General features: G+C 40.4%; 3 protein-coding genes across 4 annotated transcripts; 1 reads left to right on the forward strand and 2 right to left on the reverse strand.

Annotated features, from left to right (window-relative positions):
* Positions 1 to 19,803: 19,803 nt before the first annotated feature.
* Positions 19,804 to 176,027, reverse strand: STK32B (serine/threonine kinase 32B). 2 transcript variants are annotated; one of them, XM_063157626.1, is made up of 12 exons: positions 175,929 to 176,027; positions 147,254 to 147,309; positions 139,308 to 139,459; positions 91,974 to 92,147; positions 69,797 to 69,834; positions 62,548 to 62,637; positions 51,039 to 51,142; positions 46,444 to 46,560; positions 45,195 to 45,320; positions 40,533 to 40,664; positions 39,702 to 39,766; positions 19,804 to 21,234 (listed from the first exon to the last, which is right to left on the reverse strand). In XM_063157626.1, exons 1-12 carry the CDS (start codon positions 176,002 to 176,004, stop codon positions 21,096 to 21,098), a joined length of 1,269 nt encoding a protein of 422 aa, XP_063013696.1. In that variant the 5' UTR covers positions 176,005 to 176,027; the 3' UTR covers positions 19,804 to 21,095. The 2 variants fall into 2 exon arrangements, with proteins under 2 accessions (XP_063013696.1, XP_063013697.1); XM_063157627.1 differs by lacking the exon at positions 39,702 to 39,766.
* A 27,065-nt stretch (positions 176,028 to 203,092) lies between these two features.
* Positions 203,093 to 205,846, forward strand: CYTL1 (cytokine like 1). The gene is made up of 4 exons (XM_063158052.1): positions 203,093 to 203,359; positions 203,466 to 203,510; positions 204,862 to 204,990; positions 205,183 to 205,846. The coding sequence occupies exons 1-4, from the start codon at positions 203,225 to 203,227 to the stop codon at positions 205,264 to 205,266; spliced, it is 393 nt and encodes a 130-aa protein (XP_063014122.1). The 5' UTR covers positions 203,093 to 203,224; the 3' UTR covers positions 205,267 to 205,846.
* A 75,633-nt stretch (positions 205,847 to 281,479) lies between these two features.
* Positions 281,480 to 283,938, reverse strand: MSX1 (msh homeobox 1). Its single transcript, XM_063158053.1, has 2 exons — positions 283,503 to 283,938; positions 281,480 to 282,050 (listed from the first exon to the last, which is right to left on the reverse strand). Exons 1-2 carry the CDS (start codon positions 283,936 to 283,938, stop codon positions 281,620 to 281,622), a joined length of 867 nt encoding a protein of 288 aa, XP_063014123.1. The 3' UTR covers positions 281,480 to 281,619.
* Between the last annotated feature and the right edge of the window lie 4,420 nt (positions 283,939 to 288,358).

Below are 288,358 nucleotides of genomic sequence, written 5' to 3' on the forward strand. Positions count from 1 at the left end.
CCACTGTGAAACATCTCCACACCATCGTTTTGCTCCTCAGCAGTGACTGAAACAGGCAGGGGTGTGTTTGAGGCTGTGTGTGCCATCACCTGCGCCCTGGCCCCAGCCCTGGAACTCTGCTTACCTGGATCATCCCTCTTTCATATCCTGTCCCTTCCCTACACCGTTCCCTGCTTGCAGCATCCACCTCTCTTTGGTTTCTTGAAGGAAGGAAGGAAGGAAGGAAGGAAGGAAGGAAGGAAGGAAGGAAGGAAGGAAGGAAGGAAGGAAGGAAGGAAGGAAGGAAGGAAGGAAGGAAGGAAGGAAGGAAGGAAGGAAGGAAGGAAGGAAGGAAGGAAGGAAGGAAGGAAGGAAGGAAGGAAGGAAGGAAGGAAGGAAGGAAGGAAGGAAGGAAGGAAGGAAAAAGGTGTACACCAGAGAGGCAGCAAAACCAGGTCTCCCTGCAGTGCTCCCCTAGTCTGAGATTTATCAGGTCTGGACAAGCACTGAGCATCTCTGTTAGTCTTTTGTCTGCTCCCATTTTGTCCTTTAGGAAACAAAAGCAGCCTCAAAGAGCAGTGACAATTCTAATTCCTCTCTTTTTGCAGAAGAGACAGCTAAATGCTTTAACGCCCTTGAAAAGAGTGGCAAATAAATGTATTTTTCATTCAATAGGATTCTTTGTACAGGTAAAAGGAAAGTGGTAAGTGGCATTGTAAAATTTAATTTCACTTTGGCTTTTACCTTTCAAATGCTTTAAGAGTTTTCTTCTTCTCCTTTATATCTTTAAGAGAGTGTTAAAAAGATTTCCTGAAGGCTGTTGCTATGGTGCTCATATCAAGGTATCTGCATTCATTCCTCTGAACCTTGGTTAGTTCTTGTACATGTTTACATCTTTGTCTGTCTGGATCTATTTGCTCTATCAAAATTAACACAGTGCGCCCCAGCTGGTAAAGAATGTGTGCTTGGTTTTGCCTTGAGAAGATGCAGAATAAATGCAAAGTGAAAGGTCTGCAGGCCTTTTTATAACACTTCTCAAGTGTTTTGTAAACTCAAAATATGCATGTGCAGAGCGACATGAAAGATGCTTTACTTGGCAATGTTTGCAAATCGGGACAAATTAGGTTATTTTAATAATTAATTAATTTTAATAGCATTTTGAAACTTTCAACTGAAGTCACAGCATAAGATGGATATGTTTCCAAACACACCATCAGGCCAGGGCTCAAATTAGCATTAATGAACTGCAGAGGAATTAAAAGGTGCTGCTGTATTCTACAGGATGTGTTGAGCTACACCAATATATGAGTGAATGCCACAAACTGCAAGAACTTGTGTTTTTGACAGCTGTACCTCTATATATTTTACATAGTTCTCTACTCTTCCTCCATTTGTGAGCTGATGGCAGTGTGGTTTGATTAGTTGGTACCAGTGGATTTATCTTGTATATTTGTTGTCCTCTCTCCTGAGGTAAATCTGGAGAAATACAACTCAAGAGGGGTTCTGTGATATGTGCATTTGTTCTGATGTGATCTGGCAGCATTTTTGTCTGTGACATGGATATTTTCACTGGCTAATCATACCTGTTCTAAAATACAGGCTGTTTCCTATTGATTGCTTTAAAAAATGTGTCCCCATTTCAAAGAAGAGGGTGGCATCATAAATGGGGGCTTCTGTATTAGAGGAGAAAGAGCAGAACATCATCAGTGGGGATGGAGGTCTCTTGGCCTGGGTGGTGCAGCCTAAGCTCATCACCACTAATGTTCTCCTTGGGGGGTTTGGGTCTTGGCATCAAGAAAGTGTGCGTGTGTGTCCTTGGAAGTTTATTCTGAAATGCCTCAAGAAAGGCTTTAAGTGGTCCAGTTGAAAGTCTTTTGAAGTCAGTGTTGTGTCCCCAGCTTTGGTGCTAAGTGAAAACCAAGAACAGGGTCAGCAGGTCTCACCCTTTCCCACTTTGCAGCTAGTTTAAGTATCTGACAGTGTGATGTGTTTTCCGTGTTTTCAGTGAGTTTCTCTTTCATCTGTTTCTCCACCCTTGTACCCATGTAATGTTGAGACTTATAGCACCCTTTGGCAATGAGATCCGCAGGTGTACTTCCTAAGTACAGGAAAATTTGTCTGTTTTTATAAACAGTGGTTTACCTAGGATATAAATAAGCGTGCCAAGTTGCTTCAAAATTAGTTTTTTCTGTAGTCTGTCCACCTTTGTCTCCTACTCTGGCCAGTGTAGAGGGGGTAGAACATAAGTAAATAAAGGTAGAATAGAAAATAATCTCAAGCCCTAAAGAGTTGCAGCTGGGTTAATTATTAAAGATTAGGAGCAGGCCTGATGTTAACAGGCCACAGCTGTAGCCAATCATAAGAGTGTTATAAAAGAGTGGGTTGGTTGACTAAGGGGAACTGGAGTCAGTTGGGTGCTGTGAGGACAAGGAAGAGTCAGTGCTTAGAGGAGCTTACTATGAGAAACATCAAGGAGGTACAAATCTCTAGCAATATGAAACCTTTGCGATGTAATGGCAATAGAACTCTTCCAATGCAGTGACAACAGGCCAGAGCTGTTCTCTTGGAGTCATGTTCCTCCTCAGCACACGTGTGCCAAAGGAAAGGTCTGAATGGGAGCACCATGTGACATCACTCAGGGTTTACACATTGACTTGTACCTGTCTGCTTTCTAAGCTGGCTGTGTTTACTGTGCTTACTGTGCAACTGTTGTATGGTTGAAGAGAAAAGTAAAAATTTCCTATTTTTAGAGAAAATAATATGAAAATGTCTCTTTCAAAAACACCTCCTCACAGTTTGGTGACGGACAGTACAAGTTTTATCTCGCTACAGTTTGGTTTTGTACAGTGCTTATCACCACGGCGTCTAAACCTTTCACAATGCATCCTCACAACCACTTTCTAGAGAAGGATCATTCTCCTGCTTTGGAGGGAGAGCTGAGACATTTGAGGTCTGGTTTAGCACCTGAGAAAGCTGGTGGCAAACCTGTTTGCTAAAGGTCAGAGCAGGAGTCCGGTAGAGCTGAGAACAGAATAACAGCTCAGTACTTTCACCTCTGGACCATTTCTCTCCCTCTTTTTCAATATCTCTGCAGTTTTTTGGAGTGTTCTCACTTGTCAGAATTCACTCATACACCTACATCTCTAAGATGATGTATTATTGAAATATTTTGGCACTTGGTATGTATGTTCTGCTTAATATTTGCAATCAGATAGAAAGTGCAGTTTCCAAAAGGAGAGATCAGTGGGTGAAGAAGCAGTGATTCATTTTCTGTGGGAATATAAAGTATTGTATATCAATATAAAGAATATAATATCAGACTGTTACTTTCTTTTCTTGAAGTAGATCAGGTAGGGTAGGCTGCTGTATTTGGCTCTGCTCATATATCCTAAGTTTGTTACAAGTTTTCTCCATTGATAAATAATCCTCAAACCGTTTGCTTTGTGTGACAACAAGCCCTGTAAAATTGAGACTTATATGTGATCAAGAAATGTCTTAGAATAGTTGTCCTCTTGTTCTTATTCTAACTCTTATTTTGGATGGAGCTTTTAGCATCTTGATCAAGCTAAAGATGATCTTGCTCGTTGCAGGGGTCTTGGGCAGATGAACTTAAAAGGCCCCTTCCAGCCTGAACTATTCCATTATTCTATGATTTTGGTTTTTCAAACAGAGAAAGTCATATTTCCAAAGCTCTTATTGTGGCTTATTTTCTTTGCAGGGTAATCAATTTATTTTTTCTGGGATACTGCATGAGATGTCACTTTTAAAATTTCATTAACTTCCCCCAAAATATTCCACAAGGTTACTGTGAATTTACTTATTTTATCCTTTTTTCTTCCTGATTCAATTGAATAATCCATTACTACATTTATATTCAGTGAAAAAAAAATTTAGTAGCATAGATATATTCCTGAATTCCTTTTAAAAACTGGATGCAGTTTCAGAGAAGCAGAAACAATGAGGAATATGAGCAAGAGTGATGGATTCCTGGGTGAATTTTGCTGAAGCAGTCATAGGAAACACTCAGAACTTGCTAGGGATAATAGCAATCATGGACAGAGGGATCACGACTCTCAGCAGAGCAGCTATTGCTGTTAAATGGCACTGTGGGTTTAGATGACACAGCCCATGTATTTTCAAATGACTGTGAGAGTAGGACAGAGCTAATTTAACCCAAACTACATTTATGCCACTTAGCTGTGCTAAAATCTAGGCAGAGTGAATCCTGAACAAAAATAGTCCTAATGAAACAAAATCAGTGTTTACCAAGAATTACTGTCTTCTGAAATGTGATGGGCAACAGACATTGCCTGAAATGTAATAGTGAAACAAAGACCCTGATTCAAAATTTCCTAATGGCATTGGGAGGTTCTCCATGCAGTTCAGAGAATTTGGGTTCTGGTCTTTTGGAGGCTCAGTTTGTCAGCCAGTCTGAAGGGCCTGGCACGGAGGAGTGTTCTGACTGCTGCCACTGCTCCTGGAGAGATGCTGGCCCCTGTGTTTATGTAACTCAGCCACTGCCAACAACTGAAACACAATGTTTTTCTGTCCTTCTTGGTCTCATAGTAAATTAGCACTGAATTCTTTGGCTATTAAATCATGCAAACCACTACAGATATTTAGTGTTAAACTGAAAAATTATTCACTAATCAATCAATTGCATAAAAACCTCAAACAGAGCAAATAAATTGCTCAGCTGAAGCTATTATAAAATCTAGTACAGCAGGAAATTAATTTCAGTTCTTCAATTAATTTAGTTAAGTGACCTAATTCAATTAGTTTAGGCTTATTTTAAAACCCTGATCTGAGGACTGAATCTCCAGGTCCATATATTTTATTTCTGTCATTCTCTATTTCTTCCAGGTCCCAAATTCCAAAGTTGTGTAAGTAGTAATTTCATTTAACTTTGACACAGGCTACTCAGTGTAAGTCTTGCATCTCTCATTTTTCTATTTATCCCATATAGACTTATGTTCCTGGGCTGAGCAATCAAGATTTTTTTCTGATTTTCTCAGTAACTAAAAGTTAATTTTTTTGTTTCTTTTTTTCCCAAGGTCCCCATAAAATACGGGGAAATGGCTGAAACCAAGTGTCACTTAACAGCAATTGGAGGATCAAAAAGGAACACTGACAAACTTCCAGATTAATATGTCCCTAAAGAAAAATGTTGACATCCTGAATTTTTCCCCGTTAGCACTAAATATGTTGATAATAAGAACTGTGTTCTCTGTCAGGCCAGCTAGGCCTGAGGCTGCATTCACCTAAGCAAGGTCAGCAGTGCAGCAGATTTGGGTGGCATCTCTGGTGGAGACTACATGATACAGAACAGAATACAAAACCAAGTTTTGGAGATATTTCTGACCTTCCTTTCATTACTTTCTAATGGGAGAGGTATTTTGCAGTTGAAAAAAAAAGAATGTGTGTCTTAAATACCCAAGAGACTGTTCAGCTGCTGTCCTGCACACTCTGTAAATTGTTCAGCTGATGACTCAGTCTGATACCAGACCTTTTCCCCGTGTTTGCTGTAGGGTTTGTGTAACACAGCCCTTGAAATTGTACCACAATATTGGCTATTATTGTCATCAGCTGGCTGAGACAGAGCCATTTGAAGGAGTGAAATACAGAAAATGAACCTCTTTTTTCAGAAGTATAGGTGTGTGATGGTGTTCACAGGGGTCTGAGGATGAGGGAAGAGACGAGGATCTGACTCCATGTTTCAGAAGGCTTCATTTATTATTTTATTATATATATTATATTAAAGCTATACTAAAAGAATAGAAGAAAGGATTTCATCAGAAGGCTAGCTAAGGATAGAATAGGAAAGAATGATAACAAAATCTTCTGTCTTGGACTCTTTGTCCTAGCCAGCTGACTGTGATTGGCCATTAATTAGAAACAACCACATGAGACCAGTCACAGATGCACCTGTTGCATTCCACAGCAGCAGATAACCATTGTTCACATTTTGTTCCTGAGGCCTCTCAGATTCTCAGGAGAAAAAATCCTAAGGAAAGGATTTTTCATAAAATGTGTCTGTGACATAGGTGCTTATGGAACCTGTGGACCATTGTTAGGCAACAGTTAAATCTCAGCATGCTAAATGTGTAAAATGATTTTAAAAGAGTTGGAGTTTTGTAACTATTGAGATTATACAGTGAAATTAGGTAGAAAAATTTCTAACCGTAGTTTACATCTTATGGGAGATTCTTCTACTTCAACAACTTTTTGGTTTTAATTTCGAAAAACGCTGCAAAAAACCCAGTTAAAATTGCCTAGGTTTGATTTTCCTTATTCCCAAAAGACAGAAGCTAGTTTTTTTTTCTTTACTAAACGGAATAAGGAATCATGAAAATTAAGTAGAAATGAACTTTTTTCTGAGAAATTTTGATTTCTGAATCTGCCAGTATTCTTCTATGAATTTTCTGAGCCATAATGTACTTGGAATTTTCACTGAAATGCAGAGATTTAGTTCAGAATCATTATATTTGCCATAGGCTGCCACACATTCTGTAACTGGTTTTCACCCCCACCTTTTCATCTCCATTTATAGTGGAAAAATTGTGAATTTTATTACTAGGAAATAAAATATTAATGCAGAATTGATTCCAATGAAGCCTAAGGATGAATATTATTAGAATATGGCACATTTATTTAAATTTCAAGAACAATTTTGATAACTAGACATCTATTCCAAGAATTCTTTAGAGAAGATGCAATAAAAAATATTATGATATTGTCTCATAGAATCCACTCCCAGAACAAACTAGCCCAGTGATGACTCTTGGTTCTGCATGGGTTTCATGCTCAATATAACCTGACTCATCTGAATTTTTGCCATCTACCACATAACTCTTATGGAGCGTAAACTAAATGTCTAGATAAGATTATCTAGATAAGATTCCTATAGGAGACACATTATAGTTGATAAAATTAAAAATCTCTATCTCTCTATCCCATAGGAAATGGGCAATTTCAAATTACATGCAATTGGATTTCACAAGTGGTGTTTGAACTGGATTTTCACAGAGTGAAATGGAGATGCTGCTGTAATCTCTCTGTGTAGGTGACCTGTTTCTCTTTGACCACAGTGCCTGGACCTGAAGCAACAAAGGGCTTTCTGTTCCTAATACTGAGCTCTAAAAAGGCTCTGGCTCCTTATGTGTCTGATCTCCCGGTGACCCTTCTGTCCTTAGCTGCTCCCAGTCTCTAGCAGTGCTGCAGTTCACTCTCTCCCAGGGAATGCTGGAGCATCTCAGGGCTCTCAGACTTCAGGGAGGAGGTTACTAGAACACAGTTTCTAGGGAGAGTGAAATCCTGGTTCCATGGGAATCAGTGGTAAAACTTTAATGGATTTCAAAACTATTACAACTTTCTCTACAGCTTTATGTTGACTTCTTTTGATGAAAATACCAAAAGATCTTCAATGACAGCTGAATTTTAATTCCATTTAAAGAGAGCAGTTCCAGTAGGATGTATTAGGCTCCTGTGACCCTAACAAGCTAGGAGGAAAAGTCAACAGCAACATAGCTGTATTGTTTGGAAGGAAGACACATAACAAAAATGGTAACATGAAAAGGATAGGATTTTAAAAGGAAGAATCAAAAATAGTAAAGACAATGTCTTGACATTAACAGTACAGGGGAATAAAATAGTCATTGCTTTAATCTTCCATTTATGCACTTTACAAGAAAGCCAAAGACTAGAAATACTATTTGATCTAGGCAAGTATGAAAGTCTTTCGAATACGTGGAAGGACTTGAGAGTAGTGTCCTAGAAACCTACACATCTGAGAGTTCAATACTCCATCTGTTCCCTTTGCTGACATTAGCAGGCACGTGTGACTCTGACAAAACATCCTATGCTATCCTAAATTATGACCCCAGGAAAATATTAAAAATAGAAAACTACTTCTCAGTCATTAACCTTTTCCTAGGAGCTTAAAGATTCCTTTGTAGCTGAATTTCCAAGTGTAACTGAACACAGGACAAGAATGAATTCTTGCAAACTCAGGAAATCAGAGCAATTAATTATCGGGCACACAGGTAAGAAAGTATTAATAATATTGGCTTAAAGTGTAATGTCAGAATAAATAATATAATATATAGTGACAGAATAAAACATTAGTGATTAGCTGTTCCTTATTTTTTGCACCTCTAAATGTTTATGAGCAGGATCTGCTGCACAGCACTGCACATGTATTTGTGTGTTTGCTGGGGGGCTCCTGTTACAAGTGACCAATTGTGTTCACAAACAAGGACCTCCCATGCTTGCTCCTGAATCCCAGCTGAGACATTAAAATTATCTGGTCATGCAATTGTCCACTTCAGCTTCCACTGGGACACTGGCAGTGCCCAGGAGTGTTTCTTCCTTGTGGGCTACTTTCCATGTGAACATCTTGCCTTTGATAAAACTGTGTAATAAAGCAGGATTAAAAGGTGGGATATCTTTTCAGAAATTGAATCAAAATTAGAGGAAGACAAGTGCTGAATACTTGTATAAAATATAGGACTGTAAGCAGTTAATCTTAGCATGGATACACTTAAAAGACTATCAAAACTTACACATTAAACCTTATGAAATCACCTTGAAGGAAGATTAGGAAATTGGGATTTCTTTCACTTCCCATCCTGCTGAATCCAGACATTGATTAGAACAGTATGAGAATGAAAAATCCTGTACTCCTGCTTTTCTTGGGGTCTGATGGCATCAGCCAGGACAGTGCTCATTTCCTGGTGCACCAGAGCTGGGTGCTGATCCCTTCTGGAGCCACTTCTCCCTGAGCAGAGGCACAGCAGCAGCCTCTCCCTATGCTGAAGTGATTGGTGATTACTCAGGAGAAAATTGCTCCAAATCACTGTCCATCAACTGCTTGTTTTCACAAGACACAGGGCCCTCACACCTCATTGTGCACTAGGTCTGTGGGATTCTGCAAGTGTAGTTTTCTTGTCCCATCTGCTGCCTTGGGAGGGATGCAGGGCTCTGCTGTTGCTTGCAGTTTCTCTTTCCCATCAGTATACATTAATGAAGTGGAATGTTGTTCTATTGCAGAGTCCCAAGTCCCATGGCACTTACAGTCTGGGAATTGTTGGTTTTTACAAATGGTTTCTGTTGGGTTTTTTGAGACCGGGTGTCTCTTCCTGGCCAAACTCTGCCAGCAGTTCCAGGCTCCACATCTCTTGGAGTGTGTCAGCCTTAACCTCCAGCCCAATCTCCTTGTGTAATCCCAGACTTTTGCCTCATTCCTTGCTTTTCTCTTCCTCTTTTCAGCTTTTCAGCCCAGGTATTTTCTGTTCTGCTTCACCACCACCACCTTTGCTACTTCTCCAGGTACTGCTCCAGCTCTTTCAGTTCACAAACACACCACAGCAGCATTCAGTGAACCACAAACCAAAGAATGTTTGGATAGACTTTTGGGTTTACGTTTCCTATGGTTTTACTGAATTTGATGCTAAATGCCAGTGGGAGAGGATCAGGCAGGATCTGTGACCTGTGTGCTTCTGCCCAGGTAGCTTGTGGCAGCTTGTTTGCAATTGGGTGCAGAAATGTCACAGAAATTGGATAAACTGGGATTCTGAGAGCTGCTTGTGGATGAGGCTGTGGAGCATTTGGCCTGGATTTTACACAAATCTTTAGACTGTAAACTTGGGGTTGTGCTCATGCGCCATGTGTGTTGGACTGGGCCTTTGCAAAAAAGCCCAAACTGGGCTGTTATGATTCCTTTACGTCAATTTGCAGTGTTGGGGAGAGCAGGTGAGAAAGTTGTTAGAGCGAAGCCACATTCCTTAAAGAGAAGTATAGCAAACTGCAGTTCTGTATCTTCCTTCTCAGTAAGGGGAGAATGGAGAAAGGTGTATCTCAAAAACAAGTCAACTGCAGTCATATACCAGACTTGGACAGAACATCAATCACTGAGTGGTTAAAATATGAAGTAGTAGGCAAGAGACCAAAACTATTTCCAATATAAGTGATGTTTTTCTACGCATTTGTTCATGTCCAATTTGTCTATACATCTGTTCATGCTTAGCAGAAAGTAAAAGACTTGAATTTTTCATTACTGGCCGTCTTTCTTCAGAGGGACTGTGGGAAGGGACTCTTCACTTTTGTAGCAGACACTGATGGCTATTTAATGAGGTTAATATCAGTCAGGAAAATTGCCATCAACGTGTCAGGAAAAAAGATTTTGATAGATTTCCATTCAGCAGCTTTTACCATTTACCTTGAAAGTAGAAGAAAATGCTTCAGCTGACACTTGTTTTTATGTTGCTGCTTTGATCTTCCAATGGAAATGGATGTATAATGGCACCAGTGACTTCCCTTGTGTCCTTTACAGTGGAGAGACCTTTTAAGTAACATGATTTCTTGATAAAAGGAAAAGCACATAGTGCTCCTTATTTTGGGTCACTGCACATTCCTCTCCTTCCTCTAAATTTTGTGGATGGACTACTTCACAGCCTGGCTGAATCGTGTTTACTTGCCAATTTGTTTTTGCAGCAAATGAAATGAATATTCTTGGCCTTATGCACCCCATCTTAGCTCTGATACACACTTCTGTTCTTTTTGCAAAACAAAATTCTGCATGAGTGTTAATGAAGGATCTTGCCAGTTGCATTTTTTGTTAAAAAACCCTATTTTCAAACTTACTCCATTCACTATGCCATATTCTTCAGCCAAGAAAAGGGGTCATTCAATGTGGTTGTGTTTTGAATAATATAAATTCAAAACCAAGCCTCCTTTCAGGATATGTTTTAAATGTGCTTTCATAAAATGGTTTAAAAAAAAATTTTGCCATCTAAGAAAATGTTTGTCATCTAATGAAAGACAAAATCAAGAACATACAGACATTAAGATTTGTTGAAGCAAATAATTTTCTCCTAACTGATGTGGAAAAAAAGCTTGAAATACATCAAAGCTACCACTGAAATGGAATTCATTCTCATTTTAAAAAGATGGAACTAAGAAGTGTTCCAGTCTCTCAGGATTCTGAGTTACAGTTTGAACACTTTCATATGAATACTGATTAGAGAGCAGCAACTTTTTGTCCTGTAGTTGATCTTGAGAGCAAGTAATATAGATGTGATACTTGAACAGAATGATTGAAGAGAGATTTTTCCTTAATTTTATGTTGTGTACAGCACTCGTTGTGCTCTTCTTTACAGTTCTCTATATAAGGACATTGTGTTTTCTTTCATAGCATTTCCCCCCTGAATTGAAGATTTGTGAAATAATCTGGGATTCCTCAGAGACTTGGAAAAAAACAACAACAAAAAAAGATATTTATTTCTACTTTGTGGCCCCCTGTCCTGAAAGGACATATTTTAAATTCCCTGAGCTTTGGAAAGTTTCAAACTGGAGGTTTTGAATTTTCTGGATTAATTTTCTCGGTGCGCAGCTGTCATGGTAGTTGCTGGTGCGGGAGTGCATTACCCAGGACAGCTGCAGGGCTGAGCTGGATGGAGACCTCATTCCCCAGGAAAGGCAGGAATTCCAGACTTGTCCCAGAGCCCTGGACATGGTGCTGGTGAGCTCTGCATGCCTGACAGCTGCAGGGCTGTGAGGACTCCATCTGAACTAAAAGAAAAGGGCAGGCTCTAAGCTCATGGTCCTGGATTTCCCTGTGTTCTGAGCCTCAGGCGTCTACATTTATGGCACTTGAATATTTCAGCCACTCAAATCCCTCATTAGAGAAGGAGCCAGCAAAGCCTGTTTCTAGGAGGGGCTGCCAAAGATGATCTCACATCCCCACAGCAGAAATGGCATCCAGCATGGTTAATGAAGACCTTTCTTTGAAGTACAAAATATTACTGTCATTAAATATAATTTAAAATTATTTTACTTGAAGATAAGACATGGTCAGAAGCAGAGATGTGCAGATCAGAGTGGAAATTCTTGAGAGGAAGAGGGTCTTTAGCACTTGGGCATTGAAAGTGGGCAGAAATGGAGAGGTGCAGAAGGGAAGTTTAAAAAAACTTTGTTAAATTCTGACATAAACAGAAATTTATCTGATAGCATGAGAGAAAGCTCATCATGTGCAAGCTTTTTGCAAAAAACCTTTTGCTATTAATACAGTATCTCTAGGTAACAATAAGCTATGGCTGGAGCAACACAAATGTGTTTAAATTATTTTTCTATGTCTAGTCTTGCTGGTTTATGTTAAGCAAAACACCCTTATTTGGGAAGACATGATTTAACAAGAAAACATTGTCAGCTTCCAAATATTGGGCCAGTGCATTTTTTCTGTCTCCTAGAAGCACTGCCTTCTCTCCAGCCCACTCTAAATAAATTTCTAACTTTTCTGGCAGGAAATCTGCAGCTCTCAAATCCCTGGAGAGAAAGCAAGATTTTATTTTTTAACACACTTGTAGATGTGTCTGCATTATGTCTCATTATACTTCAGCACATTATTTAGCTTGGAAGATTGAGGCTTCTGCCATCCACGGACAGGAAAAATCTGTTATCTATGTTATAATTGTTATCATGTGTATGTTTTCATGTAGGTGTGGCTTAAGACTTGTAAAGGGTTATGTATTCCAAATCTGTTGATGAACATGGGGAAAATGAACTACAGCCACCCCTTTTAATTATAGATTAATATGTATATGCTACATAATGAGCATATCATAGATAAAGATCAGAAGGATGGCTGCTTTATTTAAATGGACAGGGTTTTGGAATAAATGTCTTCAAGAAAAACACAAGCATATTTTCAGCACCTTTTAAATCTCATAGCATTCATTTAGGAAGAGATTTAAACAGTTGATAGGAAGTGAGAAAATTATTTTTGAAGTGTACTAAATGGAAAAGATTTAATTTGGTCTTCTCAGCTAGTAAAATAAATATTCCTTCCTCAAAGAGAAAAATAGAGTCAAATAATTGGTTCATACATATGTATGCTCTTCAAAAACAGCAGGGCTGTGTTCCTGCTATAGATACTGACTCAGTAAACCAATAATCTTGGTCCTACCAAGAAGAGTGGCAGCACTACGGAGTGGAAGGTGAAAATCAGTATTGACACACTCAAGGTGGGAAGGAGCAGGCTCAGGGAGTTAAACACATTGCTGTAGTACAAACATGCTGAAGCTATGCAATAAAATGCCCAGAGCTTTGCTGTGCATTCAGCTGCCGTGCATACCCACACTTAAAAACAAAACAAAACAAAAAGCTTTAAATCCCTTTTCTCCAAGACCCTACAGTATTATGGAACATGATAGTGTGAAGTATTAGCAACTTCATGCATCTTAAATATGATAATGCAGCCTCATATCAATAACTTCCAGTTTACAGGGCAATTGCAAACTGTCAGCATAATTCACACAGAAGATTTTCCCAGAAAGGGACAGCACAATGTCTGAGAGACGCAGAAATCTTCATTTGTGTGGGAAAACTGAAAATACTGTGAGGGGAAAACAGAGAAATATGTTTGTGGTGTGTGTTGCCAGGGGAATATTTGTTTTTATAGAGGGGACAAATTACAGTGAGGGTAATATGAAGCAATGAAGGATCCAGAAAAGGCTTATTGTCTGCACCTATTAGTCTTCCAAATATAAACAAAAAGTGGAATAAAAGACTGTTAATATGATATGGTATTATTTTTAAAATACAGTTCCCACAATTTGACCTGTAGGGTTCAATATTGCTGCTACAAGCTTTAGCAGATACTTTATCTTGAAGAAAATAATGAGAAGAAAGTAATGAAAGTTACTGCTATGGTCTGACAGTACACTGTCAGTCACATACATTTTCTCTGATTTCTCTGCCCACACTGTGCGCTTATGTCTCCCATTTGCAAAAAAGAAAGAAGCTATGACACTTACTTAAATAGCTGTGCCTATAATATGGGGAAAACATTTCAGAAATCTCTTTAAAATATATGTTGAAACACAAGACAAGCAGCCTTACCTTATTTTTATTTTACTGGCTGTTCAGTATTAATGTGTACCTCTGAAAAATGTAACATTAAGCTCAACACTGAAGAAAGAGGAGTTGAAGAAAGAGGAGTTCTGGCCACAGGAAACACTTTGAAACACTCTGGTGGACTTGATGGGGCATCAGAAGACTCTAAGCATTTCCAAGACCTTTAATTCCTGGAGTTTGTGACTCAGCAGTAGCAGAGTAGGTGGGAGCCCAGGTGTTTTGGATGACAGGCATGGCTGAGGTGGGGATGTGTCTGGGGGTGTAGTTTGGCTGGGCTTTGGAAGGGCAGGAATTGTGTGTGTCAGTCAGAATGCTGTTGAGCAGGGATGGATTTCTGTGCTGCAGTGCTCACATGCAGGGGTTTGTTTGTCTGCACAAACATGCAGAGGTTTGTGTGCACAAACATGCAGCGGTTTGTTTGTCTGCACAAACATGCAGAGGTTTGTTTCTGTGCACAAACGTGCAGGGGGTTGTTTCTCTCACAAACATGCAGAGGTTTGTGTGCACAAACATGCAGAGGTTTGTGTGCACAAACATGCAGAGATTTGTTTCTGTACACTAACATGCAGGGGGGTGTTTCTGTGCAAAAACATGCAGAGGTTTGTTTCTCTGCACGAACATGCAGAGGTTTGTTTCTGTGCACAAACATGCAGAGGTTTTCACCCCACACCTGGAGCAGTGACAGACCCTGGGGATGACAGGATTTAGGGGGTCTTTTAGATTTGGAACCACACGAGGTCTTGACGAGGGGGTGCAGAAGCAGCAAGCCAGCTCTGTTGCAGCTCTCATCATGTTTACATACTTCAATTCAGCTCTCCACATCTGCCTTCAGCTGGATTCTGCAGATGCAGTGATCCTCTGCTCAGCAGAAGGAGCCTGGTGTGCTCCTGCTGCCCTGAGGATGAGGCACAGGTTACAGCTGCTGGTGTCACTGCAGCAGGCTCTGCGAGCCCTTGTACTCTCCAAGATTATAATGCCTGAGGATTTGGATATAAATGGGAAATTTATGGCACTAAAGGAGATATTGAACGCAACTAAATGTAGAAACTAATCCATAAATCTGCATTATATGAATGCCTGTTACATTTGTTAAGCTATTTCACTGTTGCCTGCTGCCCTGAACACTTTTTCTAGTTTATCTCTGGTTTCAAGGTGTATCTCACAAAGCTGGTTCCAATTGTAAATTCATTGCAGTAGTGTCTTGTGATGATGTTTGCAGGGGTCTTAGTATGAGGGAAGAGACGAGGATCTGACTCCATGTTTCAGAAGGCTTGATTTATTATTTTATGATATTTATATATTATATTAAAACTATATATTATATTAAAACTATACTAAAAGAATAGAAGAAAGGAGTTCCTCAGAAGGCTAGCTAAGAATAGCAAAAAAAGAATGATAACAATGGCTCTGTCTCAGACAGAGAGTCTGAGCCAGCTCACTGTGATTGGCCATTAATTACAAACATCCAACATGGGCCAACCACAGATGCATCTGTTGCATTCCACAGCAGCAGATAATCATTGTTTACATTTTGCTCCTGAGGCCTCTTAGCTTCTCAGGAGGAAAAATTCTAACGGAAGGATTTTTCATAAAAGATGGCTGTGACAGTGTCTGACTTACCTTAATGTGTGGATAAACTATTTATTATTATAGGACTCAGGACTTGGAGCAGACTTAGAGCATTCTCTCATTACTAATTAACACAACAAAATTGCCTCAATACCTTTGCACAGAGGCTGGAGAATATTATAGTCACGACAAAACACGACTTTTCTGTGTAGAAAAGTCATAATTAAATTGTATAGTACTCTTCCAAGAGGGATTTTTCAAGTACAAAATTATCACTGTGAGAAAATTCCAGGGCTGTATTATAGCACACATCAAAACAATGGATAGTAAGAAACAAAAAATTCTCAAGAGCACTAGTTCCAACATAGTTTTGCCCATGAAAGTGTCTGTGGCTAAATCTAATTCCATTTAAAGGACACTGGTTTTACATAACTGTGTGTTCTTGGCATACATTTTAGAAGGACTTGCATTTTATGATTGTTCTCAGTTGTGTTTCCTTTAATGGATATAGAAAGTTACAGTAGTTTTTTTATGCCTGCTTTGTTGTTTTTAATAGACTTAAAGAAACCCACAAACATGGAACAGCAAAGCTCTCTGCCCTATATTACAATTTTGATTCTTTGGAATGACTCACAAGGACAGTTGGGCAATATTGTAAAAAAAATTTGTTTAATTGATTAGATACATTGCTCCTTTCCAATTAAAAAGGACAAAAAAGGGAGGTTGTGACTCTGATCCAATTTCATTGATGTATGGAGCATAGCTAATATCTGTCATTATTGAGGTCCTGATTGTAGCATGTGTTTTCTCACAAACAAGATTATAGGAAGCTCATTTGCATCACTAAATGAAGGCTAAAAATACCAAAAAATTTTTCCCTGCTGGCCAGAGCATAGCTGATTCAATCACTAAAATACAGATAAACAAAAGTAACTACTCTGATGAAGGCTGAGATGATGAAGCACAGTGTGCATGAGAAATCAGTCATTGAGCTGGTAGCATGCTCTCCAGGAGAAGAACCACAAAGCTCCTCTTTAAAAATCACATCAGTCTATCATGGAAGTTCTTGTGTGGCAGCAGAAGGATCTCTAAAAGCTTTACATTATCCCTCATTCAAAATTCATCACTGATATGTTGGTAGCATGTGCTAAGGGACTGAACTGCAAGGGATGTGTAAGAGAAAGCAATTCCTGCTGTCCCCAGCAGGACTGATAGCAGCTGCAGCAAGTGGTATAAGTTGTTGTTTGTCCCTTTTGCTGCACTGGAAGGGAGAATCTGAGCAGCCCAACATTGCTGACAGGGGAGTTTTTCCTTCCTTTGCTTCTTATTTAGTGTCTGCATAGATGGACTCACTTCTTCATGGATGAAATCTGGGTCAAATAAGGAAATAATGGAGATCACTTACAGGGCAGTGGTTTGTTCCAGGTCTCCTCTTGGGGCCAGTGCCAGAGCAGTGAAGCTACCAGAGACAGCCTATTAAATCTGTAGCTTTTTTTATTAATGCACTTTCAGTATATCCTTGCTTCCCAGCTCCCACCAAAACTGTAAATGTTCCTGTCCAAAACCTCTAAGCTTCTCCTGTGCTGGCATCCACGTTTTTAGTAGCAGAAGTATTGGCACACCTATCCATGTGGAAAACAGAAGAATGCTTTGGGTCTAATTCAGCCTCGTTCAGCTTCCCAGTACACCCCATTACAGCATTATTTAGCTTTAGTTTGAACAGTCAGAAATAAGTTTGAAATTGTGATCACATGTTCCTACAAGCAGAAAACATCTCAATGACTGGAATGGATGGATCAGTGCCTATTATTTCCTCTGTAATGTACTTAGCTGTCACTTTAATATTGTGCCAAGACCTACAACTAACCCTCCTATTTCCCCAGATTTACAGGAAAATCTTCTGGAAATATTACAGTAATCATTTTTGTCAAGACTACAGATGAAAGGAGCCATTTGTACTTTATGACAGTTGGTAATTAAGCATTTACAGTACTGTGCCAATATTTAATATGCAAGATAGAAGGAGCAAATGGAACAGAAGGTAAATCTGGCAGAGTTTAAACGTGGAGTGATGCTGTGGGAATGTGCATGTGGGATCAGAACTGCAACACCACAGAGCAAGAGGCACTGCAATAAACTGTGGCAGCAGCAAACTGCTTTTCCAGCTATGTTAGACTTCTTTATCTCTTCCCTCGAGCAGAAAGGAGAAAAATATTTTTATCTTTTAAATGACTTAGAGAAGCCAGGTGAGATTTTGGGAGTCAAGATCACTGTCCACTTTTGCAAGGCAAGAAAGCTGTATAGAATAAATGAGTCCCAAAGAGTTTCTTCTGGATTTATGCCCGCCCTGCTTTCCTTTTGTCCTCCATCTTGCTGAGTTTATTGTAAAAACCTTCTATGTCTTATTTAGGACTTCCCTGTTTTCATTTCTGGTGGAACACGAGATGAAAGTATGTTTGTGTATATTCTAGTCACTCTAATACCACTTCAGCACTTAAAGATGAAAACTGTTTAATGTCTCTTACTCCCATTGAATAGATCAGAAATTATCCCATTTTTTTCGTAAGGATTAGACTGCAGCTTGACAAATTGCCTGTATCATCACAAACCAGATTCATCTGACTAAATGTCAGTGCACAATGTGCATGTCCACATCTGAGCTGTGTGCACTCATGTTTACTCCATGGAGGCAGAGCTACAGGGAGAACCATCTGCTAAAACAGACAATCAAGACAGGGAAAGTGCATCACATCCTAAAAGCTTTTTTTTCCCTTTTTCATCTCTACTTTTGCGCCTGGATCTGGATAATTCATTTTTCTTTTGTCTAAAGTAGGAGAAACAAGTCTAAACCAAGCATTTCTCTCCGGCATGTTCCCGGGCTTTGTGACTTTCCTTGTTGCATGTGTTCTGTCCCCACAAATCATATTCTATTAAAAATAACCTCTCAGTTATCTTCTACACCATTATCAGAGCTTCCCATGTCGAGACAGATCCTTATAGCTAGGCTGGTTGAAAGGAAAGATGAAATAAGAGTGTGGGTGTTCCAGAGAAATGGGGGTCCATCCCTAGAAGCATCAGGGCCATATTGGATGGGGCTCTGAGCACCTGATCTAGGTGAAGGTGTCCCTGCTCATGGCAGGGGAGTTGGACCGGGTGACCTTTAAAAGTCTCTTCCAACCCCAACCATTCCCCGATTCTTTGATTCAATATTGGGTCTCCATGGTATAACTGAGGGCATTCACTGATCTGTGTAATAAGTTGACACAGATAATTATATGCAGCATAAGGTAGAGCTTCAGTCAGTGGAAGTGCCATGGACTATGGATAAAGCTGATTGGTGCCATGATTTCATTTTTTTGCAAGCAGTACAGTTTGGGAAATGATTGTGTGGCAACAAGCGTGAAATTAAAGTGTCTGAGTGAGCTTGCATTCATGCACAATGCTCTGTGCAAATATATTTAAGTAGATGCAATCTATTGAATAGCCAATCTCCTCTCAAAACCAGCTCAGTAAAGCACTGGCAAATACACCCAACAAGAGACAGATCAGGCTGCAAATATTTGGTAGAATCATGCTGCTAATTAAATTCTATCTGCAATAAACTCCTCCGATTTTTAATGCAGTCACTGATGATCTTGCACTATGTAGCTCTTTCATTTCACCACTTCCATCCTATAAATCCAGGCTTCCTGGGGGCTATGTGTGCATTGGCTGACAGTGCAGCTGGACAGGAGAGGCTCTGCTGACCTGACATCCACATGAGAAACATCTGGGGAAGTTCCATCTCAGATTTTCCCTCACCCGTTCCAGTTGTCTACAGGCTCAACACTGGAAAGATGGCAATAAGTGCTCTCATGGAACACATCTTCTGGTGTTGCATCATCCAAAAAGCATCTGATTTGGGTGCTAAAATGTGTACCAAAATGCAGTAAGGCTGTAAGGTTAGGGCATTTACTTCAAAAATGCCTTCCCAGCCTCAGTTAAGGTGCTAGCACTGTGGCATCATATGTGGTTGATGTATAAAATCACCCAGAGCAGCTCTTCTTGCTCAAAATAAAGATTTTCTTTCAGATCTAGATCAAGGTCCAAGATCACCATGCATTTTGATTGGAACAAAACAATAGGTGTTTCCAGAAATAATCTGAAATCTTATCTAGTTTGGTCCTTCCCAAGGGAAACGAATATCAAGTAAAAAAAAAAAAATTAAAGAAAGGATGGATGGGAAATAGTTTATTCTGGGTGATGAAATTTATCCTCTTATGACCAGAAAAAATTTGCTCCTTTGTTTGATTGTATGATTATTTCAGTCTGTGACCAAATTAAGAAAGAAGACCAACACCATACTTGTGACAGACATAAAATCTTTACCTTTGTACATTTGTAAACTGTTTGCTGTTGATGATATGGAACACTGTATCATTTCATGGAGTGATAAAAATCTGTATTTGTGGAAAAGTTGTGACCAAAATTACATATAACATAAACCAAAATTTACAATAGATTCAATTACAAAGAACTTTTTTTTTTTTTAAGGATGAAAATGATGCTGTAAAAATAGATTATTTCAAATAAAATATTTCTCACTTCCAAAAACCTAACCTAATTGTTTTAAAAAGTTGAAATGAAACTTGCTTACAGGTGGTAACCTTTCAAAACAAAAGCACAATGGGACAGAATAAACATGCATTTATTATCAAAATGTGGATGTACAAGTTGTAAAATATCATAAATGTTTGGAATTTTGGGTGCTGTTTAAAATAAAAGGATTTCATGTCAGCAATATTTTGACTAAAGTAGCTTTCTTTCTATTCAAGACAGTTTCATCCAGAATAGATCAATGAAAACAGAGACACATGTAACTTTTTAACATTTTATAACACCTAGCTATGGATCTGAGCAAATTCTTAATGTTTTTAGCTCTCCTTACTAAGCTGCCTTTCAGGTCTGGCTCAGTCAGCCTATTGTTACAAATAAAAAGGTGTTTCTGGCCCTGCAACCAGTAAAGTCACTAGCAAAACTTTGACTTGGCCAGGGTCACACCTGTTATTACAAAGCAGAACACAGGATGTTAAAGAACAATGTGAATACACTTACACTGCAACTTTCTCAATGAGTTTCAGGTATTTCAATGAAATTATTCAGTGTTTGGCCTATTTGACACTACATTAATGTATTTACATCATGTACATCTGTTATAAACTCAACAGCAGATGCTTAGAGACAGCTGTGTCCAGCAGTTTCACAAAATTTCAAACTGGACCATTTTAATTAACAGAGAGATTGGGGTAATATTAAAGCCTTCAAGATAAAGCTGGCTGCAGTTGTCTCTTGCAAATATCCAGGAATGTGGCAATCTTTGAGAGGCTGCCTAATGAATTGCTTCAAGTTTTCTTCCAGGATTTTGAAAACAAAAGTCACACTTACTTAAAAAACTGTATTTTGCTGCTGATGGTCATTTTTCCAGTGGCAGAGTCAAGAGCAGAGTTGTAGGTGGAGAACCTCAGCCTGTGTGCTGTGTGGGTTTGTCCTTGGCCAGGGCTGCTGTTTTGGGTGGGCCAGGATGGATGCAGGGATGCAGAGGAAGGGGTGCAGGGAGGATCCCCCCTCCCTGCCTGTGTGGGAGCAGGCTGGGCTCACTAGCTGCTGCAGCCCCTGGTGCAGCCCTGTCCCAGCAAATTGTTGTTCCTCCCGTCTTGGAGCTTCTCGTGGCTCTGGAGAGATGCTCTGCTGTCAATGCTGGAAGTCTGCCCACTTTGATCCTGCTGTCTTCTTAACCTGCCAGAGGTTAAAAACACAGACAGAGCTGTCATGTGCAGGTAGCTGTACTGCAGGGACAGCTGCTGCCTGCCCTGTGGACAGCCACATCCTCCTGGTACTAAACATTCCTGCATCATTTCACCCGTATTCAATGCTTGAGCTTTACAGCTGCCATTTCCTCTAAACACTGATGATTGCTTCCCCCTAAATACGTGCAATTAGGTCTTGGACAAATCCTGCTGCCCTTAATGCCTGCCATAAAGAGCCAGCAGAGAACTGTGCTGGCTTTAGCACCTCTGCTCAGGCTGCAGCTTGGTAAAATCTCCAGCTAGCTGGAGGCCGATGGAAGCTGCTGACTGGGCACACAACAGCTGCTCCCCTCTGTTGTCCTACAAAATTATCAGTAACCTTCATCAGTAAAGGAGAAAAAAAGCATGAGATGAAAGTATTTTCAGTATTCCTCTTTTTATTACTTCATGTTATCCAAACCTCATGACTGGTGTCGAGGAACATCAGCAACAAAATCCTATGCTCCAAGACTGCAAAGTTCTCCTCTTTTTACTTAATTTTCTGGAGAACAGCAACAGTCCTAGAATCACCTGCGGTCCCCACCAACTGTGTTATCAAAGAGCTTCTCAGCATTTCTGCTCAACAGCAATCTCTGTGATTTTCCTATGATTCATGTCATATTCAGTATTTTCTTCCAAACACTGTGTAAAGATGTAACTTTCAGAAAAGATGTAAAGATTCATGGGAAAGCTATGCTATGCGGTGGAAAACTTTTTTTTTTTGGAAACAGGAACAGCTACTTTTTAAAGGATTTTTTTCTCTGGTTTTTTTTGGGGGGGGTTTTTTTTGTTTTTTTTTTTTTTTTTTTTGGCTTTTTTTTTTTTCCCCTCAAACTGGGAAATAGTATTCTTCAAAAAGGCACCAAGACTTGGCACCAGAGACATTATGGAAGAGCTCTTTGCTACAGCAATTATAAAAGGTATATATGCTATACCCCCAAAAAATCCCAACTTTGCAAATAATATAGAATACCTAGGAAATAGTCATTAGTGGAAAAGCATGCAAAAATCAAATTTAAAGGGTCAATTTCAAAGCCTTAAATACTTCCAGGTGGCATAAACAATATGGAGACACCATACTGAACACTCAGAAGAGAATGTGATGGGACATGAAAATACTGTAATTAAACAGATGAATAGGGGAGGCTATTAAAGCAAAAAAGGAACACTGTGTAAAAGGGCAGACACATTAAATGAAAAGATTCAAGGCAGACTGAAAACAACAAATTAGACGAACAAATTGCCAAAAGAATTTTTGGTGCAGTTTTCTAAGTGCAGCAGAAATTCAATGGATACCATTGAATCTGTAGGTCAGTGTATGAGTGAATTATTAGAGAACAGCACAGAAAATATGAGTCCCCAGCTGAAAAGCCAATTAATTATCTTCACCAATGTTCATGACAAACGAGCTGAGGGAGATTCCTTTCCTTAAGAGAAATTTGTCCATTGTCTCCAGTTAAAATTTCAGTGAAACAGCTTTAAAACCAGTTGCTGAAATTAATGTTGACAAAGCATCAAGACAATGGATTTTCACCCTAAGCACTTTAAGAAAATTGCAATTTTTGCACAGCTGAATGGAGAGTGTAGCTCTTCAAAGTGTCTTAGCATCCATGGAAGACAGCATATGTGATGATGTTGGTCGTTAGCTGGTTTGGGGTATTTTTTGTTTGCTTGTTGGTTTGGGGTTTTTTTAACAAGATCTTCAAAAAAGATCCAAGAGACTACCAGGAGAGCAATAGACTTCAACTTGAGACTTGAAACATCTCAGGATCTGAGCTACTGGTACAAGAATAATGGCTTGTAGGCATCAAGAGAAAAGACTGCAGTGCTTGGAAACTCATGTTGCAAAGTGTGGGTGGCAAACCTTGCAAACTGCTGAACAGTGCAGTGAGAAAAACTTTGGGTCCATAGAGATCTGAGGAATCATTGCATTGGGCTAAGACGTATAAGTGCTTTCTTCCTGGAATTGTCTATTTCCTTTGTTTGTAAAATGCTGAAAAAGAAGGCATTTACTGCACTGCTCAATTTAAAAGGAAAATAAGAATTCTCTGAACATGAAGCAAGAAAACACCAATTTAATTTTTTTTTTGAGAACCACTTGAACTGGCACAAAGGCAGGATGCATGTAAGGAGGACAGTGGAAAAAGGAGAGAAATAAAGCCCATGCTGAGTTCAAAGGATACCTCTGGCCAGCTTCAATTTTTTCACTCTCTACAGAGGTGGTTAACAATGCTGATTCATTTCCATTATTTTCTTTTATCCTGGTCCTACTCCCAGGTCTACTATTGAAACAGAATATGAGGATTTGTAAGTCTTAAAGAAATATATTGTTTTAGCAATGCTTCACTATATTCGCTTTTCAGACACTTTTTCTGTATCTAGATTCACTATGCATATTTCAAACTATCAAAGTAAGCAATGGGTTATTAACCTGATGATGAGGTAAAAAATAACTGCTATTTAACTCTTTGATAATTTATTAATGACTGTATATAGTTATTAAAATTACATTAAGGATTTCACTCTAGGGGTTTATTTATTGCAGGCATACCAGAACCTGCTCACCAGTGTACCCCTGGGGCTGGGAAACTGGACTAAGAACCAGGAGATGCTGATTCTGTTTCCACGTCTGTCACCCTTTGGACAAATTGCAGCACATTTCTGTGTCTCAGCTTCTCTCATCAGAGGCCAAGCAGCTGCTGTCAAAAATGATGGAAGCTGAGAACTTTGTGTCTCTAAGTGCTGCTCTGTGTCTCACAGGCCTGAGTGAAACAAGGAATTACAGTCTGGTGTCTGTGATAATTAGAAAAGAAGGTGGCATGTATAAGCAACCAAAATGTAATTATGCGGCATGTATAATTATGCCTGTATGCATTATTGAATATGCAAAAAATACAAAAGTAAAGAGAACAGACTGGCTAAAAGCTAGCATGGAAAATAAAATATTGAACAGAAAAAGACTGCAACAACTATGGCAGGATAGAAAGAAAATCACAAACATTTAATGAAAGACAGTAGAAAACTTGGGACCAGCAGGGAATTGCTTGCAGCTCAGCTTTGTTCTCTAGATGAAGAAGAATTTTGAAGTTTGTCTTTAGGCTGCGTAGTAGGATAAGTTCAATGACAAAGAATGAAAAGTTGCAGATTCAACATAACTGTCAAAATTTCAGATTTGCTAAGAATAAGCCCTCCTCCCAACAGCACTGCAGTTTCAGAAAAAATAAAATAAAGCAATTGGTTTGTATTTCTCTTTACCTCAAAACTGCAGACTCAGGTCAAGACACAAAGAAATATGTGTGCACAGTCTCTTCAGTCAAAATATTGGACTGTTACAGAAGAGAAATTTCTCTCTTTTTGGTGCATTCTTGGTTCCTCGATGTCAAACCCAGAGCACTTTTCTGTCAGATGTTCTAAGCTCTTAAAAAATGTGAGTACCTTGACATGTTTCCTGTAATCATGGCAAAATAAATGCAGTCTGGGCCATTCTGTTCAAAAATGACACTAGTGCAATAAATCATTTGTAGGAAGCTGCTCTCCAGTGAATGACTTATCTTGCCTTTAAGCTGGTGCAGCTACAGCCTGTGGTAACTTTATAAGGGCCCAGGGAGAATGGATGGATTGATGTGGTGGATCTGAAGCAGGTACCTGTTCCTGTGCTGAATACTGTTGGCTAAGAATAAATAATAAAATGGCCAGCTATGGATGAAAAAGTGAACAAGTGGTTCTAGTGGATAAAGTCATATGGAATAAAAAAAAAAATCCTGCAGGGAAAAGAGGATGAAAATGAATTTGAATAGTGTCTGTTGCATTTATTCCATGACAGTTCTGTACAAATACATAAGGAGTCTCAGAGGCAATTATGCTGGGAACTAAGAGTGGTTCTGCTGAACCAACAAAGAGTTTTCCTTCTCTTCGCCATTGATCCATGCAGTATTGACAGTGTGTGACACTGAGCATTGCAGACTCCTCTCCAGCAGCGAGGAGCAAAGAGGCTGTTCCAGCCACTACAGGAATGCATCAACAACAGTAACTGAACCTCCAGTCAAATCTTGGTTTTGTCAGTATTTCTGACAGAGAGAAAGAGCTGTGTGAGCCATAACTTGGTTTTCAAGGTTCTTATTTTCTCAATACTCTGATACTATAATAGCATTCCTGCAGCATTGATTTCTGATACTGGATCTTGAATCTGATATCAGTCAGTGGAAGGGAATTCAGTGGAGAGGGGGAAATACTGGGTCCAAACCCACTACAGCAGTAGAGAGCATTGGCATCAGGCTTTGCAAAACGTACTTGCTGTGTTTGAGAGCCATGTGGAGAATGTTCCACTGCCTGGAGTGTGGTACCACCTTTGGGCAGCTGATGCATTCCTCAGGGGGTCCTGCCAGGCTGCACCTTTCCGGGTGAAACTGAAGCCTCAGAAATGCCAGGAGTTGTTCCAAACTGTGGGCCTGCTCTCTGCAGCCATGAGAGGACAAAAGAAACTTTCTACTGACAAAAGAGAACTCAAGCCAGCAGAGCTGCCCCTCCCCTGAGACTCCCACACTCATCACCTCCTAAAGGAAACTCTTTTTATTATGAAAAATCTGCAAGTGAGTTTGCCAAAGTTGCAAATCAAGTGTCCTGAGTGTGGAGGAAACCGAACAGTCTGAGTGGGCAGTGGATTTGCTTTGCTATTTCTAGATTTAGCATTTTACCTTGGCTTCTTGATATTTCACTTTGCTGGAGAAAACAGATGCTTTTGCTTTTGGTCTGGGGAAAAGAAGAGCTTAGTAAAATGAATTATAGAAACTAGTTTTATTGTAGGAAACAAAAGCCTATTAATGAAAACTTTTACATCCCTTGGGATAAGTCCCAAGAAATAAATAAATCTGTGGAATATTTATCCCAGTTATTTTTCTCAAGGGATGGGGACTGAGATTTGAATAGATGAGGCATGTCTATGTTGGCTTTTTGAAATTCATGAGTCCTGGATGACAGTTTGCTAAATAATCAGAAACCCATTTCAGCTGTATGATTTAGCAGCTACACAGAAGTAATGCTGGTGGCTTGTGCAGATGGCCTTGCTGTAAAGCTAATATTGAACATGTCAGAATCAGAGGAAAAAAAATGACTGATCTGGCATGGGGTTGACTGTTCTCAGGAAAGAACTACATGTCTCTGACCATGTCATGTGTTTTGGCTACTGGACCAGAGATGCAAAGTCACAAGGGGATTTTTAAAAAGGAGTAAATTTCCTAATGGCCATTTTGGGATTAGCTGGCAACTAACATAGCACTAGAAACTTTTCATTCTCAATATAAAAATCTAGCAATGACATTTTGTGAAGGACTTAAAAGAAGCTGGAAAGGGACAGAGATAGGCACTATTTTTTATATCCCAGCCATAAAAAATAGAAACCTTGAAGTTATGCCATATAGCTAAAATTGCTGGATAGTGTCATGCTGAAAAACTTGCATACAAATAGTTTTCACAGAGTGGTGTAATTCTGTAGAGGGACTCCACAAAGTAAGAAGATCCCCACAGTAGCAATGTCTCACAGGGATCCTGCCAGAGCTGGGACACCCAGCATGTCCAGCCAAGATGGGAGCAAGTTGCTAAGATAGCCAAGGATGGAGTGAGAGATTTCTTGGCACTGAGGGCAGGTGAGGTGTCAGTTTGGTAACCACTGCCCTTTCCCACTGTTTGTTTCTAATTTTAATTTTTATTCCGTGTGGTATTGATTCATCCAAATTTGTGTACAAACAGAACCAAGAAAATGCCTGGATGAATAAATCACAACTGGTCAACACAATTTCTTCATCAAGCTGGTGACTCTTTAACTATTCCCACACCACCACTGCCTGTCCCTGAACACAACTAATTTGTTTGACTGATAACTAAGCACTTTTACCAAATGGTCCAGAAATTGCTTCCTAAGGAAATAAAAGTTGTTAGCAGCTGGTTATTGAAACTGGCTTCAAGGCTTAGTTCCACACAAAAGAAAGATGAAATGCTTAGCCCAAGTAGTTTGTAACATTTGTGGCAGTCTGGAGCTCCACAGACTATATCCCCATCCATCTCCATTATTTCCAGTCAAAAGGTATAAAAAGGAAAACTTAATGGGACTTTGGAGTCTAACTGTGGCAATAAGATTTCCTTATTGTGGAACAAGTTCAGACTATATCTCTGTGTTAGTCACATTTTTAAGTGGCTTTATGCAGAGAAACATGTTCTAGAAAGAACAGAAATATTTGGACTGTAAGGATTCAAAAGGACTCACATCGAGTGTGATAAAAATTATAACAAAGCTGCTGGGTGGTTTGAACTGTACATGTTGGTATATCTCTCAGGGGATAAGTTTTGGTTTACATCTCAGTCCTAAATAATAAGTATTCAGAGGTAAGTGGGTGGTTGACAGGTGGAAATTAATGATTTTGGTCATACCGGCTCATTTTCTGCATCAGCTCACCCAGCAGCCCCAAAAGACTCTTCCCTTGGCTTGGCACCGAGGATAAATGTCCACAGCACCCATGATCTCTCATGTTTTAGCCAGAAGAGTCACTTCCCCAAAATCATACAAAACTTGATCATTTATAAAACCCCTGTCTAAACTTTATAGCAGCTCATGCACTTCCGTAAAGCAGACACTGCAAAAACAGGGCAAATAAAATGTAGGCCCTGCAGTGCACAAATGTCTTTTCATAAATAATGGGCTGTGTGCACATGCATCTCACACTCCACTTTGAAAACTTCACCCATTATTTCTCTGCCATCATTTTAATATCGACTGCAGGCAATGATTGTGGAAATACTGATAAGGGAGCATGGCTTCTGGGACAATGAGCAGCTTGGCTTGTCATCTGCTTTCCTCTGTCAAGAATAAGAATGGACTTTGATACACAGTCACTTCATAATTTTCTGCCTGCATGTTTTAAGGTTTCCCTTAAAAATTGGTCCTCGCTGTGTTCTATTTTTGGGAAAATGGAAGAAGCTGACAGTATTTTACAATTGTAAATGAGTGCCACTCTTTCTCTTATATCTCCTTTATTCTGCTCACTAGTTCTCTTGTGCCAGGTTTTCATTCAGCTATAGCTTTCAGTGAAAAGGTGAAATAAAGAAGGAAGAAGTGAGCAAGGAGTTCCAATCAAGTTATTTTTTAAATGAATAAGTATCTTGGAAAGAGTATTTTTACTTTTCGAAACAAAATAGCCATAAAATTTGTCATAAAGCACTGAAAATTCCTAGATTAAAAAAAAAAAAAAAGTTAGCAAAAATGAGCCTATGAGTTGATCAGAAATTCAGACAAGTTGCTTAATTTACACTTTCATTCATAAAGAAGAAAATAGTTACTTTGCTCAGTGTGAATCTTAAGGAACAGAGACAAGTTTGTCCAAATACAATGAAATCCTCCAGTTTAAAAAGATGTGCTTTAATTTCATATAGCAGAAATAATTGTTAATCCTGAACATCTGACAAATTATTCATGCATTTCCTATTGCCCAGTGGGATCTGGGAGGGCTCTCATGACAGGCAGCAAACAGAGCACTGCATGGAAATGCAATTCCTGCATTTAGCTAGGGATCAATGCCTGGGAGCTGAGTGAGTGGCACAGACTGCCTCCCATCCTTCTGGCTGATCTCTAATCTGCAAACCAGAGCTGCTGTATTCCAGCTGCTTGTTGGGCAGCCTTTGGTCTATGATAACCCTGAAACATGAAGGGATTTGCTTCAGAGAGTCATTTTGGCCTGGGAAAAATTTATGCCAGGGACCATATTAACAATGAAGCAGTGTGGAAGACTGCCTCTGAAAAATAGGTAGAAAACAGCAGTGAAGGTGGAAAATGCAGGGGAAGAAAAAGGAGTAGAAATGAAGGAAGGAGAGTCAAACACTTTTTAAATAATGAAGGATTCAAAAGAATCCCAACCATGTAGATCTAATTAATTAAACTAAATAATTATATAGCTAATTAAAACTATCTCAAAAGACAGCTGTATATAGATAATTTCTTTTTTGGTTTGTTTATTAAAAATCCCACTTTACACCGAGGAACAGAAAGCAGAGGAACAGAAAGCATGGGAGAGTTAATAGTGGGCTTTTCTTTTCTTCCGTCTCTGCACAGAGTGATCTCAGAAGTCTTTTCAGGAAAACAGAAATCACTAAAAGTGTATGAATTTTCTAAGCATTTCTGCATAAACAAGGAAGGCACAATCCTCCTCTGTGCCAGAGGAAGCCTGAGGCAGACCAGGGCAGAATCAAGGAGCTGCTGGAGCAGAGACAGCGCTCATCAGTCAGCAGCATCAGAGCTGAGTCACACAGTGAAAATCAGTCAAAGTGAAAATCAGTCTGTAAATGTAGATAATTTCCCCTTGATCTGGAGTTGGTGTAGAGTACCAATGTGTGCAGAGCAGCTTTAAATGGACACAATCCTCCATCCTCCCCACCGCCTGTGTTATAGAAGGTGAGTGTTGGGAAACCTGGGTCCAAGCAGTAACTCCATCTCACCAGTAGCCAAGAGTGGATGTCATGAATCTTTGGCACTTCCTTGAAAATGTTTCCACCCATGGCTTGCTTGTTCTTGGTCTCCTGCCCCCATGGCTGTGGGCATACAATCCCAATATACAGCCAAATACAGCTGCCTCCCAAGTGATGCTTTGTGCTGCATGAGATGCCCCTGACTACCTGACACAGAGAGGGGGTCAGACCACAGAGCACCTGTGCCTGCAGAACCGACACTTAGAAATTATCTGAGTGCACAAATATGGGATGAATTTTATGCCAGCTAACTGCAGACAACTGAAAGATTAGTTCAGGCTCTCTCTACAGGGTAAATAGAGTCACCAACCTAGATTAATTTCTTCAGGTCTAATCTACCCAATATATGTGTCACAGATCGGTCTTGAGAGAATCAAGTCTCTCCTCACTGAGTACTAAAGGAGCTTAAACTAAAGAAATTATTTTTAGATATATTAATTTAAAGGGATGCAGTCTTGTTGCATCTCTAGGAAAACTTATATGCCTTCCCTCTTTGAGAAACAGATTCAAGGCCCTTCCTGTTTAGTGGCCCTCCAAGCTCTGCACAGACTGAACTGCTTAGCAGAGCCAATTTACTGCTGTATTAAAGCTCATTTGTGCCCACACAGTTCAGGTGAGCAGGAATGGAATGGTCCCATCAGTCTGTAACCCAGCACAAGGTGATGAGCTCTGCCAAGAGCTGGACAATGAAATCACCAACAAGAACAGGGCTGCCATTGCCTGTTCATCCATGCAGATGTGCCTGTAGCATATTCAGGCTCTGGCTCTGCCAGGAGTGGCTCTTCTGCAGGACTTGGTCTATATCTTGAAAAATACTTGGTCATCTACTTCCCATTTAATTCAGATATCTCTGTAAAACCTTGTGTATAGGAGTTGTTCTCTGTCCAACCACTATTTTGCTCAGTCTGTCTTTGGCCCCAGACATGCTCTCCTGGTACTGAGTGATTTGATAGAAACAGCCAAAATCTCAGGTCTGTTTTCCTCACACACTGTGATGTATGTGTTTGGATAGCTCAGTAGACTACCAACTAATTATTCAAATAATTATATTTTAACTCCATTTAAGTTTAAATTAATGATTTTCAGATGAAAATTTATGCTTCATTACAGCTTGATGTGAAAAGTAAAATTTTGGGGGCAGTATTTGCATGTAACACATATGTCTTCTTTTACCACTGACATTCATGGCATTTACTCCCACTCTTTCCAAAAATCCTTGGGGAAACATTCTTAGAGTTTGGATAATTGATTCAGGTTGATGGTTCCTGCTGAGTAATTACACTCAGTAAATGGCTGTGAATATAATTTTCTATCAGCCAGCAATTTATAATCAAACCTAGCAGGCTCAGGTGCACACAGTGTGAGTGACATGTGAAATACTGTCACTATGCAGAAGGCAAGTGAAAAACTGTGCTGGGTCCTATGGTATACTGACCTGTACTGTATGGAGATCTGAGGTTTATCCTGGGATTTGATAAAGCAAAATAAGTAGACATGAAATAAATAAATGAAGCCTTCAAATTATGTGCAGTCATTTAAGAAATCGTGACTAAACCAAGTGATTAAATCTAACATTAAAGCCAAGTTCAGATTGGTAAAATAGGTGTTTCTTAGAAATGGGCTATTGTCTCTTCAAGACCAGGTGCATCCTAACCAATGCTTGTCTTGTTCAGGCACATTTTAAAATGTGCACAAAATTTCTAGTTTAAAGTGTTTGCAGATCCACGTCTACAAGGAACAGGAGAGTAGCTATGAAATTTCCCGATAACTTACTGTGTTTCAGACCTTTTGGGATGACAGGGAAAAAATTTTCTCTCTAGTTAGCCAAAACCCAGTTTTAAGACTATAGTCACCTCTCCATAAATGAGGATATTTCTCAGCAGTGTGGGCCAACCATCATTTTTAAAAATACATTAATTTCCTAGCCTGTCTTTGGTGTGTATCCTGCAGGGTGTAGGCTCACCCTTTTGTTCAGGTACCTGCAGATGGATAGATCACAGGAAGGTCAAGGGACCCACTCTGTAGCAGTTCATGAAGAAATGCAGTCTGTATGAGGAAACCCATATCTGAGCAGGGGAAGAGTGTGAGGAGGAAGCAGCAGCAGAGACAACATGCAGTGAACTGGCTGCATTCCCCATCCCAGGTGCCCCTGGCATGGAGGAGGCAGAGTTTTTGGGACCAGGAGAAGGGAGGGGTAGAGGAATGGTGGGTTTAAGATTTGGAGTTTACTTATTACTATCCTGGTCTTTTAGTTATTGGCAATAAATTAAATTAACCTTCCCCAAGCTGAGCCTGTTTTACCCATGACAGTAACTGGTGAGTGATATAACGTAACATATAACATAACATAACATAACATAACATAACATAACATAACATAACATAACATAACATAACATAACATAACAGGTGAGTGATCTCTCCCTCCCTGTCCTTTCCTCACCCCATGACCCTTTTGTGGTATTTTCTTTCCCCTGCCCAGATGAGGAGGGCCATGATTGAGTGACTTTGGTGGGCACCTGGCACTCAGACAGAGCCAACACACCTCTAAAGTCAGTCTGGCTCTGCCTAATTATTTGACAATATTTCACTCCACTGAACACCACATCCCCCAGGTCAGTCAGTGAGGTGCACCCACAACAGGAGCATGGACTGAGCCCCAGGAGGGACACAGGAAAATTACCTGCATATGTGAGGTCATCCCAAAGGATGGGGGATGTGTCCTGGAACACAGCAATGGACAGTTTGAATCTTACCTAAATCTCTTACTGACCTAAGTCTGCATTTATTTTCCTATTTCCAAAAGGTTAGATATATGTATAACACACACACACACACACACACACACACACACACACACGTGTATATATATATATACACACACACACACACATATATATATATATACATGCATACTTGCATATATACAATATATCCATACTTGTATGCATAAATATGTATATTTTATTGTTCAACATTTGTGCTGTTGTGAAGACTATATGAAAATGGAAATCTTGGAAGCTGTGAGAAGCCATAAATGCACGTGTCCAGCAATTCCAGCTAACAAAGATTCCCCTTTCTCATAGTGGCCCATTTCAGACACCAGGGCATGCTGTTGACAAATAAGCTGAGTGGAGATAAATGTCTGCTGTGGTTTATTCCCCTCACTTTTGACATTTCCAGATTTCCTGAACCAATGACTGCATCAGAAGCCTCACATCTCAAAGATCTTGATGGATTTTTTCTCATGAATTTCTCTAATTCTCTTCTGAATCTTTTTCTATGTTTAACATCCAAATCACCACTGAGCAACATGCTGCATTTCACAAAAAAGCATGGTTGATTTTCTTATTACCCTGCTGCCTGATAACTTTGTGACCTTGGGTAACTACAAAGAGTGAATAATCATTGCTTAGTCATCTTCTCAATAAGTTTCAGACCATGTTATTATTTATCCTGTTTCTGTCTTTTCAGTTGCCTCTTCTCTGAGTTTAAATAAGTTCAAGTTTATTAAACCCTTCAACATGACCCATGTCACCCCCCTGGCCAATTCAGTTTTTCTTAAAAACTTTCTAAGTCCTTTTTAATCTTTTTGAGATGAGGAAGCAGAGCAGTACACAGAATGGAACATGCAGGTGTATGTATTGAACATAATTTATCTGTGGCTGGTTTTTGCAGGAACATTTCAATATCTTTCAGTCTTACACTAAGCATTGTGCTATCCACAGTATTTTCAAACTCTCCCTCCTTCATAACTGAAGCTAATTTTGAGTTTATTATCCTAAATATAAAATTTAGATTTTCTTCTTCTGACTGTATTTGCATTTATCAGCACTGAATTTGAGCTGCCATTTTCTCATCCATTTGAGCTGCCATTTTCTCACCCATTTGAGCTGCCATTTTCTGTAACTCAGAACCATGGCTATCATTATCTACTGCAGTTCTTTTCACTCAGATTTAGCTGTGACTTGTCTGGTATCATAAGTGAACTTTGTGACCTCAGCATTCACCTTCCTTTCCAACTCATCTATGAATGTGTTCCACAGACACATGGACATCAGAGTGACTGGCAGTAATAATGTTATCTCATTACTGGCTTGTTTCTGCATTGCTTCAGCAATTGGACACAAATTTCTGCCTTAAAACAGGACAAGGAGTTCAGTCTTCATGACTCAGTTTATGGAGACTCATAATAAGGGAAAATTTATGTTAGAGTGTGACATAAAGAGAGGTGAAGGTAATTACCTCATGGAGGTAATTCCCTATGGCAATGGAACAGCCATGCCCTGTTATGCAGCCTTTATTTATCACAGCTATGATTTGTCCCATGTAACCTGATTTTAAAAAAATGGTACTCAGAATTATACAATTGTGCTTCCCCTCCAAAGTCTGAAATGTACAAATTTAGACTCCTCTTTCCTCTGCCTGTGAATTGACTTCCAATTCATTTTTATGAGTTGCATTTGTGTTTAGTTTTCTGTGAATAGAAACCAGTTTCTGGCCTCCAGTGCTGAGGATCTCCATCTGTTATCCTGATTCTTCCAGGACCACATTTCAAGGTGGAGAATGTGCTGACAGGTGCACCCCCATGCAACTTTCATTCCTAAAGTTGGATGGTGGAGTGCAGCCATTATAAGGACATCAGTACTTGTTTGGAAAACTTTGACCATTTTTCCTGGAAGACTTTTAAAATGAGGTTCCAGATAGTGACTATCATTTGTAGTTTTTTTTTTTCCCTCCATGAAACTGTGAAGGGAACACATTATTGAAACTGGCATTTTTATGACCACTCCTTTCTCCAAAAAAAGTGAATTTGAAGGTATGCCTATAGAAAAATTACCAGTTTGGGATTGCTATGTTCAAACTTTTAGGTAGCTTGGCTCACTAAGAAGAGAGTGACATTTGGATTGGTAATTCTAAACCAGTAATAACAGGCAGGAATCAGAGGCAGAAGTGAAAGGGGTCCTGCGGGCAAGCAACAGTTATTACTGCCCAAACACAAACCAGGTTCAATCATCACATTCAGAAAAGCATCTTTCCAATTGCAAGAGCAATCTCCAAAAGCAGACAGATCCATTACAAAAGGGAGAAGAAAGGTTCAGTGAAGAGCAGTGTAACCACTAGAAACACTCAGAAAGAAATGGATTTGAACTGAATTAAGGTCAGCAGAAGGGGCAAGAAAAGGACTGCAGCCTCATCCAAAAAGCATTCAGATATTTGAAGGATTATTATAAATATCTCCAGAGACACTAAGAGACATAAAATACATATTAAGAAAAATACATTCAATGAGTTACACTGCAAATCATTATGAATATTCAATTTCAATCAAATTGAAATGAGAGTACTCAGAGACTCTGAATTTGAATCTTAAAAGACAATTAAAAGGAAAGAAAAAGAACTAAAATGAGAGAGATAATAAATTTGATCTTATAAAAAAATGCAGAGAATATTAAGTAAGCTTTTAATCCATGATATGGAAAAAATCAGACAAGAGGATTTTATACATCTTAATATGCTTTAAAGATGCTCTCTCAAGTTTTGGTGTTTATTCTGGGAACAAAGAGCTCTCTGTTCACCTCGAGCTGTTCAGGATCATTTATAAGAGAACGAGATATGCTCAAATGGAAAGAATGATAGCGGGAAAAGACAGAATAATGTGCTTCAATTTATGGCACATTTTTTAGTGTGCTAGCATTGAACAAATACTGAGCAGAGGAATAAGGTGTATCAGTACTTAGGGCAGAGACAAATCTGTTCAGATCAGTGGGGACAAGACAGGTGAATACCATAACAATGCTATTGCAGCATATTAGTATTAAGTTAAAAACCTCCAAATTCAAAATCACTAGCAATGTTTTGAAAGTTCTTGCTGGAATTATTAAAAACATGGATATTTTTCTAATCTGTTCATTGCATTTGTTAAAATAGTTTTGCAGAATTCTAACCCATTTTCTTGTACATTGGATATATGAAATATATATTCTACTCAGTAAAATGTGGATGTTTGATTTTTCTTTCTTTAGCAGGCTGATTATTTTGATTAAGTTTGTGAAGCATCTAACTGAAGGATTATTCTGCCTGATAAGTAAATATTTCTTGTGTTTTCTTCTCTCTTCTTTGAATTCTCACATCTTCAATCTAAAAGGCATCTTTCAGGGAGAAGAAGAGATTCAGGACCTTAAAGGGTAAGAAATATGATTTCATCACATGCAAATATTGGGTCTTTTTCTTAATTTCTGGTCATTCCATATTTTAGATATTCATGAAGAGATGTACTTGTATGTGAAGATCTGTTTAGTGATAACAGTACAAAAATAGCAAAAGAATCTCTGCTCAGCTTTTTAATAAAACTACAAGCAAACAGTGTGGCTTTATCTGTACAATCTCCCCTACCACAGACACACACACAAAATTCAAAAAAGAAAACTTGAAAATGTAGCCTACAGCTTCTAAATTATATCAAATTCTGGAAAAATTGCTGGCAATTCTATGGGAATACACATTAAGATGCTGCAAAATGTTTGGTGCTGCGTTTCTGGATATAAAAAAAATAAAAAATACAGAAATTAAATTTAAAAACTAATTATTTTGCCACAAAAAGGAGACAAACAGATCCTTGAAAACTACTTTAGATACTATTTTCAAGCTAATCAGTATGTAGATCATTTGTATATCAGAGTTTATTTAGTTTATGTGTTCAAAACTAAGAGGCTACACTGACACTTTTAACAATAGAAAACAAATCCTGCAAAAGGATTTTCCTATGTTATTTTACTTTGGATCAGGGCAGCGTGTGCCCCTCTCTTGTAGATACTGGAAGATAATGTCACTGTGGACAGATGCCATACCCCCATGTCACATCAAAACACACACACTGTGTGTGTTTTACAAATAACTGTGTATGTTAAAATAACACACACAGTTATTTTAATTTGTAGCTCACATCCACTGAAATATTCAACAGAAGATGCCCTCTAATCAGGATTATGTAAGGGATACAAATCTAACTTTTTACCCACTGCTGACAATCACTAACTTCATGTCTTTGTCCATGAAACCCTTGCTTAAAACATCCCTACAAATACCAGTTTTCCATTACTTAAATACAGAAAGCAACAGAATAAATGTGCACATTCTGTCTTTGTCTTCATTAACCAAAACTTTCAACATACTCCAGTCTCTTTCACTGTGTTTAAATTCTTTTTAGCATAGTGGGCCTTTTCTCTACCTCCCCTGCTCCTCTTGCCTACAATCTAAGGGTTTCTGATGATCTCCTGAGCTCCTTGAGAAGAAAGCCAGTATGACACATTGCAAGATTTGCAGTGTCTGTTGAAGCACGAAAGACACACAGTGGAACAGTAGCACAGTGTAGAACTACCAGCAAGGCATTCAAAAATACCCGATTTTGCTTTTCATAGCAGACATTTTACAAGTATTGGATTGCAGGATGTTGTGTAACTGTGATGGCTAACACCACAAAATTAACTATGTATTAACAACTGACTTTATGTTGCTCTGTTAGAAGTATCTGAATTTTTCCTTGCATCCTTGTAGTTTGGGGAGTCTCTTTTCTTCCCTTGAAAGACATGCTATTTTTTTTCCCATCCTTTATTAGTATTTATGTAGTGTTCTGTGACACTGAAGTAAACTGAGCAGAAGGCTTAAGTGACAATAAAATGTAGATTTTTTGCTGCTGAATTTAATGAAGATCTAAGGAAATAAGCAGATACTTTCAACAGTTTCTATGTAGAGGAACATGGAAGAATATCAGAATGTCTGGCTGCATTAATCTGAGAGTGATTTAAAGGCCTGTTTGGGATTGACACCTCACCTAATAATACAATCACATTTTAATATGTATTATATTTGTAGAAAGAAATAGTTCACATCTTTCAGCATTTTCAGTTGTTCCTAGAAACTTGTTGGCCATGTGGCTTTGGAAACACATGTAAGCACAGCCTCAGCTTGTTCATCCAGTCCTGAGGGCACAGAAGGTCTGAGGAAACCCACCCTGAGTTCCTCTGGTGTATGCTGTGTAGCTTCTGGTATGATGGCAGCTGTGCCTGCCACTGCTCCTGTTTTGTTCTCATTAACTTGAATTCACTTTGCACTTCAAACATTCGACTCTTGCTTCCCCCGTCTTAACATTTTTTTCCTTGAAAAATATTACAGGAATCTCTCCATGTCTTTCTTAAGCTATGATGCAATTGAAAAGAGAAATGGTTGTGATCTGGTGCAGAATCTGTTACAGGTCAAAACTAAATATTCTTCCTTTACCTTGTCAAAGCCAATCAAGCAATGACCAAAACACATGCTTTTCTGGTTGAAGTGCATGTGGTTTATCTTTTGCTTCCATTTTACTTGTACTCCATTTCTCTTGATTTCACAGTTCTTTATAGATTGTGTTGTTACTGTAATTGTGCAATATGAAACAAATGAAAAAAATTTCTATGCATAAAAAGATTTAAGAATAACGCAGTAAAATCATGACAAGAAACATTGTTCAAGGTAGTGAACGCACCAATGAGATTTTGAGTGTCTTACAAAATCTGGTGTTCTGACTTCCAAAAATTGCTGCATATTGGATATGCCTCATATATGACTCTAGGGTAGGTGGGAGACTCACACCTGGAAATGAATTACTTGTATGAACAGCTTCTAGGAAACTCATTAAATTGATTAACAAATGTCATATTTTTCTAATCTTGTTACTATGATCTTAATAATTTTTAATTTTGTGGGTTAAACTACAAAGTTCAAACATTCACTAGTTCAACTGATTCAAGGAACCCACCAAGATGCTTCTTGAAACTTTCTATGGGCTGACTTGGTCTGGGTTCTCTTCTTTATGGCTTTTACAGAAACCAGTGGCTTCCTTGTACTAGAGATCATGCAAAATAATGTGAAGAATCTGCTGGACCTTCCTTTTCTTTCTAAGACCTTGTATTTTCTGTGAGCAGTCTGTATCAGTCAGAAATGTGCCATGGATTGTAACAGGAAGAAAGGTAGATTGTGGCATAATTTCCTGTGTGCTATTGTGTGAACTGTGCAAAGCTGACAGTTCCTTTTCAGTTTTAATTACAGAGACAGTAATTACCTGCACTGTATGCATTAAATAAAATAGTCACAACTTTTAAATTAATTTTTAACATCTCACAACTCTATTAGAAAGGCTTGCATGTTTAATTAGATCAAATAAAAACATGGAATTCACTTGAATGAAATGCAATAATTTGACCAAAGACACAAACAAATCCATTGTTATGACTTGCATCTGCTAATACAAATAGGTCCACAATGACTCAGGGGCAGTAATTACAAGAAAGGTAGTGCATTAATTGAAGCAGGAAGTTTATTGATATCCTTGGGGATCAGTCTTGTGCTTCTGGCAACCCTGGCTGACCCTTAGATTAGAAGTTCTTGCTTCATGTTTGGTAGAGGTGTAATACTTAGTTTTGTTGAAATAGTTAATGTTGGAATACACTTTTTTTTTTAATAGTAGGTAAGTATGAACAGCTTTTCCAAGTCAGAACAGTGCTGTCCATAGCATTAAAATTTCATGAGTTATGACTTCCCTTGGTTTTGTTTGAGTTGTGAAAAAGCAGTGCCTTTTATTGCATTCCTCTGCTTAATTACTGACAGTTTCTCTGGGGAGTTCCAGTAACATTTACCTCACATTTCTAACATACTTTCATCACAAGGTCTTCTGCTTGCTTTCAGAGATGCAAGAACTACAAAACCATCACACCAGAGACTATAAGAGGAAGAAATCAATGGAAATCCAGTCTTTTAGGCTCTGCTGCTGTGATCATTAATCACCTTCCCTTACACTGTGAGAAAAAAAATAGTTCTCAATTTAATTTTAGTACTGAATGCTAAAGAGGCATTAAGAAATGCACTTACTTCTCTCTGTTGAATATGATGAATTCTTTCCTAACGGTTTCCAAGCACTGCTGCAGGTGTACGTTCTTTAAAAAACAGCATGAATAGGTTGATTAAAAAAGATGAGGAATCATAGACAAAAATCACAACAACACAAACAACACTGAACAAAATGCTTATGAATGAATGCTATCAAGAGGCATTTCGAAGACTCATTAAATTGGGCTGTGATAGCACAATCAATCTCATTCTTTTGGAAGAAGTTCCTCACAAAGAATTCCTGAGGATTTTTACATCTGATAGCTCTAGGAAGAACAGCTTTTATGAACATTCAAAATCATTAGGAGTAGCAGCATAATTTATAAAACCTCACTGAGATGATAATTCAAGTCTGGAAATTATTATTAATCTTCTTGGTACTCTTGACTGTTCATATAATGCATCTTTCTACGTGGAACACATTAGTCAAGAGTGGAAGAGACAGCTTTAACATATTTATAAATAACAAGCCTTTTCAGTTTTGGGTAGTAGTAGCAAATAAATACTCTTTGTAACTATCTGTGCATGTGTGGGAAGTGTTTTTCGCAACTGGCACAGTTTTTCATACTTTAAATGAGCATCTGTGATAATCTTAAAAATTATTCTAGCTTAAAGATATGTTACTATTTGACTGAAATAAATGGTTGCTTTTCATCTTGCTTTGGAGGTGATTTATGCAATGTATAAAATGACAGAGGGGTTGAGTATATTTTCAGAGGTGATAAAGCTGAACATAACTGAGTTTACTATTATTATTACACTATTAGAGTGTAAGCAAAATGCCACTGACTGCAGTCACAGTCCCCATCTTACCAGTGGGCAGGTTTCCTTAGCTCCATCTTTCGATTTGTTTTTGGCAAGTCGCTTTTTCTTTTTATGGAGAGGCTTGGACTCTAAAATCATTTCTTCAAGTTCAAATGTGGGATCACAGTTCAGTCTTCCTTTCTGGTACAAAAGGATTCAAAGTTAATCTTTGAAGCATCGTTGTGTTTTTTTAATTTGCTTGGCAAGTGATAACAGCAGTAATAATGAACCAGCTCCTAAATCACATCTGTAAAATGAAAACTGTCTTTTTAGGTCTGAAGTGATGCTCAAAGTTTAAATAAGGGAGAGAAGATAAAAATCGTATTATAAAGCAATTATAAGGAGTTAGATTCTCTTCCTGGTTATAAACAGATATATTCCTACAGTGACAAAAGTTACGTTACCCAGGGAGAGATTAATCTGGCCCAGGGTCTTCATCAGAATATCAGTTAGTGCTGAAGAGTAATAGTGACACCAGCAATAGTGCAGAAGAGCTGGGGAGTACCTCTAAGACCTTGCTGAAATCTGATTTGCTGAAGTGTTGCAGTGGATTCATTTACTTAGATGCTGTCCGTGAGAACAAAGGAAGGAGCAGGCCTGTTTAGGTTAGCAGCATTCATATAAAAAAGAGTTCAGAGCCTTATAGAATCCCAGGTTGGAAAGGGTGTCAAGGATCATCTGGTCCAACTTTTCTGGGCAAAACCACAGTCCCCAGTCTGGACAAGATAGCCCAGCAACCTGTCCAGCTGAATCTTCAGAGTCCAGTTTTAGAGACTCCACTGTTTTTGTGGACAGATTCTTGAAATGGCTGATTGTTGTTATGAAAAATTTTGCTCTTGTGTCCAACTGGAATCTTCCCAGAAGTTACTTGTACCCCTTGTCTTTTCCATGTGACCCCCTGTAAAAGGGAGCCTCCATCTTGGTAGCTAACCTTTAGATAGTGGGGCATGGTGATAAGATCTCCCTTAATCCTTCTTTTCTCAAGGCTCTACAAGCCCTGTTCTCTCAGCCTTTCCTCTTATGGACTATTTCTCACTCCTCTGATCATCTCTGTGGCCCTTCTCTGGACCCTCTCCAGCCTGTCCACATCTTCTTTGTGTAGTGGGGACCAGAACTGAACACAGTATTTCAGGTGTGGCCTGGCAAGTGCTGAGTAGATTGGGGCAATGGCTTCTTTGTCTCTGTTGGTGATGCACTTGTAGATGCAAATCAACATCCCCTTGGCTTTCTTTGCCATGGCAGCACCCTGGTCCCCCACACTGAGCTTGCTGTTCACCTAGACCTCCAGAGCTGCTGGAGCTGTTCCTCAGCTGGACAGATCCCACCCTGGAATATATTTTCCCAGGTTTAAGACCTTACACTTGCTGAAGTTCATAAGGTTCTTGTTAGCCCACTCCTAAAGGGTCTTCCTGCAGGGTAGTTCTCCCAAGGTGTCCACTTTCTCACTCAGTTTGGTGTCATCAGTGTCTTCCTCAGGGTACACTTGATCCCTTGATCCACATCATTTGTTAGGGTTTTAAGCAGTGTTGGACCCAATATTGATCCCTGGGACCCCACTTGTGACAGGTTCCCAGTTTGAGGAGCAGCTTTTTCCAACTCCCCCAGGTGCAGCCCCTCACCAGTTCCCCACCCATTAAATGGATCACTTTTCTATACCATAACACATAAATATCTCACAAAGGAGACAGTGGGAAACTGTTTCAAAAGCCTTAGAGAAATCCAGGTAAACAATGAGAACCACTTGCCCCATATCAGCTGAGCAGGTTACCTTGTCATGATAAAGTTTGGAAAATCCCATTTATCCTTGGTGAATCATTGCTGGCTTTTCCCAATCAGGTGCTTCATTCTAATCTATTATTCTTTTTCTATTCTATCCACTTTATTGAGGTTTTCATTATCCATTACACATATTACTTAAATATTTTGGATTCTTTATTTAAAAAATGCCATGCTAATTTCTGATGCTTGACTCGAATTTTAAGATTCTTTGTTATACCAGAAAGTCCTTCACAAAAAATTTGCAGACAATTTGAATTGTGTAGTGGAAGATGTTAACCTATTTTCCTCTGGGACTTCTGAGATTTCAATCACATCATTGTCACTGTCAAGGTGGAAGTACTAAAATAAGTCATACATAAATGACAGATATTTATAGTAAGCAAAGACACTAAGCAGCAAAATCACATCAGAAACCACTTGTATAATTTGTGGTGTCCTACAATGAAACATTTGGTTTACAGATCACTCCATCATTTTTGTTCCTAGCAAACTCTCTATAGTCAGAGCATGATATTTAGATATCTGATGCCTTTTCCTGCATATTATCCAGTCAGCTTTAGTAGAACATAGATTTTAGATTTGATTCAGTACTTAAAAATTACATCACTTTAATTCCAAAGCTTTAAAAATAAAAGCAAATTGTATTTTAAGAAACCCTACAACAATTTATGACTCTAAGCTGAAAATGAAGAAACTAACTAAGCCATAAAGAAACACATGTGGTAGTTAAGTAAGAGCTATGTTTATGGAATCAAATTAAGCTGTTAGAAATTAAGCTATGGGCCTCCTGTGTGCCCTCCTAGCTGTAAAGGGCAGACAAGCTCCTGACAGTCCAGATAAGCTGTCAAAATTTATAAAACCCTCTGGTTTCAAAACACATGTCACAGAGGCCTCAGTTCACCTTCTCATCAAAGGCTGAAAAACAAGAAATATTCTGTTGTGTGGCCTCAGTTAATCAGTGAAAGTTTTGCAGGTGCTACAAATTAAGTTCCTGGAAAATGTGTGACCAAGCTTGGTGTCATGAAACAGCAAAGTTTCTATGAAAAGAAATGTTGGGCTGGAAAAGACACTTTGGTTCTCAGCTCACTGCTCTTCCTGACACACTTGATCGACCAGGTGGAACAAGCCCTGCAGTATCAGACTCTCCATGGAAGAGTCTGGCTGAGCTTGTAATGGGACTTTCAGATAATTCTGGATAGATAAATGAAACACTTTATTTCCTTTTAAGTGTAGAATATTATTTTGCTTCACATATTATGGATTTCTCCTTCAGTTTTATAGATGCTGCCAAAACACAAATAAAGTGAATCCAAATGTGAAAAGAAAAGCTGTCTTTGCAGAGTCTGAGACTCCTGGAACCCCACCTACGTTGCATCTCTGGGTATTGGGAACTGGATCTCCCTTATGAAATACTATGTTGTGAAGTTTTCCGTATGCTGACACTTCTGGATTAAGCCTTTAGCTGGGAGTAGGAAGTAAATAATTGGTTGAGTTTTGCCTGAGGAGCAAGTCCACACCTCTGATGTCTCTAAAAGCAGCTCTAACTTGAAAAAAGGAAGAAAGTCAGTCTCCACTTATCTTGTAGATCCACACACCAGGAGAATGGAGGATAAGAAGGGGATTTGTTCTGCATTGCTTTGATTAGGACAGTGACCTGAGAGGGTGTAGAGGAGGATCCTGGCCTGGCACAGCAATTATTCCAGGTGCATGGGCATCAAGTAAGAGTGAAAGAGTCATGGCCTGGTAGATATGACATTCACCTCTCCAGCTTCTCTCTTGCACTAGGATTGAGCAAGTGAAAGGAAGGAATTTCCCCACAAATGAACATCGCTCTGGAGTGCCTGTAAGAGGGGCCTGCCTTTCCTTTCTCCTGTGTGCTTGTTACCTGCTGTGTTCCTGGTCTTTCTCCCAGTTCCCTGAAGGACACCCTGCCTGCCCACCCACAGCTCTCTTCTCCTGCAGGATGTTGTTTCCAGAGAGGCTCTGGTCAGGTGCCAAGGAGCCCAGCAATCACAGAGAACAGTGTCTTGGCAACACACCTGGCTGCCTTTGCTCCATTAGGCAATGCTCTCTCACCTTCAGCTTCTGAAGGGCTGGATCCTGTCCTCATCACGTTTGTCATGAACTCTGATGCACACCTGGATAAGACAGGGTCCACCTATTCCACTTTCCTCATCTTTACTTACATGATATAAAAATATATGCATAATATAAAAACCCAGAAACAAACCTTGGTATGCTACAAATATGTTGTTTGGACAACAATTATAGTGCAACATGGCTGAAAAAAGTGAAGCAGCATATTAACACTGCAGTCATTGCTTTTTATTCATGGCCTTCAAATACATTTAACTTGAAAATGAGCAAAAAGGAAATATCCAGAAAATACCTACAAAATGGGACCACAGTAAAAAAGAAACCACCAGATTCCCTCACAGAATCTGAATGTTTTATTTGTAAGAAATTGTCACAAAGAAAAGAGGTCAGCCTTTTGGAATACTATTTTTTAAGTGAAAAAGTAACAGCATACTGGGATGTTAAAAAGTTCTCCAAATGTTATTCAAATGTCTAACTTTCACAGCCACAAAGTCTTCTTGGTATTCTTTGTCTCAGAGTTAACTCTGACAATCATTTACTATAACAGCTGAAATGCAAAGTCTGGAAAAGGTTTTCTTTTATTTGAAAAGGAACGAAAAGTGAACCAAGGTTAATTAGTTTTTGTTGTGATCTATTGGAATGGGACAAATTTTCCCTTAGCTGTGACTGAGTAAATGAAAGCAGAAACCAAAGTAAATCACTGAAGAGCAATAAATACAAGCATAAACAAGTAAAACATCAGTGATAATTGAAGTCAGAATTTACAAACACTGTTCACCTGGAATATTGACTTACGTTAGGAATGAAGCCTGGGGTAACAGCTTTCTCTAGAACAGCATCCCAGTTGACATCAGCCAGGTATGGAGAGTTCTGGATGTCTGCAAGGCTTGAAAGGCGACACTCTGGGTCCTTAATGAGAAGCTGTGATCAAGCACAAGGCATTTTCTAAGGAACTGCATGTCATATAGAACAGCAAATGTATCACACACATGAATTTTATGATACATATTTTTAAGTAAGAAAATGGCTAGGGAATCTTCTAACAGATGCTAGAAATCCCAGTTTTGAAAAAAATTAAAAGTAATAAGTCACAGGATATGAATACAGTTTAATTGCCACCAGATGGCTGTTGCAGGCATGAAGTGTATAAATGTATTAGCAACAAAAGTCTGCTTACAAATACACAAGAGTCCTCATGAAATGAAACATCACAGATCAATGCCACCCAACAATTTGTATTCTCTCTTTAATTTTTTGGAAAATACAGTTACACTGAGAATCCTGACAGCAATTAAAATTATCCACCTCAGTGCTCTATCTATTCAAGACTACATTGCTAATTGGTGCTAAAGACATATTTTTTATTACTCCATTCAGACATTCACAAATATTTCCTGTTCAATAATCAGTATTGATGATTTGAAATACCTAAAAGAGAGAGATTATCTTTGTGGTGTAGTCAGGCAATTAAAGCAAATAAAAAACTTGGATTTTAGGAAGAAAACAATTTTTAGGTTCGGATGCATTCAGAAAGAGCCCTGCCTTGTGGTTTAGTGATGTTTACAGCAAAGTGGCTCGGCTTTTGTTATTGCAACCAGAGCAACATGGGACAGTAAGAGATACAGCCATTCTAATTTCTAATCTCCCTGTCTGGAAACTGCAGCAGAAATTCAGAGGGCAGAGTGGTCCTTCCTTCCCTGTCCCAGTTGTATATTCATAGCTGGGGGCGGTAATGAGGCCAGGGCACAAAGAGGAATTATTGATCCCCAAACTTTTACTATCTCTAGTGAATCAGCTTTAAAATAAAAGAAATTTTAAATTTTTACTTTGAAGCCATGAAAAGCCTGAGTCTAAGCCTAAGAACACTGCACCTTCTGAAAATACCACACCGCTCACATTCAGAGCAGCTAGAAATAAGCTCTGCTCTCTTATCTTTGAGATGTTGGCTTCCTAATGTGTGTGCTTGTCTGATGCCTTTTCCAGAGCTGGAGAGGCTTCAGGAAGAGGAGAGAACAGAGGACAGAAGGTATTTGTGCTTTCTTACCCTTTTCAGTAGTGCTATCATGCCCTTGCACCATGCGGATGAGTAGTGAACTCTTTCAATCTTGAACATGTTGAGTATCTCATCGATGGGGGTGGCTGAATGGATTTCATAGGGCCTCTGGGATAAAATAAAATCAACATCAAGTCAAAAAGAATGGATAAAAGAGTGCAGACTAGTCACATTTTCCTGAGCTCAGTATTGTGTGTCTTGAAAATATCAAAACCACGAAAATATTGTATAACAATTTTAAGTCTAATCCTTTGTGTGTGTGCTCTTCTTTGGTTGCAATGAATATAATTACTCATAGATGCATTTCCTCTGCAAATTTTTCTCTCATGAAAGGAAGTATCAGTTCAAATGAGATGAATAAATAATTTTGTTCCTTGGGCGTTCCAAGTGAAATGTGGATTGTTTACTACTTTTTGCTTGTAATCCTAGTGATCAGTTCTTGCAACCTAAACCAACAAAGCTGATGACAAAAGGAGCTTTGTCATCCTTATTTTACTGAGTATAGTAGAGAAAGAAACTAAAAAATGCTTACAAAAGTCTGTGTCAGAATCACAGTAAAAAAAGAGGACTCCAAATCCCAATTTTTCTTGTTTGATTTTTTTAAAATCCAAAATTAACACACTACATGGATCTGCTGTCATGTGTTTGCAGTGCCTAATTTCTTCTACAGATGAAGAAAAGCTCTGATCTTTGCAGTGCTTTGTTCATTAAGTTTTCTCTGATTTATCTTTTATTACATGCAGAATTTGGAAATAAAATACTACATATAATTTTATATTCTTGTTATTTTCTGTGCACACACTTGTGTATTTGAAGCAAGTTGTTATAATTATACTTAATGTATTTTTGTAAACAAGTGCAGAGAGTGGATTGCTAGTGAATTAAGTTTTAGCCAGCAGGTGATAAATATGTGATATGAGATCTGCAGCTAAATGCCATCCTAGCAGCAGTGTGCAAATTAATGCATCATAATTCATAATCAACATAGAGTTATCTATTAATCCAATATCCTGAACAGCAAAGGGCAGACACTCATTACCTTGACTAAGAAATGAATCATCCCTTGACTTTTGCTAGTATCTACTGGTAGAAGATTATAATTTAAGAATATTTCTAGGCGTTAGTTATCTAATCTGTTTAGGAATTGGAGTAACTCCTCTTACATACCCAGGACATGTTCTTATTCTGGGACAATTCATGCATATATTTAACTTTCATATGCATGAAACCAAGTGCATTCCAAGGTACTCAGGTGCTCTAAAAATACATTCAAGGAGGGTCTAAATCTTTTTGCTTTGATTCACATTCAGTTAGCCCATTATCATTTAGCTATACCATGTCCATATAAATTCAACAGAACTTAAACATCACTTTAAATGCATAATTTTCCTGAACTGGGTTCAAAATTTTCAGTAGAAATAGTCTGTTATATGCCTTCCTCTATATGTGGTAATGTTGCCATGAAACAGTTATTAAAAATGAGACTTTTGCATGTTTTCTGTCACCGAGAAGCAATGTACTGCTGACTTAACTTGATCTAACAACGTGATCAATAGGATCATTGAGTCAGAATGTACATCAATTGTTGAAAATGGCAATTAACTCAAAAATTGGCAACTATAAGGAATTACAAATCATCAAAAGTTTTTCTGTTAAGGATGTTTCTGCCCATGCATTTTTCCTGACACAAAAGTCCCTAAAATTTGCCTTATTTTCAAGATTATTGGCATTCTAAAATCTTGAATTTTTGACATTTGCAGACATTTTAAATGTTTTTATTAGTTAATTCAAACTATAAATGGCCATTATAAGTTTAATCTTTTGAGGCCCTTCATACCTCTATCTCCCCCGTTTTTCAGCTGTTCAATCCACTCAAGGATTCCTTCAGTTATATTTTAAAGAAAAAGGAAAGAAATCTGGTTTGCTTTTGTTGAGGATTTTTTGTCAAGGTTTGTTGTTAGTTGTTCACACTGCAGTGAAAGTCAGAATCTGGGAATCCCACCTACTACCTATTCCTTCACTTTGTCTCTACTGAATTCATGGTATATACATTTATTGTAGCATTTTATCAGTTTTCTATAGCTCAAGAACAGACTGGCACATGCCATGGTTTGCATCATACAGTTTAATTATAGTTTAATTTCTTGTACTTTGTGAGAAGATCGATGTTTGATGCAAAGCTGTATGAATTTGTATTTTTCTTGCCAGCTTTTTTACCAGCAGCTGGATAAGGAGAAAAATGTACCTATAACTTATCAAGAAATGTTAGTTATACTATAGATAACTAAAAAATGGTGCAGAAAGATCTGTACTGGACATGCTCCTATATCTGCAGGCTCATTTTAAGCAGAACATGGTTTTGGCTGCCCAGCAGTGGGAAGCCAGAAATGAGAATGGCTGGAATGCCTTGATCACCCTGAGCAGCAGATGCAAATAAAACGAAAAATTCAACTCAATGAAAAACAACTAATTTTTACTCATTTTTCTTTTCCTTATCACCTCTTGAATTCAGGCTGTCAGCATCGTACGCTACGCACAGCTCCGATGTGGAAAATCAAATTTGCGATGTTTCTTATTTCTAACGCTCTGTCCTTTTTTGGCTCCTGCCTTTCCCATGCAGCAGCACGAAGCAGGCTCCAGCTGCAGAAAGCCCTGTGTCCTGTGGCTCTGCCCCGTGCCACAGCTCCTCCTTGCCCAGGGCGCGGGTGGGCTGCTCCGAGAGCCTGCCCGTGTTCAGGGGGCATGGGGCTGTTCCCTCTGGCTGTTCCTCTGCTGGACAGAGCTGTGGGAGCCTGGAGGAGCAGGACTGCACGCCTGCAGGTTTAGCTCTCAGCCTTGTGTGCAAACTGTGCCTCCAGAGCCATCTGCTGCCGTGGCAGATGGGGCTCCGGAGCTCGCAGTTGTTGGGACTGCAACGTGCCTCGGGTTGAGCACATCTCCTCAACCCACTGCTGCTCCTCTTGTCATCACTCGGGTCAGTTTGGGCCTTGTTTAGGCTACAAAAATTTGGAAAATACACACCTTTTCCTTGTCCATACAGTGGTGTGAACTGCCAAGCCATCCTCTGGCTGGCTCAGTAGCCAAGGGCTGCTCGTCAGGAGAAAACAAGCAGCTGGCTTGGGTAGCTTGAGCAGGTTCAGATGGCAACATTTTCATTTTATTAAAAACCTAACAAGAAATTGATTCAGTCTCAACTGTGCTTTGTTTGTAGCCAGACTGACTTATTCAGGAAAGACTGTATGGGTCTCTGCAAATGGATATCATATATAATTTTTTATTTTTTAATTGAATTGTCACATCAAAGTGATCTTTTGTGATTAGTCTTGGGAGTTCAGCTTTCATTAACAATCTATCATAGCTCTCCTTTCTTGTAGACAGTCACTGGTGAAAGGGTTGATATAAAACCATCAGAAATGTTCTCTTAATTTACTGTAAGTGCAGCTAGAACTACTGTCTCTACAAGGACTGAGGATGTATTTTGCTTATCACTGCCAGACTTTAACTCCTCCATTCCAGAAATAATGTCAGTCTAAAAACTCCCTAAGGTTTGAGAATTATGGTAGAGAAAAATTGATAATAATTGTCAGTTTGTTGTTTTTGTTAAGAAAGGTTTTAATACTCCTCTATTTTAAGGGATGAAACAGTCTTTGCATGGGAGAGATCTTTGTCTCAGGAGCATGACTTTGGTTATTCCTATGGAAATACAAAATAGATTGGCCAAATTTTAGGCCTTTGGAAAAAGTCGCTTCTGAAGTAACAATATGCAGACATTCTGAAATTAAATTTTCCATTTAAAAGTAATAATAATAATTATTTCTTATTTCTATTTTCCTTTATCTGTTCTCCTACATGAAACTGTGAGATCTTTGTGGGATGAATTGTCTAGCAAGACAAGGTAGCCAAACTCTAATAGTGTCATAATATAAAAAAACATACTGCAATGCAATAACATCCACTTTCCAAAACAGGCATGAAAAATAATTTTAAAAACCCCAAACAGCTGCTTTAGCTACGTCATCATCCTGAAATAGTATCTAAATTACTGTTTTCTGTGGGAAATAGTAAATATTTAAGCAACTGACTGAAATCCTTTGAGTTTTACATTGGAAAAGAGTTTTCCATTATCTTCTGTGATATTCAACCATGCTCAGGAAGATTTTTCATTAAGCTTATTCACATAATTGATTAGATAAGAAACAAATGCACTGGCACTAAGCATTTCCTGTAGTTGGGCCAAGCATCTTAGGAAATTAGATTAGATCTCTTATGGTATTAGCCAAGAGAATCAAAGAGAAAATAGAGTGTGAAGTAACTCAACTTCTATTTGAAAAAAAATACCATTGTTTGCAATTCAGCATTATAAAGAAGCTGTTAAACATTAGGCCTTTCCTTTGCCAAACTGAGGCAAGTTTCCATAATTTGAGTATGGGGTGAAACTTTCCCAAGAGTGTTTTCCGCTGGGAAAGAACCAGGGCAGCATTCCTGACCTGGGCCTTGCACACTCAAATTTTATCCTGAAGAGTGCACTCAGGGCCACTGCAAACTTGAGATTTTTGTTAGATAACAACAAATTCCATCATTCTTACCCAGCCCCTCAGCAATTCATATGCTGTAATTCCTAGGGACCACCAGTCTACTGGGTACGAGTATCCTGGACCTCCATCCATAAAAGCCTGGAACACTTCTGGAGCTGAAATAGTAAATCAAATTGAACAAAAAAGCATTTCATTAAGGTTAGACTATGGGTAATATTTCACAGCTGAAAAATGAATAAGGACTCAACAAACTGGAATTAAATAGATTAAGAAGCACAGCATCTTCAGGGTGAAGTTTCAGTGCCTTGTTTTACTCATAACAAGCAACCTTTGCCAGGCAGGGTATTTCAAAAGTCAGTAATTTCATATGTTAATTCTTACTTGGTTCATTTAAGTTTTAAGTTATGTGAATAAAAATAAGTAATAGGAGGAGAATTCTAGGTCTGAAGTGTGACTTAGTGCACTTAGAGTAACGTAAACATTTTATGGGAGAAATATCTGCAAGTGAGGTGATTCTTCGTGATTGATGAAGGTGTTGAATATGGTAAATCTCATCCTTATTCTACATTTGGATAGAACTAATCAGACAGGTTTTAAAGGTATTCAACACAGGAAAATGGTAGATAGAAATCCTGACACTGATTTTATGATGTGAGAAACTGTCACAACTGGAAGAAAACACTCTGTCAATGAAGTAACGACTTCCATAAACTTCTGTGGATGAAAAGAAAAGGTGTTTTCAATACAAGGATCCACTTTATCTTACTTTTATGAAAAAAACCTATACTGTATGTAATGTTACTGTAATTTCTTCAAAAAAAAAACAGATATAAATAAGAGTGCATATGAAATGAAATGAAATGAAATGAAATGAAATGAAATGAAGTGAAACGAGAACTTGGTCATGCTTTTCCAATGATTTAACAGCAGAATCTCAGTACACTTTGGTAAAGCAACATTTTCACTGGAGATTTTCTAAACAGCACTGTCCCCAGCAGTAACATCATGCTAGATTACAATCACCATGTGAGCCTCTCCTGACCATGAATGATACTGAGGCTAATTTACCATGTTAGCACTTATTTCCACAGCCTCACTTTGTGGTGTGCACACTGCAGTGAATGCTGCAGTCTGGTCACACTTCTGACTGGCAGCTTGGGATTTGACTATTTATGGCATTTAGAGAAGCTCCTTTAATAAATGGAAAGGCATTCCTCTTAGAGGAGTTTTGCCAGTCCTTGCACTATGGATGGCAACCTAATAATTTACAGCTCCAGACCTGACTTCAGAAAGTCTTCAAGTGCCAAATATAATAGAAGGTTTCAGCATCCATTCGTTAGTTATGGCAAAACTCTGATCTGTAGAATAAAAACAGTGGATATATGAAAGTGTTCTTATACTCTTTGACCAGCAGGATCATGTCTAAACAAGTTTGGTATGAGATCTGTAGGCACCTAAATAAACTTTTTTTTCTGGAATACATGTGTTTGGAGAATAGGTGACCATGGATCTCTGGCAGAGGAAGACTTGTGCTGTGATCCAGTATGACATAAAACAGAAATGCCATGAGTCATTACACTGAGTTAACTCTTTCTCACCTCTAGATGACACAGCTTCCCCGGGCATGCAATATCTTCATGCGTATTTTAGCTCTTATTTGTGTGCTGCTGGTGTGCAGGCACATCCTACAGGTGTGCATTGTATCACATAGGTGGTGAGAGCATAAGAAGGATTCTTTTTGTTACTTTAGTGGATCAATGCACCTAAATTGCTCATCAGGCACCAAACTTACATTTTGAATATCACCACAGGAACCTCGTAGTGAAGGTTTGCTTGACTTAGCCCCATTTGTTATGGTTTTTGCCCACTGTGCCTAGATGATGTACAATATCTCATTACAGAAAATAGCCTTTTGGCATTTTTACTGAACTATGCAGGTATAATGCTGGTTTCACTATTTCTTTTATAGCTTTAACATTTTATTAATGAGACAGATCACTATCTGATTTCTGTGAGATAGAGGTGAGAGTACTTTATTGATGTAACCTATGACATTGACAGAATGGTGCAGCTGTTTTGCTAATTTAGTGACTGAGCTATTGACTTTTATTTTATTTTATTGTTCTAAAATTCTCAAGGTCAACTCATCCTACATTAAGCAGATCTGCAGCAAGTGCTTTATTTTGCCCTGGAGTTTTAAAGCTGTTTTCTCACCTTAAGCTGTTGGCATTCTGAGGACAGAATCTGAGCAGTTAAAGTCCTGATTTTTAAAACCTCTTTTTGCCCACTTCAACAGCATTATTTTCAGTCCAGCTGGAATGCCTCTCTGCATTCCATCAGCTCCAGTGAAATGGTTGTAAACACTCTCTTTCCATGGTGGGGGCACTGGCAGAGGGTGCAATATGATTTGCAGTATCCTATACTCAGGTTTTTTCTCAGGGTGAAATCTCAACCATGTTGAAGCCAAAAGACCTTTCTCTAGTTTGACAAGGCTGTTGAATACCCATTTCACACTTAGCTTGTGCTTAATGTGTCTAAAAGTCATTTTGAACTGAGACATTAGGTGCAAACAGAGGGTTTCAGGCTGTGTGCAGACTGCTGGAGTTTGCCTGCTCATTCAGAAACAGAGCATGATCTTACAGATAGACAGCAGACCCTCCAAGTCATGGAATTAACCAAGCTCTGAAGAACTAGAGCCATGAAATACAGGACATAATATTAGATTTTTCTGTAAGAAATAACTATGCCTGGGGAACCAATTCAGAGTGCAAACTGGTTAGGATAAAAACAAATAAAAACTCTATAAGGAAAGATTAAATTCTGCATTGATTTTCTTTTACACCGTTACTTTAATATCTGTAATCTTTTAAAATTTAAACTTGATTTCAGGATCAGCTTGGACAGCCATCCTGTAGCCTGCTCTGGGTAGATTCTTCCAGAGGATGATCAAATTTGAGTTTGCCAGCTTGGAGCAAAGGCAACAGCTCTGCTGTATGTGCCTGTTGTGAACATATCCTCTATTGATAACAGATATAGGATGAGAAGAATACTTCATCCTTTATCCCATAGGCAGAAGTATTCTGCCTTCAAGAGTTTGTGTGAACAAGTGTGAGAGTACCTGCAAGAACAAGAGTTTTATATTTTTCCTCTAGAAGTTTCCACTAAGCAAAGGCTTTTCAGGAAAATAAATGGGTTTAATATTGGGTGTGATCCTGCAGTTTGTTGTGGCCAAGAGCTGTAGTTGCAATCACACACACTTGGGGGAAAGGCAGCTGATGTTTGCATGGCAGGAGCTCAACTGTTAAACAGTGAGGGTAAGTCAAGTAATAGCAAAGTGTGATCTGACACCTTTCATGCAACTTTTTGAAAATGACAAAGAAACACCATTTAAATACCAATGCCATTCCAAGATGGGACATCTGGACTAATTTTAACAGAGCAAAGAAAATCAGGAATGTCTCTGTCTTATATAATAACAAGTAATTGCACATATAATAACAAGTAATTGCACATATTAACTTTGGCAACTAGCCAAGCTAGAAGTCCTTCTATCGTTTCTTTGCTACATCTATATTTTTTTGTTAATAATACACTTTCATTATTTTACAGTTTACTTGCTTTGCTTTCTTGAAAAGCTGTATAAATAACCCACATTTGTAATGTATTGTGTGCTTCAGTGCATTTCTTGGTTGTTCCCAATAAAAATTTCCAGTCAATACTTTTTTCCAACTAATAAATTAAAATAAATCCTCTTCAGACATGTATCTTCTGATGCTTTTGCACTGTATCTTTTTAATAATGCCATACTACTGCAGAGTGTAGGAAGTAAATAAATGGTTATTTCTCTCTAAAACGAAACCATACTAGAGGACAACCTATGAAACCTATGAACAAATTGAATGTGAGAGCAAATCTAGTGGGTCCGCATCCATCTCAGAAGCAATGGCATACTGGGATATCCTCACTCCTGTTCTGTAGTTTTGTGCAAAAAGGAGTAATTTCTGACAAATCCATTCATGTATTTAACTATCCACTGGAATTTTCATACCAGTCATATGATCTGCAATGTGAATTATGTAGATGAATCATCTCATATTACATACATATTTTCCTAGGGATGTGCAATAAAAATAAAGTTATAAAAAAGGAAATTTTATGTAGCTGGTTGGTAATTATCTACCTTTATTTGTGGAAAGATATTAGTATCTAATAATGTGATTCATGAGCTTGAAATACATTAGAATAACAATGTAAATGCAAATAATGCTAAACAAAATTTTCATTCTTTATTCCTATTGTAAAAGTCCATTTTGTACAAAGATTAAAATGTTTTAAGTAGGGTTTCTGAAAATCTGCTGAGTATTCATTGGTATCACAACTTCATAAATTGAAAGTGGTCTGGGTCTGTGAAATTCAGACTATTTTTAATTTGGTGTTCAAAGGTGAGTTTGAAAATGCTGTCCATGATAGAATGATCAATTTGAGGTCTATCTCTTGGTTGGCAAAAAGAAAAGCTGCTGTTATTTCTGATGGAGCATCTACAGACTAACAAATCAGTCTCTTTAAGCCATAACTTGCAAGTCAGTCTTGCAAGAGGGATTACTGTAAGGAGCTGACTGCCACTGAAAAGCTAAATATTGCCAATGACTTCTGGTCATCACTTCCTGCACAATGCCCTGTGCCAGTTATGTAATCAATATGAGAAACTGAAAATGAAACAAACAAACAGAAAACCCAAGTGTTTTTGTTTTGGTTTGGTTTTTTGTTTGTTTGTTTGTTTTAAGTGATCCTGTTCAGGTGGATATGTCCAAAACATTTCTTAAGAATGAAATCCCTGACACTGCTCATCCAGTTGTTGAGCTACAGCTCTCTGATGTCTATTTCCAGATCAGCAGAGACTCTGCATGTCAGGGAGGGGAATCAGAGGTTTGTGGCTTACTGGGGGTGTTGCAAAGCAACACACTCTGGTGTAGCCATTGCAAAAAACCATATTTCAGTGGTGTGGGTCTTACTGCAGTGCCTGAGATTTCAGACTATGAAAATACATTCCAGAGTCATTAACTGAGATTCAGTGTAATATCACACTGCCAGCTATCACTCTCCTTCCACATCTTAGTCCCTGATCTTGGTGGAAAAATTGTGTGTATTGATGTATGTCCATTGATATATGCCCATTGATATATGCCCAAATTGATATGTGCCCATATATACAATACACACAGCATAAGCAATATTTTGATTGACTAGCACAGGACAAGCTGTTAAAAGGTTGGATGTTTACATCTAACAAACTTGTGAATGATGATGTATAGAACACATTTATAGTTTCACCTTGTTGAATCAGACTTAAGGCATGACAGATTGAGCTGAATAAAAAATGAACTTGATTTTTGGAATAATATTCCAAGAACCTTGAACTGAGATGTTTCAGTGAAATATTAATTGCTTTCACAGCACTGTGATGATAATGTAATTTTCACTTTCCCCTGAGAAGTAAATTCAGGGGTCAGTAATTTTTCTGGATCGTGGTTTAAATAAAAAACAGAAATCAAACTACAATAATAACCAGTGATCTTCTATCCAGAGTAGAAGCTGTTTCAAGAGCAAAATGGAAGAAAATAATTTCCCTCTCCCTGAATAGAAATGTGGATTTGGTAAACTATCAATTTAGCTCCTAGTGTTTACTTCTTATGTGCTAAAAAGGTCTAAATTATAGTGGTCAGCCTTCTGACTCAGAGCTTTAAACTAGCCAGCTGCTAACTTCTATTTTATAAGGCAAAATGCTGCTTAAAGCCTGGGCATGCTGGGATGGCAATTTTCTAGCATGAGGTTTTTACTTGTTACAGCCATGTAACTGATTTTGCACCATTATTCACATTATACACCTCAATAGTTTTAATACTCATACTTAATGAAATTATTCAATCAAAGTAAATAATTTAGATACCATTACCTGAAAACAGACATGGCATTTAGAATGCCTTATTAGTTTTCCATATGGCTATATAACCTCTCCTGCCCTTATTCAGCCTCTATCCTCATACAACCCCCTGCTTTACTCAACCACTGAACAGAGCTCACTTCCTGACCTTGCACAGAGAAACCCTTGGTGGCTGAACATCTGGATCAGCCCCAGAGAAACAACCTTGAGCTGCTGCCCCTGCTGAAAGAAAGCCCAGCAGCAACGAGCAAGTCATGGTCTCCCATTATTGAACATGAAATTGTACACAAGCACCTTTGTTACTCCATACAAAAAGCTCACAGTGGCTGCAGGGCCAGTTTTTCTAGCAATTTTTAGAAGGGATTTTGTCCAAAAATATCCATTTGGTGTTTGGAAGATTGTTTCAGAGTATAGCCAGCAGCTGTTCTGCCCAGTACTGAAATTAGTGGGTTTGTGTAATGGGATTTTCAGGACAGACTGTACCTGACACACCAGAAGGGCTGTTCCATGCTCCTGCATCACATTCTCCCAGCAGGTTAGAAAATATCTTTGCACCAGTTTTTGCATGCAAAAACCTGGTGGTTAACCAGGAGTTATCCAGGGGGCAGAAGGGCCCTGCTGGGCATTTTCCACCTCTGCTCCGCTCAGATCTGCCTGCAGAGCTCCACAGCACACCAGGCCCTTTTAGGCTGGCAATGAATAAACAAACAAACAAATTAACAAAAAAAAGAGCCCAAATGAAAACTACCTCTTGAACTCAGAGTGAGGTAATTATTAACTGAAATAGTAAAAAAAAATTATTATATTAGTAGTTCTGTTGGAAGATCTTAAAGGATCATAGCAGGTCAGAGAGCACAAGGAGGTGAAGAGCAGCTGGAGGTAATAGGTAATAACTTCTTTCCTCCTGGGGTTCCTCATCTGCTTATGTTCCTACTCATTAGTGTCAGAGTGGAACCAAAACCTGACTATGTTTAATTACACATGTTTACATGTGTGTAAACATCACAGGGTTTAAGGGATTAAATATTGATGTGTGTTTAATCCCCTCAGCCACATAGCTCCTAGCACGAGCTGAAAATCCCATCAGTGTGGGATTTTTATCTCAGCACCTCAGAGTCTCACACAGCCACTCTTACTTCTTGCTACTCAGAACAAAGAGAAGCCTCCCTTGTCATACTGACATCATGAGATCTCCCTGGGATCAAAAGGTCAGGTAATGATCTCACCAGAGAAACTCTGCAGACAGGCAGTCAAACCCCCTGTAGGATAAAAGTAGGATTTTTAAAAACCTAAACACTGCCTTAACTGCATTCAAAATGCAATGCGCTGAAAAACAGTATTTAATTTCAGAGCACTGTTTATTATGAGTTCAAGAAAGACCAAAGAATGATGACTTTTGAAAACTCAACTCAAAATTTTCCCTGCTATATTTTAAGCATCCGAGAAACAAATTTAGTTCAACGGGATAATTTTTTCCATGTGAAAGGTTTATACCAGGACATCCACTGGCTTTCCTCTGAGTACAATTGTACACCTACAGAGGATTAATTAATAAATATGGATGACTCAGACATTTTAGAAGTTCAGTGAACCAGTGTAAATCCACAATACTTTGGTAATCTCAGGCATACAGTCATTCTTCACCATGACAGCAGCCTATGAAAGGAGCTGTGAAAACCTGAGATAACAGGCCTGTGAGATAGGAATGGGGTAGCTGAAACCTTTCACATAATTTATGACTGATTTTATTGACTTTGGATTTTTGTCAGGTGTATTTGTGTAATAAAATGCATTTTATTGGTTCAATTTCAGGTAAAGTCACAGTGCATCATTTGAATATCCTCAGTCTCTGGCTGTGAAAAACATTAAAGGCTCTACCTAGTCCCCTCAAACCCTCCTACCACTAAATCAAAAGTTCCCCCCCCCAAAAGAAACCAACCAAAAAAAACCCCAAAAACAAAAACAAAAAGAAAGCAACAACAGCAACAAAACCATACAAAACCCACACATTTTAAAAAAACCCAAAACAAAGAACCTTAAGCCCCTCCAAAATATAACTTGTGAATGGAAAGGTTTTGCAACACAGAAATCATACACAGATCTATAGAAATTGAGCATTCCAAAATATTTCAATAAGGAAAAAGCATATGCTGTAGGACTCAAACACACATAAATTTGCCAGAGTGAAGAATAAAAGAAAGGTGGCATCTGTCATGTTTTCTAGATGTGTTTTACTGTTTAACTTTTGGGTTCTGAGCACTCTATTGCAGGATAGAGGGCCATCACTGCAGATGGGTGCCCAGCACAGAGCATATTTGAGACACACAGATATTTCTTGCACCCTTGTTCACAAGGGAGAAATTGAAGAAATTTCCTTTTATTTGGTTTTTGGGGTTCTTTTTCACTCGTAAAGGTGGAACAGTGTTGAAAGTAGCAAGGCCTTACAGAGGTGCTTCCAGCCAGCAAACACATAATTCCCTTTCTCACAGAGGCCAGAGTAAAATCCCTCTGCAGGCAGAAGGAGTCCCAGCTGCACAGAGCAGCCCGTGCAGCAGGGACCACGTCCTGCCTGCCCTGGCTCTCCTGCCCCACATCCCCTGCACAATGGAGGGATCCTCCACAGTGCTTGTGGTGGTTTGCTGGCAGCAGCTGTGCCTGCCTAAAGCCAGCCTGGTCCCAAAGGACATTTTGCATTGCTTGCCAGGGCAGGATGACAGCCTGAAACTCTACAAGTTTACAAAAAGCTCTTCCTACAACAAAGCTCTTCCTACAGCAAAGGGTGTGACAACACCCTCAGTCCCAGGCATTGTAAAAGGTTTGAGCCGTGAATTTGAGAAGGTAAAATCAGGCACAGGTGGCACAGAGGTTTCCCAAATCAGCAGAGGGCACACATTGCCTTCCACAGTCCCAACCACCTGAAAATAGAAGACAAACTCGGAGGACCCCCAAACTCTAAGAAGTTGAACTCATTTCAGCTTTTCAGGTCACTGGCTTTGAGAGGAATATCACTGGCCGGGACTGCTTGGAACATGCCTTCAGCTGTTTTATTTTCCAGCATCAGTCTCATTACATGGTTATGACAATGGGAAGATGCTATCAGCTCACATCCCAGGCAGCAGACCAAGAACTTTATGTTACAACTTACTTTATAATTTGTTTAACCAATCACACAAAGCAAAAGCACATTGACAGTAGGTCTATCCAACCACTATAAGCACATACCTTTGGTTAAAACAATGCCTGCTTATTTTGAATACAATATCTGCTTCTAAGCTTTAAAACACAATGGACAGAGCTCCATTATTAAGTTTAAAACTTCCTAATATCTTGCTAGATAAACTTTTCTGTAGCTTGGAGAGTTATTCTAGACAAGCATTAATACACAGACCATTGTTCTATTTGTCCTTGCTTTTCTACTTTTTAAATAATTTTTCTGCTGACCTATCTCATGCCTGCTGCTTAGCTCTAATCCCAGTTCTGCTGTCTCTGAGGTCTGCCTTTTGCAGCTTTCCCAAAACTTTCTGATATTATGGATTCCCACAAGGCAAAGCTGCAGAAGTAGTAGAAGCAGCTGGAAACGCCCTGCATTTTCTTGTCCTGCATTTTCTTGTCCTGCACTGCCTTGTCCTGCATTGCCTTGTCCTGCATTCTCTTGTCCTGCACTGCCTTGTCCTGCATTTTCTTGTCCTGCACTGCCTTGTCCTGCATTGCCAGCCTGGTGGCCTTGCTCCTTTCACACATACTGCTGTCCCAGTCCTTGTTCCTATGTGGGGTGGGCATTTCACTTGTCTGAATGAATGGGCTGGGAAGGGGTAACATGGAAACTGGCAGTTTCTAGAGAAACACTCAGGTTCAGGTACAGTGCATTCTGCATAAACTTTTAATAAGTAGGGAAATAGGCAAGGAACATTTCAGGCTGAAATATTTGGGGCTAATGTGAAGTGGGATTAAGCAAAGAGTTTGGGGCTAAAAGGCTGACGTGAAGTGGGATTAAGCAAAGGCTGCAGGAGCTGACTCACACCATGCTTAGCATTACAAGATAGTCATCTTAATCAGAACAGCTAGGGCATTTTTATAACACAATATCAATTCACTCAGTTTTTTCCCTGGAAACCATTTTTATTTTGTCATGCTGCATGTGAACAAATCTCTCCCTAGCAATTCCTCAGCCTATTTCAATCAGATTTCAAAGAAAAATGGAGGCTTTAGAGATAAAGTTTTTCTGTTTATTTCCTTAAATTTCCCATAGCAAGAAGTGAGAAATCCTGTGAGTGCCTCTGCTAAGGGAAAGGCTGGAGAGTCCCCTCATATCTGATTAAACACAACAGGCTCCACATGAAAGTAAGACTTTATAAAACTTCAAGAGGGGGAAATAGCTTTCATCACATCTCATACTGTCGTCATTGTGAAAATCAGCATAGCATAAGGCATGTCTTATAGAAACTGCTAAGTTTCCTTGGTTCTGGTGCTCAGCAGGTACCATGCTTGAAGTTACTTTGTCTTGTTACACCAAGGTTAATTTGTGTTTTGAATTCCTGGTAATAGAAGCTTGCCAGCAACCATAAAGCCAACTTCCCTAATACAGTTTTGTTTTTTTCTATTTGTGTCATAGTCTAAACATCTCAGGAGAAGCCACACGGAAAGTGATACTGCCTTACAATCAGAAGTCACTGCAAACTGAAAATTCCTTGTGGAATTGCACTGAAGTTAGAATTCCTCACAAAGTAAAAGATACAAACTAAAGGAGGAAAGCAGCACCAATGAATGTCTGACCATATCTGTCACACACTTAATATTTGGTTTGTTGAAGCTTTGGTGTCCAAACTGTGCAACAGAGAATCCTTACCCATCACTTTTCATCTGAAACAGAGGATTTTTACAGCTCTTAAAGCTTTTCTGTCTTCTTACAGCTCCAAATAAATGCAAGGGTGACTCTTTTGGCTCTTTCTGAATGGTAAAGACTGCAACTGGGGCTTTTGCAGCATCTTTACATTTCCAGGAGGTGAGGAAGGTGCAATGAAGAGAAAGTAAGTTGGTGGATGGTGTGATAGCCTTCATAAAGGAAAGGAGAGAATATTTTGGTACTGTTTCCTCTTGTGAGGTTGATGGATATGGTGGAGATCTGATGAGTGGGGAGGAGGCTTCAGGAGTGAAACAACTACATGAGCTGAGGTGAGTTTAGACCAGATCCATCAGTGTGAAAAGGTGAATCTTTTCCATCTCCCATCTTTCCCTTGACCTCCTAATGCTCTGTATGTCATGCACATTTCACCTAAGCAGATATACCATATATTCTTGTGGTGCAAATATATCATATATTCTTGTCTCAAGGTGTGGGGATTTACAGCAAGTAATACACAAATTCTCCTGAATTTGAATTCACAAAACCTAACAGAAACTGACTAGAAGAGTGTAGAGATCAAGCTCCTGTATAAAAGAACATCCAAATAACATCCTTCATCTCTGAAGATTTTCACTGCTGATGCACATATATACTGTCAAAAAAAGAAGTTGATCACATCTATTTTATGCTTTTACAACTTGAAATCCTTTTTCTATATCATTAGTCAGCCTTAATATGCAACTTTTCTTACATTTTTAAATGTATTGAGAACTTACCCATGTAGGGTTTTGTGCCAGCCATAGAAGAAGCTTTTTCTGAGCCTTTCACTATGGTTGCTACATTAAAGTCAGTGATATGAACGTGTCCTACAATTACCAAAGTAAAAACAGAAGTTAAAATAGCACATCATACAAATATTCCTCACTTTATCAAACACTTAAGGAATAATAGAAAATAACCATGATTTGAAAGAGATAATACATTAATAGAAACTTAATATTAAATGTTATTCTGAACTAGGAAAAACAATTTGGAAGCACAGTGATGGAATAGTTTTCTTGTCACCTACTACCTGTCTGTGCTCCTGAACTGTTTTTGCTGATCACCCCTGAATCTTCTCATGCAATGAATAAAGATAAGAAATGGCCCACAAGAACCCATTGAAGCAGGGTTTAGCAAGTTTAACTTGAAGTTTAGCAAGTCCAAGTGTAGGGTACTGGATGGGGGCAATCTCAGACATGAACACACATTGGGAGGTATGGTAACTCATTGAGGGCAGCCCTGGGGGGAAGAACTGGGGGTTTCTGGTGGATGAAAACCTGGAGATGCCCCAGCAGTGTGCATTTGCAGAAGGCTGACCCTGTCCTGGACTGCATCAAAGGAGGCACAGCTGTAAAAGCGAAGGGAGACGACCCATCCTTTGATCAGCATCGAACTTCCATTTATTGATCCAACATGCACATTTTATAACTGTGTTAATTAAGTTCATACATATTGCAAAACCCGAGCTCATCATTGGTTACAGATTACACACCAACCCCTCCTTTTGTTTTCAATACCTGTGGTTTGTTATTGAGACCAAGGCATGTTTTTCTCATCCTGTTATGAACGGTTCTCAAGGCCTCTATGTTTGTCACTCTGCTTTCCCATAACTATCCAAGGACAAGATATTTACTTGTTATTAAAAAACAAGGCCTGAGAATTCTTCTGTTTACAGAAACATGCCTGAGAATTTTGTTGTTTACAGGAACAGGCTTAAGAATTTGCTGCTTACAGCTGCCTTTTACTTTTCAATCAGACATATATGATTATGGCATGTCTGAACAAAACTCTATAAGCCATGTCTGAGCAAAATTCTCCAACACACAGCCAGCAGGCTGAGGGAGGTGATTTCTCTCTCTCTGCCCTTGAGAGACCCCCCTGGAGGGTGGTGAGACACTGGCCCAGGTTGCCCAGGGGGTTGTGGATGCCCATCCCTGGCAGTGTTCAGGCCAGGCTGGACTGGGCTCTGAGCCCTGGTATGATTGAAGGTGCTCCTGCCCACAGCAGGAGGGTTGGAACATGATGATCTTGAAGGTCCCTTCCAACCAGAACTATTCTGTTATTCTGTAATTCTCTCTGTCTTCTCAGAAGTAACATGCAGAGGCAGATGTGAAGCTGGGTGTGAAATTTGCCTCATCCCCAGCTACAGTCACCCCTCACATCTCAGGTACTTGTGACACTGCCTGCAATTGCATCCACTGCAGGTCACCATCAGCCTTTTTTGAGTCTTCTCAGGGAAAAGAGGGAGAGGAGAAGACAAATGGCATTTTTATCACACAATAAGTATAATATTAGATCCACAGTAACAGAAGATGTGCATATAAGAGGAGCAGATCCCAAATCATCCCTTATTTGACAGCAGGTTGCAAGATGAACAGTAAGTGGCAGAAGTCAGCCTGAGAATGTGCTGCCTGACCAGCCAGACATGATTCAAATTGCACTAAGGAGGCTGAATGGCCCAAACCTTCTATTACTCCTTTCCTGGGATAGTTTATGATAAGCATGGGTTCAATAGCTCCACCACTGTGAAGTAATAGCTGTTAATCCTGGTTTGTTATATGCAGGTAAACTGAATAGAAATCCAGCTTGAAAATATGTAAAGCTTGAATTTCACAAGTCTTCTGTTAGGTTTGGCATCTTTGCTCAAGGACTGGTGTTGTGGAGTGATGCAGATGCCATCCTTGCTGTGATTACATCTGACAGTGCCATGGAGGACATGGAACTCCCTTCCCCATCTTAGCTCTGCACTCAGATCATGATTAATATATCATGTGTTGAGCTGGACTTCTGAGTGACAAATTTGTGTGGGTTTTTTTTTATCAAGGTCTCAGTCTCATTCAATCCACAGAGTGGAACAGGATATGGGCATGTTAAGCAAGGGAGGTTTTTAATCATGTTTGCTGCCAGAGATGAGAAGAGTGTAACAATTGACTGATGGATTTTACCCTGGTGACTGATGGAGGAAGAGCAGTCTCAACAAAATGTCATGCTGCTCCAACAATCTAACCCAGATCCTGCTCAAAGACCACAGGAAAGGTATCAGCCAACCTCTAACTGTGCAGCTGTGCATGTGTGAACTGAAATTCTCAGAGGACCCTTATTTGGTTAGATCTGAGGTGATTTTGAAGGGGGAAGTACTTAAGAAGGTACTTCCCACTGCTAAACTTTAAGCTGTTTCTCCAAATGAGAGACACAGTAAAAGTCTTCAATGAAATGGTTTGCCCACTTCTCCGCAATTTTTTTGAAAAACCTGCCTGGATTTTATTAACACTTTTTTCCTAAGATGCCCAGGCCAGGAAGCCCTCTACACATGGCAGAGAAAAAGTACGAGCCAAGGAAAGGCATCTCTTTATACAAGGTGGGAAGTGTTAGGCTGCCATGACAAGAATCAGTGCTCACAGCCCAGCTTGACAAAGCAATTCCAAGGTGGTATCCTACTCCCTGCTGGATGGAATGTAGCATATTTGCAGTTTATTTCTGCCATCATAAAACACTGTGGCTGAAGGCTTCTTGAAAATCATAACTGAAAAATAAATAAATCCACCTCATGGCAGTAGTTTAAAGCAATTCTATGTACACTGTAGAATGAAAGGTTGCAAGGACCTTGGTAGCCTAATATTATCTCTCTTTTTTTGACAGATAATAGAAATAGAAATATATATGAAGTTCTGCCACTTAAATGACAGCATTGCAAGTGATGCTCCATTGGAGTGCCAGTGTCACTGTCCATTGCAAAACATCTGCTGCATCACATCCATTCAGACTGATCCAAACAGGTGACTTGCAATGAAAATTGCCTCTCCTGCAGTGCATTATTTTCTCTCCCTTTAATTAGATTTCCTGTAGCAAAATCAAAATAGCACACATGAAATGTTGTATTCATTTTGGGGTTTTTTGTTTAAAATGCCTTTCTGGAAGGTAAAGTATGGACCATGAAGGTAGATTCTGAACACCTCCTCTGCATCCTGCTACCCGTAGAGCAACAGGCAGCTCCTGTGCATGAGGCAGGGCAGAGTTTACTGCTGGAAAAGCTGCCCCTTTGCTCTTCCCCATCACTGAGCTGCTCCACCTACGGCAAGAGAGAGACAGAGAAAACATCTCCCCAGTAGGGAGACATTGAAAAAGCTGAGGGTCTTCTGCTGACAGGAGGGTGCTGAAGGAGTCTTTGAATATCTTCAGTCTGGTGATTGCAAGTTATTATTCATCAAATCCTGGAATTCTAGATGTTTGGGGTTTTTAGTTTTTGGTTTGGGTTTTTGGGTTTTTTTTTGTTTGTTTGGTTTGGTTTTTTGAAAGAATCTTTTAAAACATATTAAAGAAAACATTTTCTTTCTTAAAGGATGGTAAACTTCTACAATTTGTTGCTCCAGGGGATTGTAAAGGCCAATATCAGCTGCAGCTTCAAGAAGGCAGCTAACTCAGTAACAAGACTTTCTTCACATTCTAAATGGAATATGCAAAGATGCTCTAAAATTCTACCACAAAAAAATTGTGGGTGATAGGCAACACTGATGGCAAAGTGGCAAAAAACATGTTCCAGAAATGTTTCCTCTTGTCACCAGTTGCAACAAAATGCTGGCCAAGGTCTTGGATCTGACCTAGCAGGGAGTCCTTGCTCAGTAAACCAAGCATGGATTTTGCTGAACGAAACCATGTTGGGGAAAGCTTGCCTGAGAGGTGTTCAAACCCTTACAGGCTCTTTGTAAACAGATTGTACTGATGGTGTGGTCACTTAGCAAAAGGCTAAGCCTGGATGCAAAAGTAGAGCCTGTAATTTCTGCAGAACCACCAGCAATGTTAATTTCAATGGTGCTACCAAAGAGCTGTAGGAATAATGTTATCATCTCTTGAAAAAGTCAGTTTATTACTCTGTTTACCACTGCTTATTTTACTGCATTTAAGAAATTCTATGTCTCTTTGACATCATAGTTAATAGACCATGCAAACTTTTAAAGATATCTTTAATTTCTTTGATATTTAGACAAAAATACAACATGGACCAAACTTAGATTCCAGATCTAAGTGCTGTCAATTCAATTATATTGTTCTAAACCATTAAAATGAAAGGAATAGAAGAGGAACCAGAATTCTATCACTCAGAGAATTCTAAAATGCTTTTTTCTGTACAATACAGTTGTAATAGCTCCCATGAAACACGAGGCAGACCCTTCAGCTGTCACTGGAATAATTCTATTTTAGATATATGTTAGCAGAACAGAGAATTACTACTAATATTAGAGATTAGTGTTAGTCATAAGAGGAAGAGCTTTCTGGGAAAGCTGAGAAAAAAACATTAAAAAGGAGCTTTATTGATTGAATTAATTTCCTTAGAGGGTCTGATTCTGGTTCAGAGAATGAACCCTTAAACCATCCCTACTTTCTCTCTCAGAGTTTGGATGTGAATTCTCTCCAGGAGACCATGCAATCATCCCCTGACAGGGGCTGAACACCACTTTTAATGGCTGGTTATCCCATTCTCACATACCATTTTGCTTTTCAGGATCATCAAACATTTATTTCCACTGATGCATCAGAACATGTGATCAGCAGTGCTGAGATTTGGCTTTGATGAAAAGGATAGGGAAAAATTCAGGATTCATCTGCCAGAATGATTTTGAATAGGTTGTATATGTTTTTGTGTGATGGGTTTTTATTTTTTTTTCCTTTTTAATTTGTAAATTAGATTGATCACTTTTAAGAAAAATCTTTTGTTTTCATTACTTCTGTACTCCTGAGGTATGTCCCCTAAGCCCTACAGATAAATTGCAGTGAAACTAGTTTTACTGAGCACAAATATCTATAATATGTATTCTTGGTACATGCTATGAAGGTTAGTCAATTTAACTACTTGGAGATGTAAAGTAATGTGAATGGTGTACCCTAAATTTTTACTTCAGCCAGAATAGGTTTCTTCAGTGAGGCCAAAGAAATCTGAGTCACTGAGACAAAGTCTCAGTCAGAAATGTTTTGCATATCCAATTACTTGATACTTTGTGTATGCATAATTTGTTTAATGAACTGTAAGAAAGGCCTAGGGGTAAAGTCAAGCACATAGGAAACTGTTGTGCCATCTTAGAGGCCACAGGCTAAAATAAAGTTCCTTCCTGTACACCTGGTTAGGCTCATGTTAGGTGAATTTGTTACACTTACTCTGCAGCCAAATATATTTGTGGTGCATATATTCAGCATATTTTTCCATTGAGTGAAATCTGATGATTTTATTAAAATGACATTGCTACATTGCAGCTTAATCAGAGCTGTTAAAGACTTCAAGAATAGCTTTCTTCTTGCAAAAGAGCTTCACTTCTGTAAGGTAAGCCCGAGGTAATTAGCATGGAACAGACACTGTCCACATTAGTGAGTTGAAGTGTAATAGACCCTTTACAGGCTTAAGGGAATTCCTTCCCCAAATGTGTGAGAGCTCTTTGAACCTGTTTGAACCCATGAATTGATAAATTCTGCTGACCAAGATTGGTGTGCTTGTCTGTTCTTTCACCCCTTGTCTGCAGGTGTGCAACGAGGGAGCAGCACTCTGCTGCTCTGCAGAAGAGAGGCCATCCACCCCAAAATTTCCAAGCTGCCTGCAAATGACTTTGTTGCTGAATAGTTTGTAATCACAAAAAATCCCCTTCATTTTGCATCAAGTGCTCACTCTGGTGTAGGTTCTTCTTTGTGATGCCTGAGTCCCCATAGGAAGGCTCTCACAAGGGAGTTTGTTTTTTAGCCACAAGAGGCTGGTTTTGTGCACTAATTGACCTTGATGAGGGGCAGGGAGAGATAAAGGTGACTGTGCTTCCAAGGCTGTCAATCAGAGATTTAACACACTCATACTCATTTTGTTTTGCTGTTGACATCTTTAATTTACCAGGACTTAAAGGCAAGATATTTCTATTTCATGCTTGTTTGCTGATACCGGAGTCTTGGGAACATTAGCACTTATGGGTCTGAAGCATTAAATTGCTGAAGTTCTAGATGGTTTAAAACTCCAGTATCACTTAGCTTTATTAGCTTTTGTGTTCCCAGGAACAAACATCATCTATGCTGAATGTTACTTTAATCAACTTTTACTTGTGTACCCAGCAGCTCTACAACAGATTTTGAAACATAATGCCATCATTGGCATAATTTCAATATTATATTTTCTCAGAGGTTTTCTGCTTTTAATCAGTTTTGGAAGTAAACTTTCCCACGGTAGCAAGCACACATCTCCTTTTTCTAGCTAGGCTTTTTCTTCTATGTATTTCTGTTCTAACTGATACAAGATCAGTGTCCTCTTTACCTACATTTCTCTTGTTTTCCCTATAAACTGTTGCAAGAAGATATATGACATTTTAACTAAATACTTCTTGGAGAGAGTATATGTTTAAAATTTAAGTTTAAAAGAATCAGCTGCTTTTCTTTCATACCATATCTTTTATTTTTACAAACCTGGAATTAGTAGTAAAAGTTCAAAGCTATTTATTCTTGTCTATTCCTTTTTATGCTATTTAAGCCAGAGCTACATGTGTGGAGAGAAACTTTGCAGTCAAATTTCCAAAATCCCTATCTAGATTCTAGAAAGATAATTTTAGAAATCCACATGAGAAATAATTTGCTATGTGGAATTTCTTAGCCCTTCAGAAGTTCTAAAAGAGAAAATAAAGTACTTGGTACTGTTCTATTGGTAAGCACCTTAAAAGCGGTTATGACGATCCACATAATCCTGTTAATAAAATATGAATTTCTATTTACTAAATGTCCCTGCTTATCTCAATTCATATTGAATTCTTTTGAATTCAGACCTTGAAAATTTCTGATCTGCACGTTTCTTTGGCAATAGGAGGGAAAACTCCAAAATCTACAAGGTGGTCTGTGGGAGTTTTTTGAGAAATCCCAGATTTAGGTAGGAATTCAGCATTGGAGGTTCATTTACGAAGTGTGTCATGAGCATGCCACTGAGATCTCAGGAATTAGAGATTTTGAGGGAAAGCAATACTCACTTACCATGTTCATCCAGCAGTATGTTGTCAGGTTTGATGTCCCTGGAAAATAAGGAAAGGAAAACATTACATTTTGTACCCAAAGAAAATCTGCAATTTTAAAGTTTTCCCCATTTGGGTGTGAGGACTAAATCACTTAAATCATTACAAACCCAATGAAAACCATATAATACATAAATGCAAATGATTTCTATCTACATATTTTTGCTGCCCTGAGAAAACATGCATACTAAAGAGTCTCTCTGGGTTTCCATTTATTGTAGTTTTGTTTTCATATGGTTAGCATTGACATGGGTCTGGTTTTCAAGACTGTGTGCTTTGTTCTTTATAGCAGCAGTAAAATGAGAAGGCAGACTTGCATCTAGAAGGTGCCTGATTGCTTCAGGGACTCCACATTTGACAGAAATAATTTAATTGGAAGCATAGGTGGTTTACCCTGTCTGCCAGACCCTGCTAATCTGCCATGCATCCTCACTCACACACAGCAGAGCCCTGTGATCTGTCTTGTGCTAATTGAGTATGTCCAGCAGCTCTGCTGTCACTCCCAGATCCCCACTCGGCTGTCTGTGACCAAATACCATGCTGGGGAAAGGAGCAGGGATAAGGGAAAGTGGAGATTATGACAGGCTAAAGCATCAGCTCGACTCTGCCATTCTTGGCACAAGAGAACAATATGCCCTAGAGAGTTGCACTTTCAGGATTATTTTCTGTTCACCCAAATTCATGCTGCTATGAGGAGGGATGGAAACAACTTTTCCCCACCACTTTCAGGCATTCCCTTTCTCTTTCCTCGGCCCAGAATTACTGCCACTGGTGTGGAGCTGCTCAGGGAAAATTCATGTCTTGGCTTTGTTGGCCAGAATGGCCCTGGTGAGGCTCAGCTGGGGCTGGGTGAGGCTGGTGGGACAGTGCTGGGTGGCACTGCCTCGTCACTGGCAGCCAGCACTTCATGCAGGTTTGAAACCCTTTGTTCTCAGTGAGGCATTGCCAGAGTGGCAGAGCAGCAGTTGGACAACTTGAGCAACAGTTTTGGCCCTTGGGCTGGACTTTCCCCTTAACCTCAAAACGCAAGGAACCATAAATTGGCAAAATAAGCTCTTGAATGTCTGCAAATGGACTGCAAACACTCCCACCTCTGTAATCTCTTTTAGATAAGAGATGGCTTGATTATACCAATTTAAACATTTCTTAGGAAAGTTTTTTCCCCAATGTGCCCATAAATGAAATAATCAAAAAAGTGAAGTGTCACAAAAGGAAAATGTGTTACACCATATTTTTTTTTTTCTAAATATAAAGTAGAAGGACTTCTAAAGTCAACATTACACAGGAATAAGATAGCAAAAGCAATTATAATATATTTATTGATTGCATGATATGAACTCAGACATCATCTAAGTTTCACATCTTTATTGACAGAAGAAGGAAACCTACACTTTCCTTAGCATTCTGGATTCCATGCTTTCTAGCCCTTGCTGAGATTCATATGAAATCATGAAGTATTCTAAAATTATTTTTATAATTTGTGTAGTGGAAGCTGAGGAAACAGTATGAATGAGAAATTAGTTTGAATATTCTCTGCATATTTGGAAATAATGTAGAATGCATATATATATGCATATATATGTCTGTGTAAGGAACAGGATCTCATTATGGAGAACTATCTGGCATGGAAATTTAAAGGTATACCAATATTTCAGTGTGAAATACTGGCTACCTATAATTGTCTGATTCAGCAGCAGTTCTAGCTATTTGTGTAATAAAAAGAACATCAGTCCTAGAGCCTATTTCACCCAAAATCTTCCAGACTCTGAGTTCTCTTTCCTTTCCCCTGTAATCACTTGGCATATCATTTGCAAGACTATAATCTTTCCTTCCCTGATTTCATATGGGTGAAGTTGTGAGAAAAACTGTAGGGATAAATATATTTGTTTATATTATGAAACATGTCTGTGTTTTGTTTAAAATTGGAATTTTGTATTTTGTTGAATTTGGTTAAATTAGCATAGGAGGTCCTATGCAATTCTAAATGTAATGTTTTATCTAATTTCTCAAGTGATGAGAGGGTTTTTGAAGGAGTTACTGCTCAGATGGTTTCTATATTTTCCAGTGGCAATTTTGTCTTTGGTTTCTGATAACAGTTTTGTGATAAGAGCTGGAATTGTGATTTCCTGTTGAATAGTCTTTGTGGTTGATTCATGACTTGAAAATACAGCAATAACTTTCCATGGAAGTAAGTAAGTAATAGTTTTGACAGCTGAATTGAATATTTTAAACTTTGCCTTCCCAAATTTTAGCAAGCACAAACTGACTCTGCACTTCTCATGTGGGTAAAAAGATTAGAGTCATACACATGTACATTTGGGTCTTCTTGTGGCTTCCTGAAATCAGTGATACATTCAACAGCACTCCAAATTCTTTTCCCCAGTTTAAGAAAATGAAGAATTAGAATTGTACAGTCATTAGCACTTCACCAAGAATAAAACTGATCAAAAGGATAAATTCATCTTTATGAGCTACTGCCATGTGTATGACAATACAGCACCCAAAGATTGCTCATTACAGTACAGTGCCTTTTTTGTCATTTTTTTTTTAAAGAAGATCAGTTCAAACAATATGAATATCTGCTATGGTATTTCATCATTAAACAGTCTATACATTTTTATAGCCACCAGAAAAGACATTGACAAATCCACTTGACAACTGTATGTATCATCAAATATATTCTTCATTCAGTTGGTGTCCGTAATGTTCAGAAAGTTCAGTGGTAAAATTAGATCCGTGCTTACCCTTCCATGACTAATTCAGGCAGAGGCTGATACTTGATACAGATGTGCACAAACCACAAAGCCTTTCCCACCTGAGGGATGTTCCTCGCTGTTGGCTTTGCTCATTTTGCTCAGGGGCAGGCTGTAACTGGGGGCAGGCACCACAGGGCGTATGGCCTTGCACACAGCAGCACAACCCCTCACTCCCTGAGGCAACCTGCTGGACTCACAGCCCTGCCTCAGGCCTCAAACAGGGTATTTTAAACTGGTCTAACAGTGAGGGAAAGTCCTGGGCTATTTTAAGCCAGAAGGTAAACAAGTTTATTAAGTCAGACACTGCTGCTCTGGGGTCACATGCCGGGAGATGCGCGAGGTGCGCCGATTCACGAGGCGGGTGAGAACGAGCACAGGGTCACTGTGCACACAGAGTGAGTGTCACCGTGCACACACAGAGTGTCACTGTGCACACAGGGTGTCACCGTGCACACAGTGTCACCCTGCACACAGAGTTTCACTGTGCACACACAGAGTTTCACTGTGCACACACAGAGTGAGTGTCACCGTGCACACACAGAGTGTCACTGTGCACACAGGGTGTCACCGTGCACACAGTGTCACCCTGCACACAGAGTTTCACTGTGCACACACAGAGTTTCACTGTGCACACACAGAGTGAGTGTCACCGTGCACACAGAGTGCCACCTTGCACACAGAGTGTCACTGCGCACACAGGGTGTCACCATGTACACAGTGTCACCCTGCACACACAGTGTCACGGTGCACACACAGAGTGTCACCATGCACACACAGAGTGAGTGTCACCATGCACACAGAGTGCCACCCTGCACACAGAGTGCCACCATGCACACACAAAGTGTCACTGCGCACACAGAGTGAGTGTCACCATGCACACAGAGTGTCACCATGCACACACAGTGTCACCATGCATATAGGGTGTCACCCTGCACACAGAGTGTCACCATACACACAGAGTGCCACTGTGCACATAGAATGTCACCATACACACAGAGTGAGTGTCACCGTGCACACACAGTGTCACCGTGCACACAGAGTGCCACTGTGCACACACAGAGTGTCACTGCGCACACAGAGTGTCACCATGCACACACAGGGTGTCACCCTGCACACAGAGTGTGCCCTCCAGCAGCTCCCTGCTGGGTGATTGGCCCCAGTTTGCAGCGAGCACTAAAAGCTCTGCTCTCCAGAGGCAGCTTGCCGAGAGCTCTAAAGAGTGCAGAGGAGCAGGGGCACTGCTCTGCCCTTGCACTGAGCACTGCCAGCCAGGAGCAGGGCACAGAAGGTTCAGTGGGGTCCAGGGGAAGACTTGGCAGGCCCAGGTGCATCACAAGTTACTGGATGTATTCAGGACTGAGGGCTTCTGGACTCTGTTATATTTAATTTCTCTAGATAAATACTCTAATTAAATTCACTAAACCACTGTTTTAGTGAATTTAAAAGATAAATTCTCTTTAGTAAAGCAGTTTAAATTCAAACATACTGTGTAAGTGAAATTTTGGTTTGATTACACATCAATTTTCCTGAAAAAAATTCCCATTAGCAAGATGTTTAAACAGCAGGATGCGAAATGCAGCACCTTCACTTTAGGATTTCCCTGTTACACATATCCCTAGTTAAGAGAATTAATTGAAACACTCATTTCATAATCCAAGTACTTTGAACCAGCTCATAGGAGAAATTGAAGGACTTTTGCAAGGATCACATTCACCATAGTTTGGATTCAGACATGCCCTGGGCTTCTCTCTCACCATTCATCAAACAATGACCAGCAGAGCTATGGAAGCATCCTTGACACTGATCTCAAAAATACAACTTTGTCTGTCTGTATCACTACTACTCCAACTCCTTTTGTATGCAGAAATATCAGAGCCACATAGAAATAAGAGTAGAGAAACCTTCAAAGTGTTTTGCTCAGTGACAGGACAAGGCATAAGTAACATCAAAACGGGCTCAAGAAACTCAAAGGTGCAAACAATATAGAAAAAAACATAAAAAATCCCACAATTTAATTGTCATTTGTTGATATTGCCTATGAAAGCATTTCTAGATTTCTTCAATTGCCTTAGCTACAAATAGCAAAATAAAACTGCCTGAAGGATGGAAGTTGAGTTAGAAGATGCTGCATATAATTTCCAAGTAGGAAAGAATGATTAATAATCTACTTGTATCTTTTATAACATCTAGACTCTGTGTGCATCCCATGTGCTTGAAGATTTTCTCTCTGCATGGAGTAAAACCATGCACATGGCTCAATTCATGTTCACTGAATCTGCTAGTCAGAATATCCTCCCTGGAAAGGCTCACAATGGTTATAAAGGACTTGGGTTCAAGAATCTGCAGTCTTAATTACCTTTTCCATCAGTTTCCTTTTGATGTTAGGAAGTAGAAGTGGGTTTCTAAGTCAAGAGGTAGAGAAGTCATGCAGACTTCATCCCTGTTGGTTTTCAAGACCTGACTGGATAAATCCCAAATAACCTGTTCTGATCTGAAGGCTGACCCTGCTTTGGGAAAATCATTATGCCAGAGGTGTCTGGAGGTCTCTTCCACCCTGAATTAGTCTGAGTCTATGAAAAATAATGTATCCAAGTTCAAAGACTGTCTTACTTCTCCTCCTTTTGACTACTAGGAAGTTCATGAAAAATTGAAGAAAGCAGTGAGAAAACTGCATATGGGGAATTTAGTGAGTCTTTGATATAGTCCATAACAGCTGGCAGCTAGTGAGAGCTTTCACCTCTTAAATTCTATCATGGGGCTTGAATGCTCATGAAGAAAATGGTTGGAATAAATAGCCTATCTTCATCCTGAAATGAGGTTAAAATTGACATGCCCGGCAGTTCATCACTGGAGAGGTGTAACACAGTATTTATTATCTATGTAAGTGGTAAAAGAATGAGGATTATATCACCTAAAGACGATTCTGAGAAATCTCAGTAGGAATGACTAAATCTAGATGACTGCATTGCTAGTGTCCGATAAAATGACAGGAATTATATATATATATATATATATATATATACACATCAAAAGAAGAATCTGAATTGCTCACCTGAATTAATGACCATAAATAACCTTCCAGAGGTCACACTTTTGTGTTACTTATTAGATTAAATAATTATAATAAAAACACTGAAAAACATGGGATAATGCCACTTGCTCTAAAGCTTGAAATTCAATACAATCTCAAAAAAAGTTTCATGTGATGTGATCAGTCAGGGCTTCATAACTTTTTGTCTCTGTTTTTACTGACTGGACTTGAAATATCCATCTACAAAAGAAAGGAGTATCTCTGGTGAATTCAACCATTATTTGCCCATTTTTCTCAAGAAAACTGACGGCTGGTTCAGTGGCTACCACCTCACATTGAAAACAACTAACTTTGCGTAGGTTACAGAAAATTATTTTTAAAAGGTACTATGCAGTAATTTTAAATAACATCAGTCCTTCTGGTTATACAATTTCTTAGGATCTGTAAGAAAACAGACAAAAAAGAAAAGATCTAAGGCTAAACAAAAAAATTCCTTGTGATTAAAGAACAAATAAGTTTGATTTCTTAGTCAGCAGCAGAGACCTGTAAGGTGTGATGAGACAAATAATAGTATCTACATGGTCAAAAAAACTTCTCTATTTGCTTTTGGAACATGAATGTGATTCATATTCCATAAAACCAAGGTAAGAAAAACAAACATTGTTTTATTTTTACAACAGAGAATTAAACTCAAGTTGATTACTACAAGACATAATTTCATAAAATTCTTCTGATGTGAATAACAGAACTACCAGCTACAGATACTTCAGCTAAGATTAATCTAATTGATTGAGGAAAGCACTTCTACACCAAATGCAGACACTGTCTACCTCCTCCTCCGGGGCAATGGTGATGCCTCGAGCCCATGGGCAGCAAAACTCCATGGGTCACAAGACATGCTTGTCTCAGTCTGGGTGTAGTGACCCAAAATTCACGTGTGAATCACTGAAAATTCATTAGCTGACAGTGAAGGCAACCCATGTCCTTGCAGAACACTAAGGGTTTATTTTCTCAAAGATAGCTTCAACACATCACAGAGAAATCAAATTAGATGGATTTTGCATTCTCATAAGGATGCAAAAGAAGGATTAGGATTCAAACAAAGGGTAAGGATTCAGACAAAGGCCCTTGAGGTCAGTGGAAGGATTACACTGGCTTCAGCCAACATTGTTTCCACTCTATACAAGATTTTCTCGTACATTTTTCTTTTTAGTGCTAACAACTGAACTGTTGTGTAGGATAAACCCTAAAGTATTGAGTTAAAGGTTTTCTCTTTATCATGCAGTTTGTGTCCTATGATAATATTTTTTTCCTTAAATAGAAATAGGCATTAAGATTAATACTAGGTGCATAGCAGTTCTCAACAGCCATAAAAAGGGCAATGAGTTGGGAAATATAAGCTTCAGCTATGGATTATTTGAGTTCACATGAGACATCACTGGATCAGAGCACTGAAGTGAACCATATAATGTGTGATAAAGGGTTTTCTCCTACTTATGGAAAGAAATGTAAACAAATTCTGATTTTCACAGAGAGGCATCTTATTTCCTTCCTATTTTTTATTACACTTACAAATAATACCAATATCCAAGGCATACAGCTCATAAAAGAAGTGACTGCATAGATATTGAGGTTTTCTGTAGCTGAATTTATTGACACTTTGGAGAAAGGAAAATTCAATATATAGTAGCTACTGTACACCCAGAGATTAATTTTTCCAAACATGTTTTGCTTCAGTGAGGGTAGCCCAGAACTGAGGTATGTTCCAGAGCTGAACTGTGCAGGGCACCTACCAGGACGACTTGCTCAAGAAAAAGCCTTAATGAAATGAGATGAATCTTTTATTCCCTTTGTCAACACCTCATCACTCATGTATCTTTTTATTTTTCTGTCCTGACCAACATTGTTCCTAGTTTCCAGAACTGCTCAATGGTTTTAAAAAAAGATCATAGTAAGAATCTCGGAATTCTTTACTGTTATTTACAATTAGATGAATGGGAATGAAAGACTTTGACAGCTCCAGGCCTCTGATTGCCTGTTCACAAACCACTCACTTAGATTTCAGCGGTAATTGCTGCCACTTACTGTCCTTTCATAAAAAGATCTTCAGAGTCTTCTGTTCCTGCTCAAATGAATGTTGTGACAGTATATGACCCTGTGCATCACTGTAATTTTGAAATTTAAACAATTCAGTAAAACCGAAAATAAGCTGAGAAGATGAGGTATTAGGGTATTCTGTTTTTCTCTGCAATTTCCCTTCCTGGTCTTTAATGCAGAAATAAAAAAAAAAAATCCATAACTACTTCCAACTACTTGTTGGAAGCAAGCATTTACATATTTATAATCAAACTCCCACCATCCAGTCCGTTATCACATTTTGGAGCCTTTTCCTTCTGTGGGACAACCTGTGTGGCAAGACCATTGTCTAGCCTGTATGAGACATAACTGCTGTAGTAATTTTCACAAGTGAAAAAGCTCTCACCCATGACTGGAGGCCCTACCTCTCCCCAAGTGCATTTAAAGAATATCTGAACACCTGGCTCAAGGCTTGGGATTGTAGTGCAATTATATAGAAACAAGTTACTGTGGTGCTGAGTTGTGTGGTGCCTGGAGTTCCTTTCTAGTTTAGTACTATTTTTTACCAGGTGTCCATGACAATGCTGGATTTACTTAACACTTGTTCTAGCCAATTTTATATATCTCTGAAAATAAAACTGTCAAAGAAGGTATCAAAACATGTTCACTTACAAATGCCTGAACTCGAACAAGCTTGTTATTTTCCAATTTTATCCCCATGTGGAAATACACAAATATGAAAACATCAATTCCTTCCTTGTAGCAATAGGTGGCAGTAATGATATCTATATTTTTCTGGATGGCCAGTGGGCTTTGGAAACACTGTATTTGTCAGTTTTAGCTTGGATAAATAGTTGTAATATATGTTGTTATCCCAGGTTGAAGGAAATTACCTTTTTACAATAAAGGAATCCTATAGCTAACCTTTCAAATATCTGGATATATATAGCCAGATAATAGTCTTCTTTAGCTATGTTCAACTTCTGAATTTGCACAGATGTCAAATTAAAATAAAAATATTAAACAGATTGTTTCATCATATTGTTCTTATTGAATAACCCAAAATTGCTAAAACTGCTTTACCATAGAGGTAATTATATACTGCAGTAGCAAGAAAAATAGACAAAGATTCTTAAATGTTATAAAAACTAGAAAGATTTGCCCAAAGGAGTCTGTGAATTTGTACTTTGTCTCCTGTGTGCTGATATCTCAGAGAATGGGACTGGAAAGTACCACTGTAGCCTTATAAACTGAGCTTTTATATCTTCCTGACACAATGGTTCTTTTTCACCTAAACATTTATAAGCACAAGCAACTTGCAGGCAATCTAATGCTTAGTTTTCATTTTGCCTGAAGGACTTAAAGTAATGACAAATGTTACACATCCTTTGCTGGAGCTGTTTTCTAGAGTTAATGTTACACAGGTACAGGTCTTGGAATTCCACGCAGTGCTGAAAGGACCCTGGGACAGCTGTCAACACTGATGATGCCAAGCATCACTGCATTGCAAATAAAAAGCTTCTTCAGCCAAATCCTTCTTCAGAGCACGTGGAGGAGTCATGCAAAATCACCACAGGGCAGTAATTTTTGATAATCTCACAGCTGATGACTTCAACATTTTCTGTGTTATAGAGTCAAGTACTACTGAGACCTTCTGTGTGTACATGTCCAAGGGTCAAACCACTCTGAGTGAATCAGCTTTTAAGAGCAGGTGACACCTCTGATAACCATGGGAAGGGCACGACTCATTAGGCATTAACTGGAGCGTGGCACTGGGAGGGAATTGTCTGGTACAGCAGGAAAGTGTCTGCATTGCAATGGTGCTGCTTTCTTCCATGGCCCTGTGTAGAGAGCTTCTGACTAGAAATAAGGGAGAATGTACTTGGTGTGTGCTCTGCCAGCAATTGCAAGACTATCAGTCTCCTTCCAGTAGAAGGCATAGGCTGTCTTCCAGTTTTCACAGGCAGAAGTCCATGTGTGAAACTAAATGACAGAAGAAATTGATGACATTTGCCCTCTGCCTAAAGACAAATCAGGAGAACATTGTTACTGATAGGCACATTTGGCTTCGTCTGTTGTAAAAAGCCAGCATCGTAAGTGTGGTGTTTTGTAATGACTGAAATTCATATAGCTTCTCCTTTGTTTTTCTCTGCATGAAATATGGAATAGATCCATTCAGATGTATTGCATCCCCAAGAGTATGCTCAGCTTATCAGGCAAATTCAAAAAGAAAATTTACAAAATTCCAAGCACACAGGTGTGGTTCTCAGCCACTGTTCTTAAGTGCGTAATTACTGTATAATATCCCTAATAGTTACCTTAAACACTCTACCAGCTTCTATACTTAAAAGTTCATGTGACACCTGTTAGAACAACAGTGCCCACAGTAATATTATCACATTATTTAACACCTGTTTCCTTCATCCATACCACAGTGCAACCAGTTATGGTCAACAGGGATGGCAACTAAAGTGTGTCTCAGCATGGTGCTCTTCATGTGCAGGGCAAACAAAGAAACAGCAACTTCTGAAGGTTCCAGGCTTTCACTAAGTGCCTGGGCTCAATGCAGAGGTGAAAATTCCCAATAGGCACATTTTCTGCTGATCTGAGTTTCAGCAGCAGTTTCAGCAGCAGGGAGAAGGGCCATGTGAGGCTGGGTCGTTCACTCTGATTTGAAGCCCCAAATCACCCTCACCACTGACAGCATCTCCTGCTGGCTTGTGCCTCTGACATGGGTATGGGTATTTGGACCTTTATTCCTCAAACTGACCACCTGGCATCCCATAATATACACAACCAGAACATATCACCAAGAGGATATTGAATGTTTTCCACAGACAAGTGAACTTTGATGTCCTGCATATTCTTCCCCTTCTGGGTAATTTTATGGATTTAATGTATGCAGAAGTTTGCTGCGGTACACCAGGAAGGGAGGTGCAGTCTATTCCAGAAAAGAAAAGTAAATTTCATAAATGGTTAAAAAACTGACCTGCTACTACCTGAAACATCAGTAGCATGTCCCATGACACCTTTCTATGTTGAGCTTCACATATCTTAGTAATAAGCTATTTGTAAGGATAGTTTTGTATGCTTTTAAGAAGGAACATTTGCAAACAAACCCACACAGCAATAAATATGTGTATTAATGCATGTTGCTGTTTAGAGTACATGAGACATGGCAGGCCACATTTGACCCAAACCCAACTCCTAGTTCAGCGCACCACCCTTCTAAGAAATTCCCCTATTCTAGGAGATGTCAACAACATATTGCTTGTTGCCTGAAATCAAGCAGCCACGTATTCTAACTCCCCTTGAAGAATCTGGATGAGGAATCAGGAATTGGCAATACTGTTAGAGCCCACAGTGCCTGGCTAACTGGATTAAACTAGGCAAGAATACAGCAGGGTTGAAGGTGAATTTAGGTACTGTGCAGAGAAACTACTGCTACAGTAACTACTTGCACTGAAATGATTATGAGGATTATTCTTGCTATTTATTCAAGTGAAAACAGATATGGGATTCTGATCTCAGGTTAAAACACTTGGATTAGGTTCTGTTGTGAATTAGGCATCTATATTCCCATTTATTGCCTTCAGATGTATAAACATCACAGTCTTTGGAGTGCAGAAGCCATTCACATGACTGTCTATTTTTAGATGAACTGAAAACTTTATAGATTCTTTTAGTTTTATAGATGTTTTTGGCTAGGTTGGCTTCTTTGAAAAGACAATTATAAAAGAACAGACTCCCTCATTTAAGTCTTGGTGAGCTGTGGACTAAGTTTTTAAAGACATAAGAAAAATCTTGCATGCTGTGTGAAATTATGAAAACAACTGGGGATGTTCTCAAGTCAAATTATTGTAAGGTGTTATCACAGAAGTGCAGGCAGGTGTTTAAGCCTCTTGCAGGAGTCACACTCCGAGCTCTCATTGTCTTGTTTGACGTCATCTCACACCATGAACAACGCAATCCCTCATACATGGTTAATTGTGCTGTATTTAAAACACCTTGCACACTTCAGAATTTTTTTAGTTGCTGCCTTAAAAAAACCCCATACTTCTCATCAGCAGCATGAACCTTCTGAAGTTCTGTATTGTCTTCCATCTGTGTGAGGCTTAGAGGGAGATGTCTGTGGAAGGAGCCCGGGGGTTCCTTGCTTCCCTCCAAGGCAGGTGGACTTCACAAGCTCAGCTGTTTGTGGCATGCAGGGAACCTGGAAATACCACACAGTGGTACAACTTTTTATTGCTTGTGTATAACTGGAGCCACACCTCTGCTTGGGGAGTTAAGATCTTGTCTCATGTAAGGAAACTTGTGACCAAGTGTTTCATAGGAGGGAACAGGAATTACAGACCCCATTAACTGAAGAGTTACAGTGGTCTGATGTATAGGTTCAAAAATCTAGACAACTAAAGCTTAATAATTCCATTTCTCAGCTGCAGATCTCATATGCTATTTCTTTTTGACACTGTCTCTTCCAAAAGCAAATATTAAACAATAATGACAGGATAAAAGACTGTTTGCTGGAAATGTACTTCCTTAAATACATGCTCATAGTTCTTAGTTTCAGCAGCAGAGGTACTCTGGGACTCAGGGAAATAAGCTGGTACTTTAATTAGTGTTAACTCTCTTTACATATGTCAGTGCATGTGTTTGCATTGGGGTGCATCTGTAAAACATTTCTGTGGCTTAGGAGATTTGCAGAAGACAGTTGAAGGAGCACCACCAGGGGAAAATTCTGCAGCATCTGAAATTAAGAGGCAAGCTGTGACTCTCTGTGGGTTTTAAAGGCAGAACTCTAGATAACTAATACATTTAATTAGCATAAAAGCTGAGAAATGCAGCATCCTGGCAATAGCTTTTCCACTCAGCAAGTCTTGTTAAGTGACTATATTAGTAATTGTTACTGATTATTGAAAATACATCCATCATTTTTTATTGGATTTCGTTCAAAATAGACCTCTGACAGTCATTGAGTAGTCCTGTTGGTCTGAGATTTTAATGAAGGTCATATCTTAATTGTTGTAGCAACCTGGGGGAGAAACATAGGAAATGTAAAACTGCATTTCCCCACATCATCATTTTTTCTAGAAATACACAGACAGATTGATCTTTATGTCTGTGTATTAATTTTTATCTGCAGAGCTCTGAGCAGAGGTTTTCACAGCTGGTAAATAAAGTTGTTTGACCCCTACAATGACAAAGAAAGACATACTCAAAACCACTGAGCCTTCAGTAAATCTTATCCCGCTGACTGGGAATTCACACAAGGCACCAAGCCCCTATTTCCTCTGTTACTGCACCCCTATGTTCACTCTCTCTGCTCACTCCTAACTTTGGCTTTTTGGGTCTGACTCTTTCCACAGCAGTTTTCTCTTGCCCATTCCTACACCACACTCTGGACTCCCTGGTCTTTCCCCCAGCCATCCTGGTTCCCCTCTGGACATCTCTGCCCCACTTGATGCAGGTAGATGATGTCCTTGTTTTGGTGCCCTCAAATTAATCTATTTTACCTCCAATTTCTCTTTATTGCTACTGTCTGTCCAAAGAGTAATGTCCAAAATATTTGCAATCTAAACTCAGCCTGATAGTACAGTAAAGACAGTATCTGAGTATAGAAAGGGGGCCTACAGGTTTATCATAAAACCCTCACATTTATCTTCTAATGTATCTGTGTCCATAACTAAAACTCCAAACCTTAAAAATTGTGACATGTGCACTAAGAATATCACTGAAATAAAATTTGAGACTCTAATGGGATTAGACACAGAATAGTCACTCTGAAAGGCAAAAAAAGAGAAATGCTCTGCTTTTGTATTGTGTTTTTCTTGGGCTAGAAAGGAACTCCTCTGCATTCAGAACACTACAAAAGTTTCACATTTATAACAAAATGAAGAGCTAAATGCCTGAATTAAAATGGGTAGCCACTGGATAGAGGCTATTTCTCATTATTATTAGTCAGACTGTGGAGATGATTTTGGTCATCACTATAAAGAATGACCCAATTAATCTGAACTCAATTTAATAAATTTTGGTTTATTGAAAATGCACTGCCTACCAAGTGCTGTTCCCACCTTGCAAGGTCCCAGTTTGACCTAGTGTTTTAATGTCTTTCCCCACTGACAGTATTTCTTCATGTGCAAGAGCACCACAGCTGCTGAATTGCAGGTTTGCCTTGTCTCCTCTGCTGCAGGAAAGCACGATTATCCACACTGCATTATCCTGGGAAATTCCCCTGGGATAAATGTAAGCTGTGTGTGCACATGTTGGGAGAAGCAGAGGCTCATCAGTAGCACTGTCTGTCATACAACATCAAAGCTTTGAGCTGCTGTGCTTTCCCCTCTCTAAAACCCATCCAGGGGAGTTGGGACAGGATTTTACAGAGAATATAGAAATGTTTGAAAATAACCTTGAGGGAGTGTCATGAGGAGCATTCAAGGAGAGGTAGAGAGAAGAAATGCAAGGGAAAAAAATTGAAAAGGCAACTTCAGCATAACAAAGCTGATGGCAATTTGTGTCTTAATTGCAGTCCCTGCTCATAAGATAATTTATTTTTAAAGAAGAAACTGTCAGATGATCACAATTACAAGTTTCACTCTTTCTCATCTCTCAGTATATCTGTGGAATCAAAAGTTGTGCAAAGGAGACCGCATCTCACCCAAAATATCAAAGCCATGCTGAAAGCTTCTGAATGCATTTCCAAGGCACGAAGGAAGCTCAAATTGCAATATCCATTAATGAAATATCTTTTGCCATACAATGAACAGTTCACTCAACAGCGGAGATACAGAAGACTACTGCAGGCATGGAGATATCAAGTAAAAGTGCACTTTTTTCTTAAGTCTTTTTTATTTTGCCATATATTGGAAAAACTTGCATTGTAAGGAAATCTCCAAGGGAATGATAGAATACTTTATGTACGTGTTACTCATCCAAATTGAAAAATATGTTGCCACCACTGAAGCAGAAACAGGAGAAGGAAACAATTGTCCATATGTTGCTCTTGGTTCATACTTTGCTTAGCATTAAATTTACAGTCTTTTCCCATATTCCATTTTCCATCTACATACTTTAATCAAAGATTTTAGATTTCTTCACTTACTGCAAACAGAAAAGATTCAAGCACATTGCCTGCAAATCTGCCATTTCAGTGGAGAGAATATGCCTGCTCAGAGTCATGGTGGTGCGAAATTTCCAAGATACAAAGATATCAGAATATTTACAATACTAACACTAAAGCTTTGGGGGAAAAGGGATTAATGTTGAATCACATATGGTTAGCTCTGTTCTCTCCTCTGTTAGTTAGGACTTCACATCATTGCTCATTTGATCTCTCTGGATCAGCCTTTCATCCGCTTTCAGATGCATGGAGGGGATGGGGTAGGAGGTGAAAGGCCAAAAACCAGGGTAAGCCAGGCAGTGCCATATGAGGCAGTGGATACTGTTATGCCTCTGTAGAAAGAGTGCCTAATCATTTTAATTATTAATAAAAATTATTTGCATATATTTATTCATACTCTTGATTATTATATTTAGCATAACAGTATCAACATGCTATTAATATGGTGGGCTTTGCTGGCATAAATCAGCTTGGAGCAGACACTCATACTAAAATCACTTGAAGCTTTAAAGCAAAACCAACAATTTTAATGGATTTGTGAGAAAAGGTATCTCTTATAACTGGTCACAAAGAAACTAGCAATATGCTAAAGCAGAAAACTGGCATTAACCAGATCAGATTGGTGGGTGGAGACCTGAGATAATCTTGAATATAAAACTCTGCTTTAATTCTTTCAGCATCTTCTGCTTCAGTATCTGAATGTCTAAAAATGATTCATGATTGAAATTTCAATACTGAGAAGTGGGGGGAGGAAGGAAGGAAACAAAGCATTAAATTTTATTATCCATCAATAGGATGCTAAATTATGGAGATGAGGGATATGTAGCATTTTAATACATATCATGAGCCTTAGAGCCTGCTTTTTCTAAAAGTTCATGTAAAGGGATTATTGAAGAAAACCAGGAAGGGAAAAGCAGGAATACAGGCAGGTGATGGAAGCTGCTTTACATGGGGGTGCAACCAATGTTTGTGTTTGTGATGTACACAGCACATTAGATGATTTTCTTATTGATTGCTTCTCTGTTTAAAAACAGAGACCCAGACAAGTGCAGATATAATCTAGACACAAAGAAGTGTATAACAAATCTAGAAGAAAGAGTTGTTAATTCTTCTAGAAATTTCTTCTAGAAATTTCAAACAATGTTGTCTAAATCATAATCTTTTTACACTGATTTCAAGATTTCCCTGAATCCTCCCCCACTTCATTGTCATTTAGCTTCAACCAGCAGAAAACCCATGAGAAATCTCTAAAATCTCAATGCCATCACCAGGGTATTGTGGACTTCTACATGTCTAGATCATATCTACCCTTGCCTGGCTGTCTGATTTCAGACAGAGATGCAATCAATAAGAAAGCCAGTTATTGTGCTGTGCATGTCACAAACACACACTTAAGATGGCCTTGATTTAGGTTATCTTTAGCCACTAGTTTTGTTGCCTGATGCAAGATGGTCAGCCAAGCTCAGTCTATAAGTCACATGGTCCATCTCCCACTATTGACCAGACATGTAAACTCTAAATTATTTAGGGTTTGTGAGATGAGTTTTCTTTGGCTAAACCAAAGATTTCATATAAGCATGTTCCTATTATTATTCCTAATAATGAGAGAGGGAAGATGAAATTAGGGACAAGAGGTGACTTAATCTACTCACTTGAAAACTGTAAGGAAAGAGCAATTCCCTGCTGGCTTCAGTGAAAGTGTCTCAGCCATGGGGAATTGAAGGAGCGATGGGCACCTTGTGGTATTTCACCTCAGTAAGGAAGGGAGAACATATCAGGCCCACAATAAAAGATTGTATCTGTGCCAGTGGCAGGAATTGGAGCACCTGATGGGACATCCTGCATCTCAGAGTGTTCCCCGTGTCTCCATCCCAATACAGCCTGCATTACTTTATTCGTAGTTTATATACTCTGTGTGTGGAATTCTCTGTATTTCCAAACTAGCTTCATTTATTAGCAGTATCTTATCTGGTATATCAAATAACTTTTTCTGTAGCTAAACAGAAGTAAAATTAATTTGTTCTTGTAGGGAGAGAACTCTGTTCAGAAGTCAAAAGGCTTGTTCTCTGTGTATTTGTGTCTTGTGGTATCTAATTCTTTGTTAAATGCATGACTGAAATTTAAATACCCTTTGTGCCTAGAATTTATGAATCACTTTCTTTTTTCATCTTTGCTGGCACATAAGCATTCAGCAGGTGCTCAGTGCTTTATGGTTTGCATGGTGCTTATTTTTTGACTGGTTTTGATATGTTTTCTGATTTCCTTCTCTTACACAGCTCATTGCTCAGTTCCTGCAATTTTTCCTTGGAATAATGTGGGCTAGCACTTGTTTAAAGGACATGGAAGAGACATGGAAATACAAACTAAGAAAATTCAGTGGATGAGCTTCTTGATATGCTGTGATCTTTGATAGTCCTTATAAACTGTATCTGTATTATGGTTATTTTTTCCCTAGGTCATCTACTTCAGACCCTACTACATTTTTTCTCCATCTACACACACTTGCCAGAAAGTAAAAGACTATTAGTATGAGCAGAAATCTGTAAGGAACTGTGTTTCATTTAGTATATCCAGCTAAATCTCAGGTTGGCGCTATTCTGCCTGTGACACCTGTGAAAATCTAGGGGCAAATTTTCCATCTCCAAGTAATTTTCAAAACTATTTACTGCTTACATACTAAATGGAAAATGCATGAAGGGCACCGTTTTAAACTGAGTTTGTTCTTTTGCTGTATGTTGTCACAAGTGAGACAGGGAAGGCCCATTTTTAAAGTGTCTAATCATTTAGATGTAGCATCTTCTTTCACCAGACTGTCAAACAACTTGGCAGGCTCAATGATAATGAGCAGTTCTGAACACAGAGTAACTCTTGTCTAGTTGGTAGCAGCAAGACAGCCTTAGCCTGCAGTGGATCATCTGGCAGAGGAAACTGCAATGCTCAATTTGCCACCATTTTCCATTAGCTTTGGCCCACCCTGCTCTGCTATTGAGTTATTGAGTTTGGCCCACCCTGCACTGCTATTCAGAGCTGGAATAACTCCTGGTGCTATTCTCTGTTGGAAGCAGAACTTGGAGAAATGGAAAACAGACTGGTGATCTGGTGATCACACAGCACAGACCTGCCAAGCCAGGCTGATTCCAGTCATGCTGTGCTCAAAAAAATTTTATATGTATACTTACATATGTACACACACACACACAAACAGTTTTGCATTAAATAAACCCCACTAAAATAAAAGTGTCCTGGGCACACTGATCAAAGAGCTGTGCTGGAAGGTTACTGCAATTTCCATTCCAGACATCTGCCACATCCAGCCTCCTCTCTAAGCAGATGAAAACCAGTGGAGCCAGACGATGATGAAAAGTTGTGAGGGCAATGCAGTTAACACTTGTCCCTTAGAAAGAGAAAATGTGATTTTTTTCAGCATGAGCATGTTACCAGGCCAGCAGCCACAGCACTGCAGGGCCAGCACTGCTCTGAGCCAAGGCTGGAGCTGCAAGAGCATCCTGGAAAACACAACACTGGAGGTACTGCAGGAAGAACTCTGAACAGAAACAGGCAGCCAGCTTTGGTGAGGAGGCAGGTGGTTTTATTGAAATATATGAACAGCAACAATTGTGAAAGGAGAAAGTTGAGTTACTCATGGCTGAAATAAGTTTATTCAGCCTTTGATGAGAAAACTTTTGTCCAATACATTATTCACTGGCATTATACAAGTTCTGGAAGGAATGTGTTTAGTCATACCATCTTGAAATGGCAGAATTCCGGATTTGATCCAAAATTTGACAATGTTTGAGATTATGTATACTGTAAGAAGCCTTTCTGGGTGTACTGGGATCCAAGGGTCTATAAGAAATGCCACCCATCCAGCTTTAAAATAGTATTTTTTTCATGTGAGAAATGTGGATAAAGTATAATTACAGCAAGGCTGTGGGAAAATAAGGGGTTTTGGTGTAACTCTTGTCTGTGACCAGCAATCTCAATATTAAGTTAGTTGTTGTATAAGTGAAAAATTTACTCAGAATAGCCTTCTAATAATAGCTTGAAACTTAGATATTTTCTTTTTAAAGTTTTTATATCTCTGGGTGAACATCCATGCAAATGCAAACATTTACAATAGAGCTGCAAGACACAGAGCAGCATTCATTATTGTACCATAATAAATAAATCCACTATAGCAGAATTATGCATGACAAATATGGATTTTATACACATGGATGTGATTAATAAAAATTGCAAGTTTCATAAATACACCAGAACAGTTTTATTCTATTTATAGCTAATTTTTCCCTGCAGCAACAATAGTCCTATTGCTGAAATGATTGCCACATTCAAAGTACACGCCACTAACCACATCAACAAACACAGAGGCACTGCAAGGCATCCCCAAGGGGAATGGGCACAGTACTGATCTCTACACTCCCACATCCATTGTCACATGCTGGGAATTCCTGTCCCCTTCAGTACCATCTCCTCTTCTAGCAAACTTCTGGGGCCACAGGCTAACCTAGAAGAACCCATTCTGTCATGGTGCTGGATGCAATAGTAATGGAAATCTGAACATATTTCATACAAATATGGTATATTAGGAGGAATTAAACTCCTAATTCACACCCCATATATTCAGTTCTTTGTGATGCTGCAGTTTGAAATCCACCAACTCAGTCTGATAAGTCCTTTTACTATTCTTTCTTTGTAGCCAAGACAACATCTAGGATATGTTGTCTCTCAGAGGCTCTCTCAATGACTCTCTGACTTACTAACATTTTTTTCCTTTTTGCTGCTAACACATTCATTTTAAAATGAAAGATCTTATATAGGTTAGCATGTGAATGCTGACTGGAAGCACTTGGTAACAATGATATTGCTGAGGCCTGCTACCACAAGGTAGAAACACCAAGCAGATCACTCGTTTCATCTCCAAATGAGATGGTGTGTTTGCAGTGATAAAGGAATGACTAGATGTGCCCTCACCATGCATCACTGCTGGCTCTGATCCTGCACCAAACTGAGTCAGCACAGCACTCTTGATGCTGGATATGCTACAGAGATTTAAGGCAGCTGAAGACCCATCCCACAGACTGCAGTTCCAGGTGGTGGTGAGACAGAAGGCAGAGTATTCTGGGTCTCACCTGGCTAAATAACATGACCATGGACAAGAGGATCATTTGGGATTTTGCTGTAATTTTGTGAGAAGATGAGAGGCAAAAGACTGCTCGTGCCACAGTTGTATCATTCGGGCAGTGAGCAGTGAAGTGGGACAGACACACGCAGATCTCAGGACTGCAAGCTTCAAAATAAACATCTCTTCCATAACACAGCAGGGTCCTGCAGCAGATCCCTAGACAACAATCCTAGCCAACCAGTCAGTGACACTCTGCAGCCTGAGAGAAAGCTATTTTGTCCAATCTTTCTGTCAAAACTTTTGATGCAGAGTGAAAGCCAAATCCAAATCCCAGAACTCGCTCCCAAACGGAGCCAACAACCAGCTCCAGATGGCCATGCCTTCCCCCACCTCAGTGTAAATCAGCAAGTGTTGAACCCCTATGACTCAAAAAAAGAAAAAAAAGGAAAAAAAATCGAGTGTTCACTTGATTAAGTAATACAAAAGAGATCGAAGTGTCAAGCCAGTTTAATAGTGGGACCATGACAAGGCAGACATTGTCACAAAAAGCCATGAACAAGCACAATGACTTCAATCCAGTCCTTCATTCTTTCAAGACATCTGTCACCTTTCTCAGGCTTTTCTGTGATACATTTTAAGCTACAGACTTCTACCAAAATACAAGTTTAGGCTGCAAACTGGATTATCTGATGAATATTTTGCCAGCCTATTTGCATAAAAGATCTCACCAATCTGTTTTGCACCAAGAGCATTCCTTAAGGGATTAGAAACAAAGGTCAGCTATAATTCTGAGCTCCACTTTTAAAATACTCACTGAGAAAACAAAACTTCTGCAAAATTCATGGAAATATACTAAAATAGTAACAGTGTACTAAAGAATTCTCTTGCAATATTTGCAAGTTTTATTACATTTGAAGTTCTAACTGCAAGCAAAGCAAGTGTTGTAATGTTTACTGGAATTTTGCACAGTTTCAGTAACATGAAATACCCGCCTACCACTGCATCTCTGCTCAGATAGATTTCATGCTGGCCATTCCTCCTCTGAAAGTCAGACCATATTTTTTATTGTATCTTTATTGCAAAATCAGGAGGCAGCTCTGGCAAGTGGATGGGGTGAAAACTCTCCATTAGTGTATTTGAAGGAATTTGTTCATACTGGACTTTGGGAGATCTATGGCACAGCTTAGTTTAGTTTGATCTCTGAAAGCCACATCCAGATTTTGTATATACAAAACTGTATTTTTGCATTCATACCACTCAAATCAGAAAAGAGAGCCCTGAATTTAGCCTAAAAAAGAGTTAAGAAAAGGTTCAAGCCATAATTTTATAATTTCATAGTTACTGTGTTGACATAGAAATAGAAGTTATCCCTGATACTTCAGTTAAATGCCAAAATGTTTAAGGGAAACAGACCCTGATTCCTGACACATTTTTTGAAATGAATACTATCTTTGTTACTGTATGGCAGAAAACCTAACAGATTGCTGTGATATAAAAAGTACAAAAAGGATGCAGCATCTATCATTGTTCCAATTGATTTGTACTATTATTCCTACTTCCCCACCTCTCTTCCTCCTGACCTTAATGCAGATGCTGCCAGTAAATGAATTATTCTCAGCTTTAGGTTCTATAACTGCTCCCTGATCTTGTGGGAAGCTCTGGTACTGGATTACAACAACATTTTTGTGTTCAGTAACATTGGGGCACTGGAGAATTAAAAATAAATTAAAAGCAATCAGGCTGCTATTATGGGTTGTATTTAGTGTTTGAAGACCATAGTGAAAAATGTAGATCATAGTAAGAGATCAGGGGAAAAGGGCAGTATGAGAAGGATACGAGGCTACTGAATGGCTGTGGACTGAAAGAAAGCACTTAAAAAGAAAACGTTCCAGACCCAAATTTCACCCTTGAATAAGCAATGGGAACTTTACAGGGGTTTTGAATAAACAGAACTATAAAGTCAGATATATGATAAAGTTCCTCTGCTTTGCCAAAAGCAAGCAGCCCACTCCTCAAATGAAATGCACTTACCTGTGAATGATGTGGTATCTCTGCAAATAATCCAGGGAAAGGGCCAGCTCACAAATGTAGAGTTTTACAGTTCCTTCATTGAAGTGCACGTTCTGCTGCAGATGGTAGCGCAGGTCCCCTCCGAGTAAGAGATCCACCACCATGAACATGTCCTCTTCATCCTGAAAGGAATACCTGCAGGAAAGAGTTACAGCTGAGATCTCAGGGCGGATGGTGCAGGCACAGCCATGCCTTGGGCTGGCTCTCATTAATGAGATCCTGGTAGGTCCCTGATTTGCTCAAAAGGCATGCACAGAGAGGCATTCTCACTGCTGAGGTCAGTCCTGCAAACAGTCTTGGATTGTGGTGGGACTCCGAATGTTTAGATGTTGTGCTTTAACCCCAGTAAGACAGCTAAGTACCATGCAGATGCTCTCTCACTCCTTTTTCCCCCAGTGAGCTGGGGAGGAGAACCAGAAAAAAGTAAAAACTTGTGGGTTGAGATAAGAACAGTTTACTAATTGAAAAAAAGGAAAGTATAATAACAGTACTAAGGATAAAACCAGTAATAATTGTAATGAAAAGGAGAGAAAGAAAGAAAACCTGAGAAGAACAAGTGATGGACAACACCAGTGCTCACCACTCCCTGAATGTCAAGCCTGTCCCCCAGGGGCTATCAGCCCTTCCCTTCCGAATCCCCCAGTTTATATGAGCATGATACTTGATGGTGTGGAACATCCCTTTGGACAGTTTGGACCAGCTGTCCCAGCTGTGCTCCCCCCCAGCTCCTGGTGCAGCTCCTCACTGGCAGACAGGAGCCACTGAAGAGTCCTTGACACAGGGTGAGCACTGCTGAGCAGCAGCCAAAACATCAGAGTGTGATCAGCATTATTCTCATCCCAAATCCAAAACACAGCACTCTTCTAGTAAGAACAAAACTAATTTTATCCCAGCTGAAACCAGAACATGAAGGCAAGCAGAGCTTGAGCTACTGCCATACTACTGTCTTATTTGAAACATGAATTAACACCTGAATGTTGATAAAACAGAATTTAAAATACCTTTAAGATTTTAACAATCTTAAATAACTGTATTCTCATTCAGGTGACAAAATACCTTACAAAGTAGTACCAATAAAATGGAAGGCCTTGAAACACACTTAGTATTTACACACATACAACTCTAGTTCAGTGCTTATGGAAAGTATCCTGGTAGCATTGAGAGCTGCTGTCTCAGGGGTATTTTCCAGATTCAATAAAAATACACAATGTTCTATTAGCTGAGTATTTTTTACAGCTTGCAGTGTAGGTCCAAATTCAATAAGGAATAAAACTGCAATTTTACTGCCTAACAATACTTTTTCTTTTCAGTCAGCAACCTATATCTTGTAAAATGACAGAGTCTTCATGGTTACTAACTGAATTCTTCTGGACCCTTTCCCAGAACTGCCTGCTGAACACTCTGAGGAGCAAATTTTGATGTGATTTAAATCCTGTAAATCCAAAGGTATAGCCAGTCAATGTTGACTATATATATATACATATATAGTGTTTGGGCAAGCGGGAATTTCCATGTGTTTCTACTTACCTTGGCTATGCTGCCATTGCTCTGGGCTTTTGTGCTCTGAGTGAAGTGACAGAAACCTCTGAATTTAGTTTCTAAATGCAACTGTATAAGATTCCCCAAATGGGGTATGGTAAATACCTTATTTCTGATGTGAAACCACTCTTTTCTTATAAATTGTTTTAGAATTGATTTTGATGTGAAGTTATATTATAGCAGATATATATGGAGTACTGAGAGGTGATCCACAATGATAGTGCCTCTTCCAGCACCTTTGCTCCCATGAGGTGTGTAATGTATGTTGGCTGCAGATGTGATTCTGTTCTCCTGAACTTTAAAATTTATGCCAAGAAAATGGAAAAGAGAGGGTTTGCAGAAAATCTGTGCACACCCTCCCTCCAGAGGCAGAAAAGTCTATATTAGATTATTTTAATTGACAGTTATGTACGGTTTCACTTTCATTCCCAGGCTTGCACTTACTGAAATGAGGCACTGCTCAGGGGTTGTCACAGATGGTTCATTTTGAATTTAATGCTTGTTATTCTTTCTGAACACACTTCTGAGAAGTGACTTTCTTTCATACTCTGCTCTTGCATTTCCGTGTGACTGCCAAATGCCAGGAGGGGAAAGTCATTTTATTTGCATGAAGCTTACTTCTCAATAAGTGAAACCTCTGAAGCAAAATGGCAAAGTAGGTGGCACATGGTGTCTGCTCATCTCTAGGGAGCCAGAATTTTGTAACACACAAACATATAAACAGGATAACAAAACAGAAGGCTTCAAGTATATTCAAATTCTTCCAAGCATTGTGCATTACTGAGCCTGGAGCAATTGCAGAAGCAAAGCTTAAAAGTGTAGTTACATTTAAGATTTTTTTTTCTTTTTTGGCACTTGTTGTTTTAGGTGAAGAAATTGTAGCAATTAGCAGTGGTAAAATCATCATCATAGAATGGCTTTGGTTGGAAGGGGTCTTAAAAATAATCTGCTTCCAAGCCCCCCGCCATGTGTGGGCACACCTTGCACACATTGGACCAGGCTGCTCAAAGTCCCATCCAACCTGGCCTTGAACAATTCCAAGGACAGGGCAGCCACAGCTGCTCTGGGCAACCTGTCCCAGTGCCTCACAATCCTCTGAAAAATGTTAATTTTTCTCTTCAGTTACCACTTAAGTAAGGCACAGATTGTCTTTCTTTCTTTTTTATATTATTAAAATAATTTTTGGAAAAAAAAATGCAGATTGAAAACTCTACTTCAATAGTAAGTGAAATATTGTGTTTTGTCTGGGACTAAAGAGTATCCTTGGTGTCTAAAGTCATATGATGACATGTCAGTAGAATGGTAGTGATGCACCTCTAGTTTTGAGATATAAATGTCCTTAGTCTTTTTTTTGGGCAGAGTGTGAAAGCAGGGTAAAGAGTGACTGCTGTGAACTTTAAATCCAATGATTATTCCCTTTTTTTTTTTTTTTAATTATGAGTATGTTTTAAGGTGAATGTCCAGTCTAGACAAAAGACCCCTGAGAATCATCTATGTAATGTGCAGTCCTGTTCACATCCAGATAAATGCTAACACTTTGTGGAACACGATTTTCACTCCAAACATGTTTTTAGGCTGATGTACTCTGGCTTTCTGTGCTTGTGAGTGGGGAATGGTGGTTTTTTGTCACCTGCCAGGGAAGCTTTTGTGCATTTGTAATTATTAATGATTTTAGAAAGATATCAAACAAAGCTTTCCTACTGGGCTCAACCAACCTGCACCCATTCACTGCCTTGGGACCCTCAGGGAATTTCTGGGAATCCAGGCTGGGATGACAACAGATGGGTTTTGTCCAGGGCTGTCAGATCTGCTAGTGAATCAATCTCCTGCTACTGTGCCTTGCCTCTCAGGTAAGGACATGAAGTGCAATCCCCAAGGACAGAGCTACAAGGCATTCCAGAATAACTGTACCTCTAGAACAAAATACTTTGAACCCAATCACAAAATCCAAACAAAGAAAACCCTCAACAAAACCAAAAATACCCCCAACAACACCAAAACTAAACTGGGAGACATTCAGAAGTACAGCTAATGTTTGCACTAGGCAGCCTTCCCACATAGAACACTTCTCAGATTTGTCTGGGCCATCTTGACTAGATCTTGATTTGCTAAGAAAGGTTGAAGCAGATGATCCTTGAGACCCTCCTACCCTTTTATTCTATGGTTCTGTGATCTTTCATGACCTGTGGAGGGAGCACAAGTCAGTTTTATATAGACGCTGAAGGTAGAATGTTGTACACCAAGACACAGAGGTTGTGAAGCTCCCAAATCCTCTCTGATGTTCTGCTCTTGCACTCAGTGTTATTCTTTTTGTTTTGTACTAATATGTGTCTCTGATAACTGCTAACTGCCAGTTCTGAATACAGTTCAGTATACTGGCTCAGTTAAGACAGAAGCTGTATAGGCACAGTTTGAAGGAATGCACATGTTCAGCATGGTATCACCAGGTTTTTCCACCCCCTCTAAATTCTCTCACACCTGACACCGGTCACTGTGCTACTCTTACACCTCTTCTCATGGGCAGTGGTGCCTTCCCCACGCAGTTGATCCAGCTGGGTCAAACCTTCATGGGTGTGGTTCCCCGTCTGGATCAGACCACAGTGTGATTAGGAACACTCCAAGACATTTCCTGGAAGGTAAAGAAATTCACCCTAGTGAGACTGTGTGTCTTTGACCTGGAGGACAGCTTGGGCATGGCAAACAGGGGAAGATCTCTGGAGCTGTCAGGCACTCCGCTAAGCAGATCTTGCAGCTACCAATTTCTAAGCTACTGAATGCAGAGCAGGAGTTTCTCCAGGTCCTGCTGTGCAGCTGGGTAACAAATGGTGTTATTTTCCTCCTACCCAGCTTTAAGGACTAACAGGACTTTGTGTACCAGCTTGGACAAATTTGGTTTGTCATGGTCATAAGCAATCTAGTCCTATGCCTCTCTCCCTCCCACAAATCCAGTATTCTGCCTTTACATAAGAAATGAAATATTACCTTTATCTTTTTTATTCTATTGCAGTATTTTAAGAAAAAGGAGATTTTGATATATTGGTCTAAGAATTGAAATAGACAAGTGAAATACTTGCCATGGGAGAAAGGAATCTTTGAAAATATTGGTGCTGGTTGGGGAGGGGCTGGTGGCAAATCAGAGCAGTGGAGATTAGTTTTCAAGCAAACACTGTAATTTTACTTTTGTAAGCTTCTTATCTGTTCAAAGGGAAATGACATAGAAAAGGGTTGATTGGTTTTTGGAATAAATTCAGGGGTTGTTTGGGATTTTTATGTTAACCAGGTAGCTGAGAAATACCTTCCAAATGAATTGTAACATTGTGACTTATGTTGAATATTAATCAATTGATACTGAATACCAATAATACATTATTAGTTATACTAAAGACAATGTTCTAATCCTCCTTGAAATGAAAGAGTAAATTACTTGAAATAATTGTTCTTGTTTTTTTCCTAAGTAGTGTCATTCTCCAATTATAGGAAAACTGTTCTAAATACAGATCCAGCCTCTGCTTTCACTTGGTTGGAGAAAAGTTTGAATGCATTATAATCATCTTTCTCCAAATTAAGATAAAATTATAAAGCCCATAGCAAACAGGGAATTGAATTTTTGATTATCTTCAGACTGGAAGATAAACTATTATTGAACATAGTCCTTGATGGAAACACATTTAAATAAAGTAGTCTGAATAAGTTGTATCTGTTTCCACATTTATATCTGTATATTTGTTTTAATAATATCTAATTTTTAGTATTTATATCATATATTTATTTATTATTTGTAACACTGTCTTCATAAAAGCGATTACAGATGAATTATTAAGATAATTTTTCCCCCTTTCATTCCTTCTTTTTAGTTAACCAGGGTAATTTTTCATTTAAATCCTTCCAGTTGAGGCACCCAGTATTAATATATCTTGTTTCATATGAATTACCTGGGGAAAATGACATAGTGATGGATATTTTATATACAACTTAAATTAAAGATTAGAAGCAGATTAGAAAAATTTCATAACTAAGACTAAACCTAACTTCATAATCTTGAGGTAATCAGTTAAAGCAAGGTATGCACAGTTCATACATTCAGATAACACTTCTGCTTTCCCCTGAATACAACAAATGATTGATCCTTGGTGTCTCCTAACTACGAAATTAAAGAGGGATTCTTTTCCAGCTTTCCTGGTAACATTAAAGGGACATGGGAATTTTTTCAATGACAGAAACCCCCCGCTGGTAACTGCAGATTTTCCCAGTGTAGATGGCATTTCTTGATGTGGTTACCTTGCTTTTTTTTTCTTACCAGTCCAATTTGTGCAATTATGTTACAGAATACTCCTCACCCACTGCAAAGCAGCAACAGGTTAAACCAAGATTTACTGCATTGAAAAAGAACGGGTCACTTAAAGGCCTGAATAATTTGACATTTGCCAAAGAACAGAGCAGAAAAATAACAGTCCAGGGCTCTCTTGTATGGTAGAATAAAATATAGCTGTAATATTAGGTGCCATAAGTATAGGACATAATATAGGTGTCAAAAATAGCAACTTTCATCAGTCAAACATCAAATCATTTCAAACTGCCCTAGGCTGAAAAGGTGTGCTGAAAACTGTTACACCCACTGCGACTGCAAATAGCAAATACTTACCTTTGAATTGCATTTTTCATAAAATGAAGTGTCCAAGCCAACCAAATTAATGTTTTTGTTGAAGTTTGTGTGTTCTGCCAGCCAAGGACAAGCCTCAAGAGACAAAGCCTCAAGATTTATTAACTTTGTAAATACAAATATGCAAGTATTTTGAAGGAATGTTTGAAATGTTCCTTCATAATATCAGTTTTGTTTACATTTCTATAGATTTCTTTGTTATTTTGGAAAATGGATAAACATTACTGGAATTAGGAATTTATTGGAATTTGAGATTTGTGCTTGCAAAGTCTTCAATAGAAGTCCATTGTTGGAAAAAAAAAAGGAAATACGCTGTTTCCAAACTCAGAAGGACAAGAGTCATTTCTACAAATGTTGTTAAGAACAAAGGACAATTACTTCCTTTATTCTTCCTATATTTCTTTATAAAGTTATGAAAATATCTTTTAGTATTCTCTAAGAAAACTCCGGAGAATGGGGAATTTCTTCTATAAGGAATTTTGATGTTCATGCTTATATCTTCTCAAAGTCTATTTAGTGATGAAGTAACCAAATAAAACTGGTAAGAAAAATGCCTAAATAAAAAGTAGCCTGAAATTAGGTTGAAAGATGACTAGAATTTGTTTCAACAAAGATAGCAAGAGACTTATTAGCATAGTAAATATTTACCATTAGCTCCCATGCTGGCAAAGATTATTAATTAGAGACAGCTTAGTATTTATCCTCACAAGGAAGAAAATTTTCTCTCTCCAGGAGGTTGAGAAGACCACAAATCCTCTTTGATCTGGGAAAGAACAGTTCATCATCTGGACATGAGCTGGCCATGTGCACTGACAGCCCAGAGAGCCAAAGCTGTCCTGGGCTGCATCCAAGGCGGAGTGGGCAGCAGGGCAGGGAGGGGATTCTGCCCCTCTGCTCTGCTCTGCTGAGACCCCACCTGCAGGGCTCATCCAGCTCTGGGGCCTCCAGCACAGGGGGGACAGGCACCTGCTGGAGCAAGCCCAGAGGAGGCCACCAAGGTGATCAGAGGGATGGAGCCCCTCTTCTGTGAGGAAATGCTGAGAGAATTGGGATTGTTCAGCCTGGAAAACAAAAGGCTTTGGGGTGACCTAACTGGGGCCTGCCAATACCTGAAGGGAGCCTACAAGAAACAAAGCGTGTAGGGACAAGACAAGGAATAGCTTTAAACTGAAGACAAGTTTAGATTAGATATTAGGAAGAAATTCTTTACTGTGAGGGTGCTGAGGCCCTGGAACAGGATTCCCAGAAAAGTTGTGGATGCCCCTACCCAGAAAGTGTTCAAGGTCAGGTCTGGTGAGGTTCTGATCAACCTGGTCTAGTGAAAGGCATCCATGTCCAGGGCAGCTGGAACTAGATGAAACTTGAGGTAGGTCCTGTGCAACCCATGCCTCTCTGTGATTTTGTGATCATTTCCATATGCACTGTCAACACTTGGATCATTTGAGATACCCAAGTCACACGACCACGCCATGGGCCGGCAGCAAGTGATAATGAGCTAAACAGGAAAAGGAAAATGCAAAATACTTGTCGCTTGCTCTATTACTATGCACTTTGCTTTCAGCTGATGAAATAAACCTCATTTCTATATTTTTGCATTCACAAAATACAGTTATTGATCAATGCTCTTTTGAAGTGTTTTAGTTCTTTCTGAGTCCTGATTATTTGAGATGGTTTGTTTTAGAGCACATTTTCTTTCACTCCTTCACCTGGTTCTAATCTACGAATGTTTTGCTCCACCTAAAAGAAGCTTCTTTATTTTTGCCTCTGATTTTCCAAATGCTAGGGGAGTAAGAGGTCATTTGAGATGTGGGTTATGGTAATAATTGTAGATTGTGAAAAAAGGCAGGCTAAGATTTGATGTTAGGAAGAACTTCTTTACTCAGAGGCACTGGAACATGTTGCCCAGAGAAGCTGAGCATGACCCATTCATGGAAATGTTCAAGGCCAGGTTGGATGGGGCTTTGAGCAGCCTGATCTAGTGGGAGGTGTCCCTGCCCATTGGAAGTAGATGATCCTTAAAGTCTTTCCCAACCCTGACCTTTCATATTCTATGAAAACATGGTATTTTGTTTGTCTTTCATCATGGTGATATGGTAGAGAAACCATGAGAGAAACCATATGATTAAATGTAGGTGGTCATCTACTACATGAGAAAGAGTTCTTACAATTTTCTGTTCCTTTTAGGCTGGGATTAAAGAGCTTAGATCCAGGGTTTGCATATGACCCATGGTCATGTGAGATCTCTTACACTGTGATTAAATAGTGTTCACTGAACATTAGAAGAGACACACAGAATAATTTTGGATGGAAAATCTCTTCAGATGTCAGGAATTCCAAATTCCAACCTCCTCAAAGCAAGGTTAATTTCAAATTAAGTCAGATTTCCTGGAACCTGACCCAGGGCAGTTTTGAAAGTCTCCAGGGATGAGAATTCACAGCCTCTCAGGGAAGCACCTGCCAGCCTCATTTAGTCTTGAAGAGACATTTTGCTTATATCTAGTTAGGATTCCTCTTGCTGACCTATGTCACTTGTGCCACTCATGCTTTCAGTGTACATGAGTTTTTCTCCATCTTCATGTCATCACCACCACACCTTTGGGTAATGGCCATAATTAGTTCCCTCCCTCAGCTCAGTGGTGTCATGTCCCTGCTTTCCTCTCCAACCCAAGAACAATGATGCTTCCTCAGATCTTGTAGAAAAGGGCTGGATGAACTTATTCCAAGGAAGACCACTGCCGTAGGTAAACTTTGAGAAAATAAGTGGCATTAGTTGAACTTTTCATGAATACTTGTTGAAGGCCTAGAAAATTTCAGACAAATAGGATGAATTTTTGGTACACTATGAACAATGAATCGGAGGAAAAAAATCACACTGCTATCAATTACTGTGACTCTGAAAACATTTTTATTTCCACATATTAAGAGCTCTGTTTTTGCAAAAGGCTGGTCTCTAAAAGTGTTTTCTCATAATTTGTTTTTCAGGAGAAAATTAATTACTTTTCTGGCTCATTTGCTCATATACTTGTAGACTTAATGACACAGTCTCATGATAAAGTCTGTGTTTTCTCAAATATTATTAGACCAATGATAAAGTAAGACTTGCAAATGAATGCAAAATAAGCTCATTTCTCAGTCTATTTGTTTGGGATTTTTAGCAGACTTGGATGCAATATCCTCAAAGCTCCTTTTAATTGTTCTGCTCTCATGAAAAGCATGGCAGCTTTCACCAAGCTCACTCAGTTTTACTCTCTGTGACCAAAGTCTGCTTCATTCTTCATCAATTGTTTTCCAAGTGTTTTATCTTTCATCTATCTTTTGTTGAGTAGAATAAAGAAAAGTCTCCACTATCTTCTGTTCTATTTATAGTCTTTAAAATAGATACATCACAATTATACATGAGAGCTCTATTTTGTTTGAGTGAATTAGAACATATATATATAGAAGGCACTTGGGATTTGTTGATACTCTCATCTGAATGCAGCCTCTGAACTCCATTCAGCTGTGTTGGAGATTTGCTGTGGCTTGGCCAATGTTCACCGAGTTCTTCATTATCACTTTGTGTTATTATCACTGCCAATTTATAGCACTTCATGTGCACGTGGCACTACAGCAGTAGCAATTATGTCTGCAGTGCCAACGAGTCTCTCTTGTCTCTGGCTCGTCTCAAACACTTCCAATTAAAGCAGGCAACAGACAGCTTGTGTGACGAACTCGGGGAAACTGCTCACACAAACAAGGGCCCCACTACCAATACAGGAAACTGCTCACCTAGGAAAATAGGTGCCTGAGAAATTTGTGGGTGAGGAAAAACTTGTGGGGAATAATGGACTGAAAACTTGTACCCCATTTGAGTTGCAGGTCAAGATCTCAGTCTGTAACTTGCAGAGATTGATATATACATAAATTATGGAATAACAGAATCCTTTAGGTTGGAAAAGACCTGCAAGATCAAGTCCCACCATTAACCCAGGACTGTTAAGCCTACCACTAAACCATGTCCTTAAGATCCACACAGTGTAACCTTAGACACTGCACTGATTGTGTAGGTGTATCTCTGTGTTTGGCACCCTGCATGGGTTGAGAGGCTTAAAATAGCGCTTTTCTTTTTCATTTATTTAGGCATGAACGAGATTTTCCTCTGAGCTACACAAAGCCTTTAATTTTCCTAGTATGGAAGCTAGAAAAGGCAGATCAGTCTTTCCTTGCATGCATAAAACCTTCTGTGGTTAATTTACTCACTGCAATTGGACAAATTTCCTATTATCCCTTCCCTCTTCCTGACTTCACCATAAAGGAAAATTTCTCACTGCTACTGAAATAAATGTTCATCTTGTTTTGGTTTTGTTAAAAATATACAAACACTCTTCAATCAGCTTCCAGAGAATCTCCTCCACTCCAGTATAATCCTGGTGAATAAAGCCAGCTACTCAAAAGGTTTCACTCAAACAGTTTCTCTTAATATTTGTCAATAAAATAGTTAATTTAAAACTGTGGTGCCCATGTATGATGCTTCCAATCATGTGTAGATGCCTACAAACATTTTCAGACATTCCTCTTCGTATGATGTACCTTATTTCTTAATTGTGGATATTTCTAAAATGTTAAGATAAATTAAACATGATGGACCAAAACACATCTCACTCTGTCAAATCTTCACTAGCTCATTTCAGACTTACCCTCTTAATTGCCATGCAAGTTATTTTGCTAGCTTTCCAAACCCAAAAGATGAAGCAAAAATCTGAATAGTAATATGAAGAATGTAGTGCAAAACAAATTAGGCTTATTGTTTCTCTGTCATTTTAAGCGAGGACAGAAAGTTGTTTTCAGTTTAAATTGAAAGACGATTTCTTTCATAAAAAAATTTCCTTACAAAATTCAATTTCCATGTAAAACCCAATTCTTCTGGAAGGAATTTAAAATTACAGTGTGATTTAAATGATCCTTCAAGCAGCATGAGCATGCATGAAATAACCTTTTCGTTTTATTGTTGTTTCTCACCCATACACCAAACCTAGGAGAAACCTTAAAAATCCAAATGGGCAGGTGCTCAACAGCTTACTAGAACTGAGTTTCTTCCACCCAGTTTTGTCCAGACTACCTTTGGGTACATGATTAATGTACTTGGGGTTAGAAAAGTGGTTTCTCTACGGTCACTGTGCAGTAAGTAGGACAACTGTGGTCCTACTCACAGCTGTGGTAACTGCCCTATGGAATTTCTCTTTTTCCCACTAATTACAAAGGCAGACCAAGGTGATGAGGCTGATGTTTGAAGTGAGCTAGGAAGAATTCAAGTTCTCTAGAGCTTGTTTTTTCTTGTTTTGGGAAGTGCCTAATATGCTCAGCACATCACAGTCACATGTACATTTTCACTGGTACAGAAAGGTTGATAATTATGACTGTCAGAGAAATTATGACTGGTTTTTGTTTGATCAGCAGAGAAAAGTATAAGACAGATTTTCTGAATTATGCTGGTCTTAAAAAATTCTGAGTTCCTTCCATAACTGTGGTGCATACCTTGCTTCTGATCACTTAATTGATTTTACATTTAACTCCAGGAAGATAAACCTTCATCTATTCAGGTTAAAAAGACAGGAAAGTCATTAACTTGCAAACACAACATTATGATGCATAGGCCAGGAAAAAAGGCAAATAATGAAAATTTCCCTAATTTTCTATCTATGTTGCTCAACCTCATCTTAAGAAGCTTTTTGTTAATGTTCAATTCCATGTAAAGGGCACCTTGTTCTTTAATAAGAACAAGATTTAGTAAAATGTTAAATTTAAAAAAAGAGAAACACTGAAGTCTTGACAGTGTAAAGCGTATGGAAAGTGTAAGGAGCCCTTCAGGTTAGGGATCCTGAATTAAGGAGATTCTTTTAGGCAGTTATAGGAATATGTAAATTAAATAAACATAGGCAATTCTTCTGTGCTTTTTAAATTTTTTTTTATATTGCTATCTCTACATTAACGCCAGCATATCAGTGAAACTCAAAGGAAGAAAAGCTGCTCAAAAATCTCTTCTGTTTAACACATCTTACTCCCACATAATGATAAGCAATTGATTTTCTCCAGATTCAGCAGTGATCAGTGACACAGCTGGTACCAAAGTGACCTGCACAGGCTCACAGCAGTGTGAGGATCCAGACCAGCACATCTCTGTGGTTATTTCTCAGCCAGCAGCACCTTGTGCTCATTAATTTGAGCATGAGCACTCAGATAATCAACGCCCATGATTGTTGGTGTCCTGTTTCATGGCAGCTCTTTGCCATGCTCATGCCATGGTTACTGCCACAGGAGGCAATGAGGCTCCCATTTGTATTTTGTGTGTGTGCCACATCTTCCTGTCCCCTCCTTTTCCCAGCATGAGGAGTGGGACATCTTCCCTTGGTAGACCTCTGGGGTCTTCTTATTTTCTGAAATGTGAGTACTGTTAGGAACATTTTTTGGTGCTCCCAGCAGAGAGAGAAGTTGTTTAACACAGTTCTTAGATCATGGTTAGAACTATAGCTCTAAAAAAATAAAAGGGAGGAAACCCTTTTACTGCTTTATTTTATCCATGAATTAGCAAATCTCTGAGCACAAATATATTTTTTCAGAGAGGATGTGCTGAATGGGAATTTATGATCTCATCAAGTGGAAAAAAAACCCAAACCCAAACTCTAGTTCTGCCTGTATTCTCTTTGTTTAAATTTTCTGGGAATGGATCTCAATGATTCACTTTCTTTATTCATTGTAACTGCTGCCAAAAAGCAATATCTTTGTCATTGCAGAAATTTATTTCAGAATATGAATAATCAAAACTTACTGCCACCCTTAGATTCAGCATCTTGTTTTTTCAATTCCAATTATAGGCATAATAAATGTTAAGATTTGTTACAAAACTGAGATAACTCTTGCCTTTCTAATTTATAGTTGAGTTTATCAAGTTGATTCAGAGCAATCACAAAGAAGCAACTTCATATGTCAACTTCTGTCATTCTATCTCACCCCAGACATTTAAATTATTCTGCAAAATTGTCTGTCAAGCCTTCAGTGCTTCCTCATTTTTTAAATTTAACATGTCAGAGTCATGTAATTTGTGGAAACATTGCTTAGGTTAATAGAGGTGCAGAGAGGAGGAGCATGTCAAACACTCAGGAGCAAGGGAGAGACCCCAATGAACACAAACATCACCTTCAAAAGCACAATTAGTTTCACTGATACTTATAAATGTCCATAGAAATATCAGATTTTTACTTTCATTTTTAACGTGTGCCCAAACAATACAAAAGCTGGGAAAGGCACCAGCCTGGTGACAGGACAACTTCAGAGCAGGGCAGTCCAGAAACTGAAGTGGGTGTAGATCTTCTGGCTCAGGCAATCCAGCAGCCTGCATATGGGAGAAGAAGGCAGAAATCCAACCTGGGAGCTCTTTCTTCTTCACAACCCACTAGCAAGGGAGTCAAGAGTCTGGCTCCAGGCAAGACATGTAGGTGGCAAGTTTCCAACAAATTTTTTTCTTAATTGACATGTCTTCTGAACATTTGATTCGCTTTAATTGAGGTTCTTCTCATTTTTCTGTAAAAGTCTCAGCCAGGTTCAAACAAACGGCAAATTTGTCTTACTCCACATGAAGAGAAAATTATTATAAGCTGTGCCCCCAAGTAGTATTTGTCTTAATTTGAAGCAATAATTGAACTGGATCTGTCTCTCAGTGCAAAGGCTGGCAGCTATAGCTAAATTGAATGGGACAATGGAAACAATATATTCCTTTAATAAGCTCTATGAGACTGAAAAATGTTTGCATTTGGGACTGAGACCAAGAAAGAAACATCACTTTGTTGAACACATTAACCAAGCTTCTAGCAGAGGCTGATAGCAATTTACACACAATAGCAGAAAGTGGCAAGATACTTTTAGCATTCAAATATGTAGACTGAAGATGTAAATTTATCCTCTGACAGAGGGAGGCAAATAGCTGCAGAAAAAGGATGTTTCCTTTTGAATTGATGTATTAACTACAATCTTGAGTACAGGCATGGTAATGCAGTGGAAGCAGTCAAGAAAACTGAAATTCTGAGAATGAAGTTGGGTAAGAGCCTAAAACCAAAACTAGCAGGGACCTTATTTTTTTTTTTTTTTTTCTTGGTCTCATATTCTTCTGAATTCTTAGGCCACATCTTTAAATAGGCAGGAAAGAAGCAGGAAAATGTTTGTATCTATAAGTTCATCTGTGTGCAAATATGGAATCACCTGTACACACCCCTGAGCACTACACCAGTGTGGTAAATCTGTCATCTCTCTTTTCTTTTCTAGTTTTCAATATTCAGCACCCTCACAACTTGTCCTTAGGAGGAAATGAGTGCAGAGCATCCTGCACATCCTACTGAGGCTGCTACCCCACTGTTCTGGTTTGTGGTTCTGCCCCAGGAAAGGAAATTGTATTGCAAGATGTAGGACTGGTTGCTCTGCAAAGAAATGAAAAGAAAGGAAGGTTTTTAACAATGGGCAAGGCACACACTGCCTTCTGTCACTGCCCTGCATTTTGTCAACAGCATCCCACTTTAACAGGAGCACAACTCTTAGTTGTTCCTGGCCAGATCCCCAGGTCAGAGGTTTTTCACTCTGGCTTCCCAGTGCAGGAACAACCAGACAGCCCTGGTTGGAGATGAAACAGTCTGTTTCAATGGATACTTATGAGAAAACCAATATGAAATTTCTTTGTCCTTACACAGCATCTTATTACATAGAAGGGAGAGAACAAATGCCCCATGGACCAATGTCATTATCCCTGGTTATCCCTGTTTCACTCCTGGTAAAGGATTCCATTTGCCAGCAGGGAGGAGGGGAGTCTGGGCTGTGACACTGCTGGATGTGTTCATTCACACCCAGCCTGTGGACTACACATTCTCCTTTTGTTTCCCTGCTGCCCTCAACTTGGGCCCCAAGATCTCCACCCCAGGTCATTGCTTGTAGAGATTTACATTGTACTAAAGAATTTCCCTTCCATTTTGGCTCTGCACCAAATCACTTCCGCACAAATTGTTTTCCAGAGAAGCACCTCTGACTTAATTACTGAGCAGTGATTAAGTTCAGTCATTCAGTGCATATAGTTCATGTACAAAAGCAGATCCAGAACCTTTAAGCAAACCTTCTCACCTGCCGGGAGGCAGGTCATTCAAAAAGAAGCCCACTGGTTTTTGCATAGAAGTGACTGGCACTTTCTTACTTATGAAATGAGGAAAGAAAAACACTATTTAATCAGAAAAGCTCAAAAGTGGTCTCATCTGTAACATAACATTTATAGTGAGGTGGATGTGATGATGGTCTGTGCTCAGAAACATAAGACCAGAGTATGAGATAAAAAATCACCTCAAATGAATAACAAGATAATAATATTAAAAATTAAAAAGGGCTAATACAATCATTTTCCCAAATGCCAGACTGAAAATCACCTTATCTCACAGCCTCAAGTCCTCTCTCACAATGTGGCAGAAAAATATTTAATAACAAAAATATGCATTCACACTTACCACACAAAACCCCAAAGAACTGAATAAAAGCAAACAAAGCAATTACTACAGAAGTAAAAAAATGTACATTTAAAAGGCTCATTTAGATATCTACAAGGGAGGATAAACAATTTGTTTGTTCCTTTGCTACCGTTATAACTTGCTACTTTTGTTTTTGGCAGAAAGTGCATCATCTGCTGATGCACAGAACTGGTGACAATTCTCAGAAGCATGATCTAGTGGGAACTGGAAAGAAAACAGAAGAACATCAGCATTTAGTGGAATGTTAATAGGGTGAAAACTGTAAAATCAGCTGATGGCAGCATGAGGCCATCAAGGTACCAGCAGAATTGAAGTTTGGTCTCCATGACAATGTCATAAATTGTGTATGAAATTAATATTTAAAAGGCAGGAAGGAAGTCCTCTGAAGCACCAGGGTTTCATCAGAGAGCACACAAAAAGGGCAGTAGACACCTTGAACTAAATATTTCCAGAAAAACAGCTCAACAGCTGGGAAAGCCATTCAGTACTTTCTCCAGGTCCTCAGCCATTTTTCACATCAGGGTTATAACTAAATTCTCTGTAGCAAAACCTTTGTAGGATTGATACAGTTCATACATTTATCAGATATGTTGACATGTAGGTTTGAATTTTACAAATATTCTGAAATATGCACTTTCTTCCCACCTAAAGCAAATTGAATTTTTATAGCTATCAAGAGCTAAGATTTGGGAGGCAATTAAAAGGTGGTTTAGATGGTTAATAATTTTACCTCCAACAGGTGGATTGGCCTTGCTTTTTGGTGTTTAATTGCACTGTGCAACAAAAAAATTACCCAAATGCTTTTAAACAATTGGTGAATATCCACTTTGGCGTTTTATAACTTTTCTTATATATAATTACAGAATACTGGGTATTTATTCATTTGCTTACTAACAGAAATTTGTGTGTATTTGACCAGTAATTCACAAGAAGACATTGATTGGTTTTGTTTCATTTTTGCTCTCTCAGCTTCTGCATTTTAAGATAATGGGTCAAACCCTGAATTTTTTTAATTTTGGGGAATTCTGAATGGTAAAACTCTCTAGGACCTTCTACTTCTTCCTTTTTTCACAGTCATATCAATTACTATCCTACAAGTGTCAAAATGAAGCATAGTAAGAAGGAGAGGAAAGAGAGATAATGTTAACTGAGAGTTTATTTCCTGAAGTCAAATTAGTAAGAAATACCATTTGCAAAGTGCCATATTAAGTTCACAATAAACTGCTTTTACTACATCAGTACACCAGTGACTTTTACATTGGTTCCAAACTTTAAAAGACATGAATTCAAGCAATTTCAAACCCATCTCATTTTCCAACCTCTCCTGCTCCAAATGAGAACACCCAGTTTCAGGGACTGTGCCAGCACAGAGAATCAATCCCTTCATTAAAAGGAAACTGAAGTGTTCACAACTCATTAGCACTGATCTTGTCTATTAAATCATCATAATTGTCACCTCTCCCAGAACAGACCCATTTCTTGTCAAGGGTTCTCATCTCTTACCAGCTCTTCCCCACACTTATCTGTGTGGTTCCAAATACGAATTTTTCATCTTTAGTAATATCCTTCTTTTCCCTTGCTCTTCAAGTTCCCCTGTTCAAGGTCAGCTAACCACAGTATGCCCTTAGGATGAGACACATGTGCAGCCTGCTCTATCTGCTCTTTCCTCTCTCCACATCCCACACTACCCACAGAGGCAACCTGTGTCAGTTTTAGGAGCAGTTTACTCATATAGAATCATCAGGGTTGCTGTTTTTTCCAGGGCAGGAGCTGATGCCATCAGCAGAAAATCTGATGTGTAAATCCACTCCTTGCTTATCCCTCTATTTCCACGTCCAGGGTTTAGCTCCTGTACCTCAGGAGTCATGAGATACAGCACAAATACATAGGGATTCTTAAAATTAAATGTATGAAGCAAGTCTCCTCCCAGCAATCATCTTTATGCAGGAAAGGGAGAAATCTTCAAAGCCTTTAAAGAGGAGTATCACATTGATATGAATTAAAGAATTAATAGGCCTCAAGTACAATACTGATTAATGACTTTAAATGGGTTTCACAGCATCCCTGTGAATTACATGGGTAACACTCATGTCTCCATTCTACTAATACATTTGCAATAATAAGATAACCTAAAGCTGCTGAGAACTGTTCATCTTGTTAGTGGAATCCAATATTGAAAGGATTTCTCAATTCCTCTATCTGTGGGAACACGGCCAGAAGAGATCAGGTCAGCTCTAACATCAAATGCAATGAAACGATGTTCAGTGTCTTGGTGTGTATCTTTCAATTATATTTAATACTCAGTAACTGTAATTGCCTTTATTTCTAATGGTTGGTTTAATTAGGCAGCAGCTCATTAGTATGGCACAGCTCTTCTTTAAATAATCTGGTAGAAAATTTCTTTATTGGTATTTCAGGTGTTTCAAAAGAAAAAGAGGGAAATTTCATGATGAAAACTTCAGATTTTGGCAATTATTGCAGAAAGATGATCTGATTCTATGCTGTAATGCTGTGGTTTTTAGTGTTCATATTATATCAAATTTCTAAAAGACTGATGTGATATAAGAGTCAGGACATTTGTAATTCACTGGTGAAAGAGGTGATGTGGCCAACAAATGAGTTTGAAAGTCTAATGGAGATTTTTTAGATTTAATAATCCAAATAAGGTGTTGCTGTTTTCAATGAGTGTTGGATTTTAATCAGCGGAGTCAATAATTACCAGCTACTGCTCATAGAAATATGAATGTTGCTCTGACAGAATAGTTTCTGGGCTATTGCATCTGCAAATGTGATTCTCTACAGTTGTTGGGATGTTCATTTTGAATCATGACTGGTCAACCTTGGCACATCCCTTTAGCTGAACAAACACTTTGTGCTACTTCTTACCACTCAACTGACCTGTAAGCGATTTTATAGCATGGGAAACAGAGTAAATGTTGTCAAAATAGAAGTTTATTCAGGAAAATTATTCCAAGCCAGTACAAAAATAAATTAATATGAATATCCATCATTATGATGACATATACATCATGTTTCACATAATTTAGAGAGAGTATCTGGAAGTTTAATGTAAAAATTTCAAAAAATGTAGAACTTTTGGGTAAAGTGTATGAGTCTGTCAAAGAAACAAAACATCAGTCCACCTGTAGGCCATTAGCTAAGATATTCAAGTGATCTAAATCACCCATTTATACAAAAAAGCCTAATATTTTCAGGCCACCAAAGACAAAAGTAGGTATTTTGATTGTGAGGAATCAATTAGGTGAGCTTCCCTGCAGCATATTTTCACATTTGAGAAGGGATGGTTGATGGTACCACGTTCACTTTTTACTCACACTTGTTCTGTCTCAGAACTAAGCTGTTTGAAGCTGCCCAAAGAATTTAACTATTGGAATAAAATTTAGTAAGAAAAAATTCCAGGGTTAATTTCATTAATTGATCAGCAGTAATTTTCCTCTGTTAATCACATAGAGGACACAGTAGGGTTTGGGCAGTAGGGAATACTGATAATATTGATAAAACCAGAGACATTTATGCTTTTGAGCCATTATATTTGTAGAAAAACATTGTGATCTTAAAAACAAAGAAATCTTTTCAGACTTCTCGTTTTTGAAGCTTTTAATTAGTATATTTGAGCTCTTCACCACTACATGATAGTCACACATTAAGTGATGTGCTTCAGACATGAGTCAGTTTTCCACAGTTCCTCAACTGCAGGTTTTTATAAATAAATAAAAACAATGCATGGAAAAAAATAATCTTCCATATTTTATGAATACTTTATCAGGGTTCATGCTCCCTTTTTCCACAATATTTAATTTCTTCTCCTATAAGTACTTGGATAGTTCAGAAAAGCTGAGTGACACATGTCACTCAACTTTTTGTTCCCCCTGGTGAAAATGTATTTTGTCCAAAACACAGTTTAGTCAATAAATGTCTCTTGGCTCTATTGTTTTACTTAAAAAACACCAGAAATATCCCTGAATTATATTTGATTTAAGTGGTTGCTGCTTTTACAGATGCAGTTTTTGCAGTCAATATGTCTATTTTGCCAGTCACCGACCCCTGAAACTTGATTTCCACTTGCCAAGGAAAATGTACGATGAAGTACTGCATATTCTGACTTTGATCTGAACATCTAAGCCTCCATTTGGAGGACGAACACACATGAATCAAAGAAAAGTATAAAACTCTGGGGTATATCCTCATTTCAGAGTAGCAGTTGCACTATTAGTTCTGAACTTTCTACTTGACTATTCACTTAATGGAATGAAATAGAATTGTAGCAGGAGGCAGAATGTGGTTCAAGCTCAAATCTGGCTTTTGAATTACAAATGGCTGTATTATCTTTGCACCAAGAGAAAGGCAAAGTAGTAGCTCATAATCTGCAACAGAATCAACATACACAAGAGAAGAGAAGATAATTTGCATGCTTTTCAATTTTTATGGAAGACTGAAAAACAAAATCTAGCAAGCAAGATTAATTTATATGTTAGAAGAATACTTTGAAGAGAAAAACACATGAAAATACATAAAGGGAGAGCAGTGAGGGAGAAAAATCTCTCAGCAGGGAATTCTTTGGTTATTTGTCAAAGCTAGGCAGATAGTGATGTATGAAACAAGTCAACAATTTCCTAACAACTGGAAGACGTTCCCAAACAAAGACCAGAGCACAAGGAGAACACTTTTGCAAGAACAGCACCATAACAAGTCATTTTGTATGCATTTAAATGAACTTCAGATCTCTCAGTTTATAAATAAGGTAACAGCTGGAGATGCCACTGGTAGCCACAGAACATGTGAGCTGATCTTCAGCAAACCATGCTTGCATCCCACATCACAGGCAGTGAAGCTTGAGATGACAGACACTGCAGATACATACAGTATTACCTCCAGTCGGGAAAATTGCTTCTGGGTTTGGTTTTTTTTTTTTTAATTGCTTTCAGACCTGCTTAATGTGCTAAATTCATAGATTATCTGAAAGAGAAGAGATGAAGATTCCTCTCTTGGAAGAAGGTTCTCATAGTAGACTTGTCAGTGCTTAAAAAAGGAAAACCCCTCCCCACAAAACAAACAAACAAACAGTTACAAAAATAAAACCTACAAACTAACAAAAAAAAGGCAAGCCAAAAGCAGCTCCTCATGCACTGTCTGTTGATGTTGTCACTTTAATATTTGACCTTCCTGTGAGATCTGACATACAGAGAAAGGGCAATTTATGAGGTTCTGGTCCATTGAGTAAAAGGAGCATTTAATTTCCAAACGTAGGCAGCTGTGTACATTGGGTAGACAGCATCTGTTTTGCATTAATAGTCAGGAGAGCAGGTGCTGACTCTTTCTGTAGAATAGAAATCAGCCTGCACTGTGCTGCCATGCCTAAAGACCTTTCCTGTGCTTGTGCCTTATAGAGCAGGAGGATTCATCCATATTCTACCCATGTACAAATGATTTTCCATCAATCCCCCTGGCATGCTGCATGATCCTGGCATCCCCTCCATGCCCAGCCATTCTGAATGGAGTCAGCACAAAGTGACACACTGTTAAAGTGATCCTGGGGCTGAAACATCACTGATGGCCCACATGTGAAGCAGAATTCAAGCTGTATTTCTCTAGGCTTGAACTAATATTCAGTAGAAAACCCAGACCTTTTCTCACAAGTTCATCCAACTGATAAGGTAGCCATGAAATTCTGTGGCCAGAGTGATCTCCACACATATGGAGCCAAAGGAGCCCAGTGGAGCAACAGGACAGGGGAGAACTGAACTGTCCCTTCACCTGGCTTCTCCCAGATCTACAGCACAGGAAATACAATCACTGATGGACCACCCAAGTCTGAGCCCCATTTCCAAAGGGATCCACACTGTGTATGCACATTTACATGTATGTTACCTCCCAGTAGGAGGCTGTCATCCTGGATAAGGCCCCTGGTGGTGCCTGTGTGTTCTGCCTGTGCCAGTGCTGTGCCTGGCACAAGTATGTGTGTGGTGCAGGGTTTGTTTACATGTGCCTGGTGGGAAAACGTGCTCAGCCTTACTCCTGGTGAGACCCACAAGCACAGAGCTCTGCTGGATGGCTACACTTTGCAACCCATGTCAGAAACAGTGATATTTCACCTTCAGAGAAGAGAAATTGCACCAGCAACAGTAAGATTTTGCAATAGACTTCCTTTATAATGGGAATAATTTTAAATCCGTACTTATCTGCATCTTACAGATCTGATTTTAACAAACCCATTTGATGATGTTATCTCAGTGGCAAAATCTAGGTAAGACAAGACATTGTGTCATTTCACTGTTACTTTCCAGACTTTAACACACATTAATATGCTTATGGGTGTTCTGCTAGCAGGGATGGTGACATTTGAGTAGCCCTTTTAATTAATTTTGACCTTTTGTCGTCAATAAATAATTTCCAAATACATTTTGTCCTTGTTCATTGCAATTTTTTGCTCTAGATTGGATGGAGTGTTATGTTCTCAGAGTAATTGGTAAACAATGCTGGTGATCACTAAGCAGGATTCCTCTGTAAAGAGCAGTGATACTGGAACAATAGAACCACATCAGACTCAGAGACACAGATTGAGACCCAGTCAGAGGTGCTGGAAATTTACTAGAAATTCTTAAATTCCCTAAATAATTTAATGGTGAGAAAAATCCAGGGCTTCCTGGCTGAAAAGCTTTGCAGAGCTAATTCTTCTGTATCAGAGGAGGATGTGTACTGCGCCTGCAGCCAGTGCTGACTGTACCTGTCATGGGTAACTCCAGCTGGCAGCTCAGCCACTCACTGCCCCCACAGCACGGTGGGGGAGCAAACCAGAATGGGAAAAATGGGTTGAGATAAGTTATTTTAATAGGAAAAGAAAAAGGCACATGCCCAAGCATAGCAAAAGAAGGAATTTATTCACCGTGGGCAGGCAGGTGTTCAGCCAGCCCCAGGAAAGCAGGGCTCCATCACACATCACAGTGACTAGGGAAGGCAAACACCATCACTCCAAATGTAATCCCCTTCCTTCTCCTTCCCCAGCTGCATGTGCTGAGCATGGCTCCAGCCATGAAGCCGTGAGATCTGGAGCATCCCTGGGCTCAGCTGTCGTGGCTGTGTCCCTGCCCAGCCTCCTCACTGGTGGGATGGATGGTCAGGAGCAGAAAGGTGTGAGCACTGCCCAGCGCCAGCTCAAGCCCTGGGTCACCAGCTCTGTTTCCAGCCCAAATCCCAGCACAGCCCTGTGTCTGTACTGTGCAGGCAATTAACCCTGCCACAGCCAAAACCAGCGCGGGATCCTACACCCACAGCTGCCCAGGGCACAAACAAATTTGCTACTTTTCTATTGCTGTGCCCTTCTGCAACACTTGCAAGTATCAAACAAGGCAGAGTGGGCAGTGATTGCTTTCTATTGCTGTGCTGTGATGTGCATTTAAAGCAGAATGGAAATTCTAGTTTTTCACGTTTGCAGGCTAGATTCAAGTCCTGCTTGCTGCATCATGTTTGTTGGAGTATTTTAAATTTTGTGAGCAAGACATTAAGACATTTCAATTTGTCTCCGAGACAAAGTATTTCCCTACATCCTAAAGTCCCCAGTCAATAAAAATGGATAGGTTTTCTATACAGAAAAATTATCATAATGTCTGGGGGATTGAATCTCAGAATTCAATTAATTCTGATTTTGATCAATCACTTCCCAACTTCTTTGCAATTTAAAGAGCTGCACAAGGGGAAAACAGAATATCCTAGATGCTCAGCTTCTTACTCTCGCCATTATAGTTGCCATAATTCATTATATGTGTCCTATTTTCTTTGTGGACTCTGAATATATCTTGGATTTAGAAATAACCAGTGGGTTGTTTCCACTCGCCCACTGCTCAACATAATTCTGAAGCACTTTACTCAAGCTTTCATTTACTGAGAGTAATAATCAGTATTTGACTATATATTTGACTATATAAATTAAAGTCACTTAAACAAATTGAGTTCACACATTAGCTGGTATTCACAAAAGGCAGAAAGTTTTCATGTGTGTGCAAACAGGCTTAAAATGATTAAAAGCTGAGGTCTTGCAAGAAATTTAAGGTAGTTGCCCAATGATTAAAACCATCTTATTTTTTTTTCTTTAAAATCCCTCTCTTAGAATATCAGTGACATTAGATTTTTGCTACAAGATGTGATAACTAAACACACAGGAGTTTATTCTGACCTAAAAATGCTCATACCCTATTTTACTACAACACAGACCTATTCCAAGTAAATATGAAAACTAATCAAGATAATCTAAGACCAAAAGGAGCAAACCAATGCTTATTTTTGTCATTCTGGATGCAATAAAGAAACCAGAAAATTTAATTTTTAATACATTATTCTCTCTCTAGCTGGACTTTGTATATTTGAAGATCTCAAGAAAACCATGCTACCATAGTTTATATTATGCAACACTTTGTGATCAATATGCATTTTTTTAAAAAGAAGATAAAAATTAAAGATCATTTCAGCCCAATTGGTCAATCCTGAAGTTAGGTATGTATGGCAAAAAACATCAATAAAATTTTCTGACTAACCTTCTGACTAATTTTCTAACTTTTTTTTCCAATTCCTACTGAAACCGGTTCCCATCAGAAAATTTAGACCAATCTGACCAAAGCAAAGTGCTAAAATCAGATATCCTAAACTTATAAGTGAGTAACTAATATGAAACATTCAGAAAATTGTAACTTTCACAGCAATAAAAAGTGCCCACATTAGGCAATGTAACTGTATGTTTTTGTATGCTAAAGGCCCAAACTGTGTAAGACAAAATGATCAACCCCTCAGCTTTTGAAGTCTATACAGACATTGATGGACTTTTCTGTCAGATTTCACTTCACCCTCCTCTTCCTGCTGCTGATCCAAAGGACACACACTTGAGAAAAAAGAATTGAAAAGATTGAAATAACAGTAACAGTAGGAGTTAGTAACACATCCACCTGACTTTTGCACTCAACATCAGAGTGAAATCTCTCAGCTCTTACAGAAGTATTTGCTAAGCAAAGGGAGTGTCAGGAATAGACAAGGACATCTTTCCAACCACTTCCACAGCCACTGGCCTCTAGGGGAGAGGGCTGGTCTGTGGGGCACTCACCACCACAGTGAGAATATGACATTCTCCGTTTTTCTGAAAAAAAATTACTGAAACACCTTTGTGCCCTGCATGGCAATAACTGATTTCCAGACAAACATTGCCTGAGATGTGACAGAACATTAATTAAGGGTCGGCTCAGTTACAATGACTTCCACTGATAACCAAACACACACACACACACACGTTCTGTGCTGAGGCTTCGACAGCAAATATTACATTTGGGAGACTGATAAACATCTCCTCCAACAAGACACTAAACAAGTTTCTCCATTTCTGATTACTTTTGTAAGGAAACGTGCAAAGTGAGTAAAACCATTTAATTTATTCATTATGTGGGTCATTAGATTTTCATTAATTAAAAGCAAACGTCACAGTACTGAGCTAGGATTATGATTAAAATTCATATGAAGCCACTTTTGCTCCTGTTTCCTTTATGTTTGTATTTGAATGGCAAGAAAACAAACAAAAGCTCCTAAGAGAAGCCCTGATTACCTTATCCTTGCAGGTTAGCTTAGAGCCATGTCTTGCATCAGAATGGTTTTTGAGACAGGCTGGGGGGTTTTCTGGATGAAAGCAAACTTTGAAATTGCTGGTGCCAGGATACAGTTATAAAGACAGAAGAAATAAGCATGGTCTGAGGAACAATGAGTACTATTACTTTTGGAAAATCGGCTTTCCATTTAATATGCAATCTTAAGTTGTTAAAAGTTTTTTCTTATTTGGGATTCTGGGATTCTGAATTCTGTGAGATGTTTTGAGAAGAAACTAATATGAATCATTTTGACTGGTAGCACAATATATTAAAATTATTGGATTTCTTTACAACCTGCATATATTGTAAACTAGGAAAAATCTGACAAAATATCCATATTTAATTTTCATTGTTTCTCACTAATATTTTTTTCTTTTGACAAAGAAATATATTTAAGTTTTCCAGTAAAAAACTGAGGAACATAAAATTATGATTCTGTCTGGTAAAAAGAGAATATATTTTTATATGAAATGGCAACCATTAGCATTGCTAATACTCCACTTTTTATTCTACCACATTTTTTCATTTACATGGTACTCTGTGCTTTCTTTTCATAGAAGGGTAGAGGGGGTCTGGGTGTTTGATTATATTTTATATTCGACTGATGGCCTGAGAGGTTTTTTTGAAAGAAGGTTTAACAAACAGCTTCTAATGGCAGTTTATCCATTTTTCAAGATGCAAAATTACAGGGAAAATAAAATAAGAGGATCCATATCAGTAATTTGTTTCCCAGTGAGACATAAATACTGTTCTTATACTCTTACTAAAAAAAGATCTGTTGCACTAGGAAAAAAGGCTTTTGATTTACAGTTTCTTAAAGCTAAAAGCTTTTTACAGAATAGTGACCCTTTCCTGAAAGGAACCAGAAAATGAGCTGCCTTGAAGAATGACTCCCTCTCTCAATGAGGGGCCCGTGCACCACATGGTCAATACTTGACTGAATGCCAAAGAGATTCTGGCTCAGGGATAGATCACACACCAGAATAACACGAATGCAAACAACTTGACCCCAAAAGTTCTTTTGAGCAGTTACTCCAGAACATGAATTTGGAAAGGATTAACACATTTGGCCATTGTGACTTTGCCAGCATCATGGATATTTGTCAGCAGCACAAAACCCTTTAGGGCAGACTTCACAAGAACAGAAAAAGCAATTATGACACCAGCTTTCCTCTGGCATTCCTGAAACAAACAGAATACTTGGGCAGTGGAATTAAAGCAGTATTGTCCCATTCCTATCTTTATTTTCGCTATATATTTACAGAGTTATTCAAAAATTAACTTGACTCACCAAGTTCTACTCAGGTATTTATTGTGATGTTATATATTAAACAATTTTTCAATATATAAACATTTTCTTCACTGAATATGAAATATTTCAAAATATTAGATGTTGCTATAGAGAACTGTGTGATATAGACTGTTAGATGATGTGCTATTATGTATTTAAATTCATAAGAATAACAATGACTATTTATTAAAGTGATACTGTTTTCCATCTTCCAGTGAAGTTGAAGACACCTACAGAAATATTTGCTAAATAAATATCAAAATTACTAAAAAATACAAAAATAATAAAACAGTAGCATGACAAAATCTTCAAAAATCAGGGATTTGAGCATACAATAATTGCGAGTGTCCCAAAATCAGTATGGCCTTACTAGAAAACAAAGAAGAGCATCATTGCTGTAGCCCTTAGGAAAAAGAAATTTAATATGTCATAAGAGAGCCCCATTGACACTTTGGAGCTGACTCAGAGTTATTAAACTGCTCTAATGCAGCACTGTGTTCTTTGTGCAGTGTTAATGCAAGGAAATAATGATGTCTCAATGAAGGAAATTAAAATAAACTGTGACCTAACATTTTGTTATTGGAAGTGTTGTCAATGCATTCCTCTTGTAAAAAGATTCAGTGCCAACTAGTCACTGATCTGAAAATTTTAGAGAGCATCTGGCTATAGAATGGCATATACATACTGACAAAGATGTACCAGTTTTAAAATCCAAGTCTGTGTAGAGTCTGCTGGAAGCAAACCATTTAGGCACTTCAAAAACTTGCATGCATTTATCACAGTCTATGTTACGGACAACATCAGACAAAAGACCAAATTTTATTCCCAGAAACATTTCTACAGCCTTAAAGCCTTCATGCTTACAGTGGAATATTGCTAAATATCACAGTTAATTTGATCAATTAATTGTTTATTTTATTCAACCAAGATTTTCAGATGTCATTTTCCATTTAAGTAGCAGTGAATCACTGTATGTTCCTCTTACAGGACACATTTTTCTTATACTCATGAGAAAATACACTCCTCCTGTTTGGTCTGTTATGATCACCTTACACATTGCTGAGACAGTCCCAGCACTAGCCTAAATGAGGAAAAAAAAACTCTTCAGAATGTTTTAGCCAAAATAAAACTGAACAAATTAAAAGAGAAATAATACCTGCCAAACTGGGTTTCTAATACTGACCTTTGCTGAAGTGTTGAATATTCCTACAGACAAGCTTTAAGGCTGTAAATTAGCTGGAAAGGGGCAGAGGAAGGCAGAGTTGTGCAGCTAGAAGCAGAGAAAGAGGCAGAGAAAGGCAGAGGAAGGGGCAGAGGAAGGCAGAGGAAGGCAGAGGAAGGCAGAGTTGTGCAGCTAGAGGCAGAGAAAGAGGCAGACAAAGGCAGAGGAAGGGGCAGAGGAAGGCAGAGTTGTGCAGCTCTCAGAGGCCACGTGCTGCCTGCAAGGCAAGGACAGTCAGAAACAACAGTCCATCCATGTACACGGTACCTGTGAGTCAACCACAGCAACACCAGGCTGAAACCAGCAGCAAGAACAGGGATGGATCCTTAAAAATTTATATAATGATCTCTCAGGTATTGAAGTGTCTTTCTTGTAACAACATCTGGCAAGTTCTTTGCTAGCAACAGAGATGATCATTGACAACATACAACAATTTTAGTCACCTATATAATAGGAAATATGCATAACAGGATGATGGATGAGTGGTAAGACATTTGCAGCTTTGGGAAAAGGAGATTATACTTCCTTTATTCTGGAAAGTATTGCATTAATAATACAAATAGATGTACATTAATAAGGCAGGGAGAGGAAATAAAATGGGTGACAAGAAGGCAGAACATTGTCAGGTCTAGAGAACGAACCAGTTGCACTTGGATCAGCTGAGGCTCCTCTGATAACTGGTCCAGATACTGGCACACAAGAGAAATTGTGCCTTCCACAGCTTTCAATTTCATAAATTCCCAGCCAAAAAGTCTCAGAACCTATTGAAAATGGGCTCTGTGGTGACAGGAACTGATGTCATTCTGAGTCAAACCTTTGCTTCCACAGCAAGAAATTTTAATTGCTTTGTGAGCAACATCACAACAAGAGATGTCGAAGAAGAAAACTGTAAGAACAGATTTTCAACACATAGAAACACTGTCTCTGTGAGAAGCTATACTTTCAGATATTCATCTCAAGGAAAGAGAGATTAGAATAAGTATTCTGGGCTAAGAGCAAAATTACAGTGGCCTTATTAACTCAGAAAATTACACTGGTATAAAACTGGTGATACAATTCAGACTTAATGCAAATCTTCTCATCCATATATCCAGAACAAAACTAAACCCCAAAAATATATAATAGCTATGTCTGGTAATTTCTTGCCTTTAACCTGCTGTAAGCCTTTCCCTTATGAAGTGATGAATGTTACTAATTGCAATAAAAATGCTGTCACGAATGAATGAAATAATTTCACACTCATTCTCTATGGGAATTTATATAAAGCTTGAAACAGCAGAGACTTCTGCAAAAACAGAAAAAATCTGTCATATTTAAATTAATTCTTGCTGCTCACAACTTTAGGTGGAAGACAAAAATTACAATTTTTAAACTGTTAGTAGTAAATTCAGTGGATCTCAAGAGCCCCTCCCTGAAGTGGAAGAAATTTTCATCTTTATTCCATATATATGTGTCCTTCAGTGTTATAGAAACTGAGTGAAATAACTCCTGGGGTATGTTTTCCTTGCAGTACTCTTCAGAAGGTTTAGGAGGAGTGTGGTGTTCCCAGCAAAGAGCACACACCCAGAGGAAAGGCAAATGCCAGTGATGCACTGGCAGTGTGTGTGACAGCACTCAACTGCAGACTCCTGACACTCAAGAAGTTCAAAGAGGAAGATGAAGGGTAAATAATGATTCTGCTCTCCACAGCCAGCTCCTGATCTTTTATCTACAGCAGGGATAAATAATTTTGGCATTACAGATGTATCCTTTTTTCTTTTATGGTTGAGAACTTCATCTGAAAAGAGAGTTCATGCAGCTTCATCAGAGAGACACATGCTTCACTGAAGGATGGACAGGTACCAGCTCCTTCTCAGCTATTTATTCCTCTGAAACTAACTTTGCTCCAGTAACCTGGCTGCTTCCTGTTTAAGCAGAAGCAGATCTGGCTGTTGAAAGTGCTCCACAAAAGCATCTTTCATTTCCTCCCTTTCAGCAGCTGTTTATGACTCACCATTAGCAATTTTAATTATAAAAGCCTCCAGTTATCATTTTTGTATTCTCCCATTATTGCTTATCACTACACACCTAAATCTAATTACTATGAGGTAATTACTGCTGTTGAATTATGACAGTCCTCTATCTTTGATTTAAACTAGTAAAATCAATGGTTCTTCCTCCAAAGAAGCCACCATCATAAAATATTGATCACATAACTTTACAGTGTTGGAAGCAGTATAATATGGATATTTAAGACCAGCAATTAGCAGGAGACTTTGCTGAACACAATGACATTTAAATCAGTAGTGGATATCCGAAATGCCCGAGAGAGTTATCTACAAAATGAAAGGGTTCTTACTGCTTAATGAGGGTTAAAGATTTTCACTGCTCTCAACCTGGGCCTTGAATACCAATTCCAAAATAGTATTTGTTGCATGGTGGTTAAATTACTGTGATACTGAGGAAGGACCTTTCGTTGGCAAGCATCCTGCCTGCCCTACCTGTACACCCCAAAGGCACTGGGCAGGGCTCTGCCTGAAGGGAAACCATCCCATGTGCCTTTGCCTGATTCCTCAACACAGAGTTTGTGGAGCGCCCTCATAGCTTTATCTCTTCACATTCCCCTTGAAGATTCCAACTTTGCAGCCCTGGAAATAACAAGAAAAAACCACTGACAGGGAGTTTGAGAGAGTGCCAGTGTCCAACACCACGGTCCCAGTCCCCAAACCCAGACTGAAGCCAAGCACCCTGAAATGGGTAGAGCATTGGTCTTCAAACATCAGCAACCACTGCTCCACTCCAGAAATCCATTCCTGGAGGGCAAGCAGTGTGCTCCTGGCTGCCACAGACACAGCCTAAAGAACCAAATAAAACACAGTCAGACCTTTCAGCCACCACTCTGCTGCTGATGGTTGGTTGCAACCATTTCTCATCTTTCTCCAAGAAGGACAAACATGTAAATTCATTTACCACTTCATGAGCATTTTTATTTTCTGTAATAAGAAAAATACATCCCAGCTTGGGTTATCACAGTTCATTTTCCACTGAAATAGATCTGAACCAAAGAGCCCACAGGTTCTAGAAGACCAACTGAGCTACAGGAAACCAAAACCTTGAATCTTTGGGTCTGTACTAAAAATATGGTGTTCCAGTAGTTTCAAACACTGGATTTTTTTTCCCCTTCACATTGTTTTAGGCAAAAGAACTAGCTCAGTTGACATCTTGGTTTAGAAAAAGCTCATCTGATAAACAACTTGCTGCAATTTAAATGGTAAGACAGCTACAAAATCAAAAGACAAGAAAGAGCTCTAACTACTTTTCTCAAAGACATGAAACAAAAAATTGATTGAGTATAGAAGGATATGTGGATAGAAAATATTGTCTTCCAAAAGGCAGAATATAAAACACTTACTAGGCTAAGAATTCAGAAAAGTGGAAGGAAGAGTTACTGCATCTTTTGCTTTACAACAATACCCTTAAAAACAAACAAGCAAACAAACAATCTTATAATAAAAATTAAAAAAAAAAAAAAACAGGGAAAACCCCACCTACAAAAGGAGTCCTCCCTGTATTTTACCCAAACTGACCCCACTTTCAACTGTGTAAGGTGTTGCTCCTCTGTGAGTTACTGAGATGCTGTGATAAGTAGACCTTGTATGGGAAATAAAAGTCAGGACTGTCAACATACCTTGGAAAAAAAAGATATAGACAAAAGCTGCTTTAAAAAATAAAATATTTAATCCTGTAGCCATTTTTTGGCACAGAATCCTTAGTTTTCTCTCCATATTTGGATTTCAGCTCCACCTGCTCCCTCAGCCATACAGCCAAAGTCAAGAGGCTGACTGGACTTTGTTCCTCCAGAAAAGTTCTTCCCTCAGCGCTGCTCCTGCCTGCACACCACAGAGGGTGGGTTACAGGAGCCCTCCTTGCCAGCAGCCTCTTCAAGCACTGGGAGCTGCTGAAGGGGCAGGCATGGGCACACACCACACAGCATTTTGTGTTGTCTTTTCTTCTCCCCTATCTCTGGCAGAGACAAAACAGTCTTTAAGAGACATTTAGACTGGCTTGTGTCAGAGGCCAAAGCAGCATCACTGCAGGGAAGATACCATTTACTAGAGTTATGATTGTTCCTGTCCCCAAATGACTGTAATATTTGGGCTCTTTCAAGGGCAAAGGGCTTAAGTATCTGCTGCTTCCCAGATGTTTGGGAACACTTCTTTCCTTCTGCAGCATAATTACTCATAGTAAATATGCTCCTGGTTAACTTGTGAGCCATTCCCATTTTTCTGAGCCCCTGCAACACTGCTCTGCTATTTACAGAGCATTTACTTCTTTAAAAGGCTCTATTCCATTTTATTTTCTGCCTCTGAGGCTTGTGGTCTCTGTGGGGATTTCATAGATGAACCACACTACCACATCCTCTACAGATGAGTCTCATGAGTACAGCAAAAGAGGATTCCAGACACTCTTTTCACATCCCCTTGCAGGCCAAACGTTACTCCAGCCTTCATCTCCAAGACTTATTCCAGTAGATTATCATAGCAAGGTTTTGGTAGCAGGTTGCTGCAGGTGTGGCTTCTGTGAAAATTAAGGTAATTTCTCCAGGATGAGTCTGTTTTGCCTGTGATGGTCACCAGTGAATGATCTCCCCTATCCTTATCTTAACCCATGAGCCTTTTATTCTATTTTCTCTCCCCCATCCAGCTGAGGTGGGCAGTGACAGAGTGGCACCTGCAGTGCAGCCAGAGTCAACCCAATACATTCACCTTTTCCAGAAACCCCCATTTCCATTCTCACTGTCATTATTTCTACTTTTAATTTATCTGTACTCAAATTATATCAGCAGCACTTAGAGGGAGAGGCAGATTTATTCCAAAATAAAATGAACCAAAGGGGAGTTTTGAGTATTCCCACAAGCACTGAACCATCTCAAACCCTCCCCTGTAATTCCTTCTCTTTGAAGGCAGGCTGTCACCACTGTAATCAGATTCCATTCAACTCAGTCATTTTTGTAATGACCTAATTCTCCAATGCATCCTGTACCAGGAGGTTCCATTTGGGGTTTCATTTGTGATCCTTTTCACTCTCACCACATCTTTACACATCAAACCACTTTCAGAGCTTTCTTTTTACAGAGCTACCTGCCATCCTTGGGCTTTACAAATGAATTGTTTTCTCCAAGAGCCAAGCTTTGCATTTCTAAAATGTTACCAGAAGTAACAGGTGTGCCAAAGCAAACCTTTCTCCTACAAAGCAGACCTTGCAATTGTCAAAGGCAGAATTTATAGAAATAATTTTTCCTTAAAGGCAAGTAATAACAGAAACCACTTTCTCCAGTCCACTGTTACTTACTCAATAAGGTTTATAATGTCCATCCTGATAACCTTTTGTGGAGACCATTTGTCTCATAAATCCTTGGCATAGTTTGTCTTCTCTTCCATTGCAGCTATTTCCAATATTTGTTTTCCTTTAAAAAGTCCAGATTAAACAAGCGACTCCTCCTTCCACTACTCAAGCCCCCTCCAGGGTGTCCATCTTTGAGCTGTTTGGTCCTTTAGTATTTTAAATTGTGCAGTTTTCTGCCATTTGTGATGCAATATTTCCTTATCTGCAGAAAGTGATGCAAGGTACAAAATCTGATTTCTCATGCCTAGCACATTACCCCTTTGGAGGAGCAGGGTGGGGATGTATCTTGCACTCTATAAATAGTGCAGTCAGTTGGTTGGGCCTTCAGAGACATCCCTAAGATGACATCTAGAAGGACCCAGGGTGAGGCTGAGGGTGTTTGGGGAGGGAGCACGGCACACAATTTTCATAATCTAATAATTTACATACCATTAAGAACTGGGTCTGATGAAGTCACATTCCCTTCAGCCAGCTCTCCCCAGCTGCTAACAAGTTTATTTCCACTGAACATGTTGAGTAGTTGAATTGGGCACTTTGCTCACCTTGTCTTAAAATGTGACAACTGCCCCCCAGGTATCTGACCCCAGCTTTTGTATTTAGAAGTTTCTGCTGCTTGAAATTTCTCTTAGATAAAGTGGAAACGTCTCTGGCTTGTGCCAATGAAATACAGATGCAACATTTGGGACTGTCCTCAGACCCTGATCCCTCAGAAAGACAGCTGAAAAAAAGAGGAATTATTGTATGTGTGTGTTTCAGTGCTTTCCATCACACACAAAAGAAGGAGCAATTTAAGGCGGGAAACACTGTTCACCAAAGTCAACTGACTGATTCATTATGTAGACCCATATCAGATCAATTTGACAGAAAGAATATTAAAATCAAAATTCTTGTCTATCAGGACTTAAGAAAATTTACAATGACTTCATAGTTCCACTCTTAGCAGTTGTCCATGGGGAAATCTGCAGATATTTTAAATACCTGTGCTACAGGCTAATATTGATGATTAAGAACATGAATAGAAATCATATATTTCCAGAATTTTTTTCCTAAGCACTTTTTACAGCAAGATACAAACTTTTTTAAAAAAATACCTAAGTCAATGTGTGCAGATTAGATTGCTGTGTGTGCCTAAACTCCTCTCATCTTTGTCTCTAGATTGAAACAGTAAGAAAATGCAGCAGACTAAAATTTGCAGTAGAACTGATGCCAACATTGGAGAATCTAGATGTTTCTGGAGTTCAGGGGTTTTTTTCTAGTAGAAGACAGACATTTAGAATAAGAAAAAAAATAGATTTTAGTTGGAATGTCATTTCCTGTTAAAACTATTTTAAGGCATCTCTATGCACGATTTTCATATAGCTATGTAGTTAGCCTACAGCATAACAACTCCTACCCTGGTTTTATTACTCCTTATTACTGCATTAGTTAGGATAAAACCCCTTATTGTATTTGAATAGCCTATTCTGCAAATAGCAGAGAGTCAAAATTGCAGATCAGCATCTCATAATAGTTTACATTTTTACAGAAGACTGCTGTAAATAAAGACACAGCAGTATAATATGTGACCAAACACCAAGACAATCTAATTATTCAAATGTACATTGCATTTTTAGGACTACTGACCAGAATGCAAATTATCAGTTTTAACTACTGGCTTTGACTGATTTCTCTCTCTCTGCTGTCATGGAAACCTGCATTAAAGGCAAAGAAACAATGGAACCTAATTAATGTCTCCTCATTCTTCTGTACAGAAGATGTATTGGGCAATACTTGGTTCCATTATGACAGCACATAAACATGATGTTCAAATGCATAGTTAAAGGATTTCTGCCAAAACAAACGTTTTGCTATAAAAAATATTTCAAAAGAGAAATAAGTCAGAAGTATAATATAGATAAAGGAGAGTCTGTCCCACCACTCTTCCCCCAGATACATTTTGAGAGTAAATTTAGAGGAGGAAACATCACTTTGAAATGTTCTTGCATTCAGACCCTCTATCTGTGTAAGATAAAGGATCACCTTGGGTTGGAAGCAAGAGCCTGTCAGGCTGCCATGAGAGATGTCAGGGTGTGGGTGCTGGCAGGGGGAGGCAGCATCAAGATGGTGGCAAGAGAGTGTTAAAGCAATAACTGAGAAAGAAGAATCTCTCTTCATTAAACTCTTTGTCACCTGCCAGGTTTCAGTCTTCTGTGTACTGTGGTATCCCTGTACTTCACTTCCAGATCTCATTTTTTTCCCCAAAGATTCTGTATTTAAAGTGGTACAAACCATCATTTAAAGTGGTACAAACATCTTGCTGTTCCAGTCTTGTCCTTTGCAGAAGGCTCTGCAAACACAATGGTGCACATGATGCTTTCATTCCCTGCTGCAGCTTCATGTTACAAATGCAATATTCACAGAGAATATGGGAGAGGATAGCATGGGTGGAAGTCCTGTAAGCTTAATTGGAACTTTTTATTTATTACATAATGAAGTTCTGCAAGTAGGTTAGACAGGAGATTAAGAATAATGTTTTTTTCCCCCAGATTAAACAATGGATAGTAAGAGAATTTTTTCTTTACCACAATTCTAGACTGCAACAAAACCCATCATGTCTCAGGGAAGGAGATGCTTGTTGGACATTGTAATTTAATTTCATTATAACTATCCATCCTCTTCTTCTGAGAGTTATGAATGAATAAAACAAAGACTTTGCCCAATGTTAAACTGAATCACTTCACACACAACTGATTAAACAGGGAAAAAAGTGTTTGAGCATATTGATTTCTGCTGATGTGCACCAAGCTGTCTGTCAGTGGCAGTGACAGGAGCCTGGTTCCAGCTGCCTCACGCTGTCAGCCTGGCTGGGAGGCTCAGCCATGGCTCCTGGTCCCTCCTGTGCTCAGCACTGCTCCCCAGCCTCGTCGTGCCTGACAGCCCCACCACTCCAAAGCCACTGACAGCATCCTTGGCTTCTTGTGGTCTATGGTTTGTTACAAAGTCATGCTTGCAAGGCTGTAGAGGCATTGTGCAGCCAGGATTTCCTACTTAGACAAAAGCTGGACAACAATCTGGAGAGTCTTCTTTTTCTCTTGTCCCTGGGAAAGAGCACAGACATACAAGGAGACCACCAGACCCTCGGTGACAAAAAATTTTCAGTTGCCTCACAAGTAGAGCAGGTACAGAAAAATGAATATAGGATGCCGTTAAAGCAGGCTACAATTGTCAAAGTTTGTGATAATAATAATTAAAAATAAATTTCGTCTGAATTGGGAGTATCAACCATTGCCACTAGTTATGCAGATACTGTGCATGGGGCATCAATTGTACTAAATAGACAGCTAAAGAAAGAACCACAGACAGCTCTATATTTATTGATGGGCCATCCTGAAGCTGGCAAATCAAACCCTATTAAAAGGTCATAATATTTTCTTGCATTATCTACAGAAAGGAAAACAGAAGGAGAGAGGTATTAAAAAATATGTGATTCCTCCAGCCACAGAATAAACCCAGGGATACCTCTGAGCAAGTGTTTCTCTGTATGTCACAAGTGAGTGACAGACCTAGCCAAGCAGGAAAATGCCTATCATGATTGATTAGGAACAGACAGACACTGTGTGGTGTTCTTTTAAGAGCTCAAAGGAAATTTAAATACAAGCTGGCTGAAAATGCAGTGCCAGCAGAAAAGTGAAAACTCTTCTTTAGCACTGAACTTTGTTAGAGAGTCATAAGAGTATTATTTTTTTCCCTGTTAGTCTAAATGGATCCTGTTGTGCTGTTTAGCTGCCTCAGGCTGCTGAGGTGCACAATGGTCAAACAGATTTTTATTTTCTGTGTGGAGGAAGGGCTGTTCATTTCTTGATAGCACTCATGCATGAGGCATTCACCTCATGCATGAGGCCAGTAACAAAGACACCCTCTGCTCTGGCATTCCAGATACTCACAGTGATATTTTTTCACGTGTCACTGCTTTTTAAAAGACTGCCTTATCATTCTTATATCTTTGTGTGCTAATTGCTAGTGTCAATTTTTCATTCAACTATAATTCCACTTTCCACTTGAAAAAATGCTGGAAAACTCTATGCTTCATTGGTGCCATTCTGCAATTTAGTGATCCCAAATATGGATCACAATCGGAGTTTTGCCATTATTATTTCATAGGGACTTTGTTGTGCACCATATTCAACCGACCTTTAGGGGAGAGAAAGGACCCCTGCAGGTATCTTGGTCCAAACCATAATTTGCTACAGACTGCAGAAATGCAGGCAACTCCACCATGGCTGAAGATGGATGGAAGGTGTTGCTGCATCAGACTTCCCAGACCCAGCAAAAACAGGCAGGTGCTCACCCCATGAACCTGGATCATCAGTAAAGCTGGTACAAGAAATGGAAATTGTCCCACCTGTCAGTTCCACAGAGCTGGTTTGTAGTGACTGGAAGGAAGCCATGCTTATCCTTCCCTTAGGAATGCAGCACTGTCAAGGCTACAGATGTCACCATTTACTGAGCCATGAACAATAATGAAAAGGATAATACTTGAGACCAGCATAACATATTTTATTCTTCTTTGATGTCAATATCTTCACTTCTAATTATATCTCTACATTTTTAGTGTCTTATGAAGCTTAACTCCTAAAATTCCTTTTAAATGGGAAAGTTCCTGTTCCTTTTTATCATATCATTTGATCATTTATCAATTAGCACATTTTCTCTATGAAGGAATATCTAGGTTTTGAATATTTTCTTCAAATAAAGAACATTTTCCTCAAGAGAGAATTTCAAGTGCTCTAGTTTAAGATGAACAATTATTATAACACACTTGGTTATTTTTAAAAAAGGTTTCAGAGTTTTCCACTTCCACAAAAAGAACAACCTGCGCAGAAATCTATAGTTCATCTCTCTTTGGAGAGACAAGAAACAATACCTGATTTTCTCTTCTGCTTTCTTTTCAAATATCAGTAAAGGAAGTCCCTATCTTGAAGAATCTGTTTTATGATATTGGTTACACTTTCTAATTAGGTTAGATTTTGTACCACTGAAAATGCCTTCTCCTTTCAGCCCACAGTTTACATTCTCACCAGGCTCATTGCCATTTTTTTTTGCACCTGTATTTTCTCTTGTCCTCCCAGCTCATCTCTTGATGAGACTCTGAAAGCTATGGTCAAGAACAAGAATTTTCTCTGTTAGGTCTATTTCACTTACTCATTTGTCAACAAGGTTCAATCCCACCATCTCAGCAAGAAAGAATTTGCTCTCTGCACCCTGGATAAATTCTGGTTCAGGTAGTTAGAGAGAATTTGATGGGCAGAAGTAATTTTCCTACTGGCCATATCCATTTTGCAGAGGAATTTAAATAGTCATCTTCATAACCTTTCTTTGTTCTGCATGTTAATTTGTAAAGTGTACATCACCACAGAAAAGGAACCTTAAATCCTCCCTTATGTGTCATGTACTTATGAAACATGATAGTGATCCTCTTCTCATTAGAACTTTACACTGCACAACTGTCATTAATCTTGAAACAGGATGACATTAATAATTTTCTGAAGTCTTAGTATCAGGTTCTCACTGCACTTTACAAGTACAATAAATATAATTTTTGTTCAATAAAATGAAATTAAAAGTGCACTTATGCTGTAAAAATCTGTAGTTGACTTTTAAATTAATAAAAGCTTTGATAAATTTTAATGAGTTAAAGCAAAGGTTCTCCTAAGCAGGCAAAATTAATGCATTACAGAAATTCCTGATTTGGTTTAATTGCACTATTTTCCATTTTAAATTCACTCTGATACAATTCTAACAATGGACATTTTAAATTGCCTTGCACTCAGGATTTATTATTATTATTATTTAATAATGTATTTGCATCTTTTTTACCCTTATGTGCAAGGTTTTGGCTTCTGTTCTGTCCTTCGGAACAGCTGGCAAAAATCATCCCCAACTTTTAATACTTGGAACTTGAAAAATATCCTTGACATCCTTGCAGAACAAAAAGGAAATATTACTTGGAGAGATAACATATCACCTGAAGCACATAGATATTCAATTACCTTTATTTTGTTACCTCTTGCTAGTTCCATTGGGGCTTTGGTTTTGTTTTTAGTATCACTACTCTGACTTTTACTTCAGCCTGTTATAAATAAAAAGGAATTCCCCTATGTGTTTTGTCTGGTTTGAATGAAAAAGCATCATCACTAAAACCAAAAATATACTCAAAAGCAAACCAGGACAAGTTTCTATAAATATTACAGTTGTAACATTTTTGGACTAGTTGTGTATCTTTAGGATCTGTTCAGTACCAAGGTTTTGCAGTGCAAGTGTTAAGGACTTATTCCTATTCTGCAATGACCACCTACTTCAGATGATTTTACAGGTGCATCCGAGACAGCTTTGCCCTCTGAAGGCCATTCCACTGTGGTTGGGCTTTGTTAACACAGCACTGAGCTGCATCTTGTGCAATCTACATTTAGCAGAGCCTTTACTAGAGGCTAACTGCAGTCCCAGTTTCCACAGCATAGGTAAGAGTTGATCCTGACTGAAGACTGTAGATTTACATGATGTACTCATTACTCTCTCAAAAAAACCACTTTACCTACAGGACCTTGGTTATCAGTCTAATTGCACACTCTAGCTATTGTGTTTGGCATTCATAACACTTAAAGTATAGAATGGAAAAAATAAAGAAAAATAAAAAAAAGCACTACTTGCTAAAAGTGGCAATTGAGGAGTCCGAAGCAATATCTAAGTGCTTTTCTGCTTTATTTCACATTGCATTAAATTGACAGCACCAAAACCCTGCTCTCATGCTCTCTTGAGAATACCCCTGCCACAGCACTGGAGCTCTGCATCTGCCTAAAAGGAATAACACTCATTCCTGTCACTCATTCCACATAAATGTGCACAGGATTTCTGCCTCTGTCTATACCACAAATGTGAGACATGGCCAAGACTCCCTCCAAGCTCAAGAGGGTCTGCTTTGGGTAGCAGCTGCCCCACTGAAAAGGACAAACAAGGTAGGAATTGCAAATTCATAAGAGGAACATGGCTGGAAATGAAAATTTTTAGAACAGGAGGGATTATTTTTCCCAGCAGTTCAATATTTATCAATATTTATAGTAAGATTCCTCTTGCAGAGGAAGCTTTCTGTGAGAAAAGTTTATTAGGGTCAGCAAATAAAGCGTGTGTGTCAGTAAGAGTGATGCAGAAGGCACAATCCTAAGAAGGGTCCCAGGATGCAGAGAGACACACAGGAGATGAAATATCTCGTGCAGCAGTTTCTAATGCAAAAAAGATCAAAACTTAAACTGTGCCAAAGGCCAATTCTCACTTTTAAGAGGAATGTATTAAAGTTGAGCCCAAAGATATATTATTTCAAGGTGACAGCAATTTCTCACAGGAAACAATTAGTCACCAGAATAAAACTTATCCAGACAGTGTCCCAATACTGTCAATTGTTATCTTAGGTTATTAAAATCAGCACAAAAAATAAATAACTGCTGGATCACGCTTTCATCAGTTGGTGATGATGTTACAGCTAACATTCATTTAGCAAAAACACCCAGAGGTCACCAGCTGGCAGTGTTGAGTCCAATGTAATTTCCACAGCTAGAAATAATATCCTGAACATTTACAACTCAAGTCAAATCTATTCTAAACTCTTTTCTTCCAATTATCTTACCCTTCCTGCTGCCTCATCACCTTTCTCTGCCCTTTTTCCTCCATCATTATCTCTTCTAACTCTCTGGAGAACAGAAATTTTTTTCAATCTTTTTCAATATCTTCACCTATTTCAGATTTACATTAATGCAGTGATGAATTAATCTAGCTATTTGAGAAAGCCACTCACCCTTTGCTTCATCTCTAGCAAAAATAATTCACCCATCTAAGATCTGTGCAAGATGCTAAATATATCTTCCCCCCTTGATTTACAATCTTTTCTTGGCTGGAAAAGAAACTTAGACGCTGTCAAATATCTGGAAAGAACCAGGATTACAAGCCTGGCATTCATGACCTCAGCTAAATTCACAAAAGAAACACAATTGCATCAATAAACACAGCAGTGGCTGTTGCCCAAATGCACTGAGACCAAGCGGCACAGAAAATTCTGCTCCTGGTCAGCTCCCACACCCAGGCACAGGGTGTGCAGGTTTCCTTCCTGCTGGGAACAGCCTGGCTGCACCTGGGCTCCTCTGGGATGCTGCTGATGCCCCAATCCACAGCAAGGCTGGGAGTGAGCCTAGAAACACTTTGTAATGTGAAATATTGGGTTTGAGAGCCCAGAGAGGACACATAGTTTTAAGTTACTGATATAGACGCAGCCAATGAAGTCTTTGCTCTCTGGTTGTACCCAGCTGCTCCAAGTCATAAACCAGAGAGCAAAGATCATTAAGCACCTTCATTACTCTCCAGGAAAACTGAAAATGTGAGTCAGGAATTTTTTGAATCCACCACATACTATGAAGACAGATGTTGAGTTTGCGAGGTCCCCAGGATGAGGTGAGAGATGAGTGAATCTGACTCCATGTTCTCAGAAGGCTGATCTATTCTATTCTATTCTATTCTATTCTATTCTATTCTATTCTATTCTATTCTATTCTATTCTATTCTATTCTATTCTATTCTATTCTATTCTATTCTACCAAAACTATACTAAAGAAAGAGAAATGATACATCAGAAGGCTTAATAAGAATGATCATAAGAAACTCATGCCTGACTCCTCAGAGTCCGACACAGCTGATGGTGATTGGTCATTAAGTAAAAACAATTCCCATGAAACCAATCAAACATGCACCTGTTGGTAAACAATCTCCAGCCACATTCCAAAGCAGCAAAACAGGGAGAAGCAAATGAGATAATCTTGATTTTTCCCTGAGGCTTCTCATCGTCCCCGGAGAAGAAATCCTGGCAAAGGGATTTTTCAGAAAATATGACAGGGACTGATGGACATCAGTACAGTTTACCTTTCCTTTTCATCAGAACTTCTTACTGCTCACAGGGCTGTCAGGCCAATTGCAAACACCCAGCCTGGTCTAGCCCGAAGAACACAACTCTTCCCTTCCAAAAACAGTGCAATTATTCTCTTAGATCATGAACTTTAGTCACAGCCATTATTGTAGTGTCTCATGAAGTCAGAAAACCAGTCACAACACACGTCAGAAAAGAAATTTTCAATCCCCTCATAAAGTCTTTAGACCACCTATATCAAGGCAAGTTAAGCAGCCGCAAGACCACAGCCACTAAACAAGGTCACCTGAGATGGACCTAAACCACCTCCTCTCATTGCCTTGGTCTCTGATAGGTAATTGGTGTTCCTTGGTTGGTCATCTTCATCTTCATTTCCACCCAGCACACTTGGTGAGGTGTTCTTGCTTCCCTAAGTTTGTAGATTTATGCACATTTTGATACCAGCCTGAGGAGCAAAGCCATGCAATGGGGCAGTCCAAGGTGACCTTGCTCCCAAAATACTCTAGAAAGAGCACCTTTCACAGGGAAGTGCTAATTTCCAGTTGTGTGTCTGTATATATGTGTACATTGAGCAACCCACCCAACACTTGAGAGGGAACAAAGAATTTCTTGACTCCAGAATCCTTTTTGTTTTACTTCCTCTTTCTTTTGAAGATATGTTGGGGTATTAGATGAACTGAGAAGTGCATGAATGTTTTTGCTGCAATGTGTGTTCTTCAGTTTTCACTGGATTTGAGACTTAGTCTTACTGTAGCTGCAACAGTAATGTACTTTTGTCATGGAACACATGCAGTTTCCATAGACTGATAAGTGAAAAGAAAAATACATCACAGTGTATAGCCACTCAGAGAATGCAGCTAAAACTTCTTCACGGCTTGTTAAATAAATCAAACATTCTATTTTTTCTATACCAGGAAAATTACCTATAAGCTGAAAAAAGAAAATGGTTATCCTTCTCCCTCCATTGCTTTAGAAAATGTTCTGGCAGGTTAAAAAAATTTTGCAAGGCTATTAAAAATAAGATCAATGTTTCAAAACTTTTGAGAAAGGGTTCAATTTTTTTTTTTCATTTTTTTCAGGTCCTCATCAGCTTAGAAACCCTTTGATACATGATTTTTTTGAGAAAAAAAAATCTGTCTTTTGTAGTAAACCATGTTGTTTTCAGAGCAGCCAGGGGATGCTTCAAATATCTCTCCATGATTGAGGACAAGCCACATAATGCCAAATCTGCCTGCACTGGTACCTGGCAAGTAACCGGCTCCTGGCTCAGTCCTAATGCATGTTGTAAGAAATGTATTTAAAAAATGAATACGTTCAGAAACATCACTCATCTTGGCCAGGGGACACTCAGATATCTGGGGAAGGATGAACATGGAGAAAGTGCTAAATATTAGAGAGGAACAGACTCAAGGTGGGACCAAGTTGGCAGCTGACATTTCTGCAGCCCATTCATCTTCTCTGTTATCAGAAATGCCTCTAATGGTGATAAAAGTGGCTTTAAGCATTTATTCAATTTCATTTCTAAAATGAAGATTATAAATCAACCTGAAACCCTTCCTGAAAAACACTGTTATCCTCCAAGCTTTTATGAGCATTTACGGAGGAATGATTCCTTCTGTGTCAGATGTTATGAAAGACAGCTCATACTTCAAATAATGTAATTTATAAGTTGAGATTGTGAAGTCAAATTTAATAAAGCTCAGAGAAGATGCATGAGCCTCAAAAGGTTTAATAGAGATCTTTCAGAGTTGAGATGCTACCCTTGTTTTATATGAGCTTCTCTGTATTCTTGTGTAGGCTGTGGTCAGTGATAGATGCAGCAGAACCACCCACCACAGAACATTTACCTTCTTTCCTCTTCTTTTTCTCTCCACTAGAATTTAACTGATGAAGGGTTGTACACACACATCTCATTATTTTCTTCAGTCATCATGAAAAATGAAGGGACTTTCCAGTATTCATGTTTGTTTCTTAAACTGCCAGCTTTTATTTTTGGTGATGTAATTTCTCAAAGAAAGATTAATATGTTCAAGGAGTTGTTAGGATATTTATTACTATTTTAATTTTATTTTGAAATCCAGATGATAAACTATGGCAAATCAGCTGCTCACATCAGGGAAAGTACCACAAACTCATGGAAAGCTTGTCATGATGGAATTTCCTCCAAATATACTTTTCAATATTGATTTAGGATTTGACATTTTAAATCGAAAGATGTAGGGTTTAATTTCAATTCATCACTGCAGAAACACCACAATGAAAAAAATAGGACACTGAATTTTTTTCTTACAGAAAATGATACTTCATGAAAAATAAAAATATTTTAATTTCAGGATTTTAGTCACCAAAACCATACCTTAGACAAGATTTCTAAAAACTGATATGAACCCTAAGAGAGTGTGATAGAGCCTGGAAAGAGAGACCAGGCCAAAAGAACTTTGGCATTTAAGCAAGCTGAAGTTGTCATATTCCCCATACACCATGACAATACTGCTCCTTCTTAGATTGATATTCCACTTTCTGAAACAATCCAGGCTTAGTCATTCCTGTTACAGTCCCTGTTACATTTACAGTGCAATCAACAAAACAGCAAAATCCAACTCTGAAAAATGAAACTAATTTAGCTGCAACTACTACAGAAGAAATGCAGATTCAACTGTTTCCTTCCATTAGTGTGTCAGGAATTGACTCTTAGAAGGAAAACTCATAGATTCATGCCAATCATCTAATATAACTTGTAAATACAATGTAATTTGATGCAAATCATTATTGTATCTAAACTGCAAGTAGAAATACATCAAACAGATTTCTAGTTCACCAACAATCAATGAAAATGTTATTTTAAGAAATTATTTCTGGGAACAACATATTTAATGACTATTCCATTCATACTTGCAGTGTTCCTTTTCCCATGGTAGAAATAAAAATTTAGCTTCAAATATTAAATAAATGAAATATAATTAATATGTTTAAAAGCTTCATATGGCTTGAACAGATGTGACCATTATTCATGGATCATTTATGATTTTTTGTTCTTTGTCTTTGTTGCAGCTCAATAACAAAAGTCATTATTTGAAGATAATGTGTAGAATATCCTGAAATTCAGCTGAAATTTGAGACAGAGAAGTCAGAGGTCTGGAAAATTCTACTGTAGCCTGCAAGTGTAGACACTCCAGAAGTACATCACAAGTTAATTTAAATTAATTTAGGATTGTTCAAAGCTAATTTTTTATAGAAACATATTTTAAGCCTGATACAAGGAAAGAGCTATTCAGGGTAGACTAGATTAATTTGGGAAGGTTCGGGCTCAAGATTTCCCTTTGCTGTCCCAGGGTGGAATACAGATTCTCCAGCAGTTCAGTAGCTCACTCTGGAGTCCGATCTTTGAATCACCAGACATTTGAATATGAAGTGTTTGAGGTGAGCACTTCAGGTCAAAATAATAAGGGTCAATGAAAGTATTTTTTTTAAATTTCTACAATTCAAATTGTATCAATGTCAGTAGAGCCTCATACAAAATCACAGAACCACTGAACACCCTGAGTAGGAAGGGACCCACAGAGATCAGTGCATTTTAAGGTATTGCTTATTTCAAGTTTAATCTTTGGCATGGAAAAAGAAAAGGAAAAAGAATATTTATCATCTGAGTATTACTCAGTAATGGGAATCTAGTATTCTTTTTGTTTCACAATAAATATTTGATCTTCAGTCTTTCAGCACTGCTATGTTTATCTGTCAGATCACATTAACCTATGACTGTTTCTGTGCAGTGTCTAGTTACACAGTGGAAACTTCCACAGCTCCTGATGAAGAATAAAAGTTTGTGGGATTTCAAAAAAGGTAGATAAATACATAACAGAGAACTCCACAGCCTCCTAATCACAGATATACATATATGTATACACACACATATATATATATATACACACACCCTATCTTTGGTAAAGAAATCCCAAGACTACAGCTTGCTGGAATCTTGGAAAATATACTCGGAAAGTTTTGTATTGCAGTTACAATGATGTATTTTTTAAAGCCTTCAACAAGGTATTAGATTAGCTCAGATCATTCATATAAAGTGAAGAGCACATATGTATTTATATTATTAGGTCCTTTTGGACCTAATCTGGAATCAATTTTGGGTTTAAATGCTTTCTATCAGAGTGCAATTATTCCAAAGCTTCTTTTCACTCAAGACAGAACACAATTTGGCTTTTAATTTGTGAAAGGTGCTAACGTGGCACCAGGAGTGAGCTAAGGGATGGGCAGAACACTGTAGTTGGGCAGTGACCTCAAGTAAGACAGCTAAAACTCACAAAACACAAGATCAATGTGCACTCTAACCATCTGCAGCCAATCAAGCTATTCACTGACTGAATAATTTTCATATTGTAATGGTTTATGTCCCCTCCACCTTTTCATTTTCTGAATGATGCAGGTCATTAGATAAGGAGCAAAACCCTGCATCCCATTACTACTATCACTACGGAAGGCAGCAAGTATTATCACACTGCATAAGAGCAAGCAATTATTTTAAGCTGCTGGTGTAGTCGAAGCCACTCATTTTTTGACCAGCATTTTCTCACAATCATGTGTGGCCAAAAGATTCAGTGTCTAGCATGGAGAAGATAAGAGAAATTCCATGTGACAAAAAGGCACTTTTCTGTTATCCTGTGGCAATAATTTTTAGAAAGTAATTGAGTTTTGAATTTTCTCTGAATCGACTTAAAAAAGAAATGGTTGTATTTGCTATTCCACAGCTTTATTAGAGAGATTTAGTCCAGGTATTGTCAAAAACAAATGGGACAGGACAACACATTTCAACACAGTATTGTAACAATTTGGAGAGAAACCAAAGCAGAAATTAACAGATGAATATGATATTTTAATATTTCAATTAAAAAAGACACCTTAAAAATATTAATGAAAAATAAAACTCCCTGTGAAACCTAATACCTTTAACAAAGGAAGTCACCAAAAAATCTTTTGTTGTTTTCAGCTTTCCAGCCTTCCATATTCTGAACTGATTCAGCAACAAGGAGAAAATGAGAGCTCTATGAAAGCATTTTAATGATTTTCTTACCACAGATTGACTAGGAAGGGATGTTCCAGGCCTTGCATTATCTGCAGCTCCCGGAAAACATTGCGGACTTCATCTCTCTCAATGCATTTCTGTTTATTCATGTACTTCATGGCATACATTTTCTTGGTGTCTCTCTTCTGTACAATGCACACCTAATTGGCAGCAAAGTAAAAGAAAGATTTTGACACCTTGAGAAAGTGTATTCAATTGTGACTTTGGAAAAAAGAGGTCTTTAATGATATTTCAATAATTCAGATCTGGATATTACAACTGAGTAACACATTCAGTAAGTTCACTTCACAGCTCTGCAAGATTCTTTGTAATAGATTCTAATTAAAAATTAACAAAAACTCAACCCAACCCTGTATAAGAGGAAATGGGGACCCAGAAAAATATCATAACTTTCAGAACTTACATGGTAAAGCTGAGAGTAATATGCTGCAATGGCTGAAATCACAGGCTATTTAATTATTCAGAGAAATTACTGCCTCCTGCCTAGGAAAATGCTCAGTCATTGTCCTCATTCCCACAAGTCAATACTCACATCTTGATTATTGCATCATAAACCTTGCCTGTGTTCCCAAGGCTCAATATTTCATCCAAATATCAGAATTATGCTCCCTTAATTACTGTTGATAGGAAAAGAATTTTTATCCAGGTATTCATCATAATATTTCTGAATTCACAAGAGACCATTACAATGATTTAGTCTCTGACAGTAAATGTCTATGCTTTTACTTTATCTTTTTTTTCCACCAATGCCAAATAATGCAAATGCATGAAGAAAATCTTAGTCAAGAGAACTTCCATAGGAATTCTGGATTTCTTTTTGTCATGGCATTTTACCTTGAGAATGGAGCTGGAGACTGGCACAAGCACCACAACCAAGTATCATGTTAAGTACAATTTTTGGCAGCAGAGAAATACACAATTGTTCTGAATGTACTGGAAACATCTGGTTTAGGTACCCCAGGTCTGCAGTGTCTAAGTTCAAAGGTATTCTGGATTCACTTGGTCTGGGCATTATTTTTTTATTTGTATATTTAAATACATACACATACATGCTCCCATATTTTACACACAAAAAATTATATTATGTCCTCATAAATTCATGTTAAGAGATCAGATTACAACACAGTGGCAGCCAAAAAGAAATCCTTTGTGACTGACAAACGTTTAAGAAATTTATGCACCCAATATTTAAGAACAATCAGGAGTAACTAAGGCAACTTCCCACAGCTGAAACTGGGAGGAGCAAGGCCTGTGAAGTCAAACCATGTTTATTTCTCTGAAACTCTATTTTCCTAAAGTGTGTCCTTGAGCACAAATCTACTCCAAATAGAGGAGTTAATAGAGTACCTTTAACCTATAATGATAAGGCATGATTAAGCAGTGTTTCTAATTACCTTTCCTAGTATCAGGAGATGTTCTGCTAATAAGGAAATCAGGGATAGTGACATTTTGTTTTGAACCCATTAATTGTTGCACAATGCTGAGTACAGAAGTTTTGTTTCATTTTTCACCTTGGACTGTTACGAAAGATCTGAAAATTGTTGATGCTCTTAAGATAACTAAAGGTTCACATTTATATGGAAAGAAGCCTGGCTGTGGAACAATGGGGAATTGTGTTTGGCCTTTTGGGGGAAGAAAAAGCAGCAAATGGGATTGACCTGAAACTGAGTGGGAAAAGTAGGGATGAAAATTAATTGTTCAAGCTCCCACAGGTCCTTCAAAAGCATAAGAAGAATTTGCAGGGGCAAATCCTGACATCCTGTCTTAGAATATGTGGAGAGTCCAATTTAGCAAGTCACATTATAAAGTGCAACATTTGGGGATTTTAGCTCAGAACCTAAGTCCATAAATTAAGCCATGTACATTAGTTTGCACCATGATTTTCATGTACAACTTGGCCAAGAGTTAGGTGTTTGCAGAAACCTCCCAGTCCATTACATTAAAAGCCTCCCTATTGAAGGATTGATGTGAGAGACTGCTGAGAGAATGGGTTTGAGAATTACAGCTTTGACCAATGTGGCAAATCAAGATCATATGCAGCACCAAAATATGCAATGTAAACCAGTTTTGCAATGCTGCTGGGACTCCAGAAGGCACTCAGCTCTCTTACCTGGCAGTAGAGACAAGGGTGTTCAGCACAGCTGAAACAGACCTTCTGTTGTTGGTAGAAGCTTGCCTAACACACAGCTTCAGAGCAGAATGATAGTAAACATTTTCTAGCAATGTGTACCTACAAATCCTTTAACATGGTTACAAAATCAATAGGGTTTTAATGAATGTAATGAAGCTACTTCCTACTAAAAATCAGGAAACACAACCTGCATCCATGTTGATGTTATTGTGAAAAATGCCTGACATTGCTATGACAGCGCTGGATGGTATTGGAGATCCTCCCTGGCACTTCTACCTGCTGGCTGTCAGCTCTTCTCCTGAGCAGGACAGCAATGGATTGAAACTTTCCACTAAAGCAAGAAAGAAAGGAAAAGCCCTTGAGCCCTTCTCATATGTACAGTCTGAATGGAAATGTTTAAGCTGGGGGGTTTTTTGTTCCAAAGGAGCAATTTAAAATAGGGATAAACAGGTGCTCTGGAACCTCAACAAAAAAAATTCTGTGATGACTCATTATGATGAAATTCTGTGCAGAAATGCCTTATTTACATGTATCAGTATGGAAGCCTGTGACACTCACACTCTTTCCATTTTTCTGTGAATATCATTTACCAAAGGCCAGACAGTGTGATGATTCAGAGCAAATATGTGTTCTGAACTCAACTATCCTGCTTCATAGTCAGCAGAGAAGGACAGGCAGCCACCTCCATAAGGTGTGGATCTAAAGAGGCACGGGGGACTATCTCTGTACCTGGAATGGTTTCCCTCTAATGTCCCCTAAAGAGGCTGTAGATTACCAGTTTGGATATAGGCATCTGTGTGGTACATGTTTAAAGGCAGGCATTATGAACACCACTAATTTTCTCTGGAATGGTAGAGTGCTATTTTTAAAAATTTCACTTCCCTTTCTAAAGGTTTTTTTTTTTAATGTAACTTAGTTGTTATCACAGGGTGGTGTCTTTTGTTATTCCTGGTAGAAGGTAACAGTGAGTTGCCTTAAAACCTATCAGGTTAGAAGAAATTTGACCAGAGAGTGACTTGGGGCCACTTTCCCTCAGAATCTGGGGAAGGAAACCAATAGATTATGGCTGCAGGGCTAAGCTTCATTTTTCAAGAGCAACATGTGCTGTGGCCCACTTCTAAACTACCTTCTTGGATTTCCTCTGATTTCACATGCAGAAAACAGAGAAGCTTGCTGAAGGAAGCTGCATCATGCTTGGCAGAGAGCAACCATGGGTAGCTTCAACAAAGTTCTTCCCAGAGAAAAGATAGAGACGGCTGAAATATCAGACTTGCTGCAAAACACAGATTTTTCCTGTTTCCCACTAGAAGAGACTTACAGCTGCTGTGTGCATGGTGTGGAAAGAACAAGGTGCACTTAGTGTCAATTCTGGTCTAAATTTGGCACAGGAGTACTTAGACCTCTCAGACTGCCACAAGATGTGGTTTCACAACAGGTGATGAAAGAGGAGGGAGGCAAACCCACAGCCAGAAGAAGGTTTGCATGAGGCCACTGCTGGGTGGAGAGCTGGCAGCTGGGGTGCTCCCTCACCCATGCTGCTGTGTGGCATTTTACATCTCACACCATGGGTGAGATGGGGCGGCTTTGGCTGCCATGAGGAGCCCCAGCCCAGCAGAGGGGCTGGGGCACTCACCCAGCACAGAGGGCTACAAGACAGAAATCAGGTGCACTCCGGACGGGAATTGATGAACCTGCTGTGGAGCATCTGCCTGAAATATTGCTCCCTTGTATGTCCTACCCATGTGCTCTGAAAAATTGGTTCTCATAGTCTTAGCCTGCAAGAAGAGCTGGCAAGATTTACTCAAAGAGGCTGGAGAATGGATGTCTTTAGGCTGCCAGGGGGTTTCCTTTAAATAGGGAGATTCATTCCCAGATTCCCCTGAGCAAAGCATGACATCTGGAGCAGCCAAAGCATCTGCTTAGTATCCTTTCATATTAACTCAAGCTAAAAAACAGGTCATAATACTGTCAAACAATATTAATATTCTGCAGTGGTGTGTTATGTTGCTTTTAGGGTAGAAGCATATTTTTTTCTGAAGTATTTTGCATACTATTTACTAAAGTACCCTCAATCAGTGCTGACATGATTCTGGGCTCCCATCTGGTTTACACAACTGTAATTTCAATTTTACTTCATCACAGGAAGTCACTGTTTTATTCAACCAAATTCATCAGAACTAAGTCTTGTGTCTCAGCATCTTAGACAAACAGGAGAGAGTTTGTACCTTGAAATTATAATTTGAATTCAATTTAAGGATGTTAGATTGTTTAACATAACTGCTCCAACGAACAGAGAAGTCAGAGAAAATTGGTACTATAATATCTCTGAGAACTAGTTGTTGCACCTGAATACAAATTATTGTGCAGCAGTAACCCTGCAATTATGTGGTTATTGTTGCAGTAAAGGACAATGAGAATTCTTGTATTTCAATCCTTATTGGCTTTGTACTTACTGGATGATCTTCAAATATATAATTTTTTGCAATATTTTGTTTGAGAAGAGTTATAGCTCTACAGATAACAATATTGAAAAAAAAATAGCCAAATAGCCAGATTAAACAGGAGACAGCACTTCTAACATATCATATGTCCCTGTTTCTACTGTCTCTGCCCTTGCAAAAGAGTCCTCAGCCTTTCACATCATGCAGAAAAATAAAACAAGCCTGTTTTATGAAGGCTTAGTTGATTTTAATCCACTCTTCTCCATGGCACTCAGGAAACTGGTGAATATTTCTATGATATTTCTAGAAATATCTAGTTTTTTACAGGTTTACATGAGTATGGTTCTTGTTTATAAGGTTCAGGTTTATATGAGTATGGTTCCCTGCTTTGGGGAATCTGTATTGGTGAAAATGGAGTTGTATGAGAGAGAAAATGTTTAAAGTATGAGTTCCCTCTAAACTTAAATCTTTTTTTACAGTTGTCAAATGAAACAGGAAAGTCTCTTGGTGTAACAGGCTTCTTTTTCCCAAATGAGTACAGGCTTCTGACAAATCACGTTGTTTTTCCTTCCATGGGCAAGGGAAAGAAAGAAGCCCATTTTAAAATGACCTATTATAACATAGCCAAAAGCACAACATGGTAAATCAGTCACCATTTCAAATGTCTGTCTCTGTGAGTCAGTCCTGCCTTTATTGTTCATTTAGAAGCCTCGTTGCTGGCAACTTTTCCTATTATTGTCCTTCTGGAAGTACCTGGCTGCAGAAAATGTCCAAAAAGGATGCAAGGCTGTTAATCTCTATTGCAGGGTGTTTACTGCTCAGGGTCTGCTGTGCTTTAGCATCTTGCAGTGTATAACACCACGTTCAGTCCCACGCTTTCCTAAACTGCCTGCTTCCTTTATGGCTCCTCTGTGGCCTTTTCTGTTTTCTGAGAGAAATAGGATGTTTTAAGACATGCTCTATTTTTTTATTTTATTGCTCTTGGTACAATATCCCTGTGTCTCTCTCTCTCAATATTTCTTAAATTACTCTGGTTGCCGCGGCAACCTGAGCAGGGTATTGCTGCAGGAGGATTCTGGTATGGCAGAGCCCCTGTGCTGCTCAGCTCACTCGTGTGCACAGAGCTCAAGGTGATGCTCAGCACCTCAGCTCCTCCATGGGGCTGGCTTCCTCATCACCTGGGATCTGTCCCCACAGCTGGTGTCAGAAATCAGCTCCCAGCCTTGCCTTTGGCCTTTTCAATCCACAGTCACAACATTTTCTGTCACAGGAACTCCTAGGCCATTTGGTACCAAATATTTTGTATCTCAAGTTCTTGTCTTTTCTAAGTGGCCACCTGCTTTCAGCTGCTGCCTCTGTACCCAATCCTTCTTAGGGACGCCTTAACAGCAGGTACTGTCTCCTAGACACTGTTGAATATTTTTCAGGAAAAGATACACCACAGCAGTATTGAGGAGGGTAGGAAATGCTTGTGGAGAGAAGAGAAACCACCAGCATGCTCCTTTTTCTGGAAACAAAGAGCATCTTTGGTCATTCCAAAGGTGTCCTTCGAGAGCTCAGGTTCCCCTTTTTAGGGGCAGATGAAGGAGGTGAGGTCTGAGCCTACCAGGACCATCTCAGCCACAGCTTCTGTGTGAGCTGGCTGTTCTTTTGTTCAAGCCAATTGACGGGCAGGCTGTGGCAGAATGTGTGTGGCCACTCGTGGAGCACATGGAGTTCCCACACTCCTGGGCACATGCAGACCTGCCTGGAGCATTACCTGTGCAGACACACCTGGCACAGAGCTGGTGCACTGTCTGCTGCACTCCCAAAGAGGCACACACAGGGCACGGATCAGTGGTACCCAAGTGAGGTGCAGGGCACTGCTCTGAAAGGAGCCCTTCTGGCTTCAGTGACCTTGCTTTGCCAAGCAGGTGAAGGCAGCTCTTTGCTTATGCTTTGGTCTTCATAAATATCAGGAAATTGCTTGTTTGTTTGTTTGTTTGTTTGATTGATTGATTGATTTTTTATTTATTGTTGGTTTGTTTGTTTGTTTGTGGAAGAACTTTACACTAGTTATGCTTAGCATATTCCAGTTACTAGTGATTCCATGTACATTGGAAGAAGCCAAGTTAGAAATTTTGATGAAACAAGTTTTATTTGTATATTAAAAATTTGCCAAGTGAATTCAGAAGTAGGCAATTTGAAACCAAAAATGCTGAACTCTGATCTAACTAGCTTTTCCTTTGTGAGGGTCAACATGATTTGGACATGTCTTTAACTTTTTTTCCTGTACATAACTTGCACTCTTGACCTTCATTTAGTTTGACTTATTATTCCATCTCTGTACTGTGATAATAAACAATCACAGATCTCTGCTGCCCTGATTTTAAGGGGTTTATAAGCACTTTTTTGCCCGAGCAGGATATACTCCTATTGACCTCAAAGACAGTTTCTGCTGAAAACTACTGAATTGAAAAAGGACTGTGCCATGAGGGACCATGCTGTTCTGCAAGAAGTATTTCTGGCCTCTCTAAAATTAAAGTCATTGTTCTGCACGGAGGCCAAGAACCAGCAAAATCCTTTGTGTGTTCTTAATGCATGGCTACAGAAGTGCCTAACCAGCACTGAGCTGGCATTTACTCAGGAATCATTGAAATCAAGATTTAGACAGTTGTTGTTCCATCAGTCACCTGATCAACTATCAGTTATATTTCATCCTCAGATCTATTCCTGTGAGAAATGGTTTCTAATAGTTTTTTAAATAGTATTTTCTCTTTGTGGCTTTGTATTTGTATTATATGTGGCTATGTGGCATTGTATTATAAATGTAAAACCTTGTTATAATCACTATTTATAGGAAAGAAATGTTGTCTACTCAAGTGTAAACAAACCATTAATCTTCTCTGTTTCAGAAAAATCCTGTTGAATTGAACAAACATTTACTCGGTGATCATAATTATATTGTATGTCAGTTTACACAGTGCCAAGAGGATTTATTCTATGTAAAATACCTTTAAAATACTGCAATTATTTTGAAGACACAAGCTCAGGGAATTAAGAACAAGATCACTTTAGTGGACTGTCTAAAGAAGTAGTCTGCTCCTACCTTTTTGTTGATTTTTGATTCCAGGAGAGATTTCTAAATTCTGTTAATCTCCATTTGGGATAATTAATTATTATAATAACTTTTGCTCAATTAATTTTAGCAAATATATTATAATATAAATAATTTAATGAAGAGACAGTTCATACTGGTGGTCAGATGTCCTTCAAGAAGGAAAAGGCTACAAAACCTATGTTCTTTTACCATAATCAAGCCAGCAAAACACAAAGGTATTCCCTATTAGACATTTAACTGCTCAAAATAGGTTGATTCTTACCTTTCCAAAACTCCCTTTCCCAATAGCCCGCAATATTTGAAAGTGGTCAAAGTTAACTGCAAAATAAAGGAGAGAAGAAAAGGAAAATAGTTTGTAGTGTGCTAAGTCAGAATCAGACATCAGATAGGAAAAGAAATTACAGTGTGTCCAACTAATGTCTTTTTACAATGTGGTATTCAATTTTTCCTCTTTAAACACCAAACATACTTAATAGCTAGCAAAGAAGAAGTTTCCTTTAAAATATGTTGCATTCATTTTGTTCCCCAATTCAACTTGGACCAATGTCTTCAGTGCCCAGTATATCCAAACAGAAATATATCTCTGTCCTAACCAAGTAACAAGGCAAAAGTTAGCATTTTGCAGCCAGTAGGAATAACTGCTCAGCATTTTCCAGAAATATTGAGATCTATTAAAAGGACACTGAATAATTCAAGTAAGTAACACCCTCTACCTACAGATATGTAATGACATATGGTTAGTATTTTTATATTATCACTGTTCAGGATAATTCCTATATTTTGTTACAGTGATGGAAGTTTGTCCCATGATGATGTAGTATGATTACCAAAGTTTCCCACCTTAATGCAATACATAATGCTAATATTGTAAGATTATTTCATAATTTTAGCATAAGTTTGTTTTGAGAGATTGCATTTTAGGTTGGAAGTGGAATGGATTTGCTTGCACTTCAGGAAAATCTGACAGCACAGCCTGCTCTAGACACTGAAGTGCTTTGCTGGTAGGGTGAATGAGATTTCACTTCTCAGAAATGCCATTTTTATTAGTGTTACATGAGTTTAAACACAGCATGACCTTCAAATCTTCATTGGTATATCCGGTGTTTTTAAAAAAATTCTAACATCCCGAACAAAATTGATGCAAAGTCACTGAAATACAAACACAACAATGTGTGATACAGTTTTCACAGTCACTTCTCAAAAAAAGTCACACTTAGAGCTAAATTCAGTGAACCAGAGAAGACAAGGTTCAGTGCAACATAGCAGGATTTTTTTTAAATTAAAATTTATGCTCCTGGCTTTGGCCATGGACCTTCATCTATGCACCTGTCATAGATGTAACAGTAACTAGCAAAATTGTGGAGACAGACTATCACTGGAAAAATCACAGAACCATACAATGGTTTGGGTTGGAAGGGACCTTAAAGATTATCTCGTTCCAACCCCCCTGCCATGGGCAGGGCCACTTTTCCTGGAGCAGTTTCTCAAAGCCTCATCCCACCTGGCCTTGAGCTCTCCAGGGATGGGGCAGCCACAGCCTCGCTGGGCAGCCTGGGCCATGTCCACCCAAAAATGTGGTAACAAGAACAAACGCAGCAAAAATGTGACACATCAAGATGAAGGAGAAAATTCTATAAAACTCATAATATAATTATTTACCGAAAAGAGTTATCCATCTCAAGCTAAGCTCTGCATAGAAAGTTGAAAGGTTGATAGCTATCAAGCCTCTAAAATGGGTTAATATCTTACTTGCTCTGTTGCAATAATATCTCATTTACACTATTAACACCACAAAGAATTTGTTTATTTATGCTTGCTTATACTGCCTTCAAGGAAACATGGTTGCTCCTTTCATTAGTGCAGCATAGCAACCACCTTCCTGGTAATTGCTGGAGACAAATCAAGCCCAGATCTGACAGGGCTGAGAGCAGCAGACTCTGTTCTGCAGGAAACAAAGATGGTGAGTAAAGCAGCTTTAGAATTCGGATACTGAAATAAAAACGTATAACCTTGGAAAGGATTCATAACCTGCTTGGAAACCAGAAATTTGGAATAAAATTTTGAGCTGAATCCTGTGAGAGTTGGGGCTGCCCAGATGTTTGAGAAGCAGGATTGCTGCCAGCAACCTGCAGCTGGGGTCTCTGCTGAGAGACTTTACAGTGTAAAATCCCTTGTAGCTCTTGCTGGCCAGTACAGGTCAGATGAACAAGATAGTCAGTTTAGCAAAACCACCTTCCACACAAACTTACATCCATTTAAATCCTGTGCCTACCACTCATCCCTCCCAAATGCATGACTGGGCTGTCTAAGATGACCTTTAATTTAGGTAGGAATTCAACACAGTGTAGAAAATATCCTAAACAACATGTTGATCTCATTAATTTCTTTGATGGGAAAAAAATAATCCTAAAAATTCAGCACAGCATGCTGGGGGTTTTTGTGTCACTCCTCTGTTTTCAAACTTTGTCATGTTTCTGCTTATTTTGCTAAAGACTTAACATGAATCTTCCTTAAAAAAACTTATTTTGAATTTGTTCTTTACCTTGCAGTCATTCAGCTGAGTCCAGTTGCCAAAACAAGTGAGAAATTGTAGAATCAGTCTGTAATTATCTCAATTTGAGTCAAGTCACATTTCAGTAATACTTGACTATATTATATTCTGAAATCTGACATGTTTTGAAATACATCAGTTTGAAGAATGATTTTGTTTTTGTAAAACTAAGATTAAGCATTTATCAGTAGCGATGTAAAAGATATTTTTTATTGTCCACATAACTTCTATTTCTCTACACTTCATCTTTCCTGTGTTTATTGCTCTGAATGACTAGAACAACTTAATTTTTTAATTAGATTATTTGTAAATTTGACTTCCATACAAATGATATTATCAAATGAAGCACTGGAACATGGAGTTGAAGATGGATTACTAGTAAACTAAATAAGCGGTTAAAAATCATACATGCAACAATTGATCAAATTTTCTTAATTTCTGTGTTTAACTTGAATAGAAATTGAGATTTTACATTTTCACATCTTCATTTAAAAAAACCCAATTTTTTTTCTATAACTAACAGTCCCATGAGCCTTATTTAAATTAAGGTACAATTATTGTAATGCATTTTTTGCAAGAGAAAATAAAGCCAATTTTAAATTACTGAGGAAATATGTAAACATGCCTGAGCCTGCATCTAAATGAGCAAGGCTTGCAGCCACTGTGGCTCTCTGGAAAGGGATAATTCACTGAAGAGAGACAATTCACTCTCTTTTGATCATTCAAACATACTCCCAACACTGCAGATTCACAAACTGAGGAAGTTCTTCCTTTGGAATATTAGGACAGAATAAAAAATGTGCTACTTTGCAGCTGAGACTAATATCAAATTCACTGAGTAAAACTAAAGTGCTTCAAGCAGCATTCCCATCTAGGACAGAGCAGCACCTCCCTGATAACAGTGAAAGGCTGAGCTGAGTTCACTGCCACCTTGGTACTACCATTAGCCATACACCCCAGCTCTTTTCCTCAGAGGTTCTTAATCTCACACTCTCAAAATTAGGGGCTAATTTTGTTCATCTCAATTTTTTTTTCATGTTCTGTATGTGCTTTTTGTGTCTTTTCTGGTGAAAATTCAATGCCAAAATATCACCACTTACTCTGAGAAGAATTACACCTCATTATGACCTCTATCATTTTCCAATGTTGAAAATATTAAGTTCAAACACTGCCATTTCCTCTGTGCAACAAGGACATCAGGAGTATTAAATTCTTGTCCTCCAAAACATGGCATGTCTTGTTCTTGTGGTGCCTGGTGTTGTAGCTAATGACATTTTTCTAGTGCAAAGCCCCACTGAGATAATGGTATGGCTGGCAGAAGGACATTTTCTTCAGTGTCAGTAATATGACTATTACTCTTTTGAAAATAGCTTCCTTTACTCAAGAGAAAATACTTCAATTCTCAAGAGAATACTTTCTTTTACAGAGAAAAAAAATATTTTCCAACTCTTTGAGCACTTCTTTCATTTTATTATCATACTTTGGTAATATAATTGTCTCAGAATTTGAATATAGGAATATGAACTATTTTCAGAAAACAAAATTTGTTTGTATTGTCCTCAGGTAATTTTTCATGCAAGTAAACCCACGGTTAAACTTATTAACAACACCACGAGAGAGTTTCTTTCCAGTTTCTTTGATTTCCCTCAGTTTGGAAAAATCAAGTATTATAATTTGCCCTCCCTCATCTCCCACCTTCATCCCTTAAAATGTCACCATTGATTCAAAACTAAGAGGGAATATGGAATAAACCAGACATTTTGCTAACTAAGAGAAAACAGATCAGCATTTACGATACCTCTTTCATGTTATGGTATTAGAGCAATGGATGCCTGTTAATTTCAGCAATGTGTTGTATATATACATATAAATATTGTGTTTCTTTCCATTTAGTCATACTCAAATAAACCTTCAATTCATTCCTTTGCGCAGATTCAAGTGTCTATTAATAACCATTAATGCAAGTATACTTTACTTGGATTAGAATATCAGATATTTTCAAATTAGCCCCACGCAGAGCATTTTCCTGTAGTTTGATCTTGAACACATAAGAGCCAGATGATGGCAACAGGATTCACAACTGAATTAAAGGTTTCATCCTGCTTGCCATGAAAAGCAAAAAAATGTGGTCCTAACCATTTTAGATAGTTGGTCAAATATATTAGTGTACTCAAAAACTCTCAGGAATATCTAGAAGCATGGTGCTGTGGTTTGTGACTGAGTTATACACAAGAGCATCTCTGCTGCCACAGTCTTCTCACGTGACCTTAGGTGAGTGCTCCAAAATCTTCTGCTGCTGTCTGTAGAAAAATGAATTATTACATCTCCAGGCAGCTGTAAAATTAGGTATGGAAAGCACCTTAGAGCTCAGACACACAAGTAATTGGGAGAGCAGTGAAAGCCAATCCAGGTGATAGTGCTTCATAAAAGCACCATGAACACTGAAAGCCATTTTTAAAATGTAGGTGTGTGCACCGCCATGGAAGCAGAGGTACAGAGACCAGAGGATTGATTCAAACCCCACACATGAGGTTGTGGCAGAGCTGAGAACAGAACCCAGATTCCACTCCACACCTTCTCATGCATGTCCTCCAAACTGCACAAGCCCTGGTGGTGTAGGTATTTGGTATCAAACTTTCTAGTGAAAGATAAAATATTTATTTCTTTCTCCACTGCTCCCTGAGGATAAAGTATAATTTGGAGAAAATATTCACATCACAGACTTGTTTTTTATAACCACGCTGCAAAAACACTGCATAGTTTTAGTGGAAATGTCTATTCTTTTTTTTAATCAGCACTATATACATAATGATATATACATAATAAAACAATGAAGTGTATGCATTCACCTCTGCTGCATTATTCACAAATACTATATTTTCTGGAACCAAAAAATCCCAAAGAAGTTACATCAGCAACACACCATTATGTATTATGTGTTTGATTTATAATCTTACAAAGGAATATAAGATTTTGAGCCTTTCACTTGCAGTTTTACTGTTCAAAATATTCTCATGTTGTACAATATTTGTTCAAGTGTAAATTACATTTAGCTAAAGAGGCAATATGAATATTGGGTGGATTCTAGGTAGAGCTGATATCTGTTTTCTCACTGCACCTGAGGACAATTTATTGTATGTATATGTGATTAGTCCAAATACACAATAACCATTACCTGAAAGAACTTTGTTTCCCCTAGAGAAAATATCCAACTGAATGTGGCCAAAGCACTGGCATGCACATGCTTTGCAGAATGAAAAATGAAGTAGGGGCCTTTCTGGAAGTACTTGATAAGCTAAATTCAGACTCTCCTTCCCTGGTTGAGTCCTACTGATTTATTTGGACTGTCTGGGAGTAGCCAAAACCAGACATGAGCACTAGGCATTAGGAGGTGTACAGTAAAGCCATGTTTTTAACACAATGAGCTTTTCAACGCATTGAGATTCAGTCTCACTGATCTCAAGAGAAAATAGAAACAAGGAGATATGATGTGGCCATTAGACAAGAAAATAGATTTTTATTTAAGTCTGACCCCTGTCTTGCAGGTCTGTTTTGGGGTGGATTAATGCTTCCTGTTCTGTGAATCAGGAAAACAGAATAATAACTAAACCAAATGTCCTGCTAGATGTGGCCTGTATGGTTTGACCTGAGACTCACTGGATAACTCTGCTGATAGGATCTCAAACTAGTTCTGCAGTCCTCTTTCCATGTCTGTCTGCTTTTCAGATGCTCCAGCCTTTTCCAAGGAGAGCCAGAGGCTGTGCTGACAGAACCTCAGTAGATCCTAGCAGCTATCAGATCTTGTTAAAATTGTTGCTGTCCTTCCACACAAAACACATAGGAGGAGTAACCAAGTATATGCAGACATACATATTCAATACTGCTAATAAAATCCCCTGCTTGAATGAACATAGATAGGAGAAACATGAACAGAGACTAAAAATTAAATTAAGGATGATAAAATGGTTCGGGCAGTCATGAGGAGTCACATCCCATCATGCTCTGTTCATGATAAGTGCATTAGTGAAGAAAGACTCTACTTAAATAAAGGAAGAAATGAATTTCTGCTGACAGAATGATAAAGCCAGGCCTGCCTTTGAAGTGAATAAAGAGTACAAATCTGCATAGCTCCACAGGTTTCTGAGTAAAATAGAACATTGCTATACATTATTTGACTGGGAAACTTACTAGTTAGATAGAGATACATAACCAAAAAGAAGTTTCAGAGCAGGTTTTATCTCACTAATGATGAATCATGATGTTTCCAATCATATTTAGGGCCTTTGTATTTAAATTGCATAACAATGTCTCAATTCTTCATGATTAATAAGTGTTTTAGTCTCACTATAAACTAATTATGTTAATATGCTTTTATAATTATTCAGAATTTATTTGCAATTAGAAAGAATTTTAGATCTTTGTATGCAAAACAAATTTTACTTAGAATTCAGCTAATTTTGTTTTGAACTGTACCATGCCTTTCAGTCTGATCATGTTTGCCTACTTCGCTTTCTTCAGTGGAAGCGAAATATTTCGGTGCTGTCAAAAGACTTTGGATCAGCCAAGAGCTCTGAAATGAAAGTGGCTTTTCCACAACAGTTCATTTCTGTATTTTGCTTCCTTGTGAAGGCACCTGCAGGCTGGGGTGTGTGGCTGGACTGCCTGTCCCTGTCAGAGCTGTCCTGGGCCTGGCCTGGGTCTGCTGCCCTGGTGCTGGGCTCTGGAGCTGTGAACAGGGGCTGGGTCTGCACAAGGGATACAAGGATCAGATCCCAACGCCTTGGAAGAGGTGTCACATCACAGAAATGTAGTCCAGCTTTGAACTGGGACAGAAGGAGATCTGAAAAGGTAAACTTGAATTCCATTCAAGCTTTCAAAACCGGTTTTATTTTCCCAACATAAGGCTTAATTTTTATCTGGGAAAGTAACAGCATTTTAATTTGGCAACAAGTTCAATTATCCATTAAAATTGTTTTCAGAGGAAAAGTCAGATTCAAAGGAAAAAAGAAAACAGGATGACAGGGTTCTTCTTATCTTCCATCTATGTCACATTTCAAACAAGACATAGGAGAAGTAACCTTTTCCCTTATTAAAATGGGGAGAAAATCTCAGTACCAGGGTGCTGGAAAAGCAGCAATATGATTCTATTTATACCTCTCTTATTTCTATATTCTATAAATAAATAGCTGATACCATAGATAAAAGAGTGGGCTAAAGAACATCTGCTGTGATGCATTACAGACATTCTGATTTCCTTATGTCAATCCTCCTACAAGGCAGTACTTCACATGCAATTTAGTACACATTTGATAAAATTCACAGAATATTTAGACCATGCATGTTTTGTTCATCCAAAGCAGTGCCAGCATCATGGGGTTCTACACTGTAATTAGTGAAATCCACCTCACATCACATCATTAAAATGAGTGGGGTTTTCCCTAAATGGCTGGGAAATTTTCTGAATGTGTTAGGTAAAATGAATACTGGAAAGAACTAAAAGAGCCTTCCATTTTTCAAAATGCTATAAAAACAGACTGGAAGAATTTGGTGAATCAGCTAATAATTTACACTGTTACAGAACAGGCATGTGTTGCCACAACCAGAAGTAAAATTGCAATTCTAAAGAAAATTAGCATTTGAAAGTAACCAAGCTGCTAAGTAAAAAAGACCTAAGTACTGATTCTCAAAACTCTTCTTCCTTTTTAACTCTGTAAAAGAACATAATTGTATTTCTAATGCTATTCTATAAAAGCTAAAAAAAAAAAAAAAAAAAAGATAAGATGAGATTTTGCATTCACAAGGAAACTGTGAGTCTTTGGTAAACAAGAATCTGTTTGAACCTAGGATCAAATGAAAATGTCTTTCCAGAGCTGCTTGTTAAATAAGCCAATAAGCCAAATTAAAATGATACTGCCATTAAATACATCTATACTGAAAAATGTCTAAGGCAGCTACCTGAAGCCTGTCAAACAAAGTTTGCTCCTTGGACAAAGTAGAACAGACTGCAAATTGTTACAGCTTTTCTCTGAAGGATGTTTAAACTGAAACTCCTGAGTGCCGTCCCACAATCTCCAGACCTTGAGTAGGAAACTGGAGGTCTATCACCAAACCAATAATCAAGAAAGGACATCTGCTGCTTTCAGGGACGTGGGTGTCAACCTCTGTGAGCCACTGGGAGGGATTTGTCTGTCCAGCCACTGGAGTCAGGACAGAGCCTTACAGCTCTAAACTGCAGTAGGATTTTGTGGTATCACATTCTCTGAGCAGAGAGAGACCTAATTCTCTCTCCCAGGATTTTTCCTGGGGAAGGCAGCACAGAGGGAGAAGAGAAAACAATTCTTATCTCCTCTTGCTGCTGCTTTTGTTCGGCACATGTGGAATGTGCTATGGGGATTGTTTACTGAAGGTGAGCCTTGTTTGGATTCACTGGCCAGCTGGGCCAGAGCTGGGTCGTGGCTGTCCCCAGACAGTCACTGGGTTTTGTCTAGGATCTCTTTAGTACAGTTCTGCTATAGTATTAGTCTAATATAATACATCTAATAAAGCATTTCTTCAGCCTTCTGAAACCATGGAGTCAGAGCACATTATTCACCACAATGGGATCATCCTGCATTGATGGGTTTTGGTCTAAGAACACAATAATCAGTTTTTGCCTAAAATCTACTGACAGGTTGCCCCATGGTAGCCCAGAAAAGGCTTCACCAGCAGCACCAGTGACTCCAGGGGCTGCTGTTATCATTATCCTGTGGAAAAACCAAAGTTTCTTGTTCTGTGGAAGGTGTGGGGATGTTTAGCTGCTGCTCTGCTCCACAAGAATTTTAGCACAAATTGGATGAAATTAGCTGTTCTTTCTGAAGGATTGAGCACAAATAGGTGTTTACTGGCAAAGATTAGCTGCACTGATCAGAAGAGCTCTTGTGTCTGCATCTCTCTCCCATGGTGTTTCTTGGGAGCAAAAGATTAAAAAATAATGTTATTTTTTTTATCTTTATGCCTCTTTAAAACTAGACCAAATTTTTACCCTAACAATTCCTCATTGGAGATTTTAGTGCACTGCCTCCATCTTCAGACAGGTTACTCTGTTTCAGAGGCATACAGCAGGATTCTCAGGTGGCTGGGGGGAAAATAGAGAAAATGAAAAGCCAATTCTTGCTTGTGATGGTTTGTGTGAGCAAATCCAGGAGGAGGTGAGGGAAAAAAACTATTATTATAAATAAATAATCTCAGTCTGAAGGACACAAAGCAATATGAAAGTTCTGTCCCTATGAGTGACTTCAGCTCCAATGAAAGCAAACAGAAAGTTACCTAGTTTTGGAGTCTTTCTCATAATTTTGCTTTGTGCCTTGTTTCCATTTTCATCTTTTTTTATTGGAGAAGGAATAGAAAGAACTACAAAATCAAATGGTCTTCACTGATCTCAGCTGAAATGAAAAATTTCTGAGTATTGACTCATGATGATTTCTGCTTCACTATTACTGCTGTGTCCATTTAGAGTGAGTGCATTTTTGATCTTTTTTTTTTCTAAAATGAGAACATTTGAAGAAATTCTCCTTTTCTATTTGCTTTTGGCTTTTCACAGGAAAGATTTCTATTTTCATACAGCCTGAAATGAGGAGAAGTAGAAAATATTTATATTTCCCACCATCAGAAACATATGCTTTGGGCCCTACGCCACACCAAAGATCTCTCACAGTCCACTTCACCCACTGTATTTTAACCCTTTTTATGAACCTTTTCATGTGATGCTATGATGAAAGCACACAATCATCCAGGAAAAGACTTGTTCTTTGAAAAACTGAGAAGAAAATGAGGCAGTCAGAGAGACACTATGTCTGGCATGCTGCAGCAGCAGGAACAGAGCAGAGCACAAGCACATCCCTTTTGATGGCAGGATGGGTGTTTGGACTAGATTAAGCTGATTGTGACACCCTGTGACACACATGTGATGCTGCTTTGGTTACAAGTCTGGCTGCAAGGGCAGTGAAGTGACATGGTCACCTCCACAGGGAAGTTATAATGCCTATCAGTACAGAATTTGTGTATTTTACTTTAACAGGAATTGCTTTATATCAAAATAGAGATCAAACTCTGATCCCTGCCATGTTAATACACCCTGACACCAATTCTCCCTCACACGTAAGTGAGCACAGGCAATAAAGACAAGTTTAAAACTATCTGCTGAGCATGTCTTTTGACTTTGATGGCAATTCCAGGAAGCCAACAAATTAGTATTCTGTAAATAAGTAAGAATGGTAGTAAACATCCTATGCGAGAAAAATTTAAGTTAATATGAAGTTCAATTGCTATTATTTGATGGCAAAGTTAATAATTAATGAATTTTAAATTGTTTCTTATTAATAAACAACAACAAAAAGGAGGTCAAATATTGCTGTCAGAGCCTGGCAGAAGATATCAGGAACATGAAATATTTATTATCATGGCAAAAAGTAATCTGGACCATCTAGTAGGACTCAAGCTTAAATTCATAGCATGTCCTCATTGGCAGTGCAGTACAAAACAGGGAAGAATGACTGTCTGTGTAACGTCACCACTGATGATGTCAGCTGCAAAAAATTTAGCACAAGCAATGATGTGTTTTAGTTGTCTTTTTTTTTGGGATAAAGCAGGATCTTCAGAAATCCTGATGATGACTAATGGTGCAGGCAATTACCAAGGTGAAGCTCCCTTGACAAATAATTCAGATTTAAACCAGCAGCAGCTGAGATGGCTTTAAAAGGAAAAAGAGACAAAATACAACAGTGGCAAGCATGAATGGAGGATAACACTGCAAAAAGTCAATTAAATTTATAATAATTCCTGTCCCAGGATGTCATCAATTGAAAGGCAAGTTCAGAAAGGGATAGAACTAGCACACAGTGAAGTCACAAAGTGGGAAAGACTCAGACTGTGAATAAGAAGAGAGATCTGTGCAGAACTGACCCTGTGCAGGGCAACCACTAATAACACTCTTTTAATATTACTTCCATGCCCGTGGAGGTGGAGGGTCACTGATCTGATCAGTCTGACAATGTGATACCATGGAGAATGAGAATTTGAATGTTTGTGATAGGCTGTCAGCCCAGATGATCTTGATTGTGTGGGTCAGTTTGCTGTAATCCTTCAGAAACGTAATTTTAAAGCAGACCCTTTCAATATCTCATAATCTTCTGCTATGATGTCTGGTTAAACACCCATAAATTGAGCTAAAAAATACCCAAAACAATTGGACTTCAAACACATAGGCTTTTACTATTAGATTTAACAGAAAAGCAAAAGGAATTTGCAGTACCAAATCTATGACTCTTTTTCAACAAAGAGCAAATAGCTCTAGATTGTTGTGAAAAGCCTATAGCAGCTGATCAGGGATTTTACATATTGGTGTAAAACTCAGGGCTATGAAAAACATCATGAGAGGTCAGATGTTCCTCTGGATGGACTGAAATAAGGTAAAAATCCTCACCTTTGCTGAATAACTGATATTGATGTCTGGAAATGACCAGAGCCTAGTTAACACTTTTCAGAAGTCAGAAGAGATTTGGTAGTAGTTGAAAGCAGCACACAGCATTGCAGATGTGTTCACTTCTTGTGCACAGGACTCAGTGTCCCTGGTCACTGGAGCTGGCCAGTGAAAATGGCCACACCATTCTATGATTCTATGAAAGAACATGATTCTCTCTCTATTTAGGCTGGCACTGAAGCTAAGTGACATGAATAACTGGAATTATTATGTTATAATAAGGTTTGATGCATTGGCTAACAGAGTCCATAGCCCTGACCTCACTGTCGCACAGAAACAAACAGGATTTACTCAGGCAGTGTCAAATCTTCAGTATAACTACAGGTTAATTTGTCATAACAGAGATGTTTTGGCTGCTTCTGTGTTCTGTTAGCATATAGCATTCAGGTAATCTATTTTCCAGTAGAAAGGTTTCTTTTCATTGACTCATTTGGTTCAGTGGAAAGTAATTGGAACTTCTCTTCCATATATCCTACTATAGCCAGCAATCTACAAAATTTTACTATTACAAACCCACAAGTCAGTGAATTATTTTTTAGATCAGTGAAATTGTGAATTAAAGATCCCTTTTTGCTGCCATCAAAACAGTTCTGGTTTGTGACAGGACAGAGATTTGGTGCAGAAAAGCTGTTAACTTATCAGCACCACTGGAAACATCAGAAGTCATCAAGGACCAGCTGGATTGATGTCCTGGCCCTTATCACAGCCTCTGAATAGCAGGGAAGCCTCTGAGAGTCTCCATGCTTTTCATAGCTCTTTCAAAAGACATTGACACTAAGGAGAAAAGTTTCAGAAGCTGCTCCAACATAAAATGTAAGACCTTTGTTAAGTGATAAAACACAGCACCCTTTTGTTGAGAAAAGAGAGATTCTGATCGACCGTGTTGTTCTCTTATGGATGAGCTGACAAAAACAATCTCTGAAATCATTGCAAGGAGAAACAGGTTGACAGCTATAAGCAGCAGAAAAGATACTCCTTGAGAAAATGTATTGCTACAATATAGAAAATCTAAATTTCACTTTACTGTAATAGACTTCCCTGTGAGATCAGGATACACATAATGGACTATGAAGCATCTTTTTCAGCTGGAAAGTGGGAATATTCACCTCCCTCAGAGTTTCTATGAAAATAACCTCATTAATAACTGAACTGGAAGGCTCTCTGAGGGAAGTTGCTATGGGAATAAAATGTCAAATATCAGTGTACCAAACTGTTTTCTCCTTCAATAAAATTTATCAGAGTGATCCCCAGGTGAAAGAAAATTCTTTAAATTAAGTTAACAACAAAATCCTCAGTGAGACATCCATCAATCTTATCCATGCAAAGGTCTCTGTAATTCCAAGCATGCCAGAGGAAGTGAATAAACCTCTTTGCTCTCAGCTCCTCCGGGCAGCGCCTCTGAAGGAATTGTTCTTGCAGATAAAATGAGTCTTGGTGCTATGTTAATGGGAGGCTGGGGACCCATGTGAAGAAGATTTTACTCAAACACCTAGAGACAGTATGAGCTGTTCTCTTTCTCCTATGAATTCAGAACCTAAGACATGAGGAGTCTCTCTCCAGAGCTGAATATTGAAAAAAATATCTCTTCTATTTTTAACCACAGCTACAAATTAAACACTTGGGGTGGGAAAGGACACTAAAGACCAGAATTATTCCCATTTCAATTGGGATTGCTTCCGATTTGGTGAGTTTAAACCAAACCCATCACCATGGGCTTCAAATAAATGACACCAGTTCTAGCTGGCAGCAGAAGTGTGTCTGGGGTGCCCCTGCCTGCTCCACTGCTGTGGCACATCCCAGCCACAGCCTGGGGATCCAGCTGCAGGCAGCGCGGTCACACAGCGTTAGATGTGGGTACAATGGGGATCGTGAACAGGAAGACTGCTCCTCATCATGGAAAAAAGCAGTATTTCATTAAATACACAGCACACCTAGTGAGTACATTGAAGGGCCAGATCTCCAGTAGAGGAGAATTAAAGAAAATTTCAAGTATTCCATTACTGGCTGACCACAAAGTAGCACCTCAGAGTCCAGCAGACACTAGACACCTCTTAAACTGGCCAGATTTCTATTGACTGTTTAAATAAAAGACACAGCACACTTTTCAGAGGGCTGACCTCCTCCATCAATTCTATCTGTTAGCCTACCCTTAGTTATCCATCCTCTGTAGTTAAATGACTTTCACTGTGTACTTCAGTGCCCAAGTTGCATTTTATTCATAGGTGTTCCAAGTATTTCAAGCCAAGTTATATTTCTTAGAAAAATAAAATCCATTTTAGAGATGGAACCTCAAATCCCAGTCTCTGAGGTTGTAAAGGCACTGACCTGAACTCATCTTGGCAGTTCTGATTTTTAGAGTTATCTGGAGCCAGGAAGAGGCTTCTTTTTGATTCTAGCTAGGGTTCATAATATTTCTCTGTGTGAATCATCTACTTGCATAAGAATCACTCCACCTTCTCTGCCATTTTGGAAGAAAGCAGGTCTCACAAAAGGTTTTTTTTTACCTACATACTCCAGACTAAATTATTGTTGATCAAATATGATCAATTTTTTCCAGCATCAGATGAAGCGATATCCTGCCCTATTAATAATCATTAACACCTTTGTATACATCACTTTTTTGTGGTTGTTTCTATTTAGGGTTGTATAGAAAGGGTAGTGGAAAAAACTGATTAAATAGGTATATTTAATTCATAAAAACTTCCATAATTTCAGTGTAAGACATATATCTTCATCTCAGTGTTTACAGATAAATATTTGATGATGGAATGGGTAATTTTTCTATGGAGACTGAAAAAAAAAGGGCTGACTGCTGTACATAAAATGACCATCTAACTGTAGAAGTTTTTTTACTTGGTGCTGATGATTTATTCTCTCATCATTGTGCTTCTTACCTCTGGGAAATCTTTGTGCATTTATTTACAAGTTATTTATAAATATGTTTATTTACACTCCACAAGCAATTACACCAAAGCTGATAGGACTGTTCACTGCAGAAAACAGTAAATATGAATAAAGAAAGCAGGCACTTTATCTTATCTACCCACTGCTAAGATTAGGAGTTGTCCTTGTTTCAGCTGGAATAGAGTTAATTTTCTTCTTTGTATCTATTGTAGTGTTGTTTATTATTATTGCTATAATCATTATTATAATTTACTTTATTTCAATTATATTCTTATCTCAACCCATGCGTTTTACCTTATTCTTATTCTCCTCTCTATCCAGCTGGGAAAGGGGGCAGAGTGAGCAAGGAAGTGTGTGGTATTTTGTTGCCATCTGAGATTAAAAACACAACTGAAGTGAAATATTAAAGACTTCAAGTGAAGCAAACATAGATACACTTGGGAAACAAACCAAATCCCCCTCAGGTCAGCTGGTACAGAGGTGACTGAGGAGAGGAGGAGGACTTCAGACCAGGCACAATATCCAGGTTATGGCTGGGTGTTGGCATTAACAGCAGGTCATTAGACTCTAAGCTACAACTTAGATTTACCTCATATCATCTCACAACAGGCAAAAATAAAACTATTCACTTGGCAAGCAGGTTGGGGAGCTGATAGATATTAATGTAGAGAACACAAGTTCTAATTTTAACTACAGAAGTTATTAGGTGCAAAGCACAAACAAATAGTGAGCTGCTGAGGATAAAATTGCTCAATGTAGCAGAAGGCTTAGTGCCTAAAACATTCAGTGGCACTAAATGTGCCATACCAGTTCTGTATAATCACAGAAATAGAACCTCAAATGAGTTTAATTATAGATGTTAGATGAAAATAATGAATATTGGTGACTCAGTTCTAGAGTTCCCTACTGCATACACTGGGTTTGTTTTGATGAGAGTAAAGTATATAAAAAAACCTCTGTGTATATATAGAGAAAAAGAGGGAGAGAGAGAGATAGCCTCTAAAATAAATGTGTGTTTATATTATATTTTCTTAACTAGAATAAAATGGCAAATCATATATCAGAGCTTCTTCTGGTTATCTATGAAAATAACATTAAACGACCTTGGCTTCTTCACAGTACAGAATGGAAAACTTACAACATAGCAAAAAATATATATCACGGCTTTTTTTTTTATTTACAGGTTGTGAAAAGGACTGGAAATCATATCATTAAAGACTAGAAGAAACATGTTGTATACAACAGTTGCCAGCAATATTTTTTGGGTGATCTGCTGGGGTGTATTCTTTTCCAAATTGGAATGCAGGGCTTCAGGAAGATCTTTACAATATCCAGGACATCCTGTCATTCAAAAATCCAGGATGTCATTGATCCACATATGTCTGTGGATCACAGGATGTGTATGCACTATCAGCAGAGGAAGGTTAGAGGGCTGAGAGCAGCCTGCAGTGACTCTCAAGTATTTGTATGCTCAGGGAAGCGCTTAAAATTCTCTGCATCTCACAAGTGAGAAACCTGAATGCCACAATCTTTTCTCTGAAATGGACAGCTACAACAGTGAAAGGGCTGCCTTCTGCTACGGCAGTTCAGAATCCATGACTGTGCTTCATCCGACGCCGCTGGGACAGACCGACGGCTCCTGGCTCGGGAGCATCAAGCAGCTGAAGTCAAGGCAGCACTCAGCCTAAGTGCTTGAAACCACTGAAAACAAGGTGTCTCTGCACTGCCACACACTACTCAATCCTTTCTAAACAGCAGACAGAACCTCTCCTCACTCTCAGAAAAGCCTTGTGGAAGCCATTCAGAGGGCAGATGTTATCCCAGCAACAGCTGGAATTTGCCTCTACCTGGATGTGCTGCCTCCCACAGCCACAGCCAACACCTGTGAACTTGATGCCCAGTCCTTTTCCCAAACTATGATTTAAAATAAAAAAGGAAAAAAAGGACAAAATAGACTGGATGATTGTAAATAAGTTTGTTTTGCTATTTTGAAGCTGCCCAGGCAACTTTACTGTAGCTGCTCTCTTCCCCTGTTATCAACAGAGAGCTCACTAAATCCAAAAGAAAAAGAAAAATTATTGCCCTGCTGAACATTTGGATTGACAACAAGTGTTAACTACACTATGACTCTTTAACAGCAAAATTGCACAGCACTTAGTGCTGACAATTTTGTTCAATAAAGGTCAATAAATCCTTCCAGAAAGTCTTTCAATACTGAGATTTTTATGGAGAATTTCACACTAAAAATATATTTCTCTTTCTAAAGTACTTTTCATCTGCTATTATTATTTGCACCATACAAAAAACCTCTAGTTTAATAACTTAGCTCAAAAACTTGAGCAAGAGATCTCAAAGGCATCTCACTGGGCAGGAAAAGATGTGGCAATAAGGGCATAATTGGCATGCAGTTACTGAAAAATCACATGAAAAGGCTGGGCAGAGAAGAATCTCATGAATCTGCATAAAACTTCTGGCAAATCTGTCCCTTGTGTTATGTCCAAACCAATCTCAATAAAAGCTAACTTGGTTTTACAGCAATTCCCCACACATAAGATTGTATTTCTGTAGTTTTCACATGCTAAAACAGTCTAATATGATCTGGGCTTCAGAGAATGACTTTTCCTACTTCTCAAAGTGATCTTTTGATGATCTCTTGTTGTTTGACTTCAAGCTCTGCGTAGCAGTTCACAGTCCTTAAGATGTGGTATTGCCCCAAAAGCATTTGCAGGCTTTACAGCTTGGAAAGAGATTTATCTAAACCTCACCCCAAAAGGCACAAAATCAATCTTCCTAACATAATGTGAAAGCAGTCCAGGGGAAGTGGAAGATAGTTTCAGAAAGGTGTGAAGGACACTCAGGAGGCTGACAGTGATTTTGTGATTATATTGCATCTTTGTTTTAACAAGGGAGCTAAGAACAGTTCTCATTGCTCAGCAAGGGAGGTGGAACAATCTCAAAAGGAAATTATAATTACTGGAAGGATTAACTCAGTTTGCATTTTTATATCTTAAATAAGGAACAGAAGGTGTTCCCTTATCGCTGCAAAAATAGGAAAAAGAAGGAAAGTATTTTTTGTCCACTGCAGCAGGTTGTCTTGTACTGTATTTACCTTACTAAATACAACTTAGTCCTTCTTACACAGAACAGTGTTAACAATACAATGATGAAATCACTGCTCTTTTTTATTCAGGATCATACCAAGCAAAAAAATGACAGGACAGAAAAATACATCAGGTGTAGAACTTATCTAAATGTTTCTAAATTTCAAAGAACTAGAATTGATATTTATTTCTTAAAGAACAAGAAAAGAAAATAAAGAAAATGAGAAAGAAAGGGGGAATAACACAAAATCAATAAAATATTACCAGATAGAAGTTAAAAGCATTGATTTATTCATATTTTGAGTCAGATAAACAAACTGTAGGGTAGATTTCATGAATATATCTAAACAAGCTTTTTTCAAAATAGAAAAAGTTTAATGAAGTATAGAACAGGAACTTTCATACTATGTTGTGATATTATAAAGAAAATATTTATGGGAATATAAAATTTGGGAAATAAATTGCAGATTCATCAACCATGTTCAGTCATCACTAGAGCCTCAAAAACCTGTTTAAATAAGCTTCCACCAACCCTGGTAAAGCTTTCTAAGAATCATCCTTCAATTTAAAAGGAAAATATCTCTGTCTTAATTACAGGAAGAATGAAACTTAGGTGTCTACATTGTACTGAATATCCATATCAGAAAATAAAATACAACACAACATTTCTAAGAACAAAAGCATTGCAGTGTTTGATACTTTTGTGTCAAGACCTGTGACAGCAATCATAGAAAAAGGGTGTGGGAGAGAAACTGATTATAAAGAATCTTCCATTAGGTATAGCAGAAATAAATCATATGCAAAACAGGAAGAACCTTGAGGTACTGACTACCAGTAAAATAAACTGAAACCAAAGAATCATAAAATGTTTTTTATGTTGGAAAAGGCATTTAAGATCTTTAAGCCCAACCATAAACCTAACACTGCCAAGTCCACCACTAAACCATGTCCATAAGGGCCCAATCTCCTGTAAGCTTTCCTTGCCAGGTTGGAAAATACATGAAGCTGATAGTCTTTAGAAGGGAAGTGATGAACTAAGAAGACTTTTACAAACACCTTTTTGCAGAGTTCCAATTTCCAGTGATTAAAACCAGACCTGTCCAGTGACTTCACAAATCCTAGCTTTTCCATTCAGACTGTTTCATTTCCTTATTAAAATACAGGTTGATGAGAGTCAAAGTGGGAATTAAGGAGTTAAAGATGAGGTCAAATTGAGCATATGAGAGCTGCATGTAAATAAGTCTTCTAATTATTAGAGTGGAAAATAACTTATTTAGGAGCAAAACGAAAGAAGGCCTCATTTCTGTGATACAAAGTGCAACCCTCCTCATCCCCTTGTTGATGGATATTTGAGGTGAATGCTGACTGCCTAAGGGAACAGACCAATGTATAACATTCAGGTTTTCTTGAGGACAAGCTGAATACACGTCCCAGGCAGTGCTTTCATTCTATTTACCAGATTTTAGTAAGTGAGGAATCTGAAAGGGAAAGCCTGGTAGTACTCACAATGAACAGATGCCTTCTTTCTCTCCTCTTTCCTCCAGAAATGTGTGTTTTATAAAGGTACAGTACTATATTGTAGCATATAAATAGTCTATTTTGGCCTAACTATAAAACTGTACTGTATACATGTACTGTAAAATTTAAACAGTATAATGTTAATTTCTAAGGCTCTAAAATGAAATACAAGGATGTTCCAGCAAATACTGCATTAAGAGAATCAGTTCTAAGTCCTGATGAACATATTTATGCTCAACATCCTCTTGCACTGAGAAGGTGGAGGCATCTTGGGCCCCACCAGTGCTCATCTGCAGATACAGTGTGGTTTGAACACACATTTCTGATAAAGAAAATAGTTTCCTGGGATCAAGTGCAGCCAAATAAAGACCAGTGTTATTCTTCAAAACATTCAGTGTATTAGACACTGGACCCTAGAAAGCAAACCAACTTTGTTCTTCTTTAACCACAGGGGGGAAAAAAAAGACTTTTGCCTGTTAGTTTTTTCTAAGACCCTGTATTTGCTACTCATGCTGGATTTTGATTGAGTCCAATGAAACTCAGAATATGATTTAGTTAAGGAAATAACTTTTATTGATCTATTCAGTTTTTCATGTTTATACAATAATCATCTTTTTCCTGTTGCAGGGAAGCTTACATACACAGTGTTCAAAAGTACAACAGCAAATTAGGCAACAGCTCAGCATAGGCCTACATTAGGCAGTAAGTAATGTCATTCAAGGTAATCAATTTAACTAGCTCATGAAACTAAGTGGAACTGTGCTCAAGAGAGATATAACACCCTTGATGTGCACACTGCTTACTGCTGCTGCTCTTCCCCCTCCAAAAAGTCCAGGCTTTTCCTGCTGAGTTTGGTGGGTGTCCTGTACCTCTTGCTCCTTCCCCTCACATGTTTTACCCTGACAGGATGCTGTGGAGCTCCTCTACCAGACTGAACTGGAAGTTTTCCTTTTTAATTGAATACTGTCTAAGAATTTTTACTTTGTATTGATTGATGTCAGTAGCAACCTTTTCTCTTCCACACCTTTCCCATCAGCTCTCTCTGGCTAAGTCAAAATGTTTGGAAACCACCAAAATAACTTGACATTCTTTCCTCTATCTCACCCTTCAGTGTTTAGTCACAGGTGTCACTGCCCACCAGGTTTTGCTTCAGGATGATTTCAACTTCTGCCTTCTCAAACTTGCTTTTTTAATGAGAAATGCAGAAATGAGTGAGTCTTGTGCTTGGCCAACAAAACCCTGCCTTCTTTGGATTGATGCACACATTCAGAAAGTACTGTACAAAGACAGTTCTGGTGAGGCAGTTCTCTGAGGATCTATGAACAAGACCATAATTCCTTACCATGATTATTTCCCAAAGATTTTCTAATTCAGTCAGGTACAACATTTGATTCTAGGCTGAACTTAATTCATTGGACAGTGTGGTACCCCAGGTTCACAAAAAGCCCCCTAGTAGGTACTGCTGGCCTTGTAACCCACATTCAAGGGTTACACATCCACATCAAGGAACTCCTTCACTTTCATGGCCAGGGCTCAGTGTCTGTCCCACTGCTGCCAGGTGGGGTGAGGTAGATCTGTTCCCCCTTTTCTATGGGAAGCTGTCTGATCTTTTGAACTCTACTGGAAGTGAAACCAGTATTGAGCAGTAGAGTCAGTTTAATATCTCTGTACATTTGAAAACCATTTGTCCTGGGATACAACCAAAAATTTACTTCTCAGATTGATACCTCTTCCACCATTCAGCTTTTCCAGTCCTTCAGAGCCCAGCTCTCTGAAAGTCTGCTCTTTGGCACAGAAAACAACAACAGCACACCTGAGGGCGCAAAGCCTTTTCACTTCAAGCAACAGCTGTGGGCAGGGATGGGAGACAATGGCTGAATTTGTGAAGGAGGGATTGTAAAAGCAATGGTGTTGAGATTGAGACAATAATCTTGTTTTCTGAGTTTATTTCACAAATTTTTCCTTGATCTTGAATAGAAGTCTCTAAGTTTACCTTGCTCAATGCTTGGTTAACTTTGAATTATTTATACTTACTTACTCACAAAAAGCCTATCTTGATATCCAGGCACATCACATAACACATATTGCAACAAGGGTAAATGTTACCTCTCCTGAGCACTTCCTCAATAACAAGTCAACAAGAAATTCCTTCACACTCTTAGAGGTATGTGTCATGCCGACCACCTCTGCAAATTTTGGAAGTCTACAAATGCAGCAGCAATGATTTCCGTGGTGCCTTTGTTTAAGATGGAGGCGCTGACAAGGATGTTTCCATTGAAGAACTAAATCTTGGAAATGTAGTTTAAGATGGAGGTCCTGAGAAGGAAGTTTCCACTGAAGAACTAAATCTTGGAAATGTAATAAATATTGTTAGGAAGGATCTTGAAAATTTATCTGGACCATCTCTAAGATATTGCTGGCAGAGATTTTGTTGAATCTGGATGATGTAAAGTTAACTACAATTGACAAATACTTTAGCTGTCCCTGGAAAGGATCTTTGCTCTAATCCTGACAGTGTGATGTAAATCTGATATTGCACAACCTTTTTAGGATATTCAAATGGAACAGAGATGCAGCTCATTTGAGACAGCAAGAAGCTAAGATGAAAGTGCCAGATTCATCTTTAGGGCTCCCTGTAAAAGAGATAAACTGATATAGTATTAAACTTCACCTCCAATTATCATTTAGTGCCTGAAGAGGTGCACATTCTATTTGTGTGCGTTGTATCAAAGCCCAGGCTGGGAAGATAAGGGCTGATGGTGATAGCAATATCACAATATTCCTTCTGAACCTCCTTGGACACAGACCATGTAAACTGTGAACAACAGTTTGGCACTTGGTACCACTGTGGCTACCTGAGATGATCACATTGCTCTGTGCTCTCCTTTTTGTCTATATCCTCCCACTGTCTCATATTATGCTGTAAGTGTATTATGCTGTAAGTGTAAGCTCAACACTGATCTATTTTGCTCTGTGATTGTACAGACACTGGTATTAGGGCTTCTGAAATGTTTTTCACTTCACATAATGATGAATTCCTGTCTAAAGTTCAATAAATGCAAACTAAAATTGTATAAAATTCAACACAGTCATAAAACAAAGTATTAAAAAACCCAGTGGTCTGTATCTAATCTATCCAAAATCTTGATATTCAGCATAAAATAATGTCTTTGACAGCTGTGGTTTTAACAGAAAAGCCTTTGAGCAGTTTTTAAACCACATTTTGGTATTCTTATCCAATTCAGTACTAAAGGGAACTGGAATATTCATCTTTGCAAGGAAAAAAATAAAATGCAACGTAACACACCACAGAATTTTCATGAACAAATAAAAATCCAGCAGAAATATTGATCCCACATGATGTTTGCTGCTCTCTCTCACAGAAGGTATTTAGGTTCCAACCCGTTATTTTTACTGTTCTTTAGGGCTTTATCTTGTGAAACAAGTAGTTAGAAAAGAGTGTGTTATTATCCTCATGATCTGAGTGTTGTGCAGCAGCTCTGTGGCTGCATCAGGCACTGTCCATCACAGCTGTGTGCCAGCAGGATGATGAGCACCATCAGATCACTGACAATAACTGCACACTGAATGCTCTGTTCTCAATCTGACTCACTTTGACATCTAACCATTGCTTTAAATTGGTTCTAAGTAAAACTCTTGTTTGTCATTTTTCCCTATGTCACTTTATGGTTCTTCCGCTTTCACTGCACTTATACATAAACTCAGCCATTATGTTCAGAATTTAGCTACCTGAATCCATACCAATTTCAGGCATTTTTCTTAGGCTCTTTATCTGGGTTTTAGGCTTTTAGTACAAGTCTTTGCAGCAGCTGGCCATTTAATAATGATGTTTTCTGACACTCACCAACAATTTTAAATCCTTCATTTAAGCTGAAGGCTTTTCTGCAGAGGAGAGGTAGAAATCAATTTTAAATTACAACTTCAAATTGGAAGTTTAACTCCAGAGGATGGATGCTATATTCTCTAGTACATAAGATTTTCATTGAGCTCTGCAGCTCTGGCACTGCAGCAGAACAAAGCCTGGTGGCTCAGGCAGGGAAGTGGGACTTGAGCACTTCCCTGAAGTAGATAAAAAAGCACTGCAGAGAATCAGGCTCTGGCCATGGAGAATAAGCCAAGGCTGTGCCTCATTCCCCACAGACAGGAGCACACTGCTGAGGGACAGCTGTCACAGTGACCTCCACAGAGGGGTGCTCCAGCTCTGCACCTTCAGGATGCTCACTGGAAATACATATTTACCTTAAATGTAAAGTCATGTACACCAAAAGCAAAAACAAGCTCTTTAAAAGTTCAGAATAATTATTTCTAAAAGTAACTGTAGCAAAGTTGATTTTTTAAAGCCCCAAATAACCAAATACAACTGCCATATCACTTGGCAGGACCAGCTTCTAGCTTCTAACGCTTTCTTTCTTATCCTTTCCTCTGTATCTTCCACCACAATGTAGGCAAATACATTATTCCTGTTTGATAGTAGTAATATCTCTCCTGAGTCAGCTCTTTTCGAAATTATTCTTTTTGACTATTTAATTTTCACACTTTGAATATGATTGAAATTTTAACTGAACACAGTCAAGCAAATCCAGCATGAAAGACACTCTTTACAGTCACTAGGTTATTGCTAATATATTCATTACTTGTGATATTTACTGAGAATTTGCAAGGAGAATTTACCAATGGTGAACATTAGCCTTACACTTCTATTGCCATTCTTGTGAGAATATTGCTGGTTTTGAAGAATTGAACATGAGGAAAAATTTACTTCTTTGCTCTCCTGATAGTAGCACTGGATATCCATATGCAGGAGAGGATAGTTGTTATGGGAATAGGAAATATTCAAGGTGGAGAGAGTCAAGTTCCTTTGCTTCAGTGGTATTAACCAAAGTAAAACTGTTTTCCTTTTACCTGAATTGACTACATAATTTGTGTAGAATCTTGCTTAAAGCTCCTTTTAAATGTCTGAAAAAATGTTATAATTCCACACCATATAAGGGTCTTGCTTTGGTAAGGGGTAGTGATGCTGCACAACACCAGATGTAGTTCTCTATGCAACCTATACAGCAATAAAAATCAAGAAATGAAACATATTTTTCTATATCTTTAGGCAGAGTACAAGGTCTAGGCAAACAAAGGGCTCTGTTCCCTGGATTATTCCTAGCTGTTCTTGTGCCTTATCCTAGGCTAAGAAGAGAAAATTAGATAAATACAACATGGTTTTACCAGAAGTTTTTTCGCACATGAGTAACCAGACATTTTTCCTTGATGACAAACTTATTTTGTAGATGGTAGAGTTGGCTTAAATTTAATTTTTCTCAGTTTCTGTGGAATGACACGTAAGAAGGTATAAGCAAAGCTGAATAAGGTCAGGATAAACTGACAAAAGGCAAGGTGGGGAGCTGTGCTGGTTTTGGCTGGAATAAAGTTAATTTTCTCAGAGCAGCAAGTGTGGGGCAGTGTTTGGGGCTTGTGCTGGAAGCAGAGCTGGTAGCTCAGGGATGTTTCAGCTATTGCTGAGCAGCCCTTCCACAGAGCCAAGGCCTTTCCTGTCCATCATGCCACCCCAGCAGAGAGGAGGCTGGGGGTGCACAAGGGGCTGGGAGGGGACACAGCCAGGACAGCTGACCCAGGGATATCCCACATCCCACACCTCATCCCTATGGCTTCATGCTCAGTATGCAAAGCTGGATGATGAAGAAGGGGGAAACATTCAGTGTGATGCCATTTGTCTTCCCAAGTCACCATCACCCATGATGGGCCCTGCTCTCCTGGCTATGGCTGAGCACTGCCTGCCCCTGGGAAGCAGAGAATAAATTCCTTGTTTTGCACTGTTTGGGTGCACAGCTTTTGCTTTCCCTATTAAACTGTCTTTATATCAACCCATGTAACTTTTGTTCCTCTGATCCTCTCCCTCATCCCACCTGGGGAGTGAGCAAGGGGCTGTGTGGGGCTGAGTGAGGTCCTGCTTGGGTTAAAACACGGCAGTAACAAAGGAAAAAATATTAGTTAGAAAAGGGAAATATGAGGCTGGCAGGGGTTAAAAGCAAAGAAGATTAAGTCTGGATATGATCCAGCTGAATACTCACACAAAGTGTTCAGTGGTCTTGATAACTGACATGAACAGTGTGGTCATAATTTAAAACATTGTATTAAAAAGAATCAGAGTGTTGCAAGGAAAGAAGTAAGTGATCATCTTTGAGACTATGAATAATAGAAGTGGACCAAAATTCAGTCCTGCAAAAGGCCATGTACATAGAAGCACCAAATCTTCTAATGTGGATTGGAGTTCATCAGTGGAAGTTACTGAGGGGGCACTGACCCCAGGGTGACGGAACTATTCACACGGTACGTCCATGGAAAGGGCACATGGAATTATACACTGTGCTAGAACTTACTTCCAGTAGAGAACAGGATGTATTCTTTCCAACACATGGTCCTGGGGAAAACTCAGCTACAATTCTGTGTATAATTTGGGTTATCTGTGTGAAACCAAGACAGGTTCAAATGCAAACAGATGCAGGACACAGGAAATGAGAAAGCAGTAGAAATAATAGAAAATTAGAAAAGGTTTCCCTGCAAATCAAAGAGTGAGAGGGGACATTTTTGCTGTCTATCAAAGCCCCAGGATAATCCTGGAGGGGGAGAGCATTTTAAACCAACAAAACTTGAATTCAACACAAATCTTGTAAGTAGGTGAAGAAACCTAGTCACGAAAACAGATACTTCTGACCATTCAAAGAGTGAAGTTCTGGAAGATCTTCCTAATAAAAATGGAACACAGAGAACTAATGTAGCTGGTAAAAATGGTATGCATCACTGCCTTTAAAAAGATTAGTGTATGATAATGATGTGTTGTACTGGCTCTAATAACTGGGAACTAACAGCATGAAGTTCAGGCTTCTGGTTCTCCAGAATATTTTTTTTATTATTCTGAGCATGGAGGGGAGTCTACATTCAGCTTACAGGTTTTATTTCTGCTCAGGGGCTCAATAACTGTTCTCATCAGAAAGCAGGAGGTAACTCTGGAACAGAAACCCCATAAGCTTGTCAGGCAGCGTCTGGGTGCTCTGCATACACTATTTTCATATATTTATTTATTAAATAATACACTGTGTAAGTAACTTTTTTCTATGATTTCCAGAGTGATGATAAATGGCTTTAAACCTCTACTTCCAAAATTCATGTTTTATTCTATGCTCATCATAAACATGCATGGATATAAAATGGCAATACTTTTTTACTGTTCATTTTTATAATTTTAAGAGGCAGCTGTGACATTATACACAATACACTAAATAGATTAGTTTATAATATTCCTACATCTTCCTATTCATACACAACTTACTTATTCAGTTCTCTATGAATTGATTATTCTTCTTGAGCAATTACACCATTTCAAGAAACAAATCCACTTTTTCTTGTTATACTTTTCATTAGCTTTTTTTTATTATTATTATATGTTGAGTCCAATATTGTGGAAAATGGTGACTTTTATAGCTACTAGTGGGAATAAGAAAAAACAGCTTCATTTTGCATTAAATCCTGTTAGATACAATTTCAAACAGGAGATATTTCCCCATATTTTTTAGGTACTTGGGAAAATGCCATCCTGAAGGTAAGTACTTTTGTAAGTACTATTGGAAATTGGTTATTGTTTCAAGAGCAATGGACTCTTCTGAACCAGATGGTTGTGTCAAGCAAAATATATTAAGAGGACTAAAAGGTTATGTTAGCAACATTCATAATGGGGAAAACCACCTCAGAACAAAACAAAACCATGCAAAGAATAAATAATGGCCTAATTGAAAACCATAAATATTTCATGTGCTCTTTTTTTTTATTAGCTGTTAATAATGGCTGCATTGCAGAAACGCTTTCTGGATAGAAAGAGAACTAAGTGCCTTGAAGTCTTTTCTGCAATAATTTACTATTGAACTTTGTTGATTTTGTTCAAAAACTGACCACAGTTTTGTAGCATGGGGAAAAAAATAAACATGGTAATAGTTCATGGAAACTGCTAACTCAGAGAATCCAATTAGAAGTCTTCAAAGGCAGGAGTGTGGGTATCTTTTTACCTTAGGCTGTCTGGACAAGATCAACTTTTCATGCTTTCACTCTGGAGTATTTCTCAGCGAGTTTCCTCAAGGTTTGCAGCCCCACCTGAGCATGGTTGAGACTTTGCCTGGGGGGAGGTGAGAGGGGCTCTTTCCCACTTGTATGTTTGCCCAGCTTGACCTATGGTAAAGGTCTGAAATTTTCTATCAGTACAAGGAAATGGCAGCTATGGCTCCACAACACACAAATTGTACACGATCTGTCCCATTCCCCACACAAACAATGGAGTGCTGTAAACCACACCTCACCACGCTTTGCCGAGGAATAGGAAATGGTAATCTCATCTTAAATGCAAGATGCAGTCACCCTTTCAAGCACTTTATCTGCATTTAAGACATTTCCCCCCTACTAGGAAAACAATACGAGTATTTCCATGTGCCCTGAACATACAGGGCAGAACATATGTGTTTTGACTTGTTATGAAACCCAGAAAACCAATGTGAGTCTATTAGGGCACAATCACTTCCCAATAAAATATATTGGGAACTTCCAGGGAAGTTCCTCAAAATTAAGCACCCATTGCCTAGATAGGCAGCAACATCCATCCCATAACTAACATTAAAAACATTTCTACATTAATGTACAAATATCTGCTCACTGAGAGTGCTGTGTTCTCTCTGCTTTGAGAACCAAAATTATTTTAACTGAAATGCATTCACATAATTCTAATTAAATACAGTCTACATTGGAAAATTACACTGAAATGCATAAAGAGCAAAGAAACACCACATTTTAGGCAAACTTTTCCATTGCCTTCCACAAACTTTACAAGATATACTTTCTTATGACACATTATCTAGGTAGGGACTAGAACCTCGTAGTAATAGAACATGCTAAAAAAAAGTTTCAGAAAGTAAAGGTGATGGAATAAGTATAGAGTACGAGAGACATCACCATTTAAAACAGGCAGGTGGGCAAAGCGACAACTATAAACAAAACCAAAAGCGTGGGCATCCATCTCACGCGATGCCCATTCATAAACGCGGGTTCGAAGGTACCTGCCATGTGCTTAAAGCCCGGCTGGCGATGTGCTAGACGCGAGCCTCCCGCTCTGCCGGTGCGGACGGCAGGACAAAGGCGGGCAGCGCACCCGCACCCGCAGCCCGGCGGAGGCTCCGCGCCCGCGGCTCCCGCACGGAGCGGGGCCGGAGCCGCCCGGGGCCGCCGCGGCGCCGGGAGAGGCGCGGCTCGGTACCGCGGACAGCTCCGCACTCACCGTCCTCATTCTCGTCGAAGACGGGCGCCCTGTGGGAGTGGCCGCCCCCCATGTTATTCCGCGGCCGGCTCCGCATCCCCCGCCGCCAGCATCCCCCCGAGCGGGGCACTGCCCGCCCGCCGCCTGCCCGCCCGGCCCGGCCCGGCCCGGCCGGGGGAGCTCCGCAGGGCTAGCAGTCACCCTGCGACATGGAAGCGATCCGTCTGCCCCTGGCAGAGACCGCTGCTGCCTGGCAGAGACCGACTTGGCCCTTCTCTCATCGCGGAGGGGCAGGGGAGGGAGGGAGGGACGGAGTTAGGGGAGGAGGGAGGGATGGAGGGGGAGGGAGGAGGAGGCGGAGGTCCTGCTGCCGGTGGCTTTTGGTAAGCGGTAAAAGCTGGATCTACCTGGATCCTCGCGGATCCTCCCTCCTCCGCTTTCCCTCCTCCCAGACCTCCACTGGGGAGCGCGGAGTGCCCGCTCCTGCCCCGGCCCCGCGCCCTGCCCGGCCCTGCCCGGCCCCCGGCGGCGGTGTCTGACGGGCAGTGGGTGCAGAGCCGCTCCTGCCGCCCGGCCGCGCTGGCAGCACGGGGGCCATCGCTCCCGAGGCGCGGCAGGGGCGGGAGGGCGAGCCCTGCCCGGGCTCCCGATGTTTTGCCTCCCGACTGCGAGGGGGCGTTCATCGCCGGCAGCCCGGAGGGACGCGGCCGGCCGACCGAAGTTCGCTGAGTTTACGAAGCGGCAAAACGAACCAAAGGGAGCTGCTCCTTTCCCTCCCGCTCCCTCCCGTTCCCCCGTTCCCCGGGCGGGGCGGCCCCGGGAGCGCGGCCCCGCAGCGCCACCTGCCGGCCGCGCCGGGCAGCCCCGAGCCGGGGCGGCTGCGGGCACCGGGAGGGCGGCGGCTCCTGCGGGGCGGGGGGGACGAGGGACAGGTGAATGAGTGTGAGTGTGAGAGTGTGTGTGTGAGAGTGTGTGTGTGTGTGTGTGTGTGTGTGTGTGGAGAGGGACAGGTGAATGAGTGTGAGTGTGAGAGTGTGTGTGTGAGAGTGTGTGTGTGTGTGTGAGTGTGTGTGTGGAGAGGGACGGGTGAATGAGTGTGAGTGTGAGTGTGTGTGTGTGTGTGTGTGTGTGTGTGTGTGTGGAGAGGGACAGGTGAATGAGTGTGAGTGTGAGTGTGAGTGTGTGTGTGTGTCTGTGTGTGTGTGTGTGTGTGGAGAGGGACAGGTGAATGTGTGAGTGTGCAGAGGGACAGGTGAATGTGTGTGAGTGTGAATGTGTGAGTGTGTGTGTGTGAGTGTGCAGAGGGACAGGTGAATGTGTGTGAGTGTGTGTGGAGAGGGACAGGGTGAATGTATGTGTGTATGCATGTGAGTGTGAGAGTGTGGAGATGGACAGGGTAAAGATGTGTGTATAAACACATGTGTGTGTGTTAGTGTGGACAGGGACAGGGTGAATATGTGTGTGTGTATGCACATGTGTGTGTGAGTATGGAGAGGGATGGGGTGAATGCGTGTGAATGAGTGTGGAGAGGGACAGGGTTTATGTGTGTGTGTATGCACATGTGTGTGTGAGAGTGGAGGGGGACAGAGTGAATGAATGTGTGTGTATGTGTGTGAGTGTGTGTGTGTGCATGTATGCACGTGTGTGAGTGTGTGAGTGTGCAGAGGGACAGGGTGAATATGTGTGCATGTATGCACGTGTGTGAGTGCATGTGAGTGTGGAGAGGGACAGGGTAAAGATGTGTGTGTACACATGTGAGTGTGTGTGAGTGTGGAGATGGACACAGTATATATGTGTGCATCTGTACATGTGTGTGTGTACAGAGATGGACACGGTAAATATGTGTGCGTGTATATACATGTGTGTGTGTGGAGATGGACAGGGTGAATAAGTGTGCATGTATACACGTGTGCGCGTGTGACTGTGTGTGGAGATGGAGATGGACACAGGTAAACAGGTGTGCACGCATACACGTGTGTGAGATGGAGGTGGACATGGATAAATATGTGTCCATGTAAATGCATACACGTGTGTGTCTGGAAATCTCTCCCCTCTAAAAGTGCATTAGCTAAAACTGCCAGCCCTGGAAAGGGATTACACGGATCACCTGCCATGTAGCAAACAATGAGAGCTTTCTAGGCTTGCTGTTGATATTTATAGACTGAAATAGCTGTATCGCTCCCTTACAAAAATTCTACCATTAGCAGCCTCTGAGTGAAGTAGAAGCAATTGTGTTCAGCACTTCCTCCAAAGGGAAACAGGTAAAAAAATTAAATATCTATATTAATACTGTATCCAGGTCAAAGCCTTTGCAGTTGCTCCAGAGGAAAACCTGCAGACAGAAAAAAAAAATCAAATGAAAGTTGCATTTTTGCTTCTTCACTGTTACATGGGGAGAAGAGGGAGAAGGAATAGAAGGCAGAAACAGGGTATATGTATTTCCATATAGAGGCAGAAAGGCTTTACCATTCTCCTATAATATTTATCACCCTTCTTTCAGTATAGCTGTTTAGAAAAGCCCAGGAGCAAATACTACAAAGCAGAAGAACTTTCAGTCTCTTTGTATATGACTTTTACCTGCCATAGTTACTCTCATGACCTGTCTTTGAACCCTATGTAATGCTGCTGTAACCTCTCTGGGAAAGGCTGATTAGACTTAAATGAAGTGAGTAAGATCCTGAGCTGTGTGGCTGAGAACTCAGAGCTTACAGCCTCTACAAACCCAGAAAATGGATAAATTCAGACATGGTGATATTTTTTCCATAAGTAGACATGGACAGATTGTATCACCTGCTGACGTCCTTTACTTAAATTATTTGGGTTATCATTACTTCCATGTGAAAACATTTGCAAAAGAGGGAAGCTTTCAAAACTTTGACCAGTGATTATTCTTCTAAAATGGAGTCTGGAAAGCATGACTTACTCTTCGTCATTCTTTTGTTTATTACTCACCCATTCAAAGATTTAGTCATCCAATCAGGAGCAGAAATAACGTCATGTTACTGAGTTTGTGTTCCTTCAGCCAGAAGACAGCAATAATGCTCAGAAATCACAGAGCTTCAGTTCTCTTTTGGGTTACCTAACCAATGTGGTGCTTGATGTTAATCCATTTTCTTTAGCAGGAACAAGGAGGAGTGCACTTAGGTTTCAGCTGACAAGAGTTACCTTCTGCCTGAGCTAAGGGCTTACATCCAGTCAATCTAACTGCTTCAATTCACGTGGAAGTGTTTCAAATTGGCCTTCCAAGTAACGTGAGGAACTGGTTTGCCCCCAGGCTGATCATTTTACACAGGAGAAGCTCATCCAAAGAACATTGATATGAGGGATGAGCAGGAGCAGTTTGGTATCCCACTGCATGCAGAAAATACAAATTCATTGAAAACTACTCAAAACTGCCTCCAAGAGTTGTTCCATTTCTTTTTTGTGCCTGACTTCCTTCACATAGACCATAAGTCTAACAAGTTTCCTGAGATTACTTTCTTGATTTCATATGACAAGACCCATCATGAACCAAAGCAGTTCTAACAATGAGTTGTATCTATCCATTAATTAGTCACTCCAAATAGACTGGTGGGTCATTTTGGCTCCTTTTTGACAGCTTTGCAATAAATCTGCCCTTGATTTGTGCAAAATTCAGGTTTATGTTTAAACCTCAGCATAGCTAGGAGGTTAAGACAAATGGCATTCTGTGTTCATATGAAATGTGAAAAATTAACATTTAGTAATAAAGTATTGATGAGACATTATTTTTAATTGATAACATTATATTCCTCTATAATGCTTGTACTTGAGTAGTGCCAGACATTATCCTTCACAGTAATTTTCTGTTGAAACAGACAAAAAAAAAAAAGACGATCTGACAAGAATTGTTGAGTTTGCTGTTCTGAAAGCAATGTAACGTATTCTTTGCATCAGTGTCTGTGCTCTGAACTAAGATGTGTTTGTATGATACTCATCATCTTCCTGGGAACGTCAGTGTTTCTGCAAGTAAATCAGAAGTTGTTTATAATGGTGTCCAATGGTGCTAAGCTTGCATGTGTGCTCAGAGCCCAGCCAAGCCTCAAGGAAACCATTGGCAGTTTCCAGTGCCTTTGACGTGAGTAATGTCCAGCCTTGGACACATGGGCTGCTTATTCACATGGTCCTGGGCTCCCCTTTGTCCTTTGCAACCCTGAATGCATGCTAAATTCTGAACAGAGGTATAACTCCAGCATCTTTTTTCTTAAAAATACTCAGAACAATCTGAATTCCATTGCGTCTGCTTCAAATTTAGCAACAACTCTTCAAGAACAATTACTCATATGTTTTTCCAATTGCTTTTGTAAACCAGAAATAAGTCTGAAATTCTTTATCATAACATCATGCATATCAGTACAGCTCTCTGAAGCCTGAGAATTCTCAGAACAATTAAATGTTTACTCTTCTGGGACAGAGATTTCTAAGCTAAAAGCAGTTTGTAAGTCTTGCAAGACCAAAACCAAATCAAACTTCTCATGCTTATCCTTTCCCTGAAAAGACAGTCGGGTTTTGCTTGAGATAAACAAAGTTCTAAACTTAAAAACACATTTTATTTTTAGCAGGTATCTGCTGCATAGCCTATGCAGAAAACACAGCAAGGAAAAAGGACAGTCAAATAGAGATTCTTTCTTCCCTCTCTTTTCTTTCCCCCTTCCTCCTGCAATCAGCATGAACATCATTTTGAGATATTGTTTTACATTTTCATTTAAGTCCTATGTTGTCTGGCTTAGATTAACAGTGATTTTTTCAGATCTCCATGCAGCGTTAGCTATAAAGAAAATCAAATATGATTACAATCCTTTGCATTATAAAACTTCCCTCAGGGAATTCAGTGGTTTAAAGCCAGTAATTCTGTGATTACAGCTTTTGTATTAAAATGCTTCTGATGAGACTTACGGGGTGAGGGTGACCTTACAATTCTTGATTTCACAGCACACCTTGTTGATATGCTAATATTTTTTAATTGCAGACTGTTTATGCTGACATTTTTGTGTTTGAATACTATCCTGGAGTTAACAAAGAAGATATTAAAATAGCATCTTTTGACTTTATGATTATGACTACTTTAAAAGGAAAGATGATGGGTTATAAAGTCCCCTTTTTGGAAACCAGTAGGGTCACCTATTCTATTCTATTCTATTCTATTCTATTCTATTCTATTCTATTCTATTCTATTCTATTCTATTCTATTCTATTCTATTCTATTCTATTCTAAACTTTGCACAGGACTGCAGTAAGCTCACTTTGGCTTTTCACTATGTCAGCTGAAGCAGTGGTAAATCTGCTCAAACCCTGTTTCCAAAGCACATATACTCTCCTCTGACCCCTTTCAGATCAGTAGGATGTGCTAAAAGGCAGAACATGCTGAAATCAGATGAAAAACTTTGTCTTTCCATGGTTTGCTCTCAGAGCATGGCCTCTGCTCATATTTATTTTTGTTTTAGAGAACTTATGCATTGGGAGTGTTTGCTAAAGAACCAAGCAAGAACCTGAAGTACAGTCTGACAGTCTTCTATTCTCTCTTCAGGCACAAGTGCTTGCTGTTCCCAGCAAAGGCCAGAGACTCTGCAAATTGACTGACTCCTATTTCACTCCTGATGATTTTAGAGAAAACTGTTTCTCCTAAGACTCTATCAAAATAGTGCTAAACCCCTGGAGTTTTATTGAGATTTACTGTGAAAAGCAGTGAGTCTAACTGGCATTGTCTGGCATATCCATGTGAGAGACAGAGTATAAGTTGAAGCATAGGTCAGATCAAAGTGTCCAACAAAGGATCCAAGCACAGACCAAAGTTTCCTTTACTTTTCCAAGATTAAGACAATGCTGGGAAAGAGTGGCTTAGTTTGGCTTCACAACCTGCTCTCCTAACTGCTCCTTCCCCAGCAGTCCCATCTCTATTCCCCAAACAGTCCCACCAGTTTAAAGCATAACAGACTTTTGGACTAATCCCAGTATGGGTGACCAGGCATGGATTTGTGTGAGGCTACAAGCATCTATTGCCAAGATAATGGAGTATGGAATAAATTCATGGACAAGTCCTGCACAACCAAATCTCATGGTTAGAATGTGAGTGTTGCTTTTCCCACCATCCATTTTACAGGAAGGCCGACAGATTTCACTAAGGGTTATTAATAAAAGGCTGTCAGCCAGATCCTGCATTTTCATTGCATCAGTGTGAACACAACACCGCAACAGTGACCATTTACTCAGACCTGCTGTATCTTCAGCCTTCTTTCAGGAAAAAAAGAAAATTATTAGTCACAGGTAAGCTTAGGAAACCATAGGGAAAATTTACCACCTTTAAAAGGACATAAAGGACAAGAAGAACAAGGACACCTGAATAAGCTATATATTAGAGCAAAACTGGAAAAATTTGTTTGTACAGATCCTAAACAGGTTAAGAGGGGGAAGTCAGTTCTGTACTATATCAAATGCACTGGGGTCTTAATAACAGTAGGTTTAGGTCTGGGCTTCTAGTTAAGTTCTAGTCTTATTTGTCATATATACTTTATCTGTACAATAGTGGGATACCAGCCAAGTATTCAAATGACATTAAATTGCCTGCTTGCGCAGCAAACACCATTCCAGCACTGGCTCTCTTAAAAGAGTCTCCAACCCGCTGGAGTCCATCAGAAGCTGATTGTCTAAAGTAAGAAAGTCAGCTTCCTGTGCCTCTTCAAGGAGTGAAAAGAAAATGGTTACCAGAATCTAAGATCAAAAGTAATTACAGGTCCAGAATTGCTGGCCCCAGTTTGGACATATCACTATTGAGCTGTGGTTTTGCAATTGGCTTCAGTCACAGCCTGATCAGGTCCATTATGCCCATCTTGTGATTTGACACTCTTACACTGAATCTCAGATTGATAAATCCTAAGCAATTTTCACTGCAGTATATAGCAGAGATCACTTTAAAATAGAGAGCATTTTGTTCCTTTGCAGCTTTTACCTGTTTTCTCTGGACTTCAATGTGGTATGCACTATTTATTTCCCTCAGCACAGAAAGACCATGGAAAACTTGTGAGAGATTTTCCTGAGTACCTTCCTTGATATGGCTGAAGTTTTGGAGTCCAGGGTGTGAGAAAGCAAACCCTAATGGTACAGCTGGAAGGTGAGAAACTTGGTGTCATCTCTCTGCAGGATTGTGTGTGGTTGTCCTCTTAAGATCCCTGGTAATACTCTGGTCTGAAACAGCTGTGGTGGAACAGAGTCAAGTGATGTAAGATCAAAAAAAAGTATAACAAAAAAGTCAAGAGATTGGTCTTTATTCCATGCAGGAACATGAACAGGAAGCATGGACAAAATATCTTCTGCCTGTACAAGTTTTGGTCACAGACTTTGGTTTTGTGTTTGGGATGTTAAAAAGGAATTTTTCTATGCCTTCTGAAGTTGTCCAAACAGGTGTAGGACAAAAGACTTGGGACACCACAGGACATTGCTCTGATCTACTTACTGCAACACCATGTACTTCAGCATATTCACCTTGGGCATGAAACGGTGACTTGGGATCCCCCTGTTCCAGTGCTCATGCCCTGTGACCGCTGCACTCTTCTTTGTCTTTTCACAAGGTGTTTTCATGTGCACGGTATATTTTTTGAAGTAGGCTTTTTGCAACCTAGGGAAGGGGCAAATGAAAACGTCTGGAGCTCCCTTCCTTGCTTTAGAGAGACAAACTGGTTCCAGCACCTAACACAGCTCCTGCCCCTCCCCACAGCTGGGTATTCCAAAGGAGGTCACACTGGATCTGTGCTTTCCAGGTGTCCTGGTTTAGGGCAAATTTGTTAAAGAATCTGCAAAGGAGGGCCCCTCCAGAAAGCAAAACCCACACGGTCCCTCCCCCCAACCGGTTCGGGAAAAAATTCCTTGGATAGAGGTGGAAAGAACCTGTTTATTTCAGGCACAGCACCCCCCAGCACACAAAATGAACAATACCCGATGACACCGCTCTGAGAAAGATGACAAAATCAGAAAGTCTCTTTCGGGGGTGGGTGCTCTGTTCTCAGTCCCTCCGGCGCTGGGGCAGCTGCTGCAGCCACGCGATGCAAACTCTCGATGTTCCCGGGTCCCAGTCCGGAGCAGGATCGAGATGGTCACAGAAACAGGAGAGGAGAAACAGTCCAGGAAGGAATTTGGACTGTTTAGCTAGAACTAGCTAATAAGCAGAGGCCAAAGCAGAGCAGAAGCAAGAGCAGAAAAGGGAGCAAGCAAAGCAGCAAGCTGAAAAGCAAGAAGCCAAAACAGCCCTATGTACTGCCCGTCTCTGTGTTCCTGATAAGAGAAACCCAAACAAAACTTCCCCTCTTCAGAGCTGGCCTTAGAGGCACAGAACAGATGAATGGGGATACAAGCATCATAGCGTCACCCCAGGACACCAGGGCAGCCTGCTCTGCTGTTCTGCTGCTCAGCAGTGCTGCCATTGCCCTGCAACAGCTCAGCCCTTCTCCCTCACAGCCTGCACCAGCCCTGTGTGCTTTATGCTCCCCTCAATCTCAGCTGTTTAATAAGCTTTATTGCTTAACGATTTCTCCCTTCCTCTCTTCGTGTAATGTAGCTGTATCAGGAGCACTGGGGATTCTCCATTAATAACTTGTCCTATTGTGTTTTGTCAACGTCCTTTCTTGTGACTAGTAATTTATCAGCGGCATTGATTGATGGAAAATTATAGACTTCCCAATCTTTCCTAGCCTGCACTGTGTCTTTCAAGAACTCATAAAGTAGCTCAAGTGATGAAGAGCCCCTACTTAGAAGAATAGTTGAGGCGCTGCTCTTTTAGAGCTATTACATTTGGGCTATTAAAGCAAAACACTTAAATAGGCGTGCCAGGATGACTTACACCTCTTGTTTCTTTTCTTCTCAGGAGTGTAGCTACACCTTCTCATTTAGGTTTTGTGTTGCTTTGTTTTTTAATTTGGACATAAAAATCCAAAGCTGCTCAAGACGTGTATTCTCATCTCAGAGATAAGAAAATAAAAGATTGCTCTTTGAAAACTGAAGTCCCCTGTTGAATTCACAAGATAAAACCTTGCAAGTTGAGGAACCATGATGGTTTTGAACACAGGTAGCTGAGAAATGAAAAAGAAAAATCAACTGTTCACAAAAGTGGCACCTGGATGAACTGTTATCAACAATAATTGGATGTATAAAATAAAGGAAAACATTGGTTGCTGAACAACCCATTCCATTTGCTAAAATGTGTCAGAGTAAAGCCTAGATAGATGCATTCATGAATTGTTCAAGTTTGCAGCAGGGAGGGGAAAATTCACATTATAATTTACAGAGCAAGTGAACAAAATTTAAAGGTTTTCACATGTCTGATGAAAAAATAAATGAGAGTCTAAGATTTTATAAGTGTTCTTGCAATTAGCAATTTTATTATTTTGCACTACTTTAATTGCTTAGAGGGTAGAAAATAAATACTTGCTGATAATTTTCAGGACAAAAAGCTGAAGAACAACACAGTAGTCCTAAGAAAGATATCTATATTTTCCTCTGATTTGTTTGCTTTACTCTGCTTCAGATTTAATCAAATCTCTCTTTTCCCTTGTCTCATAAAGAGATTTGCTGCATGTACATTCAGTACATGCATACAAGACTCTAATCTGTGCAATAGGATTGTGGAAGAGGCAAAGTGGAGGGATAGGCTTAAGTGTGCAGTGCAAGTGAGGCTCAGTGGTGCTTGAGAGCTACATGGGTTTGGAAAGTTAGAGCTATGCAATTGCACCTTATAAATAATAGCAGGAATTATGTATCTGACACCTTGTAATTTACCTTGCATGGGAAAGCATTTTGCTGCTCATTGCTATTACATTTACTGGAATAACATCCAATTAACACAAGAGACCAGCTCTCTGTCAGAACCTTGTTATAGAGGCAAAGTCATCTCCAATCCCTCTAAAATATACTTCCATGAACCCACTAAGCTCCTTTACCCCGCAGTCATGCACTAGTTCAATGAAAATAATGAGACTAATAAAGTTTTCATGGAATGTATGTTTGTCTTCTCAGCCCTAGTATTTCCCTCAGGTGAAACTGCTGCAGATGTCCTGGACAAACATGTCCCTAGGACTGTGACCACATGCATTTTTATCCCTCAGCACTGGCTGCATTGACATTGCTGGTTTGGTTTGACACAGGAGTGCAAACCTCACAGCTGAGTCAGTCCAAGCCTGGATTCCTTTGGGGGGCACCAGAGCCAGAAGGTGCCTTGCAGGAGTGCAGCCTGTGCAGCCTGATGGTACTGGGCACCAGAAGGGAGGTCATCCAAGTGAACCCCAAAACACACGCACAGTATGGATATTACAGCCTCAGCGCCAACCTTTCCCACTCCAGATCTGCTCCAACAGCACTGATCTGACTGCTAATATAGATAGAGAAGACAATTCCAGGCCTCTAAATGTTATAGCCCCTGTTTCATTACTTTTTTGCCTCCCTGGGCCCTTCCAAACCCTTACTCCCAATGTTTCTGTCATTATCATGAACATGAAGCAATACATCAGACCAATTGTAGAGTTTATCTATTCTTTCTTTCTTCATTCTTTCTCTTAAAAAAAGGAAAAGAATGTGAAAATGCATCTTATGGAAAATAGTAGTGAATAAAGCTCTTTTGCTATGTACAGTCACAACAGTATTTAGTTCCATGTTGCACTCCAGCTTATCTCAATTTACATTCAAACAATGATTGAAGGAGAAAAATGTGCAAAAGTACCAGGAGAGGCCGCCTATTTAGAGCCCTCAGAACCGTGCATGGGTGCAGGGGATGAGCAGACCACAGGCAGAACATCAGCTGTCCCTGGGAGCCAGTCAGCTGCGAGAAATGAGTTGGGCTCCTGGGGGAATCCTGCAGGATAACACACATTCACAGCAACAATTTTTTTCTTGTTAAAGTAGAATTGGACACCCAGTTTGGTTCAATCACGCTTGGTTAGGAAGGGGAAGGAGCTCTTTCTACACAGACTAGTCAGGGCAGAAGGGGAAAATTTGCTCTGCTCATGCTCTCTGGGGTCTTCCAGGATTCCAAGTATATGCAGCTCTGTAGATGCCATTGATTTGATGCAGTTGTGAGTCCTTATAGTGTGAAGAAGTTCCTTATTATTCTGCATGTCTATTTTATTCAGATTTTATAGCACTGTTTTCCTCTGAAAAAAATCTGTGTGATGGCATAGTTAAATTCAGGAAAGAAACTTCTGTCAAAGGTTAAATTTACAGTAAAATTATGCTTTTAAAATAGCTTAATTTTACCCTTTTTATGCCTTAAAAATAATTTTATAATTAAAAATGAATTAAACTTTTCAATAGGTATAGGTCTATTAGTGTCATTTTATATGTCTGATGTTTTTCTGACTTTTCTGGACACCATCACTCAGGAAAGAAGAGAAAAAAGACAACCAACACTGAATGGAGATCCAATTTCTCCTGTCCTGATACAGAAATGAGATTTATGACAACTTGGTCTAGATTTTAAGGCCTTTCAGACCTACTGTAACCTTCAGCGCTCTTCACCCTTCAAGCCTGTTTATTTTATATCTTTCCTAAATTCTTTTTTATCTTCCTGGACTCTTTCATGAAAAGGAATAGAGAGAGGAAATAGTACAGTAACAAATACACAAAATTTTCTACAACTGGTGACACAATATGTGGTTCTTATATCAGTTTTATGATTTTTGCCTCCCTTTAAGGATGTTTTAAAATAGCTTTAGAGTACATTTGTGGGAATCGTGACATTTATAGACAATTATCATTCCTGTTAGAACCTTAAAAATGGATCTAGCTTCCAGAAGGATCCTTTTGCTATGTGCTTATAAAGGTGTTTGTCTCTTCTGCTTCTGAACAAACATTTGTGAGCAGAGTTACAAACGTTGATGCTCAGCAGCGACTGCCACCTGCCCCATCCATCCTTCTGCCTTTGTGTGTATTTTCCATAAGGAAAGCCCCACTGCATCTTCAAGATGGAAAATGAGCCTAAAGTAGTGATGCAAATGGTGAACTGATAATTAAAGAAGCTGAAGAAAACATGGCTACTGCTTCCATTACTCTGAAGCCAAAATCTGATTAGTGTCACTGAAGGCAGCTTGTGAAAATTGTTTCATTTGGTAACACAGGTCCCAAAAGCAGGAGTCACCTCATGTCTCCTGAAAAGCATGAGAACTTTTCAGGTCAAAGAAGTGTGATGCTCACCCTGCAAAGGGCTTTACCCCTCAGCCTGGAGAGGAGAAACTGCAGCAAGACCATAGGAAGGAACAGAAGCGTCTGCAGGTAGGCAAAGTGCAAATAGTTGGGTTCTTTTCTCTGCAGAAGGAAAATGTTTTATCTTGCTTATGTGTTTTGTTTCAACTCTGTTTGTAGCCTTTGTCTTGCTGGGCTGGGAGAGGGTGATTTGTGATTTGGAGCACATTTGTGTGCCTGAATGAAGTCAGAGTGTGCTTGCTTGGAGGGAAATGTGTTACTGTTTCTTGCTGCAACGCTGCTGCTATTGATTGAAAGGATCCTGCTGTGCCTTATTGCTAAAATTACAGGAATCTTCAATAGACCAACCAACAGCCCTTGGAGAGGGATAAAAAACACAGAAAGGAAAATGTTGATGTAAAATTATGTTGGTGGTGAAGTTTGTTGTTATTAACTGTTCCTGCTATGAGCCCAAAAGTGACCTTTTCTCACACAGGGTGCTGGAGCTTGTTCCAGGAGAAAGTATTTGAGAGTGTGCTCGCTAATGAGGATTTTCCAGAAATCCAGGCAGTTTCTTGTGAGTCATCTCCCAAGAATGGGATGAGAGTGCTAGGGGTCAAACACCCCAGCTCATGCTGATCTGCTGTGGCCCGTGGTCATGGCAGCAATGTGGGAGTAAATATGTGCTCTTGCTCATTTCAAAGCAATTTGGTTTCAGTTGATCACTGAAAATTAATAGACCAGAAAACATCTCATTTTCTTAAGAATTACAGGACTGTTTAGAAGATAGTATGTGCAGAGGAGTCAGACTACACCTCCTATACAGCACTGACCAAGGGAAAAAGGAGTCTCCAGCAATATCTATTCTAGTGTGTGGACTCTATGTGTGTGTAGTTACTCAAGCATTCAGTAACCCAATTTTTAAACGTTCTTTAAAAGCTGCTTTTGAAATTGAATATTACACAGGAAAGAAAAGGAGGAAAAATTGTAAAAGTTGGAGTGAAATATGGTGAAACAATCTGTGAATTTATTTCTTGGTTTTGATTTACATGCTACCTGTACCTAAAGAGGTGTGGTATGTTCAGCTAGTGAATAGATACATTCCAAGCCAGTGGCATTGTATATCCTTGAAATTCATCTGAATGTGTGTTTTCTTCCTATATTTTGTGAAAACATTTACTTTCTTGCCAAAAAGACCAGAAATTATTTTTAGGCAGCATTGAACACACAGCTCATGCTTGCTTGAACACACAACTTGTGTTTACTCTCTTGCTTTATTCAGTGCAGAACTCGCTGGTCATTTACCACCATGATTGCTTGTCCATGGTTCATTCTGTGCTCTCCCACTTCCCATGCCCTCAGGGTTTTCATCCTCACTCCCAGGCAGACACCAGCTCACAGTATTTCATTTTCAGCCCTCAGCATCACCGAGATTGAAGCCACCATAGAGAAGCAGACAACTCTCAAGCATGTGGCACACACAGCCCAGTGGCTGGCACTGGACTCCTCTGTCCAGTGCCAAATGAGCCTCCATTAGAGAACTATGGATATTAAAATGACAGGAATTGAGCTGAGGCTTTCTGAAGCTGAATACACAAGCTGGAGCAGGATAGCCAAGTTCTTGGTGCTGTGAAAGCTCTCTGCTCTGTGATGCGCTAGCACAAAGGAAGAGTTTGCTTTTTGGGTTTAAACCCAAACAGAAGAAACTATTTACAAAGACTGACATAGTCAATGTGCTATTCATCCTAAATATTGCCAGATGAAATAAACTCCAAAAGCAACATTTCTTCTTCTAGGGAGAACTGTTGGAGGAGGAGCTGGCCAGTCTGAAAATCCCACGTACACAAAACCCCCAAATCAGTTACAGACTTTTTCAGATAGATGTGTGTGCTCTTGGAAGGGAGAGAAATTGGAGAACCTTCTCAGTGTGCTACCTCAAGAGGGAATGATTCATTGATGCCAGTAGACACAACAGTGAGAAATCCACCATATTAACACAGACATTTTTCATGTATTGATTTCATGAAACAAATGCTAAGCAGGCATGCAATTGCCAGACAAGAAAATACATCGTTACTAATGGACTGTAGGGAAACAACCTGTGGAGAAAAACGGCAGTAGGTTAAACAGAGAAGTGTGCAGAGGTTACAGCAAAGTTCTGTGACCCAGGGATCATCTTTTCACCACATGTTTACACAGCTTCTAGCTCAGTGGGAGTCTTGATCTATGGCTTTGCCCCCTAAGCTGTAATACATACAGCAGTGCTAACAGTATATGTCATCTGGAAATTGGTCTCCAACCCTCAGCAGTGTAGTAGATAATGACATGTAGTGTCTTCTTATTCTGTGCTTCAGATATTCTCTAATTACACTAACAGCAGATTTCATTCCCTCACTGGAGGCTGTGAGCCAACAGGCAAAAGGAATTTTTTTAAAAAGCATGCATAAACAAAAAAAAAAAAAATGTGAGAAATCATTATAGTCCCTAAGGCATCTATGCTTCAGAAGGACCAATGGCCACATGATTTATTAAAGAAGATTCTGCATTATGCATTAAAAGCTCCGGCACAGAGTCCACCTAAGCATTCCTCACTTGAGTAGGTAGTTGTACACAAGTCTTTGTCCATAACTTCTTCTGGGTGTTTTTTATGCTCTTGGCACACACATGCACACAGTTTTAAGTCAGAGGGTGCCCTTACTGAATTCACCAGCAGGCTGTGAACCTTGAGCTGTGCCCCAAAAAGAACACCACCATCTTTTAATCAGTGCTTTCTTTGAAAAAAAGGTCAGCATCTGATGCTGGTCTCTAACACAGCTGAAGGTCTTTCAGGGATTGCACTGGGAATTAAAGTAATTTATACACCAATTCTGTACCAAGAATCTCTAAAGGTCAGCAGCCTAACCCAAAATTATTTTGTATTTCTTCTAAGAATATAGTTGTCACATCTACTGTTTAATATTAGCTTAAGCACCAGAATAATTTGAAAGGGAAAGAAACACCCTCATTTACTTTAGTCTTATCCTAACTTTTAAGTATCTGCTTTCTAATTACTTATAGAATTCTAATAAACTTATTTGCTAATAAATGATGGTGTGTTCAACACTGCCCAAAATACTTATAAAAACTTTATGCCTATCTAGCAGTGATTTTTAGTAAAAGAAGCTGCAACATCCATTCCAGAACTTGTGACGTTTTCACCACGAGTGGAGAATTTTTTCTGTATCACTGCAGCATCTGGCATCTCTTAGCCTTTGTTCACCTAAGACAGGACCATGCAGCTCCTGACTCTTGCTCTGCTGCACTTGGGGAAGCTGTAATGGAGGGAGCGCCAGGAGAGAGAGTCCTTGAACTCAGTGCCATGAGGGGCTGTGCTCCTCTGGGACTTTGCCTGGGTCTGGCAGGACAAGCATACCTCATGGTTTGTCCTCATGCTTGGTCATCTGAACCATATACAAGCAGCCCACAAATCCCTGGTGACTTTAGTTCCTGTGATCAGAATCTACCAAAAAAAAAAAAAAAAAAAAGTTAAATAATAAAAATCTTGATAAATAAAATTCAATTAATAGCACATGAGAGAGAGTGTTAAATAACCCAAAAAATAAAGCCCTAGAATATAATAGAATTTCAGAGAGGCTCTGGCCTAATAGCTGCTCTGTTTCAGGGCTGAAGCCAAGTCCTAAGTGAGGGTGAGACCCTGATAGTTTTAATCAAGTTACTGTATCAGTTGTCCAGTTCCTGACACCAGCTGCCAAGGTGGATGCCAGCATCTGGCTCCACTCAAGAATAAAATGGAACTTGATTTTCCTCATAGCTCTGCCTTGGGTGAGTGAAAAGAGAAGAATGTATGAAAGAGTAATCACACATACATATATGACTTCTCTTACCTCCTGGCTTGAATGATTCTCCTCCAGAACCGCATACTGTGCAGCCAGCTCTTGACTCATGACAACAATCACCACTCTCCTTGTCTGTCTCACACATGGTAGAAACATGTTAGTGCTGGATATGCAAATATTTTTTTCCATGTTGTTTTTTTTTTCTTTTTCCCACTCTGACACGACCAGAGGATATAGGGCTGTCCTTGGACAGTGCTACCTGTGTTCAGAAAATGCCTATGTTGGTCCACAGCCCAGCTGGCAAAAACAAAGAATGTGAAAACACAATTCAACATGAGCTGAAGTTCAGATTCCAGACCCAGGACTGGTTTGTTTTCTCTTCAAGCTTTGAATTCTTCTAATAGAGGGCCTGTGTGTGTGTGTGTGTGTGTGTGTGTGTGGTTTGGCTTCAATATTTCCTGGAGGAATGTGTCCACACAGCTAAACAAAATACCTCCCTGGGGGCAGCTTGGGCTTCACGGTTGCTGCAGCACAGAGAGAAAATTTGATTTTACAAAGACAGAAATGGAGTACATCCTGCCAGGGTATAAGAAAATGTCATGCTTGACATCATTAATGGTCAAATGATAACATCGAAAAAATAGTATATTCCTTCAGTGCATTTAGATCTGGTGCCTTGAAACCTTGTCTATGTCTTTGGGAAAATAATGGGAGATAGATACATAAAAGTAATCAATACTTTTCAGCTATAAAAGGACTATGGTCAGACACCTTTTCCAAAATGCTCTTATATGCCTTGTAAGTTTGGCTTTTTTTTTTTTTCCCTGAGGCTTGGTCTGCTAACAAAGAGGTGTATTAAATACAGATGAACAAAAAATCTGCTCAGAGCTTTTCCTCGTGCTTGCAAATGCTGATTTGTCTATAGGGCTACTCAGTCCTGACACCAGGTCTCCCTCAACGAAGGTTCAGCTTCCTCAAAGAACAACAAATACATTTAGCCTTTTCCTAGCAAGTTCAACATTTGATGGAAAGGCTTAGAAAATGCTGCTCACTGAAGAGTTTTTTTGTTCCTACTCCTATCAAAGCATAAAGCTAAACAGAGCTGGTTTATTGGCATCAAGAACGGACAGAGTGTGTTTGGAAATGTAACACTTCTTTGAAAAGTGTGTGTAAAGCAGAATCAAAGAGTCTGCTTTGATCACTTTGATACTTTCCTGAATGTGTTTGGTTTCTTTGACTCCATTTGCTTCATTTCTCTTTGGTGTCAGAGAGACAATGGTGTGGACAATGCCATCATTCTCTGCCCGTTGCATTATTACAGAAGCTCATGTACCTAAATTATGCAGTAGGGAGAATTGGAACTGTATCTTTTTGATGTGAACAAAGTTGATGCCAATCTTTTTTGTTAGCCTATATTTAATGAGTAAAACGGGTTGATGTTGTGTGTGTAGCAGCTGCTTTGCTGCCTGTACATGTGCTTTTCATGTTCCCCAGGAGCAGAACCAGCCTTTCTGAGAGCACCCTGTAGCTGCACAGCGCTGCTGGCACAGCACTGAAAATGCTCCATTCAGAGCAGGTGGGACAACTGTCCTCCTCTGGCCAGGGCATTGTCACGTCCTTCTCTGGGCTGGACTCCAAGGCCTCCAGCTTCTATTTCAGGCAGCTGTGAGCTCTCTCCTAGAAAGCCATGGACCATTGTGCCTCTGCAGCTTCAATTCTCACCTCAGACAAAGTGAGAGTTACTGGTCAGCCACCAAGGCACAGAAGCAGAGTTCCAGCTTTGCCTGGGCTCTACAGCCTCAGTGTGCCTGACCTTGGGAGGCTGGGATGTATGTGCACAGTGGGCTGCAGGAACACCTCCCTTTCCATCCCCTACTACAGAATTCCCAGCAGCAGCCATGGCAAAATGGATTGTGAGCAAGGCAGGCTCTGATGGGCATGGAGTGCTCAGAGCTGGCCTTGGCAGGAGAGCAGGGCAAGGACCCAGCTGATGGAAGAGTAACTGGGGTGACAAGGAAAGAGAGGTAGAAGGGAAATATGGATGTGTTGTCCCAACTTTCCCATACACTGAATGTTCTCACTGTTTCTTTCTGCACCCCACTCAACCTGAACTCATCCTCCACAGCTATGGGTGGCCAAAAGTGGCCAACATGCCAGATGAGCAGATCCCTGCATTTATACTGACACCAGTATCTCCTTGTCCCTGCTGGCTGTAACTCCTCTGACACATCCTACAATTAAATTCACCTATTTCATGGCAATTCTAACGAGTGGCTAGCATTTATCCCATGATTAATGAGCAAGTATGTAGTAATTAACTTGGCACCTTTTTTTTTACATCCTCCATAGTCAACATATAATGAGTTCTTGCACTACAGTAGAAATTTTATGTGAAATCTCATAGACAAACACATAGTGTTATTGGATTTGATTCTTTCCATTAATCCAGTCTCTAGCTATCTGCTTTTTATTTCTGATCATTTATGTTGATACAGACTCCTAAATGTTGACATTAGGTCAGTGGAAGGGTGTATGGTTATACTTGCCACAAAGATAGATTGTGAGTAATACAGATTAAAACTTCAGCTGTGTGTCTTTGTATTACCAGGAAGTCATTATTTCACACAAGCTGCTTGGTTATAAGGTGATGAGTACATTAAGTCTGGATAATTTAAGACAAACAGACATGGTTTTCCTTTAGTATTTCCTCAAGATTACTGGGGAATTGGGAATGCTCTTTCCCTCTTGTGCACTCACTCCTGCTTTTACCCTTTTTGGGCTATTTATCTGAGAAACAAAGAACATTTAAACTTTCCCTGCAGACTTTAGCGTGACTTCACTCTTGTGTACTCTATATATATGTATATCAGAAGGACACTTTACATTTCAAAAGCAACAGTTCTCAGTTTTTTGAAGACAGCTGCTTATTTCAAGAGAGCTTCTCATTTGCAAGGGTAGCCTCAGCTCTCAGCAAGAAAGATCACTGCAGTGATATAACTAACTCTCATTGCTGATAAGATTGCTTTTAGCCCAAATGCAGTTTGCCTAGTTTTCATCTTGGGAAACTTCTCTAAATTCTCCAGTGACTTTGCCAGCTAGACAACGACAGCATCAGAGTGTGAATCGCACCATTTCAATGGGCTGATTGTGAAATAAATATGAACAGGAACAGCAGGGGGTAGCTTTTCTTTAGCAGTCACAATTTCCTTTTCACTATATGCCCTTAAAATGCCCAGGCAGACCATTAGCAGAGGGAAAGATTGATAGAATTGCATTTACATCTTAAATCAGGCCAAGTTCTCTCTTCCCTAGCCACAACCCTTCCAAAACATCAAACAAACAAACAAAACAAAACAAGAAAAGCTGCAGCCAAATAGAAAGGAGGAAAATAAATGTTAATTTGATTAGCCTTCCAATGGAAATTAGCTTAATGGTCCAAAATTAAAGGTGTAGATGTTTAAGACTTTGGCTGGTTCTACTCATGAAAGATATGTCTCTCCAACTAGAGTGATTCTTCATTCAAAATATTTCTTTTTGTGCCATCCCTCAGTGCTTTCCTCACTACATTACCCAGCTGTAATGTTGTCTCACTCTTGTGTCACTACTTCTTGTTTCTTTCGGGAATAATTATAAACCAAAAGTTTATAAAGCTGTGAGAGTAAGTAGCCACTTCTGCTGAGGAAGGCCCCTGAGGCAGCCTTGGCTCTGCCACCACCCAGCTGGTGACCATGGGCACACATCCCTGGCCTGGCACCTGCTGCCCTGGGCTCCCCACGGCACTGCTCATCTCAGGGCTGGCTTAACCCAGAGCTGGGCTCTCTCTGGGAAGCTGCCTGAGAACAGCCCTGCAGCCAGGAAGGGCCTGTCCAGCGCCTCATCCCTGCAAATGTTCTCAAAACTACCTGTGAGGATGACAGGGTGTTGAAGATTGTAATGCAAGATGTTTTCGATTACCATCTGTAAGGCAGATTACCTTTGTCAAGTGGGCAGTTTGCCTTATCTCTCTCTTTGAGTGACCACAATCACTCCTCCCTCAGGAGGGGACATCTGATAACAGAATATTGAATGTCACTGCATGACTGATAAGATCTAACATCCCATTGTGAGATGCTCCACCCAGAGGGAGGAGCCAAGCATTCCTAACTGGATATAATCCAGAGGATTTTGAAACATCCACATTGGCTTTTCTCCACTGGATTCCCCAGAGGAATAGCAGTTGTCTCTTCTTCCACGGGATCTTCAGAGGAAGAATACGTCCTTCTCTACAGATCCCCCTTGCTCCAACAGAACCACACCTGGCCCTTCAGGAGGACTGCAGCCACATTTCCAATTGGACTGCCACCAACACCCTGACCCACAGGGTGTCAGGTTGGGTTCTGACTCTGTCAGTGCTGTTCTAGTGTACTGCATTGTTTTATTTTATCCTTTATTTTTTTTTTCTTTTCCCTATTAAAGAACAGTTATTTTCTGCTCTCATATTTTTTGCCTGAGAGCCCCTTAATTTAAAATTTATAGCAATGTGGAGGGGTGTGGAGGGTTTACATTCTCCATTTCAGGGGAGGCTCCTGCCTTCCTTAGCAGACTCCTGTCTTTCCAAACCAAGACACAGGGCAATCTCTGGGTGTACCCACCACAATCTCCAGCAAGACCCACCACAAGCTGCAGTCTTATTCTCATAGCAAACTATCAGCTGTACCATGTATGTATGCAGCTACATTCCTTGTATCCTCAACTCATTCTCTCCTTAGTCATCCCACTTCAACAAAACCAAACTAAAACCATACTTGTAGGGACACTTAGTCAATATGTGATTCAGAAGCAAAAGAGATCCTTTTTCTGTTTTATTTTTATCAAAAGAATTTAAAACAGAAATGCTCTTCAGGTTTAGGTGGCAATTGCATCTGAAACACAGTCTGTTGCTAACACCAGTTTCTGACACTGCCTGGTATTTATTTTTCATTTGTTTCAAGGCAAGCTGGCAGAACAAAAATACAATTACTAAGTTTATGGATTTCTTTTTTAATAAAATGAACCCCCATTCATTTTCATCACTTCTGGATATTAGCAAGTAGAATAGATCCTCAGCTATCCCCCTCTATTTTATACATTCATATTCCTTAGAAGAGTATTTTAGCTGTACAAGGTATTTGTCACATCATTTGGTTTCAAGGGACTGACAAAGCTCTGAATCTGTGTTGTGTCACCAACTCACAGGACTCCAAAGGTTTCTCTGTGAGAAACAAGAAAAATTGTGACTGATTTACTCTTACTTCGGCTTCAGGGCTTTTGTGCTGCTAAGGCCAACTGAACTGAACAAGTCTTAATCTAAAGTGAGAATGTGGATCCACAGGAGTCTGTGACTTGTGTTACTGATTTCAGAAATGGCAGGATTTCTTCCACTATGCTTAGTTATAAAACCTGAAAGCCGTGTTCAGGAAGAAAGCAGAACTAGGAAACCTGATGTATTGTGTGGACTTGTACTTTGCCTTCTCAGCCAGCTGAGATGAGAATTTATGTTACCTTGCAATTGCTGGGAGTACTGTTTGTATCCAGAAATACACACAACAACACAAGCTATGACATTTGCAGTTTTCTAGGCAAGAAAAAGTAGAAAACTGTGCCTGCTAGCATGCTAAGCAGCTACTAAAAAGCTCTTGTGTAGGCAGTGGTTCAGCAAAGTCTCTTTGGATTCTTGTTTGGCTTGGATTGGATTGTTATACAGAGCTGCACTTTCAGTCTCATCAATTATTTCCTTCAGTGACATAATTGTTCTGAAAGGTGCTGCAACACCAGTCCTAAAAATTAGAGTCCCTCATCTCCTTGTATATTAACCACAGTGCAGACAAGAGCTCCTTGGAGGGACAGCAGAGAGCTTAGACCCTGCATTTTTCAACATCTGAATTTCCCAGGGGGCTTGTATCAGGGACAAATTTGGTAGATGAATACATTTCTTTCTATCACCTCCAGTACACTCCTTGGTGGCTGACATAATTTTTCATCTGGAGGGTAATCAGGGAGGGTGGGAAGCTGACCAGCAATGATAAGACCGGGAGCTATCTGCCACATTTGCTTGTGAGAGAGAGAGAGGAGGATGGAAAGCAAGGCACAGCAGGAAAGTGCGAATAACTTGAAATACTGCTGCTGTAAACATGAGCAAGGCTCCCTCCTTGAAACCCTGCTATTGTAACCCTAACTGCAGTGTTAATAAAGAATGGTGTTAGCTTGGGGTAACTCACACAGGAGTGGTCCCAAAGCCCAGGCAGGGTCCAGACAAGGCACTTGTGTGTTCCTAGACAAGGCAGCTCTGCCATGGCCAGGGAGAGAGGCAGCCTGAAAGCACCACTGTTATTTCACTGGAGAGGTCTGCAAGTTACTCCAACCTAAAATTGACTTTTCTTAGCAAGGCGGTGAAGGCTTAAGCCTCTAAATCCTGCATTACTTGAATCAATAGGCCTTGCAGTCACTGAAAAGAGTATCCCTGACAAGGCTAAACCACATAATCTCCGTCTCCCTGGCGCTGATGGCCGAGTTCCCACAGTGTCTCTGGGAAATACCATTATCCCATCATGGAGACAGCAGCCAGCACAGAGACAAGCCAGGCAATGCCTGCACTGCAGTGACAGACACTGGTGTGGACATCTCTGTGCTGTCCTGGGCTCTGCCATCCTCCAGAGCACCCTGTGCCCTCTGGGTGCTGCTGCTGCCCAAGCCCCTGCTTTGCTGCAAATGTGGGCTGGGCACTGCCTGCAGAGAGGGCTGGTCAGCACAGACTGTGCAAATGTAACTGGTCTGAGGCAGCACAGGGAAGTGATTCCTGTTCTCAGCTCTGCTAGGCTGTCCTGTCTCTGCCCTGGCCCACAGGACTCCCCATTTCCTTACTCAGTGATGTTTTCCTTCAGGGAATGTACCCAGTGCAAGGTTTGTGCTAGCAAGACCAACAGATTTCAGGACACCTACTTTCTTTTTCTGACCCAGATGGCTTTACCTGCTTCTATAACTATTTTATGTAAGAAAAGGCTATTGGGCAGTAGCATTAGTTTCCTCAATATATATGTAAATTTTTTAAAAAAACAATAACAGGAAAGAAAAAAGAAGCCTCTGCCTCTGAGTAAGGAAAAAGGACTTTTGCTTAATTATCATGGGGAAAGGGCATTGCAGCACCAGCCCAGAGACAGCTCTGAGACCCTGCCTGCCTTGCCCACTGCTCACAGCTTGGCCACACCACACAGATCACCAGCAGAATCTTACTGCTATCAAGGAAGAGAAAACAAAACAATGGATGGGGTGAACCCCAGCTTCAAATGCAGGCCCACAGTGCTGCCACATCAGGCTTCCCTCTGTGCCAGGAAAATGCCAGTGCTGTGCACCAGCACCCGCAGATTCAGGAAAATGTGAGGTTGCACAAACTCTGCACTGAATTCCAGCTGATGTTTATGGAAAGCCTCAGCAAAGTGCGCTGTTGTACAGCAAGGAAAAACATGACAAACAGATGAGACCTTACCAAAAGGCCAAGTTTTCCAAAAAGTCTTGTCCTGCAGAGCAGTTAATCCCTGCTCTGAAGCAAGAAGTGACACCTTCACCACAGCAAACAGCTGAGTCACTTTGGGCTTTGAGATGCTGCTTAAATACACGGGGCTTTCTCTGTTTTACTCTTTTTATGTTCTACCTTTCCTATTTTTCAATATAATCAGAAATTCATTTCATGAGGTGTCTCATGACAGCCTCCAACAATCTTAAAATCAACATTTTCATTAAGCAGTTGGATTTTGGTATTAAGAAATCAGCAACTTGCAAGGGCTTCTAACAAAAGTTGGCGGACACCCTGGTAGACTGCTCAAACATGGGAGGAATTTCTGGCTGCATAGTGAGTCCCTAGACTTTTAGAATAATATTATTGGTTGAGTTTTCAGTAAATTGGAAGCAAAAAGACAACATAGTCAAATTTTTCTTTTAATAAAAATATGTCATTTTTAATAAAAATGATAGTTGTGTCATTGTAGGCTTCTAAGTTTCTTCTCAGCCCATGTGTCTGCTTTTGCTATGGAATATTCCTGATATAAGAGTAAATAAGTGCACTGTGAAGAGCACTCAGAGATGTGGTGACACCATCAGCCTCAAGGGTTAAGGCAAAACTGTGAGAGTGGTCCCAAGCCCTTGAAGCCCCATGCTCACTGAAAGAAGAGCATGATAAAGATGTGTCTGTGCTGGAGATATCCCCAGAGTGATGGTTGTAACAAATATGGAGACACTGACTGATTCCTGCTGTGCTCCCCGCTAATGCCAGCCTGAGCATTGTCCCATGGACTGGAAGGGCTGTAAACAGCAGCTTCTCCGTAGAGGCAATCCTTAGGCAAATTTTGACTATAATATATTTTGATCCTTTCCCCCTTCCCCCCCATAGCTCTAAATTCCATTTCCATGTCCGTTTTGAATATTGCCTGTAAGAGGCTATTAGCCTTTGTGAAGAACAGCTTGTGTTTCCCTGTTAAAGACCTTCTCTGCCCTAGGCGGGGAATGCACCAGAATTAATAAGTGGCTTTGCATAAGTGACTGGATAAAAACAGTCACTGAAAAGATTCTGGAGGGCTTTGGTAGCTGTGTATCTAGCTCACAGATGTGCCAGGTGCCCCAGACTGAAAGGACTCCCAGTGCCTGGTGTCACTTACAAGTTCTCCTGAAGACACCTCTGAGCTTCTTTAGAGAAAGAAGAAATTATTTACTCATACCTGGACCATAAATGGAATGCACTCAGAGATCAAGGATAATCTTGCTGATGAGCTACAAATAGAAATAACTGAGAAGAAAGTATTTGTCTTTGTTTAACTGAGTTGCAGATTCTGCATGCTGAGATAGGCAGTAGTGCTGATGAGATACTGGATATTGGATAATACTCATTTGGGTCAGAGTCAGCTATGCAAGTAAATCTGGCCCAGGGAAAAGATGTGGGTGAGGAAATTAAATTCCAGTACTTTGTGTTTTTTCAGGGAAAAAAAAAAAAACCTACTGTTTCTGAGGGTAGCTGAGCAAAACTCTCACAGCAAATTGTCTCAGCAATTTTTCCCCTTAACAAAATAGCTATTTGGGGCAGGGTTTCGTTGTGGGGTGGGGTTTTTTTGTGTTTTTGTTTGGTTTTGGGTTTTGTTTGCTTGTTTTGGGTTTTTTGTTTGCTTGTTTTGTTGGTGCTTTGGGTTTGGTTGGGTTTTGGGCAGGGGGGGTTTGGTGGTTTTTTGGTGTTTTTGTTGTTGTTGTTGTTGTTGTTGTTGGTTGGTTGGTATTTTTTATTTTTTAAATTTGATTAAGTGTTTTGGTGAAGCCTGGATCCAGTCTTTGCTTTCCTAAGTCATCCTTGGCAGCAGCTGGGTTGCTGACTAGTAGTACTGGGAGACCATTTATGCTGTTCAGAAAACTGCTGTTCTGGCAGAGCAGAACATTTTAGCAGCTTGCCAAACATGACTGTGATAGAAGGATAATATTTCACTCCTACCTTCAGCTATTCTTTACAATCACAGCAATGAGATGGTGATTAAGAGTCTGTTCCTTCCCCTGCAAGGCTCCCAGGCAGTAGGATGCTTTCCTTGGACATGTTTACATTGATGATCTGGCTGCTTGGGACCCTCTCAAAAGCCTACCTGTCTCCCTCTGGCCTCTTCACTGTCTTGTCCGGACAACTCTTCCCAAAAATAGAATCCAACACTCCTAAAATTCCCACAGCCAGGACTCCCAAGTTTTCTTTCCTCTCCAAGGATCTACCACTTTAACATTCAGGAGCACATGTTGTTACTAAACCAGCTGGTTTTTATGAAGGCAAAGAAGTGCATAACAAGACAGTAATATACAGCCCTGTTCTCCTGCTTCCCCCAGGTGTCCCCCAGGTGTTTTGATGCATTTAACTCAGAGTTCTCTGTAACATACAGACAGAGAGTATGTCTTTTCTCCAAAACTAGTTTTACCACCTTAAAAGGAATCTTCCTGGTGTACTACAATGTCAGGGGACTGCAGTACTTCATCAGATACTTTTTTGTTTTAGTTAATACCTTATTAAAATCTGAATTTAAAAATTTGGAGGTGGCATAACTTTCAAAACAACCAGTTCTTCATTCAAGGGTACCTCCATTTTACGGGACAATTAACATATAAAACAACATATGTTCAGCTTCAGGCTTGTATCCCAGCATCTGGATTTCTCAGCTCCGTCTGGAATCTAATAAAAGAACAAAGCCTCATAAATTCAACCCAGAAAGCAAAATAACTTTTATACTTTTATCAAAGCCATATAGAGAAGCATTCACTTTGCTTGAGACTACAAATATATAAGTACATGGGTCTTCCAAAGCAGCCATCACAAGCACTACTGTTTGATTGACAAATTGGGAATAATAGAATCATAGAATGGCTTGTTTTGGAAGTAACTTTAAAAATCATCTTGTTCCAACCACACTGTCACAGATGGGGACACCTTTCACCAGAGCAGGTTGCTTGCTCAGAATGCAACCCGACCCAGCCTTCAACAATTCTGCAGATGGGGCATCCACAAATTCTAGAGGTAACCTGTTCCAGTGTCTTACCAACCTCACAGGAAAGAATTTCTTCCCAATATCTAGCCTAAACCTACTCATTTTCAGTTTGAAGCCATTCCTTGTTGTGTCACTCCCGATCCTTGTAAAAAGTTCCTCTCTATATTTCTTCTAGGCTTCCTTCAAGTACTGGAAGGCTGTAATTAGGTCACCCTGATGTTTTCTCTTCTCCAGGCATAAAAATTCCAATTCTGTTAGCCTTTCCTCATAGGAAAGCTGCTCCATCCCTTTAATCAACTTGATGGCCTCCTCTGGACTCACTGCAACAGGTCTGCGTCCTTCCTGTGCTGGGGAAGTTTGCTTTTTGGAAGGATTTCTCTCATTCTGCAGCCAATTCAGGGAAGAGACAGAATTAGCACCTATGACACTTTGAGAACCCAGTGCTTTTCCTTACACGTATTTCTGTTGTTTGAGGTGCTCACTAGGTTGTTTTCCTTCTGGAAAGAAAAGAGCCAGTGGTGTTTGTTTTGGTTACCCTCATTCCCTCTTTCCCTGCTCTGGGCAGGAGAGCTCTTGCAGCTCTGCCTCACAGGCTGGCAGGAAATTCAAGACGGCAGTGAGCCGCTGCTCGGACCACCCCCAGGCTTTTCCTCCTGTTGATGCAGCAGACTATTTAATTGAGGGCTGATTTGTCCAGCTTACTCATTGATGCTCAGCAGTACCTACCTAACCAGTGGGAGTGATTTTTTTCCCTCCCTCCCTTCCTCCTCTTTTGGACAAGCTGCCCACCATGAAGATGCTGCTGCTGCTGGTTGCTCTGCTCTCCGCTGCCAGCGCAGCCCCTCCGACCTGCTACTCCAGGGTGCTGTCTCTGAGCAAGGAGATCACTGAGTCCTTCAGGCAGCTGCAGACCTCCACAACTGTGGTGAGCCCACCTCAAAACTGCTCCTGCACAGACACTGCAGGTTGCCACTTTTGAGAGCGATTTCTCTCCAAACAAAATTTCAGTGAGCTTTTCCTCCTTCCCGCAGGACTTGTGCGTGGGGACGCTGCCCAGGCTGTACTTGGACATACACGTAAGTCTGCACACTTTTCTTACTGTTGTGCAGGAAAAGCAGTCAATGAAAAGTGAGAATAACTCTTAATATTATACCTCAGAGGAGTGATTTAAAAGGATATTTAAAAGTTTAATTAACTAGGTAGATGAGTAACAAAAAAAAAAGTTAGTTTGAATCTTATTATTATCCCAATGGACTTTCTGAGATTTTACTTGATTAAAAATTTTAAAATTAGGAAATTAATGTTTTTTAAGTTATTACCATATACACACAATTAATTTACTGTGACAGAGCCTTTTCAGAAGTTAAGTAAGTGCAAACAAAACTTTGAATAATAGTGTAAAAGAAGAAATTTAGAATTAACTTTCTTCACTCAATAAATCTACATCATTTTATATCCTGATTGATTTTTGGCAGTTAGTTTTAATAAAAAGCAATGCAGGAATACCTTGCTGGCTTTTTCTCTTTTAAAGAGCTACTTGTTAAATACAGAAAGAAAAAGTGTGCCTGAGGATATGGAAGTGTGATACTGAGGGAAAAAACAAACCAGTAGTTGTCTCCCAGCTAAGAAAAAATAACCTGCACACACAGTTAGTATCCTAGTGTTCTGCAGTGGGGTATTTGATACATTTTGCTTCTTTTTCCAGTGTTCAACAGAGTAGATAAAAAATAGAAAATATCAGACAAAACAAATTTCTGACACATTTTTTCATAAGCAACTACACCAAGTCTTGTAATTCAGGACTCTCTAGATCCCAATTCCAGAGCTGCCAGCGTCTCACATCATGGCAAAGACCAAGGAATGTGATTCCAGCGCCTCAGTTTCCCTGGCTTTAAAGCAAAAGCTGGAATATTTATTTGCCTGCTTCACAAGGACATTGTGAAATTCATGTTGTCTGTGTTTTAGTTTGATAACACAAAGTCTGAGGTAAAAATTGCTTCGAAAAAATCAGGATTGGTCCCAGTTCCTCCTATTGTACAGGAACAGAGGAATCAGTCTGTGAGACCTTGATAATCTCTTCATCTCCTAAATCAGGTGCTCTCTAAAAAGTGAGAGAGTGTACCTATTCTGTAGAATACTCCACCTACTATGGGAGCAGATTTGATTGCTTTGGAGCTGCTGCATGTGAGAAATTAGCTGGCAGACTAAGACTGTATACATGCAATTTTCCAAGCACTTATTTGGACCAAACATCTTTGTTGTAAAATACTAATGATTAATTTACCTGACTAAAGGTTGCATAGATTACATGTACATAGAGGTAGGAATTCAAGGTTCCCACACAGCAGTAAGAATTTTGGAAGTGGTGGGCTTAACATAAATCTGTGTTGTGCAGGGTTACACAGACCTCTTTTGCGTGCTTTGCAGAATTACTGTGTGCTGGCAAAGCTCCGTGACTTTGTGGCCTACCCTGGCTGTGACAGAGTGCCTGAGGTGAATGAGCTGAAGGAAAAAGCCCGGAGCCTGTACACCATCCTGATCTCCTACTGCAGAAGGGTAGGTTAAGATGCACCAACAGGGACAGAGTCCCTGCTTTTAGCCCTGCCCGTCTCCACACCATCCCCTGACCACCAAAACTCAGGCTCTGGCTTCTCACTGTGCTGTCTTCTGCCTTCCTCCTTATAAATCTTACTCTTTTTTTTTTTTTTTTTTTTTTTTTTGTTGTTGTTTTGTTTTTTGTTTCTCCAGGACCTGGTGTTCCTCACTGATGACTGTAATGCTCTGGAAATTCCTATTTCACCTCCCATTGAACACTCCATCACCGAGAGCTAAAAGACACTTAACACAAAAGTTTTACCTGGGAAAGTTTCAAGGAGACCAAAAGTATCAAAATATGTATATGCAGTCTGTAGCATTAACAACCAAGATATTTTTCAAGCACATTAGCAATATAATCTCAGACCTACCCATTTTTCTCTGCCTTGGCAGGAAATGAATTGCATGCCTTGCATACCTACTGAGCTGCTAGGGAACCTACCATTAGGGAACAGTTTTTCGTTTGGCAAGGTACAATATTGCAGCTCAGCCAAATGCATAAAGTATGTTTTGTTTAAACATCAGAAACTAGATTTTTTTTTATTTTTACTCTTTTATGAATAACTAGACTCATATATATATATTCTCTCTTGACTTAGCTGTTTTTCTTGTATTAGATGGGCATGGAAGGGACCATATTTGTTTTTCTTAGAATGTTTGATAGAAGGACAGTAATGCTGTACTGACAGATTTCTCTGCCTGTATAGCTCATATGTATATATATATCTTGATAGTTTTTGATGTCGTATTTGTGAGAATAGAGGTGAAAGAAACATGTCTCTGTGGAAAACTAAATAAAAACAATCTTCTAATCCAAGATGCTTGTGTTGCAATATGTCTTTCAAGATCAAGCTGAAAGTGTCACTCTTATAAACTTACTTTTCACAGTCACTTGCAAGTTGTTTTTCCCAGCATAACCTTTTTTTCCATAGCAATGCAAACTTTGTTGTGTCTGCATGCTTTGACACAACAAGTAGTAAGTTTCTACTAGTAGAATTTTTCTATACTAGAAACAATTTGTTTGATGAAATTAGTGCTTTGTTTTTAATAGTATTTCTGGGTTGTGAGATAAATTCTGAGCCAGAGGCTCAGAAAGCCTATAAAATTTCAGACAGTTTTTTGAAACATAACCCATATAGTTGAGCCAGCAGGATTAATAAAATTTCCAGACAGTAACTCCAAAGTCATGGGTGTCTTCAGCATGTGCAGCACATGAGACCTTCATAACCAACAGCTCTTTGGCGTCAAGAATAGAAAATATCTTCCCCATATTCTTGGAAGTAGCTGCTGTTACCTCAGAGAATCCCTTCCTTCCTCCAGTGCAAGTAATTCCTCTCTCTCCAGAATGGTATTTGTTGACCATTCATCTACAGCACCGCCAGCCCTGGTGGCTTAGTCAGTGGTCTCACCACGTTTCATAAAAACCTTATCTTCCATAACTGGGTGTTTGCACAACAATCACAGCTCCTCTACTTGACATCCTGATGGTACAAATCAACATGTTTGGCAACTGTTATGTAAATAAGTGAATAACAAGATTAATTCAAAGCAAAAAGAGTGCTGGGGATGGGCAGGAAAGGGTTTTTTCTTCATTATGGAATCACCTTGTTTTGTTGAAACTACTAGTCTGATTTTAGCAATAGAAACTTTGACTGTGCCTTTGAATAGAATAAGGATGGGAAAATCTTCTTCCCCCTGTACCAGGAGAGGTACAGGGGGAAAAAGAAAACAAGGATTTTTCTTTCCAGTTCATTTCAATTTTAAGTGTACATTCAAGGAAAATGCCTATCAGACTTCGTAATTCCCTCTTGAAGATTAAGTCATCACAGGCTCACCCTACTAATCCTTTAGATGAACCATTCTGCCTGCAGTGGTTTCACTCCAGTGTCTCTGCAAGCATCTGGTAAGAGACAGTAGCAACTCAGCAAATCTGATCTAGTACCAGGCTGAACTCAAAAACTTACACAGCTCAGACAGCCCTACTATCAGGAAAATCATTGCTTGGTTTGCCTTTCAGAACCCTTCTCTCCAAGCCAACAGCCTCTGTACAACACCCAACACACTCTAGAGATACCAATACCTGTTTTTCTGCATGGCCTGGACATGCCCAAGGCAAACTCCTTCCACAACAGCCGCATTCTGCCATAAGGACACCTCATATTGGCAGGTAGCCTGGTACCCACAGAAGGAGTGTGTAAGCACTGGCAGGTCCCTGGATCAAGGTAGAGTTGAACCATTTGCTGTCAGACTCCACGTTCAGATTTTTGCTCCCTCTAACCAGGGAGTGAGATTCCTCCTGGGGAAGCAAGCAGTGCTGGAATAACATGAAGTTCTATCCATTTCCACAAAAGTACCAAAACCACATCACAGCCTCTGTTTTTCACATCTTTGTACAAAGCCAGCCACGGATGAACCCTGCAAGAAAGTGTGGTGCAGTCACCACAGGCCGTGGTGCTTACAGAGCTCACCCAGGGACTGGACAGTACACATGCCTGAAACTGGCTGCAGAAGCTGTTAATTTTGGGCTGTTTTATCCACCCCCAGATGTCACAGGTTTTAAACACTGGCCTGTTGTAAAGCTTGTGTTGTCACTTGGCAAGCAAATTGCAGAGGAGGATGTGTTTCCTCTCCTGCAGAAGCTCATATCATAGTGCCTAGAACCAGACCCTGGGTGAACGTGCAGGTAACTGTGGCACTTCTGCCCCTGCCGCTTTCCTGTCCCAGGGACACACACTCTCTGAAATTGAGTATTTGATAAGGATTTTCTCATGGACCTTCTCAAAACTCCTCTTTTTCTTCATCGAGGCTAATAAGCCTTCCCTAGACATTTTGATGAAACGTGTGATCATAACTCCAGATTTCTCCCATGATGTTCCCATTCCTACAACCATCTTCCAAATATGTTTTCACCTGTTTCAGGCTGATTACTTCTGCGAAGAAAATGTAACCTAATTTATTTAGTACTAAATGTCTTGCAAGAAATCTTTGGAATTGGAAACAGAAAAGAAATCATTGTTTTATTTGCACTGTTTAGCTTTTTCATGACTGACAGGGACAGACTCTGCAGTGCACTCATCCTGGCTGCTTACCAACAGTTCTGCTCAGCGCTGGTACATCCGCGTTCTGCAGAAGCTGCAAAAAGCAAGTTGGTGCTTTGGGGACTGTACATATTTGAATGGATTTTAAAAGCCTATCCCTGTTTGCAGGTGTTGTATATTTTATTCCCAGAATCAGGTTTTTCTGGTCGTTGGTGGGCCTTGATAAGTATATTCCCTATGGCTTATGCTGTGACTCTCTCTACATCTCATATGACATTTTTAATGGAAAGTGTGCTGAGAGCAAAGCCCTGCTCTTTCAGTTCACAGTAACCTCCTGTCATTCAGACTGTCTTAATAAGATTTGTGATTAGATGAAGCCTTTTTATGAACAATGTATTTTGTTTTCACAGTCCAGCGACAAAAAAATCCCCACTGATAAAGGGATATAATACACTTGTAATTTGGCAAGAAAACATCCACCCCTCCCTTTCAGTACAACATTAAGTTTACCAACTTTTTAAGCCACCAGGTGTATAAGGAGCATTGGAGCCATTCATGCAGCTGAGCATTTATTCCTGCAACACAGCAGTCCAGACTCATTAGGGCTCTGGCCAACAAGGGAGACTGTGGAGGGATTAAGAAGGACATATTTGTTGTAATGTGCCAACTGGCAGCTTGCCTAGTTATTGCAGAATTTTACTATAAGCACATCATTAAGAAAGTGCACTCAGTTTGTACAGTGATTAGGGAAGAACTGTAGAAAGACAAAGCATCTGTTCCGTTTTCTTGCCTGCTGAAGGAAGTTTGTTGGAAGGAGCAGTCAATCCTAGGAATAGGTTTTCTTTTGGAGACTTCTCTGGCTCTGCAAGAAGCCTCACTGAAGACCTGCCCTAAGACTGCTAAACTCTCCCTTATATTATATGGAATCCCAAGATCCTGGGTGCTCTCTTTGCAAAGCTATTAAAAATATCCATTTCCAATTTTGCAAAAAACTCACAGATCAATTTTACTGGAACCAGCTCCTTTCCCTTTTCTTTTTTTCCCAGTCAAATTTGCTTTCCTTAATTGGGCACTCTGATCACTTAACTCCTCATACACTGGGTTTTGTGAAATCAGGAAGGACGGTAGACTTCAAGCAAATAATTAGGTCATTCAGGGTGATGAAGTTCCATGATGATGATGATAGAATGTTATTTGCTAGTAATTAAAGTGGAACAAATACTATGGGTTTTTTGTTTGGTTTGGTTTGTTTGTTGATGTTTTTGTTGTTCTCTTTTTTTTTTTTTTTTTGTTATGAGAAGGGAAAGCATTAATGCATCATTGGAGAGGAATCTGATCTTTTAGGCTGTACACTTTGAGAAGAGCATTGCTTTGTCCAAACACCACATTTGGAAGTGCCCATTTTTCCATTGCACCATTTCCAATGCTTGAGGTGTTTGCAGGTTGCCTTAAGACGATTTTGACCTAGATTTTCCAAAAATTTGCTACAATGTTAAATTCTGGTAAATAATGTTACCTTAAAAACATTTAACCACTGTACTTGGACCAGTACTTTGATCCTCATTAAAATCTTCTCATTTTTGGAGCGTATGGCACTGCAAGTGAAATTTACAATGGGCAAGCTCCAGCAACTTTATTTGTGCAATCTTTTGGGTTCACAATTTTCTTTTGCTATGGCCAGGAACCCTGTGCCATCCAGAGTAAATAAACCTGTCTGCAAGGGAGCTCTTGTTAACTAAGTCAAAATTCAGAGACAACATCCAGAGAAGAGTCATGGTCTTATTGTCAAGGGACTTTTCAAAGTCTAAGTTTCCTCAGCATAGGGCAAATGGATATCCTGAGATGAATAATATAGCAATGAGCAGAAAACCTATCAAAATATTTATTTTTCTAATATAAATAATTATATAGATATATAGCCTGAAATCTTGTGTCATATTTGCAGATCTGTAAAGAGGATGTGTTCAGATAGATGAGACGATTTTGAAGCCAAACTGATTTGGGGGGAAAAGAAATTTCTCCAAAGATGTTTTGCAATAGATTGGAATATATTGGCATCACTTCATTAATACTCAAACCTTACAGAAGGAAAAAGCAAAGTCATAGAACAAGAAAGAAACTCAAGATTCTCCTACTGCATCCCTTAAGCCCAAGACTAACCTGACTATCACAGGTCTTTTCTGGTAGCAGCTGGGATGAAAGACTTTATGAAACAGTTGATCTAGAATGCCCACAGAAGTTCAAATCAATCCATTCTAGACCCCACTTTTGTTACTAAGTTTTACCTGGAACCCAATTTACCCTCTAAAAATTTAAACCCTTTGCTTTCAGATTTATTTATCACAGAAATGGGGATTGTATTGTTATTTCTTGTCTTTACAACAGATGTTAGTTGAAAGACTTCCATCTCTCTCTCCCTATTCCCTATACAAATAAGATTCTTTCAATCTTTCTTCATTGATCAGAGGTCTAGAAAATATTTCTTGTTGCCTTTCTTTTATCTCTATTCACTTGTTTCCCATCTTTTTAGGGCACAGTGCCTGACATTAAATATAGATATCCAGCTGAGGCTTTATCAATGTCAAGTAGTGTAGAAAGAAAGATTTATTGGTATTGCCATGAAAACAGTATATTACAAAGGAAAAATTAAGTCCAAGTATTAGGAGACAATTTTTCACTTTTTATTTTAAATTTTAAAATGAGTATAAAAAGTTAGAGTACAAGTTGTCCTCACTGCTCCATAAAAAAGAAAATGCATGGGGGAAAACAGACAAACAAAAGCAATGGATAATGAAATACCATGGCTGCTCCTTTTGCTGTCCTGTCCTAACCAGTAAACACTTGCCTTCCTAACCAGAGTGGCTGCAGTCAGGCTGCTCCTTGGCAATGGTCTCTGGTCCATGCTATCCCCTAGAACACACCCAAAACTTGTTTGGAGCAGTGACGTCTGCCCCAGGTCAAAACTGTGCCCAGAACTGCTATAACAATTTCCAAGCAGCCAAGCATGCTTCAGTACCTGGAATGCTCCTGACACTGAGCAAATAAATAACTGATTTTGGAGCACAGTGTTACAGTTGCTCTCCTGGGAAGAGCTGTGCTTTTCAAATTGTTAATGCATTTCATATTGTTATTGAGTTCAAACACAAACCCTGAAATAGTGAAGGGAACAGACCCCAGATCTTCCCAGTCTCCTGATGACTTTGCCATTGGATAAGTACCAGATAAATGAGTTAGAAAGGTGTTACTCCTACCAAGAGATAAAGGCAAGCAAGAATGTCATTTTTAGCAAACCAAGGTCAGACAGAACACTAACGACTTAGAAAGGAAAAAAAAAAAAAAAGTTATTTGAACATCACAACCTATTTTGTTTGTTTGTTTTTCACTGTTTAATACAAAGGGATCTTTTTCTGCCGTTGCAGAATTAAAACTTTTTTTTCCCCACTGTGAGTTCTCTGAGGTTCATAAGTGCTTGGCTGTTCCTGTCTTCTTATGACAGCTAGACAGTCAGAAGACGTGGGTTTGGAAAGTATGTTGTTTATCAAAAATTTTTCCTTGATCAGGACACAGAGGCCAGGTCAAGGAAGAAAAGACATACACTCAGGCTGTTCTATAGCCTCCCTCTTCTAGTGAAGAGGTCACTAGCCATACATCCAGGAATTTTTTACATTTGATGCCCTGAAGCAGAACAATCTGTCTCTTAGTTGCTGTGAAATACACTGCTTGCCTTAGTGTCCTCCTCTGAAATCTTAATAACCAGCCATAACTGATTTTTTAAATAATTTTTTTGCAAACTCAGTCCTTGACTAAAACATGTCCTGGGTACCTTTTGTTCAGCCTTTACCCTCATCTGATTGTACAGCCTGGGCCTGACCCACATCCAGCTGGTGCAGTTCAGAGCTGGGGAGGCCATAACCTTCTTCATTTCCTTCTTTCATTCCCTTCAACCACTACTGTCTCATTTGCATTAAGTATCTGAGTGTGTCATGATGAACTCCTAGGAGTCCATCCTAGCCCTGGAGCACCTAGCCGTGTGCTCTGAGCTTTCCCAGGCTTGTACAGATATCAGGAGAAAGTCTGTGGCCAAATTACTTGGAGCATGGGGTGCATATGTCATCCCTGAAATCTTCTGCATTAAAGGTAAAAGATGCCATGAGGTGAGACAAGAGAAAGAAAGAATGATACAGGATCAGTGTTTGCAGGAGGATGGCTGGGCAAGCTTCCACCATGGCCACAAGGAGCACACAGAAGGTCAGAGCCACATCTTCCCCCTCTCCCACATCCCACTCACTGCTCAGCACCTGTGGGGACAGATGGGCTGATCCAACTGCCTGAGACAAACTTGACATAAACCTTGTTATTTTGCCATGACCTGCAGAGTCAAAAATTTTCACGTGATCCTAAAGGTCATTTGGTTATTTTGGCTGAACAGAGAGCAGACAATGGGGATGGGAATGAAAAAAACCTAGGAAATAATATCCTGCCTCCTTGGTTTTTTCAAAGAAAGATACTTAAATTTCCACAAAACTGTTTTCTTCAATCAATGCAAATTCATCAGTCTTGCTCCAGTCTCCTGTAATAGCATTTTATCACTTATGTCCTCATAAAGCAGGCTGATGCAGAAGAGAAATTATGCAAATAAAATCATTTCTAATCATCACTGTCTTCAAAGGAGGACAGCAAAAAGTTGCTTTCAAAAAAATCTATTGATAAGGATAATTATACTATTAGGCTTTCTCAGTTATCTCTTCATTCACACAGTAATTGCTTTCAACTTAGAATTTTTTATCAACATGGCATAAAAATCTGGATAGAGGTGTAGACAGGTGAAGAAAAGATCATGAAGTGTTTTATTTACATTAATTACATTTCATAATACCTCTCACAGCTCAGAAAAAGATTATTAAGTTGAGGCATTGAGGCTTTTAAACAGACAGCTTATTTTGTTATTTAAATGTGGGTTTGAGGATGTGTGCATGAACACTGTAGCACAAACAGCTAGCCTAGAATCAGACAGCAAATTGATGACAGTGACAAAAATTAAACAGATGCCTTTTGAGCTTTCTCCTCCAGCACTCTGAGCAGTAACTCCAGCACATCCTCACACAATCTGGGTGTGGCTCACAACCAATATTTTACATGGCAATCAAACAAATTGCTATTTTATTGTTCTTGGCAAGTTTTTGATCAAAGCTAGGTTTGTGGTCCAAATTTAAAATGTATTATTATACATGCCAGAACCAGTTTGAAGAAAAATTTCCTCCATGTTAAAACTATTTTCAAGCCAAAGAAAGGTCAGCCTATTCTCTGTAATACTCTCACAGTGGCTTGCATGGGACTCACGCTACTGAAAAACAAAGACCTGATGGTCACAGCAAAATACTTTACCAATTGCCTTTTGCAAAGAACAAAGTCCAGAATTCAGCAGCAAACAACAATCTCAGAACAGCCTTGGATTCCTTAAAAAATGTTGAAATCCTGAAGAACAATAACAAACTGTTTAAGCTGGATCACTAAAAGCACAGTAATTCATTATTAATGCCTTCAAAAGCCAATTCTGCAGCCCCCACCACTGAAACCATATAATGTGTCTCCATACACGTGGCACGTTTGGAGTCAGACACCAAGAGAGCCCCACACCTCTTCTCTCTTTTACCTGGGCAATCAAATGCAATTTCATAAATGCCACTGTACAGCTGGTGAAAGTCAGGAGTCCAGCCTGGATCAGGGTTGACAAATCCTCTTAAAAAATGAGGGAAAGGAATCAACACATACAAGAGGTGTTAACTATGTTACTGTAAGTTAACACTAATATTTTAAGTGTGATTTGTAGTGACTGTAATGATAGGTTATTGGGAATTTAGGGTAGAGATCAGATCAAGTACTGGATCCCGGTAAACAGGAAGCTCTAGCAGGCAGCAATATATCCTTTTATGAACTGTGCAGAGCAATCAATACCAGGATCTTACACAAATATGCAGTGTAGTTAAAGGGATGTTCTGCCATACTGCAGCTGCTGTGGGACCTAAAAGAAGACCCCCAGGAGGGGATATACCCACAAACATCCTGTCCTTTCTCCATCACACAAACCCTTCATGAGCTGGCACTATGCTAAAACTTAAGCAAGGAGCACAAAGGGTCTGCAATGGTCAAAGATTTGTTAAAAAATCTTTATAGCTTTCTACTACTGCTACTTGAAGTCAGTCAATATGTTGAATTGTAAGTAACCTTTGTTCATTGCCTGTTCAGTCTGGAAAATGGATGCTGTGTCTCAGCATCTGAGTCATTGAGCTGGACTCAAAAGAAAAAAACACAGCAGAAACACTCCTACTGACTCTTGAAACTGAGTGCTGCATAAGTTTTAACAGCACATTTACAGTGAAAACAGTGAGGTTAGCAATAATAACTCACACCTTTCAACTCTGGTTTTTTTCCTTAGCTTGAGCTCACCCTTAAAAGCGAGTATGCTGGTCAGTTCAAACAGGTTTTACAATCAGGATTTTGGCATTTCACCATTTTTGCTTTTCATTTGTTAATTTATGACTCAATTCACCAAGTCAGATTGCAAAGTCAGATAGCTGCTTGCATGGGCTGTTTTTGTCTTCTTCACTCCACTTAGTATCATTGATTTTGAAATCTTCCTCTCTACAGCTGACTCAGGGTTTATTATTAACAATAGCCAGACAGATTCTGATGCTACTTGATGCTGAAGATAGCTTTGGACAAATTGGAGGAAGATTGTTGTAATAAAAGAAAGCATGAGGATCGGGTTTGTCTCTGTAAGTCTGGAGCATGGAAAGTTTATTGCCATATTTCATTTATCTTTGCTGGAAGACACATGAACTCCAAGAGATAAATTTGTCCCAAATGTGCAGAAAACAGAGCATCTCATAAAAGCTGAGTTCATTTATCCTTTCAGTCAATTCCCATAAATAAAATCCCAAAAATGTGATTTATTAGTATCCTATTATATAATGGAAGTTGCAGACTGTAAATCTATTCCCCTTGAAATTACATTCCCTGTGCTCCACACTTTTCAAAGAGGAGATCTTCATCCATGTTAAAGCAAGAGCACCTAAAGGCCTGCATGGGTGACCAAGGAGATCCTGTCAAAACTCAAATATAAAAATAAAGCTCACATGAGGTGACATTAGGGTCAGAAGACTGAGGAGGAATATAGAGGCACTGTCTGAGCAGTCAGAGACAGGGCTGGGCAAGACAAAGCTCGTCCTGAATCTGGCAAGGGATTGTAAGGGTTCCTAGAGTCCATGGAGCTACATTCTACAGCAGCATGGGTCACTGCAGGAACAGCAGGAGGCAAAGCTGGAGCAAAGGTGCTCTCTGCCTTTTTCATCTTCTCTGGTAAGATCAGACTTCAGAAATGTCAGGCCTCAGAGACCATTAGGAACATCCTAAGCAAAGAAGACTTACTCTGGGGATACAGGAGTTATGTGAGGAACATTTAGATGATCTGGACCAACCTAAGTCTGTGCAGCATGATGGGTTGCACTTGTGAGTGCTGAGGGTTAGTGTCATTGCAAGGCCACTCTCAGTTATCTTTGTAAAGTAATGGTGTTTGTGGGAGGACTCCAAGGACCAGAAGAAAGCAAAAATTGCATCTTTTAATAGGTAAAAAGAATTTGTGGAATTGCCGGTTGGTCAACATAACCTCCATCCCTGAGCAAGTGCCCATGAAAACTATTTCCAAACATGTAATGGGAAAGTAGGTTATATGGTTGGTTGGGATTAATGAAGGGGAAAATCAAGTTTAACCAGCCTGACAGACTTCTACAACCAGCTGATGAAAACAGTGGGTGAGAGGAAAACAGAGGATTCTGTTTACCTCAACCTCAAAAAGCCTTTCCCCTAACATCATCAAAAACAAGCTGGCATACAGCCTAGAAAAATAAACAATAAGATAGATTGAAAAGTGGATAAATTGTCAGGTTCAAAAGGCTGTTATTGGCAGAATGAAGTCCTGCTAGAGGCTGGCCACTAGTGACATACCTCAAGGGTTGATGCTGGGGCCAACAGTTTTGGTCTGTTGTACAAGGTCCATACCTGGAGAGAAGCAACACCAGGCACATGAGCAGAGACCAAGAGTCTAGAAAGAAGCTTTGTAGAAAAGGACATGGAAATGCTGCTGGACACCAGATTAAATACACACACCAACAATTCCCAGCTGTGGCTGCCATGGAAGGAGTGTTGCCAACAGCCTGATGAAAGCGACCCTTCCCCTCTGCTTCCCCCACTCACTCCTACTGAGGGAGGCCAGACACTGGGACAGGCTGACCAGAGAGACTGAAGAGTTTCTGTCTCTGTGGATATTTGAAGTGTAACTGGGCAGGGCCCTCAGAAACCTCTTCTAGCTGATTCTGCTTTGAGCATGTGGGGTGAATTAGACTTTCCCCAAATCTGCACCTTTCTGTGATTCAGCAATGACATCCATGTGTTTTTGCAGGCCCATGCTCCTGATGAGCATCTCTAAGGAATATGGGTTAGTGCAGCTTTACCAAAACTATCTGAAAGATTTATTCTGTTCTCAGCAGAGAAAGGACTCCATTAAAAGGTAGTTTATATAACAGACTCCACCAGTGCAGCTTTTCTTCTTAGAACCTTTTCCTTCAAACTATTAGTTTCTCTGACAGAAGGACTAAATATAGACTTGGTCAGAAGAACAGTTGCAGCAGTCTAATCTATTTAAACAGCTCATGTGGGATTTTCCATTTACAAGAGCTCTTTGCTAATTTTTTCACTTGCAAATACCTTTCTGTTAAGTCCAGCTTGGAATAGCAGAAACAGTTGCTTCTGTCATAGAAGAGAGGAGGGTGGGGAGACCTGAATGATGTCTTTATTTGGAGGACAGAAATCTTCCTTGAGAATGGAAAGACAAACTGAAAAAACCCACAATTACTCTTCAAGAGCAGAGAGGTGAGTAGCACTTGACAGGGCTCCTTCCATGAGTTGCTGCCTTCCCATGCTCCATCACTTCCCTTTCCCTTCTTTTCTCTGACCATATACTCAGTGTTAGAAATATTCCTCTAGGGAGGACACACTATTTCCTTTTCTCTCCTTTTTTAATTAAATTCCTAATCAAGTCTTGACAAAGAAGAGATTTAAGATATCAAAGGCAGAGCCATCACCACCTCTTGACAGCATAGGATGATGTGAAGAGATGTGAAAAACCTTCTGATGGCCCTAAAGCTCACACTGTATCTTTCCCTCAATAAAAGGAACAGTGAGTTGAAGTGGTTCCATAGTGAGCACAAGGGCTGGATGGCCCACCAAAAACACTTGCCACCAATTCTCACCTTGGTGACAAGTTACTACCTTGTTTAAGGACCGTGGGCTCAGCACAACAAATTAGATAGACAGTTATTAATTAAACCTATACTTAAATGTTCTGCTTATTTGGAATGGATTTTAAAGCACAGCATAGAATGAACTTCTAAATGGATATTACTGGAAGAGTTTTGTAGGAAAATGTGTTCTCAGGCAATGCATCAAAATAAGGTGGGCCTATTTTACATAATCTTCTTATTAAAACTAATGCTTTATGCTGTTCCAGTAAGAGAATAACAATAGCAAGGTTACATAAGATATTCTCCTGAATGATATGAATCCTTTTGTATCTAGGGAAATCAAAGTCTCTTTTCTCCAAGTACATAAATGTTGAGATCATCCAGGGAGCTATTAATAAGTCAACATTTATGAATTCTAGAAGTACCTTGTAGACCAATAAATTAGAGGAATCGTGCAACTGAACCATACTTTGCAGATATATGGGCATGAAAAACGTCATTTTAGCAATCCCTTTTAATTCAAGAGATTATTCTGAAGAGAAAAGTTACCCAGTACCCCAACACTAAACTTTCCAAAGGTTAAACACACGAATACCTTGAGCAAGATTGGTACAAGCATCTCAAGAGTTGTATCACAGTAATAGAAGCTGTCAGGAAAGTGTGGATAAAATTGATACCCACTGTAAAAGAATAGAAAAAGCTTAAAAAGATTTAGACACTATTATGTCTCCTACCATTGAGGCAAAAAAGTGTAGGCAAGAAATAAGGTGTTTGCACAACTGTTACTAAATAAAACAGTTTCTGCAATCACCAACAGAGATGAGTCCTGCTGTGCCTATGAAATTTACTTGTGGTCTAAATAACATATCTAGAAAAAAAGCTAACAGATATATTTGCTTCAATTTCCGAAATTTCTGAGACAGCTTTGATTTCTGAAAAGTAGAAATTCTAGCTTTGTGTGATCACGTCCAGAAGAACAGGGTAATTCAATGCTGTTAAAGAACAAGGGTAACAGTTTTTGCTCCCTCTTCAACTTTCCCCCATTCTAGAAACTTGTTTCAGTTAATTGATGCTGATAAATGCCCAACTTTTGCAAGGAACACATGTGCATACTTACATATATGTACATCTTAAATTTTTTTTCCTCCCAAACCTGCCGTTTGTTACTTTAACCATAAACACAATATCCAATCATCTCAATGAGCCAGGATTCATACAGGTTTTTTTTCCTGTGGTAGACACCACAGAGGAAAATAAAGCCTTATCACAGCAGAGAAAACAGAAAAGAAATGTGTTTTATTCAGCATCACAGGAGGCAAGACCTGCACAAGCCAATGAAAAGTCACAGCCAGGGGGCAACCCTGCCTTGTTTAGTTCATTTCAGAGCTGTCCTCCTGTGGCCATCATGTTTATACCCACAAAACCTGGAGTGCTCCTGTTTGCTTTGAGTCTGATATTCAATGTTCAAAGCTCCACAGTAAGACCAGGTCAAAGTCTAAATGAGCCTGGCAATATCATGGCTTAGATGGAGAGAATTAGAAGCTCCATTAAAACAAAGCAAATCAAAACAAAGTAAAATGAAGCAAAACAAAGCAAGCAAACTGCAACAAAAACAAAAAAAAAAAAAGGAAAGAAAAAAATATATTACCTATAATCCAACAAATTGATCCATGTAACACTAAGTAACTTGAAGTTCTGTCAAATCTAATTATTAAGGATAAACTCTGCAAAATTTAAGTTGCAACAACTGAAGTGAGAACAGTTCACAGAATCCTGTGAACCACACAGGCCCCCTCTTAAACTATTACTCTTGCCTCCACTAATTGGTTTTGGCTTGAGATAAAGGAGAGATTAATTCTGCTTTGGAGGCAGCACATTAGTGACAAGATAGAAAATCCTACTCTAGGAAAGAGAGTCATTATTGAATTACAGTAGTTCTGCCTCTTAAAGCTTCCTTTTCATTCTTATACCAAAGTGTGATTTGAACTATCCCATTCCAATTACTGAACTTGTGAAATCAGACATCATTAAGGACTTCACTTGCTGCATTTGTGAAACTTTTTGATATACACTGATCTGACAGAAAAAGGAAAATACCCGTAGTTTATGGGTAGCTCAGAGTGACGAATGCTGGACAAAGCAAAGCAGAGCAGGTTGTGTTAGAAATACACTTGTGCTAAGCAATGGATGATAGAGATAAAACTTGAGATTGAGAAGAGGGAAGGCTTTTCTAAAAATAAAAATTAGGAGAGATGGGAACCAATTCCAACAATCATCTGTCCAACACAACAGGCTTAAACTCAGAAAATGGACAGGCCTGCATGGAATGGGTCTGCAAATCTTCTCTGCCTGGTTTGTGGAGAAAGCAGAAGATGCTCTTAGTGGCATTTATGGGCTCGTATGGACCAGCATTGGCCTCCTCCTGTGGCACTGACTCAGGCCAGCAAGATCTGTGGAGAAACTCTTGTGGATATGAGTCAGATCCTGAATAGCCTTTGAGGATTCAGTCCTGCTCAAACTGGGCAAAAGTGTCCTTCTGCCTCCAAATGCCACCCCATTCCCCTTCCATATCTCTTCACAGACCATATCAGCTTTGCTCCCTGTTGCTGTAAAGCCTTAAAATTCTTCTTCCTTACCTCAAGCACCTCCCATGGATGTAGGCAAAACCACATTTTTACAGTAATTGATGCAAAAAATTCTGTTCTTTAATCACTTAGAATGTGATGACTCCACTTCCATGGTCCCATAAAGCATTGTCTTTTTCTTCATGTTTTATGAATGAAATCTTTAAAAAACCCATTCATATAAAAAATGCAACTCTCAACAGTATTTCCCTGCCAGGCTTGCTTGGAGCTAATTTTAGATCCAGCCACAAATTCCTGCTAGTTCACGGCCACCAGGGATGGTGGGGAGAAATCCTCCATCTGTTCCCTGACTTTCTAGTCATCCCTTTTCTGCCGAGGGAATCGCTACTGATAGAGAGAACCAAAACTTCCCACTACCCCTGCAGAGAGGAGAGGCAGGACACACATGTTTGTGTTTGGCATGCTCAGCTGTCACTCAGGTCTTGTAGGGCCTGAAGCTATTTTATCTCTCCTTCCAAGGATGGAGGGAAGAGCATCCTGTGCAAGGTGTCCTGCACCTCCCCATCCCAGCCCCACATTTCTCCTCTTTGCTGCACAACCCATGCAGGCTCTGCAGGAGAAACCATGCTCCAGGGACAACAATAACAAATACAGAGGCACTATCCAGCTCTCCAGGAATGCCAGAAGGAGAACTTCTGTATGCTGATATTTAGTAGTAATGGAACTGATGCATTTTTTTTTTTATCAGTCGGTGTCAGTCCCAAGGGAGAGAATTTGTGCTTGTGACGGATTTTAATCACATGCATCCAACTGATTTTGGTGGGATTTCCCACCAAACACATTTCTGTACATGTACAAATGCCCACCAGATCCAGAGCAAACACAAACAACCCTGACACATCTGCATTCCCACTTCCACCAGCTGCTGAAGGCAGCCAAGGAGCAGCTCTGGATGTAATACAAGTTGGCAGAGTTCGAGGGTGGAAAGAGTAAAACCACATGGTCGCTTTGTTCTGTTGTGACAACACCAGCAGCAGATAGGCATTAAGGATGTTGAACAGATCTCCCTACACCTACCTGCCTATTCAGCATGTGAGTTGGCAAGATTTCCCTGTCATTTTTCATATATATTGTCATGATTTATATATATTGTCATATTTCATATATATTATCATGATTTAACCCCAACCGGCAACAAAGCCCCACAGAGCCACTCGCTCACTTCCCCCCTCTGGGATGGAGGAGAGATCCAACAGAGGGAGAAAACTGGTGGGTTGAGATAAAAGCAGTTTAATAGGAAAGCAAAAGCTTTGCATGCAAGGAAAGCAAAACAATGAGTCCATCCTCTGATCCCAAGGGCAGGCTGGTGTTCATGAATGGGAAAGAAGGGCTCCATCACACATAACAATGACTTAGGAAGACAAAATCCATCACCCCAAATGTTGGAATTCAGGACATCCCTCTGGCTGTCCTGAGCAGTCAAGACCCCTGCCAGGGGGCTCTGAAGCCCTGGCACAGAGCCCAAAATGCCTGTGGTTTTGATTATGACCCATGGAGCAAATTACCAACCTTAGATGAAGATCTGCAAGCCACAACAGTTTAAGCAGAATGATAGTGAAGTTATCACAGGGTGAAAAAATAGGTTTTGGAGTTGTTTAGAATGGGGATTCAGGGGGCAAGATGGAGGAATCTGGATGCGTGCAGCCTTTCTTCTTCTCAGCCTCCATCTTCTGCTGTGATGTTGGCAATTACAGATTGGTTTAGAGTAGAAGCTCACTGTCTAACATAGGTGATAGGTATTGGAAAGTAATTGTAAACATTGTATACGTAGTTTTTAGTATAAAAAATAACACTGCCCCAGGGACAGGCAGAGTGCCTCTGACTGTCTTGCTGAGCAGACCTCAGCAGGTCAGGAGAAAAAAACTTATAGATAAGATAAACAACCTTGAGACCAAGAAATGAAGAGCTCAGACTCCTTCTTCAACTGCCAGGCTGGGAAAAGAGACTTTTTAAAATATCTCAGGGTCACTCTGACCAGCTAGAGACCCCGAGATGCAAACATCCCCCTTCCCACTTCACCCCCCAGTTTATTGCTGACCATATGGTCTGGAATATCCCTGTGGTCAGTTGGGGTCAGCTGCCCTGGCTGTGTCCCCTCCCAGCCCCCTGCGCACCCCCAGCTCCTCATGGGGGGCGGGAAAGGCCTTGGCTCTGTGTAAGCACTGCCCAGCAGCAGCTACAGCACCCCTCTGTTACCAACACTCTTTCCATCACAAATCCAAAACACAGCCACACACTAGCTGCTGTGAAGAAAATTAATTCTATCCCAGCCAAAACCAGCACACACCACAGTTTTCTGAAAAGAGCATTCCCTGCAGAAATATCCTGTGCAGACACAAAAACATTTGAGCTACAAGTAGGATAATTTACAAAACACTGATATGGAAAAATCAGATCTGGACAATAGCCACATCCCTTCCTGCTTAATGGAGTTTTAAGAGTGGAGGGATTCTATCTTGGGATACATTGTCAACACTCCCACCACACCAAATTACGTAACACCATGGGTGGCTTTCACAGTGATTTTTATTTGGCATATTATATCAAACACATTAATAATAATAGATCACTAAATAAGCTACGCTTCTATAGCTGTTCAGATAGACTTCTGTGGAAACTGGAATTTCTTATTGTTCCCCTTAGATTTTACAATCAGAGAAACATGTAATTATTTACCATACAGCCATGCTGTGTTCAGTTAGTACTTACTTGTATGTAAAACCATAAAAATTATTTTTCCCTTGTCAGTGTAACATTTTTCCTCCAATTTCTGATAAGACATCATAGCACCTGCTTCACAATACCCTAGATTTGTCATTCAGAAATCTGGCCAGCTTATTTTCAGTGCAAGAGAATAGCTTATTATCTTGCTTTAGGGGATTGTGATTCTATTTTTAATTAAAATAGATTTATTTCCTTCTGTTATCACTAGGTTCAGACTGCATTTTCCCAAAATGGATTCAGGCCAGAAAGAAATGTGAAAACACGCAATGAATCCCATTAAACCTGAAATAGTTGTTTTAGCTGTATTCACAAGCCAGTCTTGTTTTGAGGTTTAACCCAGCTCTTGCAAAGAACATCCAGTCCTTTCTGCACTACACAATTCATAAGATGGCTTCAGATTATGAAGAAAAAAAATAAAAGACAAGTTCTACTCCATTCTCAGTCATAAGGGTGTTTATTTTTTCAGTTTGATGACTACATCCTATTGAATTGATCTTTGAAGATGCTCAGAGTTCTGTGTTCTCAGTACTTGTCCCACACCTCTTACAGCTTAAGTTTTCAATCGATGAAGAAAGTTCTTTGAAATTGCAAGGATTTGAGCTTTCCCTGAACTTCTTTGTTTGGAGCAGGATGATAAGGACAGTAGAGCAGAACAGCCTTGGAGCAGCAGATAAAGGATGTAACTCAGGCAAAGAGGAGTCATGCAAAACGCAAGCAGGACGCCAGCTCAGCTCTGCCAGGCTGACAAAGCAGAAGTTATACAAAACACCATGTTGTGCTTACTCAAAAGTTGAGGTCAAGGAACAGCCACCTAAAAAGAGCACCAGACTTTGAAGACAGATCCCAAAGAATGAAATAAGGACTTCCAATAAGGGGCATAACTGTGTAAAATAAAGTAATATATAAACATCAAGTAAGTGGGCATAGACATGTAATCAGTGTGTATGATCAAAACTCTGTTTACCTGATGCTTGGGGCACTCAATTAGAGGAAGGATCCTCTGAGTGACCAGCATGCTGCAGTAAACAATTCCTACTTTCTAATACTCAAAATTGTGTTATAAAGTTTATATCTGGCTGACTTCAGTATCAGGATTCAAGGGAAATCAGTGCTATGCAGACCTTTAGCATCAAGAACCCCTCAGCTCTTCTATTTGAAATGTATGGAAAGAGGGCAGTGTCTTCACAATAATGCAGTTCTCCAATATTTGTGAATGCTGGGGCAATATTTAGGCCTCAGTGAAGTAAAACTGGTCACTTACTCCTGCTCCCTTGGAATTGGGATTTCAGATCTTCAACCAGTAGCACATACCATTGAAAACTTGATCTTATATAAAAAGCTCCAGCATTTTTTCCTTCAAACCCAGTGACTTGTTCCATCTTGTGGCAGCACGGGCAGCCAGACACAAGTGAAGCACCTATCTTTGGCTCCCTGCTGTTTCCTCTCCCTCTCTGAAGGATCTGTTTTGCCCCAGCAAGAATATTAGGGTGGGCAATGGGAGTGTTTATGTGGTGACTCCAATATTGTCCTCTTTTCTCAATAAAACTGCTTGTTAAAGATTTAGCAGATATAAATTTCTTTATTCTTCCTTCTGTGGGGGACAAAAGGAGATTAAATGCAGCCACAAAGGATGGATATGTTATTTCAGGTGCAAGACTCTCAGCTTTGTGTCAAGATTTAATATCTCCTTGATGCTCACATGGGCAGCTGGCTTTTCAGTTTTGGAAAGCTGAGGTATCTGATCTGTTTGATAAGCAACGCAGGAATGAGGATTTTCTAGATGGGATAGAGGAAAGTACTGCTCAAGTCCACACGGCCCCACTTTGTGAACTGTGGCAAATTGTACTCCTAAAATCCTCCTCAGAGGTGCAAGGTAACCATGCAAGAGAAGCTGCTTCCTTACCCAGAGGAAGCACAGACTGATTCACAGCCTCACAGCTGAGAAAAGCTTTCCAGAAGCCTTTATGGAGTACATTCCCCACAGGAATGTGAGTCCACTCTGAGACCTTAGAGCAAGAATGCTGTATGGAGCTCAGACATGGTGCCTTGCCTTGTTTTACAACGTGCACTAATTGAACTCCTTGTCAGGCTCTGGGGAATAAGGTGGCAGCACAGATGCTGGGCTATTAAAATCCAAGTGAATATGAGGTGAATATGACTAGTGGCTGGTTACTTGCTGGTACCAGGTGGAGCACATCATTTCACCCATGGTTCATTGACAGCAGCCCTGTGGGTGCTGACACAGCCACGTGTTAATCCCCTGCCTCCTGTGCTTCCCGTCCATTCAGGAGCTGAGCACCAGACTTGTCAATTTTCCCCTTTCACAAACACGTACTTCCACTTGGAGTTGATTTTGTTGTGGGAAAGGATTTATAGGGCAGCACTTAGCACCACCTGGTCAGTGTTTAACAAGAAGCTGAACCATATTTGATTCATTCACGGGCTACCCTCCTGGCTAGCAGCTAGCTGCCAGGCTGCCTAAGTCATTTCCCCTCCCTATCACATGCTTTAGAGACTGATGCAGTGAGTTAAGCATTGAAAAAGCAATCTCTAAGGTAAGTCATCTGTCTCACCTTACATATCTGTTCTACAGACACGATCCTTACTTACTTCTCCCCCGGGGTTAGGTGTCAGAATTGTATTGGTCTACACAACTCCTCCTGCAACCATGCCAGAGCAGGAAGAAATACCCTGCAGCCATGTTCTCCATCTATTTCAGACAAATGAGAGGTTTCAAAACAGTCTCAGCAGATCTAGTGGGGCAGCTATACTCCTGCTTTCCTCTTGGACACCCACACCCACCCCATCCTTTACAAAAGATGTTGATTTTCAGACAACTCCTTCACTGCACTGCCTTACCCCACCATTGCCTGTCCTAGTGGCAGGGTAGGAGGCAGAATCACGCAGCTGTGGAGGGCAGAAGAGTCCAACCTAGACTGGGATGAGCTGCTGGGAAATCATGATTCATGATCATTTCCTCTACTCAGGAAATGTGGAACTGCACTTAGGAGGCAGCAGCAAGCCCCAGTGAAAGGTAAAATAGATTGAGACTTGACTGAGGCTGAGCAAACAGAGATGAGGATGTGCAGTCAGGACAATTGTGCCACTCTGGCAGAGCACCCTCGGGCTGCTTGCCAAAGCTGGTGCACACATACCCACAGTGTACCTTCCTTTTACAGCACATCTCCTGCTCTCCAAGCACTTTCATGTCTCAGCTTTATGAGTCCAAGCTGCACCCACTCAGCAGGTCTTTCTGACAGACAAGCCATTGTCATGCCTCCATCCTGCCCAGATGGATCCTGAGGGTACAGAACCCCTGGGTAAAGCAAGACCTAAAGACAGATCCCACCAGGGTTGTACAGAGAAATCCATGAGATCAAGGGACACGAACAACACCACTCATCTTCCTCCTGCCTCTACAGGAACAGAAAGCATTTTCCAAAAGGGTAGGGGATATTCTCTCTGGTACATGCAACAAACAGAGTTCTGCTTTTCAGAACTTCTTGAGCCAAAGACTTTAAAAGCATTAGATAATAACTGGAAAGTCCCATAAGAAACAAATCGACCAATATTTTTGTGACAAATTTTGAAGTAGTTCTGCTTTCAGAATGCAATTTCTTTTTCTTTGAAATGGGCCCAATGTTGAAAAAGTAATTTAAGTCACTGAGTCATTAACTGTTCCACATTTTAGGTGTTTGACACCACTTGTTTAGGAAGAATTCTTAGTTTTGGCCTTCTCATCTTGTAGCAGGGTTTGGTTTTGTTTTGAGCGTGTTTTTCTCCATGGAAGAGAATTTCCAGAGGGTAACTAAATTAACCAGGCCAGGAAGGTATGAATTTAGATACTTTTGCAGTTGTGCAACCCCTGAGGCAGAAGATGTGGATCGGATCATATCTGCATGAATCCCACCTAAATTCCTGATAGCTATGACTAAGTTTTTCCCCAAGGATGTCCTCCCTTCCATATCACTCGAACTGTAATGAACTCACTACAGAAAGCTAATAAACAGTCAAACAAATTTCTGTTTTGTCTGCCCATGTTTTTCACTTCCTTTCTCCTCAATAGCTCATCAAGCCAAGCAAGAAAAAAACCCCAGAGAACTACTTAAAATAGTACTTCAGCCAGCACATTGGCTTTGCTACCATGTGTACTACATGCAGACTGCCAGTAATGAAAAGTGGAATTCACCTCATCAAACAAAGTTTACAAATTTGTTTGAGGATAATATGTCAGTAGAAAAGCAGATACATATTTGAGGCCCAAATTAAACACGAGTGAACAGTTCTTAAGTAACAGAGTCACTGTTGCAGCTACTGTTTATTAGCAACCCTAGGAAACCTCAACCAAAACATTTAAAACACAGGTTTAAGTTTTAGTCCATCTGGTCTGGTCTCTTTCATTTGGTGGTAATTCTCAACCTGTGCTTTAGAGGAACTGCCATCCACAATGCTGCAAATAGAAGAGACCTCCAGACACAGAAACAATCACTTAATGCTCAAACAGCCTTGTATTTCTCCCTTTGACACTTCCATGTCTGTTGATTTTAGTGTGGCAGATGCTTAGACATAAAATGCCTTTTGCTGTCTTAGGGCCAGTCTATCATTCTTTATTTCTTTTGGCATTAATGGCATTGCATTTGATAATACAAACTGTTCCCATCTCAGGAATCAGGTCTTATCTTATGTGCCAGATGTCAGGGCTTGTGAAGGCAGCTGGAGACAGAAGTCCATTCCTTTGCCTATGGAAGAAAGGTTTGGCCCAAGGGGCTTTCCCTCTATACTTTTGTTCAAATATTCAAAGCTCAGCTTAAACATCACAACTGTCTATACAAGCACAATAGAAGTGAACTCCATAACTGGAAAATTATGGAAGCAGGGAATTCCCTCCTTCTTCCCATGCTGGGCAGTGTTGATGGGACTGCCTGCACCCCCAGGAAAAGGATGGAGGGGCTGGATAACCTGGCCCTGTCCAGAGGTAGCAGGGATCATTATCACCTTGTACTTCTGCCAAGCTCTAGGATCAGTACTACAGCAAATCCTTTGTCATCCATAGGGATGATTCAGGACTGAGAAGGAGGAAAAATATGAAAGACATAAATTAAAAACTGCAGGATTTTTCTGGTGCTTCTATGTCATATAACTGTCCCCAGAGCTATCAGGAGCCCATAATGGGGCTGAGAGCAGCAAGTGTTCTCCACAAGGCAGTGACACAGTTTTGCTTCAGTCATTAAGGAAATTCCTCTTCCTTGATGCACTGGGGCAGCAGCAATCTAAGAAGACAGATGCTCCTGAGAAGAGTCGACCTGAATTCATGAAGCTGTTCCATGCTGTCCAAACACAAGTATATCTCATGTCTTTGGTATTAAATGACCTTTGGAACAGCACTTCAGATTTATCCCAAACTGACAGGCATAAACTACATAAGGCTAAAAGGAACTTAAAGTGAAATAAATAAGCTGCTCTTACTGAGAACATGCTAAACAGAAGGTCTGTCATTAATTCCTCTCCCAGGCAGAAGGGTGACCACAAGTAACAACAGAGACTCTGCCTCTATCCCCAGTTTTCAACATGACTGAGTCAATGCAGTTAGTGCATCCTGCAGCAGCCAGGTGTCCTTTCTCTGTGGGGTGGGAGAGAAATCCATCTCACAGAAATATCTATGAGAAATATTTCTTCTCAAAGCTGCTTCATTCAGACCTGCAATCCCTCTCCTGCCTTTTTCAGAAACAAGCAACCACTTTATTCCACAGCAGTCCCACCCAGATGTAGTCTGTTTTACAAGTCATACTTTAATGCAGAAAACAGAAAGGCAGCCTGATAGTGTTCTGTGTGAGTACAATAACTTCTTTCCATAAGGGTTCAATTTTCCTGGCTGCATAGAGATTAAATCCTTGGTTTTTTTTTAAATCCACCAGGGTCACAACATCAAACCTCATCTGACTTCTGCTTTGCCTGTCATCAGCTGCTACCCTTTCCTTGTGCCAGGATCTCCAATGAGCCAAAGACCAGGATGTTCAACAACCATAGATCTGAGGGCACTGTGGGAATTTGAGGTGTCCCTACATATTTTTCCCCTAATTCCACTTGTTAAAATATAGGAAAACCCATTTTCATCCTTGCTTAGCTAGAAATCATTTTACTATGACCAGAGTGAAAACATGGTAATGCAGCAACTCATACAGAGGTTAAACCATCAGCAATACAGACATGGGCTCAAGATCCCAGATCTTAGTATCTTTGTACCCAGCAAAAGTGTAAAAGGCTAAGCAGTACTGTTGTATTCATATTTCTAGAGTCCCGTACCTTCTCGACGGTATTTCTTGGGGGCAGTACTTCACAGCACAGACTTCTTCTTCTGCTTGTTGCTGCTCTTAGTCAGGGCTCCTTCCAAGCTCTCCCTGACCAGCCAAGCCCACCCCCTTTTATCTCAGTTATCTTCTCTAGCTATAGCTGCAGCCCAATTAAGGACATCACAGCTACAGCCCATCAAGAACAACTAGGGCTTATCAGGGCAAGGCCTATATACAGATATTCAAATACAATACAGATATTTTACTAGGACTCAAAGACCACCTCTACGATAGTTCCCCCTTTTCATTTACTTACAGGAACAGATTTTACATAGACATATTTACATATTATACAATACATATCTTTCACTGTGACTCAAAGGCCACCTCTATTTCCCCAACTCAATACATACATTTTACTTGTGACTCAAAGGCCATATTACAATACACACATTTTCCCATGACTCAAAGGCCACATACAACACAGATGGCTCCTTGCTCAAAGGTCATATTCTTCACAGCTCTTGGCTGTCTTAACCTCCACAGCTCTCAGGCTGCCACAGCTCTCGGCTGCCCTATGCCCAATCACATCGGGGTCACCGGCTGTATTCATATTTCTAGAGTCCCGTACCTTCTCGATGATATTTCTTAGGGGCAGTTCTTCACAGCACAGACTTCTTCTGTTTGCTGCTTCTTCTTGGCCAGAGCTCCTTCCAGGCTCTCCCTGACCAGCCAAGCCCACCCCCTTTTATCTCAGTTATCTTCACTAGCTACAGCTGCAGCCCAATTAAGGACATCACAGCTGCAGCCCTTCAAGAACAACTGGGGCTTATCAGGGCAAGGCCTATATACAGGTATTCAAATACAATACAGATATTTTACTAGGACTCAAAGGCCACCTCTACTATACAGTACCAAGATATCTCCTTGAGTTTGCAGATAATGTGAGATGATATCTTTAGGAACTGTAGACTCCACCTGCTTCCCTGTGATGGTAAGCTCAGAACTATGCAAGAAAATAAGTATTTATCAGGATTTCCCCCCTGTGGGAAGGATTCTATCTGTTCCAAAACCAGCGAAAACCTGGCCTATCCATGGAGAGTTGTATCCTCACCCTCCAGCTCCTACCACTTTCCTCCTTGGAACAGAAGGAGGCATTCTTGTGCAAGGCACAAATTTTGGTGTCTCTCAGTGAAGAAGGATTTTACATCGCCCACTCCTGAGCAACACCTGCTGGAACCTGGAGCCCTCACCAGCCACCCTTAGTGTCCCTTCTGGGGAGCAGCTTCCTTGTCCTTCCTCACCCTGCAAACAGCAAGAAACAAGGAGGACTCTTACATGATGACTGCTAAAATCTTGTCAGGGCCAGGACATACATGGACTGTTATCTTTTGGAACAGCATCTAGCAAGAGCTTGGACATGTTCATACAGAGATAAAGAATGTGAACTGTGTGGTGTGGGTCTAAGTCCAGCTCAGGGCAACCTGGTGGTTCCTCCTCCAAAAGTCTACAAAATCTCCATTGACAAAGTTATTAAACTCACTGCCAAATTTCCAGATACTTAGAGAAATTAACAATATAATCCATGTGGGATCTACGTATTCTATAAAACATGCTAGAAATGCTAAAACCTCACATTTTTTCCATCAAAGCTTTTTCACTCAGAGAGGAGATAAAAGAGGAAAATGTTTCTTATAACAGATGCTTTTTTCCCTGGTCCTAAAAATCATGAACCAGACACAGTTGGGTGATAAAATGCAGTTACCCTTATAAGGATCTTTATGGTGCACAACGTCCTGGAACACAGCTGAAAAGCAATGAGGATGCACACCATGACATAAAGTGGGCACCATTTAATATGTTTAGCAAATTAGCATAACTGACAAGGATCCCCAATCAGAGACAGGGGTAATTAGATAATTCTCCTGGTTTGACCGTTTTCTGAAACTCCCCCTTTAGATAATAAATTCATAAACTAAACTTTGTTTGTGAAGAAATGTCTCAAGAAGATGGTTTTAACCTTCATTCCCAGAAAACTTGACCCGGGGCTTGGAGCTCTAGGGAATGTATTTGTCTTTCTGTCCAATAGAGTAAGAGAAATGCTGGCTACAAATCTATGTAGTTATGCAATAACGAGCTACAGAGCTACAAATATAAATATATGAAGAATATAAAGAATATATAAAGGAAAAAGGCAAAAATCAATTCAGCATCATAACCATTACCTAAAATCTTATGAAAAAGAATGGAGTAATGTATTTCTTAGCGAAGGACTACAGAATCCACCCAGCCTCAGTATGATGGATGTTCTCATCACTGCGGCAAGGGAAGATCTCCAGCAGTGCCCTCGTGTGCTGTGAGTGAGCAGGGTTACCCACTCTGGCACCTGAGAGAGGTAAGAACCTCAGGACATACTGACAGACAAGCAGGAGATGTAAAACTGTAACTCAGGATCTGCATCACATCCAGCCCTGCCCCTCCATGGGCTGCCAGGATCAGCCACAAGGACAGGGTGGAACAGGAACAGGAATGTGCTGCAGTCTCTGGGGTGTCTGGAAGGACACAGGGATTCCCCCAGGAGAGGGAGCAGGGGGAAAGGGACACCTCCAGGAAATTTGGTGGTCATTGCAATGTCACTACACATCCAAAGCAGAGCCATATCTCAACTTATTCCCACATCTTCCATGGTTTTTTTGTCCTTCCTAATTTCAACCCCTCTCTAAACACATGACTTACAGGGCAGAGAGCTCTGCAGAAATACAAAATTTCTGAAAAGAAAGAGAGCATTTAAGAGAAAACATGTTAACCACATTTTTTGGTTTTAAGATGACAGCAAGGCAGTAAATATCAGGTATTGTACCAGGTTACCCTCAGGAAGAGCACTTAAAACACATGCACAGTTCTGAATTATTTCCTCCAAGCTTTACACAGAATTTTTTTCCTCTGTAAAAAAAGATATAATCAGCTTACATGCACCACACTTTGTCTTCCTCCTTAGATTTAAGACATGCTTTTCAACTCACCAGTCCTGCTGTTTACTAGTTGCTGCCCTGTCTGGCAGCTTTTGACAGACTGACTTCATTTTGAATTCAAATCCTCACTCAATTTTTACTACACAAACAAATTTCACCAATCAATCTAACCTGATCCCTAGCCAAGATGAATTAGTCACATGAGATGAATTAGTCACACGTAAATTAAGATAGATGCACATCTGATGCAAGTCACTGTATTTATCTGAAAAACCCCAGCTCCATTCTCTCCACTGGGGACCAAGCTTTAAGGGATTATCATAGAGGAAACAGTGAAGCAGGGCCACAGCAGATGTCAGGGCATAGCAGCAATGTTGGCAACAGCCACAGCCACCACCAGCAGCCGTTGAAGTTTCTGCCATCTCCAGCATCAACACCTTCTTTCACTAAACCATTGTAGGATTCAGCATCAGTGTTAACTCTCATGTGTCCTTTGGGGCAAGTACTGATCTACCTGAGCAGCCTCTCTACACCAAAAGAAAAAGCAAAGAACAAAAGACACTTAGTTTTACCTTTACCTTGTGGGCTGATTTTGAGAGCACTTTGTTTCTCAGCAAGTGCAGGGAACATTTATGAACCAAAATCTGAGACAGGAGAGAAACATCTGAGATTTTAAAGCAATAGGGAATTCTTTTCTCTGCTTTCTCCTTCTGCCATTTTCCCCGTGTCTGCCCTGAGTTTGGGAGCAGGGGCTGTGTTTGTTCAGCCAGCACTCCAGGGCCCCTCTGGAGCCAGCATTCATTGCTGCACACTGCTATCTAGTGGTGCAGCTGCACATGGTCGGGGAGGTAGGGCCAGCAGATCTCACCCCACTTACAGGGTCAGGGATTCTCTCGTCATAGCAGAGATGTTCAGAGTGCAAAAGCCTCTGCTATGACAAGAGAATCCGTGACCCTATAAATATTCATTCCCTTTAAATAGCCAGCACACGTGAAAAGCATGTACTTCTTGAAACAGACCCATTCTAAGGTGTGCTTCATATATTCTACATTTCACTGTTTGTGAAGGAATTATTTTCTTTTGGACCAATGGGTGAGTCTAGCCCCATATGATTAAGGAAGATGAAGACAAAAGGGTTGTTTAAAAAGATAACTTACCTTCCCTTAGGAAGGGATGTTACATTGTAGAAGAGAAATTACAGTTATCTCTGCCTTAGTTATTGCTCCCTGAGGGAACAACTGTGTTGGAGGAGAAGAACAAAAGAGTGGCTAAGGTTAGAAGGAACCTCTGGAAATCACCACATTCAAGCTCTCTGGTCAAGCAGGGCCGGCCGGTTGTCAAGGACCAGGTCCTGGCTTTTGAATAAGGACAGGAATTCCACAACAACTCTGTGCCAGTCCACAGTCACCCTCAGAGTAGAAAAAAGTGTCAGAGGAGATGGTTTCTGCTCTGTGACTGCAGGGCCTAAGCACTGCCAGCAGCAAGAGTGTCTGAACAGCCCCTCTGGGCTTTAGTTCAGAGAGGGAGAAAACAATGGCTAATAATCATGAAGTGATACAGTTTGAGGTTCTCATCTTTATTGAACTGACAAGAACAATTGGGTTGCCTGTGGACAAGTCATCCCACATACATAATCTGAAAAGCAGCAGACATTAATTGAACTAAGTTAGTAGTCAGGTCTTTAAAGATGAGGACTTCTTAAATTGAATTATCTGACATAAATTTGGATCACTGTTATTTCTCAAACACGGGTTCAGGCTCCTGATCTGCTACTGTAACAGCCACTAATCACTAGTGAGACATTATCCCACAACCTCAGTACAGACTTCTGCTTTTTCCTTGAGTATTAAATATACTGCATGAGCCATCACTCTGTACAAGCTCTTCTTTCTCCTGCTCTGTAATAGAAAATGATGAGGATGTAATTATGGCTTAGAAATGGTTTCATGAAACAATTGAATTTGTGGAGCCTAATCCTGTTTGAACAACTATTTTCCCCTCAATATCCTCAGTTCCTCTGAACTTCTCCACAAAACTCCCTCCACTTTCTGGGTGCCAGGTATCTGTAGTGCACCCACCACAACCTCTTCAAGACAAAATGAAATAAAAAGTTTAATGAATGACAAAAGAAGAGGGGAGATGTGGACTGAGAGTAGCCCAACCTGCCCTGGGTAGCTTCACTGGGAAACTAAAGAAGCTGCTTTCTTTTGCATGCTTCAGTGCCTGGGTAGGAAAATAGTTTGGAAATCTAGTATGTCTTAACCTGTCTGCTGAAAATGTGCATCTGAAGATGAGCTGCTCTGTGATACTGAATCTGCCATGAGAAATGATTAAGCAGAAGAAAAACATTTGAGGTCTGGGATGAACATCTGTTAGATAATGAGCAGCAGAGTGATTATTCTGGAGGCAAACAAATTACAACCCTTTCACCTTACATCACAGCCATACCCAATGGAAATGGGAAAGCAGCCCTGAGCAAAGACTGAAGGGGACAATATGAGTGGAAAGCAGCTCTGGCTGGGAAAGCTCAGCTCCTTGAAGTTTGAAAAAAGTTGCCAGAAAAGCTCAGACAGGAGTTGTGAAAGCACATTTGCTTTAATGGATGATACTGTGGGTCCTACCAAACTTATCTGGTAAAAAACAACCTATATCTTACTCCTTCCTCCAACTCACACTTTCCAACCCCTGCTGCAGTGGCACTGTGTGATTGTGACAGGATCCCTTTGATCAGACACTCCTTAACTAGAGACAGCCTGGTCCCTGAGCTTTTATCAGCTGAAGCTGCTGCTGACCACACCACAATAACGCGCTCCATACCATATGATTTTAGCACTGTACTTACAGGGTATCTGGGCTGAACAGAGCCCCATTTCTTCTTAAAACTCAATATGAATCCAGGTATGTGGAAAACACACACACTTGAAACACCACCAGTCTTGGGCCTGAATTTTTGTCCCAAAATAATTTCATAAAAGCATTAAAACAGCTTGGATCTGGTTTAGTGTCTTGTCTTTGGATGCAGCATTGCACATAGGGGCACAGACGAGGCAGAAAAGTGAATGATTCATTTTCTTTTTTTCTGCTTTCCCAGGACTTTTATGTTCTCCCTTCAGGATTTTGAGACAAAAAAAATATTCAATTTTGCTGTTAATTGCCCTTTTTAGATTGGATCTTTTGCTGAAAACACTGGTGCAGCTTGCTGTCTACCAGGTTGCCCAGGTCCTTCTTGGCAGAGATGCTCTCCATCAGGCTGCCCCCAGCTGGTGCCTGGGGTTATTCCTCCCCAGGTGCAGGACCCTGCATTTGCCTTTGTTGGATTTCAGGTGGTTCACATCTGCCTACTTTTCCAGCCTGCCCAGATCCTTCTGAAGGGCTGCACAGCACTCAGGGCAATCAGCCCAAAGCTCCTCTGAGCTTTGTGCCATCAGTGACCTTTCTGAGGAGGCATTTGCCCCTTCATCCAAGTCACTGATGAACAAGTCAATCAGCTCTGGCCCCACACACTGAGCAGTGCAAGCTGAGGGAGTCAAAACCTTCACCACAGTTGAATTATTTGAAATGGAAAGTGCATATGGTGCTATTGCTCCCTTTGCTGGCATGTTACACATATTTGTCCTGCTGAAGACTTATCCTTTGGAGCCTCTAAATTACATGTGCACATTGTGAAACATGGATCTGTCATCCGGTGTAGGAAAGCAGAGGATTAAGGCAGCAATGGCAGGTAATTCTCTGGCCTAAAAAGGCAGGAGAGCACGTGCTGTTATCCTAATTACTGCCATGCCCAATTCCCTGGGAAAACTGCCAGGGAACAGATTCAGAGTAATGCATCTGAGCAATGAATAAATTACACAAACCATCTTAAGTACAGTAATTCACCCGAGTTTTGTCTGCAAGATGTTACACAGCAATGTCCAGTGGAAACGAATCAGTATCAGGCTTGCCTGCCTGCCCTTCCCAAGGGGGCTGTCATTAAATCCTTGCTGAGTCATAGTCTTGCTGTTCTTAACACTAAAGAGCTCAGGGCTAAAGTACATTATGGTAAAAATTTACTTTACAGAGTTTAGTCAAAATTCTATTGTCAGCTAGAGTAGTGCTGCATGGTACAGTGTGGGGTCCCTCTGATGCTGCTCCAAAGTAAAAACCCACGTTTCCCAGCTAGAGAGGAAGCAGTATTTCCATCCTTTGAAAAACATGCCAGCTCATTAGAAACTCGTGACTTGCTTCCCTGCCATGCACGCACTCAAAAGAGATTTCAGCATGGACAGCTAAAAAGATAAATTTTTACAAGCAGTAATGGAGAGAACCACATAGATAGCACTCCAGCATCCCAGTACTGGCTTGATTTCCCACTCAGTAAGAAAGGAATCTTGCATGCCTCTGAATGCAAGGGAGACTTTGTGGAGGGGGAGGAAGCATGGGCAGTTTGTGGATTCATGCGGAACAGCTGAGAAATCACTTGGACTTTGAAATGCAGGCAAGGGGATTAATTTATCTTGTTTGAACTGAAAGCCCTAAAATGTTCAAACCTGGTCATTCAAAACATCAGCTAACAGAATTAAAGGAAGAATATAAAGATCCGAAATTTGAAGATTTCTCAGAGAACCAGGTCACCCTCAAGGAGACCAAAATCCTTGGCAGAGAGTAAACTGGTGTTGCATGTTAAAGTTTCAACTACTGCCCTGTGTTTGAACTGAATGGATCTGTGCTAATATCTGCCAGTTGATCAACAGTTACATCAGTGTGCCATACTGTGCTGTGAAGATTTTCCACCATAATGTTGAAAAGTACCTCTGTAAAAGTAACTTGTTTGACTACAATATTCTCCTGCTATCATTTCCTTCACATGGTAGACTCTGGGATTTATTTACAAAAGTGAGGGGCAGTCATTATTTTGTTTGTGAGTTTAACTTTGACCAAAAAAATACAGCAATAATAGAATGAAACAGAATGGAACATGGAAATAATTTTACTAAAATAAAAGCACAACTGACCTCTAGTGGCTGCTTGTCAAAATTAAAGTTGTTGAAAAACTCCAAGAGGAAAAAAAATCACCACATTTTTCCAATTAAGTCTTCATTATGGATTCAAAGATTCTTTTTTCCTCTATTTCTCTAGGAAGTATCATTTTTCCTTATGCATTTCTTTGCCAATTCCAGGCCTCCTCCAGATAGCATCTTAGAGTTTTACAAGAAAGATAAAAAAGATAAACTCAAATGTTTGTTCCTTTTAAGCAAAATTTAACTGCAAATTTCCATTTTCCACATTTTAAAATTTTTTTTGAAAAACGTACTTTTAAAAATACCTGTGCTGAATAATTTATTAATTTGGTAGCACGTTTATACCTCTGCCTCATGTGTTATCCTAGGCCTATTGGATCAAGTGGGAACAGCTCCATTTTTTTAACATACAATGAAATGGAGTTATGCTTTTTAAAGCAGCCATCCCAAACCCCAGCTGGTTAAGTCCATGCATGTGTCCTGGACAGGGCTGGAAGGGCATGGTGTGAGCACCAACTCACAGCTGCTCTGCTTAAGGAGGAACCCCAATTGCCTCACTGCCTTGGGAAGAGCTTCATCTCCTACCCAAGTGAGGCCAAAAGTGGCTCTTGTACCTCCTCCTCTCTTGCTGCCCCCACCTGTGGGATTCACATTCTCTGAACCTGAGAGAAGCAGAGAAAAGAATGATCAAAACAATTCTTATCTCATTTGCTGCTCCTGTGTTTGTGCAAAAGTAGAATGCAATAGGGAGATTGTTTACCCAAAGTGAGGTTGTTTTGTTTTCTTGCCTATCAGGGCCAAGTGTGTGTGACAGTCTTGAGATTCTGTGCAGTGTGTGCAGTTGGGTGCTTGTGCAGATTCAGTTTAGATGTAATGTAATATAGTGTAATATTGTATAAACTAATATAGTGTGATAAAGTTATTAATTAGCCTTCTGATAAGATGGAGTCATCATTCTCCCTCTCTCATCGGGGTTGCCTGGCTTTCCAACACTCACCTGCCTGCTGGGTGTGATGCCCACAGTGTGAAGCCTCTGGGATCCCTCCTCCATGGCCTTCTCCTCTTACCCACCCCACCACAGCCAGGCAGAGGAGTCTGCCATGAACACATCATCCTTCCAACATTGGTGTGGGGATGTCTCAAGTGCTTGAAGATTTTGGGGTTTTTATTCTTCCTGCAGATCACAGAATCACACAGAATCACAGAATAATGAGGTTGGAAGAGACCTCTAAGATCAACAAGTCCAATCCATGCCCTAACACCTCAAATAGACTAAAGCATCAAGTGCCATGTCCAGTCTTTTTTTAAACACATCCAGAGATGGTGATTCTACCACCTTCCTAGGAAGAGCATTCCAGTACTTAATTACTCTTTTGGTGAAAAATTTCTTCCTAATATCCAACCTGTACCTCCCCTGACATAGCTTGAGACTGTGTCCTCTGGTTCTGTCAGTGCTGCCTGGTGGAAGAGACCGACCCCCACCTGTCTACATTGAAACTTCCTTTGTTCTTTGGAAAATACCTGCGTGGAGAGCTTTTGGTCAGTCTGCCTTTTGTACTTCAGCAGGGCCCATGGCTCCCATCACTGCAGCGTGTCAGAGCCATGAGTGTGAGTGTGGGGCACAAGAGGAGAGCCCATGCACATTATCCAGCGTGTTGTGGGCAGGAAACCAAAGGCTGGCTCAGCTTGGAGAAGCACTTCAAAAAATTATTTTTGAATAAACCACAAAGGACCTACCTGTGCTCAAAGTGTTCTGATGCCCAGCTGGACCAACAATCAGCACAGTGGTGTGGCTCTGATGGTCTGAGGATAGAAGCAATGTTCTTAAGGAAAAGGTAATTACTGTAAGTCAAGCAGCTGAGAAGCTGCTGCGCTCAAGAGTGTCTCTGCTTCTTCCAGCTCTACCAGTTGCCATTGTAGCACACTTCCCCCTACTTGGTTTATGTTTTCTAGGCACTGGCAGGGAGCTGTGAATAAAGTCTAGAATTCCTTGAGACCTCCAGAGGGGTGACCGATTTCTCTGGGTGAGGTCACCAATGCTGCTGTCACTAGGCTGAAGATTGCACATGTTGGGACATCTGTACTTCAAAAAAGCTCCCACACGGCTGGGTCGAGGTCAGTGCCTGGCTCACAGGTGGCTCAGATGGGGTTGCTCATGATGCTGTTGACAGTCACCTGCCCTGGTGACAAAGCAGCTCAGGACAAATCCTGCAAATGACCTGGGTGGGCTTCAGACTGAGCTTTAACTGAGACCCTTGCAGGCTGTCGCTGGCACCCTTTTATTCATATTGACATTCTTAAAAAGCCAAGACAACAGAAGTTTTTGAAATGGAGCCTAGATGCATAATATTTTTCTTGTAAATCGGTCTCAGAAATCGCACTGGGCCTGTACAAACTTCCAAAATGCTGCAAACTTGTATTGACGTGTGTTTGAGAAGTTCCAAATCAAGTCACTGTAATACCATATAAAAATAGCTAAAATGGAAAATTGTCAACAGAAAAGCTGGAGCACTAAATGATCTATGTTATTATTCCCATAGTGATTAACATACTGCATTTTCCCAGCCTGTTGCAATTTATTAGGCCATGTTCTTCTGTATCAATATCAAATATTATTTCATTATAAAAACTTGTGTGCTTGTTAACAAAAAAAAATCCAAATTAACTGTCAACATATGTTACTTTCACTTTTTCAAATTGGAGTAAGCAAACTGGCTCTAATTAGTTTCCTGATTAATGAGTGCATGGTAAGCAAAAGAATTACATTAAGAACAATTTCCAGTTTACACTGGTTAGGAGGAGGTAAAAAATAATTTTTCAACAGGGATCAAATAAATCTACAGAACCCCATTTTTTTACAGTGCTGTGAAAATATGCAAGGCATCACGTTGTAAATTGCTGGTTAGGTCACTGGAGCAGGATGAATAAATACTCTTTGCCATATGAAATTGGCTAGTTAAATGAAGATCACAAAATTGTTTGTTGCTATATAAGGCTCATTTTTGCTATAAAAAGAGCAATTTTAATTTACAGGGGCTTAAGGCAATTTTCCATCTAATTTTATGTTTTATAATGTCTGCTAAAACACTGGTGCCTTATTAGTTTGTGTGGTCGAATATATATTGTTTCCAAATTTCAAGGCTATTGATTTATCTTGACCAAAGCAAAACAGGGTCACTTTTTTTTTTCTAAGTTCTAAGAAAAATCCACACAGAACACATTAAGACAACTAAAGTAACTGCATCGTAGGTACAGTTTACTTTTTGTGACCAATAGAAAAACAGTCTGATTTATTTGGGTATGAGTAATGACAGGTTAACTTCACTGGTCAGAACTATAATCCTTCCCATGCCATTTTTTCCTGTGCAATTTCACTCCTAAAACCCTTAAAACTGAAGTGAATTAAATGGCTGCTACAACACAGAAACAGCTGGATAGACACACAGCATGATTTCTTTAGCATCTGAGCTCTGTTTTCTCCAGCAAAGGTCCTGGCAGCCAGGTCAGAGGTAGCTTTAAGGCTTTTCATCATGCTGTGGATCAGAGGCTCCAGTTCCCTACCACCTGCCCTCCCCAGCATCTACAGGGGAAGGATCATGGCACTGCCCTGTATCCATCAGCCAGTCCTGGACAGTGTTGGCCTTGTGACCATCCACCTTCACAGAGGCAGGAGTAACCCAAATTCTTGTTGATAGATCCCTTGGGGTGGACTAGAGAGGAAAGATGCCCAAAGATGGGTTTTTGTAAAAATGTATATGTAGGGTTGCAATAGAAAGCAGGAATGTAGCTGTTTTAGTTAGCATTATCTGCAGTAATATAGGAATATGAAAGCATGAAAATATTACTTAAGATAGAGAAAAGAAAGAAAGGGGAAGAGTAGAAAGATACATAATCACCACCAGTGCATCCTTGATGAGGCTTGGTTGTTGCAGTTTAGATGTCCACTGGTCAAAGTGATGGTTTTTATCCATCTTGATCTGTTGGAATTAGAAGAAACCCCCAAAATACGAAGTCCGATGGGCTAAAATATGGCTCAGGCTAGCTGGGGGCCCCCAGGGAGGCACCTGGGGGGGAGCTTTCAGTCCTGTGGAGGCAGGCTCCAGAAATGAGTCAGGGGGTGCTTGGAGGCTCTTTGATGCTTTCTGACACCTTCTCAGCCTCCCTCACTTCAGCACAGCTGAGCCTGCAATGCCCCATCAGACCTTCCCGGGGTGTGTTCAGCCCAGGGAGTGTGCAAGGCAGAGAAATTAGCGTGATAAAAGCACCTTCCCCTCGCTCCTTATCAACCTCAAAGCCAAATAAGTTTGCAGCATCCAGGTGGGGATAGTTCACCCCTCTGCCTTATGCAGACTAGCCATTACACACCCAAAAACTCACCTCCTCCTTGGAGGGATGCAAACCTGGCCTCAGTTAAGCACCTTGGAACCTCCACAAATGGGTAAATGAGTCATTAATCTTTAATGGTCCAGTCTTTCACAGTCTCCACTGCTCAGGAAAATCCATCATCTCACTTCTTGGCCATGACACAGTAAAGAGGGCAAAAAGCAAAACATCAACCCTCCACCTACAGACTAAATTGCTCTGAAACCTTGGCCATTATACATTTTATCTAGTCAAAAAGCAGACAACCTTCCAGACAGATGCTTTTATTTTTTTAGTTTCTTAATTAACACCCCTTTCCCTGTCCTTGTTTCAGACACAGGGGCTCCAAAAAGAAAGTATCTACGCCATTTGTGTTGCCTCCCTGGCTCACCATGAGGACATATAGAGGACAAGGAGTGATGGATTTGGGGTTGACTGGGACTTCATGGTAGATCTACTCTGACAATACAGAGTAGATTACAATACAATTTCCTTTTCTGAGTCCATCCGCACAGTGGCAGTATCACAGCCTAGCTGTGGCTCTCAGCCCACCATACACATTGAATGAACTCAAAGCAAGGCTGATATCAAAGACATTTCCTCCAAAGACTTTTCCTGCTTTTGTTTCTCAGCCACTGGTATTGTATCACCTTGTCGTGGGACACACCTTTGCTCCAGAATTTCTCCACCTTCTGTTTTACCTTTGTGCTTTCACCCCCATTTTTTCTTCCTGTCATCAGCTGTTCTTTCTGCTTCTCTCTCTCAGGTGTGTCACAACCTTTTACCCCAAGAACATCCTAATGCCATTTAACGGAACAGTTTTATTTTCGGGTCACATGATGGTGTATTCTGAAGAAATAAATTTTTTTTAGTGCCAGTGAAATGGGTGAGGTGAAAGTTTGAAAGCAGCCAGTGCAGCTGCGTGTGTGTCATTATCAGTGCTGCAACAGGCTCGTCTGGATGCATCATTGAGAGATGTGTTCTCAGCACTTAGCAAAGCCAAACCATGATATTTTGTGGCTATGTAGTGACAGTCTTATGTCAGAAAACTGGGTAACACTTGTGGGAGTGGATAATACCATGCCTGTTAGAAGGGCCAGTAAGTCTTCTTCCATCCTTTCACTTCTGAACAGATGTGGAGGGGCAAAAATTACAATTTCCTGACCCAGCAGCCCTGTTTTGTTGTACATTTCTTTGTACTGGTACTGCACAGGAAGGAGAACTCTCACCGAAAGTTTGCGAATATCTCTGCCTGCTTTCACATAGTCTGAACTCAGGGGTTGCTGAAGAGTTGGAGTTGGAACCTGGCTCAGTGCCAGCAGCCCCTGTGCACAGCTTGGTACAAGGTGGCAGAGCCTGGTGGGTGCTGCTTTCTGCCAGCTGGGTTTGGCTGAGGAGGTGAACACCATCGAGGAGAACTGGATCTGGGAGAAAGATGCAAGGCAGGGACTGACTGAGGTGGATAGGCTGTTTCTAGCTGGTCAAGGACGAATGCAAGCTTTGTGTCCAAACAGGAGACAGCCCCATCCCTCTTCTGCCCAGAGGAGCCCCACAGCTGCACTGATTATTTTTATTTGGAATTTGCTTTGGTTTTATAGTAACACTTGGTAAGTGCTGTCCCACAAAAAGAATGAGCTCAGGAATTATGTCCCTTATAGACATAAATAGGATTCATGTGATTATCCTAATATGAAGCTTTAGCAGATGTTCCAAGTAATTATCTTTCCTTTCCATGACCTCAAAAAAAAAAAAAAACCAAAAAAAAACCAAAAAACACATAAACATTTTCAAAAAAAACTTTATTTTTTAAGCTAACCAGGATTTCTGGTCATAAAGAATAATGGCAAAGGCAAATATTTTTTCCTTTGCATGAAAATTCTTGGAGCAGCATGCAAACAGACCTTCTTGTGGTATTAATATTGCCCCATTTATGCTGAAGCTATGCAAACAGAGACTTATAAAACTGTGCTCCTAAAAACTTAGGTTGCCAATAAATATTTTTACCACTTTTAATTTATACTGTTTGCAACTTTGCCCCCTTGCAGAAAAGTGATCCCAGAATGCAAACTAAGTTATTCTGAGGTTACTGAAGCTATCAGACATTTAACATAAACATCATTTGTGTTCCTCTGAACTTAACTTGTTGCTTCTTTGAAAAGATTTGACTTGGCAATTTGCAAAGTTTCACCTCATGGACTAGTGACAAAAACATGGAAGTTTTAGCTTGAATTGATAGCAAGCAGCCTTATTTACTGCCTCAGGACATTTGAGTTCCCATCCTGACCTTACTGTATCTGCCCTTGCTGCAAATATTGGGTGTATTTTCACAAGGTTACCACTCTCCAGTTAGCTGTCTTGCTATCTCAGTGCTAAAAATGTCTCAGTGTTAAATAGATTTAATGTACCTTGCCACATAAAGATACCAACCTGTATTCCATTAAAACAAAAACATAGTTTCAGGCTTCCTTTATGAGCTTACTGAGTTAATGGAAGTTACAAATTCTCACCACACTGAAAAACTGGTGTGAAAAACCAGCACTTCTATTCTGGTGCCTACATAGTGCCTGCTGCATTTACTATCTAATTTTCACAGTGCTTAAGGTGATATTCATCTTTAAAAGGTGCAAGCTGTGCCTCAAATATTGGCTTATAAGTAAGAAAGGGGTTTGAAGTAATGAACCTGTGCATTTTAAAGACTTTTGGGTTCAAACTCCAAAAATTTTATCCATATTCAATAGGAGGAGAAAAAAGGCAGCTGAAGTTCTTACACAGTACTTTAATATGTGAGCTGTGCAATTCAAAGGAAAACAGAAGATTGTGACAAAAGCAGGATAGCTTGCAACTCAATCTGCCTCAGGGGTTGCTGAAACTAGCTCTGAGCTATTTTATTTACAGTTAAGTGAATTTTAAAAAGTTAGAGAATACTTAGAAGGTCATGGGCAACCTGACTTTTTTCATTTTTGAGTGTTTGACTTAACAAATTTTTGACTGTTATTTTAGACACATATGTAAATGTTCACATTTCTACTGAATGATAGATTCCATATAGTTTTAATTTCTGTCGCTTCTGCATTTTACAAGGATGTTAATAATGGCAATTCTGATATGGTCTATTCTAGTACTAGCTATTTACTAAGGAAATAAATTCCTTTTGTTTGGAATTTTCTTTGGTTTTAAGCAGCATTCAAAGCACTGAGGTAGCTCCTAACTGACTGGTGCTATAATTTTGGGACTTAAGCCCATAAAACTTCACGCACTGGCAAGCCTCTGATCTTCTTTCATTCCAAAATTCTCCTTCTTGAGATGAAAACAAAGCAGAAAATATTTGCAATTATAATGTCATAAACTTCTATTTGCTTGTTCCGTGTTCTCAGCTCTCAGCCTGGAACCGAGGATGATGGATTGAAACCTGCCAGCCTGCTAATGAGGCAGCCTCGCCCCGGGGAGGGGAAATCTGGGCAAACAGGTACAACTGCAAAAGGAGACAGCTGCCATCAAAGCAGCTTCTCCGAGGACCTGATAGTCCTGCGGGGGGAAGGATCCAGCTGTGAGCTCTTCTCAGCTCTGTGTGGCCAGCACAGGGCAGCTGCAGGGCCCAGGGAATTCCCTCTGTATCCCCCAGAGCGCCGGCCACGGGCATCATAACCAGATCCTGTTAAAATGTGCCCTGGTGCTGGGGGTTTGCATCTACCTGAAAATTTTCTCAGAGCAGGAAGAGTTTTGTGTATACACGTGGAACAAAATAAAACCAAACTTGAGAGAGAGAGAAAGAAAAGCAACATGAGAAAGACAGGCAAAAAAAGAAAGACTGTGGCAAATGTCACTGTTCAACAAAGCTCAGTTTTGATGAAGGTCAATGAAGCTGGTTGGCAATTAGCCTTTGGCTGTGTGAAGAAAGCACTTTTGACTAGTTCTTGCATAATTCTGCAGAGGTTGGTGTTATATATACTCCCAAAGTCCTCCTATGCCACCCAGCTTGCAAGCATCAAGCCAGGAAAAAATTTTGCTTTTTGCCAGTTGGCTATATAATTTTCAGTGGCCAAAAGCCAACTAGCTGCTAATTGTTATTGCAGTGAAACTGAAAACAAAGCTCTTGGTATGAATACTTGGACTGTTTGTTATATTCCCCCTTGAGATCCTTCAGGAAGTGCCACGAGCTGCAGCTCACACCCACGGCTCCCAGAAAGGATGGACTGGGTGCCTGTGTCTGCACACTGCACCTGGTCTGCAGCCTGGCTGAATACTTTCCAAATATTTTACAGTTGAAATTAGCTGTCTGCTAAGAAATTGTTAGTTAGGTGTTGTGCATGCTTAGAGTATTTTCCAAAAATCCAGTGCTTGTAGGTCCATGGAGGCCCCAGCAAATGTGTGTGACAGGAGACAGCTGGTGAAAGGTGAAATTGTTTTCAATAGTAAGGGAGATAACTCACATCTATTTGTTATTATTTGTGGAAGAAACTCCTGAGGCAAGGAACAAGTCTTTGTTGGGTATTTGTGTAGCAGCCAGCACAGTGGAGCGCTGAGCCATGACAGGGGAAGCAGGGCACTTCCATCATTCAATAAACAATAATGGTTATTTCCAAAGCTGACTGAGCAGGCACAGCTGCATCACCTGTGCTCGTCCTGTGAGTCATAACCACCTGAAGTAAACACGAGGAAATTTTGTCTAGGATCATTCTTATCTCTCCCTCACACAACCCATTCCACAGGACAGCAACACTGGAAAAAATTGCTTCTAAATAAGTTTAGAAATATTGATAGGCACCTCCATGAGTGCTTGGTTTCCACTTAGTTACAAACTGAAGGCAGATCTGTGAACCAAAGTTTGGCTGCTATTAGTTATGTTCTTCCAAATACAAATTGGTTGTGTCCCCATCAGCTGCTTTTGCTGAGCCAAGAAACATCCAGCAAGGGTAGAAAAGGTAAGCATCAAAGGGTGCACTTCATTCCAGCCACACTTTTAGCACCCATAAAGGCACCAAGCAAATACACAAATTTCTCAGACTTGTACCTGCTAATTGTTTTCCCCTGGAGGTTGTCACTAGCTGCAATGGAAAGAGGGAAAAAAGATAAGGGACCTTGTCTACTAGAATTGAGGGACAGTATGTGAGGGGTGAGCAGTGAGTAGTGGAAATGGTGAACTTTGAAACAAAGAGACAAAGAAAATCTTGTATATTTGCCAGCAAAGGAAAGTCGTGGTGAAAACCAGCAGGGGATGCTTACTCACAGTGAATCAGCCTATGCAGAGCCCCTCAAGAGAATCCATGACTTTGGTTTTATGACCAATGTAACTATTTATTTTAAATAGGCAAATGCTTAATTTTGTTAATGCAAACATCAGGTGTGTTCTGCGATTACATAAAACCTTTTTTAAAAAGATTCTACTTTAGAATATCTGCCAATTGGATGGGTAGATATTTTATCATTAGTATATACTATTATACATATAGTATATACTAATTATGTATATATTATATTAGTATATACATATTTGTGCATATGTCACGAACACAAAATCAGAAACCGGATCCAACTCGGTTTGCAAACACATAGCGAGACATTGTCCTTCCTCCAGCACAGATTTAAAACGTTGATCAGCAAATACTTAGGAAAGAATTTCTCCAAAGAATAGTCTAATTGGATGTAAGAGGATGGCTCGTTTTAGGTAAATAATCTGCACATATTTGCAAGATCAAAGCCTTACTTAGGGCAATTCACAGGTTGTGAAAAACACTGAGAGATAAAGAGAAAGAAGGGCTGAGCACAATAGTGAAAGGAACATGACATGGCACGTTAACATAATAAACTGTTTTGAATGCAAAGGTGTCATTCTAAAAACTATTAATGATGTTATTAATCTCCATAGTAGATGTGTCTACCATCGTTTGTCACTCATTATTCAATTTAATACACAAAGAGGAATATATTAGAAATGAAAAAGGATTATCACTGTGCAGAAGCAAAAGAGGGAAATGTCTTTCCTTCTCCAGAAATTGCTAAAGGGGTAATCTCTCTCACTGCTGTTGCTGTCATTATGGAGAACTGAGAAATGCTTAAAATACTGGCCAGGTTCAAATCACACAGGACACGAATGTGGTCAGCGCTGCTGTCCCCAGCTCTCCATCCTCATCTCCAAGGGCTCACAGAGCCACATTGCCCCTGGGAAACCCTGGGAGATGTTCTTCCTCAGGGAGAAATAGATGTCTCCCAGGCTCAACAGCTGCCTTATGCAGAACCCTTGGTGCAAATATATCTTAAATTGTGCTTCGTCTCCAAACTATCGTTTGCTTAATTTGTACCCCCAGCTATTCCCTCTTCATTCCCTCCGGTAACTTAGGTTGTACAGTCAGCCCCAAGTACTCAAATATTCTTAGGTAAAGAAAAAGCAGATCAATCTTTGATTTAAAGATGAATATGTTTATTGGTTTTGAGCTGGTCCTTGGATTTCTGTAATGTCAAGAAAGGTTTATCTTGTTGAATCTTGGTGAATAACAGGACAATGAGTTAACCACTTAGTTTAGAGAAACTGCAAATCTGCTGTAATATTTCTTCAGTTTTATGAACTTAGAAAAAATACCCAATACCATCAGCCTTAGAAACAGTGCTCAAGTAATTTGGCAAAACTACCCCTCCTGAATCAGGTGTCTTAACACCCATACACAGGAGCAGAGACTGCAGAGAAATTTCATTATGGCCACAGAAATGTGTCTGCTGCAGATCTTGTTGGAAACCTCCATTCATTTAGGAATTCTTAAGTTTTTCTTTACTTCTACCAGTATTGCTGTGAATCAAAACTCTCAAGATAAGTGGAAAACAAACAGCAAGATGCAATAGAACAAGCTAAACCAATGCAACATCACAAATCCAAATAATTGCAACTTCTCTGGAAGACTCATTCAGCTGTGGAATTGATAATATTCCTCAACTAAAAATGCCTGACACTTTTGATGTATAGTACTTTTTCTTAGTGGCTTTACAAAGGTTATATATTATATATGTTATATGTATTCCTGGTTTCATTTGTATTTTGCAAACATGACCATTCAAATAAAAATCACGGTGAAGTGGGGTACTTGAAACCATTTCTACAGCAGTATTTTAATTGCCTGGAAAGAAATGTATTCAGGTCAGCAAATAATGAAGCTTGAAAGGTTTAACAGTCACTGAATTCTGCTAGTAGCTCCCATTGCTAGTACAAGCCTAAAATCACCCACTGTTATGATTGTTCACAGGGAATTTGCCAGCAGTAATACATGTTTTTATTGTAGAGTTTTAGGTCACACCCCAGAACAGACTTCAGCTCAGGAAGAGGCAGAGGACGGGGTGGGAGAACTGCTAAAAACTGCTAAAACTGTGTTTTTCCAAAGATACAGTGTTTATTTTATTTATTTACCTCCAGCCAGTGATGTCCTGTTTGATGACTGTAAGGTAGCACAAGGCTGACCTTGTAAGTTCAGAAGAGAGTCTCAGCTTTTAGGCACCCAAAAAGCCGATGAGCCACCTTGCAGAGAGAGGTCTGTGGCACACAGGAATGTGCCAATAGTTCCTGCAGTGTCACAGGGGTGCTGCAGCCTTCCTGAAGATCTCTCCAGACCTCACAGAGGACACATTGCGCCAGAGCCACACTAGGGAAGTATTTTAAAAGAGAAGCAGAGCCCCTGTGCTCTGAGGGCCTGGGGATTTGACATGTGACCACCTTTTTTCATTAAAATGTGTTCTTCAGTTTCAGCCTTCCTTCCTTAAAAATGTGTGTGGCTCTGCTTTCTGACTGAGAAAAAGCTTGAGAACATTCTGAGCAAGAGAAGTGCTCCTGAGCCATGACTGCAGCCTCAAAATCTGTTGTTTCCTATTATGTTCTAAAACTCAGCAGTTTGGGCATCAAAGAATCTGCTTTGCTCCAGGCAGGTATCACATGAGGTTTTTTCTGTCCCCTTCTCAGTGAGGACTTGCCTCTTGCTGTTCCCCTTTCCCCACAGAGAGAAGTCAACTGGACAAGTATTTGTACTTTCTGCTATGTTTTATGGAGATGGACAGCTGTGTAACAGAGAGCCAGTTATTATGGCTTTGACAGAGACCTTTCCCCTGGTGTAATTATAATTACCTTGCATAGCTAGGGTATAATTACTGTCTGGATAATGCCAAAGTGATTAATGATCATTCTTTCCTTGTGAAATAACATTTTTACAATTTCTTTTATTATCTGAAAAGTAAAAATTAGATCTATATTTCAATGTTGCCTAAACTTGTGTGTGCCCTTCTTGGACTTCTAATCTTAAAAGTATTTTAACAGCAGTGTCTGGCTTTTCAACCTTGGTAGCAGCCACATCTCACTATTCCCGGACACAGTATAACATTTTCAATTGTAGATTTTTTTAAAAAATCTCTTGTTTGCTACAGAAAGGCTGCCTTGGGTCTTCAACATTGCTGCTGTTAAAGACAGCTGTTCCTGCAGAAATCTCTCATGCCAGTTCCTTATGAGACTCTGTTTCATGGTACAACCTCTTGGTGTACAGACTTTCCTGCAGTGGGTAAGGGAGAACGTGTGGAAGACAAAGCCAGAATGGAAATGCCAAGGGAAGGTGGACCCATACTGAGATGAAGAATAAAGAAATGAGTTATGACTTTTTGAGGGTACCTGAGATCCAGTGGTCACTTACCTGGCTGGTCATGTCTTTCTGGCTCTTTTCCATGAGTCAAAGAACCAAACATCTAAAAATTTTCAGCATCACTGTTTAATACTTCATCAGAGACTTTTGATCTTTCTATTCCTGTTTATCTCTGTCTTTCTTCCATGGGGCTAGGGTGGGGGAGATTAGGAAATTAGATTTTCCCTCTCTTTTCTTGGTGGGAATAAATGTGAGGGGATTAAGAAGGTTTTTCACCTCCCCTTCATCCCTCATCCAGTTTGGCTAAAAGAATTGTTCCACTTGTAAAAACTGAAGTGATTACTAACACACCCACTATTTCGCAGATCATCTGAGACATTCGTTAGAAATTCAAAGGTCTTTTCTAGCTGGAAAGAGAAGTCTTTGCATTAAGTACTAAAATAGAAGCACTCTGGCATTCTGCAACCCTCTATAACAGATCATTATGCAGAGACAGACTGGGTTCCAAATTTTCTACAGGGCAAAGCTAACAATGTTTTACTGAAGAGAAGACCAAAGTTCCTGAAACATCGAAGTAGGTGCTGTCTTTTCTACAATAAAAGTTCACATATTTTGAAGTTTTTTCAAGTTTTGTGACTTATTTTTGTGTGCAATGAGAAAGAAGTGCCAGATAGTTTCTTTCTTTTTTTTTTCCAGATCAATAATATTTCTTTTTTCCTTCTTCCTAAGAGTTCAAGCCAGTGTTGTTCCAAGTATTTCCCATTCAGCTAAAGATGTGTAGATTCTTTTTGTTTTGAATGACACTGCTTTGCTTTTGGGTATCAACACCTCTAAGTTTGCCTTGGACTGTCCTGAATTTCAACACGTACTGTAGGAAGGTGTTAGGCAGTACAGACAGAGAAAAAATGCAGACAGTACACAGTAGGGTACAGCACATGACTGAACACCCCTGAGCTACAGCAGCTCCCATGATGAACTCCCATTTGTTATCCCATTTTTCCTGTATCACACTTAATTGTGATTCCATGTCCACAGAGTTCTGCTGTTCTGACCTCACTGAGTGATTTAAAGTAGGACAAATAACATGACTGAGTGGTGTTAGCTCATAATGCGCCAAGTGCTGTCTCAGCTAACAAGATGTACCCAGCCAGCAAAGGTTGTGTTCTTGCTGATACATTACCCTGTTCAGTAGGACCCTAATTCTGGGACAAAGTTCTTACATACATACATATACCTTACATACATAAACAAATATACCTAAACAGAAGCAACCCCACAAAACAACAGACACACTAATAATAATAATAATAATAACAATCCATATGACCACACAAGGTGGTATAATTTAATACACAGTTTTTCACATAAAGTTGTATTTTAGCTATGGAAATATGAGGGGAAATTTACACAGTTTCCTATCAACACCTGGCTTAACACAGGCATGGTCCCAGATTGATTTTCCCTCTGCTTGCTCTCCTGTTCATTACTACAACATAGAGAAAGTGCTTTAAAGCCTTTGAATATGGATTTCTGCCTCATAGATGTTTGATTCCAAATGAAATGTCTGATCTCTAAGTCTTCTGAGGTTTCAGACTTGTGAAGTATCTCACTTTAGCAGCTGCACCCATAAAATTGCATATATAAGCAAATTAGTAGAGACCTGAATCTTTCCCTACTTCCTCATGAAAATTCTGGAGTAAAACCAGTCAGACTGATCTATTGCCACCTTCCCAGCTGTTTCTTACCACCCCTGTAACAGTCAAGCATAAAGGGGTGAGCATTGTAGGGAAATCTAGTGGGATAAACTAGCTCCATGACTTCTTGAGTTTGTGTTGAAGTGGATTTATGAGTAGATTTTTTTTCTTCTTCTATGATATTGGTAACTCCTTTTAATGTCCTATTGCAAAGCTTTGTGCTGAGCAGTGCTTCAGCTGCCCAGGAGTTCCCATAGCTCTCCAAAAGGCTACTGCAGGAAAAACCAGCAGCAGACATAGGCTCCTGCCTCCTGACATGCTCTTATAAGTGAACAGTGGCTGAAATGAGCATTTTTTTTCCTCCTGGTTTGATATTAGGAAACTAACTCACCATGGACAAAGTGAGAGTGCACAGTGGCAATTAATTCCAACAAACCAAATCATGACCCTTGCATGGTAACTTAATAATAAGAAGGGCAAGCAAAGTGCCTTAGCTTATATTTAACTAGAAACTGTTAAGAAATCTTTTTAAATTATCCCTTTGAACTGCAAAGCAAGGACGTAACTAGAAAGTGTTAGCAGAGAGCAGCTGCCCATGGCCCCAGACTCTGACATTTAATAGCTTTTTCTGCTAGGTACCAGCTCTGTTCTGCCAGCCTCCCTCTCATTTTCTTCCAGGTTTTGACAAAAGATCTTTCCTGGTAGCTCAAGCTTCAATTTTCCCAGCAAGTCAGTCCTGGTGAGAAGGTGTCTGACTTCAATATTTCTTAACAGAAACAGCACTTCTAGATTTACAAGGCCCAAGAGAAAAGCTGTGTTTAACCAGAGCAGTCTGTCTTATAGACAGAGTCTATAATCAGAGCTGTGAATTCTCATGCTGAGCATGGGACTTACCCTGCTGGTTTCTCCCCAAGGTCCCTGGTTGGGGATGTATCCACACAGTGCACTATCCCCCATTTCCCCTGGGAACAGAGTAGTCCAGAAGCTGCTAATGAGCAGTAATTGATACAGCATGATGGATTTGGAAGGCTGGGGACAGCAGGGCTGCCAAAGGTCCCCTGTTCAAAGGCACCATTGGAGACACGTTCCTCAGCTCCAGCCATGCACTATATCCTTTCCTGAGCACCTGCATGAATAAAACACCTTTCTGTGATGCTATTCATAGGTCCATCCTAACATATAATCTAGGGCCCAGACAGAGACTGCCCCTCAATATTTGACTGGAAATGGAGCATTAACCCATCTGATTCTTATATAAACATTCAAAACCACGGCAGGGGCTACCTACACCTGTTTGAATCACAGAAACTCTTCTGATGTGAAAAGCTTTTACACCCAAGAGCAGTCTGCTTGATAACCATCTGAGGCTGTTTGAGCATGACAGCCTGAGTTTACTATTTCTGGAACCAAAATGCTGCCTGGGACCAAAATATTGCCACTCACACAGCAACACTGTCCCTTAATGAGGGAAGACAGGGTTTTGCTTTCCATCGCCATCTCTCGCAGCATGACTTCTCTTTATCTCAGTCAATTTTGAATAAAGGCTTCAAAACTCTTACAGTTCATAAGCATGGGTACTTTTTCTCCAATAAAATTAAGAAGATCTCTAGTTTTAATGAGTAATATGTTGTGGCAGCAACTTGAAACGAATGTATTACAGAACAGAGGTTGGCAGCAGAGGCTGACCATAAGTTACAGTGTGCCCAATTATGTTAACAAGCTGGGTAGAAGCAAGTGAATGATTCCAACAGAATATAAACCAGCATAATTGTTTTCCTGCAATTTTTTATATCAAATATCACTTAAAAAAAAAAAAAAAAAAAAAAAAAAAAAAAAAAAAAAAACTATTTCTTCTTTTCTTTACTATAGTCTCCTGTTGAGGAGAAGCTTAATCTATGCCTGATCAGTTTGTTGTACCCATTGGAAAAGAGAGAACACATTGCTTGTACATGGATTAATCTGCCTGTTTCCTCACAGATTTTCTCCTCTATCTACCTTTAGGAGAGAAGCCTCCCCAAGGGCTTTCTCATGGGCACAGTCAGCAGCATTAACTCAGTGTGGGTAGGTTGCTACAGACCCTGAGCTGATGCAGCTCAGACTGGCTTTGGGCTGTTGTCTTTTTTGCTCACCTACGTTCTAAAAGCCATAGTGAAAACACAGCGCATCACAGGAGAGGAGAGGGCTCCCTGAGAGCCCAGCTGCAGAGCTGCCTCACACAGGCAAGGTGCAGTGACACCACCCTGTGCCTGTGTCAAGGGGTTTGCTGCAGGTTCTTTTCCTTTTATGGTTGGTGGGGTTCTTTCCATGCTGTTATTCCGTATTACATAGCTTTAAAAAAAATTAAATTCATCACTGAGATCTGGCCTTTCAGTGAGGCTCTTTGCTCCAGTTTTAGGCAAGGCTAAGGAATCACTATATATAAAACGTGGCTTACAGCAGTTTTGACTTTTTAGAGTAAGGATTTGAACTAAAGTAGTTTTATGATGATGATTTCTAATGATGGAGGCCCCCAGTGGGGACAGTTAAGAAAAACAATTAATTCACCAACACTGATTTGTACTTGGATAATATTTTGGGGTGAAATTTTATATAAAAGTCAACAAAGAACACAAGGGTAAAAGGAGTCTTTCAGTCTTTCAATTTGCCTTCTTCCAGGGCCACAGATTCAAAAGATATGACTGTTCTAGTAGAAAGACTTTACTCATTTCTCACTCCAGAAGCTTGTAAAAATAGTAGTCTGGGGTATATTTTATTTTACTTCATTTTACTTTATTTTATTTTATTTCATTTTATTTCATTTCATTTTATTTCATTTCATTTATTGCCTTATTTTCACAGACTTAGCTGATCGCAGAGCCTAAGTGGTCACTGAAAGAGGCCAATGACTGTGGCTCTTTAGCAGTCCCAGAGATGCACTTTGGCATTCCCAAACCGCCCCAAGCCATGGCATCTGGCCATGCACCCTCTGAGAGGCAAGGCCTGACCTGAGCAGCACCTTCAGCGCCAGGAGCACACAGGGACCATGGCCAGCCCCACACGGGGACCATGGCCAGCCCTGCACAGGGACCATGCCCAGCCCCACACGGGGACCATGGCCAGCCCCACACACAGACCATGCTCAGCCACACACGGGGACCATGGCCAGCCCTGCACAGGGACCATGCCCAGCCTCACACACAGACCATGCTCAGCCCCACACAGGGACCATGCCCAGCCCCACACACAGACCATGCCCAGCCCCGCACAGGGACCATGCTCAGCCCCACACAGGGACCATGCCCAGCCCCACACAGGGACCATGCTCAGCCCCACACACAGACCATGCCCAGCCCCGCACAGGGACCATGCTCAGCCCCACACAGGGACCATGCCCAGCCCCACACAGGGACCATGCTCAGCCCCACACACAGACCATGCCCAGCCCCACACACAGACCATGCCCAGCCCCACCTCGGGCCATGCCCAGCCCTGCACAGGGACCATGCCCAGACCCACACACAGACCATGCCCAGCCCCACACAGGGACCATGCTCAGAACTACACACAGACCATGCCCAGCCCCATGCAGGGACCATGCCCAGACCCACACACAGACCATGCCCAGCCCCACACAGGGACCATGGCCAGCCCCACACAGGGACCATGCCCAGCCCCACACAGGGACCATGCCCAGCCCCACACAGGGACCATGCTCAGAACTACACACAGACCATGCCCAGCCCCACACAGAGACCATGCCCAGCCCCACACAGGGACCATGCCCAGCCCCATGCAGGGACCATACTTAGCCCCGCACACAGACCATGCCCAGCCCCACACAAGGACCATACCCAGACCCACACAGACCATGCCCAGCCCCACACAGGGACCATGCCCAGCCCCACCTCGGGCCATGCAGTGCCACGACCTGAGGAGTACTCTGCAGCACCCCGGATTTCAGGCAGCATTTTTCCTCCAGATGTAGCAGGGCATTTCCCTGCCACCACCCCTCTGTGCAGCCCCCTGCCCCTGTGTGGTGTGAGTTCACTGCAGAAAAGAATGTGCAATCAAGATCTACAGTTCAGACCCAGGAGCAGAATGCTGTCTTTAATTTATAAAATGTATACACAAAGTGAACCCTCAATCTGATTTGTATTGTTTGTGCATATACTATTTTCCTAGTATCAACACAGACTTATGCATATAATTTCATTTGTTTCGGTTGGGTTTTTAAATTTTAAAAATTCTTTTCAGCTTCTACTGCACAACACCCTTCCTGTCTCTTTCTTTCTCTTAGTAAATTCAAATGTGTACATGTGGTTGTGCAGATAGATGTGCACACACAGAGCCTCCATTCAACCCGGTGCTCTATTGAGGTTCCCAAGCTGGGCATTTCCTATTGCTCAGCTCCAGCATCTCTGGAGCTGGAGCTCTCTCTATTTATGTGTAAGTTGCTTCTAAGTAATAATAATTTCCTGCATCATACGAGAATTATTTCTGATTATGTTTGCTGTGGCAATAGGGATGCCAGGTGAGAAGGGCCTTCAGGGATGATGACAGCAGTTATTACTTCTGCCTCCATCACACAACAATTTAAAGAAACTCATCCCATCTTTAGGCTCTATTGGTTACCAGAGAACTTAACAAATTGTAATGAACCAAATAATTTTTAAGAGGCAAAACCACTTCATACTAGCATCAAATTCAAGCAATATGTTTTTCAAAGTTCCTTATTAATAAAGCAAAAGTATTTTTGATTTTCACTGCATTTTACCATGTTGTGCCATGTCCAGAATCTAGAAAATCTATCTGACAGATGTTTGAACACTGCAGTTAGGCAAGCCAAGAAGGTTGCTAAGAAATATAGGAGTTTTGTACTCAATATTATCAACAATAGTGAAAAAAATGTTATTATGGCTAGCAAACAAACTAGAAACAGAAACAAAATAGTCTAGGCTTTATAAAACATGTTATATTGTGGCTTATGACATTTCCTCTTTTCATCCAATGAATTGGCCAAGAAGTAAAGTCTGGTCACTTTTATTGCCGTTTTGGTACAGGACATGTTAAACACGATCCCATTGTGACTGAGGGGTGTTCTGCAACAATTGTAATGATTGGGTGGTTGATCAATGCCATCTGCTTCCAGGACTGGAGAACTCCTGGTCTGAGAATGCAATACAGGCACTCTCGGAATGCAGTCCAGCCCCAGGAGTGAGTGGTCAGTGGTGGAAGGACATCTTGTGAAAGAGCCTTCAAAGGACAGAGTTTCAAAGGTGGAACTTGGCATGCAGGAGCAGGGAGAAAGCTCCAAGGGTAGGAATGAGTAACAAAAAAAAATCAAAATGCCAAATGTGGGAAACTGAGACACAGGAATCAGTAATGTAATACAATCAGAAGTGTATGGTTGAGAGATCCCAAAAAGAGGCAGAGAGGCTTTACCAACTTGTTTGTGCACATGTTGGATAAAATGTCACATTCTATTTGCTGTGTATTTTGGATGGATGAAAAACTCCTTGAAGTCTTCCAACATTTCACAGGAAAAGATTCTGGGATTTTTCCTGGGGGTGTCAGAAGGGGGAGGGGTCTTTTTTCATTTAACATTTTTAGTATTCAAATTAGAAGACTTTCAGCATCCTGGGGTGAAACTGAAAAGCCTTTCCCTAGGAAGCCTGGGAGCATATCAAAAATCAATGGCATGGAGGATGGAAAAAGTTTCAAAAATGTGAGACTGGCAGGAAATACTGGCACATTTCTGTTTGATATTTACTTTCTTGGCATGCAGTGGCTCTTTTAGCGCCAATGGAAAATCCTTCAGTGCCAAGCCACTCTCAGATAAATCTGCACACAAATACACTTTGAATTGGCATGTAGCTTTTGAGATTAAGTTTTAACCCTTGCCAAAATATGCATTTTTGGATTCTAGCATCTCTCTTAAGTTAATTAGGTAACTTTATAATACTAAAATGCTTCACATGACTGATTTGAATTTGATGCATCTGAGCTCTGCAAAACCAAATGAACGGGGAAGAGTGAAAACACCTGACATGGAAGAACAAACAACCAAGGCTCTGAATTTTGTAGAGACATCAAGGAAATTGCAGCCAAAAAAACTACACAGCCTAAACCTAATCTCTGGGGATGACTGAGTCCCATTACAAGAACAGAGGTGATCTTCACATGGGTGGGGAATGTGGAGAGGTTGAGGAAACACAAGCAGATCTTACATCTAGTCAAGTCGACAAGCACTCCTTACATCTAAGGAATTTTAAAGTCCCCTAGCCATCCTTATTAAATCCATGCTTGCACTGTAACCTACTCAAAATCATGGACTTTCAAGTTCAACCTTCAACTGAACAGTCTGTATAATCCTGAAAGAAAAAAACTAAAAGCTTACATTATTCCAGAGTCCATGGTTTTCAGCTTAGTGTCCTATCCCCAGGCTGGTCAGGGACTGGGTGGAGGTTTACTGCTGTCTGTTTTACTAACAAAGCACTTTTATGGGAATATCTCAGGTCAGGAGTGCTCCCTGCAGCAGTCTGGGAGCCAGTACCGGAGCCCCAGGTCATGCAGGGATTGAACATGACTGTGTTTCAATATAATAAAATCCATGTGGCACTACAGGCACAAGCAGGGCAGGTACCCCACTGCCAGCAGGGCCATGGTCACAGAACCAGGGGTGTGGTGAGGATCAGGAGCCAGTTGGGCAGCACCACGGAACATCTACAGGGCTAAAAAATTATGATTATCAATCAAAGCCTGGAGCTGGATCCTCTGCCCATTTCTTCCTTCATAGTTATTTCTTTTTTCTCATTCATTAGCATCATGCAGAATATTTCTCAGGAAGGGAAGGTTCCTTGCAACCTCTTTTTCCTCACAGCTTTGCAAACCAGCACTTCTGATAGAGAGCCTCTCTGCTGTCAGTGGTGCAACAAGAACCCATTGGCACTTTTGAAAGCTGGAGAATACTTTTGGATCAGCTGGAATTCTTGAAATTGCACACTTTTTCCTGCCAGTATGTGAAAACAATATAATTATTTGCATATAAAAGAAAGGTAGGAGAAGAGAGATCAACTCAAGAAATTCTGCTGGTGTTGTTTTTATATAGAGTTTAATTAGGCTAGTTTTAAAAGGCTAAGACATTCAGGCTAATTCAGCCTGAATCTGAATTACCTGTATTGCATAATCCCATTATTATACCTCATCAGAAAGCAATTACTTGAAATATAACTTGCTCTAAAACAGTCCCTTCTTGGCAGCAGTAGAACAGAAATCTTAAAGTTCAGCCATGTCAGCTAAGACAAAGCCTAGTGCTGTTAAAAACGGCAAAGTCTTCCAGTGTAATGTAAGAGAAATATTAACATTTAGCAGAACACAATGGACATTCTATTCAATAAGGTATGACATACCTTGTTTATATAATTTATCTCCTCTAATGTTGCTTCTTTGGATTCAAACCAGTTAAGTCAGAGAACCCTAACACAAAGTTTCTAGACCAGTATTCCTAGGCCTAACCAACGCATGAACAATGTCAGACTCCAGATTATTCTGTCTGCCCCACTGCAAAATGACTTGAACTTGTAGATTTATGAAAAGAGGAACATCAGCTGTCATCCTAGCTTTCCAGCATTTGGCTAACTTGCTTCAATCCTGTCAATAGAAGTAGGTTTTATTAACAGAGCAGGAACTCAAAGGAATTGCTTGAAGCCTGTTTCTTAGATACACAGTTTATGGTATTCAGACAAATTCACCAAAAACATGTCAGGGGAAAAAGGTTGTTTCATATATTTTCTGATCAAAGAGCTTATTATTTAAAATACTGTCAGCTTGTCTTTCATCTTCAGAACTGGCAAGTATAGGAAAACATATTGCAAATAAAAGCAGCCTTCCAAAATGTCATACTGATTATGCATTCACAAGTCAGCTACTTGAGGCTCAGCGAGACAAATATCACAGAGCCCACTATGTGTTTTAGCAGTTGGTTTGAGAGGCTGGACAACAGCCTGTTCTACACATATTGCCAGAACAGCCATGTCACAATATGGATAACCAGTGACAGTATTTTCCAAACTATACATTCAAGGTTAGGTTAATTTCTTTTGGTGGTTGATAGAATACGGTAGAGACGGGAATCAAGTTCCTAGCATTTTATCACACCACTTATTTCACAAGACATATGTTGACATGTTCTGTAATTTGGTCAACTATTTTTTCCCCACTATTTCCCCATACTATGACAGCAACTACAATATATGACAATTTGGCTCTAGGAACCTAGAAAAACTACTGTAATGCATGGTTAGACACTTTTTGTGCCTGCAGGGTCTTCTTCAAAGTTATGAGATGTTCCCCAGTGTGCACCTTTCCAACATCAATAAGGTGTTGAGAAATAAAAGGAATGCATGTTAAATTGTAACTATTAATGTGCAGCTATTTACTTCTACTGACTTTAACAGATTTTCTCTCTCAGAAAAAAAATCTTTAGTGTATATTTTCATTAGTATGGTATCCTCAGAAGAACAGGGAAATTGAGACTATTTAATGTCTCTTGAAGGAATGCTTTCAACTGCTGAGAATGGAGGGGAAAAGCCATGGAAGTAATTTGCTACTGAATTTCTACATAATTACAGGGTTACGACACATGCAAAAACAATGAGTCTCCTTTTGAAATTTTACGTGGGTGAAAGGTGAAGATCAAGCTGAATTGGGTCACTTGTTTACTCTGACAGTGATGACAATCTTAAATATATAATAATAAAGAGAAGCCAAGAGCCACAGTGACATAAATGAAAATTAACACACCCTAAATTTCAGAAAAGCCTAAAATTATTCAGTCTTTCTTTTCCCAAAATAGTTTCTGCTGATTCTGGTAGCACCAGTAAAAAGTGATAAAACACCAATGTAGCTTAATTATCCCCATACTTTTTCATGTTCATATAGTCTGTGTCTGTAGTAGTGCCTATCATGACAGCCTTTTTTTGTCTTGGGAAACTGGCAACAAGTTAATGTATGATGATATAAAACAATTCCACTGAATTGCTGTTTAGTGGTATAGGATTAAGGTTTGTGAAGAAGTCATTACATGGTGTGCCACTGACATTTTAATCCATTAATATTCTTTAGCACACACAGGTAGGAAATTCTTCAAGGATGGTGAGGCACTGGAGCAGGCTGCCCAGAGATGTTGTAGAATCCCCATCCCAGGAAGTGTCCAAGGCCAGGCTGGATGAGGTCCTGAGCAACCTGGCTGAGTGGATGGTGTCCCTGCTCACGGCAGGGTGTTGGACCTTGAGGATCTAGAACATCTTGAAGGTTTGTTCCAACTCAAATCATTCTATGACTATATGAATTTCAGCTGAAATTAGAATCTCTTTGTCAAAGGGATGGTGAATGAACTGTCATTCATCAGGGCCAGTTCAAGGTCCTGCACAGATCAAAAACTGTCCCAGGTGTTCACACATGTCTCTTTACAAATGTAAATATGGTGCTGATAGGAATTCCTCTTCTGAGGAAACAGAATTATAAATCTTTGTGAGAATAAGACACACCATTTTTCCAAAATTTTTCCTGGGCTTTTAGAAACAAAATATTAGTTTCAATCTACACAATTAATGTAATTCCCATCACTTCATTTCCTGTTTTAGCCCTGAAGAGATCCATACTGTGAATGAACAAACTCTCCTGCTTTCTTTGGGTAGGAAAGGAGACCTTTTGTGCTCAGACAGAATTATTTTGTAGGAGTCATCTTCTTGGGGATGAAGAATCAGATTTTAACAGATTTTACATGGTAAAGAATTAGAGACTCCACACAACCAACTAGAGACCAGGTAAATTCAATGATCTCTTCAGAGTCACGCTGAGGGCTTGTAGCTATACCTGCTCTCAAATACAGACCTCTGGGAGCCAAATAACTTCTGTACAAGATCTTCCTTATTCATCACCACGAAGGCCCAAATCTTGTTTAAAAAGTAATCTAGGGAGGTCTATAATTATAATTAGGGGTGTTATTAAGAATGTGTCTTGAGAACACCTTCCAGGTGATCAAATTAGACTGTGATCTCAACAGTGTTACTAAAAGCATTAGAGAAAAGAACATCATTTCAGGCTGGAAAAAGAGTACCTGTTATGAACTGGTGAATTAACATTTTCTTCTAGATAAAATATAATGGCAGCATACCCAGTTTGTCATGATGAACAAAAGAATTTATTAGGTTTCTTTCAACTCTAATTTTAAAAATCACTTATCTATTTTAACAAGATGGGAGTTTTGACAAGGGCCAACAATAATGATGATTAGGACATACCCTTTGCGGTTACAGGGGATTTTTTATTTACATATGTAACAATTTTCATAGCATTAACAGTATTCAAAAATATGCTGAGAAGGTTATTGAAGCAAGTCTAGATCTGCCTGTCATGTAAACATGGGGAGTGCACATATGTACAGGATGATTATCAGTAGCTTAAGTGTCTTTTGTCATAATGGCATTTAAGCCTTATTTCATGTGTTCTGAGGTTATTTTTAAAAATCTGTTATCTAGGAAGACAAATAACTTCTTGTGAGTTGTTCAGCCATTTGACTACTCTTTACCCCAAAAATCCTGCAGCTGTTCTAGCATAAAATTTAAAGTCAAGATATTGTAAATACCAGGAATAATATTGCAATTATTTGATTTAAAGTGTATTTGTTTTTTTTTTTTTTTTTTGGTTCTCTATGTTCTTAAAATATAGTTCTTAAAAGTTATAACAAGAACTAATTTAAGTAGCAGCTCAAAAATGCAAAGAACTCAACTCCTTTTCATCCTTACTATGTTTGGTTTTCATTTTGTAAAATGAAGTATGAAATGAAGCCTGAAGCACAAAGATTAAGAAACAGAACTGTAACAAAAATGTCACCTTTCTCAGTATATGCTTTCCTGCTTCTTCTGATCCCAGTATTCATTTCCCACAGCAGTATATCTGTTTCTCTGCACAAACATATGGGCCAGAGGTTGATTTCTCATCTGTGGAAAAAACTGAGTATAGCAGTATAGAATCTAAGTACTTTCTTTTTGCAACCTGCCTTGCTTACCTACACATACCAACACCCATCACTCCTGCAATGGGACGGTCAGACAGCACACAAAGAAATCTCTTTTTCCAGAAAACTCAGCCTAGCAGTAATTGTGGGTTTGGGGGAATAACTTTGCCACAAGAATTGACCTAATCAGAGCCTAAAGCAAAGAGCAAACATTCCTTTTGCCTACACAGCTCCCTGTCATCCAGCTGCCTTCTGCACGCCCTTGCACAAGTCAGGAGCAATAATGTGTCCTCCAAAATGCAACTGTTATTTGGTATTAAAAAAAAAAAAAAAAAACCAAAAAGAAGGCTTTGGCTGTACTGATCCACAATGAAAAATGTTGGTTCACAACACAGTCAGACAAAGACAGAAAATGGAATCAGGAGGAAATCATGAAAAGTGCTATACCAAGAGCCTGAGAGAAGGTTTGTTGAAATGGGAAAATCTCATAATTATATTGAAGTTGTTGAATACAAAAGTAAAGATGGTTCCTAAGCCAGCAATGCCATGAGGCAATTTTGATGGTAATTTTTGTATTATGCCATCAGTTATTTATAACTAAATATGTGCTCTTCTCAAGATGAAAATCATATGCTGGAAACAGAAGTTAAAATTATTTTTTCCCTATTAGCCTGTTTGTGATTTTTGAGAATAGGCTTTCCACTAAGCCTGCCTTTTGTCTCACTGGATGTGAATAACAAGATTAAAACTTCAAGGGCTCTGTCCTCAGCCAGTTTACATTTGAGTACAAGAGTTGAGGCTTTGGACTAAACTATTCAAAAGCTCAATTGTGTTTTAAAAATTCAAACAATCTTAATATTTTAATATTCCCCCTCGGGTTATTGAGAAAATCAGATTTAATACTCACCAACCATCTGATTTATATAAATATCTTATAAACTTTAATACTGGTGCCTTTGCTCACTTAAGAGCCACATGGGATATGAGAACAGGGAAAAGTTGCAGAGAAAGTCAGTGGGAAAAGATCTGGTTTCTTAGTTATAAAGCAATAAAAAGCATGCATTTAAAATTACATATTTTAATATTTCACATAACCTGTAGTGGATGCTGTGCAGAATGAGGCTGTGGGTTCTGAGCTTTGTGTGTGCTTGGTGATGGTAACGAGCCCAGGTGGGGGGCCCTCGCTGTGGGCTCAGGCACTGTGTGGTCAGGCATGCCTGCTGAGGAAACATCATCCTCAAAGCTCAAACTCCATGGCCACTCCTGCTTTTTGTTATTCATATTCCTCATCTGTGAGATTTACCATCAGTAAAGGTAACTGGGCGGCTGCTAACACTGATGGCAGAGGTGTCATTTGCTGTACAGCACTAGAATGACAGAATTCATTAGACTTTATCACCTGACTTCCTCCCTACAGGGAGGGTTGATATGAAACGAGTGTACTGCAGAAGTTCCAGCTAAATCTTCAAAATAAGCTGCAGGCTGGGGAACACAGGAGGGAATCTGTGAGGATGGAGCAAGAGGAATCAGAGAGTGGAGCAAAGTAAAAATGTGTCAGGTAGGCCTCAATGACAACCCTCCTGCGTGAATCCTGGAGGGTGTGAACACTCCCTGTGCTCCCCTGGAGATGGAGAGGAGAGCTGGGAGGTGTCTGAGGGGCTGCTGGCACTGGGATAGCCCTGTGATGGCCTGGGTGTGCACAAGGGGACTGAGGAAGGAACTCAGAGCCATACCTTTATCTGATGCCATCTATTGCTGTATTGCTTCACAGCACTGTGGAAGGGCCTTTTTTTCCAGGACTGACTGTGTTATGTTATGCTGTGAGAGCTGAGGGGCGAAAGCAGGGCCCTGTGCTGAAAGCTGCCATTGACCCAAGAGTGAAATGCCAGAGCTGCAAAATGCCAACAGCCACGAGATGTGACAAGAGCCAAATCCCACAGTTGTTGCTGGACCCATGCAGACCCCTGGCTCTGTTCAGAACAGCACTGTGCTCCAATGTCACTTTGGAATTTAAGTGGTTTCAAAGCCAAAAGAAACTGACTCTTATCACAGAGCAAGCATCTCCCCAGACAGCAGTGCAAGAGCACAGTTACACTGGAGCCATGCTGCAGGAACAACTGCTGAAGCCTTCCCGTGATGACAAGCCCCCAGCTTGATGCTCCCTCTGGAGCTCTCACAGCTGCAGACACCAGGAGACTCTAGAGAGAGGCCCATGGAAAGGCAGAAGCAAGGGGCAGCCTCTGCACAGTGTCCTCCTCTCCTTCCACTCATCTTGGATAATGTCACCATAGAGGAATCATCTGAGGATCACTAAAAATTAAAAGAAACTTAAAAAGTTATTTAGTTCACTCTCCTTTCCCTCTTTCAAATGCAGGAGCAAATTTAAATCAACTCATGATAGGTGCTGGTTCCCCTGTCCTGAAGGAATTTCTAGTTATGGACATTACTTAATTTCCTTAGTAATTTGTTTTTGTCTTCTTTTAGTCTTTACCATCAGACATTTTTCCCCAATAGCCCACTAAACTATGAAATGTATGCTCATCATTTATTTTAGCAGACAGAGGAGCATTTTTTCCCTTCCTCACTGAGGAACACTTGACATGTTTGAGGCTCCTAGGACATCTTCCAGAACCCATCTCCTCAATTCCAGACTGGGAAAGGCAGGCAGATGGTAAATTACTTACACAGGAAGCTTATGTGTTGGACTATTGCACCCAAGTCTGTTAATGTAACACAGATATAACAGGATAGTCCATCAGGAAGAAGCCCTCTACTAGGAACAATTATTTCAATGGTGAAATTGAGCAAATAGTAAATATTAGAAGAATCCAATCATTTTATTGAACTCTGTCCTCCAGAACTGACTTTATTGTGATTTACAGAGCTTCTCTTTTTGTTGTCAGAGAAAGAGTAGTATATGATCCATAACTTCATAGAACTTCAAGTTATAACTCCATAACTTAAAGGGATTGGGAGTGGCAGTGCTTAGTTCTGATAAACTGCTGGTCCATGACCCATTTTGTATATGCCACACTTGCTGGAGACAGATGTGAAAATGGAAGAGGTGATTTGCACATTGGCCAAGCCTTTTGTTCCATAACAGTGTTTTATAAATGTAAAATATCCAGATGATTCCCAAAACAGGCAAAATATTGATTTCAATATTGATTTTGACTTCTCAAAGTCTCAGATGCGTCTATGTCTCACTGCACACTGAGACCTAAATTCACCCTCTCTAACTGAATCATCTAACTGAGGTCCTATACAGGCAATACAGAAATATAGACCCTCCAGAGAGCTGCAGGAAAATCATTCACTAATTGCCCATTGGCTTAATTGAGGAATTAAAGGCAATTTTATTCCCAACTTTGTCACCTTAGCCAACCCAAAGCTCTAATTATGTAGGCTAGGCCTAAGAGCGGAATTTGAGGAATATGATCTCTTACAGACACTGTTGGAGCCCCTAGCCTACATACAGTGATACCAACAACATTTTCCTGCATATCTTGCTCTGATTCCTGGCCATAGATTGTCTATACGGACTCCAACTGCAACCAGTTGCTCTGATATCTCTACTACATTGTATTTATGATACAATACAACAATCCAAGCTTTTTCTTCCACAGAAGTGTTAGCATTTGGAGCAACATGAGCAGGAAAACAATTCTGAAATGAAGAAAAACAGGAATAATTTTATAGAAAATTTCTGTCTTTCTAGAAGGAAATGTAGAGAAGAAATGAGGACATACAATTGTGTAAGCAAAGAAACAAGTTTTATAGATTGTCAACAGGTATAATTTAGCCTGAGAATCTACTTTCAAAGCCTAAGACTTATTACTACATGCAGAAGACATGTAAAGCAATATGGAATTTCCCACAGCAAGGTCACCTCAGAAGTTCAGCATGTTGACAGTAACCCAAAAACTTTGCCAGCTGGCTATCACTTCAGTGACCAGTACAAAATAAGTAGATGGTCTCAGCTCAGTTTCCAGATGTAAGGTGGCCACAGTGTGGGAATCTCCATTAAAATTAACTGTACTTGGCAGCTATGCCAGCAAGGTCTCACATGTCCCCTGAGAGCTGGGCAGGAATGGGAAGAGCACCTTCAGTTTATAGTCACTGATAAAGAGCTTGTACCCTTGCTAGCCTTACAGCATAATAACCAGTGATGGCCACACAACTTATTTAAAAATGCAAGATCTGAAGTATTTTTTTTTATTTCCTTTTACAGCATTTATTTCTCAACACCCTGTGTACCTGCACAACATTTTTACTGCAAACATAATTTTTGCAAAGAAATCCTCATTTTATGTATTTATACCACATAAGGGGGTGAAAAAGATCAAATTTGAACATATTTCCTAAATAAAATACAACACAGACTCACAAATCTGACAGAGAATTTGGTTAGCAAAAGCTTTATTAAGATAATGCAGGGCATGCTGTTTTTATGGCTGGGATGTGGCTGCTGAGGCAGCGCAGTCAGACCCTGCTTGGACAGCAGATGGTGTCCTACTGTAACACTAAGCTCCAGTGCTCAAAGAGGAATCTTAAACCAGCCTTTAAAATACTCTCCAATTTCCATTTAATTACTTTAATTGGCTTTATAGGCTATGTAATAAAAATGATGGATCTGTTTAAGCACTAGGCTGAATTAAAAGGTTTAGTGTGTCAAAACCAGTGATTTTGAAATATATGTTGTATTTCTATGAGTATTTTCCAGTATTTAAATGAATTTTCAAAAAATGTGATCATACCACTTAGATGCCTGTGCAGTTCTTTTCAAAGGTACCACATGCAAATAGCTATTAAGAATCCCATTGAATGTCAAGGGAATCAAATGCCTCCCAATTCTCTGGGCCTTGGAAAATGCTCTCCTTACAGTACAAGTCATCTCCATATAATAATGAGAAATCAAAACATGCCACTGTTCCAATAAAGGCAATGCAAAGGCTTCTGAGCCTTCATGGGAAAGGACAATTTTTTTCCTTCTGTGCTGTATAGCATCTTGTGCTGTATAGCAACTTGTTCAGTGGGCATCTGGTCCCTATTGCAGCTCTCAGATACCAACAGTACAATTAAAACTCCACAGGAATTAAATTTATTCCTGATAAATTACATATTGTTCTTGTAATAATAAATCTAAAGGAATAATTTCATGCTTTCACTCTGTGACCAAAGATATTTTTCCTTGTATGGTTTTTTCCCCAGCCTTTGGAATCTGCAGATGTTCCCAGAACTTTGTGACTAATAAGGTGAACTGGGTGGTGAAAAGAAACCTGTCGTGTTAAGAATCTCCAAGCTCCAACTTCTGTTGTGTTAAGAAGCTCCAAGTCTGTGGAAGCCCCTGGACTTCAGGAAAGTAGATAGGTAAAAGTGAGAGATCCTTGCAGGATTTCCACTTTGAGGAGCCCTTCAAAGTGCTGCCCAGAACCTGAGTCATGAGAGAGCCTGGTCTGGAAACCCTTCTCCAGATGTGCAAATCACAGCTGTGGTCAGTGTGGGCTCTGATGCATTGCAGCAGACCAGTGTGACTCAGCTCAGAGATATCTGGAGTCTGCAAGCCTAGATTGGATTTACTGTCACTGGGAGGGCAACATTTGTTGGGAACAGTTTTGTCATTCATACTGGGAGGTGATGAAATCTTTGCCTGCTGGAGCAGATAATCATCATCCTGTACAGCCAAACCCAGGCTGGGACAGGGAATCATAAATGGTGCTACGCATCCAATCATCGCTGAATCTTTTTTATTTTTTTCCACACAGAGACTCTTGTAAAATTCTACTGTCTTTTTGCTTCTTTCTGAAAAAAAAGATATTATTTCTCTAGCTCCAAGTTATGAAAGCAATCTCACAAATTTTGGTGAGATTCTTCACATGAGAAAGCACTCTGGACCTGATCCCTTAGAGAAACAGGTTAGGACTAACAGTATAAATGAGATACCTGGTTTTCAAAAAATCCTTTCATTTTCTTTCTCATCCCAGATATGACAGGGGATGCAGGAGTCAATATTCTCCAAGAACATTTATATAACTTCTTCAAAAGCAATAAAATGATGAAACCCAAAATCTGCAAATTGTGGTGATTTGTAGTGCTTTGATTTATAGCCCTGTTGGGTTTGGAGTGAATGATTTCTACAGAGACCAGTCCCTCTAATCGGAATTTTACAAGAAACGGATGTGCTAAAAGAAACAGAAAGCTAACAGGGCTTCTGGTTACATTTTCAGCCTGATTTATAGAGCTGTAAAACTCTCTGTATCAGGGAGCTGACACCAATTTCTAGAAAGCTGTGAACATTTGTTTCCATCTGATTTTCCTGCAGGGCTCCTAGGCCAGCTTCTTTCCCAAACAACCCCAGTGAAATCCATGCCAGGTGTTTGAGAGTCTGGGACACTGGTGAGACATGAGAGCTGGCAGCAAAGGAGAGCAAGCCAGTCCTGGAATGTCAGTTTTGGGGACAGAAGTGTGCTTTTAAGGGGAAGGGAAGGGAAGGGAAGGGAAGGGAAGGGAAGGGAAGGGAAGGGAAGGGAAGGGAAGGGAAGGGAAGGGAAGGGAAGGGAAGGGAAGGGAAGGGAAGGGAAGGGAAGGGGGAAGAAAAGGAAAAGGAAAAGGAAAAGGAAAAGGAGAAGGAGAAGGAGAAGGAGAAGGAGAAGGAGAAGGAGAAGGAGAAGGAAAAGGAAAAGGAAAAGGAAAAGGAAAAGGAAAAGGAAAAGGAAAAGGAAAAGGAAAAGGAAAAGGAAAAGGAAAAGGAAAAGGAAAAGGAAAAGGAAAAGGAAAAGGAAAAGGAAAAGGAAAAGGAAAAGGAGCTGAAATGGGAGCAGGCATTACCAGGGTTGGAATGGCTAAGGGAGGTCTGATGTGGCACAGCACGGGATGCTGCAGAACTGAGGGGTGCCTGGTTGAGGACAAGCAGGTGCAGGAGGCAGATGGCCAAGCCTGGAGCTGCAGCAGCCATGCCACTGCAGCACCAATTGCACCCTGACAGAGGCAAATGCCACCTGCATGTGGATGCATTCAGACAGCAGAAGAACAAGGTTGTGAGAAGAGGGAGAACTGGAGAGAAAATGGTCAACAAGCCAGGGACAGGAGGTGCATTCTAGTCGAGGGTGCAGCCTTGGTTAGTGCGCACAGCACAGCACAGGGACGTGGTAAGGCTGGGCAGACAGGCAGAGAGGTGCCCATGAGCTGTGAGCAGAGAGGGGATGGCTGGACAAGTGCCATGGCTGCTCTCTGCAAACCTCACCAGAGCTGGGCTGCAGAGGGGGACATGCACTTATTTAACAGGCAATGCCCATGGCCAGTTTGACAGCAAAACTCCTCAAGGAGAACCAAACTAAACCAGCACATACACCCAGCCAAGAGCAATGCCCAAGATCAGGAAGAGATAGTGGTGAGGAGCGAGACGAGGCATGGATCAGGACAAGGGTCAGGAGAGGAGAGATGCAGTGAACTCACAGGTCATTAGATCACCAAGAACTGTCCTCTGGACCCGGACTGTGATTCACAGTAAAACATCCATCTGCCTCTGTGAGGATGCTAAACTGTTTGACCCACAGCAAAGAAAAGCTCCACAGCTTGGATATTTACAGTTCTGCTCCTTCTGATAGCTAGACATGTGTAGAAATGTTTGTTTTACAATTTCATGATGGAAAGGAAAATGGTGTAGAGGTTCAAACAAAATGATCTGAGGTCTCTTTTGAAAAGGTAAGCTGTTCCCACCCAGAAAACAAATTATGTGACAGGTTTTTACAAACAAACAGTCACAGGTTTTTACAGGTGCTTGAACAAGCGTTCCATCCAAAGAGAGTTACAGATGATTTTAGTGAAAAGGAAAAGAGAAAATTACTTTAAGCCAGCACTTTAAGCCTTGTGGATCTTCAGATCCAAAGTCCTGACCATTCATTGTTCTAAGGTCCTCTGCATTCAAGGCAGGATGCCCAATTAGCAAAAGTTTGGGGATCAAAGTCTGAGTAGGCCAACAGGCAACAAAAAATGGCAGCTTCTGTTGATATAGCATTTAATAAAATGTTCTTACCTTGTTATGCTGTTTAAAGAAACCCTAATCAAGTTGCCTTACTGTATAAAATTATTAAGTATTAAATACATTGTTTTATAAAATGGTTTAGTAGTATGCCAAGTTATTTTGGTTTTAGAGTGTCAAATTAAAAAACAGATACTAATTAATAAACCAAGATGCATTTTATTGCACTAAGTCCAGCTCCAAAGTTTATTACCCCTTTCTTTATTTCCTTTATCTAAAAATAAATGTATAGGTGTCTTAAATTAATTATAAAAATCACTCTTACACGGAGAAGCCCTGATCCAGCAAACACATATGCTTATGAGTAATTTATCTGCATGAGTAACTTCATATAATTCAGTGGGTGAGAGAGAAGCTGTGATCCATGGAGCTCCTAGTGTGGGTAAAGTTTTTCGTGGGCACAACTGTTTGCAGGACAGGAGCCAAGTATAACACCTCTACAAATTCCCATCGAGAAGAAAAGGCAAATGAATACATAGTAAAAAGCAATTACATGCTATTGCATGTTCTAACAACTATATATTCTACAATAAGTGCACAAACACAATTATGGGTTGGAAGATATTCAGGACCCACCCATAACTGATGGATAATGAATGGAGAGGTGGAATGAAATGGAGAAGTGAAAGGAACACAGTGTAACTCTCTTCATGTCTGAGTGTCTCTCTAATTTAGGTGTTTCGTAGATGCAATAGGTATACACAGGACACGTGCAGACAAAAGAAAAGGGAGTTGCTCTCAACTACCGTCTATGGACACTGGATGAAGGGGATGTCTAAAGAGAAATTATTTTGGTCTCTCAATGTGTTTTAGAGCACCTAAGGCAGATGTTTTACAGATGCTCAGTGTGGTCTGTAAGTGAAAAGCAGGCATCCCTAAAGATTAAAAAAGCCTTCTGCTGCTCTCAGGGCCCTGACACAGAAATTACCTATTCATTTTCTATCAGGTAATTGCTAGCCAGAACATTAAAGCTGAGCCAGGTTTCTCCTGTTCCTTATTCTTCCTGGGAAACCCTTGTCTGTGCCCTGAGTGCTGCACAGGGACATGGCTCCCACAGGATAAGGGGGTTCAGGGGTAAAGGCCACTGCCCTGGGAGGTGGGAGTGTTGGCTTTGAACTCTTTGTGGAGGGCAGCCCTGCTTGCTCTGAGCTAGGCTGCTGTGTTCTGTTCCAGCTGTAAATTTTTAAGGGAGTGATGCCCACTGACCTGTCTGATGTGCAGGGCAGCACTTCCCAGCAGTGGAGTGTTGTTTGAGTAGCTTCACACCCTCTCTGTGAGCTGCGCTTCCTTGAGAGAGACCATCATGTAGCTGCTGAGTTTCTGCTTGTTAGGAAGTGCTGTTATGCCTTCAGGAAGCTGAGTATTCCAGCACAGGAGCACCAGCTGGTTCTAGACAGCAGCAAGCATGCCAAATTTCTCTCCAAGATGTAGGCACCTGGGGCTTACCTGTGCCCCAGGACAAGCAGAATCCAAATGGCTATCAGCTCTCCCACAAAGCCAAAACCTTACAACTGGGAAAGACTGGATAATTTCATTTTTGGCCTGTCCACCTTATTAAAATGTGTGTGAATACCTTCAGTCCCCCTGGGCCTGGCTGTGGAAGCATTAAACATTCTGCAAGTTCTCCTTATGAATTGCCAGTAAAATAGATGGCTTGCAAATGTTTATGTTCCTGCACTTACCTTGCCCCTATGAAATAACTGCTGCTGCCAACCACAATACAATGCACCATATGTCTTCTGCAGTGCTCTTGCTGCTGCTCACTCTAAAATGCATCTTTAGGGGTGTGCTTCTACCGGTCCACCTCTCTGCCCCCAGCTGTACTTTGGCAATCCCTACACGGAAGAGGCTGTGTTTGCTCTCTTTAGAGACATGACATTCACTTTTGTTCCACTGCATGCTAATTGCCTGTTTTTCTTTTGCATTGCTTTTTGCCGTTCACATTTCTATGAGTTTGCTCTCCTCTCTGGCTGAATTTTGCTGTCTTATATCCTGCACATCTCCTGAAAGTCCTTCCAGGCTGGGTGCTGCCCCAGTGTGGTAGGAATACTACAAAAGGTGAAGCTATTTTGCCAGCATTTCTTCCTGGTGCATGCTCGGGATGCACAGCTGGTGACTGGGTCTTTTGTTCAGATATATAATATCTAAAGTATACAAATGCTTCTTTTCTGTTTACACAGAAGGGAAAAAAAAAAAAACACAAAAAAACCTTAATGAGCCCTTCCTTCTCATTTGCAATTAAAATTTAAAATAAAAATTCCTCTTCATATCAACACAGTTTTGTGATGGGGCAAGTGCCACTGTTTCCCTGGTGTCATTGTCACCTTAGAGAGTTCAGTGTGCTATGACTTTCTAACCACTTCTCCCTTGCCACACCCTTTTTGTCAGGGCAACCATCAGCAAAGGTCGCAGCTCTAAATCTCATCAGGCAACTGATGCAGGCTTAAAAATGCCATGGCATGTTTTGTGACACATAGCCGAGGGGAATGGGGCTATGGGCAATGGAAGAAACGGGGAATAGGGATAACGAGGAACAGATAAGCTAATACCACCTCTAAAAGCATGGAAATGTGAAGCCACATCTTCAGGCACATTACAACCACTTCACAGGTAATCAGGTGCTCGTTACAGGTCTGAACGTGCACATACCTGAATAATCAGCGGTGCTGCTGCCACTGAGTTTAAATTCGGGCTAAACACAAGGAAGTTTCATCTGAAGGGAGCAGCCAGTAAAAATAAGGGTTAATCATACCTGCAACAGAGAAAAGCTTTCTACTGCATCATCCAAAATAGTGCCCCTTGTGTGTTATTTCCCCCTTTACGCAAGAATTGCTCGACTGTTCTTTGAATGCGAGCTAACTTTGCTTATCAGTACCCAAAAAGCAAGCCCCTGCAGGGTCCCTGCCGACAAACGCTGCAAGGCACTCGTGTCCTTTCCTCTGCCCTGAATGCAGTAATCAGAGAGATGCAATTTTCCAGTAGTGCTTGACAGCTTACATCAAAGGCACAGAAACTGTTTCTGGACATTGAAAAGATAAAATTCTAATACTAACTGATGCCGCCTTCAGTTTTTATTGCAGTTCAGTGTAAACAGATGCTGCTGGTTTTGAAAGCATATGTTCATATCTGTCAAAGTGTGTGCATGGCAGCGGTGATATCTGCCGTAGTAAAGGCTGGAATTTGCCATCGTGTGCATTTTCTTGATTCAATCATCTCTGAGGCACTAGCCCTGTGTGTGTGCTTACACAGATGTCTGTCTTTGCATGTGCACGCATACAAACACAAACACATGCATATGCATGAAATGGAAACTGTAACCCAATCTCAACCAGGGGTTTAAATTAATCGTAATACATACACACACTTACAAACATTGGGCTATATTTAACTTTCACATAAGCAATGCAGGACTATTATCTTCTGAGGAGCTCTGCAGTATATGAGTCAGCCCCAAAGCCTCTTAGTTAGTCCATGGAAAGATGCCACTGACTTTATTGGGCTTTGGATCAGTCTGAAACCAATGGCTAATTCTCTCGTATAATATAACTTTCCCTTCCAGCAAACTTAAGATAAACTTAGATTCTAATTCCAACAACTCTATAATTTTTTCCAAACAAATTCCTTATGGAATGGAAATGCCCATTCTAGTTCTGGGCATTTTTCAACGTTTTCATGTTTCTTTGTTTTGAAAATTGATTCAGTCATGTTAAACATTATGCAAGCTTGAAAAAGATCAAAGTCTCCAACTAGGCAAAGTGAAATTCTCATGCATACATAGCTCAGAAATAAATGTCATTAGCAACTTCAAACTTGGCTAGTATTAAAGCCATCTTTGAGGAAGGGTAAAAAAATCACATTTGGAGAAATTCAGCCTGCTGTTTTAGAGAGTAAGAATAATTTAGGATTATATATCCATCTCAGCTTTCTCATTTTATTTAACATTCTCTACAACTTTCTATGTGCTTTCCACATGTTTCGAGATGGATTTAATTGAGTATGTACTTGAAATTTGCAATTATTTAGAGGGAAAATTAACATGTTTGCACAGGTCTTCTTGAACTAAAGGGAGCACTATCTGAAGATCTACATTTGAACTCTGAGCTATTAAGGCCATTAAATTCATCCTAATTCAGGTATCACACTTGACAGAAAAGTAGTTGTAGTCAAGTAATTTTAAGAAATTAGTCTTGAAGAATCTTTTGACTGCCAATCCTCCTTTGAGTAACCTATAAATTAAAAAGCTGAGTTACAAATTAATTACTAATTTTTCTGAATGTAGATTTTGTACATGCTGTTAACACTTAAGCTGTATTTAAAAAGAATGTGACTGTGCTAATCACTAAAGTAAGTTCACATTTGGATTATTATTTATATTTATATCAGCGGTATCTGATATGATCACTGATATGGAGTCGTCATGCTGCTTTCTGGCTCTGTAGGGTCTCAGCTGATGGGCATCTCACAGGGTACTGGAGTTTGGGTTCCCTGATAAGAGGCAACAGAGAACATCTCTGCTCAGTAACATATAGTCTGCGTATTCAGGTGGGTACCTACAGCCTTAATTAGAGGCAATTAATGCTTAAAGTTCTAAATTGTTTTGAAAACCACTGAATCCTGTTTCTATGTCTATTCCAGTCCCATGCCATATGTATTGTGTTTTGCAACCTTGTATTTTGTTTTGCAAATAGAATTTAGTGTGTATTATTTATGTAGCCTCCTACCGAAAGAGAAGATTGACAATGTCACAGAAAGAAAATTTTGGTCAGACTGACAACATCTACAACATCCCACTGTCTCTTCTTGTGGTGTACCACAGACTCAGTTTTCACAGTAAGTCCAAAGCTCATTATGAGGTTTAGAAAAGCATTTATGGCTTTTAGTGAGTACAGTGTGAGGAGCAGATGCTCCCCAGGACTAATGCACACAAGCTTGCCATAATGCAGGGCAAGTCTCAGAGCCTCCCTTGCTGATGTAAATGGGAACAGGGCCATTGCCTTACATCTAAATGCAGTGTAATGTAAGTCAATCACCCCTCCAGTTTTAAAGCATCCTTACTTCGGTGTTTGTGTTAGCTGATATTTGCATAATAATGCCCAATGCACACAAAACATTGCATCAAAAGAAAGTTGCTCCTTCCCTCCAGCTTGTCTTTTTGGAAATAATTCTCTTTTGCTCTATTCCTGAGACCTCCCCACACCACCTGAAATCTTCCAGCTAACATTTTTGCCATCCTTTGCTACCAGATCTCTTTCCCTCACGCTGCCACTTCCTTTCTCTCTGACATGCAAATGGAACTTGAATTTTAGAAAAACCTTTAAATACTGCCTCACCTGAGTGCTTCTCCTCTTTGTACCCTTGCACTGGGCAGCGACAGTGGTGGTCAGAAGGTCTGGAATGTGTTTGATGTTATGAGGTGCCTCTTTCTCTGATATACATCGCATGCACACCCACCCTGCCTGTTGCTGTGTGCCCGATACAAACACAACAAAAGCATTGCTCAATTAGGCTGAAATTAATATTTAGTTTGGGCTGCATCTTTTTGTGCCTGTCTGAACCTCAGGTCTGTCGGATGCTAATCACTGTGACCCCATTGTCTGCCCCAGCTTTGATGAGAATGGACCATAGATGTACAATCAATCTCGGATTTTAAACTGTGCTCTTACAAAACTCTCTCCCCAGGGTTTGTCTCACGGCTCACTGGCAAGGCCTGTACTATTGAAGCGGGTAGCTCTGGTGGCTCTGTGACACACGCAGGAGATTTCTTTCTCTGCAGAGCTAGAAGAAAAGCAGAGGGTGCTGTTCACATCGCAGTCAGAGCTGGTTGTGGGCCATGGGGACTCCATCGCACCCCGGGCAGCAGCGCAGGGTGAGCCGGAGCTCGGCTCCAGAGCAGGGGGATCCCCAGCAGCGCCACTTCCAGATGAAAAGAGCTTTGCTCGGGGTTTTATTGCACATTCCTGGTCGCACGAGGGAGACTGGGTCCAGGTAGCTGCCTCCTCGCTTTCCCTTTAATCACTGCAGGGTGGGAACCGGATCCCACTGGAGGGATAAAAGATCTCTGAGATGAAGAAGTACAATGGAGCAGAGTTAATGTCGATCGGTTTACTGCTGTAAGCAAATCACTGCCACATCTCTCTGTGCTGCATGTTAAAATTTACAACTCAGTAGTTAAATGAGTCAGAGCTGTTGCTTCTGGTTCTGCCTCCAGCTTCTCCTGCCACATAGCTGGACAGACAATGGGTCCGTGTTGCAGAAGGGGCCTCGGGCCAGCCCCAAGGAGCTGTGTTGCAATGCCCATTATCGCAATGCCTCATTTTTAGGCTCCCTGCTGTGGAACAGATTGCTCAGCCAGGGACAGACACCACTGTGCTTCACATAAGGTGTGGAGAGAGTTAAAAGCTAATAAAATAAAATTTCAGAGGTTCACATACTCCTTGGGTGAGAATATATATATATATTCTACTACAGATACATATGTATAGATTATACAGATATACATTTAGATATAGATAATATGGATATAAATAGATATAGCTATATAGTGGGGGCCAGAACTATGAAAGACAGGAAGAAGGTATCTCTTTCTGCCACAGATTCCCTCACAGTTCGATGCAGAGTGAGTGAACTACCTCATTGCATCCAGGAGCTCTTTGGGTACAGAATATTATATTCCAAGCAGTGGGAGACTTACTCACCAGTCACCATGCCGCTGGATTTAATTTGGACAGCCCCATGACTGCTCTGAGGAGTGTCCTGGTCTCAAGACTGCTTATGCAGCCACACTTCTTGCTCTCTCTGGCCACCTCCGTGTCTAATATAAAATCAGATATATCATTACAAGAGATAAAGAGCAATTACCTCTGAGTCTCTAATAAGTTGGTGATTGGTATTTTCACTTTGCATATAGAATATCTGAGTTCAGCTGTTTACTTAAATTCAGGCAGTACCAAGGAGTTAGTGCCAAACATCCCACTTCTTCCTGAAGGTGTCCAGCCAGTTTGTTCAACGGACCTTTCACTTCCCAGATTTTTAGGAAAAAGGTCTGATGTGACCCAGGAGATTCACACAAAATGATGAGCCTGGATTTAAGCTTATAAGCACTGCTGAGAAGCACTCAGCCCCCTCCCCTTCCCCGGGCCTTTACAATGGATAAGTTAGGCAGCTTCCCTGTATTGCCTCTGATTTCTTAAGATTCTGTTCTCAGGCACAATCCTGAGCAGCAGGAGGCTGCTGCTGCGCCTAACTCACTTGCTGAATTTAGCCTGCCCTAACTTTAGAAAGCAAGATTTTAAGCTCCCACTTTACTTGAGCACTACGGAAAACATTCGATAAAATATTCAACGGGGCACGAATTCCTGTTTCAAGTGAAAGAGTGAATTCGGAAAGAAACCCCCAAACCACAAGAAATTCAGATGACAAATGTACGGTTTAACCAACGATTTGCGCAGCAGGTTTACCCGGTAGTCACCTTCTCTGTAGCTAAAACTGAAGGGGATCCTTTCCGTGCTTTTTAAGCTCCCGGCCCTCGCTGTGTGCCACTCTGTCCTTCTGGCACAGCCGGAGCCGGGCGCGATCCCGCCGCGCTCCCAGCCGGGGCTCTGGAGCCGGTGCCGGGAAGATGCGCCCGGGCGCTGCACCCGTGCGCGGGTAACGGAGCCGTTCCGCTCCTTTGTGGGAATAAGAGCAGAAAAAATAGCTTTTATTTGTATGTGTTTCTGCGCGTGCTTGCTTCCTCTCCGTGCTCTGGCTACTGTGAGCTGTATTTGCTGCGCCCCGTGGAAAGCGTCGCACCAAGGCAGCACCATCGCTTTCCCACGGCTGAGAGCCCGTGGTGGGACGTGGATGTGCTCGGGGCCCCTCCGCTTTCTCTCGTCTGTCTGCCGAGGCTCTCTAGGAGTGCATGTGGAGATATGCATGGAGGGGAGGGGGGTACCGCCGTGGCTGGGGAGGGGTGGCGGGGGAGAGGGGAGTTATTAGGAAACTTTGCTTTGGCTACTCTCTATCCTTGGGGCTGCGTGGCGCCAGCACCCTCAAGTTGAAAGGAAAACAGCCATTCTCACTTCCAACTGCCCACTGAGATCCTTAAGGCGACAAAGACACAAAAGTGAGTTTTATTTGCTGGTAAGCCAGAGGCAAGAAAAAAGAAAAGCCAATTCCCCCTTAAAAAGAGCCGACAAATCCTTTTTGCTCTTTTGTGTGAGCTTTTCCTATTCACATGGAGCGTTCATCCGTGTGATTCCCAACTTATTGTCATTACTTAGTTATTAATTGTTCTCATCTGGGTTTAATTGAGCAACCAAGGACTTTAGCCCAAGGGTCAGGGGGAAAACTTAAAGCAAAGACATGTTCAATAGGAATCCTGCGCTTCGAATATCCACCCCGAGTTAACAAAATGTAAAAAAAAAAAAAAAAAAAAAAAAAAAAAGCAAAGCAAACAGAGACAAAGCGGAGAGATTAGAGAGATTAAAGGGTGCCGCTGCTTTGCCCGGAGTCTCGAGCCGCAGCGCCCAAAGGTGCCGGCAAAGGGGAGCAGGAGGGGAGCAGCGCTTGCGGGGAGCCAGCTCCAGGCTGTCCTCCCTGTTTAAAATCTCTCTCGGATTTTAAGGGCATCTTTACAGGATAAACCCGGCCTCCTGAGCGATTAGATCTCCCCAAACCCGCGGTCTAATCGCGCAGAGGCTAAGTTAGAGAGAGAGATAAGCTGGAGATACCCAGCCTTTTTCTGCCAGAGACACAACGTGGGAAAAAGTCGGCACAGAGCTTTCCCGCTCCGGCGCGGCGTTGGGCGCTGGGGTCGGGATCACAGACACTGCCATTTGCACAGAGAAAAGAAATGATAGGAAAAGAAAAGGGTTAGGAAAAAAGTACAGGAAAAAAAAAAGGCAAGAAAAGAAAACAAACAACCACAAAAGCCCCAAACTCACGCCAGCTAAAAAATTACTGGGCGGCCAGAGCCGAGCGAGAGAAGGGGGATTAGAGCAGCGAGCTCTGGAGAAAGTGACTGTGTTCAGGTATGTTGTTTCGCTGAGTTATTGAAAGCATCATTGATACTTAGGAGATGATAAAAGTCCTGCCTCGCCCCCAGCTACAGTCTCGCTGGAGCCACAGTGCCTGCAGAAGATTGCCGAGCCTCATTACAGCAATTATTTTCCTTCTAACTTTGCTTCAACCTTAACGTTTTAAATTGCTGGAAATGAAAGCAGCGGGGTGGGGGGTAGGGGGAAAGACAGAAAGAAAAATAGAGTCCAAATTTCTCAGAGGCTATTCCTTGAGCACAAAGATAAAGCACGAAAAAAAAAATAAAAGGAAAAGGAAAAAAAAAAAGAAAATGAGGAAACCAACTCTCTCCCTTACCCGAGGGATTTGTCAAACCAAAGCGGGTGGAGCAGCGCACTGAGGGGGCTCAGGGCGCAGCCGGCGGGGACGCGGCGAGGCGGCGGCGCCGGTGCTGGCGGGAGCGGCAGGCGCGGAGCCGGGGCTGCGTGTCCGCCGGTTTCCTCCACGGGGCTCTCAGCCGTCGCCAGCGGCTTCCTCGGAGCCGTGGTCGGCCGGGACGGGTTTCTAGCGGAGCCAGCCGCTGAGAACGGCGGGGTGTTCGAAAACCCGAGGGTGAGCAGGAGACACGGCGCCGAGCGGTCCCGTCCGTCGGTCCCGCGGGTGCCGCCGGGCCCGCGGTCCTGCCCAGCGCCATGGTCCCCACGCCCCATCGGCTCCGGTGCTGACACTGCCTCGCCATTAGCATCCTTTATCCCCATCTTCAGCACCAGCCGAACCGCGACAGCCCCTCTCGTCCCCACCGCCCCAAACCCCGGTGCTCCGTCCCCCCGAGTCACATCGGCCGGCAAATGGAGCTCTGGGGAAAGCCCCTTCTCTCGCACCACGCTCGGCTCTGAGGCGTGGGACACGTCAGGCCCTCCCCAGTCTTCACGGCCAGCGGGTCTGCGGCCGGGACCCTCCCAGGCACAGGGACCGGGCAGGGAGAGGAACAACTTTTCTCTTTCCTAGGGCCAAGGAAACCCGGCCGGTCCCGGCGCCGCTGGGGGAAGCAGCAGCGATCACATGCACCTTCGGGGCAGGAATGCAGAGGGAACTGCTGGCCAGGAGCAGGGGGGGAAAGGAGGAAACCTCAAACAGCTGTGAGGACCGGGTAGCTCCGGGATACACAGAAAATTGAAAACTCAGCTGCTGTCTGACCATCCAAGGCTGAAGTCTCCTGGAGAAGAGGGAAAACGGCTGCTTAGAGCCGGTCCCTCTCTCATCCCCTAATACACGAATTCAGTATCTTCTTCTGTCACACCCCAGAGGGCAAAGAGCAAATAAATTGCATCAAACAGTAGCTTAAAATTAATTTATTTAACAAATATAGCTATAATATAAATGATAATAAAATTTCAAATATACAGTATATTACATAGTACACAGAGCCCCTTCCAAAGGAGCTGGTGAAGGAGCAAAGAAGGTAACAGACAACACTGTTACACGGGAATGGGAAAGGCTGTTGTACACTTCTGTCTCTTGACCTCGGCCTTGCAGAAAGTAAGAGAAATGTCCTGTCTTTCAGTCCCCTTTTTCCATCTCTTCCACAGTTCCTTCCCCTGCGTCAGGGGGCTCTCTGCAGGCTGCCAGCTGGACCCAGTAAAGCAGGACACATTCGGCCCATCACCACGCTGCATCTGGAAAAAGCTGGGGCAATGCCTCAGGTGTCTGCCAGCTCCCCAGGACTGCTGAGGAGACCAGAACAGTGCTGGGATAAGGGCTCAGCATCAGAGGGGGAAGCAGAGAGGTCAAGCAGAGCCAAACTGGAGGAGTCTCTGCCATAGGCTCCACGGGGAAGTCCACAGAAAAGGGCCGGAGGAGCAGGGAGGGAGTTTGTGTGGAGCCAGCGGGAGCAGACAGTCAGCAGGGCTGGGCTCGGCTCAGGCTCTATGTGAGGTGGTACATGCTGTATCCCACATGTGCTGTGTACAGTCCCACAGGAGCCACGGGCAGCCCTGCCCGCTGAAAAGGGCTGGAGGCACCGTACAGGGACGCGCCGGCCACGGCCGGGCCGCCCAGTGGGAAGGAGATGCCAAAAGCAGCAGGCGGGAGCATGGGCTTGGCTGCCATCTTCAGCTTCTCCAGCTCAGCCTCCTGAAGCCTCTTGGCCTTGGCGCGACGGTTCTGGAACCAGATCTTCACCTGGGTCTCGGTGAGGCTGAGCGAGCTGGAGAACTCGGCGCGCTCGGCAATGGACAGGTACTGCTTCTGCCGAAACTTCCTCTCGAGGGCCAGCAGCTGCGCCGTGGTGAAGGGCGTCCGGGGCTTCCTGTTTGTCTTGTGCTTGCGCAGGGTGCAGGCGGGCGGGCTCAGCCGTCCTGTGCCCGGGAGCAGCCGGGGAAGAGGGGAAAGGAGAGACACCTCTGTTAGCAGCGGCCAAACCCCACAGCCTGCAGAGCCCCCTCCCTTGTCAAAGCTGAGGTGGAGAAAGGGAGAGGTAGGGTCCCACTTCAAGTAAGGTGCCCCAAATCACCAGGGTTGCCTGGGGCACACTGAAAATTGCCGTCTCCCTTTCTAAAAAAGAGAGCTGTGCTTCGCATCAGGAAGCTCTGACTCCATTGAAAATGCCCGGCAACGGGCAGGAATCAGACACCCACAAACCCTGCACCTCCTGCCTTCACGGCTACCTTGGCTCATGCACAGGAGACGCAAATAAAGGGAATGGCCTTCCAAAAAGAAGGAAAAAACTCCTGTTTTTTTTTTTTTTTTTTTATTGGATTACAGGAAAAAAAATAAACAAAACGGGCTGGCTTCTCAGTCTCACACCCTCTTCATTAGGCCCCTGGGAACCGGATTAAGCATGTAATTAATTACGAGGTCTGAATTGACACTCATGCTGTATCTACCACTCTTCACTGGCCTGCTCCTCTCCTCTAACTTAACATTTCTAAGGGTCTCCAACATCCATCTGTCCCGGTTTACTTAGCAACAGCAAATTTAACTTTGCAATTTAAATAAATTAAACCACTGCTTTGCTCTACAGAAGTCCTGTCCGAAAACCTGCCGTTTTCCAAGGGACAGAGAAAGCAGCTCTGTTTGCAGCTTTGCTAAGGGCACCCCAAACGCTTGGAGATCCTCAGACCGAGGTCATCCCTTTGCACGGGATCGCTGGCAGGAAGGGAGGGCGGCCAGGCCGAGGGCACCCGGCCCATACTGCCCAGACCCGGGCTCGGCGCAGCCACTGGAAATTACCGGCCTTCTCTGATCTCGGCTCTCACGCTGTTATTCGTATCAATTTAGCTTTCTTTGCATTAAAGCAGGAAAACATCACTGATTATGACTCTTCGGTGTTTGGACGTGCACGATTTAAGACACCACCCGGTGGGGCTGAAGCCCGCAAAGCTGCCGCTTCTAAGAACCCGGTCTGTGCGCATCCTTAAGGAATTACTTGAGCCACTTTCTGACGAGAGGCTCAGTAATGTTGAGTCAAAATTTACATAGCTAGTTCGAGCCCCAGGTTAAATTAACAGGCTGACCGCGTTGCTTTTTCTTCTCACCCCCCCCAGTTAACATTTGGCACGAGATGTCAGCCTGGCACGGCCGCTCTTCCTGTGCGCTCGCAGCCATCCTACACTCTCGAATCCGTTCAGTACTTTGGACGGATCGAAGTGGCCCAGAAAAGTGCGAACCGCACGGAAAAATATACCGGGAGAGGCAGGCAGGGCGAAAGCGACAGGAAAGCCCCGGTCACCCGCGCAGCTTTGCCCTCGGTCCGTCCGGCCCCGCGGAATGTCGCAGCCAGCCCGCAGAGTTCCCATCCCATTACTTACTCGGGGGAGGCGGCGAGAACCGTGGGGTTTGCATCCAGGGGCTCCGCTCCTGCTTCTCGGGGCTCTCCGCCTTGACGAGCGTGTCCTCGGGCAGCTTGACCAGCCCCCCGACGGAGAAGTGCCCGCCGAGGGGCAGCGGGGAAGGCGGCGCCTCCGCCGACAGCGCGCCCAGCCGAGGGCTGAGGCTGGCGCGGGAGGCCGCCCCAGCGCCCTCGGGTCCGTCCCTGCCTCCCGGCTTCCTGTGGTCGGCCATGAGCGCCTCCACGCTGAACGGCAGGAGGGATGGGGAAACCTTGGGCTTGTCGCTTTCCTCCTCCCCGCCCATCGCCGCCGCGACGGGGAGCGCGCCGCCGCCGGGACTGCTGAAGGCGGATGCGGGCAGCTCGTCGCTGCGGACCCCGGTGGGCGCGGCGGTCATATCCACAGCCGGGGCCATGCAGGGGCAGCCGACCGATGCCACCGCAGCGCCGGGCGGGAGCGATCGGCACCGCCGCTCATGGGACCGGGGGGCGCAGGCAGCCGACAGTACGCTCCGGCACCGCGCCGCCGGCACCGCCTCATAAAGCGGCGCGCGGGCGGCTCCGCCCAACCGGCGCGCGGGGGGCGGGGCCACACCGCCCCATTGGTTGCGGCCTCGGCGGCGCGCGGGGGGGCGGGGCTCGCGGGACGCTCCGACGGCAGTCCCGGCCCCGCCCCTCCCCTCAGCCCTCGGTTCCGCTCCGCGTCCCCTGGGCCCGCTCCACGCCCCGGCTCTCGACTCGGGACGGAGAGAAGGGAGCCGGGCAGCCGGCGCAGCCCTCCGCTGTGGAGATGGGAAGGCTCAAAACTCGGGCAAAGATGCCGGCCTTTCTGTTCGTAAAGAACAAGGGAGGGAGCCCGAGCCCGTTCTTCTTCAAAACTAGCAAATACCGAGCTGTCCCGAGTGTGACCTCTCAAAGGGAAGAAGACCCTACCCGTTCCGCTGTCGTTTTGAGTTTTTTTTTGGGGGGGTTGTTTGTTTGTTTTTTGGTTTTTTTGGGTTTTTTTTGTTGTTGTTGTTGTTGTTTTATTTTGTTTGGGGTTTTGTTAGTTTAGTTGGTTGGTTGGTTTGGTTTTTACACGATCGCCGGCCCTGCAGTGTGTTCGATGTGACCGCGTTTATATCCGTACCCACATACACAACGCATAAATTGAGCCACTTCTTATGGCATAGATGTGTGCGTGTCTGCAGATAACGAAATGTTCGTTCACTTAAAAAGGAACATATAAGCCCCTGAGCCCTTAAAGTCCTGGCTATTTTGTTTTGTTAATTCGTTTTACGATCTCTTATCCCCGCGCCCAGGACGGATGTGCAGTAAAACGGAGCCGCTCTCTAATAACGGGATTGGCCGCTCGCTGAGAAAAGTTTATTGATAGCTGCAGGGCTCTAATCTCCTCGGAACACAAGAGCCTCTTGCAGTCATTTAAGGGCAATTATCTAAACGGGGAGGGACAGCGAATTCCCTTTCCTTTTAACTGGACCCTATAAAGATGGTAGATTAGAAACATATAGATTATGAAATGAATTGATATAATAGACATTTTACTAACTGATAAGCAACAGGATCTGACTGAAATGAATTGTCCTGCGCGCAGCTCCACACACTTATCTCACACACGCGTGAGCACATGCCCTAGCGGGGTGTTTCCTGCGTCCCGCACATACATCGCACCCCGTCCCGCATGTGCTGGGCTCACGGAGGGTCCCTCTCACCCGTGGAGGTGATCTGGAGGCGGTTTGCGGGCTGCTCCCGCAGATTCCTGTACATGAAGGTGAACGCGCTTCGCACAGACATATAGCTCACGCTGGTACCTCCAGCTGCCCTCCTGCTCCGTGCCGCCCGCTGATCGCTCCTGCCCGGCGGGAGCAGCGGTGGCGCCGCCCAACCCAGGCCGGCTCCGGGCCCCGCCGGTGCCGCTGCCGGTGCCGGTGCCGGCGCTGCCCGCAGCCTCCCCCGCGCCCCATCGGGCCGGGGTGCCGGGTCGGGCCGCGTCGGGGAGAGGGGGTGGGGGTGCTCGGAGAAGCGGCTGCATTGCTAATTGCGAGAATAAACAATCTGTCACGATTAGTCAGTGCCTCTAATAGGCAGACAAGTGATGTTGTTTTTAGGCGCCAGCAGCGGTCTGATCAAAGGCTTCAGCTGGAGGGGGACTATTGAGGACGTTAACCCGCATCAAGGGAGCAAGGCGCCTTAGCCCTGGGACATCGGCACATTCAGCCCGACAAAATTAGTTTGCTCTACCAATCACAGGACATTTTCCCAAAGCCCGGTACTCGTCTCGAAGATGCACCCCCACCCCACCCCGACTAAGAAAACACGCACACATATCGATGCAACGTGTTTTCCCGTGTCACGGTGTCCCCTCCACCCGATCCTACAGGTAGGATCTTGTTTTGTTTGAGTTTTTAAATTATTATTATTTTCCCCCTGATTCCAAACTTCACCACGCAAAAGAAGAAGTGATATATTTATTAGACCTCGAGGAAGCCGCTGGGCTGAGTTCAATCTGGTTGTTTGATGGCAATATGAAAATTGAAATTATAGCTGCTGGGTTTTTCTCCCTTCCTCACTTTTCTTTTGCACAATGATTTGAGCACTGGGATGTTGCTAAGGTTTGAAGAGATGCGTGTGCGTCCCATACCGGGAGCGCGATCCCGCTCTCATTTAGAGTTGACAGAATGAGATAATTAGCTCTTTATTTATCTCTCAGCAATGAGCGCTTTGTGTTTACATTTCTGTCATACTCGCTGGTATTTCAATCACTGTAGCAATCACTACAGCAAGGACTTGATTCTAATTCACATGCTAGCTTTTCATCTGTTTGGCTGGAAACGAAATGCCAGCAAAGTTTCTTTCGTTTCTTGCTCATTTTTTATTTCCCTTCTTTCTTAATGAAATCTACAAGTTTTAAGTTTGGAATGGAGAAAATAAATTTATAAAACGAAATGTCCCTCAAGGTTGACTTCTGTGTTCAGAGGGAAATTTTTAGTTTCCAAACTCTTACTCCCTTGCTCGCTACAGTTTAGGTGACTAAAACACCACCGGATTTTAGGAAATTTTTAATACCTGTTTCATGTTGCTGATACTCTGGTTTGGTTTTAGGTGCCTCTCTTATGTTCCGCCCTGGGCTGCAAGAAAAATCGAAGTGAAAGGGCAGAGGGAAATAGGTGACTTTATTGGTGCTTGTTCCAGTCCGGTGTTTTTATTGGGAGCCGTGGCGTTTCCCCGAAGGCAGTTGTGCTAGATAACAATATTGGGCAATTAGCATCTTAAACAGTCCCGTTTCAGTATAATGAATGTGCTAGGCAAAGCCATTACCCATAGCATTTTATTTCGGTGGGAATACAACAAGGGCTGGGAGGAGTGCGTGGGGGATGGGGAGAAAGGACAGGAGGCAGAGCTAAGCCAATTCAGGGCATTGTCTGACTTTTGTAAACGTTATCTTTGACTTAAAGGCAGAACTCAGAAAGGAGAGGGGTGTTGTTGTTTCCCTTGTTTCTACTTTATTTCTCCCGAGACAGCAGCTCTTCGGAGACCAGACGGTCCGGCAGGGCACGGGCCGGCTCTGGGGACGGGCAGCTCCGGGGCAGTTCAGCCGCGCCGGGCACCGCCTGCGCGCTCCCTGCGCGCTCCCTGCGCGCTCCCTGCGCGCTCCCTGCGCGCTCCCTGCGCGCCCTTCAGCCGCCTTGCTTCATCTCTGCGAGACTCAGCCCTGGGGGCAGAGAGCCAGAACTGTCGCAAGTGCTAAAATGTCCCGTGGGCTTTACAAGCCCTCAAAGCCCTTCAAGTGCTCAAAGCCCTCCCTGATTCCGTCGCTGGTTTCCGAGTGTCGGCAAAAGGCGAAAACACCTCAGTTCTTTGCTTTTTGTCTTTCCCAACTCCGTCCCCCCCTTTATTTTCATTTTCTCTTCCTCTCTCTCTCTCCCTAATCCTTTCTGTCCAGATTAAACATAATCCAAACTACTTCCAAGGCTTCAGGGACCTGGGCTGGTCCTCGGGAGGTCACCAGGAGCTGTTTGGATGGCCAAACTCCAGTCGCCGAGGCGTCCCCGGCTCTTTGAGGGTCGGAGGAGTCGGGCTGAAAGGAAGGCACTATTTCAAGTGGCCTAAATTAATTTGATCGCGACATTATGATGCACTTGGAAAAGATGAAAGAAAAGGCTGGCCGTCTCCTCCAAGATCTCTATAATTATAGATAATATATCCTATTTCAAAGCAATTAGCTCAATCAGGCGTAACGAGGCACTTTGCTGCCAGGGAGTAACAATGCCTTACGGTTATTTAAGCTTCAAGATGTCAAGCAGACTTCGAGACTCTGCTCTGCCCAAAAGGGAACTTGGCTGCCTTGGTGAAAGCCCCATGGCTAAGGCACTGGTTTCCCTGCAGTGACAACACCCCTATTAAATTTAATATATGCTTTTAAAGCTCTTGCAAAGGTGTCGACTCTGCTGGAGAAGAGCACCGTCCTCCAGGTGCGTTTGGGGCCGGCGCCTGTGTGGCATCACCTCTGCCCCTGCCAGCCCTGCCTGCCTCACGTCGGCGGCTCGCTCCGGGATGCTGGTGCTCTCCGAGCCTTTCCCCACTCGGTACCTTTCTCTCGTTGGCTTTTCGGGGTGGTTCCTGCTATGTCTCACGGAGTTCTGCAGGAGCAGTCGCTGATGGGGCGCACTGGTGGATTCGCTGTCCCCAGCCCCAGTACAGACCTCCCTGCCGACTCAGCGCCTCCTCCAGCCCCCAGAGCTTTACCCGACCCTCGCCTCGATTTTTAGCTGAAGCGCTTGCAGATGGCAAGATCGCTGTCGAGACCCCCGAGGGCATTGCGTTCAATGTGTGCAG

This window comes from Melospiza melodia, chromosome 5, assembly GCF_035770615.1.
Source record: "Melospiza melodia melodia isolate bMelMel2 chromosome 5, bMelMel2.pri, whole genome shotgun sequence".
Taxonomy (NCBI): domain Eukaryota; kingdom Metazoa; phylum Chordata; class Aves; order Passeriformes; family Passerellidae; genus Melospiza; species Melospiza melodia.

Bases quoted from the DNA above. Each gene is read 5' to 3' on its own strand.
- STK32B (XM_063157626.1), bottom strand. From the start codon at position 176,004: ATGCGGAGCCGGCCGCGGAATAACATGGGGGGCGGCCACTCCCACAGG. The intron at 62,638-69,796 runs GTAAGTGAGTAT...TGGTAATTGTAG, and splicing joins CATACTGCTGGATGAACATG to GACACGTTCATATCACTGAC. The intron at 40,665-45,194 runs GTAAGTCAATAT...CTTTTGTACCAG, and splicing joins CCCCAGGCTTCATTCCTAAC to AAAGGAAGACTGAACTGTGA.
- CYTL1 (XM_063158052.1), top strand. From the start codon at position 203,225: ATGAAGATGCTGCTGCTGCTGGTTGCTCTGCTCTCCGCTGCCAGCGCA. The intron at 203,360-203,465 runs GTGAGCCCACCT...TCCTTCCCGCAG, and splicing joins TGCAGACCTCCACAACTGTG to GACTTGTGCGTGGGGACGCT. The intron at 204,991-205,182 runs GTAGGTTAAGAT...TTGTTTCTCCAG, and splicing joins TGATCTCCTACTGCAGAAGG to GACCTGGTGTTCCTCACTGA.
- MSX1 (XM_063158053.1), bottom strand. From the start codon at position 283,938: ATGGCCCCGGCTGTGGATATGACCGCCGCGCCCACCGGGGTCCGCAGC. The intron at 282,051-283,502 runs GTAAGTAATGGG...TCCCGGGCACAG, and splicing joins GTTCTCGCCGCCTCCCCCGA to GACGGCTGAGCCCGCCCGCC.